Consider the following 243793-nt stretch of genomic DNA (forward strand, 5'->3'; position numbering starts at 1 on the left):
GCGGATGATCTATGAATGCAACCTGCTTTACCAGACAATCAGAGCTTCTGATTTGTCAACCTTGGTAACAGTTTTTAGTTCTCTGTGACTTAAATATTGAGTCTGTTCTGGTCTGGCTATGGTCTGAAGAAGCGGGTCTGTCCCACGAAAGCTCATCACCTAAATCAATTATTTTGTTAGTCTTTAAAGTGCTGATGGACTGCCTTTTTTTCCTGATAGAATATAGACTAACACAGCTATCTCTCTGTTACTATTTAACAGAGCTTGATTAGCTCTGAATGACAAGGGGCAGGCTGGGAGGGGAACTGGGGAGAAATAGCTGATCCAAGGGTGAGCAATAAACAGTTTACAGTTCACCAGTGAGCCCCTGGCAAGCTGTTAGACCCTTTATTTACCTGCATGCCTGCAGGTACAGCCGCTTGCAGCTCCCCTGGGCTGCAGTTCACCAAGCCTGGCCAATGCAAGCTGTGGGAAGCAGTGGCCTGGCTGTACCTGCACACAGGCTGGTAAATAAAGTATCTGGTAGCCTGACGGGCTAACCCTGACAAACCACCTCCAGCCTGCAAGCTGCTTATTACCCAGCCTGATCTAGAAAGTGTGCCCCCCAACCTGCCTATACCTCTGCCAGGGCTGGTTGGCTCCTGTTGTGTTGTTCACAGGTGTTCAGTCCAGTCTAGCTGGGAGAGTGCCAATCAGTGTGGTTTGCCTTACCTCTGAGACAGTTCCATGAGCTAGGAGCACGCGCCCAATGCTCACATGTCGGCAACGCTCCTGCTATAGGCAGCTGCCCAAAAGGCCCCTAATTTGGATGGGTCAACAAAGTTTTGTTTTTATCCATCTTGACTCGCCACCCCGGGGAATTCCCCTTTTGCTCGCTAAGAATTCCGCTGGCAGCCGTCATGGGAGGCGAGCAGCCATTCACCAAGCCTAAGCTAGCCACCATCACTTCCTGGCTGAGACCCCTGTTACCCGCTGAGAAAACCCTTCCCTTTCAGGGCATTTCACCTGAACTTTCTGGGGAGGGAGGAGATGAGGAGACACACACAGCTACCACAAAGACACAGGATTAGTTCCTTAGCAGGAATGGGACTGGGTGAGAGCCAGGCTAGAAACCCATTGTCATGGGACAATCCCTGGCCGGCTGTCTTCTCATAACAAAGAGTCACTCAGAGAGGGAAAGTTCAGCCCAGGTTCCCAAAAGTGACTAGTGAATAGGTGCCTAACATCAGACACCTTAAAGGTGCCAGGTGTTTAGAGGGCAGGGGCTCAGCAAAAATCAGACCTCTTAAGGAGTCTCAAGTTGGGCAAGCAAAAATACAACACGTCCAAGAATCTCATCGAAAATCTTGGCCTCTAACATCAATAAGGAGCTACTGGTGGAACATATAAAGGAATGGACAACTCTAAAGCAGCCAAGTTGCTCTGAGCATTTCTTCATGGCTTTACCAGTTCCGACACTTCACTCCTGTTCTTAACTCATTTTGGTTCCCTTAATCTTAAATAAAAGTCAGTCCACTGAAGATCTACGGCTCCCCACTGTGTCTGGAAAACAACGGGACAGGCGGTAGGGGGGCCAGCTCAAGACCTGATCTTCCCTGCAGTTTGCCACACAAGCTGGATTAAGTAGACATCACTTTGCATGGATCTGAGGGGAATCTTCTTGTCAAGGGGATGGAGGGGAAAAAGCGAGAGAGCACATTCTCTCTCCAGGATGCAGACGACTTGTTATCTTCGGTAAGATGGGGGAGAAAGATATGTAATGCAGACAGACCCAGGTTGCCAGCCCCAGGGATAGAATCTGCGAGCATAGGGTCTAAAGCCCTGCACTCTACCACATGAGCTAAAGGCCAGCTGGCTCTCAGCCAAGGCTGTAGAGCAGAGACTTCACTCACCCCCAGATGAGGTCTCAGTACCTCTGGGTACTACAGATACATACCCATTTCCTGCAGTATTGTGAGAATTAGTTGATATTATTGCAGTTATTTGAACTGTAAAATGCTTTGGGGAAGCATTGTTGCTGCCAGCACTTGCTGGTGAGTCACCAACACCATGAGAAGATTGAGTCATCAGCACATGGGAAGACTGTCAGTCTCCAGGGTCCCTGCAATTATTTGCCTTTCTCCTGTGCCACCAAGCCACCGTAGCAGCTTTGAACCCCACACATCCGTCCCAATAAAAGGTGGGCTGAGACGCACTGGGACCTGGACGTGCTCAGAGACCAAAGGTCTCGGGAGACAAGACTCAGACTTCCAATGGACAACCTCCTCTCCAAAATTACACACAGTTTCCATATTGTCAACCCAAGGTGGCTTGGAAAGCAGGCCTCAAAAAACTAAACATCATGAGGAGGGTAAATTAAGATTGAAAAAACACCACTACCACCATCACATTGGCTTTGTTTCATTAACTTTAGGTTACACTCAAGCGCTGCTTCCCAGGTGCTCTCTGCAATCATGAGGATTAGAAACTTGTTCTCTTTTTCCAGATGTCTCATGCAATATTTTGTAAAAGGATGAGAGACAACTGCAGGAAGTAACAATATCTTTTATTGGACCAATTTCTGTTGGTGAGAGACATGCTTTCAACCTGACACAGAATTTGTCTTCAGCAGTAAACTTGAAAGCTTGTCTCTTTCACCAACAGAAGTTGGTCCCCTCCCCCTCCCAAAATACTACTTCACCCACCTTGTCCTTTTTAAAAATCATAGCTGAGAATCTGCTCCATCACATGACTCCAAGAGCTGGGGCTTTAAGAAAAGCATCAAAGAATGTGAGACTCATGGGAGTTGGCCACACTGCCATTTGATACCACTGACAAGAACACCAGGACAAAAGAGGAGGCACTTTCACCCATAGTCAAGGTGCAGTCAAGAGAAAATTTCTTTACATAGAATCATAGAACACTAGGACTGGAAGGGACCTCGAAAGGCCATCAAGTCCAGCCCCCTGCCCCAATGGCAGGACGAAGTACTGTCTAAACCATCCCTGATAGACATCTAACCTGTTCTTAAATATCTCCATCGCTGGAGATTCCACAACCTCCCTTGGCAATTTATTCCGCTGTTCGACCACCCTGACAGTTAGGAACTCTTTCATAATGTCCAACCTAAATTTCCCTTGCTGCAGTTTAAGTCCATTGCCTCTTGTTCTATCCTCACAGGCCAAGAACAAGTTTTCTCCCTCCTCCTTATGACACCCTTTTAGACACCTGAAAACCACTATCATGTCACCCCTCAAACTTCTCTTTTCCAAACTAAACAAGCCCAATTCTTTCAGCCTTTCTTCATAGGTCACATTCTCTAGACCTTTAATCATTCTTGTTGCTCTTTTCTGGACCTTCTCTAATTTCTCCACATCTTTCTTGAACTGCGGTGCCCAGAACTGGACACAATACGCCAGCTGAGGCCTAACCAACGCAGAGTAGATTGGAAAAATGACTTTTTGTGTCTTGTTCACAACACACCTGTGAATGCATCCCAGAATCATGTTTGCTTTTTTTGCAACAGCGTCACACTGTTGACTCATATTTAGCTTGTGGTCCACTATAACCACTAGATCCCTTTCTGCTGTACTCATTCCTAGGCAGTCTCTTCCCATTCTGTATGTGTGAAACTGATTGTTCCTTCCCAAGTGGAGCACTTTGCATTTGTCCTTATTAAACTTCATCCTGTTTACCTCAAACCATTCTCCAATTTGTCCAGATCATTTTGAATTATGACCCTATCCTCCAAAGCAGTTGCAACCCCTCCCAGCTTGGTATCATCTGCAAACTTAATAAGCCTACTTTCTATACCAATATCTAAATAACTGATGAAGATTTGAACAGAACATAAAACCAAAATATTACTAGGGATGCTAATTTGGGGTACCTATAAAAGCTGATTATTTCTGTCAAATTAACTGTGTAGTGACTAGATTCAACACACCCTTCAGTGGAAGCCTTTGACACTCTAAACCCAGTTTACAGCTGCAAAGAGCTACGTCTACACGTGAAGCCTACATCGAAATAGCTTATTTCGATGAATAACGTCTACACATCCTCCAGGGCTGGCAACGTCGATGTTCAACTTCGACGTCACGCAGCACCACATCGAAATAGGCGCTGCGAGGGAACGTCTACATGCCACAGTCGCACACATCGAAATAAGGGTGCCAGGCACAGCTGCAGACAGGGTCACAGGGCGGACTCAACAGCAAGCCGCTCCCTTAAAGGGCCCCTCCCAGACACAGTCGCACTAAACAACACAAGATCCACAGAGCCGACAACTGGTTGCAGACCCTGTGCATGCAGCATGGATCCCCAGCTGCGGCAGCAGCAGCCAGAAGCCCTGGGCTAAGGGCTGCTGCACACGGTGACCATAGAGCCCCGCAGGGGCTGGAGAGAGAGCGTCTCTCAACCCCTCAGCTGATGGCCGCCATGGTGGACCCCGCTATTTCAATGTTGCGAGACGCGGATCGGCTACACGTGCCCTACTTCGACGTTCAACTTCGAAGTAGGGCGCTATTCCCATCCCCTCATGGGGTTAGCGACTTCGACGTCTCGCCGCCTAACGTCGATGTTAACATCGAAATAGCGCCCAACACGTGTAGCCCTGACGGGCGCTATTTCGAAGTTAGTGCCGCTACTTCGAAGTAGCGTGCACGTGTAGACACGGCTTCGGAATGCTGAAAGCTTTGCGTTGCTGTGAGATCATTCTTCCCGCAGTAGAAGCAAAGGGGCAAATGCCCAAGCCTGGGGCACAGCTGTGTCTTCTAGACACCCATCACACAGCTGCTCTCCTACCCTGCCTCCTACCTGTCTCCTACCCTGCACCCTGCGACCGGGTGCTTGTGAACAGGGTGCGTGCTAACAGGAGGGAGTTTGGAGAGGCTCTCCTGGAGGAGGAGAAGGACGGAGCAAACTAAAGCACCTTGGGGTAAGTGGCTGCTTATATTTGGAGGTTTTGGGCTTGTGTGTTTGTTTGGAGTTTGTTTGTTTGGAGTGCTGAGCTGAGTGTTTGTTTGTTTGTTTGTTTGAAAGGCCATGTGCTCAGGCAGGCAGGCAGTTGGAAGCTGATTAGGTTTGAATTGAAACACCGTGTGCTGATTGGCTGAGCTGTAGGCAGAGGGAGGAGCTATCAGGGAGGCCGAGCACTTAAACCCTGCTAGTAAGCGACCAGGTGCTTGTGAACAGGGTGCGTGCTAACAGGAGGGAGTTTGGAGAGGGGAGTTTAGAGGGGGAGCTTGGAGGGAGACAGTGACTTCTGTTGCTCTTAAACTAAATCCTTTATAACAACCTCTATCTGAAACATTTAATTAACCCTCATATATAACTAGAGTAGGAAATGGAGGCAGAAGCCCAGCAGCAGAGTGGGGGCTATCCTGTTTATTGTGCCGAGTGCAGTATGTATGACTACCTACCCTGTGGGCGGGTGGCGTATGTGTGCGCTCGATGCAAGGAGCTCCTGGCCCTCAGAGACCGAGTGCGTGCTTTGGAGGCCAGGGTGGCTGAACTGGAGGAGCTAAGGAAGGCAGAGGTGTTTGTGGATGAGACTTTCCGGGACATAGTAGGGCTGTCCCACCTCCAATCTGACAGTCCTGAGGCTGTTACGGAGGATGAAAGGCTCAGGGAAGGAGAGCAGTCAAGGGGAGCAGAGGGAAACCATCCCATAGTTGGGACCCTCCTTCCAGAGGGTGATGATGTATCCTCTCGTGCCGAGGATACTTCTCCGGGGCAGGGAGCGCTAGCTGTTAGGAAGAAGCAGGTTTTAGTAGTGGGGGATTCGATCATTAGAAATATAGATAGTTGGGTTTGTGATGACCGGGAGAACCGTATGGTGACTTGCCTGCCTGGTGCGAAGGTTGCGGATCTCTCGAGGCATCTAGACAGACTTATGGGCAGTGCTGGGGAGGAGCCGGTCGTCGTGGTACATGTTGGTACCAATGACATAGGGAAGGGTAGAAGAGATGTTCTGGAGGCCAAATTTAGGTTACTAGGAAAGAGACTGAAATCCAGAACATCTTTGGTGGCATTCTCTGAAATGCTTCCAGTTCCACGCGCAGGGCCAGATAGACAGGCAGAACTTCATAGTCTCAATGCGTGGATGAGACGATGGTGTAGGGAAGAGGGGTTTAGATTTATTAGGAACTGGGGACACTTTTGGGGTAGGGGGAGCCTATACAGGAATGATGGGCTCCACCTAAATCAAGGTGGATCCAGACTGCTGGCATTAAACATTAAAAAGGTCATAGAGCAGTTTTTAAACTAAGAGGTGGGGGAAAGCCGATTGGTGCGGGGGAGCACCTGGATCGGACGGAGACTTCTCTTACACGAGGCTCCATAGACAGGGATTCCCTAGAAGTTAGTCAGATAGGGAACGTGGGAAATAATATATGGGCAAGATCAGATGTGAAACAATCGTGCATAAAAAAATCCACCACGTCTGTGAAAGGTGGACATATAAATAGTGGTAGTTTTCTAACATGCTTTTACACTAATGCTAGGAGTCTGTCTAATAAGATGGGTGAACTGGAGTACCTCATATCAAAGGAGGAAGTTGACATAATAGGCATCTCAGAAACATGGTGGAATGAGGACAATCAGTGGGACACTATCATACCGGGATATAAATTATATCGGAAAGACAGAACAGGTCGTGCGGGTGGCGGAGTGGTACTATATGTGAAGGATAATATAGAATCAAATGAAGTAAAAATCCTAAAGGAATCAAAATGTTCCATAGAATCATTATGGATAACAATTCATTCCTCTAATATGAATATGGCATTAGGAATATATTACCGACCACCTAACCAGGACAGTGATAGTGATGCTGAAATGATGAGGGAGATTAGAGAGGCTATCAAAATAAAAAACACAGTAATAATAGGAGATTTCAATTATCCCCATATTGATTGGGTGCATGTCACCTCAGGACGGGATTCAGAGATTAAATTTCTTGATGCCTTAAATGACTGCTTCTTGGAGCAGCTAGTACAGGAACCCACAAGGGGAGAGTCGATTCTCGATCTAGTCTTGACTGGAACGCAGGATCTGGTCCAAGAGGTAACTGTTACTGGACCGCTTGGAAATAGTGACCACAATATAATAACTTTTAATATTCCTGTGTTGGGAAGAACACCGCAGCGGTCAAACACTCTGGCATTTAATTTCAAAAAGGGGAATTACACTAAAATGAGGAAGCTAGTTAAACAGAAACTAAAAGGTAGAGTAATTAAACTAAAATCCCTGGAAGCTGCATGGAAACTGTTTAAAGACACCATACTAGAGGCCCAACTTAAATGTATACCCCAAATAAAAAAACACAGTAAGAGACCTAACAAAGAACCACCATGGCTAAACAGCCATGTTAAAAAGGCAGTGAGAGAGAAAAGGGCAGCTTTTAAAAAGTGGAAGTCAAATCCTAGTGAGGAAAATAGAAAGGAACATAAACACTCCCAAATTAACTGTCATAATGTAGTAAGAAAAGCCAAAAAAGAGTTTGAGGAACAGCTAGCCAAAAATTCAAAAAACAATAGTAAAATGTTTTTTAAATACATTAGAAGCAGGAAGCCTGCTAAAAAAGCAGTGGGGCCCTTGGATGATAAAGATATAAAAGGAGCGATCAAGGAAGACAGTGCCATTGCAGAGCGATTAAATGATTTCTTTGCTTCAGTCTTCACGGCTGAAGATGTTACAGAGGTTCCTAAATCTGAGCCAGCCTTTTTAGGCAACAAATCTGAGGAACTCACTCAGATTGAAGTGACATTAGAGGAGGTTTTGGAATTAATTGATAAGCTGAATAGTAACAAGTCTCCAGGACCAGACGGCATTCACCCAAGGGTTCTGAAAGAACTCAAATGTGAAATTGCGGAGTTATTAACAGTGGTTTGTAACCTATCCTTTAAATCCACTTTGGTACCAAATGACTGGAAGACGGCCAATATAACGCCAATATTTAAAAAAGGCTCTAGAGGAGATCCTGGCAATTATAGACCGATAAGTTTAACATCAGTACCAGGCAAATTAGTAGAAACACTAGTAAAGAGTAAAATTGCAAGGCACATAGAAGAGCACGAATTGTTGGGCAAAAGTCAGCATGGTTTCTGCAGAGGGAAGTCGTGTCTGTCTAATCTATTAGAATTCTTTGAAGGGGTTAATAAACATGCGGACAAGGGGCACCCAGTGGACATAATATACCTAGATTTCCAGAAAGCCTTTGACACGGTCCCACACCAAAGGCTTTTATGTAAATTAGGTGGTCATGGGATAGGAGGAAAGGTCCTTTCATGGATCGGGAATTGGTTAAAAGACAGAAAACAAAGGGTGGGAATAAATGGTAAATTTTCACAATGGAGGGGGGTAACTAGTGGTGTTCCCCAGGGGTCAGTCCTGGGACCGATCCTGTTCAACTTGTTCATCAATGATCTAGAAAATGAGGTAAGCAGTGAGGTGGCAAAGTTTGCAGATGACACCAAGTTGTTCAGGACAGTCAAAAGCAAAAGGGATTGTGAAGAACTACAAAAAGATCTCAGCAAACTGAGTGATTGGGCAGCAAAATGGCAAATTAAATTTAATGTGGGTAAGTGTAAGGTAATGCATGTTGGAAAAAATAACCCAAATTACACGTACTACATGATGGGGTCAAATTTAGCTACGACAGATCAGGAAAGGGATCTTGGAGTTATAGTGGATAGTTCTCTGAAGACATCCACGCAGTGTGCAGTGGCAGTTAGTAAGGCAAATAGGATGTTAGAAATTATTAAAAAAGGGATCGATAATAAGACAAAAGATATCATACTTCCCCTATATAAAACTATGGTACGCCCACATCTTGAGTACTGCGTGCAGATGTGGTCTCCTCACCTCAAAAAAGATATATTGGCATTAGAAAAGGTTCAGAAAAGGGCGACTAAGATGATTAGGGGCTTGGAAAGGGTCCCCTATGGGGAGAGGCTAGAGAGACTGGGACTTTTCAGTTTGGAAAAAAGGCAATTGAGGGGCGATATGATAGAGGTATATAAAATCATGAATGGTGTGGAGAAAGTGAATATAGAAAAATTATTTACCTTTTCCCATAATACAAGAACTAGGGGACACCAAATGAAATTGATGGGTAGTAGGTTCAAAACTAATAAAAGGAAATTTTTCTTCACACAGCGCACAGTCAACCTGTGGAACTCCTTGCCCGAGGAGGCTGTGAAGGCCAGGACTCTATTAGGGTTTAAAAAAGAGCTTGATAAATTTTTGCAGGTCAGGTCCATAAATGGCTATTAGCCAGGGATAAAGTATGGTGCCCTAGCCTTCATAACAAGGGCAGGAGATGGATGGCAGGAGATAAATCACTTGTCTTCTGTTCTCCTTCTCTGGGGCACCTGGCATTGGCCACCGTCGGCAGATGGGATGCTGGGCTTGATGGACCTTTGGTCTGACCCAGTATGGCCATTCTTATGTTCTTATGTTCTTATGCCTCGGAGAAGCATTTCATGCAGACAAATTGTAGCACAATGGACGTTTACAAGGCCAGGTCTCCATCAAGCAGGTTTGGGTAGTACAGCTATACCAGCAAGCTACAGAGGCAAAGTACATTTCCTTGGGCAAATTAAACCAGTAACACTCACTTATTTCAGTCTCTCTCCCCAAGCAAAAGCAGCTCTGCCACTTCTCCACAGGCGTCTACAGAAGGGGCAGTGGCTGGCCCAGCTTGGTCAGGGGTCACGCTTCTTCCCATCCCACTGACACAGCTATGACAGCTGGTTTGCAGTGCAGATGCAGCCTCTGGCTTGTACCCCACTTGCTCAGGGGCCAGGCTGGGTAGTTCACAAAGGCTTGTCTCCTTCGGGGATAACCACCAGTGAACTCAAGGGACTCCATGCATTTGCAAAGATCCACATGGAGGTTCTCCAAACTTTTGTGCCTTACCCTTGGCAGAACCCAGGAAAGACAAGGAGAGCTGCTGTAGAATCACTGCAGGGCAGGTCTAAGACCCCTTGTGATCACAGCTACCATGGAGCTCTCATCAGCACAGCACTGTGGTCACAGCTCCCCCAGAGCCAGTGCTGCTAACAAGTGCTGGGAGGAAAGCAGTGAATCCAAGCCAATGGGGCCCCAACCTGATCCTGGCTAGAATGAGGGATATTTAGGGAGGAAGGACAGAGTTCTTAACATAAAACAGGGACTGTCCCCCTTAAATAATCCATAAAAAAAACACAGGCAGAGCTCCCTCCCTGCCCACCTTATGATGGGACCTCATTCTGGACCTCGGGTGGAGAGTGGAACTCGCACTCTAGTGGGGAACCTGGGGCTCACCTGGACTAGCCACCTAGGGTGAGAACCACAGCTGCCTCCTCCACACTAGGATTTTAACATTGCAGAAAAACCACAGGGAGGACAAGGTCACAATTAGTGAAAACAGCCCCCCCCCCACCCCCAAACCACCCCCAATCAAAGTGGGCAGGAGGAGACCATCAGCAGATACAGAGAGAGCAAGCGGAGAGCTCCCAAGACCAGCGTGAGATGCAAAGGTCTCCACCCCAGTGTCTTGTTGGCCTCGTGGCACAGGGAAGTTTTAAGGGGGGGAAGTGGAGCAACCCAGTGTAAAACCCACAGGTTTCCGTTTACAGAGTGCTCTTCCCTGCCATAAACACAAATGTGCTTCTGGATAAATATGACCACACGGGACTGGGTGACTCAAAGACGAGTAGCCTGAGTGAAGGCATATTGTGAAGGGCACTGGAAGTTAAAACGTATAGCAAACAGCTTTCCAACCTGTTTCATAGCTGCTACGGGTGTTTGCTAATGAACTCAGTGTGGGCCTGTCAGCAAGAGCAGCTCTCATTTCCAAAATCCCAGCCGAGGCACATAGCTGCTCTGCTCGCAGGTCTGAGGCGTGTTTCTCCCACTAAGTGTATCTGACATTATAGCTAAATTGCACTCAATCTGCCTGTGCAAACACAGCAAGGGTTGGGTGAAAAAAAAAGTGCAGGAGCAAAGAAGTGTTTAGAAGCAATTTAACGCCTTGTGTAGTGAATTAACTTCTGGAATTTACAATACACTTAACTTACCCGACATTTAAAAACTGTTCCAGGAGAGTTGTTCAGGCTTCTGAAAGCAACTTTAGTAAGACACGAATACAGGCCCTGCCATGCTGAATCTGAGCCAAGGTCTGTCTAGCCCAGGATCCTCTCTCTGTCAGTGGTCAGCACCAGCTGCTTCAGAGGAAGCTGCAAGAGCCCTGCAGTAGCACATGCAGGCTATTTCGCCTCCATATTAAGTCTCCTCCTGAGCTCTAGTAGTTAGAGGCTGGTATAAGCCCTGAACATTAGCTGTAACCTCCCCTCCAGAATGCTTTGTGAGCAGGAACTGTATGGATTCAAAGCTGTGTCCGGTCCCTGTGGCAGGGAGTTGCAAAATCTAATTACACTGTATATGAAGAAAAATTTGTACCAGTTTTGAATACCTCACCCTTTAATTCCATCGACTGCCCCTTTATTCGGGCACGATGAGACTGGGGAACCAGAGGCCCCAATCTACCTCTTCTAGTCCACTCACTGCTTTTTTAGGTACAGGTTGAACCTCTCTTGTCCAGCACCCTCGCAACCTGACCAGTGCCTAATGAAAGAGTTTTCCAGAAGTCAATATCTTCTTGCATATTACCAACACTTCCACTGTTCACTGGGCTTGAAGAAGACATTCAGGGGTAAATTACAGGTAAACAACAGCACAGAATACTGGGAGCCATGACTGGTGGCTGGAAACAAATTTTACGGGATCAGGGGAAGCTTGGTCACACCCAAGATAAGTGGCTGTCCCACTAACTAAAATCATGCCGGATTACAGAGGTTGCTGGCTCAGAGAGTTCCGGATTAGAGAGGCTCAACCTGTACTTCTCTCACGTCCCCTCTTGTTGCAGTACTGCGATTCTGGATATTCTTGCTCTCTCTCTCAGGACACACTTGGGGGAGGAGTGCTTTTGTCAGAGGGAGGATAGGCACACAAACACTAGTGTCCTGGAATAGTCAAACATAACCAGCATTGAAGCCATTATCATTCATCAACAACTTCACTGGACTGGTCACGTGGTCTGGATGTCTGATCAGCACCTCCCAAAACAGATTCTTTTTCCCAAGTTGGAGGAAGGATGGAGGTGTTGGGGGCCAGAGGAGGAGATACAGGAACATTCAAAATCACACACAAAAAAGTGCAGCATTGGTGTCAACACTTGGGAGAACCTGGCGTAAGACCGTTCCCAGAGGGGAGCAGTAATCCCTGACTGGGTGTCACAATTTGAGAGATCCTGCCACAGCGCAGATGAGGAGAGGCGGAGAAGAAGAGACGACGTTCAAAAACTGCCCTGTGTGCCTCCAACAGGGACCCATACCTACCCCTTCTGCAGTAAGACCTGCGGCTCCAGAATCTTACAGAACAGGGGGCTGGACTCAATGGCTTAGAGGAGGGCGCTGGACTGGATAGCTTTGTCAGGTCTCTTCCAGCTCTATTGTTCTATGATATGATCCTATGAATCGGGCTGGTCAGCCCTCACCAGACTCACAAATAGGAAGGTGACATGAAGACGTCCCACTCGTTATCGAGTGACAGCCAATTAAAAAAAAAGCTACTGAAGACAAAAATAAAAGCAATTATAAATAACTCCTTACAATACTAGGAATGTCCTTTCTGTTTCATGTTCCAGCAGGTATTTTAGACATGGACATTTTATATAAACATTCATTGTGATGAACATACAAGGAACACTTATGAACAGTTCATTTTGCCTTGAGATTAATTTGGAGCAGGTATAAAAAGTGTGCAAGGTCTCTTCTTTCTATAAAAAAATATCATCCCTTTTCAGAGCCTGCTATGCTGCCATGGAGGAGATGTGTACAAGATTAGACATACCGCTGAAGAATTTTCTTCTCCCAAGCAGATTTCTAAACGGGGTGGGGGGGTTACAGATACGACACAGGAGGCCTAACCAGAGCTCTCGATGGTTTTAGATAGTCCATTTCTCTGTACGTGCCTCCACCGATCTGACCAGACCTTCTCCCATGCTCTCAAAGTCTTCTAGGATGGCTTCCACATTGGGAACAGTAACGAGCTCCTCCCTTAGACTTGCCACCATTCTTCCTTTCAGGTTGGATGCCTGTAACACACACATGCATCGGTTGGACAGACACTTGCATTTTGCGCTCAGCAATCTCCCGAAGTTACGTCTCTAATGCAACCTCTACTCGCTCCCCGTCTTCTGCAATGAGCCCAATGTGTCAAATAAATGCTGCCACTGTTCAAGCTATTTACTCCCACCATTTCTCTGCCTCTTCTGCTTACACCATGTTCACTTCTAACAGCTCCTGTTACCATCGAGAGAGCTGCCAAAAACAGTGTAAACCAGCAGGTTGCAAGAGCGCCCCCTTCAGAGCATACACAAATCAAGCAACCCCCTTAAGGTATCAAGGAGGCAATATTCAATCACAACTGCCCCTTCCACATGCATGTTGAACACTGGAAAAATGACTCACTGAAGCCCTTCAGAGGTGAGGACAGACCCAGACAAGCAATGCCTACAGGATGCCTGAAAGGTCACTGGTTCAAGGACAATGTGTTTGAGGTGACTCTGCTTTGGTCTGTTCCTGGGGGGGGCAGTAAAGAACCCAGCCCAGCAAGCTACTGTAAGCCTGGAACTTCATGGCAGTCAACAGAGCTATAAAGCGAGAAACAGGTTTGAGGGACTAGTTTCAGAGCCGCAGCATTGCTGAGTAGCAAGTGCCCCAGGCACAGAGAGAGGAGTCAGACATCACAAAAGGGCCGGCAGAACAGCCTGGGGTGCCAAAAGAACTGGGTGCTGTTAATCAGAAGTTTCTTCACGTCTTTGCTGAGTTCCTCCTAGAAAGCAGCATGAATCACGCCCACACCTGTGCGGCAGACCCAGCTTTGCCATCCCCCAGGGGCTCTCCAAACCACGCCCTGCTCCCAAACAGCTTTGCACTAACTGTGAGGCACAAATGCAGCTGGGATCCCCCCGCTGCAGTGATGGACTATTGGCACTTCGGAAAAATCCAGCCCCGCAGTGTCAAACCGGGCAGCCCAAACGCAGGCTGCTTTTGAAAAAAATCAGGCTCTTTGCCTCCATCCCCCTACCTATTGATGGAGACAGCACTTGTCTATCCTTCAGGAAGGCTGCAGATGCCACTGCTAGTGTTTCTTAGTGGTTAAGCATGCTGGACTGGAATTCAGGAGACCTGAGCTCTGTTCTCAACTTGGCCGCTGACTGGATGGCCTTGGTCAAGTCACTTTGTCACTATATACCTCAGTTTCCCCAAGCATCAGATGAAATGACACCTACCATCCTTGTAAAGAATTTTGAGAGCTGCTCCATCAGACTAGGTGACACTACAGTTACTACAACCCCCTCCAAACTTCTTACAACCCCAGAACAGACAAGACATTCAAAGCTGAGAGTCAAAAACTCACCTGGAAGGGCTGGGGCTTGAAGCTGGGGGTTTTCCACAACACGCCGATCACCTCCCCACCATGCGAGTCATAGAAGAACAAGGCCAGGTCTCCAAAGGCCTCCTGGAAGAGTATTTGAAAGAGAGTCATGTCAGGTGTCGCTATCAAATCTCTACCCCAAGGGAGATGCTCCAAGACACTGGTTCACAGCAAACCAGAATCCAGTAAAAGCCTCTTGAAAGTACAGGTTCTACAACCATCCCATGGATCACAACATCCCAACTGCAATTAGAATGACCGGCTCTCTGGGGTCCGGCCACCAGGCTCCCCCGCAGTAGAATAATACCAATTCCAAAACATCAGACCTTGTCATGCAGAAGGGGACAGACACTGACTCTGCCACAATAAGTTTCCCTGCGAGGTAGCAACACCAGGAAAACCACTGAGGTATGTACTAGCTCACTCATCCTAGGGGAAGGAAGAGGGGAACAGCCCCCAGGGATCTGGGTTTCTCTTGTCTTCATGCTGTTGCAGGAAACAAAATAGAGGAGATACTTAGAGCCTGGTTAAAGACCAATGAATGACTTCAACCCATCCCACAATGTTTCCTCTAAATTAAGCCCTATCTCCTGCACTCTGGGCTGGACACAGATAGAGCTGGCTGCACATTTAGTAGAGAGATGAAGCCCCTAAAGAGCACAGTCCCCAGCAAGCAGTGCCCCCCTTGTTTGGAGGGAGGACCATATTGCAGGGACACATTCTTTGGAATGGGCCTGTGTGCCATGCACTGGTGCTCCCCTGGTGAGACGAACTCCTTCGGGATGGGAAAGCTTGCTTTCTGTTGCAGGCTGGTCTGGAAAGATGGATGGGGAAGCCAGCTCATGGGGCGTCAGTCACTAGATTTGGGCTCCTTCCTGCAGAGTCCCACACAGATGCTCTAGGTGGGCTGCCCACAAACAGTGTAAAACCACCACAAGAAAAGAGTTGTTCCCTCTCGCAGCTAGACAATCCTGCCTCCTTGCCGATGTTTGCCCTTACTACAGCTGTAATTCTGTGCAGGGCTCCGCTGGGGCTTGCTCCTGCAGCATCAGCAATCAGAACGACCCATCCAGCCTGTCTCTCCCCAGCCTACCACGAGGGTCGAGAGAGGAATGTTTGCCAAAGATGAAAAAACCAACTCTTGGCTTGACTGCCCTGCGCCCACACAACCCGACTCCCAGAGCGGCAGGCATTTGAGTGGGGGGATGGCGACTGGGCTAAGTGAACATCACGCGTAGGTCATCTTGAATGTGGGTCACCACCAGACCCTGGGGAAACAGGGGTTAGATCTCGGACCCAGGGACTGCTCTGGGAGGAACCCACTTGGAGCAACTCATATGGCCATACTCCTGGGAGCAGCTGCCAGGAAGAGATGCCTAGAGTGCAATGCCGGAGAGGACCACTAGGATCAGCTAGTCTGAGCTCCCATTGAACACAGGCTAGAGAACGGGCCCAAGATGAACCCTGAGAGCCCATCCCTCCAAAAACTATCCACCACTTCCCCAGGGAACAGCGGTAGCTTGAGCAGTAGCAGTACAAGCTTCCTTGCCCTACTGTGACCATCATCATCTCCAGGTGGAGGAGACCTCCCCCTGTAAGGAGACAGTAATTCCACACTGTGCCTAATCACCTCTCAGCTGAGCAACCATAAAGGGCCTATGAATGGTGTCATTTGCAAGGTGGGCACTGACTATAAACTTTCTTCAGGGCCCCTCTGTGAAGCTTTCCCAGTCATCTCAGAAGGACCTTGCACATGCAGGGGTGGGCACAGCTGAAAACACTGCACTGGGGGAGGAGCAGGTGAACCCAGTCATAATCCTTGGTGCTGGAGCTGTGTGGGTAGGAGCAGTAGTGTCTCGAAGGCAAGAGTGGATAAACAGGGAGCGGCAGAGTCACCTGGGCCCTGAAAGGCCGGTCTGTCAGTGTGAAGGGAGGGATTCCAGGCAGAGGGTGACGTGTTTGGCTCCAGGAGATGGAAATGGATTGATACCAGCCAACTTGTCCCACCAACAGGGGTTCCATTCAGGTTGGGCCGGTCAGGGGACGTGATGCCAAGCCAGCCTTAAGATCGGAGCCTCCCTTCCAAAAACTGACCACCCACACCGTACTAGACATGGGCAAATCCAGAATGGTCAGAGGCAGGTCAATGCCAAATTCCCCTTGGATGAAAGACGAACATGAAGGAAGCGAGCGAGACAAGCCCGTTAGGGAACACGTTCTAGCATACATGGGCTATGCAGTGTGTGTTTGTGTGTCATGCCAGGGAAAGCCATCCCTCATAAAAGGGAACAGTGTCTCTGACACTGCAGAGAAAGCCCCACTTATTCTAAGGGTGAGTTCTCCAGAGTAACAGACACATCTACGTGCAGTGCCATGCAGGCATGTCCAGCTGGACGTCAGCCATTAGCCTACGCAGGACACAGTACGGAGATGGATCATTTCCCAATAAAGTTATTGCTTTGTACAAACAGATCATTTTTTCCATCTGGGTAACAAACGCCAGCACAGCCATTAAAGGAAAATCATAGAAGATTAGGGTAGGAAGACACCTCAGGAAGCCACCAAATGCAACCCCCTGCTTAAAGCAAGGTCAACTCCAACTAAATCATCCCAGCCCGGGCTTTGTCAAGCTGGGCCTCAAAAACTTCTAAGGATGGCGATTCTACCACCTCTCTAAACAACATATTCCAGTGCTTCACTGCCTTCCTGGTGAAACAGTGTTTCATAATATCCAACCTAGACCTCCCCTACTGCAACTTGAGACCATTGCTCCTTGTTCTGTCATCTGTCACCACTGAAAACAGCCTCTCTCCAACCAATTTGGAACCTCTCTTCAGGTAGCGGAAGGCTGCTATCAAATCCCCCCCACTCGTCTCTTCTGGAGACTAAATAAGCCGAGTCCCCTCGGCCTCTTCTTGTAAATCACATGCCCCAGACCTCTGATCATTTTCACTGCCCTCTGCTGGACACTCTCTAATTTGTCCACATCCCTTTGTAGTGGGGATCCCAAAACTGGACACAATACTCCAGGTGGGGCCTCACGAGTGCTGAGCAGAGTTGAAGAATCACTTCCAGCTGCTTGGCTCTTCAAGAGGGTTTTGGATGAGAACAGTATCTGGTCAAAAACCCTATTGATGGACGTATCGCTGACCCTGTGTTATCCCTGCTACCTGAAACCAGAGAACATGGAGCTGGAAATTCAGAAACGTTCAGCTACCTCACAATTGCAGCCTTAAAGATCTAACTGATTATTTGCAGCCTCTGTGCTGTCTTCGGAGTCCGTACGGCTCACTCGGCACGGACAGTGCACGCAAAGAGGTCCACTTCCTGGGCTGCCTCTTCAGCCATAGCCCTGTGCTGGAATGCTGGGCCTGCAAACCCCCGGGGGTAAGGCGATACAAAACCAGCTCTCCGGGCTGTTTGCATCTAGAAGTCCAGGAGAAATTCTCAGTTCAATCATTTCAGACAACCAAAAATTACAAGAACCTAAAATGCCGGGCGTCCACGGCCTGGGAGCCTCTGATCTCAGAAACACAGGTGTGGCAGGACTTGTGCCGAAGGGAGGGAGGGGGCGGACTGCCTGGAGAAGGGGGATATAGTACATGAAGGTTGGTTTAAACTGTGTGACCTTGCGTTTCAAAACCTCGTACCCGCTCCTCCTCTCACTTCCCTGCTGAAGTCCTCACTCATTGCATCAGGCCTGCCTCCAGGCCAGGAGCCGGGTCTGCCCCTCGCCGTATCTTTGGAAAGGGCCCAGCATATTGAGCTCCTACAGCACAATTAATAAATATGCCAATTAAGGTTTATCCAGAGCTTTAAATACACTACAGTGCTCGTAAACAACCGGCCTATATATTTCAATTAAAATTAACTGTAGCTGTTTGCTTACAGTACTCCATCAAAGCAACCACACTTGCCATTTGCACTCCGTGGGCCTTGCTGCTGGGGTAATTGCTATCTTGACCAGCACAAGGAGACTCAGGAGCACACCTGGCACTTGTTTTCCCAGGGTCAGCAAGAAAAGCAAATTGACAACGTCTAGGCATCCAGCCAGGGGACTGGTGCAGTATCCCATGGCGTTGGAGAGGTGAACACGCACCACGATTGGAATTCAGCCACTGAGATTGAGTCACCGAGCAATTTGAAAATGGACATTTTTGTGCAACACACTAAAAAAATATGAGTGGGTTCTTGGCAGCTAATGCGCCCTGTTCCCAGAGATTTATGCAGACCTGCCAACACAGTGTTCTGTATGCGCCATCCGCCAAAGGAAAGCAGCCATGGTCTCTGGGCTGCCTTAGATAAAAGGCTGCTAAATGTGGAACAAGTGAATAAGGAAAAGTTACTACTTGTTCCCATAACAAAAATCCTAGGGGTCCCCATATGGAGTTAATGGGGAGCAGGTTTAAAACTAACAAAGTTAACAAAAGGAAGTTTTTCTTCACACAGCGCATGGTCGGCCTGTGGAACTCCTTGCCAGAGGAGATTGTGAAGGTCAAGACGTCAACAGGGTTCAAACAAGAACGAGATAAATTCACGGAGGTTAGATCCATCAGTGGCTATTAGCCAGTATGGGAAGGAACTGGTGTCCCTGGCCTCTGTTTGTCAGCAGCTGGAAATGGGTGTCGGGAGAGGGATGATTTTGGTGATTCCCTGTTCTGTTCACTCCCTCTGGGCCATCAGGCATTGGGCTCTGGTGGAAGTCAGGGCACTGGGCTAGGTGGACTTTTGGTCTGACCCAGTGCGGCTATTCATACGTTCTTAGTTATTGAATCACACATGATGGAGGTGGAAGAGCCCCACTGGCTCATCTTCCTGGCACATGAAGGATTGTTCCCACTTGTACCATTTCGTGATACATTGTCTTGTCTTGCGGATGTCTCACATGGCTGAATTTTCACCCTTCCTTTGGATTGTGCCACCCAATCTGTAGGGATGCAGACTGCGTTCTGCAACTTCAAGGAGGGTTTTGCAAGACAAGTGGAGAATAAAGAACATAACAAATGACTCAAATATCCTCTTCACTGAGGTTAACCTCAGAGAGAAGGCAGGAAACAAATTCTTCAGATATATTCAACCAGTGCATGCACACACTGGCACATCTGCCTGTATCCTACAAGTCATGCATTTGTTTTGCAATGCGATAACAGGGTATGTCCTAAAGCCACTTGCCAGACTAACCTATCAAAGGGGCCTTTGTTCCGAACAGGAACATTTCCTGTCCTCTGGAGGGAAGCTCCATGGATTCCATCATCGCCAGGACAAAAAGCCTTCTTTATCCACAGGGGCTGATTTTTATCCTCCTTTCACAATGAAGGAGCATATACATTTGCCCACTATCACTTTAAGGTAGAAATAAAAAGTTACTCCTTACAGAATTCTGTGCATGGAAGCATCTCACATCTAGAAGGGTCTTCAAAGAGCTGGCCACTCCCTTCCTGCCTGGAGAGAGATGGTTCTCTCTCTTGGGCCGTGTCTACACGTGCCCCAAACTTCGAAATGGCCACGCAAATGGCCATTTTGAAGTTTACTAATGAAGCGCTGAAATGCATATTCAGCGCTTCATTAGCACGCGGGCGGCAGCGGCGCTTCAAAATTGCCGCGGATTGCCGCTGCGCAGCGCGTCCAGACGGGGCTCCTTTTCGAAAGGACGCCGCCTACTTCGAAGTCCCCTTATTCCCATCAGCTCATGGGAATAAGGGGACTTCGAAGTAGGCGGGCTCCTTTCGAAAAGGAGCCCCGTCGGGACGAGCCGCGCGGCTGCAATCCGCGTCAATTTCGAAGCGCCACTGCCACCCGCATGCTAATGAAGCGCTGAATATGCATTTCAGCGCTTCATTAGTAAACTTCGAAATGGCCATTTGCGTGGCCATTTCGAAGTTTGGGGCACGTGTAGACACGGCCTTGGCGAGCAGCAACAGGAGAAGCTCCACTGCATGGGATCCGTGAAGCTGCTCTCCACAAGGAAGGAAGATTTCAGTATGATAAGAAAAGTTTTTTGTTTTTCTTTTGTGCACGATCCATAGACCCCTTACCGTGGGCAGCTGTCCAGTAGCAGTCTGCAATCAGGCAGGGTAAGATACAATGAAATTCTATACAGCTGAGTAAATAGACACAACCTGTGGAACCCCAACTTGCAGAATCCTTTGCCTAAATGCTGCCTCCCTGAAGCTTGTAATACACATTGTCAACTTCTGCACATTACAAAAAGAACCCACAAGATCTTTCTGTCCTGAAGGCAGCCACTGGAGGAACGCTGAATTTCTGGCCATGCAAACTTCTGGCTTGCACCATGTTATCCACCTGGATGTCAGTGGATGCAGTCAAACAAGAACCTTCACCAATGGATGTGGGGGGGGGAAATCCCAAAAGAAGTCAGTGATTTTCTGAACTCTTTTGTGTCTTTGATGCAGATCTCCAACTCTTTCCAGAGATCCAGTGTGCGGCAAAGTTCTTCAGTAGGAAATAGACAGACCGATGGGAAGGACTCCTCCCTCCTGGAATGCAGAAGTTACCCTGGACGTGAAAGCTGTGTCACTTCTTAAGACACGTTGTCCGGATGGAAGGTGCACAGCTGTGGTTCTGCTGACAAGACTCCCAGGTCCAAAACTCTTCTTGAGGAAGTGAGAATTAAGTGACCGCAATGACTGAAACCACTTTTGAGGAAATAAGGACATTTATGAGAGAGGTTCAAAGGGTTCCTACTGAAGACATTTAGCACTAACGGGGAATCCTGCAAACTGGGGCAGGATTGACAAGAGATGCTGCTCCAAAATTTACGGGTGGGACCACTCTCCATGAGCAAACAAGCACTTTGGTTGCCATGCCTGACTCACTCCCTCGCTTCCCTGCTGAGACTACCAAGGAGCCTATCATTGCTGGCTGCAGTGGTTTATACGCTGTACACACGTACAGCATCCCAAGTCATGTCACACAAGCTACCTCACAGCCATCGTGTGCAGCATCACTCTGAGATGGACACAACCATCTCTACTGCGAGCCACTCCCACACCCCTGCCACCATGTAACCTCCTTCCCATCAATCATCGCAAGAGAGCTCTCTGCAGTGACCCAACTGCTCCTGCACCCGCCACGGCGAGGTTAGGGAGCCAGAAACGTTTACACAACTGAACCGGGAAGACGCCATTAGGCTGATCATTTGCATTGGGACTGTGAGGTCCCTACACAGGGCTCCAGGCGATTCTTTCATCAGCTGATATCCCCACTCCACAGACTAGGGATTTCCTCACTCTATGCAGCAGACAAGAGAGGTTCCAAAGTCTTGCTCCTGCAGTGAAAACAAGCTGCGCACAGGAGGCCTACAGAGAGCAGCTGAATGCACACCCCTTGAGCTCGTAGCAACACTTACCCTCAACTCCTGGAGGTAGCACTGCACCGGATCATAACCCACCACTGGGAAAACGAGGGTCTTGACTGGAGCTTTGCTCTTCAGCATTCCCCGGCTGAACGACTTAGCCGGCCGGTCCACGCCCTCCAGGTGCCTGGGGATCTGCTTAGCATTCAGGTGAATGAGGACATCGTAGAAATCCAGAGGCGGGCGAAAGATCATCTGCAGGAGGGGAGGAGAAGACATGGAACACTGCTTGCAATAGGCAGGATACAGTACCGGAGCACCAGACCTCAAGCCCAGGGATCCCAAAGAAGGAACCCAGCCCTCCAATTCCCCACAACATTAACTCCGCAATGCCCCGTTCTGGGCCAGCAGTTGTTTCAGTGCCTGGGCTGAAAGTGCTTTTTAAATCAGCACAAGTGCTTAGAGCAAGGGACTGCTAGTGGGATACGGTGACCAGACAAGGAAGGAGTAGTCAGGACTTCTAGACCAGCCACTGCCTTGCTGCGAGACCATGGCCAACTCACTGAGCGTACGTCTCCACAGCAAAGAAAAACCCACCAGCTGGCTCAGGATCAGGGGTTCAAGCTGCAGGGCTTGTTTATTGCTGTATTGGCTTCTGGCCAGGCTCTAGGACCATCCCACCACACAGGTCCTCAAGTCCACGCTCCAACCCAAGCCCTGTGCTCTGCACTGCAACAAAACAGCCTCGCGAGTCCAAGACACCTGGCATGGACCGGCAGCAGGTGTCTAGCTGCTGTGCACCTTCCCCCCACCCCCTTAAGCTCTCCTCACCTTGGCTTCCCCATCTGGGAAGCAGGGTTAATTGTGTTTACCCCATAAAACCTTTGGGCAGCCTTAGAAACGAAGCTTCTAAGAGCAACGTATTATGGATGCAAACAACCCTGCGTTAGTGGGATGTGGGACAATAACATGCACATCACTGAGAATAAACCTTCCCCTGCAATCAGTTCACACTGCAGGGGGAACAGAGCAGCCCTAACGAGGGAAGCAGCGTCTGGGAAACCCTCCTGCCAAGCAACACGTGGATATGCTGGTGAAAGGATTTAAATCCAGTGTCCCTGACAGTGTGGGAAATGAAGTCAGGGTCTCCCTCCCTGCAGGGCAGGTGTGGGAGAGTGAGGAGAGATTGAAGGAGGGGGTGGGGAATGGAACAGCTGTTAGATTAGCGATCTGCAGGCCAGGGAAGCAAACCCAGCATCTGAAAGGCATTCTCTGCCAGGCAGCTGCAGGCACCAGTTTCCTTTCAGGAAAGGGACTGAGCAGGTTGCGCCCGGTTCAAACGGAGGGAGCAGGAAGCCATTAAAAAACGGGGTTCCTGAAGCCACGCTCAGTACCACTCCCTCTTCTCAGTCTGGGACTCTCTCCCTGCCGCAAGGCCACTTGCAGCCAGGCAGGAGGAAGGGAGTAAAATGCACTGCCCAGAGGTGGCGAGGAAATCTGATCTCCCACCCACACGTGCAGGGTTTGAGAAGAGCCAGCCGCCAACTGCTCACATGGGATGAGAGGGCAGGGGAGGGGGCAGTGGCTTTCCACACCATTCAGGGTCTGCTGAGAGACCTAGCCCCTATGTTCTGGCCAGCTGGTGGCGAAGGGCCAGCTGGACTCCGCCTCTCACTCCCCACGCCCCGGGAAACCGGGAGCAATGCAGATCAGCAACACCGACAGTGCCAAGGCAAGTCTCAGGGAGCCCCAGAACCTCAGGCAGTGCTGGCCAGAAGATCCAAGAGTGGCCTTCCTAGGAACAAGTACATCCTCTCCTGTCTGGGGTGGGAGGCTGGCAAGCCCACGGGGCTTCCTTCACATGTGAGGTAAGGGTAAGGCCCAGCAGAGAGAAAACTGATTGGGAGAAGGACTAAATGTCAGGGACCGTCAGTGGCACAGACAGGAGGCCCCTAAAGACCTCAGAGCTCAAGAGGGACACTGGCTAGGGAGACGAAGTAAAGCAGACTCTCAGCATCAACATGTCCCCGACAGAGGGTGTGGGAAGCTGAATTATGCTGAAGGGCACTTCTAGGGCTATGTAACAGCAGGGGACAGCCCCTCTCACTCAGCCGCTGTGCATGGGGGCGTGGGGACCTCTCTGCCTCCTCAGTACTGCAGCTGGGACCACAGAAGACAGCTGCGTCTTTGACCCCACGCAGGCAGAGGAGGGGAGGGTTTATTAATAACGGAGCGGACTGGTGCCAGACAGATAAATATTTGGACAGAGGGGGACGTGGGGATTTGGCCGCTGTGGTATTAAAGGGGAAAAAAGCAGCTCATCCGTGGAATAAACGACATCGCCAAGTGCTGACCCCCCCAGCCCCCTCGGCGCAGGAACACACAGGCTGTGGAACACCACACAGGAAGGTGTGACATAAAAGTATCTGCAGCGCTCAGAGGCTGGTCCACAGCTAGGCAATGCTCACACAGGCCCATAACTTAATGGCCTTTTGGCCTACCCTGTGGGGCTAGGGTGAGGGGTAACTCCCACTGAGCTGCCTCCCCTGGGACAGGCTGCTGTGGAGCATTGGCCAAGGTCCTTTTGCAAGGAAGGCCTCTGGTCGCTCTGCCCTTTGGGAGAAGGAAGCTGAGGGAGAGCATGCGCTCGGTGGGTGGTCCTGTCTGGAGAACAGGGCCCTGAGAAGATATGGAGAAGAGAATGGGATGGGCAGGAGATTTTATTTGGTGAAGATGCTACTGGAGAAAGGCAGGAGTCCTAGGGCCTGGCCAGAAGAAGAGGTACTCAGCATCACGGACCAATCTAAGCTGCAGCCCCAGCTCCCTGCTCTGCATCCGGGCCCCTCTGGTTCAGGGAGAAGGGCACCACTCATGGCTGCATTTGACATTACAGTGCTAACGGGATGCAGAGATGCCACCTCAAAGACAGAGAGGAGAGGTGCATTTCCACGGCCCATCCAATCCTCAACCTCCTGCTGAAACTGCCAATTAGGGAATCAACTAATGCCAAGCCTCTCTAAGGGGAGTACCTCACCCACCCAAGATCTTTTTTCTGTCTTGTGTTCCATTGCCACTAACTTTCCTTCTAGAGTCCATAAATAGGCAACGCCTACTGAAGCTCCTAAAAATATGCCTTGCAAATCAAGTCTCTCCTTCCACACATATCTCTAAATCAGCATTTGCTCCAACACCTTCTCATGAGTTGTGTGGGCTATCCGCGATATTTTCAGAATTCTTCTATAACCCCAGTGGGCGAAAGGCTTGTATCGTCGTTATTCTCAGTAGTGTGGATGTCCATGTTCCACAGTCATGTTTTGACAGACCAAAAGTATGTTTTTAAGCATCAGAATTCAGTCTTCAATGTACCTCTCGTCATCAGATGTTTATTCTGCCAGGGTGTCATTAGCTCTTGCTACACTCGCACTGACTTCAGGATCCAGTCTTCCATGTTCTGTAATAATGGTTGCTAAGTAGCGAGAGTTTCCGGGTTGAGGTGCATCTGTGTCATTAACTGGAATAGTTCATGTTTCCCCAGAACCAATGCACATCACCACACTTATGTCTTGTCTACATTCAACTCAACACCATACTCCCCCGCTACATTCATTTATAATCTCCACCGACTTCATCAACCTTCTGGGCCAGACAACAGTACTGTGTCAATCTGTACAGCAAATGTTAACTACCCACTTTTCATTTATCTTAACAGCTTTTTTCTGTTTCTTCAACTAATTTCATAAAACACTGGCTATAAACATTGAATGAAGTCAGTGACATTATACAACCTTCTCATGCTCCTCTCCTGATCGCCCATTAAATATCCATTGTCATCTCCCGTTGCAATCACCTTATGACTCCAGCGTAATGGTTTTATTACCCAGCCTTCATTTCCATCTCTCTCTACAGATCTTAATCTACTGAGCAATTTGTAGTTGTAGATTCTATCAAACACTCTTTGGAACCCAGGGAAACCCAAGTATCTGTTTTCCTCACTTCAGCTGATCCTTCTAATACAGGGGCAAGCAATATTTTTTGACAGGGGTGGGGGAGACGCCAGCAGCTTGATCAGTGGTCAAGGGCTGCACGTTTCCATGGAGGGGGTCTGGGGTGGAAGTTGGGTCCAGAAGGGAGCTTAGAATAACGGGGTGCAGGAGAGAGCGCAGAGTCAGAGAGGCACTTTGGATGAAGGAGGAGGCTGTGACCAGGGGCAAGGGATTGGGGTTCAAGGTCTGGGGGGTGTGGGTGCAGGGGAGGATTTTGGCCTGAGGGAGGGGTGTAGTAAGAGGTGTGGGATGGGGGAAGGACTTGTGATCTGGGGTCGGAGAGAGGAGGGTGCAATGGTGACCTGAGGCCCAAGGGATTGGGGTGCAGGGTTGGGGGGGTATGGGTTCAGGGGAAAACTCTGGCCCTGCAGGAAGGGTGCAGGGTCTGGGAGGGAGCTGGGATGAGGTGTTAGAAGCAGGCTCTGGCTGCAAGGTGCTTACCTAACAACCTCCCGGCCAGCAGCACTCTGAAGAAGGCTTCCTTGCTTGCCAGCTGCCCCAGCCCCCTGGCTATTCCACGCAGCTCTCTGCTGTACCCACCCCCAGCAAAATCTCTCATCAGCTCAATACTGCCAGTGAGCACTGGCAAACTGTGCTGCAGCGCCCTGGCCAACAGGCACAGAAAGATTTTGTTGAGGGCAGGCAGCCCACCCCCGGAGCTCCCCTGCACACCCTCTGCAGCTACAGCAAAAACAAAGCTGAACAGGCAGCTAGATGAAGATTTACTTAATACGGCTAAATATTAGTAGGAAGCTGCAACTTACAATTAGCCCCTAGAGTCCTTATTAAAATTAGTTTTCTTACCCATTAAAGCTCATGACCTGATAAATGCACTACAGAACTGACTGGTATTCGTGAAGCTAGAGACTAACCCAGCTACCCCTCAGACTAACAGCAAGTTGAGTTTTGGGGGTTCTCTTTTAAGTTTCAAAAAAGTTTTAAGTTAAAAAAAAATATAAAAACAAATCTCTGTCTTGCAGTGTTTGCCACCCACCTACTCCAGCACTGAATGAGACCCCAAAAAACTGCCCAGAAACTCATGAGACACAAAAGTGAAACTCACTAGCCTCTTTTCATGGCTCAAGCTGAGAGAAAGGCAAAAAGTGAGCTACAAATGTCAAAAATACATTTGATGTTGTAAAACAAACAAGATGTCCTGTGGCACCTTACAGACCAACATAATTTGGAGCATAAGCGTTTGTGGGCAAAGACTGGCTCCATCAGATGCATGAGTCCTTTCCTCTCCTTTTCAAATCACTGTTATGGAAGAACTGCCCATAAGCAGCACAACAAACGGTTGCAAATAAGGAATGTCCCTGATCAGCAAAAAAAAGTCAAACCTGAGAATAAAGGGGGAAAAGTTAATTCTAAGTAGGAAAAGAAAAACCTATTGGCCCAACGTGTAGTGGTCAATGGCTCAATATCTGGATGGTGGTCTGTTTCAAGTGGAGTGCCGCAAGGCTCGGTTCTGGGGCCGGTGCTATTCAACATCTTTATTAATGACCTGGATGAGGGACTGGGTTGCACCCTCAGCAAGTTTGCGGATGACACAAAACTAGGGGGAGAGATAGATTCCTTGGAGGGTAGAGAGAGAATCCAGAGGGACCTGGATAAATTGGAGGACTGGGCCAAAAGAAATCTGATGTGGTTCAATAAGGAGAAGTGTAGAGTCCTGCACCTGGGGCAGAAGAATCCCAAGCATTGTTACAGGCTGGGGACTGACTGGCTCAGCAGCACTACGATGGAAAGGGACCTAGGGGTTACGGTGGATGAAAGGCTGGATATGAGTGAGGGTTTTATTCACAGAAGCAGAGCCCCTATTGTATTGTATTGTATTTGTTTTTAGATTTTAGCACTGTGCATACAGAATCACAGGGCTGGAAGGGACCTCAGGAGGTCATCTAGTCCAGCCCCCTGCCTAAAGCAGGATCAACCCCAACTAAGTCATCCCAGCCAGGACCTTGTCCAGCCGGGACTTAAAAACCTCGAGGGATGGAGAATCCACCACCTCTCTAGGCAACGCATTCCAGTGCTTCACCACCCGCCTGGTAAAGTAGTTTTTCCTAATATCTAACCTACTCCTCTCCCTCTTCAACTTCAGACCATTACTCCTTCTTCTGCCATCTGACACCACTGAGAACAGTTTCTCACCCTCCTTTTTAGAGCTCCCCTTTAGGAAGTTGAAGGCTGCTATTAAATCACCTTCAAGTCTTCTCTTCTGTAAACTAAAGAAGCCCAAATCCCTCAGCCTATCCTCATAGGTCTTGTGCTCCAGACCCTTAATCATTTTTGTTGCCCTTCGCTGAACCTGCTCCAGTAAATCCACATCCTTTTTATATTGGGGGCCCCAAAACTGGACACAATATTCCAGATGTGGCCTCACCAGTGCCAAATAAAGAGGAATAATTACTGCTCTAAATCTGCTTGAAATGCTCCTCCTAATGCACCTTAGTATGCCATTAGCCTTCTTGGCTACAAGGGCACACCTTTCCCACGGCCTGCTTCCAGGTTTAATATAAAAGCCAACCCCAGCCAGAGGCAACCACCTCATGCCAACAAAACAGCTGCCAGCAAAGGCGGATCATGAGATTTATCCTAAGCGGCTGTCCACTAAGTGGGCCAGGGAGAGACGTCCAGACACAGGAAGAACCAAACTCCACCCCGCCACCCCTGAGGGGGGCCCAGGCTGAGCAAGGAAGAAAGCTGCACAAATCCCCAAGAGTGGCTGTCAATCCCTGACCCAGAGGAATGTAAAGCCTCACCCAAGTTGCTGGGAGCCCAGCCAAGGAACACCTTTGGCTGCCTCTGCAACAGCACCGGTCCAGAGAGTGAGACAGCCGTCCACTGTGGGGAGGGGAGGTGCACAAGAGGATTACTGACGGAGCGTAAGTGATAGCTGGAGTCCCATCTGCCCAAGCCTTCCCCTGTGAGCTACCCTCAGTACCAGGCACTCATGGCTTTCTGAAGTTTCCCCTGGAAACTTGTGTGGACAGTTCCAGATTTGGCTCCTGCCCCACAGAAAACCTTTTTGCCGAGTGCATGCAAAAACCGCAACAAAAGCCCTCACGACATGTCTCAGGGGGCAACTGAAAGGGGGTAAACAAGTTGCCTAGTGCCAATTTTTATTTCTCTTAATTCTCATCTCCTCCAGTTCTGAGATCAAAGCTGGAGGAGAACACAAAGACAAAACATGGCGGGGAGTCACAGCCCTCCACTCCAGGAAGCCTTTTGGTCACGCGACAAGGGGCAGTGAGTAGTCCAACAACTGCCGCAGCACCTGTCCCTTAAGAAAAGCCCCAGGCCTACATGGAAATTACTGTAAACCTTACGAATAAAAGTGTTTTCAAAACCAGGCTCTAACACAGAACCACCATGGCTAAACAGCCATGTTAAAAAGGCAGTGAGAGAGAAAAGGGCAGCTTTTAAAACGTGGAAGTCAAATCCTAGTGAGGAAAATAGAAAGGAACATAAACACTCCCAAATTAAGTGTCATAATGTAGTAAGAAAAGCCAAAAAAGATTTTGAGGAACAGCTAGCCAAAAATTCAAAAAACGATAGTAAAATGTTTTTTAAATACATTAGAAGCAGGAAGCCCGCTAAAAAAGCAGTGGGGCCCTTAGACGATAAAGATATAAAAGGAGCGATCAAGGAAGACAGTGCCATTGCGGAGCGATTAAATGATTTCTTTGCTTCAGTCTTCACGGCTGAGGATGTTACAGAGGTTCCTAAATTTGAGCCAGCCTTTTTAGGTGACAAATCTGAGGAACTCACTCAGATTGAAGTGACATTAGAGGAGGTTTTGGACTTAATTGATAAGCTGAATAGTAACAAGTCTCCAGGACCAGACGGCATTCACCCAAGGGTTCTGAAAGAACTCAAATGTGAAATTGCGGAGTTATTAACAGTGGTTTGTAACCTATCCTTTAAATCCACTTTGGTACCAAATGACTGGAAGACGGCCCATATAACACCAATATTTAAAAAAGGCTCTAGAGGAGACCCTGGCAATTATAGACTGATAAGTTTAACATCAGTACCAGGCAAATTAGTAGAAACACTAGTAAAGAATAAAACTGCAAGGCACGTAGAAGAGCACGAATTGTTGGGCAAAAGTCAGCATGGTTTCTGCAGAGGGAAGTCGTGTCTAACTAATCTATTAGAATTCTTTGAAGGGGTTAATAAACATGCGGACAAGGGGCACCCAGTGGACATAATATACCTAGATTTCCAGAAAGCCTTTGACACGGTCCCACACCAAAGGCTTTTATGTAAATTAGGTGGTCATGGGATAGGAGGAAAGATCCTTTCATGGATCGGGAATTGGTTAAAAGACAGAAAACAAAGGGTGGGAATAAATGGTAAATTTTCACAATGGAGGAGGGTAACTAGTGGTGTTCCCCAGGGGTCAGTCCTGGGACCGATCCTGTTCAACTTGTTCATCAATGATCTAGAAAATGAGGTAAGCAGTGAGGTGGCCAAGTTTGCAGATGACACCAAGTTGTTCAGGACAGTCAAAACCAAAAGGGATTGTGAAGAACTACAAAAAGATCTCAGCAAACTGAGTGATTGGGCAGCAAAATGGCAAATGAAATTTAATGTGGGTAAGTGTAAGGTAATGCATGTTGGAAAAAATAACCCAAATTACACGTACTACATGATGGGGTCAAATTTAGCTACGACAGATCAGGAAAGGGATCTTGGAGTTATAGTGGATAGTTCTCTGAAGACATCCACGCAGTGTGCAGCGGCAGTTAGTAAGGCAAATAGGATGTTAGGAATTATTAAAAAAGGGATCGATAATAAGACAAAAGATATCATACTTCCCCTATATAAAACTATGGTACGCCCACATCTTGAGTACTGCGTGCAGATGTGGTCTCCTCACCTCAAAAAAGATATATTGGCATTAGAAAAGGTTCAGAAAAGGGCAACTAAGATGATTAGCGGCTTGGAACGGGTCCCATATGGGGAGAGGCTAGAGAGACTGGGACTTTTCAGTTTGGAAAAGAGGCGATTGAGGGGCGATATGATAGAGGTATATAAAATCATGAATGGTGTGGAGAAAGTGAATATAGAAAAATTATTTACCTTTTCCCATAATACAAGAACTAGGGGACACCAAATGAAATTGATGGGTAGTAGGTTCAAAACTAATAAAAGGAAATTTTTCTTCACACAGCGCACAGTCAACCTGTGGAACTCCTTGCCCGAGGAGGCTGTGAAGGCCAGGACTCTATTAGGGTTTAAAAAAGAGCTTGATAAATTTTTGCAGGTTAGGTCCATAAATGGCTATTAGCCAGGGATAAAGAAAGGTTACTCACCGTAGTAACGGTGGTTCTTCGAGATGTGTCCCCGTGGGTGCTCCACATTAGGTGTCGGGCTCGCCCGGCGCCGCAGATCGGATCTTCCAAGCAGTTTCTGCCGGACCGCGCATGCGCCGGTGCGCGCCACTCCCCCGCGCGCTCCCGGCCACGTGCGCGATCCGGTCCCCGCCAGTTCCTTGACCAACCACCTCGGATGCTCCTGCAAAACACTAAACAGAGATCCGAAGTGGGGAGGATGGGCGGGTAGTGGAGCACCCACGGGGACACATCTCAAAGAAAGAGAAGTTACTCACCGTAGTAACGGTGGTTCTTCGAGATGTGTCCCCGTGGGTGCTCCACCATAGGTGACGGCTTGGCCGGCGCCGCAGATCGGATCTTCCAAGCAGTTTCTGCCGGACCGCGCATGCGCCGGTACGCGCCGCTCCCTGGCGCGCTCCTGGCCATGTGCGCGATCCGGTCCCCGCCAGTTCCTCGACCAACCGCCTCGGTTGCCCCTGCAAAACACTAACAGAGATCCGAAGCGGGGAGGATGGGCGGGAAGTGGAGCACCCACGGGGACACATCTCGAAGAACCACCGTTACTACGGTGAGTAACTTCTCTTTCTTCTTCGAGTGTCCCCGTGGGTGCTCCACCATAGGTGACTACCCAGCAGTAACCCAGATAGGTGGTGGGTAATCGGATTATGTGCAGCTGGTCCCCGAGAGGACCGCTGCAGAGAGACGGGTATCCTCTTGGAATACCCTGTGAAGGGCGTAATGCTTGGCGAACGTGTCGTAGGATGACCAGGTCGCCGCTCTGCAAATGTCTTTCAATGCAACGCCCTTGAAAAAGGCTGTTGATGCTGCCACCGCCCTGGTGGAATGAGCCCTGGGAGTGGCCGACAAAGGAGTCTTTCTGAGCTCGTAGCACATTTTTATGCAGGATACAATGTGCTTTGAGATTCTCTGCGATGAGAGACCTTCTCCTTTAGATTTGGGAGCGAGGGAGACCAGGAGTCTATCCGATTTTCGGAAGGACTTGGTCCTGTCTACGTAGAAGGCTAGCGCCCTCCTCACATCCAGGAGGTGTAGGCGCGCCTCTTCGCTGGAGTTATGAGGCTTTGGATAGAACGAGGGTAGAACAATAGGTTCATTGATGTGAAACTCGGAAGAAACTTTGGGAACAAAGGCTGGATGCAGCCGTATGGTTACCGCCTCCTTGGAAAAGACAGTGCAGGGTGGCGTTGCCATGACTGCCGCAAGCTCGCTCACCCGACGGGCTGACGTAATTGCAAGAAGAAAGGTCGTCTTTACTGTAAGGAGGCGAAGGGGAACCGTGGCCAAGGGCTCGAACGGTGGTCCCATGAGTGTGGTAAGCACCAGGTCCAAGCTCCACGAAGGTGGAATCGGTTTCCGAGGGGGGTATAGGTTTACCAACCCTTTGAGGAACCTGGTAACCATAGGGTGGGCGAACACCGTGTGCCCTCCCTCCTCATGTCTGAACGCCGAGATGGCGGCCAGGTGGACCTTTAACGAGGATAGCGAGAGTCCTGCTCTCTTGAGGTCCAGTAAATACTCTAGAATTGTAGGTATAGGCACCGAAAGGGGGGCCAGCTGCTTGGTAGAACACCAAGCCATGAAGCGAGTCCATTTTTGTTTGTAGGTTTTCCTAGTGGAAGTCCTCCTGCTACTTTCTAGGACTTGCTGTACTTCCACTGTGCATGTGCTCTCTAGGGAGCTGAGCCATGGATTAGCCACGCTTGCAGTCGCAGGCTTTGGGGGTGCGGATGCACTATGGACCCCTGGGCTTGCGTGAGCAGGTCCGGCGCCACCGGAAGAGGCATCGGTGGGCGGTCCGACAGGCGCAGGAGTAGGGGGAACCACGGTTGGCGATCCCATGTTGGGACTATCAGGATCATCCGAGCCTTGTCTCTCCTGGCTTTTTGCAGAACCTTGTGGATCAGCACTGCGGGGGGAAACGCGTAAAGCAGGGGGCCTCCCCACGGGATCGCGAACGCGTCCCCCAGGGACCCCCGGCCCAGCCCTGCTCTGGAGGAGAATCGTGGGCACTGTTTGTTGTGCTGAGTGGCAAACAGATCTATTTGGGGAAACCCCCATGCGTGGAAAATAGGCCGTAGTAGATCGGGACGGATCTGCCACTCGTGGGTGAGCGCAAAACGTCTGCTCAACTGGTCTGCCTTCACGTTGTGCGTGCCCGGCAAGTAGGAGGCTCTCAGGATTATATCGTGGGCGATGCACCAGTTCCATAGGCGGATTGCTTCCGCGCATAAGGTACGGGATCGAGCTCCTCCTTGCCTGTTTATGTAAAACATGGTGGAGGTATTGTCTGTACTGATCCCGACTACTTTGCCTTGTATACGGTCTCGAAAGTGTTTGCAGGCGTTGAACACTGCTCTGAGCTCTAAAACATTGATATGCAGAGACTGTTCCGTGGGTGACCACAGTCCTTGAGTCACCTCTTCGCCCATGTGCGCTCCCCACCCTATGAGGGAGGCATCCGTGGTGAGGAAAACCGATATTTGCGGCTGATGGAAGGGTACCCCTGTTAGCAAGTTCCCGGGGTTTACCCACCATTGCAGGGATTCGCGCACCCCAGGTGGGGGCGACACCACCCTGTGAACGGTGTGTACTGCCGGCTTGTATACACTTGCCAGCCAATGTTGCATGCCGCGCATGTGCAACCTGGCGTTCTGTACCACAAACGTAGCCGCTGCCATGTGGCCCAGCAGCTGCAAGCACGTCAAGACCGGCACCGTAGGGCTGAAGGTGATGACCTGCACGAGGGAACCGATGGCTCGAAAGCGAGCCTCTGGAAGGTATACTCTCGCCGAGACTGAGTTTATGCGAGCCCCTATGAACTCTATGTCCTGTGAGGGGTCTATCTTTGATTTTGCCATATTGATAACCAGGCCAAGTGCGGAGAACGTGTTTGCTGTGACGCGTATCATGCGGAGAACCTCCCTTTTCGAGGTCCCTTTGAGCAGGCAGTCGTCCAGATACGGGAAAATAAACACCCCCTGTCTGTGCAGGTAGGCTGACACCACTGCCAAGGTCTTGGTGAAGACTCTGGGGGCCGAGGAAAGGCCAAACGGCAGGACCTTGTATTGGAAGTGTTCGTTGCCCACCATGAACCGGAGAAAACGTCGGTGAGCCGGATGAATGGTTATGTGGAAGTACGCGTCTTGTAGATCGAGGGCTGCGAACCAGTCTCCATCGTCCAGTGCTGTAAGGATGGAGGCAATAGTGATCATCCGAAAACGTTGCTTGCGCAGATACCTGTTGAGGCCACGAAGGTCTAAGATGGGCCTCCAGCCTCCTGTTTTTTTCTCCGTCAGGAAATACCGAGAGTAGAACCCTTTCCCTTGCAGTTGCTCCGGCACCTTTTCCACCGCCCCTATGAACTCTAGGTGGGCCACCTCCTGCCTGAGCCTGGCTACATGGGAGGCCTCCTGGGGGTGGGGCTTGGGCGGGGGTCGCGGCGGCGGGAGCGACTGGAAGGGGATGGCGTACCCCGTGGCTATGATCTCCAGCACCCATTTGTCTGTGGTGATCCTTTGCCACTGGTCGTAGAATGGTCGGAGGCGATGGTGAAAAAGTCGTTTCGGATGATCTTGTGCAATGGTGGTGATGGCGCAGCCCTGGATTTGTATGTCAAACTTGTGGCCTTTGGCCCCGCCCCGAGGACGTACGGCCCTGTTGTGAGCGTCGCCTGGGGGTTCTGTACTGCTGGTGCTGCTGATGCCGCCCTTGCTCGTAACCCCTGTGATACTGGGGGCGCTGTTGCTGGTATTGGTACCGCCTTTGCTGTGGGTAGTACCTTTTCTTTGAGTATGGAGGGGTGTAAATCCCCAGGGTCCTGAGTGTGGCTCTTGAGTCTTTACTGGAATGAAGGACCGAGTCAGTTGATTCAGCAAACAGCTTCTGCAAGTCGAAGGGAAGGTCGATTATCTTCGCCTGCAGATCTCTCGGTATGCCCGAGGTCTGGAGCCAGGACTCCCGTCGCATCACCACTGCAGTTGCTGTGGAACGTGCTGCCGTGTCCGCAACGTCCAAAGCAATCTGAACTTCCATCCTCGCAGCCGCGTAGCCCTCTTGCACTATGGCCTTGAGGACCGGCTTTTTGTCCTCTGGAAGCGAGTCCATGAGGGAAGTTAATCTGGCATAGTTGTCGAAATTATGGTTCGCCAAGTGCGCTGCATAATTTGCCATTCGCAAGGTTAAAGTGGAGGAGGAGTAGACCTTTCTGCCGAACAGCTCTAGCTTCTTGGCATCTCTGTCCATTCCCCCTGTTTTAAATTGAGATGTTTTTAATCTTTGCTGCGAGGACTCCACCACCAAGGAGTTTGGCTGGGGGTGGCTAAACAAGAACTCCATGCCCTTCGCCGGCACGAAGTATTTCTTATCCGCTCTCTTTTGGACAGGCGGAATAGTTGCCGGGGTCTGCCATATGGTAGTGGCGGACTCCAAGATCGCTTCATCAAGCGGGATTGCTACTCTGGAGGAGGCCGGGGAGCTCAAATTTTTAAGGAGCTTATGATGTTTCTCTTGCACTTGTGCTGTCTGGATGCCTTGCGTGAAAGCTACCCTCTTAAACAGCTCCTGAAACTGTTTGAGATCGTCCTTGGGATGGACGTCCCCTAAAGCCGTGGCCTCATCCGGGGAGGAAAACGAGGAACCGCTGGGGTACATTTCTTTGGACCCTTCCGGTTCTTGATGGTGATGGTGCGCCCTCTCGCTGGAGGTTTGCGAGGGAAAATCTCGTGGGTCCACGGCCAGCCCCCCCTGGGATGCTTGAGTCTCCGTCCCCGATCGCGATTGCCCTCGGGGGTACGAGGTAATATGTGGGGATCTCCCCCTGGTAGATTGCCGATGGTGTCCATGCCCCGCGTGGAGGGGACGACCATGGTAGTATAGGCACTGTTCCTGGGAAGGTGACCTTGACCATTCCCTTTGCACGTACCCTGTGTGTCTGGGAGAGGGGGATTGTCGAGACACTGGAGAGAGCGATTTTGCATAATAGTCCAGCGATTCAAATCCCAGGAAGGGCGAGGGGGGTGCCAGCCATGGGGAGGCTGATTGCAGGAAAGGAGAAGGGGGCTCCGGGTAGGCTAGGGGGGGCCCCTGCCTTCTGGTTGGAGTCTGCAACATGAGCGGAGGGCTGTGAGAGAAGAGCTCCACAGCCCTGTCTGGAGAGGGGCTGCAATGCCTCCTCTTGTGTGCAGCCTTCCCCCTCCCTTGAGGAGGTAACTCCGCCCCCTGATGGGCGGGGGATCCCGGCCCCGTCGGCACCATGCTAGGCACGCTCGAGGGCGGTGCCACACGTGCGGAGTCCTTGTGCGCCTGCAGGCTACGTGCCTGCGCGCCCTGCACCGCCGGTTCCCCGGGGATCGGTGCCGCTGTCTGCGGTGCCGCTGGTACCGGCGCTTGCTTAGCCGCCGCCCTGCCTGCGGTGCGGGGCGGCTGGCTGATGATCGGAGGCTGAGCCGCTTCCACGTGGCTCTCCGTGCCGCCGCCGATCAGCTGTTGCTGCGGCTGGGGGCTGCTCGCTCCTCCCGTCCCGCTCACTGTTACTGCCGGCAGGGATCGGGTTGGAGAAACTTTCCTCCGTTTTTGCGCAGATGGAGTGAGGGAGGCAGCTTTCCTTCTAAGGGCCCCGGAGGGTCCCTCCTGCTGCGGCCGCTCCGGCACGTCTGGCTGGAGGGCCTTGTCAAGAAGCAGCAGTTTAATTCTCATCTCCCTGTCTCTCCGTGCTCTGGTCGTTAACTTTGCACAGAAGGCGCATTTTTGTGCCACATGGGACTCCCCCAGGCACCTTATGCATAGACTGTGCCCATCGGACACTGGCATCGCCTCTCGGCAGGACTCACATTTTTTAAAGCCTGAGGCGGACATTGTTGGTGAGTCTTTGAGTTTGCTTGTGGGTACTTAGCACTTCTTTGTGCTGTTTCCCCGTCCGATGGCCTGCCTCCGCAGGAGGGCTGATGGCCCTAGCTCCCGGCCTCCGGCGCTGGTTACTGGGACTGGCTTGAGCTGTCCCTCCGTAGCTTGTTTGTTGTTTGTTTTTTTTTTTTTTTTTTTTTTTGTTTGCAAAATAACAACCGGTTACTTATGGTATCCTAAGAACTGAAAAACTTTAAAGAGAAAAACAAATAAAGTCGTTGAATACGCTATGTGGCTTTAGCCTAGTCGGATTCCGTCTGCAGCCGACGGCGGTTGAGAGGAACTGGCGGGGACCGGATCGCGCACATGGCCAGGAGCGCGCCAGGGAGCGGCGCGTACCGGCGCATGCGCGGTCCGGCAGAAACTGCTTGGAAGATCCGATCTGCGGCGCCGGCCAAGCCGTCACCTATGGTGGAGCACCCACGGGGACACTCGAAGAAGAACCACCGTTACTACGGTGAGTAACCTTTCTTTCTTCTTCGAGTGTCCCCGTGGGTGCTCCACATTAGGTGACTACCCAGCAGTAACCCAAGATAGGAGGTGGGTAATCGGAGTATGTGCAGCTTGTCCCCGAGAGGACCGCTGTCGAGAGACGGGTATCCTCTTGGAATACCCTGTGAAGGGCGTAACGTTTGGCGAAGGTGTCACAGGATGACCAGGTCGCCACTCTGCAAATGTCTTTTAGCGCAACGCCCTTGAAAAAGGGCTGTTGATGCTGCCACCGCCCTAATGGAATGAGTTCTGGGCATGGCCAGGAAAAGGAGTCTTTTTGAGTTTGTAGCACTTTTTAATGCAAGATACGATGTGCTTCGAGATTCTCTGCGAAGAGAGACATTCTCCTTTTGATTTGGGAGCGATAGAGACTAGGAGTCTATCCATTCTCTGGAAGGACTTGGCCCTGTCTATATAGAAAGCTAGCGCCTCCTCACATCCAGGAGGCGTAGGCGCGCCTCTTTGTCAGAGTTATGAGGCTTTGGATAAAACGAGGGTAAACAATAGGTTCGTTAGTATGAAGCTCAGAAGAAACTTTAGGAACAAAGGCTGGATGCAGCTGTATGGTTACCGTCTCCTTGGAAAAAACAGCGCAGGGTGGCGTTGCCATAACTGCCGCAAGCTCGCTCACCCTGCGAGCTGACGTGATTGCGAGAAGAGAAGTCGTCTTTATCATAAGGAGGCAGAAGAAAACCGTGGCCAAAGGCTCGAACGGTGGTCCCCTTTTCGCATTAAGCACCAGGTCCAAGTTCCACGAAGGTGGAAGCGGTTTCCGAGGGGGGGGGGGTATAGGTTTACCAGCCCCTTAAGGAACCTGGTAACCATGGGATGGGCGAACACCGTGTGCCCTGTCTCTCCGTGTGTGAATGCCAAAAAGGCGGCAGGGTGGACCTTAAACGAGGATAGCGAGAATCCTCCTCTCTTGAGGTCCAGTAAATACTCTAATATCACAGCCATAGGCACCGAAAGGGGGGCTAGCTGTTTGGTAGAACACCATGCCGTAAAGCGAGTCCATTTCTGCTTGTAGGTCTTCCTGGTGGAAGTCCTCCTGCTACTTTCTAGGACTTGCTGCACTTCCTCCGTACATGTGCTCTCTAGGGAGCTGAGCCGTGGATTAACCACGTTTGTAGTCGCAGGCCTTGGGGGTGCGGATGCACTATGGACCCCTGGGCTTGCGTGAGCAGATCCGGCGCCACCGGAAGGGGCATCGGTGGCCGGTCCGACATGCGCAGGAGTAGGGGGAACCATTGCTGTCGATCCCACGTTGGGACTATCGGGATCATTCAGGCTCCTTCCCTCCTGACTTTCTGCAACACCTTGTGGATGAGCACTGTGGGAGGGAAAGCGTAAAGCAGGGGGCCCCTCCAAGAGATCGCGAAGGCGTCCCTCAGGGACCCCCGTCCCAGTCCTGCCCTGGAGCAGAATCGTGGGCACTTCTTGTTGTGCTGAGTAGCAAACAGGTCTATCTGGGGAAAAACCCCATGCGTGAAAAATCAGTTGCAGCAGATCGGGACGGATCTGCCACTCGTGCGTGAGCGCGAAACGCCTGCTCAGCTGGTCTGCCTGCACATTGTGAGCGCCTGGGAAGTACGAGGCTTTCAGGGTTATATTGTTGGCGATGCAGCAGTTCCACGACCGGACTGCTTCTGCACATAAGGCACGGGACCGAGCTCCTCCTTGCCGATTCATATAAAACATGGTGGAGGTATTGTCTATACTGATCCCGACTACTTTGCCTTTTATATGGTCTCGAAAGTGTCTGCAGGCGTTGAACACTGCTCTGAGCTCCAGTATATTTGTGTGCAGTGACTGCTCCGTGGAGGACCACAGCCCTTGCGTCACCTCTTCGCCCATGTGTGCTCCCCACCCTATGAGGGAGGCGTCTGTAGTAAGAAAAACCAATATGTGTGGTTGGTGGAAGGGTACCCCTGTTAGCAGGTTCTTGGGGTTTACTCACCATTGCAGGGATTTGCGCACCTCTGTTGTGGGCGACGCCACCCTGTGAACAGTGTGTGCTGCCGGGTTGTATACGCTCGCAAGCCAGTTCTGCATGCTGCGCATGTGTAACCTGGCGTTCTGTTGTACGAACGCAGCTGCTGCCATGTGGCCCAGCAGCTGTAAGCACGTCAGAACCAGCACCGTAGGGCTGAAGGTCAAAGACTTGCACGAGGGAGCCAACGGCCCGAAAGGGAGTCTCTGGTAGATACGCCCTCGCTGTAATAGAATTTATGCGTGCCCCTACGAACTCTATGTCCTGCGTGGGGTCTATCTTTGATTTTGTCAGATTGATAACCAGGCCGAGCGAGAGAACGTGCCTGTTGTGACGCATATTATGCGTAGTACCTCCTCCTTCGAGGCCCCTTTGAGTAGGCAGTCATCCGGATACTAGAATATAAATACCCCCTGTCTGTGCAGGTAGGCTGACACCACTGCCAAGGGCTTGGTGAAGACTCTGGGGGCCGAGGAGAGGCCAAACGGTAGGACCCTGTATTGAAAATGTTCTTTGCCTACCATGAGAAACCAGAGGAATCGTAGGTGAGCCGGATGAATAGTTATGTGAAAATACGCGTCTTATAAGTCGAGGGCTGCGAACCAATCTCCATCGTCTAGTGCCGTAAGGATGGAGGCGATTGTGATCATCCGAAAGCGTTGCTTGCGCAGGTACCGGTTGAGGCCTCGAAAATCTAAGATGGACCTCCCGCCTCCTGTCTTTTTCCCCGTGAGGAAGTACCTGGAGTAGAACCCTCTCCCTTGCAGTTGCTCCGGCACTCTTTCCACTGCCCCTATGAGCATGAGATGGTCTACATCCTGCTTGAGCCTCGCCACGTGGGAGGCCTCCTGGAGGTGGGGCATGGGTGGAGGTCATGGCGGTGGGAGCGACTGGAAGGGGATGGCGTACCCCGTGGCTATGATCTCCAGCACCCATTTGTCTGTGGTGATCCTTCGTCACTGGTTATAGAATGGTCGGAGGCGATGGTGGAATAACCGCTTCGGATGACCTTGCGACGGTAGTGATGGCGCAGCCCTGGATCTGTGTGTCAAACTTGTGGCCTTTGGCCCTGCCCTGAGGACGCACGGCTGTGTTGGGAACGACGCCTGGGAGTTCTGTACTGCTGGTGCTGTTGATGTCGCCCTTGCTCGTAACCCCTGTGGTACTGGGGACGCTGTTGCTGAGTCCGCAACATCCAGGGCGATCTGAACTCCCGTCCTCGAGGCCGCGTAGCCTTCTTGCATGATGGCCTTGAGCACTGGTTTCTTGCCCTCTGGAAGCGAGTCCATGAGGGAGGTTAACCTAATGTGGTTATCGAAATTATGGTTCGCTAGATGCGCTGCGTAATTTGCCATTCGCAACAGTAGAGTGGAGGAGGAGTAGACCTTTCTGCCCAACAGCTCTAGCTTTTTGGCATGTTTGTCTCTTCCCCCACATTGCGACGACTCCACCACCAAGGAATTTGGTTGTGGGTGGCTGAACAGGAACTCCATGCCCTTTGTCGGCACGAAGTATTTTTTTTTTCCCGCTCTCTTGTGGACAGGCGGAATAGTCGCAGGAGTCTGCCATATCATAGTGGCAGACTCCAAGATTGCGTCATTAAGCGGTATTGCTATTTTGGAGGAGGCCGGAGGTCTCAGATTTTTGAGGAGCTTATGGTGTTTCTCTTGCACTTTAGCTGTCTGGATGCCTTGCGTGAAGGCCACCCTCGTAAAACAGCTCTTGGAACTGTTTGAGATCGTCCGGAGGATGGACGTCCCCCGGGGCCGTAGCCTCATCCGGGGAGGAGAGCGAGGAACCGCTGGGATACGTCTCTGTGGACCCTTCTGGTTCCTGCTGGTGATGGTACACCCTCTCACTAGAGGTTTGCAAGGGAAAATCTCGGGGTTCCATAACCAGTCCCCCCTGAGATGCTTGAGTCTCTGTCCCCGGTCGCAATTGCCCTCGGGGGTACGAGATCGTTTGTGGGGATCTTTCCCTGGTAGATAGCCGATGGTGTGTATGCCCCGCGTGGTAGGGGCGACCATGGCAGTATAGGCACTGTTCTTGGGAAGGTGACCTAGACCACTCCCTTGGTGCGTACCTTCTGCATCTGGGGGAGGGCTGGAGAGAGCGATTTTGCATAATAGTCCAGCGGTTCAAACCCCAGGAAGGGTGAAGGTGGTCCCAGCCAGGGTGAGGCTGGTTGTAAAAAAAATGGAGAAGGGGGCTCCGGGTAGGCTAGGGGGGACCCCTGCCTTCTGGTTGGAGTCTGTAACATAAGCGGAGGGCTGTGAGAAAGCAACTCCACAGCCCTGTGCGGAGAGGGGCTGCAATGCCTCCTCTTGTGTGCAGCCTTCTCCCTCCCTTGAGGAGGTAACTCTGCCCCCTGACGTACAGGGGGTTCCAGCCCCGTGCGCACCGAGCTCGGCACGCTGGAGGGCGGTGCCGCAGGTGCGGTGTGCTCCGGTGCCTGCAGGCTGTGTGCCTGCGCGCTCTGCACCGCCGGTTCCCCGGGGGTCGGTGCCGCTGCCTGCGGTGCCGCCGGTACCGGCGCTTGTTTAGCCGCCGCCCTGCCTGCGGTGCGGTGCGGGGCGGCTGGCTGATTATCGGAGGCTGAGCCGCTTTCACGTGGCTCTCCGTGCCGCCGCCGATCAGCTGTTGCTGCGGCTGGGGGCTGCTCGCTCCTCCCGTCCCGCTCGCTATTGTTGCCAGCAGGGATCGGGCTGGGGAGGCTTTCCTCTGTTTTTGGCACCTTTCCTTTTATGGGCCCCGCAGGGTCCCTCCTGCTGCGGCCGCTCCGGCACGTCTGGCTGGAGGGCCTTATGAAAAGCAGTTTTAAGCCGCTGCCCTGCCTGCAGTGCGGGGCGGCTGGCTGATCATCGGAGGCTGAGCTGCTTCCACGTGGCTCTCCCTGCCGCCGCCGATCAGCTGTTGCTGCGGCTGGGGGCTGTGCGCTCCTCCCGTCCCGCTCGCTGTTGCTGCCGGCAGGGATCGGGCTGGGGAGACTTTCCTCCGTTTCTGCGCTGATGGAGTGAGGGAGGCAGCTTTCCTTTTATGGGCCCCGGAGGGTCTCTCCTGCTGCGGCCGCTCCGGCACGTCTGGCTGGAGGGCCTTATCCAAAGCAGCATTTTAAGCCGCATCTCCCTGTCTCTCCTTAATCGCCTCTCGGCAGGACTCACATTTTTTAAAGCCTGAAGAGGACATTGTTGGTGAGTCTTTGAGTTTTATTAAGTGGGTACTTAGCACCTTCCCTGTGCTGTTTTCCCCGTCCGATGGCCTGCCTCAGCAGGAGGGCTGATGGCAGTAGCTCCTGGCCTCCGGCGCTTGTTACTGGGACTGGCTGAAGCTGTCCCGCTCGTAGTTTGTTTGTTGTTGTTCGTTCTCTTTTTTTTTGCAAAATAACAACCGGCTAACTCATAGTAGCCTAAGTATCTGAAAAAAACTTTGAAAGAAAAACAGATAAAGTCGTTGAATACGCTATTTGGCCTTAGCCTAGTCGGATTCCGTCTGCAGCCGACGGCGGTTAAGAGGAACTGGCGGGGACCGGATCGCGCACGTGGCCGGGAGCGCGCGGGGGAGTGGCGCGCACCGGCACATGCGCGGTCCGGCAGAAACTGCTTGGAAGATCCGATCTGCGGCGCCGGGCGAGCCCGACACCTAATGTGGAGCACCCACGGGGACACTCGAAGAAGAAAGTATGGTGCCCCTAGCCTTCAGAACAAGGGCAAGAGATGGATGGCAGGAGATAAATCACTTGATCATTGTCTTCTGTTCTCCTTCTCTGGGGCACCTGGCATTGGCCACCGTCGGCAGATGGGATGCTGGGCTGGATGGACCTTTGGTCTGACCCAGTATGGCCATTCTTATGTTCTTATGTTAATTTTGGGCATCTCCACAGGCCCAACTGCAGATACCTGGGGCCTGATTTTTCAGAGGTTGGGAGCATTCAGACCTTCAGCAAGAGTCACTGGTGGCTGGACCAGCACTCAGAACTTCATCCATAGCTGGCCTTGTACGTCACAATTGAGCACTCACGATGAACGTACCCCAAAGCAGCAGCTCCCTTGACAAATGCGCCACGTCCATGAAACGCCACAGACTGAAGTAGGAAAGCTACAGTGTCCGAAAAACACACACACACACACACACACACACACACACACACAGCGAGCGAGCAAACGGAAACGTACACATGCTCCAGGCTGTTGGAGCTGCAGTTACCACAGGAACCAATTCTTATGCTTTAAGTCTCCAATAACATGGGGAAGAAGGGGGCATTAATGTATTCCCCCACCCCTCTGGGTTTCCTGTTTTCTGCAGAGGTTGGCTGCCAACTCCCACGCTGCCATTGAGATGAGTCAGAGGAGAAGACTGGATTAAACAGAAGCAGTTTTGCAGAGAATCCCTGGAACTGCACACTGTCTCTGACCAGCTCAGGGAATAAATTTTAAATCAAAGCTTCACCACAGCTTATTAAAACCCAAACTCAGCTTGGATTTAGGAAGGATTCCCTTCGTCTCTGCTATAACAACAGTCTCCAAAACCCAGAAACGCTTGTTATTGTTTAGTTGGACTTCTGAGGTAAAATTAAATCCCCATCTTACAGCTGAATCTGTGCACCATGTGTCTCTGAAGAACCCTGAGAGTCAGTTCTCGGACACAGGGCCAAAAATCACTGACTATCATGTGTATCCTGGAAGGGCATCTACAGCTATAGGAGAATCATTGGTTTTTGTATTTAAAAAGCTTGGTGTGTGATCTACCAAGGCAAGTTTAAAAATTGTGAGTGTTCTGTGCAAGGAGACCCATCACACCCGACCTGGCAGTGTGCCAGGCCATTCATCCTTCCTTGCTTGTACAGCAGCGGTGCACACAGGTTCCATCACCAAACAAGCCGGGCGCCGTGGGAATACCCAGTAACAGACACACGCTCCGCGTGCCAAAGGAAGATCCTGCCACTCTCGTTTTACGGAGCTGCCTGAGAGATTTTTAAAGCTCTTCAGGTGTCGCAGCACTTAATGCCACGCTGAGCACTAATAAATTACACCTAAACAAATAGCTTTACAAATCTTGCTTGGCCCAAGGCCACACAGGATGTCTGCAGCTGAACTGGAAGTTGAAACCAGACCTCCCGAGCACCACTCTACTGTCTTAAAAAAACAAGCCAGTCTTCCTCTTAAGCCCGGCTAGCTTCAGAGAGTGAGAGGGGAACTCAGCACCTCCCACACCTGCAAGCCAGAGCTCCAGCATCCACACAACACTACGGCGGGGCGGGGGGGAGGGAATACCCCCAAGAAAACATTTGGGGCCCAATTCTGCTCACATGTATTACCAGGCACAGATTTTCACAGGTCCTCAGGCATTACTCCACTCGGGACTGCAACACCAACAAACCCACGTCCCACTGAATCCCAGGGCCGGTTGGGCTCCCGGGACTCTTTTGGAAACAAGACTTCGGCACTGCAACACCAAGCTCTGCAAGAATTCAGAATCTGGGCCTGTGCTCGGCACTGTTACCAGTCTCCTTAGAAGTTAGTACAAGCAATTCATCAGGACCAAAAGCCCCATTTTTTTCCTCCCTTCAGTAACATCTTGCCAGCTCAGGTAATGTTCTTCTCCTTTACACCACGGCATCCAAAAAAGAGGTAATTCCACGGGATAGAGCTCTACATAAAAGCACCAGCAGCCATATCAATCAACCTTCTCTGAAAACAAGAGCCTGAGAAAAAAGCAGCTGCTGGGGGCCTTCCCCCCACAGGGCAGCTGGGAGACACAGAGCTGCTCTGGAAATGGAAAGTGGGGAGAACAGCCAGGAAAGGGCTGTGGGGTAAAGCTACAGGCAGCCAAGTGAGCATCATGTGTTCATGCTGATCCGAGCAGGCTGTGATGTGAAATGAGCCAGAAGGCTCAGGCGTAAGAACGGCCACATTGGGTCAGACCAAAGGTCCACCTAGCCCAGTGTGCTGTCTGCCGACAGTAGCCAGTACCAGGTGCCCCAGAGGAGGTGAACCGAAGACACTGAGCAAGCGATTTGTCTCCTGCCATCCATCTCCCACCTTTGACAAAGGCTAGGGGCACCATACCTTACCCCTTGCTAATAGCCATCTATGGACCTAACCTCCAAACATTTATCGAGCTCTTTTTTAAACTCTGTTAGAGTCCTGGCCTTCACAGCTTCCTCTGGTAAGGAGTTCCACAGGTTGACTGTGCGCTGTGTGAAGAAAAACTTTGTTATTAGTTTTGAACCTACTACCCATTAATTTCATTTGGTGTCCTGTAGTTCTTATATTATGGGAACAAGTAAATAACTTTTCTGTATTCACTTTCTCCACACCATTCACGATTTTATATACCTCTATCATATCGCCCCCTCAGTCTCCTCTCTTCTAGACTGAAAAGTCCCAGTCTCTCTAGCCTCTCCTCATATGGGACTCGTTCCAAATCCTTAATCATTTTAGTTGCCCTTTTCTGAACCTTTTCTAACGCCAGTATATCTTTTTTGAGGTGAGGAGACCACATCTGCACGCAGTACTCAAGATGTGGGCGTACCATAGTTTTATACTGGGGAAGTAAGATATTCTTTGTCTTATTTTCTATCCCTTTTTTAACTATTCCTGACATCCTATTTGCTTTACTGACAGCCGCTGCACACTGCGTGGATGTTTTCAGAGAACTACCTCAGCGGAAGGAGGTGTTGGGGGGGAAATAAGTGCTGATACCTGATGGAGAGGATAGAGGTAATAACTCAAGTTGGCAAAAATAATGAACCATGTTTTCAGTCCGTGCCAAGGAACAAAATGCTGCTGCTCACACAAGCAGGGCAGCACTTATCAAAACAGCTCCGATTCCCCAGGACAGGCTGGATGGGCCTGGAAAGACTTCCTCCGCGATCTCAGCACACAGGGAAATTAGGATGACTGCGGTCCTAGCGCTTCCTGGAGAGCGGATGAGAGGGTCTGAGCCCATCAGTGACAGGCATCCTCAGAGAACAAGCAAACCAATGCCCAGCACCAGGGAGGGTTATGGCTGCAGAGCCACAAGGAGCTACCAAAGAGGGTGGGGTAAGAAAATAAATGAAAAAAGGAGACTCGGGGCGGCTGTTTGCTGGGAGAGAGGAGTGACCGTGGCCCTCCCGGTCTAATCACTTCCCAGCAATTGCTCCATTTCTCAGCCCCGACAAGGTCATGGATTTTGCCACAGACTGTTTTAGCAGAACCAGGCCTGGGGCTTGCGGGAGGCATTCAGAACTCTGGGACTAGTACTGCCCCCTCCCCCCGGCACATGGGCAGATCCGACTCTCGGCTCTCCATTCAGTTCTCTTGCTGCACTGGTCTCAAAATCCGCCTAACCCCCGGTGCACAGCACTCCAAGCTAAGCAGGATCCAGCAAAGCGGGTCCATGGTGAGGAGACCTCCAGGGAACACTTGGTTTCTTCAGGAAGCGACACTGATCACTGAGTAAGGGCTGCTCCTCTTTCTGAGCCAGTCCCAGACTAATGTTCAACTGCTGCCGCACTGCACCCCAGAGGTGGGTGCATTTCAACTGTGGAGGCAGCAATTCCGTACATCCCAGGCCCACCACACAGGAATGCGAGTGGCTTACTCCTCACTCGCCTTCCTAGTCTGCAGAGCCGCGTTAAGTGCTTCAACCCCAGCAGGGAACAGCTCCAGAAGATCACTACTGACCCCACATGGCGTTAGCCTGGCACGAGTTCTTTCATTGGCAGAACAGCTGTACTGTACATACAGCCCCCACGGCTTTCCCAACAGCCAAATGCTTATCTAGGGCCAGGATCCAGCTGCCGGGAGCAAACGCACCCTCTTCCAGGCTCTTTGGAAAGCAGCCACTTCAAGGCAGTAATTTTTCCAAGTATGCTCCCCATCACTCCCCAGCTCTCTGCTGCTAAGTAACTCGGATGAGCGGCAGGAGAGGAAGAGCAGAGACAGGGAGGGAGCTAAGAGGCTACTATTTGGCATGGATGACTGCACTCAAGAGAGGCCCAGAACCTCCCCGGGGCCCCACAGGGATCAGAGCTGGCTCTCGATTCCATTCCCTCAACAAGATCAACCCTTGCCTTGCGTTTAACACAAGAGATGGGCAAACTTCTAGCCTGACAGCCACCTGGGGTTCAGAAACCTGAGGAGGGAAGGCTGTGCCCCCACCCCGACAGCCAGGCACGGCCAGGCCCCGTCCCTCATCCAACTCCCTGTTACACTCCACCAACACCCAGGACTCCCAGCCTCCAGTCTACTCCCCAGCTCCTGCCCGCGACTGCTCCCCCAGGACTCTAGGCTGCCTATCTACCCACTCTGCTTGTGGTGCCCAGAGCACTGGGGCTGGCTGTGCAACGACCACACCGCCCAAACCCTGGGGCAGAAGGAGAAGGACCAGGGGCCGGCCACCCCCGCTTGCTGGAGTTGGGCTGGCTCCTCCCCACTCAACAGTTCTGACCCCCTGGCTGGCGCGTGCCTGGGGACTGGACGGACGGGTCTGAGAAGCAGGATGTGGCCCACGGTCCATTGTTTGCCCCCACCTGGTCTAATGGCAGGTGGAAATTTTTCAACCAAGAGAGATGCTCCTAAAAAGCGACCACGGGGGGGGCTAAATATTGTTGAAATGTTTTTAGGGTTTTTCCTCCCGGCCACCCACCAAACGTCATGGCACCCCATGAAATTCATGGGCAGCAGGTTCCAAACACAGCTGCGGAAGCGCCTCATGCAGCGCACAGCCGACCCGTGGGACTCATTGCCGGGTCTGCGCATGGAGGAGAGGTCACTGGATTAGCCCCCACGCTCAGGGGTGGAGCCCTGGGGATTCCCCTAAGCTGCTGACTGCCAGAAGCTGGGACAGGCTGACAGCGGGTGGGTCACTCGTTGATTGCCCTGTTCTGTTCGCTCCCTCTGGGGCACCTGGCACTGGCCATGGTCAGAAGGCAGCAGACCGGGGTAGATGGACTGACCCAGCCTGCCTGTTCTCACAAAGCACAGGGAAGGGGGGCAAACCCCAAAGCCAGCTAGACGCCACTCCCCCTACGCAGTCCCTCCAAGGCAGGGCTGAGGCACAGCAGGGTGAGGAGAAGAGCTTGCACAGCAGCTGCCCATGCAGAACCTCCCGAGGCTGCGTATTCAGCTCCTGTCACCAGCACCAATCCACAGGCAGGCTCCGCTCCAGCGCCGTAGGACGTTACCTTCACGTCCTGGCTCCCGAGCGGGTCCATGAGCTGCTCCTCCAAGGCCCTGAGCGATTCCAGGGCCAGCACGAGAAGGCGCTGCAGGATCTGAGAGCGGGAGAGAGTCAGAGGATAAAGCCAAGGAGAGCCACACCACCACACAGCCCCTGCACTGCAAGGGGGACACCTTGCTAGCGGCAGGAGCCGGTGCATAGGTCCAAGAGGGGGCAGGGAGATCCTGCGGCACCGTCATCCAGCTGAGGAGCTTCAGGAAGGGAGGGATAAGGGTGCAGGTGCTGGGGTCTGTTGAGGGCATTGCTTAGATAAGAGAGCGGGTAAAAGACTGCACAACACCTGCTCCTGGGCAGGGGCAGCTCTGTAGCAAGCCCAGCAACGAGGCCCATCTAGAGTGACCCTGACAGAGGAGATGAATGGGAACTGGACCACTCCAGTGCAGGGAGAGGGGAGGCGAGCAGAAATAACTGGCACAGAAGGAACGGGTTGCGGGGGTGCAGCCTGTCTCACCTGCACAGAAGGCCACTCTTTGGTCCACACTGAGCTCCGCTTGTCTCTGGGGGTGGCGATGAACATGACGGGGAGGTGAGGTCGGGCAGCCACAAACTCGGTCCTGATCTCTGCATAATCTGCATCTAGGGAACCAACCCACAACCAGCGTGAGAAGCCCTGAAACCCTACCCCTCACCTCTGCCTGGGCACCTAGCCTGGCCTTCTTCAGCTCCAGCAGCCGGGACCACCACAATGGCGAGAAGCCTCCTCTTGGTGATCTGCAAGCTCACCACAGGACTGGAAGGGACCTCTTATGGTCCTGTGTGATTCCCAGCAACCCAGCTCCACAACCCACCAGATAAATGCGCCAAGTTTGATGTCAGGTCTAGGGAGGTTCCAAAACCACCCGACAGCTCTGTTGGTTGGGATCTGTCTTCTCATTTCCACCATAAATTTACCCAAAGCCAACTGATTTCCATTCACTCTTGGTCCAACATCATCCATTAGCTTCCAGAGCTCCTCCTCCATCCTGGACCTTGCCCCCCTCCGTCATGTATTGACCAAGCGCAATCAGACCCCCCACTCAGCCTTCGGCCTCCTGAGCTAAACAAGCCAAGCTCCTTCAGTCTCCTCTCAGAAGCCAGGCCCTGGAGCGCGGCTGCTCAGAGCAGGTCATCAAACACAATGTGGACCAGGGAAGGGTCTGGGACCTGGGCAGCAGCCCTTTCTCTGCATTCTGTGATGGTGTTAAGCAGTCAAAGCCACCTCCTGAAGCGGGTAAGCAGAGTAAAGGGTGGGTGGTCATATATGGAACAACACACATTAAATACAAACCCCACGGACCAACCCTGGCCCAGATGCTGCCATTGATATGGCTCCAAGGTCACTCGCTGTCTGTCCAAGGTCAGTGCACCATCATCACACACAACCGCTGGAACCCCTGGCACCGCTGACCCCCACCGTCGGCGTCTGGTAACCCAGAGCGACCTCCGACACCAGCAGAAATAGCATAAGCAACATCAGAACCTCAGCCAGCAAGGGGAGGTGCTGCTTGCTCCCCCTACTCCATCTAACAGTGCTGCTGGACCAGCATCTGATGAAGTGAGTCTGTGCTCACGAAAGCCCATGCTCAAAACTTTTCTGTTAGTCTATAAGGTGCCACAGGACCCTTCGTTGCTGCTACAGATCCAGACTAACATGGCTACCCCTCCGATACTGAAAGGAAAAGTGCAGTTGTAGCACAAACAGACATTCCTTTGCCGGCTTTCTGCTAGCTAGCATGTGTGATAGCAGTTGCGTCAATGTGGTGGCAGGGGTTCAGTGCGAGCTGACGACCAGCTTGCACATCCAGGGTCCCGGGCAAGCCAGCACTCTGGCAGCCAGCCTACGAAACTGTGTCTACACTATAGTTACCCAGGCTAGCTAGAATAAAACCAAAGCAGGGATGCCCACTTGTGCTGCAATCAGACCTGCATAGTAGGTATACCCTCAGGCACACTCCTGCTGCCGGGGTGCACAGGGTCTTCAGGAAGAGTCCATGGTCTTTTTTTTTTTTTTCCAAGCCCACCCCACAGGCCCCTCTGTGAGGCAGGTACAACACGGGGCCTAAAAACAGCCACACTGGGGCAGACCAACAATGCACCAACGCTGCAGGTCAGTGTTTCTTAAACTAAGTTCTGCAAACCCCTTGTGCGTTGCAGTGGCGTAGCAGCCAGCAACAACGTGCGGAGCATGGATATATATTCTGTTATTAAAACCACACACAAGGTTACTACTTGCTGCGATACCTGATTAAATTAAAATTACTTCATTTTGGTTTTGCCGTGTATGTTGCTGTTTGGTGGGTTTTTTTCTTCCCCTAGGTGTTCTGCACAAATAATTATTGTTTGGTGTTTTGTGGTCTCAAAAAGTTTAAGAAATGCTGCTATAGATATAAATCTCCTCAACTTTTTCATCTAAATATATTTTTTACCTCCAAAAAATAGTTTTTAAACCAAACCAAACGTTGGTTTGGTTTGAGATTTTCTTGGCTTAAATGAAAAAGCAAAAAGAGAGAAAAGCCTTCAGTTCCGCACAAAGTTTTTCCCTTTTTTTTTTTTTTGGCAAAAAATTTAGACCAAAATTTTTTTTTTCTGGCCATGTCTGAAAATTCAGGCATGTTTATTCCTAGCCTAAAACTGAGAGACAATTATATATATGGTTTGTTCTCATCGGGAACTTACCTATGGTTCCAAAGTAGAGCAGTAAAGTATTTTTATACTGTTGCTTTTGATCAGTAAAAATATTTTGACAACAAAACACCTACCTCTTACACAGCACTTTTCAGCTACACAGCTCAAGAGAGATTAGTAGCCTCTCCTCCCTGCTTTATGGATGGGGAAACTGAGGCACAGGGTGATGTCACAATCAGCCCAGAGGCACCAAGCAAGTCATGAATTGAAACCAGGACTCCAAATCCCAATTCATGTCCAGACAGTACTTCAGGTGGCAGTTTAGCAAACATGTCTCCCAATGAATGCACTAGAGCTCTGGTATTACCTGGGTGCAAACTATGTCCAGGAAGAAATAAGGCAAACTCTTTGCAAACCAGAGACAGTCACATCAAGAGATCAGAGCCGAGCCTGGTCTATGAAACTCACTAAACGAGAGCAAGCAAGAAAACAGAACAAGAAACCAGCCAATGTCCAGCACACTGAAGCCCAGGTAATGTGCTGCTCAGGTTCCCAGCTAACCATGCCAGCGAGGAAGGCGGTCCTGGCCGGAGGGAGATCTGCAGATGGGTAACAGGAGCTGGAGCCTTTCAGCTTCTACCTTCACAATGGCCCAGCTCAGTTGCAGCTGAAAGCAACTTCTCCCAACACAGCTGCTGGGTGGTCTCATTCGGGTTCCTGGCAAGGTAGCTGCTTCCGCCCCCAGGACGGCAACCCAGCTAGCCTCTGGGAATAGGCTGAACCCGTCGCCTTTCCCCTCTTCCCAATCACACACAGAGGGATCACCCAATGACCCTCTTCTGGGAGGTTTAACTGAAGTAACTAGCCCCCCCCAAGGCTGGACGGTACAAAGGCTCACCTTGCACAGCCCAGTCAATGCACCTCTCCTCTACCATGGAGAGGCCTCCCAGGGGAGAAGTCTCCACAGCAGCATTGGCACTATGAGGACAAACTTGGAAAGTCATTTCTCTCTCACCTGTCCACAAGGAAGCGAGGCCCATCGATCCATGGGGCCTGCCTGGCTGCCAGCCACAAGAGATGCAGGCTGCCTGCAGGACAGTGATCCCCAAAACCCTGTGGTGGAAAGTTCCACGTACTGTCACCAACCCCAAGCCACCCAGCACCACCCAGCACACCTGTCAGTCACTGAGAGCAAAGCAGGGCAGGATCTGCCGGGGTCACTCATCTCCTCATGGCTACACCTGAGCTAAGGGCAGCTGGTGGACTTGAGTTACAGCACCGGGGGCCCTGGTTGACTCACCTTTGAGGTCGCTGTTCAGGTTCACGATGAGGGGGCTGTTCTTCCAGTCGAAGGCAGTCAGCAGGTGGAGGAACCGGAGGAAGCCCACCTGAGGGGAGCTGAGGGCAAGACAGAAGCCACGGTAACGGGGCAAGAGAGAAAGATGGCACCTCTTGCACAGAGGCGCGCCGAGCCAGGTGGTGGTGTGTCCAAGTCAGATCTGCAGAGCCCCTACAGGAAGCCTCACCTTAGGACAGAGCCTTCTTGGGGCCAGGGAGGGTACATATTTAGCCCATTGAAAGGACTGTTCACTAAGGCCAGGTGGGAACCTCCCCCCACCCCATACACGTTCCTGCAGAGAGAACAGGGATGGGGCAAAAAGTTCTCCTCGGTCCTTCCCATCTCCTGGTTCTGTTGTTTCTAAAGGTGCGGTTTTGTCTGGTGGTAACAGCAGAAGGGCTGGGGTGCGCCACTCTCGCAGCGGGCTAGGGACACCTGGGTCTCACCTTGGCGGGGTAAAAGGCGCTGGGTGCAAGAACAGAAATGCCGCCAGCAGATCCAGGCACTCCTCCGAGAGGCTGTCGCTCAGCAGCTGGGCACGGAGCCAGCGCTTGGCCAGGCGTGCGGTGCCGCTGAAGGCCGGGTATTGCTGCTGGAGCCTGCGGGGAGAAGAAAGAGAAGCAGCAGCTGTTACGGGGCACAGCATCACCTCCACTGCCCCATCCCAAGCCACCCCAGTGGCCTCTGACGGCACAGCTGCGAACGGCTGCAAGCACGCTGCTGGCACTGGATTGGCTGCGGTTTTCTGGAGAGGGAAATGGGTCAGTCTCATCCACTCCAAGGTCTGGCTGCTACAGCTGCTGTTACTTTGCTACTCAACGACTGCCCAGACCCACCCATCACCTCACTGAAGGGGAATCTGGTATAAAGCTGCCAGCCACTTCCCTACCCACAATGCACTTTTCTCTCCTCCTCTGCCCCTCCCCACATCCCCAGTGCTCTGTCCATTCCTTACAGGCGGAGAGAGCTGGAATACCAGTTCCCCGCTGTGGCCCTCAGCCAGAAAGCCATGTGTAACTAGCAAGTTAACTGACCCAACTTCTACCTTTACAGGCATATTAGAAAAGCTTGTAAATGGTAACTAGTTCTCAAACAATGCAGGTTTGGGTTGCAAAGCTTCTGTCTATCTAACAGGCTTTGGAATGGCTCCAGAGATAAATATGACAAGGTCTTCATATGTGTCTACTCATATCTCGTTAGAGATTAACAAAGTAACCAGACAGTCTCTGTTTCCATATTCTATTGATTCAGAAATCAAAATAAAATATTAACTTTGAGAGAAAACATTATCAGAAGGGTAACCGAGTTAATCTGTATCTTCAAAAACAACAAGTCCTGACGAATCAGGTCTTTGCCCACGGAAGCTCATGCTCCAAAATATCTGATAGTCTCTAAGGTACCACAGGACTGCTGGTTGTTTTTGAATAGTGCCATTATCCATGTTTCTCTTTGAAGTTACCAATAATTTGCCTATAAACTGCTTATTAGACAACTACCTTGAGCTGATAAATGCAACTACTTATCTGGGGATACATAGGAAACAGGAGGTTTAACTTGGAACTCACAATGCTTCACACAGGTACCACCTGCTGTCAAGGGGCTACTGACAGCCTGCCAGAGACTGATAAAAGAACACAAGGTCCCAGATTCAGTATCTCAGATCTGCTTAAGCTTCAGCAAGGGACGCCTGAGTCATGAATACAGCAGTGTCCAGCTCCAGTCTGGATGACCCTGCTGATTCTCACGGATGAATCAAAACAAACTCTACACACGGACTACGTATTTTGAACTAGATCTCTTGAACCAATTCTGGGAAGTCCATCTTGCAACTCAGCAGCTCCTCACCTCTACTGTGAAACAGACCTAAAAACTCTCGTCAGAGCTGCAGCGTGTAGCAACCTTTTAACCATGATACTCTCTCTCTCTCTCCCTTCTGAAAAATAAGTCTGAGTTTAGTTAGTAACTTGGCTACAAGCGTGTACATGGGAAAGACCTGAAATACTCGTCGACCTGTTGGGTGATGCATCTGATATCTTGGGACTGGAAGAACTTCATAGAAGATGAAAATGAGTTTCAGTAATCCTCCTATCTGACTTGGCTATCTGGGTGGGAACCCAAGGCTGTGTTGCTTTAAGAGGGCTGTGTTTTTGGCTTCTGGGTAGCTGCTAAGGTATTTGTGGCTGGCTTGGTGAATTGAATTAGAAATAACCACAGTTTGGGGGCTTGTTGGCCCCATTCTCTGCAGATTGCCCTGATTATGCCATCTCAGCATGGCTCCTCTAGGCACCAATGGTCATACCTACCCCTAATGCATTGCTCCCCCCGTGAGGCACATCCCCTTCCTTACCCATGCAGAGAGCTGGTCAGATAGGGCAAGTGGAGCGTCTCCAATTCCAGCTGCTGAGACTCCTCTGTGTCCTGGTACTTCAGCATCCCCTCTGGTGTGACCACCTCCCTCAGGATTTGAGGCTCCCTGTGGTAGGCCACTTGGAGACGGAAAACATAGCCATCCTAAGAGAGAGGGTGGGAGAATGAGCCATGAGGGTTGGAGACAGGAGCGCACTGCACCAGTGCAACATACAAAAGCTATGAAGTAAACCTGGCTACAGCCAGAGCCAAGCTTTGTCCCTCTGAACCAGGGATGTTGCTGCTTCCCTCGGACAAAGAGGCAGAGCAGAAAGTTACTGATGGGCCTTTGCCCACGGAAGCAGATGCTCCAAAATGTCTGTTAGTCTGCAAGGTGCCACAGGACTGCTTGTTGTTCTCGAAGATATGGACTAACACGGCTCCCTCTCTGATAATTGGCGATACCTAGAGGCTCTTGGAGCTGTCTCGTCCCGCTCAGTTATCCTTTGTGGCTCCTCATGTGCTCCAAGCCCCCGGAGCTGGAGATTCTGAAAGCAGCGATCACTGGTTGGCACGTGTGCCTGGGCTCACCACAGACCTCCAGCCAAAGAGGTAAAGGCTGAAGTGGACCAACCATCTCTCCAGTTCCTTCTCCACCACCAAACACAGATTTGAAGTGAAGGGTTAGGCACAGAGGCACAAAGAGGCAGCCCTCTAATCAGCTCCCCCATCCAGCACCACCCGCCAGCAGGCCCCAGGGTTCAGTGCTTGCACCTCTGGCCCACTGCGATCAGCTGTCTGGCAGCATTTTGGAGGCTGTGGGAAGGGGAGAAATGCAGCACGCTTGGGGAGAGGGTGGACCTGGGCAAGGACCGCCGTTCTAGCAGGTACATGGACAAAGGAGTCCTCAACCAAGACACGGTGTTCTCACAAAAGCATGACAGCTGCTTGAAAAACTTGCCCTGCCAATACCAAAGAAAGGTGCTTCCTGTAGCAAGGCCGTGGCCATTGCTTGTGTTCCCGTGGAATGAGCTGGTGCCCCATGAGGAAGACTAGACAGTTAATGGACTGAATTTTGCTCTGTTGGGACGCACAGAGTGTCTTTTAGAAGTGACTGTCTGACCCCTGATCCTTCCCACCATGGTGACAAACAGTCGAGCAGTTCCTGATTGGGTTTGTTCTCTGGGGGTACAAGGCTGAAGCTCACTAGACATCCAAGGACTGAAGCCTCTTCCCTTCTGAGGGCGTGACAGGTTTGGGAAGAACGCAAGAAAGCAAACCGTTCCGAGTGACGTGCAAAGTGCTTCAAGGGCGAATTCAACATTTAAAACCACTGCGAAATCTTGTCTTTATGAAACATAGCACAAGGAGAATCCACCATCAATGTCCCACCAACCCTCCTGGCTGAGGTGATGGCTACCAGGAATGACACCATGGACAAAGGAGACCTGGAGCTAGTAGCTAGAACTGTTGGTCTGGGGTGCATGGTTGCCAATGAAATTTTTTTCCTTGGGGCAGGAGCATCTACTCCCAGGGAGCAGAGGGAGGACCTGGAGTGCTCTGAAGCGTGTACGGCCTCATCCATCTCCTGCTTGGACAAACAAGTCTCAAAGGACACAACTTCAATAATACCCCAGACACCGTGGGAAACTGCAAAGCCTGGAGCCAGGACTCTGAGCCTTACGATGGCAACGGTCACTGCCCCAGAATGTGTGTCAGCTGCACCCACGGCTAATTCAAGAGCAGTCCTGGCAACCACTTTGCATTCCTCTGTGGCAGCCTGCAAACTAACTCTGCGCTGCTGCTGTCAGCACAGTCCACAAATTTTGAATAGTTCAGGACGTGGTACTCAGCCATTATTGCTTGGTAGTTGGCCATCCTGAACTGGAGATTAGGAGACGACTTTCCTCCTTAATAACTTACCCTCCATATAAATCGGGTAGGTTGTAAATGTTGTTCCTAGACCCCTCTGTGGTGGCCCAAACCACTAAAGAGAATTATGAGCATGGGGAGAGAGCAGAAATTCTTCCTCTTGGCTGCGACATTAATACCATTTCTCTGCCTTCTTACGCGTCTGGACACAGCTAGCTGGGGTACGCCAGATAGTTCTAGCTGGCTCTGTGCAGGAACTAAAGGTCTAGGATCCTCAATACCTTAAGAAGACTCTGCAGCTTCCCTGCCATTCTCTTGGGGCTGGAGACAATAGGGTCACCATCTCATCTGAAGAGAGAGAGCAATTTCATCACTTTGATGGTGGGGCCATCAAACACGGCACACGTTCTGCCTCAGCTGGATCGGGGCCAGTTCTAGCTGCCCTCTCGGAAGGAGAGCCTCCCTAGCAGACCAGACCCGCTCTGTGGAGGGTTCCATAGCCCCCCAGAGACGCGACAGGTTGGATCAAATGGTGGTTGCAGAGGCCCCAAGGCATGAGGTGCCAACAGATCCAAGGCAGATGATGTTGATCCCAAACAGGTGCAGGTCTTGAGACTGAAAAGATGGGTCTTGGAGGAGGGAGTGACAGTTCCCCGAGTGGCTCAGCATCTCCTGATGAAGAGAAAACCGATTCCGGGTCCAAGAATAGTCCCAGCAGTGCTACTGGAGGGGAGCCAAAGCCTAAAGATGGAAGGGGAGACCAACTCCTCCCGCAGGTCCGCTCTGCGGGTGGAGTCAACCTCTCTTGAGAGGGAGGGACCCAGAAGAGGGGGAAGTCAATCCTGGAGAAAGATGATATTCTCAGGAGAAGCGCAGGTCTCAGCTCTTCCGGGAGCACGGGGCGTCTTGTCTGGCTCAACCGCCAGAGCCGCAGTGGAGGCCACCTGCGACACTGCCATGGAAGACAAGGGTGGTAACACAGGTAGCCGATGCGCCCAGAGATCTGTCTTTAGTAGGTGGCAGCAAATCCAAGGGTGTGTGTTTGGGAAGTACTGGTGCTGCAGGCTCATCACCTTGTGCCGAGGGGAGGCCTCGGCTTGTGAGCTCGGTGACACTGCTAAGACTTAGGACATATTAAGTTGTCTTAGGCTGGGCTCCGAGACTTGCTCAGTTTAGGCAAGGCTGAATCAGACTTTCTCCTTCCCAATCCACTCCGAAGAAGGTTTAGCCTCCTGCTTATGAGCATGCTCCCTGCTCACCTGAGAAGACCTCAACATGGCATGTGAGGGGGTCGAGTCCTTCACTCCCTTGTGGAGTCAGGCCAACACAGTCTGACCAGTCCCAAGTCATGCGCATAGCCTAGAACCAAAAGCAGGGCCCAGGGGTGGGGTGAGGGGAGTGGAAAGAGAGCTCTTCAAGCCAGAAGAGTCAGGAAGCTTCAGTCGGCGGAGGCTGTGATCACAACCACGCAGCAATGAGAAGGAACCGGGGAGGTGGTCAGTCTGCCTGAACCTCTATCTCCTTGGGTCGAAGGCACGAGACGAACCCGAGTACTTGTGCAGACCAACAAGCATGGCTTTCACTGTTCTCCAGCTCCATATGCATACGTGCCCCCTGTGGAACACGCCTAGGGACCGGCCTTCCACGCAAAAGAACTGCGACCCAGCCTCAGGCCTGGAGGGCCCTGCGACTCGCCAGCCAAAACCCAGTGGTGAGGCTGGCGGGGACAGTCACCGTGCCCCTCACACAGCCCCTATGGCTCCCTCTCAGGAAGCCAGGCACAAAAGATCCATGGCTCCTGAGACCAGATCATCAGAGACAGACCTCTGGCCTCCCACCGGCCCAGCTCCCTTGCCTGTACCTTGTACACATCTGTGTGGGTGGCCGCAGGCCGGCAGAGGAGATGGTGCTGCTGAGTGAGGAGCTTGGCCAGCCGGAGGTGGAAAGCGGCTTTGACACATTTGATGGCGTCTTTGTCCTGCGGCCACTGGCCGCTCCCTTCCATGTGGCACACCACTGAGGGGTTAAAACAGAGACAAAAACACGAACGCGGCACAGCAGTGAGAAAATAGGCCGCAAGGCACAGGAAGGGGCAGCTCAGTGGTTAGAGCAAGGCACTGGGAGCCACAACTCGTAGCTTTGGTTCCCAGCTCTGACACATATGCATGCTGCTGCATGAAGCCATGGGCAAGTCATTTCCTCACCCCGTGCCTCAGTCTCCCTACCTTTCATTGGGGCTATATACGCCGGGCAGGGTTTCTCAGGCAAAGGAAGCAGAGACTCCTTATCCTTGATCCTCGCATGGTACGAATAATCCGGTTTCATGGGGACTGGAGGGAAGACCTAAGACACAGCCAGGCTGGAGCTTAATGGGGTGAATCTTGGGCTGGAGAAAGCCAAGGGCACATGTCCCTCCCATGCATGGGGTCACACCCATGCCAAACTCCGCAGTCAGCAAAAAGCCCACCCACGCAAGCAGCCTCGTACACGACACCAGCACCTCAAGCCACCTGCTCCACGGCATTGGTGGTCATCACTTCGGGAAACCGTCCAGGAGACAGGACAGAAACCACCGTCTCTGCTCCTCTGGGGCAGCTTGTGGGTGCATGTATGTTAACAGCACCTAGCACAGCGCAGGCCTCTCCCTGCTGGGCCTGTGAGAACTACTGCAGTACAAATCACGGGGCCAGAAGGAGACACTTCCCTCTCTCAGTAAAGTCATCCCCATAGCCACCTACTGCGGTGGCCCTGTACAGATTCCAGCTGTTTGGGGCTGGCTTGGGGCCCAGTGCTCCTCATGGTCACAAGTGAGATCAATGCCGACCACCACCACCCCGCATGCCCCCCGAACCAGCTCTTCTGCTCCTGGGGCAGGCCTGGGAGTGCTCTGACGCCAGGGGGCTCAGCCCCTGGACAGGAGCTAGGGACTAAGCACCGCTTCCCAGCAAAGCTGGCTCCTTGGGTTAAGCTACATCTGACGGAACAGCTGCAGCCTCAGACCCCTTCCAGTACCTCCCTGTCCCTGGCCTGCCACTACCAGCTCGTCTCCACCACACTGGGCACTGCCCCACGGGCAGGGTGTTACCCAGCCCTGCCCGTGCACAGCCTGCTGGGGCGGGGGCACAGTCATTCCTATCACTCACACACACACCCTTCCCTCCAAAGCGAGACTCACGTCTGTGTATCTGAGGGCCGGGTGGGTCCCCTGCACGGCCGTCACTGTCAGCGGCAGCCCCTCCAAGCTCCACAGCTTACGGCTCAAGTCGTCATAGGAGCGAACGATGCTGACCATTGCCTCCTCCCCAGTCTCTGCAGGCTGAACACACCCCAGAGAGCGTGTGTGGAGTTGGGCGCTACCTTTGTAAGCACAGGTGTGACTGAGCCAACCACAGACACCCCCCACCCCACCAGGCGGGATTCCCCCACCACAGTTGCAAGGAGGAAGTACAAGGAGGAACTGCTGAGGGCTGTTCTACCATGGCCGCATCTCACCCCAGAAGTGGCCACTTTTTGATGGCAGGAGATGTAGTCCCCACAGGAGGCATAAAGAATTACACTGTGTGTGTTGACAGAGAAGCTGAGGAAGTTGCAAGCCTGAGAGAGTCTGAAGGTGGGACGGGACCAGCGTTCAGCCTCTATAGTTTGGCGAAGCAATAGCCAACAGGACGGTTATCTGCAGAGTGTGCCACTGCGATGGGAGAGAAAGCATCGAGGGGGCCCAGACGGCCCGGCGAGGGGCCCCCAGCCAGCACAGAGGAGATGGGCTTCGTCCCTCCCCCAATGCCTGCAACAATAGGAATGGAGACAGACTTCAAAAGGAGCAGCTGGGAAGGGCAGTGCAAAGGCTGAGATATGCAGGTGGGTGCCTGATTTCATGGAAGAGCAGCAGTGGCCTCTGCAGGCCTGGTTGGTAACTGCAGATTGAAGTCTAAGGCCAGGTCTACACTAGACCTTAGGGTGTATTGCTAGCAGGGGACGTGCAAACAAGAAGTACAGAGCCCTAGGCGCCGGGGGTGTCTCCACCCCAACAGAACGCTCACTGCACCAAGTCTGAGCTCGGGTTAGCGAGCCATGGAGCACTGAGACCTCCCCCTTTGCAGCCCAAGCATCTGCATGGCAACGGTTAGCTCCACAGCCCGAGCCAGCTGACTCACACCAGTCACGGGCTCGCTGACGGTCTCTTATTGCAGAGCAAATCTCCCCAAGCAGTGCTACATGCTAAACAGGAACCACTGGCTAGGTTCAGCAGCAGGTTAGACCAGATGATCGTAACTGTACCTTCTGGCCTTACTGGCTAGGAAACCCTGAACTTGCAGGCCGCACCCTGCGCTGCCCTTGTTCCCAGGCCCCTGTCTGGATTCCTTCTGGCTTGGCTCCCGGGGGCAACTTTCATTGAGATGAAAGTTCCTGGTGTCTCCTCAGAGCCAGGACTGAGAAAGTGAGAACTATTCTCTACCTTGGTGCTAGCTGGACATCCCGACTGCTCCCTGCTAGAAACAGGGGCAAAGATGAGGCCAGAGAAGAGGCCTGGCTCTCAGACCTCTCCAAAGCTCCTCACCCAAGCAAGCTGTGGACGAGGCAGAGGAATACACCGCCTGGTTCATTGGGTGACAAAACCGCATTATGCCAGCTTTCTACCCCAAGTCACCAGAGAGGCGCGGTAAGAGCCTCCTTCCCGCACAGGACACTGCCTAAGCCGGGGTAATGTTAGCAGACCTCAGAGAGCCACACCCAAGGAGGATGGAAAGGAGAAAACTGATCGCTCTCACCACTGCGAGTCCTCGTGCTGAAAAACACCGCAGTCCTGGGAGACATTTTCTGGGGGCAGAGATGACTGACTGGGAAAAGCATCTAAGGGAAGCCACTGAAGCAACCACAGCAAGACCTGGGTGGAGTTATGGGCTTGGGAGTGATACAGAAGGTTAACATTTTCTCAGGGTTAGTTCTAGTAAGAGTTAGGGACAGGTCACAGGCAATAAATGAAAACTGTGAAACTCCTGACAGGCCTGGCGTGCAGGAATTTTGGAGGTAGGGAGAGGTGCATTTTTTGTAAATCTGGACCCCCAATTTTTTTTTTTTTTAAACTATAAAGGCAGTCAGGGAATCAGTGTGCCCAAGAGAGGTTAATGAAAAACGTGACTGGAAACAGGGATTGGTAAAATGACTGTTATAACACAACTAAAAATGTATACAGGAATAAAGGTTTATAGAAACTACTTTTTGGGATATTCTTGTAATATTTTAAGTGAAAAACAATCTTCCAGTCTTCTGAGGGTGAGATCTGGGCCAAAGCCGCCTACACCCTGCGTAACCATGGTCTCCACTCATGCACGGCTAACAGCCAAGGGCATGCTGGGAAATGTAGTCCCTTCCCTGCTCCAGGGCCAGCTCTTTAGGTGCAGGGAGCTGGCCAAGGAACTACAGCTCCCAGGGTGTCTTTGGTTCCCCCCCCCACATCATGTCCTGCAGGCTCCCCCTGCACAGCGCAGCAGGGATAGAAACCAGACATGGGGGGGCGTTTGCACCCTTTGCAAGTGTGCACCTACACACACACACACGCACACACGGGCCTGCACGACCCATCCCTGACTTTTATTAAAAAAAAAAAAGTGAGAAAATGAAGCCCTCAGGCAGCCCACAGCAGCTAAGAGTCAGGAAAGCAGAAAGCGTCACAGAAGCCTCTGGAACTCACAGGAACCAGAGCAAGGCAGGCTAGTCGCAAACCTGGAGCTGGAAGAGGAAAGGAGGGATTTCAAAGGAGAGGGAGGCTGGCAGGGCAGGAGGGTTCTGAGTCAGGGCATGTGGGGAGCCCCAGAGATGGAATAGCAGGGGACACGCAAGAAAAGGCCAAAGAATTTGCTGCACTGGCTCAAGGCCTCACTGAGCATTCACAAAGGTGCATTCGCTGTCTGCTCATCACCTCCGTATCTGACAACTAACAAGACAGACTCTGGGCCCCAGAGCTAAACCCCTCACACCCTAAACCCCAGAAAAGAAACCGCCTGCCCCAGCCCTGGGATTTTAGAGGAGAGCTCACCTCTCGCACACGTCTGATCAGAGACTCCAGCACGGCTCCCGTGTAGCAGATGGAGGACTCAGGAATATCTGCATGGCTACAGAGGCAAACCACAGCAAGAGGTGTGAGATGCACAGTGCCCCACCCTCGGAGGCCCAGCCTCCTGCAGAAACCCCTCACCGCTGGTCAGTGCCTGCTGGATGCCTGTGGATTCAGCACCCACGCAAGTTAGGGTTAGGAAAAAGGAAAGGATCTCTCAGGTCACCTCACTCCTCCCGTGCCCAGGACGGGAGCTATCGGGAACACCCCCCCACCCCACCCCCGAGCCTGGGTTCAGAGCCACTGGAAGAGTAACTTTTTGGGTACTTTTTGCACCTCTGCAAACCTCATCCCATTCCCCTCCATGGAAGCCAGTACCTTGTGTCTGAGCCCAGCGTTGGCCTCCATTTGACGTAGTTTAGCCCTGGTACACCATGCGGCAGGAACCTGGTTCTGGCCAGTGACCAGCCCACCCCACACTGCCCCTAAGGATCCCAAGCAGGACGGTGCCACCGCCCCTACTCACAGCCACAGCAGGTGCTTGACAATCTGCGCGGGGACGAGGCGCTTCTGGGACATGGTGTCCGCGGCCCACACCACTGCCTCACAGATCGCACCGTCCTGGAACCGCCTCAGCTCCGACTTCTCCCCCCAGAACTTCCGGAACTCGGCTGCCTGTGAACAGCCGGGGGAGAGTGTGGGCAGCACACAGGGGAACAGACCATAGGTACCACCGCAGTGCTCAGCCGCCAGCTGTTACCACCCCTTGTCTGGCTGGGGGGTCCCAGGTCCATTGCCCTAGATGGGCATTCAAAAGCCACCCCTCTAAAGCGGCAGCCAACCCTGTTAGCAAGGCCGTGGAGAAAGCTCTGTGGGTCTGGGAGACGCACACTGGCAGGGCACAGGATACTCACTCTACCCAGGGCACAGAAGCCACTACATGAGCTGGGCACAGGTAGGCAGAGCGAGCCTGCCCAAGAGAGTGTCCACAGCCAGTCCAGTGACGCCCAGGGTGTGGCTGAACCTGATCCAGCAGAGCCCACAGAACTGGTGTAAGGCCCGAGGATTTCCCCTGTTATCACAGCAGTCGGATCCAATCCCGGCCCACGGCGGGGGGTGGAGGCAGAGACCCAGTGCAGGGCCTCAGTCCAGCTCCCTCGCTTCCCTTTGGGCTCAGCCCTCTGACTGTGCTGCCCTCTCTTAGCATCCGGCCGGCTTTCCCTCCTCCAGCGCAGGCAGACTCAGTGCACTGCTCCCCACGCCGTCACACCGCCCAGCCTAGCTACACCCACAGGTCGCTATCAAGAGCTCAGCTTTGCCAGTGACACCCGTCGCTGTGTCCAATCCCCCAGCAGGCCCCTTGGTGCTTTCTCCCAGCCTGCTCCCAGGCCAGGCCAGCACTCACAGTTATCACCCACAAAGCTGCCCCGCTACCCTCTGTCTGGCCCCCGCTGCAACACTGGCAGGACGCTCGGCAGCCAGAACCACTGCGCGTTGCAAGGCTGTAATGCTGGGAGCCCCCGCTCCCCCTCCATCCCCCAAGGGAACTTGCATCATCCGCTGCTCATGCATGGGAACCAGCCTCCTGAGCCCTCCGTGCAGCACCTTGCACGACAGGTCCCTGGGCCAGGCTTCTGGGGCTACTGCAGCGTAAGCAACACCCACCCGTGCCGGGGCAGGACACGGCTTTGCCCTCACCTCAGGCCGATCCGCCTCTGGTCCCTTCTCCAGAGCCCTTGCAGCAAACTCGGGGGCGAGTAAGAGCCCGAACGAGAGGCGTGCGGTGTCCTTGTGCTTTGGCGGCTCCGCGCTGATAGGCCACTGGGGAGAAATGGGGAACGCAGCATGAACAGCGCCACCTGTGCTAGAGCGACACCTGCCTGGGCACCATTGCCCCCTGCTGGGCAGGTACGTCCCACTGGGCCGCTCCCCAATGGGCTGCTCAGCACAGCTGAGCTCGGGGGGCCAGACATGCAGGGCTGCCATGCACTCGAGAGCCCTCCCCCACGCAAGAGCCCACCTCTGCCCTCCCCTGGCTTCAGCTAGCGGGGGCCTGGTTATCCCACTCAGCTACAGCAATGAGAGTTCCCTCCTGACCCCCATCAGCAATAGGGCCCAATCCTACAGACAGCAGGGCCCCAGGGCCACTCTGCAGCGACCACCAAGCCAGGGTAGCGAGGAACTGGACTCAGCCAGTACACAGCTACCAGGTGGCTGTGGGTTTGAACCTCAGCTGGATTTGAACCAGCAGCCTGGAAGCAAAAGGGACCATAAGCTCACCAGTCCCCTGGGAAGTGCCCAGGCACCTCTTTCCTCCCACCCTCCCCTGGCAGTACTGCGATGGAAGGCGCCAGGAGGCCCAAGGGTGGTTGCCTGTACTGGAGAAGCAGCTGCTGCATTACCCCAGGTGGCTGGGGGGTGGTTACCTGCGGCACCTGGGGCAGGGAATGAGTCAGCAGCAGCGCCCTCTCAGCCAGCCCTCGTGCCAGCAGGGAGGTGACAAAGGGCAGGGCTGCGACTATGTAGTTCCCCCCACAATCCATCAGCTCAGGCAGCAGCTGCAGCTTCTTGCAGGCCCCCTGCAGCTTGGAGATGTGCTTCAGGCTGTGGAGAGGGAGGAGAGAGCCCCAGTCACCCTGGAAAACACCCTGGGCTTCCCCGCCCAGGCCACTTCGAGGCAGCTGCACCTGCTGGGTGCTCCGAGGTTGGAGGGATGCTAGGAGGGGGGAGACAGCTAGGAACCAGGTCCAGCCATCAAGGTAAAGGTTGATACAGAGCAGACCAGCTATGCTGGGATTTCCAGCTCTCTCGGGGCCGACTAGGAGCTCCCAGCCTCCTGGTTCAGGGAAGATCAGGCCTTGAAACAGCCAAATGGCTGAGACACAACCAGCACGCCCCGGCTGACGTGCGGTCACCCTGAACTTGCAGGGGGAGCAAGCAGCAGCAGCTGGGGGCAGATGGCGATCACTGAGCCACCGGGGTACATCCGAGCCACAGCTGCGCCAGGATCCGGTGCTGAGCCTGGACAGCCAGTGCCCCTGACTGGCTCCCGAGCCGCGGCGACCCGACTCACTGGAACACGTGGTCGAAGGTTCTGATCAGGGGCTTGGGGGTCATGAAGACCAGCTGGAATCCATCCCCCGTCCTGTCATCCAGAATCTCCATCGAGCGCTTGGCTTCAAACTGCACCTGAGGAGGGAGAGCGGAGAACTGGGGCGGGAGAGAGGTTGTTCCACCGGCTTCTTTCAGCACCAGCCCTTCCTGCAAGCTGGGTGCTTGGCCGGCCACCCAGGAGAGAGATTCAGGCGCCGCCCAGCTGATGAGAGCACCCACAGCCACCCAGAGCTGGAACCAAGTCTTTGCTTTGGTGGTGCACAACCACATGACTCAGTGCACATAATAAAATTTATTCCACCCACAGATGGTTAAAATTAGAAGGAATACAGCTCAGCGCCCTGAGGTCAATCGCAGCCCAGAGGAGACCCCCTGAAAACTGCGGGGGGAGAGCCCTGGCTCCAAGCCCAGAAAATCCTCAGCCTCCCCATGGCCAGATCTCACTGTTGGGCTGGAGACACCCTAAGTAAAACGACTCCAGGCTGGAGTCGATTCAGCTACCTGGGAGAAGGCACCAGTGCCGAGCCCTCAAATCCACCTCGAAAGCATCCGACAGAGTTCCAGGGCTGCAGCCAGGAACAGCCATGCCTGGGGAGCAGGATCTGGGTACCACTTCACATCCAGTGGTGTCTCCGCATGGCCAGCTCAAAGCAGCAGTTCCCCCTGCCCCATGGCTGGTTACCTTGGGTGTGTCAGCATGCTCTGTACATCAAGCTCAGTCCTTAAGGCTGTTTTCCAGCATTATATACGCTTTTAAAACCTCCAGAATTTTAAATAACTGCACTTGGCCCTGGGACCCAAAGCAGCTCACACATCCCTAATAATAAAAAGGGATCAATTTACTGCCACCACTGAAATGCAGCCGCCTCTGAGGTGGAGCACAGCAGCTGTTTAACTGGAGTATAACAACGCAACAAGCCTGGGCACAAAACCTTCAGCCTTTAAGTAATTCCAATCAGCAACACAGGCTTTGGTGAGCCCATCACACCTCCCCTATGCGCTCTATCACCTCCGGCTTCCCCTAGAACCGCAGATCAAGTCCAAGGTCGTGATCCTTGTCAGCACAGTGCTCCATAGCCTGCACCCGGGGTACCTAAAAGACCCTTCACAGCTCCAGGACAAATTTGCTCCTCTGGCACGACGGACCTCTCAGCAGGAAGGCGGAAGCTCTTCTGTGCAGGAGACAGAACCCTCTCCCAGGGCGATCAGAGGCAGTAGAACAGGGCTGGGGAAAACGTGGCCCCTGCCAAGCCACTGGCTCCAGCCCGCAGGAGCCTCAGCCGACTCCCTGTCTGCCCTGTCCCAGCTTGGTGCTCAGAAAAGCCGGCTGCAGAGCTCTGGGAACACTGGGAGCCTGGTGGGGAGGTGTGTCATGCTGCCCCAGCCCCTGGCAAAATCTTGCAGCTCCCATTGGCCAGTTTCCAGCCAATAGGAGCTGCCTGTTTGCAGGCTTGGCAGCGTGTGAAGTACCCCTCCCTGCAGTCTCCCAGCATCAGTTCAGAGCAGCACACAGGGATCCTGCAGCTGCTCTGTGCACGTGCAGGGGCCATGGAAGGCAGAGACTCAGCTAAGGAACCTGCTGGGCTTTTGGCTAGGAGCCACCCAGCTAAGCACCTCCCAGCCAGAGCCTCCCTCTGGCACCCCAGTCCTCCCCTGCCTGCTTTTTTCTGAAAGGAAAAGGGGTGCCCAAGGCAAGGGGGTGTTGGCTCCTAAACCCAAACAACAGGCTTGTGGGCAGAGCCACTTGGAAACAGCAGAGGAAGCAGGGAGAGGCAGGACTCTCCAGCCAGGCCCACGAGGAGCACTGAGGTACCTGCTTGTACTTGCTGGCAGTCATGTCGGCACAGAGGTTCACCAACCCCGAGGGGTCCACAAAGACCACTTCGAACACCTGGTGGAAGTCGGCCAGGGTGGGCTGGAAGAGAAAAGAGGCCTGAGCACACCGAGGCAGCGCCTCCAGAGGTACACCCAGCAACAGCCTCTGTGCTGCCCAGCCCCTCAGAGGAGCAGCAACGCACAAATGTGGAGCGCACCCCATGCATCATGCAGGCTGTTACCAACACGGTGTTGTATCTGCATCATACACTGAGACGACCAAAGCACAGAGGTTAAGGGACTCTTCCACTGCGGACCTAACAGCAGAACCCAGGAGCCCACACCCCGCCCTACCCCGACTTACTCCTTACCAGGGAGCTATCTGCCTCCTTCGACAGGCTGATCCCTGCCACACTCAGGTCTGTGGTAGCTGCAAACAAAAAGGAGTCAGTGCTCAGTACTGGGGCAAGTCCGTGGCCCAGCTGCCGGCACTGGGCTGTAAGACTTTCTGCTCTCTTCTCCCTGTATGGCTGGGGCTGGCTCTGGGCTACAGGCTGGGGCATTTTGCCGTAAGTTCCCAGACTATCAGATAAACAAAACTAATGTAGTTTCCCTGTCTCTTGGGATCAAGAGCCAGGGCATCACTCCACCTTCACCCGGAGCGGGATGGGAGGCATGGAGGATGTGGCCAACCTTGCTCTGGATTCTTAGATCCTTCTGCCATCAGGCAGTTAACAAGGAATCCTACAGTGACAGAGGCTCATCTGTTCTCCAGGCCCCGTCAGGGCTGTGCAGCACACAGAGGTTTCTGCACCAGCCTTCCACCTCTAGGCTAGATTCTGACCCAAGCCAAAGTTGCTCCAAGAGCCACTGGGGAGCTCACCCAGGAACTGCAGCACGCTCCTCAGCACCTGGTAGCCGCTCATCCCCTGGCTGATCTTGTGCCTGGCCAGCAGGTAGGCCACCAGCATGGAGGCCAGGAAGCCGTTGAGGGCCCCCAAGCCCTGTTGAGAGACAAGATGCAGGGCTAAGACAAGCTCCAGGCCTGCCCTCAGCCAGAGGTTGCCTTCCCCAATGCATGGGCAGCTCCAGAGAACCCAGGAGCACACAGACAGATTCGCTGCAGTACTGGGCTCAGTGGAGCAACGACCCCACCTTCAGCTGCCCTTTACCCGACAGTGCCGGCCTTGCCTCTTGGACCGCTGCAAGGATCTAAGCACCTTTCATCTCCCACTGGTCCAAAATCCCCTCCCCAGGGAGCCAGCAGAGAGACTGAGGTAGCACGCCAGGGCCAGACTCCAACCCCGAGGGCCACTGCTGCCCTCAGCTGGCCCCACAATGACACCCCGCCACCCACGCCTCCCTGCCAGGGGAGCAAACCACATGCTTGGACTGGTCTGAATGGAGTATCGTGGGATTCTGAGGGACCAGACGGGGCCGGGAACCTCAACCACAATGGGGTGACAACCCTGTACACCTCCAGCCCAGCTGTGGAGCAGGGACCTGGGGATGGGGAGCTACTGGAGTACCATGGGGAGCCCAGGCCCACACCAAAGGCAGAGCAGGCCTGGGAGAATGCTCCCCACCTCCTCAGGTGGGAATAAAAGGAGCCAGGCTCCAGACATGCTCTGGGGGCAAGGGACGGAGCAGAGTGGGTCAGCCCATACTACCCCCAGCCAGGCTACCTTGTCCAGCTCCCGCTGGTGCAGCCAGACTTTGAGGAGGGTGACTCCGTCCTGCATGCCCGGGAAGTCAGCGCCGGCGCCAGCGAGGAACAGCAGGTTGGACTCCAGCACCATGTCACAGAGGACGGAGTTGTTGTAGTGGGGTGTGGGGGGCTCGGCAACTCCTGGGAGGGAATGAGCCACTGGATCGGACTGGGCTGAGTTACTGGCCCTCCGAACCCCAGGCAACCTTCATGTCCTCCTCCATCCGAAGCTGCCGCGCTGCGAAGGGCTGGTGGCAGGACATGCCCACCCCTTGCACTGCGGCCGTAGGGTGGGATGCGAGGGCCCTCATCCCAGGGGGCGCAAGGCCTCTCCTCCCTCAGCCGCCATACCTGCGTGCCAGGACACTGCAGCTGGTGGGTCCCCCTCATGCCGGAACAGTGCAGTAATGGCTGGTGGCATACCCCAGCCGGCACTGCCTTGTAACCTCCCTGCTCCGTCTGCCCAGCCCCGTGGTGTTGGAAGGAGGCATTAGCCAGCCCGTAGCGTGCAGTGAAAGGAAACGGCACAATGCATGCACAAACCCTCCCCTGGACTGGATGTACCAAGCCCACTGATCGGACAAGCTCCAGAAGAGAATGCGGATGAGTCCAGAGACCCTGCAGGGAACAAGAAACCCATATACAGACCCCTCGGCTCCACTACAGGCTCCAATATGGCCCCTCCCCGGAGGCAATGCTGCTCCCCTCTCATGGCTTCCACCCCAGAATCGGCCACACTCCCACCGAGCTGCCTGGGCATCCAAGCCACAGCCCAGCTCTGCATGCACTAGCCTTACCTTCCCCAGGGGAGCCCTGCTCCAGGAACCAGGCCGTCCGGACATTGTTCTTGCTGGGGTACAAGCGGCTGGGCTTGAAGAAGCCAGGGGGAGGGCAGGCATAGAGCCGGACGGTCACCAACTTCTCGTCTTTACCTGCAAACACCAAGCGGGGGCGAGGTCACAGAGACTGACCCAGAAGGGGACAGCGGGGGACACTAACCTAGGATGGGTGTAGCATAAAATTCCATTTTAGCTGTATCTAATTTAGGACAGTGTTGCAATAGGTCTCCTGCCTCGGATGTCGAATTGAGCTTGTACAAGGGTATGAGGAATATTTGCTAAAACTAACTTGATGGTCTGTCTCAATGCCGATATTGCCTCTATGCTAACGAAACCCCTTGCTGTGTGAGTGAGGAATGTAGGCAAGACCTCCACCAGATGCTCTAGGAAGGGACCAGGACAGGCCTGGACAGTCACATAGGCTCATTAAACCGTGAGAAGAGGGCATATGGCTGGGCTCCAAAGGAGGAAGCCAGCAGCCATCAATGAGAATCGGCACGATGGGACAATCTATGATAGCAGTTTACAAGTATCTGAAAGAGGGTTACAAGGAAGAGGGAGAAAAATTCTTCTCCTCGGCCTCTGAGGTCGGAACAAGAAGCAACAGGCTTAAACTGCAGCAAGGGAGGTTTAGGTTGAATATTAGGAAAAACTACCTAACCGTCAGGGTGGTCAAACACTGGAATAAATTGCCTAGGGAGGTTGTGAACTTTCTATCAGTGGAGATATTTAAGAGCAGGTTAGACAACCACCTGCCAGGGATGGAGATGGTGCTTGGTCCTGCTGTGAGGGCGGGTGATTGGACTCAATGACCTCTCGAGGTCCCTTCCAGTTCTAGTGTTCTATGATTCTACAATACGAACAACTTAAGAAAACATTAAGAAACTCAAGAAAACAAGAACTCTCAACCAGGACATCAAATCCACTGATCCCAATGTGAGAAAAGTGCTGTAAGAAGGGGGCTGCTCTGCCACAGACTTTGGGTTCGTCTGACACTTCCACTGGGATCGCAGCCTGGGATGAAAGGAACCTGGTCCAAATCCCACCTTGTACTGTACTCTCAATAAACAAGGCGCATTGCCTTTTCCTCTGGAAAAGATCCCGTGTGCTTCTTCCAAGCATAACAAGGTTCTACCGTGTTCTAGGAGGCATGAGAGCCGAGGTCTTTCCCTTTCACTCCTCGGAATTCCCAGCAGGACACAGCAACATTATCAGCATGGAGCAGGGTGAGTGCACGGAGCTACTAACTCCTCCTCGTCGCCCCGCTCCCGTCTCCAACCCCCTAAATCCCATCCCCGGGAGGGGCCAGAGAACACCTCTCACTCGCCTTTCCCAGCCCCCTCGTCCTGCAACCCACCATGCCCCCAGGTCTCCCTTTGCCCGACTCTGTGCCTGCAGCAGGCCCCAGACACGGGCAGAGCTGACGCTACACCCAGCAACGAAGGCCCACCCCAAGGATTAACCTGGCTCCAAGGCCCTTTCCAGCTGGCCTGGGAGTGCCATGGGCACAGAGGGTGCTGCACAACCAGCAAGAGAAGGGAGACCGGGGGCGGGTAAGGTTACAAGGCCAGGAACCCAAGCCGAGCTCGCAGAGTGACTCGGAGCAACAGAGACTCCAGAGCCCATGTCCCAGAGGCAGGTACACACAGGATACCAGCACTAGACCCCAGGGTACAGCCCTGCCTGCGTCGGGTGGGTTTTGCAGCATACACCCCTTCACACTGCTTGATATAATGGCGCCATCCGCTGGCCAAGCTATGCAACTTCACTGTCAAGGTGAGAGAAGCCTGGGGATCGGGAAGCCCCAGGAGAGGGGAGGCCGGATGGGAAATGACAGGTGTGGTACCTTGAGGCTGCAGGAGCAGGATCGGCTTGAGGTGGTTGCTGTTCATGTAGGTGAATCTCATGCTGCCGAAGAGCTTTTCCTTGGCCAGGTGCTGTGCAATGTGGGCCAGGTACAGGGCTCTCTTCCGGTGGTAGCGCTGGTTCAAGTTGTCTTTGTCCTGGAGGATCGCCTGAGCGAGGGGAGAGAAGAATTGTCTCTGCTGCTTCCAGTTCCACCAGACACACGCAGCCCTCGCTGGGGTGGGAAGGGAACAGCCGGAGAAACCACACTGCCGAGCGCAGAGCCATCGACGCCGGCGCTAACCAGCCTGCTCGCCTCCTGCCGGCAAGAGCAGAGCTGTTCCACTAACTCAACCTGCCAGCCAGCCCAGGCGGGTCCCATTCACTCCCAGCCAGCCCAGGTACATATAAGGCACAATGACTCTGAGGAGTGAGCCAAAGAGAGGGACAGGAAGCCCTGCTGCAGCAAGCACTATCAGGTGCGACATTGGATAATAACCTACTACAAGCACAGGGGATTGGTGCAAGGGTTTCACCTGCTCTTTGAGACAGGCTCGGGGCCAGGCCAAACTCAAGGAAGCCAGACTGCCCCCAAAGCCAGTGGCCTTAGGGCCGAGTCCCTATGCAGGCAGAGGGAACAGGCAGGAGCAGGGGACGGGTTGTTTCACTCATGCTGGGAATCGAGCATTGGGAAGCTTTCAGCTGGTTCGATTGGGAGGAGCAGGGACAGAGGAGCCCCGAGGGATCAGGCCAACTCCTCGAGCAGCCTATGGCATAAAGCAATGCCTGAAACAGAGGCAGTGTGATCTAAGCCCTCAATGGCAAGCCAGACACATTAGATAGGGAGTCCAGAGGCTGCATGCACCAGGCACCTTTCCCCTGTGCTGGCACTCAGAGAACAGCTTCTATCAGACCCGACGCCAGCTATGGAGACGGGAGGCCACAGGCTCAGCGGTGGCTCGGACTTACCCGTGGCATCGTCACTGCCACGTCCACGTTGATCTCGGGCTTGATGCAGGTGCCCAGAAGGTAGCTCCCTACGACCTTCACCGCGGCCGGCGGCAGGAAGCGGAACTTCCCCTTCACGCTGAAAGGCACCTGCAAGAACGGGACCTTCACGTCCTTCGGCAGCCAGGACTGGTCCGTGAGCTGTGGAAAGCAGGAGGGGGTGAAAGACAGCCGATGCTCCAGCCCACAGCAATGGCTAAGCTCCCCCAGGCACTAGCACGTGAGCCCCGCTCCAGCAGGCAAGGTGAGGCCCAGGCCAGTCCCTCTCTCCCAACCCCCAGATGCAATCCAGCCTCATCCCCAGCTCCTAGCCCTGGGCCTGACCCCGTCCCCACAGCCCAGTTCCGTGATGGCCCCCAGCCCAGGCCCCAGGCTGGAGGCAAGAGCAGGAACAGAATCACCTAACCCTGGGCCCAGGCTGCCATCCCCACTCCTGCCCCCAGCCTCAGCTCCCTTACCTGTCCCCCTCCCGCTCCTGAGCCGTGCCCTGCTTCCGGCCTCAGGAGGGTGCCGCCAGAGGTAAGGGGGAGCAATCCGCACACATGTGGGGACTGCTGCACAAGCAGGACTCTACTAAGCAAACTGGGATCCTGTCACACCCCAAAACACTGCTCCAGCATCAAGGCAGGGGTAGGACACTGCACCACAAAGCCACAACTCAGTGGCTGGAAACGGGTCCTGCGGAGTTCCCCACCTCTCCTGCATTCTCCAGCCATGGTGTCTATAGACTGGGTGGCGATGGCAGAATCTATGCGCCCTCTGGAGGGGGAGCTGCAGGACAGCCAGCATGGCCTGGAGAGGCTGCACCCCTTGGCTGAGTCATAAATATAGCATGTGACACAGGCAGGGCAAAGCCTGTTGGCAGCAGCTCTTTCCCAGCCCAGCTCATTTATAAGAAGACAGCTCCACTGTCTGCCCCGGCCGCCCCAAACGTACATCGGTTTCTGGGGTCTCTGGGACGCCACTCAGGAGGGTGTTGATTTCATGGAGAAATGCATCAATCCGCTGCTTCTTTTTCTCTTTTAGCTTCATCTCCTTCAGCAGCTCCTCAATCTGCAGAGAGACAGAGAGTCCAGGAAGGGCCACCTCAGCGCCCGGACGCGTGGGCGACAGGGCTGAATGACAGCAAACACTGAACGCTGCTCTCCCAGCGGCATCTTCTGTTAGCACGGGGTGGCTCACACTGGTCCCCGGGCTGCTACTAATTCCTGCACGGGACTGAAACTGACAAGAACCAGTCCTGGTCCTATATGATGTGTCGCCAGAACAAACACTGTAACGGAGTGGGCCATTCTGTTAATGACTTAAGAGTTTGCGTCTTATTGAAGAATTTTCACACTGCTTTGGAAAGAGAGACTGCTGAACGCTTTCATATTCAAATTCGACACATCAACACATGGTTTCAACCGGGATGCAAGTTTTCTGGGACACTATAGGAACTCTTTTGCATACTTGGCTTAATCTAATTCTTCACTCCCCCCACCCCCAGCCATGCCCTCCTGCCCTCTGATTTGCTCACCTTGATAATTTTTTTTCTGATTTGTCAACCATGATTACTGTTTTTGGTTCTCTGTGCCTTAAATATGGAGTCTGTTCAGGTATGGCTATGGGCTGAAGAAGTGGGTCTGTCCCACGAAAGCTCATCGCCTAATAAATTATTTTGTTAGTCTTTAAAGTGCTACTTGACTGCTTTTTTGTTCAGAACAAAGAGGTGTGATTGACACCGGTTTCACTGCGGCTAGGATGGGTTAAGGCAGGGGTCAGCAACCTGCAGCTCCGGATCCGCATGCACCTCCGAGAGCTGCTGCTGACTCTAATTCCGTCTCTGGAGGCTGCCGCCGCTTAAACAATGTCCACTGTTAAAACAGAATTTTGGTTTTTTGTTTAAGCAGCGGCAGCTTCCGCAGCTGCAAATGGAGTCACTGGTGGCAGGGCACCCCACAAGAGGAAGCCAGCAGGTCAAGGAGCCACCTGCGTACTGCACATGGGTGAACTCTAAGGTTGCAGGAGAGTCGGGGGTAGGGGCAGCTGAGTCTACCCCTGCCGCAGCCACGCTGAGGAGGAGGCGGCGGTAGGGGGGAGCCGTGGGGAGAGGCAAAGGCTGTGGAGAAGCAGTGGCAGCATGCAGAGCTCCTTGTCTCAGCAGGTAAATCCTGGGGGTGGGGGAGCAGTCTCAGGCTGAAAGGGATTAAGCCTGAGGATTGGGGGTGGGTTTGCGGGATGTGGGGTAAAGTTTGGGGATAGGAGGGTGGATATGGGAGCTGAGGCAGGTAAAGCCTGGAAGTTGGAGATAACTCAATGCTCTAATGGACACAAATCACCGTGCATGCGCAATTCGTAAAATAGGGGTGATAAAAAGTAGGGTGGATGTTATTTGTTGAGGACTGTCTTGTATTCACACACACTGCAGCTCCTGAAGTATTGATTTTGCAACTGAATTTGAAAAAAAATGGCTCTTCGCACTGTTTCGCTGGCTGCCTCCTGGGCTGAGGAAAAGCATCCCTGCTACAGCAAAGAATACTGCAGCGAGAGCTGAGGGGTAGGTGTGGGCACAGCTGCCCAGCTATCAGGCCGCCACAGAATGTGGGTCAGAACTGCTCCTCTTAGGCAGAGAACATTTAAGGCCCAAGAGGCACTGAGATCATCTAACTGGACTTCCTCTCTATTGCAGACCATTAAATCTCACCCATTTACCCTGTATCAAGCCCAGGAATTAATGCTGGTATGGAGTTTTCAGCTTTCCAGCCAGGCTTCAAGTGGGATTTGAACCCAGGGCTTCGGAGGTCACAAACACAATCACTAGGTCATAGAGCCACTTTGTTTGGCTCTGTGACCACCTAGAGTTGTATGAGAAAAGCACGTGCCAATATTTCCTTAAAGTAATGGCCACTGCTGCCCCACCCACACCCAAGGCCTCCTAGTGCACCATCTACAATTCCAGGTACACGTGCAAAACTCACTCCTATGTCCGAACAGCAGCCAAAATCAAGAGCCACCTTCTTCCCCCACACTGAGGCCCTGATCTGGCAATAAGATCCCCTCATGCAGATCCATGTGATCTTACAGAATCACCACAGAACAAAATCCAGAGCTCAGGACTCCACCCCTCCGCCAACGCTAGAAACACGCAGACAGAGGCAGCAGTGCATCTAGCAGGAACGCTGTCCTGTGGTGCACCAAGGAATTACCACCTTGGACGCAAAACCTAGCTCCACAATTCTGAGCCCCACAATTCACAACTTGTTTGGCCAGAAAGGTCACATGTTTTTCAGCCAGCGCCGCTGTCCACCCAGCACGCAACAGGGAAGAAAATCAGAGCACCATTTGCTCATCTGCAACAAATTCAATCACCCCAGATGAACAAATCCATCATAGTTCCCAAGTGCCCCCGTTATCCCCACTAAACAAACTAGAGAGAGGTCAAAAGATTTGCTCAAGATCACAGGACAAGTCAGGGCAGAGCTGAGACGAGAACCGGGCATTTCCCAGGGCTGTAACCCATCAGCTGCTTCCTAAACCTCCACAACTCCCAAACACACGCTCCTGGCGGTTAAAAAAAATCAGGCTACCAGGTCAAAAGCAGCCCAACGTGCCTCCTATTTAACTCTTTGGCTTCTTCTGACCTGCAGGCGGAGAAGGCTGGAATGGAAGAGGTTCTCTGTCTCCTTCAGCTGGTTCAGCTCTTCGTTGGTGGGTGGTTTGTACAGATCAGCCCGGCTGAGTTTTACTGGCTTCACAACACCATCCAGGGCTGAAGCTCTTTTCCTTCCTGGGGGTTTGCCTTTCTTGGAGACAACCCCATTCCCCTCTTCTGCCTCCATCTCTTCCTCCATGTTGTCAAATGCCTGTGTTGATGAAAACACGCCAGTTAGGAGCCATGCGGTCCTGATCACAAATGCCATTGGGAGAAAATGAGAATCACCAAACCAGAGCCTTTAAGAAACCTCAAGGTTAGGCGAGTATCACCCTATTATGTAATGGATAAGTGACAATCCCCATGCTACCTCCGGGACCGGCACCAACAGGAATCCTATAAAAGGGAGTCTCAACAGAAAACATGAGGACTAAATGGGTCATGGAGACTGAAAGCCGTTCTCTGCCTTACATGAGAGGACTCAAGCAGCGCCAGTGGGGGGTGAAGAAGCCGGCACTGCCCCGGGGGAGGTATCAGACTCTCAAATGTCTTTTACTTCTTACCTAGAACATTGTCATCTGAAAAGTGCTTTACAAATCAAAACTCCCTTGAGAGATCAGTAAATGCTACCCCCCATTTACAGCAGCAGGGTGACGGGACTGAGGCGCTGAATTGAAAACAGACACACAAAGTCACTTCAGCCAGACCATCCTTCCTCTTAGTGTTACAACAGGACCTCAGAGTTAGGAGGAATGTTGTTTATTCGTAACTCTGAAATGTTCATAACCGAACAGAACATTCATTACACTGCGCTTCAAAAGTTTACAACTGAACATTGACTTATGCGGCTTCGAAATTTGAAGACCAATGCTGCTTCTGATCATTTTAATAGAAATAAAACTAGCACTGAAACAAAGCTATCTTATCACATCTCTTTTCAAACTCTTCCTTTATATTTGTAATCGTTTCAGCTTCCCACAGCCCTGTACTCGCTTTTGGGGGCAAGAGGTGTTGCTGATGCCTGAGTGCGTACTTCCAGTTTTAAAAGAGGGGTAAGGTTGATGGCCAGCTCAGAACTCTGGTGTCTGAAACCTGAGGCCCTAATGCACATGTAACTACTGCAATTCCTCTAACTCACATTGGAGAAAAACCGGAAAGTATTCATTAGACGTTTGCCAGCTGTGAACATTGCATGCCTGTGTTTGGATACCATGATGCTTGAGCAGATGGTTCGTGTCTATTTCCTTACAATACACTGGGGATGGGGACTGTGGCATAGACAGACTATATCACTTGCCCAAAGATTATGCAGCAAGTCTGGATCAGCACAGGGGAATGAAAGCCAGGCCTGTGGGTAGCAACCTATCAGTTGGTTCATCCACCATCGGTAAAGTACTTACAGATCTCTCGGACTGATAGATAATTCTATATGGACTAGATAACTTCGCATGGTCTCTTCCAACCCTGTTTCTTTGTAACATGCAGGCCCACAACTAGAGGGGAAATGTGAATTACTACCAGTGTTCCCTCTCATATTTTCTATCCAGGGCTGAAACGAGTTTTCTCATGCACCAAGGCAAGTGTGAATGTGCACTAACATAAAACACATGCTGCTCACTGTAGGAGCTCTGCTATCCAGCTGGGCAGCACCTGAATCTCTCTTGGGCAGCTATCCAAGTGCTCAGCTGACAGAAAACACTGGTTACTACCCACTGTACTCGCTCATCAGGATGTTTAACACAGAGCAGAAAGTCCACTGCTAGGAAGAATTCTGCCTGCCAAGTAGCGTTCCCTGGTGGCCACACAGAAGAGATTCAAATGCTGCTCAGCTGACTACCATGCTTATTGGCAGCATATGTTTCTACTGGGGGTGAACATCCTCACAGGCTTTGGTACCCATAAAATTTATTCTGCACATGGATGGAAAAAATTAGCAGGAACATTGCTGCCAGGCAAATGATTCACTAGCTCCCTTTGTCCAAAAGCTGCTATTATAAATACAAACACACTGCAGCCTCACTGCACTACTGGATCTGGGACTTTCACCGCAAGCTTCTCTGGGCGAGGGTTTGTTTCCCTAGTCTTGGTACAGCTGCTGTGACAACGCTGTCTCTGCTGGTCCCAGAAAGGCGGGGCAAGCCCCGAGTTTTCACACCCATACGCCAGCTGAGCACCAAGCCTAAGCCAGGATCCCACAACGGGTTCAATCAGAGCACCTCGCAGAACCGAGGCTACGAGCAACCCAGAGGCTCACTAAGCACAGGGTGACAACAGTAGGGTGCGGGGTGTGTTGAAGGTTAAAGGGAGCCCTGGGGTGACCTCTCCCCTACTTCCCACGTAGCCCCAACCCGCGCCTGGCCGGCCAGGGACTCTCAGCCCCCTCAGGCGGCGGGAGAAGGGTTTTTTCTCCTCTCCAAGAGCCAGATTACAACGCAAGGGCGGTGATCCTGCCCCAGGCCCAGGGACAGGGACCAGGAACCCCGCCCCGGCCAGGCCAGGCCAGGTAGGGACACGACTTTTTCCCCCACCCCAGTCCACGTCCACCCGGGAGGGGGGGGTGTGGGAGCCACGGGCCCCAGGTGGGCTGCGCAGAGAGAAGGAGCGGGGCAGCCCCGTGCCGTGCAACCCGACCACCCCACTCACCGCTTCCGGCTTCATCTCCAGCTCCCGGGGCCACTCGCGCGGACAGCCCTCCTAGCCCCACGTGGAGCTCACCCACCCCCACTGCCGCCGAGTCCCGACCCCCCAAGACGCTCCCGATTGGCCCCGAGGCCGGTACCTCGTCCCCGATTGGCTGCATTGGCCACCCGGCCCTTTGTTTTCCTCTTAGCCCCGCCCACGGGTGCCGGCAGCCTTCAGCACGTTTGCCTGAGAGCAGAGCGCAGGCTCCACCCCCTATCGATTTCCGGCAACTTTACGACTTTGCGGGGGGTGTTTCAGCAGACAGCGCTTCCGGGCTGGGAGGCGCTTTACGGCAGGGGGGGGCTGGTTGCTTTGGTGCCCCTTCTCCATTCCCTGCAGATCCCTGTGCGCCCCCCAGGCGGGGCCCTTCGCGGGGGATTGGGGGTGATGCTCGACGGCTGCCCTGAGACCCCTTCCAGGGGCTCGTCCCAGGTCCCTGCAGCTCCTTCAGCACCCCGGGCGGGCCCTGGCCCAGCCGTGACCCAGCCCGATATAAAGCAGGGCCTGGCGGTGGATGGAGAAGCCCCAGTGAAGGGTGCTGGGTCCCTGTGGGTGTGACTGAGCAAGGTCACGCCAAGCGGGGCTGGGGCTGTGCTAGCAGGGGCAGGGCCTTGTGCCTGTCCCATGCGCGGCTGTGCCCAGGGGGCAGTGTCTGGCTGCTGGCTGGAGTACTGGATTGGCCTGGCCTGCTGGGAATAGGTAGTCTGGGAATGCGCAGTGACTTCCTGCAAGCGCCTACGCTTGTAGGAGAGAGCCAGAGAGTTGCCAAGTGTTTCTCTGAAAGGAAGAATTTCTTCTCGTGCCACACCGTCAGCCCGAGGAACTCCTCGCCAGAGGATGTTGTGAAGACCAGGACTTAACAGGGTTAAAAAAAAAAGAGCTAAATAAATTCATGGAGGCTGGGTCCATCAATGGCTGTTAGTGAGAATGGTTAGGAATGGTGTTCCTAGCCTCTGTTTGCCAAAGCTGTGAATGGGTGACAGGAGGGATCACTTGATAATTACCCTGTTCATTCCTCTGGGACACCTGACATTGGCCAGTGTCAGAAAACAGGAGACTGTGCTATGTGGATTTTTGGTCTGACCCAGTATGGCTGTTTTTATGCCACCCCTCCTACTGGGCTGTAAGCTGCCTGCCTGGAAATGCCTGCAGCTCTCCAAGAATCCTTTATCTGATCCATCTCAATCCCTGAAGAAGAACCAAAGTCACAGCACCACTACCGGTGTGACCAGCTCACATGATTTGATCATGTGCTATTTGAGGTTTTTCTTCAAGCCCGTGACCCCACAGGACTCTGTTTTTGTTTGTTTAAAAAAAAGGCAAGCAAACAGGTTCCTAATCTCACTGTTGCTCAGAAAAGCCTGAAAACTTGAACTAAGAACACCCTAATAAAGCTCCAGAAACTAGACAAAAAAACTGGTTTTTAGGGAGATCAACATGATTTGTTTATGGTTGGGGTTGCTAAAATGTCATTGTTACTTGGGACCAGAAGGAGATATGTTTTAGCCTACAGCCTGGGGTCTTGTTAACATGCCTGCATGAAAGGGCACTTTCCAGGGTCAAGGCTGACCCCAGAACTCTTCACAAGCCGCGAGGATTAAGGAAGGTTGACAAGATGAAAGCTCCCGTTGACCTTCTGTGTAGAGAGTCACAAGAGTCAACCACTGATAAATCGATTTTAGCTAATTGTGTATCAGCGGTTGACTATGATGTCTAGTATAAACACAGCCTTATACTACAAGGAAAAAGAAAACAGGAATGGTATCGGGTTTCAGAGCCCTGGTCTACTGACTTGGACTCGTGCTACAGAGCTGAAAATAAACAGTCACGCTGAGTCAGACCAAATGTTCATCTAGCCCAGTGTCCTGTCTTCCAATAGTGGCCAATGCCAGGTGTCCCAAAGGGAATGAACAGAACAGTGAATCATCAAGGCATCCATCCCTTCTTACCCACTCCCAGCTTCTGACAAAGAGAGGCTAGGGACCCTAGCCCAGCCCATCCTGGTTAATAGACATGAATGGACCTATCTACTTTTCTGAACCTTAGTAAAGTCTTGGCCTTCACAACATCCTTTGCCGAGGCCTTCCACAGGTTAACTGCGTTATGTGAAGAAAAAAAAATAAACTTCTGGGGAAAGGGAATAAAAATCCCTGACAGGAAGTAACTGCATCTTTATGCTCTCTGGAATCTGAGGGGGAAAGAATTATTAAACATAAGCAAAAGCTCCCCTGGTTTGGCCTGCAAGTTTAGTCCTAAAGGACACATAGCTTGTATATTTCAGAAGCCTCTATTACCTTATAACCTAATACTAACTCACTTGGGTGTAGGTTTGTCTTTTTTAACATTGTAAATAACTCTTATTTCTTTTTCCTAGTTCATAAATCTTTAGTTACTTTATCCCAGGATTTGCTACAAATGGGTACCTCTAATTTTTTCCATTATGGGCAGACTAAATTTTGTTATGAGCACCAAGGCACGTGGGGATGTGAACCACCAACAGGAATACATGTTGCCATCTGTGAGTGCACAGCAAATCAGTTGGGCAGCATCTGCATCTCTCCTGAGTGGCCACCCAAGCACTCAGCTTACAGGGAACACTGGCTACAAAAATTGTCTTCAACGTAGGATGTAAAGTGCAATTGCGCTGGTATCCCAAAATAGTAACTCCGTCTCTAGGAAACACACTTGGTATTTTGAAATATTTTTTTAAATACGGGGCATACTATTTCGGCATGTTGCGAAAGGGGTAAGAGATACCACAAAATAGTGCTGTATTTTGAAATTAAATCTCGAAATAGCCTATTTCAAAACTGACTCAAAATTGGATACACAATTTGCATTGCACAAACTGTGTATCTTATTTCAAGTTAAGGGCACGGTGTTTTATGACAGGTATAGAGAGGGTGAATAAGGAGAAGTTATTTACTTGTGCCCATAATACAGGAACTACCGGACACCAAATGAAATTAATGGGTAGCAGGTTTAAAACTAATAAAAGAAACAGCAACAAAGGGTCCTGTGGCACCTTATAGACTAATAGAAAAGTTTTGAGCATGAGCTTTTGTGAGCACAGACTCACTTCATCAGATGATTTCCAAGACCAGCATCTGATGAAGTGAGCTCATGCTCAGAAATTTTCTGTTAGTCTATAAGGTGCCACAGGATCCTTCGTTGCTGTTACAGATCCAGACTAACACGGCTACCCCTCCGATACCTAATAAAAGAAAGTTCTTCACTCAGCGCATAGTTAACATGTGGAACTCCTTGCCAGAGGAGACTGTGAAGGCTAGGACTATAACAAAATTTAAGAAAGAGCTATATAAATTCATGGAGATTAGGTCCATAAAAGGCTATTAGCCAAGGGTAGGAATGGTGTCCCTGGCTTCTGATTGTCAGATGCTGGAGATGGATGGTAGGAGACAAATCGCTTGATCGTTGTCTTCAGTCCACCTGCTCTGGGGCAACTGGCACTGGCCACTGTCAGCAGACAGGCTTCTGGGCTGGATGGACCTTTGGTCTGACCCAGTATGGCCGTTCTTATGTGTAGACATGGCCAGTCAGACCTACCATCCAGCCCAGTATTCTGTCTTCTGAAAGCAACCCATGTCAGGTTCCCCAGAGGGAACGAACAGAACAGGTAATCAACCAGTGATCCATTCCCTATTCCCCGTTTCCAGCCCCTGACAAACAGAGACCAGGGACACCAGCCCTGCTCAGCCTCGCTATTAGCCATTGAGGGCAGTGTACTGTGCTTCTTGCCAGTTGTGCCCTGACATTGGTAGTCACGTTCCTGAGTTTCTCCAGACAGCTTGAAACTGGTCATGTAAAACAAAATTCACTGGACATTTCCCTACACCATAGACACAGACACAAAGATGTAATGGCCCCATTCTTTTCTGATTTACATGGGTTTAAACAGAGCTGTCTCTGTCCTTTCAGAAGGGCCTGTGAAAATATTTTTTACTGCTCTCCTCTCCTCACATAACTAAGGCCTGGCCACCATGACCACATGGTTATTCCCAGTCGTTTCAAGGAGGGGTAACAAAGTGCTTCTTTGCCGTCCCACGCCTTGAATGGAGGGCCAGATTCTGATACCCTTATTCTCACTGAACAGCTGTGAGATTTTAATGGGACAACTTGTGTAAAGCTCCCACCACTATGAGTAAGGGTATGAGAATCTGACCCACAGATGATTCATTGGCCATTCACAGTGGGAGATTTCTGAGTCTCCCCCAGCCTCAGACGCTCGCTGCTTTCTCCTTTCTGCCCTTGTGCTTGTTTTACACTAATTCATCGTCTCAAGGTTAGTTTTTCAAGCTAGGGTAAAATTGGCCTTGCACAAAACTGGGTGACTTAGCAACAAAGTGGTCGATGAAATTCAATGTTAAATGCAAAGTAATGGACATGATAAAACATAATCCCAACTATATGTACAAAACAACAGTGCCTAAATTATCTGTTGCCCAACAAGAAAGAGTTCTTGGAGTCCTTTACATAAAGAATCCTTCGCACTGTGCCTGAATCCTCCTGACCTCATTCTCCAGCATCAAAAGACTTAAAACTTATGTCTAGTCAATGGGCCATATGCAACTGAATAATGTAACTGTCCTTAACATGCATCAAAGCACCAGGGAACCTCGTTGTAAACAAGGGCAGTTTCATTCAGACAGCTGCAGTGAGACATCACATCTTTAAACTGGGACGTTAGGGAAGATAGCTTGTGGGTGACCGCAATAATTTCAATATACTGTAATTCACGATAATGTTATGATGTTGCATCATTATTAAAATAGGAAAGACACCAAAGATAGACCCATTCAAAAACTAGAATATGAAACAAGTAAAACTGGCAAAGTGCCCCACACGTACGCCCTCACACACAACATACACACACCCATCACAGCACCACCAGCAAAACCAAAAGTCAGAGCCGTTGAGGAGAAGCCACCTTTGTCTCCTCGCTAATCTGCACTGGGTAGGGTCCCAAAATAGTTCCCAATGTAATTTGGACTGTGCTAAGTTATGACAGCCCTGCCTGGCCTCCCTGTGGGCAGTTCTGAAACCTGGAGCTTGCCTGGGTGAAAGCAGTATCACGTCCTTAGCCAGATGACCTTGCAAAAGGTAAAAAGGCAGGAACATAAAAATAAAGGAAACGTAGGGAAAATGATGAGCTTCCTGCAATCTTCCCACTGAAAGGAGTGCCAATACTTGCCTAGCACATCTGGTTGCTCACTGAGCACATGCTGCCCTGCATTAATAAATTACTTGTTTTCGTAATAATAAGCCATCAGCAGCTTTCAAAGCACTTTACAAAGGAGGTTGGCACTATCATCTCCATTGTAGCATTTACAGACCTCCACCCCAATTAGGGCCTTATTGCCCAAGGGACTGTGTAAATGCAGAGCAAGAGACAGCCTCTGCCCCACCAAGCTCACAGTCCAATCTGACAGTGGAAACAGAGATGGGAAATGATCCACCCAAGATCTCATAGTAGGACAGTAGCACACCAGGTCTCCTGAAATCCAAAGACAGGCCTTATCCATTAGCCCATGCTGCCTCTTTGCAGCTCTGCTGTGCCTCTCAACTAAGGATTTCAGAGCAATTTATAACATGTTAACGGACTTCAGAAAACTCCTTCACAAGTTGGTATTCCCATGTCACAGATAGGGAAACTGAGGCACAGAGCAGCCAAGAGTCTAGTTCCAACTCACAGCTTCATTTTAACCACTATACCTCACCCCATCTGATTGGTTTCATTTTCCTCGAGCTTTGCTTTTCTCCTATCCCTTTGTCACTTGTTCTGGCTCTTTTTAAGAGCATCCCTTGTTTCATCACCCATTTAAATGCTGACAAGTGCCAACAAGGTTTTGATCTATTTTTCTGGACTATAGAATTCAGAAGTTGATAAAGGGGAAGAGGAGACTTTTTTACAGTCTCCAGCTGGATTTCCCCCCTTTGATTTTTTCCCCTTTCTCTCTGTTTCTCACTTGATGGGCTGATGCCTCTTTGACCTGGAATTCTTGCTACCATTAAGCAGCACCATGGGCATTTTTTCCCTTTCATTTAGGTGCTCAGCCATGCAGCCTGCTGGGAATCTGGTCTGTTACTAAAGAGGACTGCAAAGAGGAAGAGAGAGGTTTGTCTCCTGCCGTCCCCCACAACTTTTAATTATTATGTTTAAAAAAAAAAGCCTGGCAGTTACTTGTCTGTCTTTTACAGAGCACAAGCCCCCTTCTTTTCCCGGACAGGGCACCTCGAAAGGGGATGGCAGCAGCTGTTCCATTTTTTGGAAATTAGAGGCAGCCCTTAGACTTTTGGCAAGCTGTTCATAAGCCCCTGGCTCTGCTGGATGCCATTAGGAATTCACCTGCTGTGCTCTCTGCAGTGCTGAGTGCCTGGCGGGCAACCAGCAGATATCCAAACCAGGTAAATAAAGGAGATAAAATGAGGGCACTTGATGTAAGTAAACAGAATGGGACACAGTTTCCAATAGCGTACCCAGACCCAGAGTCTCATCTTACCAGCCAAGGGGTGAGTTCAGAGTAATGTGGGTAAAGCCGCAGGCTTCAGTGGAGTTATTTCTGATTTACTCCAATATAACTCAGATCAGAGTCTGACCTCAGGCATCCCAAAGCCCTTTACAAATGAGGAGTTCGATAGCAGCACTACGGCGAGTATGTTAAGGCAAACAAAGCAACCGCTCGGTATCTCTTGCCTACAGCCTTGGACCTGTGAACCGGTTTTGTTCAGAAGTGGGATTTGAGTCAGAGAGCCAGTGATTTCAGCAGAGAACTCCAGAGCCACTTTTCCATGGTTGGCTGCTAAACTCAGTGCCATCTTGTCTTTTCAGTAGTCTCCTGAGTGAAGGGGAAAAACCTGCACCAAGACTTGGCAGCCCCCGTGGAGACATGAGTAAGGTACTAATATTATTCTTTTGTTTTGGATGAGAAACTCTGAACTTCTTCGGCACTTCTAAGCTGTGGTAGCAATTCTCCCCTGCGCTTCTTATGCTGCAAAAGGCCAGGTGGAGTAGCTGTCCGCTTGGTCCATTAATACCCCATGTCGCTAGCTTTCACAATTAAAAGGAAAGAAGACAAAGATGTAAACAGCTGCTCTGTTGCCTTCAACAGTACATCCCTGTTTACCATCACAAGCAAAGCACATCCTCCCCTGCCAAGTTTCACCCATGGGAATACACACACACTTGCACACAGCTGCTTATGCAGACTCATGTTGGTGTCATTTTCTGAGCTTGGACTGTAAACACTGTGATTGTGGAAATATTTCTGTTGCTCATCTCATGTTGCCTTTCACCAGGCCTTTAAAATACCCAGTTTCAACAGGCTGGCTACGTAGGCCAGTTCTGTGACATGAAGATACTACTACCTTTCCTCCCTCCAATTTTGGAGTCAAAATCAAGCACCAAGCACTGATTAGAAAAAAAATAAATTCCTTCAGTGCACGCTTTTATTGACCAACACCCTATTTCCACCCAGCATGTGCCACAACAGAAACTTGCTCTCCACCCAATCAGACCCTACACCACAACATGCAGTAATGAGAACCGGGAACAGGAAACTAACAAAAGGCAAATGCCAAGCCTTGGCAACCCACATGGAAACATGAGTAAGGTGCTAATATTACTCCTCCATTTGGGACGAGACGTAAAACCAAGGTCCTGACCACTCATGGGCATTAAAGAGCACGTGGCAGTGTTCCCAGCCAGGGTCCTGGCCAAATTCTAACTTGGGTGCTTCCATTCTGCCTAATTTCTCCCTGCAGTTTCAGTTGGCTCTGGTACAGTTTCTCTCTTCCTGTCCTAACCTGGCATGCAATGTTGCTGTTGGTCCCATCCCAGAAGATGCTTTTCGGCTGTGGACTAAACAATTCTGCCAAGATTTGTAAAGTGCTTTGGGATCCTTCAGGAGCATAGGTTGTTTTTTTTTTCCCCCCTCTGCGAATGTATTAGTAACCACCTTGTATAGATATACAGCGCTATGCACCTGATGCGACAAGGCCAGGCCAGAGGGATGCTACAGAGTAAGAAAAAGGCAGCCCAAAATGGCTAAAAGGCCTGCTAATGAGAGGAGGGGTGCAGGACAATTAGGAGCAATCGACAGGGAGCTGTCCCAGACAGACTGGAGCCAGCTGACTCCACTTCAGGCCTGCTGGAAGTCTGCTGGAGGTCTTTAAAACCCTCCCCAGTTAGCAAAGAGGCACCCACACCTACACCCTCCAAGTGCTGGAGACATACCGATTTAGAGACAGCAGGGGATGGAGTCCCAGAAGGAGTGGTCAGGCTCCCTTGCAGGGCTCCCGCTAGTTTTTTTTCATCGATGGGTAGAATAAATTTTGTTATGTGCAGCAAGTCATATGGGGATGCGCAGCACAAGCAGAAACACATGCTGCCAGCTGTGGGCAATGTGGGTGCTCTGCTAATCACCTGGGCAGCACCTGACTCTCAACTGGGCAGCCACCCATGCGCTCCGCTCACAGGAAATGGCCGAGAAACTAGCTGTTAAGCCAAACCCTTGCTGAAGTGGGAAGGCTGCCAGCCCAAACACTGGCTGGGGAAAGAGGGGCCCCTGCCACACTGGATGATGAGATTTTTAATAATTCCCATACACAAAACTATTAGAGTGGAGAGTCTATAGTAGAGGTTTATGGGTAAGAAGACATTACAAGAATGCAATAATTACTCCCCAAACTTAACTCCAAACATTTTACATTATGTAAATGCACAGCTTAAGTGCCCAGACCACTATATCACAGAGGATGACAATATGCAAAAAATAATTATTTTTAAAAATCAGTTTGAGCTAATCTATCACCAAAAGCATGTTAGTGATTTTGGTTGCGCTTCAGCAGTGTACTGAAGTATCTGCCTAACAATAAGGGAGAGGACAGACCTAGACTAGAACACAAGCAACCTGGGTTGAAATTCCTGCTTTGCCACAGACTTTCTGTGTGACCTTGGGTAAGTCCCTTAGCCTTTTCATGCTCAGTTTCCCATCTGTACAATGGGGATAATAGTGCTGGCCTACTTCCAGGGGTGTTGTGAGGACAAGCATCTCATACCTTGTGAAGTGCTGAGGTGCTAAGGCAATCGGGGCTTGATAAGTACCTGAGATAGACAGAAGTATTCCTACCGACATCCATGGAACGACCCACATGTAATGTTAAACACGTGCCGCTCTGAATCACGGCTTCCTTTGGCTGGAGTGGATAACCTGGCCCATTCTTGCACAGGTGCCGACAATGTCATTCCCTGAGGGTGCTCAACTCTGCCTTGGTCCCTCTCCACTCCTTCCCTCAAGACTCCTTCCCACCTCTTCCTACCCCTGTTCCATCTCCTCCACAGCACCTCCTGCATGCCACTGAACTGTTGATCATTGGCTCACCAAATCGCACGGTGTTGTCCGAAGCCTCATCCAAGTTTTGTTTACTTTAAAGACCCATGTCCTGGAGCTAAGTGATTAGGAATCTCTCTGCTTTTATTTTAATTTCAAGTAAGTTTCTAGCCCTCCGGGTTGAGGAGTAAAGTTTAAAGGCAGGACCCCTACAGCCTTAAAAATCTGAAGGCAGATACAGAAAATTCCCTATCGCTCTTTTAAAGTCTCATGAATTTTAAGCTAGTCTCATGATTTGTGGGGAAGAAGGGGTTGAAGCGGGATTTTGAAGGTTCGGGGTCAGCACTTTTGGAAACTACATGCAGAGAACAATCTGCCATGAATCACGTGGGAGTGGAGGAGCTAAAACAGATATCTCCAGGGAATTTTGCCAGCCAGATTTTTCTTTTATTTTTCGGATTTGTTTACTTTGTGACAGCACTTTCACGTTTTCCCCTGTGCGGTCAGCTTGTTTTTCCTGTTGTTGGCGAGGGGTGGATCTCTTGCCTGATACACCAGTAGGGGAGTTCAGAACATTTTAAAATGATACCCTAAACCTGCCCAGATGACTGAGGACTCAGAAGGAGGGGTAGGACCTGAACTTACTTTTAACCCTCTTCTTGAAATTGTTTGTTTTCTAAGTGCGTGTTTTCCCTTTAGAAGAATCCTATGACTTATTTGGGTGAGGATTCCACCACCCAAATAAAACTCCGAGATTCTGTTCTGCAGAGAATGCACTCTGTTTCCCAAAACAGCCCAGGCTTTTGATTGGTAGGTGCAACTCCTACAGTCAGATTTTCTTGGAGAGAATCAAGAAGATGCAAATGCTATGTTTATTTATGCATTCATTAAATCAGCTGCTGCCAAATTGGCCTGCAATTTGGGCACACTTGCCCACTGACTCACTCCGTTCTCTTCAGCCAAAACCTGAACCATATGTACTTGCTACTGTGCAATGCGCAGTGGAGGTCTCTATTTTTGTTTCTTTGCTCTCTGCCTTGTTGCAGTTTGCTGAAACGTAATGGAAACAGGAGAGAAAGTGTGCCGTGTTATCTTTGTTGTTCAACAAGCCATCCTGGCTCCCGTGCCTCCCACTTCCAAATATTAACTGTGCTCTTGGCCATGGAGAGGATGAGGGAACCTTGACTTTCTGCCCCATCAAAACCAACTCAAGCAGCACAAATGTGGTGGCATATTTCCATCGCTATAGAAACCCCATACCCCTTTCATTCCTAAAGTGCATCAGAGCCCTTTGCTGGGACTGTCTGGACAGCTGGGCCGGACAACTGACAGGGGTGCAGAGGGTGGGGAGACCCCTACAGTGATAAATAACAAAGTTACTTTATACGTACACTTATAGCGCAGTCTTGGCTGGATGAATAAACTGCCATCCGGTCTCAATCAAGGAGGGAAAACCATCTGTCATGGTTCTTGACCCCTGGGATGCCCCCTGAGGTGCTTAAGACACCCAGGCTACGTCTACACGTGAAGCCAACATCGAAATAGCTTATTTCGACGTAGCAACATCGAAATAGGCTATTTTGATGAATAACGTCTACACGTCCTCCAGGGCTGGCAACGTCGATGTTCAACTTCAATGTTGCGCGGCACCACATCGAAATAGGCGCTGCGAGGGAACGTCTACACGCCAAAGTAGCACACATTGAAATAAGGGTGCCAGGCACAGCTGCAGACAAGGTCACAGGGCGGACTCAACAGCAAGCCGCTCCCTTAAAGGGCCCCTTCCAGACACAGTTGCACTAAACAACACAAGATACACAGAGCCAACAACTGGTTGCAGACCCCGTGCCTGCAGCATGGATCCCCAGCTGCCACAGCAGCAGCCAGAAGCCCTGGGCTAAGGGCTGCTGCCCACGGTGACCATAGAGCCCCGCAGGGGCTGGAGAGAGAGCATCTCTCAACCCCCCAGCTGATGGCTGCCATAGAGGACCCCACAATTTCGACGTTGCGGGACGCGGATCGTCTACATGGTCCCTACTTCGACGTTGAACGTCGAAGTAGGGCGCTATTCCGATCCCCTCATGAGGTTAGCGACTTTGACGTCTCGCCGCCTAACGTCGAAGTTAACTTCGAAATAGCGCCCGACGCGTGTAGCCGCGACGGGCGCTATTTTGAAGTTAGTGCCGCTACTTCGAAGTAGCGTGCACGTGTAGACACAGCTCCAGTGAGCCAGGCCTGTCGACAAGAAGTCCTGTGGTACCTTATAGACTAAGAGATATTTTGGAGCATGAGCTTTGTGGGCAAAGACCCGCTTTGTCAGAGCGTTAATCTTCCTGTAAGTCATAGACATGCCGCGAGATCAGCTCTGGGAGGATGCAGCTTAGGGGATTTATTCTAGCACCCAGATGTTCACCCCCCCACCTTGGGATACAAACTGAAAGCCATGTGATGTTCTCCTTCTTCCTCAGTGTGAAGGAAGCCTCTCACCGCTCCCTCCCCATTAGAAATTATATAACGTAGGTTATAGTGTTAACAGGAATAAAATACACTTTTTTGTAATTAATAAACTTAAGTGGTCAAAAAGATAGCAAACAGAACAAAGCAAATTACTAAGAACATACTACAAAGCATGCAATCTAAGCTGGACTCACTCACAACAACAATTTATCACCCTGGTTTTGGGCAAAGGCCAAAAGTATTTCTTCTAACTTGGGTCCAGCAATTTTTCTCCCCAGCCCTTTTGTTCCCAGGTGTTTTCAAGTACATATTTGGGAGAGGAGGCAGAGGTGAAGTAAGCTGGAGACCATCGTTTCCCTCCTTTGTCTTACATAGAATTTCCATAAGGTAGGAAACCTTTATTTGGTCCGCTCACCCTTCCGCATAACGGTTCAGCCCACCAAGATGCCAGTTAGTACCAGGTGCCAGGTCACCTGACTGGGTCATCCATGAGTCAGTAGCATTATGGACTGTCCACAGGAAGGCCAAGCCTTTTCTCAGTCCATTGTACTGGCTGATGGGCCATCAAGCCCCTTCCGACTTTTCCATCAGCCACTCAAGCATCTTTCTTCATTTTTTTAACTGGGAAAGTAGGAGTGATGCAAAACAGCAAATACGAACTACAGATACACAGAGCAATACTCCAAACTTCATCTACAAACAATGACATGTGAATGGAATAATCACATGCATAAAATCATAACCTTTCCAATACTACTTACCTGATTTATATTGGTTAAAGCATAAATCAGTTGTGTCATATTCGTACTATAAGCATATTGTCGTAATGCCTACGGAATGCCACATCACACCATCCTTACCCTGATCATTGAGTAGTTTGTGCCCTTAAGCCTAATGATTGCTGGCACCTATAGTTTTATCCCAGCAGTGAAGATTCACAAGCAAATGTCTAATCTTCCTTTCACCCCTACTTAGCCAGTGGACTCAACATGCAGCGGTGAGTTCCCCAGTTGATTATAATTCTCCCATATTTCTGTAGCATCACAGATGTGCAGGGCATGTGAGAGAACAACTAGAGGCAGCCTTCTTCGCCAGAAGACATGGCAATTGAGAGAAAGGGGACAGCAGCAACAACTGAGGAAAGGTGACAGGGAAGAGGATGCATAAACAATAGGACAATGTGAGGTCGCCAGCTCTCTCATGTCTCTTGCTAGGTAATTTTGATTTAGTTTTTGGAGCAGCAGGTGTTTGTTGCTCTACAGGTTCATGGCTGGTGGAGATCTATGACCTTCACAACAGCAGTCCTCAGTCTTTGCCATATGGTGACCGCATCTTACAACAGAACGTTTTCAGATTCCTCTACCACCTAGCTAGAAAGAAAAGGAGGGTAACTGCTACGTTTCCAGCATGGTCACGAGCAACGTTCCCACTAATCTTTTCCATACATGCGTGGAATAATGTTTATGTTCCCTGAGGCATGCGCAAAGGTGCACCACCAAAAGAAACACAAAACCTAGCTGACAGAGAACACTGATCATGATGGCCCCCAGCTTGAGAACCCAGAAGAGACACCAAGGCGTCATGTTCATCCCTGGCATAGTTCCACTGAAGCCGACGGATTTTCACCAAAGCTGGAATGGGCCCATTGTTGAGACTTGCTCCCAGCTCCAGAGAGCTTTTGCTATAAATTGGATGGCTGCAAGATGCCGCGAGGCTGAGGGGCAGGAGATGGAAGAGACAGGATGGCGGCTGTTCAGCAGTGAAAAGTGACAGAAGATAGATTTAAAGAGAGACCTGGAGTCGGGGGAGAAGGGAGTTTGATGCTCAGGGACAGGGAAGCTGTTCCCAGGGGATGAGGCAGCACGGTAAAAGGGAAGAATTAGAGAAGAAAAGGGGAATATTAAGCAGAAAAATGGAGTACAGTAAACAACTAGAGATAGGGATGGGAGGGGCAAAGTTCTGCTCATTTACACTGGAGTAAATCCAGAGTGAGTTAGCCAGCAATAGGCACCAACGTAAGAGCAGGCTCTGATCTGAGAGCCGAGATACAGGCAGGGGTGGAGCTAGGAGTAGCCATGGTATGGCAGAGCACAACCTGGGTGGGCGCAGCGTTTCCAACTGTGTTGCTATGCGAGGATTCTGCCGTGGGCACGGAGCCTGGTAGAGAAAGGAGCAGCGCTTGACAAATGATGTAAGAAGATAGTGTCAGGCTGAACTAATTCTGCCAGGGTCCTTGAGATAGTCTAATGCCGGGTGAATACATCTAGTGTGAAGCCTTGATAAAGGAACAGCTGCTTGCTCTGAAGGGGAGAAGCCTCGGCTGAAGGCCGCAAGATAAGCAAGAAGCAGAGGCCTGGAGAAATGTACTCCAGCATCTCTCTTCATTTCTTAACCTGGAAAGCAGGCTGAAGATCTGAGAGTACAAATGAAACCAGCACTGACCAGCTCTGGGAGCACATCCACAGCAGTGTTCTAGAGGGCGGGGCGGGACCTAGTTCTGCCTTGCGTTTGCTGATGGGCTTCCAGCAGAAACAGTGATTAAAGCACAACGCTGGTAGTCACGGGACGGAGACAAGCCCATTTCTGAATAGCTGGTGTACAGTAGCAAATTTTGGCCACTGTGGCTGGTTTCAAGCCAGTGTTCTGTGAGCCCATGACCTTCCCTGTCATAGGAAGCAATAATCAGGCCATGTTCTTAAAATAACACTTTAAATCAGTAACCCCAGAGGCACTGAGACCACTGATGGAGGCGAGTGAATTCCCTGTTCTACAGTCATAGGTGAGTGCCAGCTGGTTTTTAGCTCATGCAGTAGAGGTACATGGCTTTAACCCCTAAGGTTGCAGGTTCATTCCCTCTTGCTGACGACTCAGGTCCATCGACCTTACACATCTATATATCATAAAGCCATTTATAGCGGAGGCAAGTATCATAGTCTTCCTTTCACGGTGTGGAAAGTGAGGTGAAGCGACTCGCCCAAGGACAAATAGCAGGCCAGTGTCAGAGACTGGGCTAGCACTAAGATTTCCTGAATCCAGGTAATACAGGATGCTCTCATTTCCCTCCCAGCAAGATATGAGTTTGCATTACACAGAAGATTCATATGATGAATAGGAGGTATGAGACCAATCCCTGTTAATAAATGACAACTTCCAGGCTCACCTGCATTTCCAACCATTTGGAAATACGCATCCAAGGGAAAGAATTCCCCAAAGGCCACCCGCTTATAAACATTGCAAATGCAAAGTCCTGGGAGTCCCAGACAAAAGACTGTTCTAATGTGTTTGTTATTTATTAATCATCAAACTAATAAGAGTAACAGCAGTGCGTTTTCATAGCTCTCTTGTCAGCTGCTGAGTCGTACCGAGTCCTAAATGAATTTTAAAAGAGCAAACTGTGTTGGAAAAAAAGAAATGTCTCTGTTTGGCTTCATTGGAATGGAATTGTGTTACACACGGACAAACCAAAGTACTGAGCAAATGCATGATAAACCCCAGGCTCTGACCCATCACATCCAAGGAAGTGGAACAGGAGAGAAGGGAGAAAGAGGGAGAGAAGAAAGTTTGCGGCTCTTTGTACCTCCATTTAATACTAAAGAGAAATAAGATATTGATGTATGTAAACACCCAGGTGTGACAGCAAACAGATAGGGTGGGCAGTGAGAGCCTAGAGAGAAGCAACGGAACAAAGTTAAGCACCAACAGCACAGGCTAAGTATCAGGACACGCTCCCTGTAGGTGAGATTGTGTTCCAGTCTCCTGAGGGAAGTGCCTGATGTAAATCTGCTCTGCCAAAGACTTCCCCTGGGATCTTGGGCAAGTCACTGATACCCAGATCCTCAAAAGTATTTAGGCACTTACTTCCTATGAAATCAGCAGGCATTAGGCATCTGAATAACTCTGAAGATCAGGGCTCCAGCCTCTGTCTGTCAAAGTGCCCCATCTCTAAGGCTTGGTCTACACTAGGCAGGTAAGTTGACTGCAGATATGCAATTCTAGCTATGGCAATTGCATAGCTAGAATTGACTTAGCTGCAGTCAACTTACCTGATCATCCTCAATGAGGAAGGTAAGGACACTCGGGATAACAAGAAGTATAAGGGTCAACTGCCAACCCTGATAGGCCGATTTTGCACATTTCTACCAACTTATACTGGTCAAGCTTCTGACCAAGATATGACCATGCAGTTCTGGGGTATATAATTAGGAGCTCGGGAGATTTACTGGTGCCTTTCTCTGTGCAATTTGTGAGTGGCTCTTCGAGCATTCATGTAATCTGGCTGTGGTACTGAGTGATGACCATGTCTGGAGGGGTTTGCTACTTGTCATTAGGAAAGCATGTTAAGAGACAACCCAGGGTGGAGACTCAGGGGTGCAAAGGATACACCAATTTCAGGTTCTACCCTGGGGATTTGGTCACAATTAGTGGAGAAACAGGGGTAGCTCAAGCCAGAGAGAACTAGAGTGCAGACGTTCAAGCCGCTAAATATTTCCCCTAAGGCACAAATGGAAAGAAGAGACTCTTTGATCTGTTTCACAGAAGTCTGGGAAGCTACAGTAGACTAACAGGACAAAGTTTGCAGGTAATCAAAGTGCAACATCCAGGGTGGAGTGGCAGCATGGCCCATTGGACTAGACTTTTGGGAGTCAAAGTTGGGAATGGAAATTAGGATCTGACCATTGGGAATGACATCTGGAATTGGGGAGGTGGGAGCGACAGTTTAAATGGAGCAGTTAGACTTTGGCAGAATGACAGCTGGGAACAATGGTTAAATGTGAGCAGCTGGGATCTCAGTTAGAACAGAGCAGTAATCACAGCATCGGTAACTCTTGCTTTTTCATTGTATCTGATGGGCTCACTATAGACCAGAGATGGGCAACAATTTTTGCGGAGTGGCTACTCCCCAAATGTTTGTATTGGAAGGGGCTGGGACTTGGGCAGAAGGTTGGGTCTGGGACCGACAGAGAGAGACAAAGAGTGTGTGAGTGTGAAAGAGAAACACCTTGTGTGTGAGAGACGGACTGTGACACAGAATGAGTACGTGCTGCAGTGTGCTCGTGACTACGCGGGTGGGGCACAGGCTGGGTATATGTGACAGTGACACAGAGTGTGCACGCTGTCTGCTGCAGATCTAAGTTTCATAGAGAAGCCACCTCTGTCTCTTTAAGGGAAATCTGTGCTGCTTGGTTCTCTCCGTCTGCCCCTGCTCTGTACTCCTGAGTGACTTGCCTACTATCCAGGCTTCACACTGTGTGTCTCCTTCCCACTCTGTGCTCTGAAGAGATGAGGTACAGGGGCAAGGGAACACGCTGACTTCAGCACTATCCTCTCCCCCGACTCCCTGGCACAGCTAGCAGGAGAGTCCTAGGGGCAGCTGGGCTGCAGACAGAGCAAGGTGCGGGGAGCGGCAGCTGAACTCGTGCTACTGGCTGTAAGTGTGCAGGCTCTGCTACTCACCTGGGTGGCTAGAGAGAAATGCTTGGCAGCCTGATCTGGCCCCTGGGCCTGATTTTACTAGGGTGACCATCTGTTCCCATTTTCGGTGGGACAGCCCTGTATTTGGGGCACCATTCTCGTGTCCCAATTTCTTTTACAAAAGGGGGTAATTGCCCCGTATGTCACGGGGTTCACCGGCTTTCCCCAGCTGGGGGAGCTGGGAGCCAGGAGCCAGACCACACGGTGTCTCTGTTGCTGCCCAGCTCCCCCCATCAGGGGCTGGAGCTGAGCCAGGACCATGGAGGTTGGGGCCGGACACATGGGGCGGGGTGAACCGGGGCTTCAGTGGGGTTGGATCCAGGGCCTGGGTGGCGGAGTTTGGAGCAGGAGCCAGGGTTGGATCTGGAGCCTCGGGGGGCTGAGCAGGACTGTGGAAGCTGTGGCAGGAGCCCGGGCTGGAGAGGGGGTTGGAGTGGGGCCACTGGGGCCGTGGCCGTGGGAGTTGAGCCGGGCTGCAGAGGTTGGAGCCGCAGCTGCAGCTATGGGGGGTTTGAGCTGGGGGGTGGGAGGGGTGAACTGTGGCTGCAGTGAGGTTGGAGCAGGAGCCACCCAACCTCCCCCAGCTGGGGCATCTGGAAGCAGGACCTATGCAGTGGTGCAGGCTGCCACCCACAGCTCAGGGAAGCCAGGAGCTTCGCTGGTGGGACAGAGCCCTGTTCCCAGCGCCCCAGGTACGGTGACCATCTGTCCCGTTTTGGCCAAGACAGGAGTCATTCCTCATGTCCTATATTTGTCCGGATGTGATATGGTCACCCTAGATTTTGCCCACCCCTATTATAGACTGATGTGAAGCTCTCTTTCTTAGGGCCTGAGGGGTGTGTTTCTGCAGCACTTCCAGATTTGGCTCAGACCCTTGGATATTACAGTGATGAGGACACCATAAGTACCTACATAGAGCCAAATAGACTTCAAGCCCAAGAAGCTGGTGGTTCTTCAGAACCCAGAGCAGAGTTTATGCGTTCTAATACAATGTACTCCCAATAGAGTTGGACTTTGGAGGGTTAAATATTATGTGCAGAGCAAGTAGGTGCTATGCTGAGAGGACAAGGGTGTATTTGAAAAATAATGAGTTAAGAATATGGAACTGAATGCTTCTTGGCGAAAATATCTATCACCACCATGTCCAGTCTGACCACCGCAGAATCTACAGCTTTTTCATAAGCACTGCAGGGAGACCACACTGACAGCTTATGGCTCTGTGCGCACCTGGTAGCTGTCATTGGCTCTGAGGATGAAGAGTTTGGAGAACTGGATTAAAGACTCTTACTACTGCAAAGGCTTTCATGTCAACGGCAGAGCAAATACTCTGAAAGACAGTGACCCCAGATGTAATCTCACCAGGAACTAGGCTCAGTAATTTGGTGTGTGAGCAAGTAGATCAGGGACTTTCAATGGTTGAGGAAATGTTGCACCTGGGTATGATTGCTCTCATCCATCTAAGTCGGGAAGTACTCCATGGGAGTCAGAGAGGAAAGACTCAGGCCCATTAACTTGTGACAATGGGAGAGGCTTGTCTGTGTCTGTCTCCGTGTGGAAACTCCAGTTATGCTGATGGCCCAGAGGAAGGCTGTACAGGGAGGCCTGGGTGAAATGTAACAGATGCTCCTCTGGCTTGTCCCACTGCAGCTGTTCCTTTAGCTCAACAGCAAAGAATTCATTCAAGGACACTGGAGACTTGGATTCAAGCTCCACCTGCAATTTCTAACAGCCTTTAATCTCACTTTTTCAGACTGCTGGTACAATACAGGTATGGATCTACAGCTGGCTATAGGCCTCATGTTCAGGAGGTAAAAGTAACGAACCCAGAGCTGGCTTGAGTGGCTGATGGAAAAGTCGGAAGGGGCTTGATGGCCCATCAGCCAGTACAATGGACTGAGAAAAGGCTTGGCCTTCCTGTGGACAGTCCATAATGCTACTGACTCATGGATGACCCAGTCAGGTGACCTGGCACCTGGTACTAACTGGCATCTTGGTGGGCTGAACCGTTATGCGGAAGGGTGAGCGGACCAAATAAAGGTTTCCTACCTTATGGAAATTCTATGTAAGACAAAGGAGGGAAACGATGGTCTCCAGCTTACTTCACCTCTGCCTCCTCTCCCAAATATGTACTTGAAAACACCTGGGAACAAAAGGGCTGGGGAGAAAAATTGCTGGACCCAAGTTAGAAGAAATACTTTTGGCCTTTGCCCAAAACCAGGGTGATAAATTGTTGTTGTGAGTGAGTCCAGCTTAGATTGCATGCTTTGTAGTATGTTCTTAGTAATTTGCTTTGTTCTGTTTGCTATCTTTTTGACCACTTAAGTTTATTAATTACAAAAAAGTGTATTTTATTCCTGTTAACACTATAACCTACGTTATATAATTTCTAATGGGGAGGGAGCGGTGAGAGGCTTCCTTCACACTGAGGAAGAAGGAGAACATCACATGGCTTTCAGTTTGTATCCCAAGGTGGGGGGGTGAACATCTGGGTGCTAGAATAAATCCCCTAAGCTGCATCCTCCCAGAGCTGATCTCGCGGCATGTCTATGACTTACAGGAAGATTAACGCTCTGACAAAGCGGGTCTTTGCCCACAAAGCTCATGCTCCAAAATATCTCTTAGTCTATAAGGTACCACAGGACTTCTTGTCGACAGGCCTGGCTCACTGGAGCTGTGTCTACATGTGCACGCTACTTCGAAGTAGCGGCACTAACTTCGAAATAGCGCCCGTCGCGGCTACACGCGTCGGGCGCTATTTCGAAGTTAACTTCGACGTTAGGCGGCGAGACGTCGAAGTCGCTAACCTCATGAGGGGATCGGAATAACGCCCTACTTCGACGTTCAACGTCGAAGTAGGGACCGTGTAGACGATCCGCGTCCCGCAACGTCGAAATTGTGGGGTCCTCCATGGCAGCCATCAGCTGGGGGGTTGAGAGACGCTGTCTCTCCAGCCCGTGCGGGGCTCTATGGTCACCATGTGCAGCAGCCCTTAGCCCAGGGCTTCTGGCTGCTGCTGCTGCAGCGGGGGATTCATGCTGCATGCACAGGGTCTGCAACTCGTTGTCGGCTCTGTGTATCTTGTGCTGTTTAGTGCAAGTGTGTCTGGGAGGGGCCCTTTAAGGGAGCGGCTGGATGTTGAGTCCGCCCTGTGACCCTGTCTGCAGCTGTGCCTGGCACCCTTATTTCGATGTGTGCTACTGTGGCATGTAGATGTTCCCTCGCTGCGCCTATTTCGATGTGGTGCTGCGCAACGTCGATGTTCAACATTGACGTTGCCAGCCCTGGAGGACGTGTAGACGTTATTCATCGAAATAGCCTATTTCGATGTCGCCACATCGAAATAGGCTACTTCGATGTAGGCTTCACGTGTAGACGTAGCCAATGTCTCACGGCCTTGCTTAAAAAAAGCACTGTCTGAGTTTGCTGCCTGGGTGTGAGGCTGGAAGTTCAGGCGTTCTCCAGAGCCCTTCACCAATTAATTCACACAGTTGAGTCAATGTTGCTGGCTGCTTAGTGAAGGCTGGCCAGTGACCTGCAACAGTTGCTCTGCCATGTTACAAGCCATGATCCTGAAGACACTGTGCCCATGAAAAATTAATTGAATACTTTGCTTTGTTTCATCCAGTCACAAGGGAGCATCTGCATAAAATAAAGTGACCATGAAAGTCACGTTCATTACCTTGGAAAAACTCTGCAGAATGAGCTGATTCCACTCTTAGCAAATGCTATGAAAGAGAAAATCTTAGAAGCTGTCCATTCTACAAAATACTTTTCACTAGTTCTGGATTGCACACCAGATGCGAGGATTATCGAGCAGATGACAATGGTCATTTGCTGTGCAGATGCATCAAAATCTGCAGTTGAGGATAATGCTGAAATGATCATAAAGGAACATATGGGGGAGTTGTACCATTGAAGGAAACGACTGGTACTTTTATGACTAAATGTATTCTACGAGAACGTCACTGAAGTATGTCATTATCTCTTGAGAGCTTACGTAGCTAATGCTGCAACAACAGGAGTAATATGAAGGGTAAAGACAATGGAGTATAAAAGAGAATAATAGAAATTAATCTTTGAGTGTTTTTTGTTCCCTGCAATACACATTTCCTGAATTTGGTTGTCAATGATGCTGCCTGATGTTGTTTGGAAGCAAATAGTTTCTTTGACGTGGTGCAACGCATATGTGTGTGTTTCAATACACCATTGAGAAGTTCTAAGTGCTCGTGGGCGTTCTCTAACTCTGAAACCACTGAGTCAAACAAGATGGGAAAGTTAAATTGATGCCTTGAAGCCTCTTCAGCATGCACTTGGAAATATCTACAGTGCACTAATTGAAATTCTGATGATACTACCCTACAGGATCATCTGACAGTACAAGGTATGCAGATGCAGAAGCTCTGGCAAATTCAAATGTGTACTCTCACTCATTTTGTGGTATGAAATTTTCTGTGAAATTAAGCTGACCAGTGAAACTTCAGGCAAAAGATTTCAACATATATTTTATATCACAACTGCAAGAGACCAGGAAGTTTCTAGAGGAATGCAGGAGCAATGAAGCATTTAAAAAGACACTACGGTAGTAGATGCTTGCAAGGAATCTGAACTACCAACAGACTTCAAATGAGAACCAGCATGTATTTGGAGAAAGAAGCAACAGCTCACAAATGAGGCATAAGAAGAATCAGTTCAGGATTCAAAATGAAAATTCAAAGTAAACTTCTTTTCACTCCTAATTACTGCAAACCAGTAAGTTAAAGAACTATTTGAGAAGATACAGCAGCTTGATTCAATATTTTCTTTCCTCAAAAATGTGAACAGTTTGCAAAATAAAACTTCAAAACAGACATTAGAGCATTGCTTGAAGCAAGAGTTGGCATTAGAATATGGAAATTCAAAAGATATTGATGCAGTAGATTTATGTAGTGAACCGAAGGCTATTTAACAACAACTTCCAAGATGTCTTACATATTAAGGTGTACTGAAGTTTATTTCTGAAAACAGCTACTGGGTGGTTTACCTGCCTGCTTGCCTGTTGGTGCTAGGTTTGTTCAAGAACTCTTAAACCATAAGAGCTGCGTCCATGAAATTTGGTGTGCAGCTTCCTCTTACCCTAACTTAAACCACAGTCAGGGTTCAGTTGCACCTGGAAAGTGGGAAGTGCCTGGTTCCCAGGATTTCCCAGAACCCGGACAGGGAGGGGCACCAAAAGGAAGGATGACATACTTCAGACTCACCACTGGGGGCAGTGAGTTCAAGGAACAGTGATTGTGCAGAGTGACCACTGGGAGTGGCCACAGCAAGAAAACAGTGGCCACATGGAGACTGTGCTCCTGCCCCCACCTGCCTCCATCCCCCCAACATCCCACAGGGGGAGCCCTACTGCTCCCCCACAACCCCCGCCACAGTTGTTGGGGCCAGGACACCCTGACTTCGCTGGGGCTGGAGCAAGGTGCACAAACCCAACTCTACCCCTGCTGCTCTCCTGGTTGGGGTGAGAGCCTTCTCCCGTACCCCAAACCCTGTCATTCTGGATGTGGCCAAGAGACACGGTGCCAGCCTCCCCAACCCCCCAACGGAACTCAGGCCACGTCCAAGTCCCGCACTCCCTGCCCACTGCATACTATCCCTAAGATACAACATTTCTTATTCAGCCACACAGCTGAAATGCTCATCCAAGCTCACATCATCTTGTGCCTTGTTTACAGCAGCATCCTTCTCTCAGACTTTGACAAGTGCCACCTTGCCTCACTCACATCCCATACAGAATGCTGCTGCAAAGATCATCGTTCTACCCTGGCGCTTGGACCCATTCAACTCTCTTTGCATCCCACCACTGGCTTCTGCCTCTCTACTGCACAAAACATAAATGACTTCTCTTCATTTAGGGGTTATAGTGGACCAGAAGTTAAATATGTGTCAACAGTGTGATGTTGTTGCAAGAAAAGCAAACATGATTCTGGGATGCATTCACAGGTGTGTTGTGAACAAGACACGAGAAGTCATTCTTCCGCTCTACTCTGTGCTGGTTAGGCCCCAGTTGGGGTATTGTGTCCAGTTCTGGGCACTGCAGTTCAAGAAAGATGTGGAGAAATTGGAAAGGGTCCAGAAAAGAGCAACTAGAATGATTAAAGGTCTACAGAATGTGACCTATGAAGAAAGGCTGAAAGAACTGGGCTTGTTTAGTTTGGAAAAGAGAAGTTTGAGGGGTGACATGATAGTGGTTTTCAGGTATCTAAAAGGGTGTCATAAGGAGGAGGGAGAAAACTTGTTCTTCTTGGCCTCTGAGGATAGAACAAGAGGCAACGGGCTTAAACTGCAGCAAGGGAGGTTTAAGTTGGACATTAGGAAAAACTTCCTAACTGTCAGGGTGGTCAAACAGTGGAATAAATTGCCTAGGGGGGTTGTAGAATCTCCATCGCTGGAGATATTTAAGAACAGTTTAGATAAGTGTCTATCAGGGATGGCCTAGACAGTACTTGGTCCTGCCATTGGGGCAGGGGGCTGGACACGATGACCTCTCAAGGTCCCTTCCAGTCCTAGCGTTCTATGATTCTATGATTTTCCAGGCCTTTCCCAGTCAATCCTTCCCTCTACTTATCATCTATTGCTCACTCTCAAGCTCCACACTGGACAGGGAATGATGGAAAGGAATAGTGAGAGAGGCATCAGACACCAACGGGGGATGAGCCCACGGTTTCTGATGATGACGATGATGAGGATGATGATGGCCATGCTCACCTCGATCAGCCGGTGAGACCGGCTTCTGTCGGCCTGTTACATTTTTAAACAAGCTTTTGGTGCTGTCTCTCTTGCTGCTTTTCATATGTGGAGGGCACTCCCTGTGCATGTTCAGAAAGCTACCACTTTCAAATTCCTTTCAAAAGGCTCCTTTGCCGTAATGTCTTCAAAAATCTTGACAACAGTTTGGCTGTTGGTGGGCTGCAACAACAACTTTCTATCATGCTGATTGGCTTTTTTGTCTATTTGTATCCATCTGTTGTCTCTTCTTTTAGATTGAAAGCTCTTTAGGGCCTGGATCACATTTTGATTTGGTTTGTACAGCACCTGGTTCAATGGATCATGGTCGATGGCTGGTGCTCTACGGTAATACGAGTAATGAATTAAATTAATAGTAAAATGAGGAGAGGCTCAGTGGTGACAGATGACAGAACGAGGTGGTCTCAAGTTGCCAGGATGGGTAAGGAATGGTGTTCCTAGCCTCTGTTTGTCAGAGGCTGGAGATGGATGGCAGGAGAGAGATAGGTTGATGGTTACCGGTTTGATTCACTCCCTCTGGAGCACCTGGTAGTGGCCACTGTTGGCAGACTGCTTGCTGGGCTGGATGGATCTTTGGTCTGACCCAGTATGGCCCTTCTTATGTTCTTATGTGGTGGGGGAGTCTAGGTCTAGGTTACATCTTAGCAAAAAACTATTTCACTAGGAGAGCGGTGAAGCTCTGGAATGGGTTACCTAGGGAAGTGGTAGAATCCCCTTCCGCAGAGGTCTTTAAGTGCCGGTTTGACTAAGCCTTGGCTGGGGAGATTTAGTTGGGGTTGGTCCTGCTTTCAGCAGGGGGTTGTACTTGATGACCTCCTGTGGTCTCTTCCAACCCTATCATTCTGTGTGGCCACTAACCATCTCTTCCACCCTCAAATGGCTACTGAAGAAAATCAGTTGCTGGTGCTAAGTGCCAAATAAAGACTTGAGTCGATCTATCACCCAGGCTTCCCGAAGGACCACCCTTCCCCTTCACCATCAATCCATAACCAGAAGCTGCCCTCCAAGTGCTCTTGCTTCTGTGCATTTCATATCCCCATAAGGAAGAAAGGAACTTGCATTCCCTCAAAAGGCAGTTTCACAGTTCTCTCTCCCAACACATGAGTCTGTCAGCTCCACATGTGAGAGAGGGAACCATGCAATTTAGCTGAATCCAACCTGACCCTTACCCTGGCAGTGGTTGGCAAAGAAGGGTGTGATTCATGGAGCGTGTGTCAGGAGCTCAGCTGGCTGCAGGTGTGGTCACCTGGCAACTCAGAGATCCTGGCTGGACTGAATAAACACTCACTGAGTGCCTGTGCTCCCTGACTGGACAGAAGAACCTGCAGACCATCATTTAAACTTTTCAGCAACAGCCATTTGGGTGCTGCTCAATGACGTCCAGGCTTGCATATATGCTAGAGCTCCTTCCTGTACCAATCCTTGGTACAACCCAAGCCTGTCCCCCCCGCAGCCGCACTTTCTGTCTCCTGACAAACCCCCTAGGTCCTGACTCCTGGCTCTGATGACTGATTTCTCCCCTAATTACAACTTCGGTTCTTCTTTAACTCCTGGCTCTCGTCATTGACTTGTCTCCCAAGCATGACTCTGGTTCTTCTAGTTATACTCCGGCTACCAGCTCTGACTTCTGTTCTAACCAGAATGTCATCCTGCCTCCTCTGGTGTGTAGCAGGATTGAGAAGATAAATCTATCAATATATCCTATGCAGTCTTCATTCCCATAGAAAAATAATTAGTGATGGCAAGGATAAAAGGAGAGAAAAAACAAAATAGGGAACCAGGAATTGTCAAACTGCATCACACCCAGGGGCCCTCTCGCACTATATGTTATTGCCAATAGTAGCTGCTTCAGAGGAAGGGGCAAGAATCTTCTGGTAGGAGTTTTGGGATAATCTGTCCCACATGAAGGTCTCAACCTAGTCCTTTCCAGAGATGGCTTAAGACTTCAGTCATGAGTTCTGATCCATTTCAGAACTTGTTTAGCATTGACTGGATGTTCTTGTTATCTATGTAAAGGACACTCTCCCTCTGAATCTTCCGATATTCTTGACCGCAGCAACATTTTGTGGCACTGAGTTTCACAGATCATTTCCGGGCTGTCCAGAAAAAGGATTTCATTTTGTCATCTTGGAATCTGCCACCTTTCAATGACTATCCCCTTGTTCTCTTTCTTCCACACATTTGTAGTATTTAACTCCTGCCCCATAGCTCTGCTTCCACCCTTTTTAGGTGGCTTCACTATTAACTACAAAACCATTTTTTCTTCTTCCATTCCCTCTTATACCTCTGTAAGTTTCTCCTAGAACCAAAGCCTCAGCAGCTAGGGGTGATGGAGCCAGTGCTTGTATGAGGCATTTACTCCAGAACAATTCTGGGTAGACCAGGATGACCTGGGGCATTGCTGTGGTCAAGCAGCAGCCCTGGATCCAAGTCCACCATATACATTATATGGAAAAATTGAATGTCAGTGTCTGATTTGAATAATGGATTATTTTGATTTTCTTTCAGAATTCCCTGAAGATGTCAGGTAATTCAAAGACCTCAGTCTGGAAAAATGTCCTTTGTTTCAAAAAAGAACCTATTGATGTAATACAATGGAATAAATAAAGGGTTCCCGAACTCTTCTATAGTATGGACCAACTCTTTGTGGAGGCTCTGTCTTGGAGATGCCTCTGTCATATGTTGTCATATGGAGCAAGTTCCTTCCCTTTGATGAATATGTAAGATACCTGTAATTATAGCAATTACATATATGGAAAATGTAGTAAAGTGTTTGTCTTTAGTATGAGTAAGACACGTGGCAAACGTGTGCTCTAGTTTTGCTTTATCCAGTTGGAACAAGGAGGAGAGGCACATTTCTGGAGACCACAAGAACGTGTTCTTCAGGCTGTTTGTTTCATATGAAATCCAGTATTACTAACCCTAAAAACATGTTCTTGTAGCTGTGCTGGTTCCAGGATATTAGCGAGACAAGGTGAGTGAGTATATGTCTTTTATTGGACCAACATGCTTACGATTTACCTGAAGAAGATCTCTGTGCAGCTTGGAAACTTTGTCTCTTTCACCAACAGAAGTAAATCCAATAAAATAAACTACCTCACCACCTTGTTTCACTATGAGAAAAAAAATCATGATTCAGGCCCCAAACACTTAACTTTTGTTATTGGGGGTAGTTTTTGTTGCCTGCTGTTCTTTTTAACGTTTAGGATGCATTTGGGTGAGACTTGCAAGCATTCTCTGCTACCATGAAGACTAAAGTTTAATTTTCTTTTTCAAATGAGCATTTAGATTCTCACGTATTGCCATGTCTCCTGGAGTTAGGGCTTTAAGAAAATCATCAATTACTGCAAGAATCATGACAATTGTCAACATGGCGGAGAATAGTTTGGGAACCTCTGCCATAGATTGATGGGCATTTCTGTCAGTTCTAGCCACCAGTATATTTGCATCTGTGCAAATTGCTAGTGGCACAGGCAAAATGTTATTTGCACTCTTAACCACTACTTGACACCAGAGTAAAGGTCAAGTTTCATTGATGCAAACAGCAGCTTTTCCTGCCTACCTTAGTGGCTACGCTAATGCAGCTATACTGTTGTCTGGGAGTGGGGAAAACACCAAGAGATCACTGGAATGGTTGAGGCCAGAGGCTTCCAATCTGTTGACAGTGTTGTGGCCACTTCTGAATATTACTTCTGCCTTTGATCAAGACAATCTTCTGGGCAAACAAGGTCATACACACTGGACCAAATGATCTCGAAGCTGCTGGCTGAAGCGGCTGCTACCTTGCAAGTGCTTCAGCAGGCAAATAGTACAAGACCCATAAAGTGAGGCAAGCTAGGTCCCTGGGGTGGGGAAAATAGGGTGGCATGGCAGGTACCAGGCACAAGCAATGCAAACCACAGTGGGAGGGAGCCTTGGACAGAGATGACCGGTTTCTAGTTTTCTGCTGAAATGTCTGCTTCCAAAGGGACCCTGGCGGCTCTTGTCAGCACCACTGACCAGGCCGTTTTGGTTGATGGGCATGGCAGGCTCCCTACCTGGCTCCATGCAGCTCCCAGAAGCAGCAATATGTTCCTCTGACTCCTACATAGAGGGATGTCCATGGGGCTCCATGCACTGTCCTCCACCCTGAGTGCCTGATCCACATCTCCTGCTGGCCAGGAACTGCAGCTAATAGGAACTGCATGCAGGTGGCGTGGGGGGAGTACCAGCATGCACTGAGCAGAGTTGTCTGCTCATGTCTCTGCACAGGAGTTGAGGGACTTTTCTCTGTCAGACCCCTGAGGTAAAAGCTGCTCAGATTCTCCTCCCCATACCTGCTCCCACACCCCAACTCCCTGCCCCAGCCATGAGACCCCTCCCACACCCAAACTCCCTCCTGGAGCCTGCACTCCAGAAAGGGCCATACATAGGGTGACAGGAGCCTGGGGCAGCTCCCCACCAGTGCCTCCCATGGTAACCCTCCCATGGGCCCTGCCCCTCCTTTGCTCTGCCCCATCCCCACTTCACCCCTCCCCACAAGCCTCCTCCCCCCACATGACATGAGCCAGGGGATTACCCAGGGTCCTGGAGCAGGGTAGCAGCAGGAGCTGGGCCCCTCACACTCATCTAGGCAGCAGCAGCAGCCAGAGTGACCTGGCAGTCTTCTCCACTCTGCCTTGCACCCGTCTCCCAGCCTGCTGTGCTGGGTCACTCTGCTTGCCGCTAATGTGATGAAGTAGAGCACAGTGGGCTGGGAGACGGACTACAGAGTGGAGCAGGCTGTTGGGTCATTACGGCTCCTGTCACCCCTGTGAGTGCAGGGAGGCCTGATCCCTGCTGCTGTCCTGCGCCTGGCCCTCCAGGTAATCCCCCAGGCTTCCCTGGGTGCCCCAGGTCCTGTCAATATGATGGTTGAGTTGGCTGCTGTGGGGCCTGGAGCAGCCACCCTGTACTGTCCTACGGATAGGACGGTTCTAACCCCAACCTCCTGCCCTGGACTGGATACTCCTCCTGCATCCTCAGGCTCTTCTTTGTGAGCACACCCTGCAAACTGCACCCCCAGCTCAGTTCACATGCCCCCTCCCACACTCCAGCCTGAGCTTCTTCCCACACTCCCAACCCCGTAGCTCCACCCCCACCTCTGAGCCCCCTTCTCACTCCAACCCCTTATTGCTGGTCCCGTCCCAGAGCCTGTATCCTGGCCCCCTGCCACTGCCAGGAGACCCCTCCCTCCTTCATCCTCAAACCCTGATTTCTAGTCCCACCCTGAAACCCACACCCCCAGTGCAGATCCCATAGCCCCTCCTACGCTCCAAATCCAACCCCTTGCCTCAGTCCTGAGCTCCCTCCAAAGCCCATATTCCTTACCCCATCCCAGCACTTGCACCCCATCCTTCTGTTTCCGCCTGGAGCGCCTTCCCACACCCTGAGTTCCTCATCTCTGGTTGCATCCCACCACCTTCATCATTTTCTGAACCCCAACCCTCTGGCCTAGCTGGTGGAAATGAGTGAGTGATTGTGGGTGGGATAAGGGAGGTGACAGAGGCAAGGGTGGATATAGTTGGGGGCGGGGCCCCAGGGAAGGGGCGGAGCAAGGATTTGGTGCCATTAGAAAGTTGGCTGCCCTAACCATGCGCGGTAGCACGTGCCTCCCTGAGGTGGGGGGTCACGCCGGGGGCTGCCCCAGGGCTGCACAGGAAGAATGGGGTGCGGGAGAGGTTCCCCTCTGCCTTTCCCCGCTTCCCCAACACATCCTTGGGGTCCAACCAGGGCAGGCAGGGGCCAGAGCCTGTCTCTTTAAGAGGGGGCGGGGCGGCGGGATAAGACCCTCCGGAGGAGCTACGGGGGCGAGGCAGAGAAGAACGGCGGGGCGGGGGGCGTGGCCTCGGCGGGCAGGGGGCGTGGCGTGGCGGAGGGGCGTGGCCCGGCGCGCTGAGGTCAGCGGCGAGCGGCGCCGTCACAAAAGGAAGTGGCGGCGCTGGCCCGGTGGGGGGGGTCCGGACCCGGGCGCGGGCGAGCGGGGAACTGGGCCGGAGGCCCCGGGGCGCCGTCCCGAGGCAGCGGAGCGGAGTCGCCCCCGCAGCCCGAGGGCGCGGGCGGAGCGCGGCGCCCAGGCCCCGGCGGAGGCAGGGAGGCAGGCGGGGCCCCGGGGCGGTGGGGGGCGCCCCGGGCCCGGTCGGCGCCGCGCCATGGCCCAGCAGCAGGTGAGCAGCTCGCAGAAGGCGCTGATGCTGGAGCTCAAGTCGCTGCAGGAGGAGCCGGTGGAGGGTTTCCGCATCACCCTGGTGGACGAGTCCGACCTCTACAACTGGGAGGTGGCGATCTTCGGGCCCCCCAACACCCTCTACGAGGGTGGCTACTTCAAGGTAGGGGCCCAAGCGCGGGCGCGACCCCCCCCCCCCCGCGTGTGTGTGTGGGCGCGCGCGCGGGATGAGGTAAATAGGGGCTCCCCGTGTGTGCGCGTGTGTGGGGGCGCTGTTGAGGTGAAGCCCCCCCCTTCTGGCTGCGCGCGCCTGTGGGGGCGGCGCTGTGAGGTAAAGTGGGGCGTCCCCGTGTGCGTGGGGGGGGTGTGCTGTGAGGTAAGGCGGGGGCATGTGTGGGGGGTAGTGGCTGGGTGGGGTTTGGCTGTGCGGTAAGAGGGGCTCCCTGTGTTTGAGGAGCAAGTTGTTTCAAGGTAAGGAATGTATGGGCCCTAACATCCCTCTTGGGCTTTGCCTCCTGCACCCTACATGGGTCTGTATTTTAAGCCTCTCAACATCACTGTTTGGATTCCTGGTGCCTCTCTGAGTAGGCCTGTCAATGACTGGTGTGGGCAGCCCTTCTAGTTAAGGTGTGGGTTCCTAGTGTCTCTTGGGGGGGAGTGTGTGTGATGGCCTGCCCGTATGTGGGTGGGATCTAGAGCTCTACATGTTAGTGAAAATGAGGGCTCCTCTTCAGTGGAATGGGGAGCACTTTTGTTTTGGTGCCTCAACATACTTCATGAGGGATCCCTTCAAGATAGAGAATCTAGGGGCTCCACTGGTTTCCGGTGAGCAAATAAATCTCTGTTTCCCCTGCACTTGGTATGAGGTGTATACTTTATCTTGAACTCGCAGTGGTCTGTCATCCCCTACACTGGTGATGGTGGTTTAAAATTTTGTGTAGAAGAGAGCTACTCCTGTAAGAGCAATCGGTCTTCTGCTTTTACTGGCCCTTGTGAGAGGGTTCCTTCATCCCATTTCCAAATAATGTATACTTGCCAACACTATGTAGAAAGACAGCTTCTTCATGATAAAGAATCCCCATCTATTTCCCCAAGTTGTCCTTGGGTCAGCAACATGTGTATGTGGCTGTTTCACAGTAAGGGGTTTACCCTGAAACCCCCAACCCCAACTTCTAACTTCTTCCGGCAGCACGTATTATGGGAGTGGATGCTTATTGGTGAGAATTCTCTCTGCTGCAGGAATGTCTTGGATCAGCCAATGTTTGATTTACCTGTTATCCCACAGTGCCTCCCTCCTGCCTCTCCCAAATTTGGAAGAAGTGTTGAAAAGGTCATAAACCTACTTCAGTGCACAGGCAGAGAATTGCTTTCAGTCCCTCTTCTGGTCTTTCCAGAACATTATATAGCCATTGGAGGTCTGGGGAAGTAGCTAATCTGCTTGTTACAAACAACATCTTTGAGGACTGGCTCCTGCAGATGGCAAAGCTGATGGTCAAATGTGGTCTTGCAGAATTTTGCAGTGTCCAGCAGACTCTGGTATGGCACCACCTGTGTCAGGTTATTGCCCTGGGATTCCCACTAGTTAAGTGACTCCAGTCTGCTCCATTTTATACCCATTATGTGGTGTCCTTTGACTTCTGTCAAGTTGAAGAAAAACTTGAATGTGTTTCTCAGGTTTCTTGCACTTACTGTCTACCTGAATCAGGGTGTAGATACAATTTTCTGGGAAACCAAACTATTAACAGCTCTGTGTCACATTTAGCATAGCCTCATTTATATTTTTATTTTGTTTTTTTTGAAAGGAAGGAAGCACTTTGGTACAAGTCGTCTTCTCTTTTGTAATGTGTATGGTTAACTTAGTCATATGTTTCGTTATTACTTGGGAAGCAGTCCTAGTTTTGACCTAATAACTGGGTCAGCTTTGCATCATAAGGTGAGGCTATTCTCGTACTCTTATACTTGGGAATTGATGAGTAACATTAATAAAACAGGAAGGGTGGGTCTCAAGTATTCTGTATGTATTTAGTTACTTGCTGGGTCCTGCATTTATTTGGGCTGTAAAACTCTTGAACAAACTGATGAAAATATATATATGTTGTGGAGAGTGTGGGTGTGGGGGAAGACAAGCACTTAGTAAATTTAGGTTTCAGCTGTGATGCCACAGTTAGAATCCCTCGGGTTCATCAACATCTATGGTCCAGCAAGACCATGGATGTTGCTGGACCAGAAAACCCTGGCAACTAGGAGGGGGGATTGGCAAGAAGTCAAATAGCAGAGAGGCTGGAAGAGTGAGGAGTCAGGAGTGGAACTGGCTCAAGGCCAGGGTGACGGCCATCAAGGAGAGTGTAGGCACCAACCACAGAGCAGCTGGAAATTGACCTTCTCTAGTCGGGTAAACTCCCTTGTTTGGGACTGGTGAGGTGCAACCTGCAATAAAATAAAGCAGTAACTGATTATAGCTCTCATGCTCTTCTCTATGCTATATTTTACTTGGACTACATTTACACTTACGAGAAACTTCGAAGTGGCCATGCTGATAGCCAAATAGAAGAATGCTAATGAGGCACTGAAATGCATATTCAGTGGCTCATTAGTGTGCTGCTGAATGCAGCACTTTCAAAGTGCTGCGGTTAGCTCCTGCACAGCTCATCTACACTGAGGTTCTTTTTGAAAGGACCCCACTAACACTGAAATCCCCTTATTCCTATGAGCTCATAAGAATAAGGGGATTTTGATGTTGGTGGGATCCTTTTGAAAAGGACCTCCATGTTAGAGGAGCCACAGGGGAGTGAACTGTGGTACTTTGAAAGTGCTATGGCTGGCAGTATGATAATGAGCTGCTGAATATGCATTTCAGCACCTCATTTGTATTCAATTTGGCCATTAGCATGGCCACTTTGAAGTTTTTTGTAAGTGTAGACACAGCCTTGGTGTGCCTTTCCTGTATGGGCTCTTCTGGCAAGAGATTTGTTGTATGCTTAGCACAAGTGACCTATTACATGGGTCTGTGGTGGTGGTAAACAAATCAGACAATTTTATTTTATTTCTCTCTATAGATAGCATAGGGTCTTATTCTCATTACCATAGTATCAGACTGACTTCCTGTAGTGCGTAAAGTTATGTGGCAAACATTTGTCCTATTGGTCTGTGTTCTCTCCTTCTTCCCCCATGGGAAGACTTGTATGTTCTGTGTAAACATTTCTTGTTTCGTTAGGGTTTTGGGTATTTCCTTTAAATGTAAAGCTTTGTACAGTCAAGCAGGCAAGACAAAGACGTGTACCTTGCTGTTGGAACAAAAGGTGGTGAGGTTTGTGATATACCTTGCTTCTTGCAGGAGTTCTTAGCAGAGCTTGGCTGTTTTCTACACAGGCTGGTTTTACCATTATAGTAGGTAAATTCCATTGAGTCTGAGGAACAGAGTTGCTGACTAAGGTCTTCATCCTGCAGCTTTGGCAGTTGTTCAGGTATGTGCCTTGATAATGATTGGGACCTTGAACTTAACTGTTTTTATGGGGTGCCAGCATAGCAAAGGGAATAGAGACTTGATATGCTTGTGGCAGCCTGTGTTGCTGAGGAGACTAGCTGGAGCATTCTGTAGTAGGCAGCATCTCATGGCCAGCTGGAGTTGTGAAAAGTATTCATGGATATCAAAACAAAAAGCAGTCAAGTAGCACTTTAAAGACTAGCAAAATAGTTGATTAGGTGAGCTTTGGTGGGACACGAAAGCTTACCTAATAAACTATTTTGCTAGTCTTTAAAGTGCTACTTGACTGCTTTTTGTTTTGATAGTGTATAGACTAGCACTACTTCCTCTCTGTCCCTTAGACAAAGGGTTAATGGGCACAAAACAGACATCAAAACACTCCAGATCCACAAACCAGTTAGTCAACATTCTAATGGAATGGGGCATTCTATTAATGACCTAAAGGTATGTGTTCAAAACAAAAAGCAGTCAAGTAGCACTTTAAAGACTAGCAAAATAGTTGATTAGGTGAGCTTTCGTGGGACAGACCCACTTCTTCAGACTATAGCCAGACCAGAACAGACTCAATATTTAAGGCACAGAGAACCAAAAACAGTAAGCAGGGAAGACAAATCAGAAAAAGATAATCAAGGTGAGCAAATCAGAGAGTGGAGGGGTGGGGGGGAAGATCAAGAATTAGATTGAGCCAAGTATGCAGACGAGCCCCTATAGTGACTCAGAAACTTCCCATCACGATTTAAACCATGTGTTAATGTGCCGAATTTGAATATAAAAGTCAGCTTGTCCACTTCTCTCTAAAACGGTGCGATAATTTCTCTTCAGTAACACACATACCTTGCGGTCATTGACAGAATGCCCCATTCCATTAAAATGTTGACTAACTGGTTTGTGAATCTGGAGTGTTTTGATGTCTGTTTTGTGTCCGTTGACCCTTTGTCTAAGGGAGTTAGAAGTCTGTCCAATATACAAAGCATCTGGGCATTGTTGGCACATGATGGCATATATGATGTTAGTAGAGGAGCATGAGAAAGTGCCCGTGATTCTGTGAGTAACCTGGTTAGGTCCAGTGATGGTATTTCCAGAGAAGATATGTGGACAAAGCTGGCAGCGGGCTTTGTTGCAGGGAAAAGTTCCAGGACTGGTGTTCCTGGGGTATAGGCTGTGGCTGTTAGTAAGGATCCTCATGAGATTGGGAGGTTGTCTGTAGGAGAGAACAGGCTTGTCACCCAGGGCCTTCTGGAGTGTAGCATCCTGATTAAGAATAGGTTGTAGGTCTTTAATAATTCGTTGCAGTGGTCTGAGTTGGGGGCTGTAGGTGGTGACCAGTGGTGTTCTGTTCTTGGTTTTTTTTGGGCCGATCTTGGAGTAGCTGGTCTCTGGGTATGCGTCTAGCCCTGTTAATTTGTTTTTTTACTTCTCCTGGTGGGTAATGCAGGTTTATGAATATTTGGGAAAGTTCTTGTAGTTTTTGGTCTCTGTCAGTTGGATCAGAGCAAATGCGATTGTATCTAAGAGCTTGACTGTAAACAATGGATCTAGTCACGTGTTACTGAACAAACTTTCACGCTGTTCTTCAAAGGGAAGCAGCCAAGCTGGCTTTTATATTCAAATTCGGCACATTAACACATGGTTTAAGCCGGGATGGGAACTTTGAGTCACTATAGGGGCTTGTCTGCATACTTGGCTTAATCTAATTCTTGACACCGACCCCCCCCCCCCCCCCGTCACCCCTCCACTCTCTGATTTGCTCACCTTGATTATCTTTCTGATTTGTCCTCCTTGCTTACTGTTTTTGGTTCTCTGTGCCTTAAATATTGAGTCTGTTCTGGTCCGGCTATGGTCTGAAGAAGTGGGTCTGTCCCACACAAGCTCACTTAATAAACTATTTTGCTAGTCTTTAAAGTGCTACTTGACTGCTTTGTTTTGATAGTGTATAGACTAGCACGGCTTCCTCTCTTACTGTTCATGGATATGTGAAACTTTTAGGTTGCTCCTGGATTCTTTGCTGATACTAAGCTAGTGAATTCACCAATTGTATGCACTCTTCCTCTGACCATAAACAGATGCAGCTGGGATTCAGCTTCAACTAGCTGTTCATTCACCAGCTGATCCCATGAAAGGACTGGGCTATCTAGATAGTGGTGTAGTCAGAGTGGTAAAGTATAGCTGGAATACTCATTTGTGTCATTGATGCCAATTGTGTTGCTTGTGAGTTCACCTAATAGCTACTTAGATATTAAATAAGACTAATAAAATTGATCCTTCTGAGATGTGCACTCCCCCCACCCTCCCTAAGTCATGGGTCTAGTGCAGAGATGGAGTTTACCCCTACTATTTGAACGCTTTTATCAGGGAAGAATTGAAACCATTTTAGAATATTAGATTTGTCACCTCTCCCAGGCAGGACAGAAGTATCTTATGATTAACAGGGTTGACCGGTGTAGAGAGGTCCAGGAGGAGGAGCCAGGATGCTTCGAGCCATTGGTGACACAGATAATCCACCACTACTACAGTCAGTTTCCATACTATACACTGGCCTGATTTCAAATTGGAGGACGTTTGGTTCAGTTAGTAAACTTATATTTGGCCCTTGGCTAGAGTCTTGTTACACTAGGAAAGTTTGGCTGAAATAGATGTATGTGCTGGCAAAACCTAGTATAAGGTATACCTACACTAACAAAACTGCTGCTGGAATTATAGCTAGGGTGACCATCCTGTTTTATTTTAACAAAGGGGGTAATTGCCCCATATTTGCATGGCTGCTGGGAGCCGGGAGCGCAAGGGCCTGACTGCTGCCTAGTTCCCAGATCCTCAAAGCTCAGTGGAGCTGGAAAACTGACCAGTGCTGCTGCTGTTCCTGGCTCTGGGCTCCCTGATGCTTGCAGGAGCTGGGAGGCAGGCCCAGCAATGCAGGTCAGTTTTTTGGCTCCTGCAAGTGGTGGGGAGCCAGGAACCAGGTGGCCGTCAGGCCCTTGTGCTCCCGGCAGCTGTGCCTGGCTCTGGATTCCCTGGCACTCATGGGAACAGGGAACCAGGTGCAGCAGTGCCAGTCAGTTTCCTGGCTCTTGGGAGCAGAGGTGACCAGGAAACTGATCAGTGCTGCTGCTCTTGGCTCCAGGCTCCCCACTGCTCACAAAAGCCATGAACTGAACTGGCGTGGCTGTCCCTTCCCCAGTTCCCTGCAGGTCAGGGAGCTGAGAGTTGCACTGGAATGGGGAGCTCATTCACAGGCCTACAGTTGGTTCCTGGTGCCCCAGCTGCTCCCCACCGCCTAGCAGGGTGGCAGCCCCCACAGGCCAGTCACTTCCTGACTCAGGGTGACCATTAGTCCCATTTTGACTGGGATATGCCCTGCACCCAGGGAATATGTGCGAATATGGTCACCCTAATTATAGTTTGTATCAGTTCCTCAAAACATGTAAGCGATGCCAGCAAGACACACTTACGGCAATGTAAATTCATCTACACTGGGGCATACACTGGCATAGTTACAGTACTATAAGTGTTGACCTGGTATTGTCCTTCCATTCTTGTACAAGCTGCTAGAACGTTTGATACTGGTGGATAGTTACCTAGAACAGATGTATCCAGTGGATTCCATTAATGCTGGTTACACTACTATCTGCTTGAGAAAAGGATGATTGATTCTGAAATATCCAGTTCGTCATTCAGAGTTACAAGTGGTGCTGGTTCGTCTTCACCAGCGGGAGTGGACTGACCAGGTAACAATCAAGCAGTCTCTCTCCTGTTGTCCTGCTCCAGTTGCTGACACACAGAGGCTAAAGACACCATTCTTACCCATCCTGGCTAAGAGCCTTTAGTTAACCTTCATGAATTTATCTAGCTTTTTTTAAAGCCCTGTTATAGTCCTAGCCTTCACAGTCTCCTCTGGCAAGGAGTTCCACAGGTTGACTGTGTGCTGTGTGGAGAACTTCCTTTTGTTTTAAGCCTGCTGCCTATTAATTTCATTTAGTGTCCTCTAGTTCTGATGATATGGGAACAAGTAAATAATTTTTCCTTGTTCACTTTCTCCACACCACTCATAATTTTATATACTTCTATCTTATCCCCCCAGCCAGTCTTCTCTTTTTTCCTAAGATGAAAAGTCCTAGTCTCTTCATATGGGAGCTGTTCCAAACCCCTAATCATTTTAGTTGCCCTTGTTTGAATCTTTTCTAATGCCAATATATTGTCTGAGATGAGACCACATCTGTACGCAGTACTCAAGATGTGGGTGTATAGTGGTTTTATACAAAGGCAATAAGATATTCTCTATCCCTTTTTCAATGATTCCTGACATCCTGTTTTGCTTTCTTGACTGCTGCTGGACACTGCATGGATGTTTTCAGAGAACTATCCACAATGACTCAAGCTCTTTCCTGATGAGTTGTAGCTAAATTAGTTGCCATCATACTGTATGTATAGTTTGAGTTATTTTTTCCAATGTGCATTACTTTACACTTATCCACACTAAATTTCATTTGCCATTTTGTTGTCCAATCACTGAGTATTTTTAATCCTGCCCAAAATGGGGAACACCAGAAAATATAGGATGGCTAATAATATGTGGGTGTAACTTTCTACCAAATTACATAAGCATGGCTCTTTGTCTGAAGAATTCTGTATAAAAGTGAACAGGCTTGTGGGTTGTAGTTGAAACTGGGTCTATCAGTAATGTCTCTGAGGGATGATTAACATGACCGCATTGGGGTAGGGAAATGTGTACAATTCTTGAGTTGAAATATTGGAAAGTTGCTTCTGGATACAGTTTATCACTACCAGAGTCATATGATCTTGATTTTGGTCACACTAATCAAAACTAGTATTTAAGGTGCTCAGGCTGAGTTGCTTATGTAAAGGGTGAGACTTCCATCATATTAATAGAAACAGTGGGTAGCACAGGATTTAAAGATAGTACATAAAAACTAATGTTTAATAGAATAGCAAAATTTTTAAATTGTTTAGCAGGAGACAGATGACTTCAAAAAATATTATCACACCTGTGTTCAAAATTACATATTTGATATAAGGTCCTAGCTGTTTCTCCGATTTAATCAAAATGGGGATGGTCCCAGTCTGGAAGGATTCACAGTTCAAGGACAGGCAGGTGGACAGAGGTTAAGGGAGGGAGAAGTAAATGTGGATGGCTCATATACAGTTAGATTCTCTGTAGGCAGTGTGACTTTGCCTTTTTACAAAAAAGAACTAAGAGTGTGAAGGACTCCAAAATGTAGAGACATTGGATGTGTAGAAAGTAACTGCACTGATGGAGTTGTGGGGATGTAGCTAATCTACTTGCTACAAACATTGAGGGCTGGCACTTGCAGATGGTAAAGCAAAACAGGGTAGAATCACATAGATTGCTGAATATGGTAATGAATTCTACTTGTAGCAATGTAAAGTTAATACAGTAGGACACCACCCCCCCCGCTTTGTGTGGACTCAACCTATGTTTTTTTTATATTACTGCAAAACAAGTCTGGGGACCCTACTTTCTTGTACCCTGCCTTGCTGCTTACCCACATACTGCTGGCCAGCTCAGGGGATCCTTAGGAGGCAGCTCCTGCCTTATGGTTGCCTGGTGCTTCAATACTGGGGGCAGATAGGGGCAACTGCGGCTGGAGCTGCCCAGGACCAAGCCATGCTGTGGCTGGAGGCCTGCAGGGGTGCTATGTCAGCTGTGTGTGGCTGAAGGCTACAGCAGATGGCACCCCTGCCCACTTGCAGAGGGAGCCGCTGGCTGGAGCAGAGGCTCCAGCCCCCACCACTTTCCCCAGCCAGGGGAATTCCAGGGACCTCCCCCACCCCCCATTTATGCAAAATTTGATTTTATGTGGAGGTTTTCCAGGACACAGCCTCTGTGTAAATCAAGGATTTCCTGTAATTTTTTTTTAGTTCTTTAATGCTTCACTTTATTGTGGGTTTGTATACTTGGTGAAGTTGTGGTGTCATACACAAACCATCACCTCTTCTATGATCAGTACTCTGCACAATAATTTCCAGTCTCCCTGGTCCTACAAATGTCTGTTGCAACATGTGTTGTGCCACATTCCATTCAGCAAATGTTCCAACAACTACTAAGTAGGTTAAATCAGAACATTCTGGAATGAATTTGCACTGAAAAATAGAACACTAACACCCTATCACCCATAAGCAAACACTTTTTTGACAGAGTGATCATTCCATGTCTGGTCTCTCAGTCCTTGTCCTCAAAGGAAACCTATCTGCACAACACCTTCAAAAGGTGAGCTTGGAAACTCAAATTCAGAACCCCAAACACTAAAAAGCATGCACTTGAGAGGTAGTGTAATGCACTCTCCTCCCTACTAACCCTCATTTGTCCTAGACCTGCATAAGTGCTAATTACCAATTTAAATTGTGTTGTGTAGTATGATTGAAGCCTTTTTTATGTTTAACAATTGGTCCCTCATATTTAGCTTGGATACTCTCTGGTTATCTTCCCAAGGGTTGAGGAGGAGCTTTGTGAGGACTGATTCTGTCCCTTCCTCCAGTAGAAGTTGGTCCAATAAAAGATACTGTCACCACTTTGTTTCACTGATATCTTCATGCCAACATGGTTACAACACTAGTCATTCTTGCTTTCTCCAGTACAGTCAAATTGATTTGTCTTGTTTGTAGGCCTTTGACATGAGTGGAGAGATTTTGTTATAATAGAGGAAAAAACTGTAAAGCCACAAATTGCCTGGGAGATTGAGGGGCAGACTTAATACCTGGAACTTTTTTTTTTATTTCTTCTAATAGACCCTGTCAACTTGCTCTCTATTCAGACTTTTCTGACAATGTGTTCAAGATTTCAGGATCTGTTTTCAAGTACAGTATTCTAGTGTGAAATTGTTTTTGACCCTTATATGTGGAAATGACATGGGACATTTAGTAGTACAAAAACAATAGAACAAGCATCTTTAATGACTTGTACACAGTCTCCTTCCAGTCATTCACATCATCTTGCACATACTGTGTGGCTGTTAAGGTGCCTGGGGAGGTGTAGTTAGAAAAACAGACAAACTCCTGGTGAAAGAGATTTGAGTAATGGTGACAGCTTCGAACACTTGTTTTCCACTTCACTTGATTGCTGAACTTCCAGCAAGGAATTCAGTGCTCCTTCATAAAATTTAGAATAATATAGTATCTGAACTCTTTCTTTATTTTACCATGTTATCAAAGAGATAAGGGCACTAGTGAATACACATGTAATTTTAAACCTCTTACATTAGCCTATTTTCAGTGAACCTGCCCTTTTTTTTCACTTCAAGATTTTTTTTTAAACATTGTACTCTGATCAGTTCTAGGCCTGGTGCATCCAGTTTGAGACACTACCAGGTCCCCTTACTGCTTATTGAGACGGGGCATGGGAGGCCTCAGTCTTTTAATGTTTGTTATATTTGTCTCCAGTCTGTTTTTTTGAACAGCTTTTGACCCCTCCATTGATGCTTTTTCTCTACTGCTTCATAAAATCCTCATGAATGAAATAGGGTTCACTTGTATCTGATCACTTGTATCATTCTTGGGCCCTAAAAGTAGCTGACTTCTTGCTGCTCTGTCTGACACTCAAGCACTTCTTTCATTGACCAATTAATTGGTCACTGTGGAAGACCACATTGTACAAGACCAAACATGTATGTCACAATAACACTTAAAAATAGACACTAGCACAGTGTGATCAAACATAGACGTCTGTTACCAGCATAATATCCTTTTTGGTAGCTCAGAGTTTTAAACTGGCCAGAGTAATGGTTGGAAACTGAATCTTCTGTCATTCAGTTTCCTGGTAGAGGAGGTATCCTGATTCACACACATTCATAATTAATTCTGAAAGAGCACATTATGGCTGCTGATCCCAAATAATTGTGATAGAGATTCCTCCTGCCTACAGGTATGTTCCCTTGAAGAAAAAAAATCCAGTTAAGAATTGACTTGAGTTTTGATCAGGGACCAGAGTAAAAGCAAAATTCTGTAGTTGTTGGTAATTGATTTGTTTTACACTTACATCTAAACATTTCATTGTGAATCAGATGAAGGAATGTAGTAACAAGGAGCAGAATTTTAGATAGTACAGATAGAGCCACTTGGTGTTTCATTTGCATGCTTCATTTTGCAACCATATGCACATGCCAGTGTCACTACAACTTTCTGGAGATTTTTATGAAAAAGCAACCAGGAATGCTGGCCAAATACATCATGACCAAGGGATCCAAAGTGCTCTTTGTGTATCAAAAAACATTAAAATAGTCCTTTGAGTTACATGAGGGTTGCATTCTCATGTACCCTCGCATAACTCGAATTTTGCATAAGTCAGGAGCATGGCTTTTTTTTTTTCCCCCCCCTGGTGTAAGGCATGTTCTTCAGCCAGGGAAGCAGCAGGAACACCTGGAGCTTCTTTTGAGAGGTAAGTCCTGGGGATGGGAGGGGCAGTTGGGGAGGCTTAAGCCTGGTGGTTGGCTGGGGCTGTACGGGGAAGGGGGGGAGGTGGGGGGGGGGAGGGAGATTAAGCCTAGAGTAGCTTAGGGCTGCAGGGGGTGTGAGAAGGAGTTGGAGCTGGAGTCATGAGGGGCCAGGGGGGCTGAGTCAGGGCCAGAGGAGTGGGATTTTGAGTTAAGCGCAAGTGGCAATCATGGATTTTGAGGGTTTACTGTGTTATCAATTTTCAGTGACTTGTGTTGGGAACAAAAGAAGTTGGGTACATCTTATTCAGGGTCAAGAAAAAGCAGTCTAATTTTGTATAAGTCAAATTTCGCATTACTTGGGGAGCCAGGAAACCAACCAGCACAGGAGTGCTGGACAGTTTCCTATACCTGTGAGTGGTGTGGAGATGGGAGCCAGGCTCTAGCTTCCGACCACACATAGGAGCGGGGAACTGACCAACGCTGATGCGCCGATCAGTTTCCTGTCTTCTGTGAGTGGTAGCTGGCGCTACTGCACCGGTCAGCTTCCCGGCTCCCCTGAGTCACAGGCAGCCCAGAGCCAGGTGCCAGCTTCCTGCTGCTCAGTCACATTAACCTGAGATTTGTCCAACTTGAGTGCATGTATTTCAGGGTTCTGCTATATTCAAAGGAAATGCTGTTTTATCTGCACAACCAAAACTCTGCCCCTTGGTAATGCACGTCAATACGTATTCTCTGTGATCATGTCCCTAAAAGCAATCCCTAGTATGCTTTTTGTTTCTTACACAGTGCATAAGATGGCATTTATAAGCAAGAAATCCAAATGGTAAAGAGTTGCAAGGCCCAATTTTTTTTAAGGGCACATTAATAAACATCAATGAATTTACTTGCAATCTACACTAGTAATTACATGTACATTTGAGGACAGTATGCAATATGTATTTGCATTATCCTACTGTGGTAGACAGCCTGCAACCTATCCAGGGTCTGTGTGATCTGCAAGACGTTTTGTTTACCATTGTCCATGTGCAGGATAACCACATTCTGTTTTTCCTCAACATAATCTCCCCTGCGTGCCCCCCACCACCCATATTTAATATAAATCAAGGGCATGTGAAGTGAGGTGCCTGTAGATTGCACCCATCATCATCATATAAGGACTGAGCACTCCCTCTGCAGTTGGGACACCCTGCAAATTGCAGATCTGCAAGTGCCTTTAGCTAAACTACCCTATCCTGGGAGACCTTGGTTACAACCATCTTGTGACACACTGTGGAGGGCCACCCATGTGGCCCTCTCACTAGCCTAGGTTGCCCACTGCTGTCAGGCTGGATTAAAAATATATTTTCTAAATAAAATTTTTTCAATTGTTTTAAAATCAGTAAAATACTCAATTTCTTATTTAATTGTAACAATTATAAATCTCATCAGCTATGCTACTTATACACAATCCCATAAAAATGAATTAATGGCTCTAGTCTGTCCATCCTAACTTCTAGCTCTTGCTTCTTAAAAGTTCTGAGCTGTCAGTTTTTCTCAGAAGATTTAAAAATAACGTGCAAAGAAAGACATGAGCTGATGAGGTGGATATGATTGTTTTTGTTCTGTGCTTATGTAGTGGTGGACCTTTGCTATGCACAGGAGGGGAGTTAGTTAAGACGTGGTCTTAAAGACAGTAATATGTAGGAAAGGGTGGAGTCAGCACAGAAGAGAACTGACATGGAATAGAAAGGAAAAGGAAAGACCTTATTCAGCACACATACAGCTTTCCTTATTCCTCTATACGTCTGCTACAGAAAAGCCATCATGGCTTCTGGGCATGAGACCCCCCTAACTGGGACTTTTTCACCCAGGGGAACAAATTTCTTCAAAAACAGGAAACTGTGAAGTGTAAGATGATGATGAAGCATGGCCTAGCTGCAAGGATAAAAAATGAGGAAAGCTCTTTACTGGGAGAATGACATGGATATGGTTGGGTGGATCAACTAATTATTACCTTAAATAATTCACTTTGCAACACGTCCTTTTTTTGAGATTCTCTCCATCTTTTGGTGCAAGAGTGTGATATGACAAGTAAATTTCCAAGCTGTTTGCTGTGCTGGATGTTGCTAGAAAAAAAAGTTTTAACTTAACTGATCCTTATGACTCGCTTAATTAACTAGGTCTAGAATCTATCACACAAGCATACAGTACAGGAAGGTGCTTTGAGAGAAATCTATAGAGTTGTCAGTTGCTGAGTGTCATTTTCCTTATATATTACATAACATTGCCCCTTATTTTGGAACATCTCTTACTTCCGCAGAACTCATCTTTTTCCAAGTAGACTCCTATCTATTTCTGGTCATCTCAAAACAGATGTGCCAGTGAGTTCAGTAGTGATGACTCCAAAAGTAAATGTACTCTAATTACAGTCAGTCTTAGCTTTTTAGGTAACTTGATTTAAATCAATGATCTTTTTGGTGATTTAAATTGCTGTGATTTAAGTCAGTCTCCTGTGACTTTTGTTTGTGCCAGGTGCTGTACAAAAAAAACCCCAGACACTTTCTGCACCTACTAGTTTAGTTTAAATAGTGGTTTTCAACCTATTTACCATTGTGGATTGCATCTTGAGCTCTCATGTGACACACGCACACAGGTTGAAGGTCTGTAATCCAGCATGATTTTAGTTAGCCAGACTACCACTTATGGGTGTGGCCAAATTTCCTCTGCTTCCATAAAGTTTACTTAGTCACCAGGAGCCCTTTCACCTGGAGTGGATGCAGAAGCCTGAGCAATGTGGGCCCCAGGCAGCTGCCCTGTTTGCTAAGCCTAATGTCAGCCCTGGTGTTTGCATGTAGAAAATCAGTTCTGGCAAATATGGCCAGATGTGGGCTGTGGAATTTATATAACATGTTGAAAGTGGCCTTAGGATGAAAACCTCTAGTGTAGACTGAGAGAATGCCCTATTAGTTTTACTACAGTCTAACTGAGAACAACAAGAAGTCTTGTGGCCCCTTATAGACTGACAGATATTTTGGAGCATAAGCTTTCGTGGGAGAAGACCTGCTTCATCAGATGCACGAAAGCTTATGCTCCAAAATGTTAGTCTATTAGGTGCTACAAGACGTCTTGTTGTTCTTGAAGCTACAGACTAATACGGCTACCTCTCTGATGTAGTTTAACTTGAAGTTTCACTGTGTACTGAGTAGAATACAGTAGTTAGGTGGGGTAGAGTTCTGTAACTTCCATTTTAAAAGATTTGCCCCCTAGCATTTTCTATGAATAACTTTATTAGTAGATTACATCAATAAACAAGGCTATTCCATCTTTCAGACTTACAGTGGTGCTAAGGTAAATTGTATTTAAGTCCCAGACTCAAGGCTTTTTAACAAATCTCAGCCAAGACCTAATCAAAGAATTCGAGATCCTGAGAAATCTGACCTGAAGGCTTTCCGTTTAAGTCAGTGAAGGTATGTCTACACATGAGTTAATAACATCTGCTATTGCAAAATAACTTTGCTAGCTCTACACAACACAGGTGCTATCTTGAAATAATTTTGAAATAGCAGCCTGCTTACTTCAAAATTGGTAAACCTTATGGTCTCAGGAATAGTGCCTATTTCAAAATAGAGGCTGTGAAGACAGGAAATCTGTTTCGAAATAAGCCATGGTGTTGCCCTATGGCTCTGTTTTTGAAATAAGCTCTTTTTCAAAATAGCAGAGGGCTATTTCGGAAAGCATTTTTGTGTAGCAGCGTTCTCTTCCAGAATAGTTCATTTTGGAGTAACGGTGGTGTGTACACATGGCCTGAATGACCTTTCAGGTGCCTCAAACACAAGGATGAAAACAGGGCCAGGGTGGGATGGTGAGGTTTAAGTTGATGCTTTTGGTCTTTGTAGCAACTGACATAGGGAAGATAGCAGGTTGCAGTTCATTTCTCAGGGTCAATGTGGTAATAGCAGACTCTAAATTATAGTAGTAATTATAGTTGTCTTTTAGCATGTTACCTATGTTTTACAACAAAACTATACTACTTAGCAAATTAATGCTTTTTTTTTTTGTTCTGTTGGGTTTTTTCCCCCATTTTTGGGGACAAAATTGAGTGCATTGTAATAAATACATGTTTGAAAGAGGCAAGTAAAATGTGACGAAGTAAAAAGTATATCCTGTGTTTAAGAACGGATTAAAACTGCAGTACAGAATTTTCCTCATCCCCCAGATACACAAAGGTCTTTGGAAAAGCCTTGAATTCAGTAGTATGAAAGTATATGCTAAACAGCTTGAGAATACAAGATTCCTCTTTAGTGGAGCAATCCACCTAACCCTTTAAGTTATGCCAACACTACTTGTTGGTGTACCTTGGGTAACTAAAGAGTTTGGAGGGGGGAAAAAGCCACCTCTGAGAAGTTTCTTACCTTTTTATGTGCACAACAAAGTTCATTCTGTATGTGTACACCAATATGGAGGTAATGTCTGACGCAACCTTCATATCTGTACACATCATAACATTTATTCCACTCATGGCTGGTAAGAGGGGTTCAGAATTTGGTAAGTGGGGGACAGGGCTGGGGCCCATGTCCATCCATAGAATAAATTTTGTTACATGCACCAAGGCATTTGCAGATTTACACCACCAATAGAAACACATTGCCTGCTGTGGGTGCTCTGCTTATCGCTGGGAGGCACCTAAATGTCAAGTGCTCAACTTGCAGGGAACACTGGGTGTGATGCTGTGCCTCCACATTCAGAAACACATTTTCATAAAATGAGTCTTCATGTCTCAAATATGCTTTATGCTCATGGTGTCCAGCAGGCTAGCTATTCGCTGCATGTGGCTACTTGACTTGAACAATAAATGTTTTCAGAATAATGTGCCTAGTTGGCTATAGCAGTAGCCACTACAGTCTATACCTGTATGGAGGCATTTATTCCAATATTCACCTGCCTTCGGAGGATTAAGACTACTATTCTGAGCCATCTTTGTACTGGGTAATTGCCAGCATGCTGGCGGATTCTTCTGGTGTAAACTGTTCATAGTTTTAAAAAGCAACAGAACAAACTAATACACCTAACTAAAGCACTAGATAAAAATTATATAGCCTAGGGCTGTACTTCATCCAATTGCTACTAATTATATCCCTCATGCCATACTAAATTTCTCTCCCTCTGTTTATAAATATTGAAGTGTTTATAAATTTGCCTTCTCACTCCTTTACTAATCCCTTAGCTACACATGTTTAGTTCTTTTAACTTGTCTATCCTACCAGCATTCTGATTGGGTTTTGGAGCTCTCTTCTGAATACCATTCAGTTTATCTCTTTCTTGGTAATAAGTTGAACAGAATCAAACATCTCTGTAGTCGCATAATACCATTTGGTTTACACGAAAAGAATAGATCTGCATCTTTTCTGCATGCTGATTACCTCGCAGCCCATGCTGGGTCATGCTCTCTGCCTGATCTAAGATTGGACAGCTGCTGGCAACAGAATATAATAAACAGTAGATCTCCAAGGTGAATTGTGAAGCATGCATGAAAATTGAGTTGGGTCTCTGCTAACCAGCCCCACTAGCTTTGTGTGTAGGAAGCATTCAGAAAACATTTCTAGGGTTAACTTAATTTTTACTTTTGCTTTGCATTTATCTCTAAGGGCTAGTCTGCACTGGGAATTTACATTGACATAGCTATGTCTCCCAGGGATGTGAAAAAAGTACACCTGATTTAGACAGTGGGAGGTTGATGGAAGAATTCTTTAGTTCATCTAGCTATTGCCTCTTAGAGGTTAATCAGTAGGGGTGAGGAATAAGTTGCCTGTGGGACAGATGTGATTTGCCAGGGTTAGCCCCAGTGGGCAACCAGATGTGTGGGTCTCGTTTTTTAAAAAAAAACCTGTCTGCAGGGATGGCTACTCACAGCTCCTTTTGGCTGTGGATCACCATTCCTGGCTAATGGGAGCTATGGGGAATTTTTGTCCCATAGGCCAGTAATGGTGATCTGCAGCCAACAGAAGCTGGAAGCAGCCACTCCTGCAAATGTGCAGGTAAATATAGTGTCTGGAGGCCTGCCAGAGGCTAACCTTGACAAACTGCATCCAACCTTCAGGCCACCTATTGTCGACTCCTGACTTACGTGGATGGAACCCATTCCTTCAGTGTAGAGTTCACGACTTACATTGAATTGTTAAGGCAGCCGAGCTGCGCTGCCATGACACTTTAAATGTAGACTTACCGTCACTGTTTGGTGTCAAGTGATTTGAATAAATGTTCTGTCATGCACCCAAATGCCTTCAAGCTTTTGTACACAGATTCTAGTATGTTTTATTTGGAAAGGCTAATATTCAGATTTTTCTTAGAAGTTGTTAATTATATGTTTAAATAGATCACTTGTCTTCCAATTATGATTTTAAAGTAATTTTCATCTAAAGCACACTTGGGAGACTTTCACAGCACCCACATTTTAAATTTCATTGATTCCGAGCAGCTGCAGATAGATGCTGTTACGCATGGACATGACTTTAGCCAAAAAGGCTTGAGCATTTATTGATGCAAACTGAATTGGGTCTCTGAACTTCTTAAGACTTAAATTGTAGTTGGTAAACTTGCTGACTTTACTTACTATGCTGCCTGCCGTAAAGTAAAGGCTCCCGAAACTTCCCTTTTTATGCATTTTGATGGACTGGTATGCGTAGTGCCTCTCCTGTGTGTATTTAATGAATCCCAAGCCACAGTGCTGAATGTGTTTTTAAAGCTTAAACAGTGGACATGTAAAATGGGAAACAGAATTTATTTGCACAGTGATGTAAATTCTTGTGGCTATATATCAAAGTAGGTGCTTACTGACATGCAGATTTATATTTATGTTGCATTGGAACCCTAGTTATTGATTGTGACCTCACTGTGCAGGGTGCTGTATACATACTCCATCCTTTGGGGGTTTGTAACATACAAAAATTACATACATAGCAATATGAAGTAACCTTTCACCTGCATATAAAATAAAACTTTGAGATCCCTAATAAACCCCTCAAATCCTCCTCCTGCAAAGTCCTGAGTGTGTAGAAGAGGGGAATGAGTGGTGGTATGCACCTAGGAAGATAAATATGCACCTTCTGGCAGGCAAAAGTGGGGAACAAATTAGAATTTACAGTCCCTAGCTTGCATTGTGGATGTGCCAACTCCACTCATTTTCAACAGTGGCAGTATTGCTGAATGGAGGCGGGCAATCTCAAGGGAAAGGAAAGGAGAGATCTCCCCTCAAAGGCTTCTAAGTGAATATTATCATTCTTGGAAACTTTTGCATAGCCAATGTAGATCCCAGAGCACTGGTGTATATCTGCATAGCCCTGGCACTGCTGATAAACTTTCATATCTGGCAGCTATGGGACCAGGAGGTTGTCTGATATTGAAATATTCTGGATAATAGAGTGCTATACCTAGCAATGCATAGCACTGAAGAAAAACAAGATCAGATGGTAAATAAAATACTCTGCATATTTTTTTACTGACAGTGCTATTGTACACTGTAAACTTATACTGTGTTTGCTGTAGTTATTTGTATTTACTTTCAGTATACTGTACTTACGGAAAATGGTAACTAAAACTTACCAATGGCTAAAATGGCAGTTATTTGGGAGTTCTGGATGGTAGAATGCTGGGTATGGAAGAGTTTACGCTACTAATAGAAATGTCAGCATAGGCCAGGACACTGAGCTGCCCTAATCTGCTCTGGTTTCAGTGTAAGTGGACTCTTCTGTAACAGCAATCGAATCTTGAGCTCAAAGTTCTGGTTAATATGGGAAGGTCCCATTTGAGAAGGCCTTGTCACTAGGTATAGCTACGGGGCAAAGGGTGAGAAAAGACCATGGCTTTTGGCTGCAGCTGTCTGTGGGCAACCAGGAGCAGCTCAAATTTGATCATATCTAAGTTGACCACTGGTGCTCCAAATGACAGCAACACGCCCTCTGTCAGAGGAACCCATACCTCTTGATTGTTTCCCTAGCCCAGTAAGATTAGAAATACACAGTTCCAGTGTTACTGGTGTTGTGATGCTTTTAACAAACCATGGTGGATTAGCAGGGCTCTTTATTTCAAATCCAACAATCCTTCTGTTTTTAAGGGCAATAGTTAGTCTAAATTCTTCTGCTATTACAATGTAAATAGAATGGGGATTTTATGTTAACATAAGGGTAATGGGTGCCCTGCGTGTGGACGAGCACCTAGAGTTTTAGCCTTCAAAATAGGACAAAACCGAGCAAAGCAGGAGTTTTGAATAATAAAAAAAAAAAAAAAAAAATCCTACCGTTGATACCGTTTAACTGAAATTGATCTGCCAAGTGAAGTTCTAGGACATGTGGGTATCTACATTGACACCTCTGAAGCAGATCTTTGCCCATGGAAGGCTTACGTTCCAGGACATCTATTAGCCTATAAGGTGCTGAGGAGGAGTTCTTTTTGAAGATATGGAACAATTCGGCTATCCCTCTGATACATTGCGTGAGTTACTAGGAAGATGCACAATATGTAATTTTGCTTTGTCATGAACTGCTTAGTTGTCTCCCATGTCTAGTTCTTGTGTCTTGCATTGAGAAATCACAATGTATCTGGTTTTTTAGGCTGTGTTGTACTGTGGAACTTTGCAGAACTAGCAGATTAGGTCAAGTGATGATCACTGCTACAGGGCTACCGTTATATGGAAGTTAGAAGGGATGGCAAGGTTTCTACAAGCCAATAGCTTTTTAAGTTCTTGGAGATTAGCTAAGTCCTTTCCATAAATGTACTTTAGTACATGCTGCATGGTGATCTTCTTACAAGCCTCTAAACCTAAAAAACCTCTAGAAGCAATGTGTTTGGTGGACTAAAGAGTTAAGGGAAAGTGTAACTTCTTCATTTCAGCAGAAGGGCACCTTATGCCTTTAGAAGGTATCTGACATGACAGCATCGAACAGTCTTGTTGTAAGAGCCAGGAAAGAGAATTTTCTTCTAGTTCTGTACTACTGAGCTCCCTTACATACAACACTTAATATTGCCATGTCATAGTTTTGTAGCTGCTATCCTGAATGGTGGTCATCTCAGCTTGGTGTCAGACTGGGTGAAAAGGACAATAATCTCCAGAAATCAATGTTACATTTAGTATGTCTTCTGCAAAAAATCTAGAATGGTTTACAATTTTCATCTATGTACTATGAAAGGAAAACCACCACACTGCATGGTTTCATAGTTTTGGTGACAACATGATTGGGTTCAGAGCAAGGAAAAATAAAGAAGCCCCAAGTTTGTTGCCTCTTATATATTTTTGTGTCTGAGAGTCCATCCATCCATGTGTCTGAATCTGTTTGAATTCCTCCTAAACTTAAGAGCTAGGACCACCAAATTTGTATGCAACTTCCTCTTACCCCACCTGAAAGCAAGGTCAAGGTTTGGGCATGCCAGGAAAATGACTGTTTTCCCTAACATGGAAGGGGAGGGAGCACAGAGCAGGGACAGGATAGGGACAGTGGCTACTGGGGGCAGCTGGGGATGGGGCACAACATGGTACTAGCTATTGAAGCTGGTAAACAGCACTGCTTCCCCAAACAGATGGATGCAGGTGTAAGGGAAAGGGAACACCCCCCCCCCAGAATCACCCGCAGGGCTGAGCAGTTCAGCCTGTCCCCTCCCCAGGGAATGCCCCTGGCCAGCTGCATACTGTGGAGGGGCAACTAGAACCTTGCCCTCATCCCTGCAGAGGCTGTAGGCTGGGAATGGGAGGGGCTCTGGTGGCTGGAGCTGGTCCCCAGAACCTTCTCTTTGTCCACCCCCACCCCAGAACAGCTCTAGCAGGCAGGTTCAGTTGTAGGCCAGGACTGCCCTGGATACTTGCTGGGCTCTCATACCAGCTGCAGGTGGTGTGGGGGACAAGAGGCCAGATCAGCCCCTGGAGTGCTGCTCCTATTCCCCAGATTGCCTCCAGCTGCCTCTCTTGCTCTTGAGCCTGAGGCCAACCCCTAGACGGGGTGGGAACAACCCACTCTGTCCCAGAAAAGCTGCCATCTGAGCAGTGCAGCTCTGTCCCCTCCAGGAGGACCCACGGGCAGCTGTGCACAATCCCATCTCCTGGGAGGAGCTGCTGCTGTGGCAGCACCATCCACATCACCTTGGTAAGCTCCCAACCTGGCCTCTTAGCTCCCTGCTCTGGGCTGAAAGCATCTGGCTGCTTGGGCCAGTGTGTTGTCTCTGTGCAGCATGCTGTTTGGGGAAAGGGGAGCAATGTGAGAATGGGGGTGGGGGAAAGGCACAGAGACCTCCTGAGACACATGCTGGCCCCAGCAACTGGCTGCTTGAGCAGTGTTTGTGGCTGTAGCATCCAGGTAGCTTGCTAGAGTCTTGCTAGTCCAGAACTGCCTGTGTGTTGCAACTGTAGCATGCATCTGGCTCCCCAACCCCCTATCTCCTGTGCCCAAACTCCATCCCAGACCCTGCACTCTTCATTTAATATAGGACAAAAGGGTAGCACTGACCATCTTTCAAATTTGTGGCGTTCCCCAAAATATTGCTCATCCCTAATATAAAACATACTTTTCAATCCTTTAATCACTTCATTGTAGCTCTTGTATGAGCCCTTTCCAATTTGTCAAGATTGTTCTTGAAGTATGGACGCTAGACCCAGATACAGTATCCCAGTAGCAGTCACACTAGCACCAAATACTGATTTAGGTTACATCTACAATGCAATAGAAAGCTGACTTATGTTGCTCTAGGTAGGCAAATATAGCTGTAGTTGATATACCTTAGGTAGAGTTGTCACAGGTGTTCGGTGGGAGAAACTCTTCCAGCTTTACCTGAGTCGTCATCTTGTCCAGAGTAGAATAACAGGATCAATGGGAAAGTGATCTGTGGTTGATTTAGCAGGTCTTAACTAGACCCACTAAATAGACTGCTGTCAGGTCTACTGTGGAAGTCACCTTAAAATACACTCTCTGCCCCTCCTTGATAGTTCACTGTTTATACGTGTTAAGGATCCAGACAGTCCTTTTTCGGACTTGTGAAATCATTTTCAGAGTCGTTGCTTCCCAGGCTAGTGCCCATCATCCTATCTGTGTTGCCGTTTTACTTGTTTACACACTTGTAGCCTTACTTTTGACTGTATTGAAACACCATTATTTGTACCCACCTTAAAGTGTCCAGATTGTTCTGTACTTTAATATTTACCCAATTTTTGTCATCTGCAAACTTTCAATGGCTGTTTTCTTAGGTCATTTTTAAATGCTTAAATAGCATAGGATCAAGTACTGATTGCTGGCAGCATTCACTAGATACACACCAGCTTGATTGCCTGTCTTAATTATATTTTTAGAAGTCAGTTTTTAATTCATTTAATGTGCTGTCAATGTTGTATTCTACCTTCTTAAAGTGTTGTGTGGCATCCATTCAAATGCATTACAGAAACTTATAGTACATCAGCACTATTCCCTTTATCAGTCCAAATTTAGCCTTTATTAAAGCATCTGTAATTGCCTAAAAAAAATCATATTCGTTTGACAGGATGCTTCTTCGAGTGGTCCCCGTGGGTGCTCCACAGTAGGCGTCAGGCTTGCCCGGCGCTGCAGATCAGAATTCTTCTAGCAGTTTCCACTGGATCGCATACGCCGATGCGCGCCGCTCCCACTTGCGCGCCCTTGGTCATATGCGCGATCCGGTCCCCACCAGTTCCTTTTCAACCGCCAACGGCTGCAGATGGAATCAGCTCAGGCTCTAAAGCTTGAGACAGATAAGAGAGTTGTTCTTACTATTATATTAAAAAAAAAAAAAAAAAAAAAAGAGAGAGAGAGAAGAGGAAGGGAGGGAAGAGGAGTGGACAAGGAAGGCTGGTTAAGCTGTCCGCTACCCTGAAGGCCATGAATGTTGTTTGGGTTGCAGAACACACTGATTAGCGGCTAAGTACCCTATTAACAGTAAAGACTCACCGCAATGTCTTCCTCGGGGTTTAAGAAGTGTGAGTCATGCCGCAAGGCTATGCCGGCCTCTGATGGGCATAGTAAGTGCATTTGCTGCCTGGGGGAGTCCCATGTGACCCAGAATTGTTCGCACTGCGCTAAGCTTACAGCCAGGGCCAGGAAGGACAGAGATGAGGCTCAAAATGATCTTGTTTGATAAGGCCCTTCAGCCTGAGCCTCCAGAGAAGCCTCACACAGAAGGGCCCTCTGGGTCGCATAAAAGGAAGGCGGCTTCTTTGACCCCCTCTGTGCAAAAGAAGACGAAACTCTCCTCGGCTCGATCCTTGCCGGCGGTTTCGGCGAGCAGGACGAGCGGAACGCAGAGCCCTGAGCCGTGAGCTGATGAAAGAGACAGCACGGTCGCGCACGTGGCTGGGGCCGGGCCTCCAGCTATTCAGCAGTCAGCACTGAGGGCGCCGCGGGTGCCAGTGAGGCAAGCACCGGAATCAGCGGCTCCGCCTCACGCGGCACCAGCTCTCACGGCGCTGATGGTGCAGGGGCACCCAGCACGGAGCCCGGCAGCGCCGGAGGAAGCTACCCGCGCAGCACCGCTTACGACGGTACCGAGTGCATCACCGACAGCGAGGCCGAGATCCCCGGCATGGGAGGGGGCAGTGCCCACCCTGCAGGGGCAGGGGAAAGCTACAGCCAAAACCTGGCACCTCAGTCCATCTCCAGGCAGGGCTGCAATGCCATTATCACCCAGCCCCCCTCCCAAGATACACACGCCATGTCACAGGGCAGCAACTACACCGGCCTATTTTGGACCTCCCTCTCCATTCCTCCAACCACCTTCACCTTGGCTCAGGCCACCTTCACCCTTTTTGGGCATGGATCCCTATGAGTACTATCACATACCAGCTTCACCATTATCAATGTCATCACGGAGATCCCGCTTTCTCAGACATCATGGGTGCACACTCCGATCGTGGTCCAGGTCTCCATCACCGGGCCCTTGTCCATGTTATGGCCGTCCTCATCATACTGAACACTGACATCGGAGGTCTAGATCCAGGGGCAGATCCCCTCCCACTCCTTGCCAATACCCCTGTGTATGCTCTCGCTCTGGGAGAGGAACGCAGCTGTCCCAGGGGGAATTCGGTCCAGAGTCCCGAGACTTTCCTTCACAGCCCACGAGGGAGCAAGCATACCAGCCAACTTGGGAGCCAGAGGACTTGGGGGAGGTTTATCCTAGCGACTCCTCCTCATCCTCCCCAGATGAGGCAATTGTCCCTGGGGATGTCTCCCTTCGGATGACCTTAAACAATTCCAAGAGCTGTTCAAAAGAGTAGCGTACACGCAGGACATTCAAATAGCAGAGGTGCAGGAGAAGCATCATAAACTCCTGAAAAATTTGAGACCCCCAGTTTCATCTAGCATCGCTATTCCACTGGACGAAGCCATTATGGAGTCAGCCACTAACATATGGCAGACTCCGGCCTCTATTCCGCCTACGAATAAAAGGGCAGATAAGAAATACTTCGTCCCGGGCATGGAATTCCTGTTTAGCCACCCACAGCCCAATTCTTTGGTGGTCGAATCGTCCCAGCAGAGGTCGAAGACGCCTCAGTACAAATCAGGGGGGTCACATAAAGATGCTAAGAAATTAGAGCTGTTCGCCAGGAAGGTCTAATCCTCCTCTACCTTATTACTGAGAATGGCAAACTACACGGCACACTTATCAAACCATAACTTTGACAACTACTCTAGACTTACCTCTCATGGATTCCCTCCCGGAGGACAAGAACCCGGTGTTAAAGGCCATCGTCCAGGAGGGCTACGCGGCGTCGGGAACGGGAGTTCAGATTGCCCTGGATGTGGCGGATGCAGCGGCACACTCAACAGCTGCAGCAGTGGTAATGCGTAGGGAGTCCTGGCTCCAGACATCTGGTATCCCCAGAGATCTACAGGCGAAGATCGTGGATCTTCCCTTCGACAAGCAAAAGCTGTTTGCAGAATCAACCGACTTGGTCCTACACTCTAGCAAAGATTCGAGGGCCACACTTAGGACCTTGGGTATCTACACTCCTCCATACAAGAAGAAATAATTCTAGCCTCAAAGGCGCTATGCTTACCAACCACAACACGCACAATATCAGCGAGGCTATGACCAAGGGCGCCATCAACAGCAGCAACAGTACAGGGCCCCCAGGCAACGTTCTCAACAAAGTCGCACAACCTCGGGGCAAGCCCAGAGGCAGCAAGTTTGACAGGTCTGTCAAGGACTACACTATCAACACCATCGCTCAATGCCACTCTCACCTTATGTTCCATCATCACCTCAAACCGTTCCACTCCCAATGGCAAAATATCACAGACAAATGGGTGCTGGAAATTATAGCCACGGGTTACACAATCCCCTTCCAGTCACTACCACCGACAAAACCTCCCACCCGGCCTCTTCTCAGGGACCCTTCTCACGAGGCGAGGCTGAAGCAGGGCATAGATCACCTAATGTTTATAGGGGCGGTGGAAGGAGTACCAGAACAATTCCAAGGGAAAGGTTTTTACTCACGATACTTCCTAACAGAGAAGAAGACAGGAGGCTGGAGGCCGATTTTGGACCTTCGGGGCCTCAACAGGTACTTGCGCAAGCAACACTTCCGGATGATTACAGTTGCCTCCATACTTACAGCACTGGACGATGGAGACTGGTTTGCAGCCCTCGATTTACAAGACGCTTACTTTCATATAACAATCCACCCAGCACACAGACGCTTCCTCTGCTTCACAGTCGGCGGGGAGCATTTCCAATACAGGGTTCTTCTGTTCGGCCTATCCTCGGCACCCAGAGTCTTTACCAAAACCCTGGCAGTGGTATCAGCTTACCTGCACAGGCAGGGCGTGTTTATTTTTCCATACCTGGACGACTGCCTACTGAAAGGGGCCTCAAAGGCAGAGGTCCTATGCATGATACGCGTTACCGCAAACATGTTTATTTCGCTGGGCCTAGTTATCAACCTTGCAAAGTCAAAGACCGAACCCACGCAAGATATAGAGTTCATAGGGGTGCACATAAACTCTATCACATCAAGAGTATACCTGCCCGACGCCTGCTTCCACACCATCAAATCCTTGGTGCAAGTCATGATGTACAGCCCTGCGGTGCCGATCCTAACATGCCTGCAACTGTTGGGGCATGTGGCGGCTGCCACATTTGTGGTACAGAATGCCGGGTTACACATGCGAAGCCTGCAGCATTGGCTGGCGAGTGTTTACAGACTGGCAGCCCATACTGTTCACAGGGTAGTATCGCCCACGACGGAGGTACGGAAGTCGCTCGCGTGGTGGGCAGATCCCAAGAACCTGCTAGTGGGAGTGCCCTTCCACCAACCACAAATTTCCATCTTTCTTACAACCGATGCCTCCCACATAGGATGGGGAGTGCGCATTGGCAGCAAGGTGACGCAAGGGCTATGGTCCCCCGCGAAACAGACACTGCACATAAACATACTGGAGCTCAGAGCAGTGTTCAATGCATGCAGACATTTTTGGAAATATCTGCACGGCAAAGTAGTCGGGATCAATACCGACAATAACTCCACCATGTTCTACATCAATCGACAAGGAGGGGCACGGTCCCGTGCGCTATGTGCAGAAGCAGTCTGATTGTGGAATTGGTGCATTGCCAACAACATAACGTTGAAAGCCTCATCCTTGCTGGGTGCCCACCACGTGAAGGGAGATCAACTGAGCAGGCGCTTTGCACTCACGCACGAATGGCAGATCCTCTCCAACCTGCTGCGATGCATATTTTGCACTTGGGGGTTTCCCCAAGTCGATTTTGTTTGCCACCCAGCACAACAAGAAATGCCCTCAGTACTGCTCCAGAGCTGGAGTAGGCCGGGGGTCCCTGGGGGACACCTTCATGATCTCATGGAAGGGCCCTCTACTCTACGCATTTCCCCCCCCCTCCCCACAACACTTATCCACAAGGTTCTGCAGAAAGCCAGAATGGAGAGAGCTCGCATGATACTTATAGTTCCAACTTGGGACGGACAACAATGGTTTCCCCTGCTTCTGCTCATGACGGATTGTCCACCACTCCCTCTATCGGTAGCGCCGGACTTTCTCACACAGGCTCAGGGGTCCATAGTGCACCCACGCCCTCAGGGACTCCGCCTACAAGCATGGTTAATCCATGGCTCAGTGCCTTAGAGCACATGTACGGAGGGAGTGAGACAAGTCTTAGAGTGTAGCCGAAGGACCTCCACCAGGAGGACTTACGAACAGAAATGGACACGCTTTACCGCCTGGTGCTCTGCCAAACAGTTAGCTCCTCTGGACGTCTCTATAACTGTAATTCTAGAATACCTACTGGACCTCAAACGAGACGGGCTTTCTCTATTATCGCTAAAAGTCTACCTCGCAGCTATATCGGCTTTTCGGCACAAAGAGGAAGGGCCCATCCTATCGTCACAAGGTTCTTGAAGGGGCTGGTAAACCTGTACCCTCCTCAAACCGCTACCACTGTCATGGTGTTTGGACTTGGTACTCCACACGCTATCGGGACCACCCTTCGAACCATTAGCCACGGTACCCCTCCGACTACTTACCATGAAAACGACCTTCCTTCTTGCAATTATGTCAGCCCGTAGGGTGAGCGAGCTCGCAGCAGTGATGGCAATGCCGCCCTGCACAGTATTCTCAAAGGAGGCGGTGATCTTACGGTTACACTCGGCCTTCGTTCCGAAAGTTTCTTCAGAGTTCCACATTAACGAACCAATAGTATTACCCTCGTTTTACCTGAAGCCTCACAGCTCCAGCAAGGAGGCACGCCTGTACCTCCTAGATGTGAGGAGGGCATTGGCCTTTTACATAGACAGAAGTAAGCCCTTCCGGAAAACGGACAGGCTTCTGGTGTGTCTTGCTCCCAGGTCGAAAGGGGAAGGCCTCTCTTCCCAGAGAATTTCAAATCGCATTGTGTCCTGTATAAAACTGTGCTACGAGCTTCGAAAGACCCCTTTGCTAGCCCCACCCAGGGCTCACTCCACCAGAGTGGTGACGGCATCAGCGGCCTTCTTCAAGGGAATTGTGTTGAAAGACATTTGCAGAGCAGCGACTTGGTCATCCTATGACACCTTCGCCAAGCATTATGCCCTGCATCGGGTGCTCAATGAGGATACCCGTCTGTCGACAGCAGTCCTCTCAAGGGCAAGCTGCACATGAATCGAGTACTCACCTCCTTACTCGGTGTTACTGCTGGGTAGTCACCTACTGTGGAGCACCCATGGGGACCACTCGAAGAAGAGAAGTTACTCACTTGTGGTAACGATGGTTCTTCGAGATGTGTCCGCCTGGGTGCTCCACTACCCGCTCATCCTCCCCGCTTTGGATCTCTGTCTGGTGTTTTTCAGGAGCATCCGGGGCAGTTAGTCAAGGAATTGGCGGGGACTGGATCGCGCACATGACCGAGGGCGCGCAAGGGAGCGGCACGCATCGGCGCATGCGTGATCCAGTGGAAACTGCTAGAAGAATTCCCATCTGTGCTGCCGGACGAGCCAGACACCTACTGTGGAGCACCCGCGGGGACACATCTCGAAGACCCATCGTTACTACAAGTGAGTAACTTCTCTTTTCCTACTAAAAAGTGTAGAGAGGCATTAATTTTATTTCCCCCCTCTAATTTGTTAGAGTTCCTTATTATCTGCTCCATTTTTGTCCAATGTTTGTCAGGCTGACAGACCAACAGATGCTTAGGTCATCCGTTCTTCATCTGAAGAAGTGGGTTTTACCTGCAAAAGTTCATGACCTAATAAATTTGTTAGCCTCTAAGGTACCACAGGACTACTTGTTGTTTGTGTAGCTATAAAGTAACATGGGTACCCTTCTGAAACTATTTGTCCCTTTTAAATACTGGCACAACGTTTTGCTTTTTATAACTTCCCAATGTTGCAAGAGTTAGTGAAAATCAACACCAAGGGTCCGGAGAGCTCCTTGGTCAGCTCTGTTAAAACTTAAATTTGAATATTCCAGACTGGCTAAATTAAATATCTAACTTTAATAATTACTGTTTGCAGTCCAACTGCAACTCAGGAGGATAGCAGAGTCTTCATAACTGTGTGATATGACTATATATCTGGCTTTATTCCATTTATAAAATCCCTACATATTGAGTGCGTCTGTTTTTGTGCATTACTAATATACTTGTTTGTTTGTTTGTTTGTTTTTTTAACTCCACTAACTGAGTTTGTGTCCTTGGATTACCATATCAATTTTCTACAGCTCCTTTTATATATATTGTAACTTCCACTTTCTTCAATTTTTGTTTTTAGTTACGTTTACTTCTCTAAACTTCTTTCGTTTTGTTTATCAGACTGGCCTCTACAGATTAGTAGGATTACGAGCCCTCTAATAAAATGTTCTTAAATAATTCTCAACTATCACTTACTTTTCCTTCCAGTAGTAACTCAGGTTGTCCATTTGCCAAGCCCATGAAAGAATTCTTGAACTGCCCTATCTATTGTGCCTTTGTTTTCTCAGAAAGCTAATTCCTTATCATCCCTGCAGGAAGGGACTCGGATTCTTCAAGCATCATAACCCAGGCTTGCTTGTTTTCATAATAAGTGAAACTCTTAAACTGAGGAGGAGACCTGATACTCTTGGGCTGTTACACAGTTCAGACAGCTTAAGAAGGGCACAAAGTTCACATCCATGTCTCTAGGCTTGTTAAGATTGACATGTATGGCCAAAATGACTTTCAATGGAGGTAACATTTTCCTCTCTTCTGCCTCTGCAACAGACCTTGTAGAGGTGGCTGTGAACGGCCATTTGAAGGCAGAGTGCTGAAATTTGACCTTTTGACCTCCTTTGTGCTGTGGGTTTACTGGTGCTACTTTTTTAAAGTCACTAGTAGTCCTGCTTGCAACAGCTTCATTAGTAAAATAAAATGCAGAGCTTTACCATTTTTAGGTGGTAGTTTTGGTAGCATTAGCTGGGCTTTTGTTCATCCGCAGGCAGCATGGCTTTGAGCATGCTCCCAGCTGCATGTGGTGAGGGCTGAGGCTGAGCTCCCATCTCGCTTGGTGATGAAAATCTGCTCGCATGCCACTCTTGGCACCTGTGCTGGGATTTGTTAACCTCTGAGCTAGACAATCCTGTGTGGGTTTTGTATTTTCTCACTTCCTTCCCTCCTTTGTACCTTCTTTGAAGGTCCATGTGTCAGAATTTTTAGTTGCAGGTATTTCTTGGTCTATAGCCAGGGTGACTCTTCCTTTGTCAGCTTTGAAGTCCGGTTCACAATAAGGCTCCTAGAAGCAGAGAAACTGAGTGCCTAATAAAAATGTTTGTATGTATGTCCTTGGCATGAAAGGCTTGGGGGAAATATCTGTTTGTCCTAAAAGTCATGTAATCGCAAGGCCAGGTATGCACTTTGCACAGTGTGCTTCTGTATAAACTGTTAAGAATTGCTAGAACAGTATTGCTGGTTATTGCTTACTATTGGAAGAGTTTGGTGAAGGCATGTTATCCTTGTGTTGTAAGTGTGAGTTCTGTGCCATAATACTGAGTTTGAAACACTTTGAATAGAGACTGGCTTTCTGTCAGAGTGTTTTTGAAGTAGAAAATTACACCATGGATGGTCTGCGGGTAACGTAGTTAGTGTTTCCAAGTATACATATGGAAATACATATTAGCTTAATGCCTAATTTTTTTAGGCTGAAAATAGTTGATTGCTATGGAGAGTTTAAGAACTAGGCTAAAAAATGAACAACATTTAGTTCTTGCTTGCATTAATATATACTATGAAGGGACATTTGCTTTGTTCTAGTAAGGAGACAGTAATCTGTACAAAACTGTTCTTGAGTTCCCTGGTACAATGTTGTAGTACTGTCTTAAATGTGACTCCTTTATGCAGCCACCCTTCCATGTATAAGCAGCTGAATTTATTTGCAAGATAAAACTACGTATGTGTAGCTATTGCAGTGTCCACCCATAGAACTCTTGAGAGAACAAACATTTTATAAAAATGTGCATGGAGCTTCACTTCTGGGTTGTCTTGGTCCTGCCATGTGTTTTGATGTGTACTGAAAATTATTCTGCATATCTTTGGGTAATTTGAAGATGGATAAAGAACAAACTTCCGTGTCTTCTTCAGTGTTTACTGTGGAAGTGTGGATTCATAAATGTATGTGATGCTTGGATACCTCTTCAGATACGTCTGCTTCATTGAAAGACCCATAGCTCACTCAAGCCAGCAGATTGGGGTATTGGGCTATAAAATTGCAGTGTGAACATTCAGGCTATGCTAGAGCTTGGGTTCTGAGACCTTGCAAATAGAATGGTTTTGTTCCATCAGCCCAAAGGATGGTCTGTACTCTGGGTATTAGTTTTGTATAGTAAAGGAGTCCTTCCTCTTCCCTGAATGAGGGAAGACTCTGGAGGATTTGGATGTGGGGGAAGGACTATTGATCAGGTAGTTAAAGACAGTTAAAATGCATATGTATAATATAACTGAATTAAAGGGGACTAGGCATTGAACGTTTTTAGCTTTTGAATGCTTGATTTTACAACTTTAATACTTACTGTAGATTAATGGTTGTAAATCATAGAATACTAAGACTGGAAGGGACCTTGAGAGGCCATCAAGTTCAGCCCCCTGCCCTAATGGCAGGACCAAGTACTGTCTAAACCATCCCTGATAGACATGTATCTAACCTGTTCTTAAATATTTCCAGTGATGGAAATTGCACAACCTCCCCTGGCAATTTATTCCACTGTTTGACCACCCTGACAGTTATGAACTTCTTCCTAATGTCTAACCTAAACCTCCTGTGCTGCAGTTTAAATCCTTTGCCTCTGATTCTAATCAGATTTACTCTATTTGTCCCAGATCTCTAAATGGCCTCCTCAAGGAATGAACTCAGAACCCCAGGTTTAATAGGCTACTGCTCAAACCACTGAGCTATCACTGCACCTAATGCATAGATCTCTTGTGTATCCTGCTATAGATAAAATTTGTCATGGTTTTGTTATCTTGACTCTGTAGTCTTGGTTTTAATCTTCTGCCTCTTTCCTTGTGGAGTACTCCAATTTGTTTGTGCGTTGAGAACAAAAACTGGACGTCTGACTAAACTAAAGTGTGAATTAATAGGTTGCCTTTTGCCACAAGGATGTATTTATAATTGCCAGCTGTGACATGGTTTTTATCAGAGGCACTTTGTGTTAACTTCACAGAATAGAATTACAGGCTAGTTATAAACTTTCTGAATCTCTTATTTGCCAGTAACTGGTATCGGAACTTATAATTTTATAATGTCTTTGTGCAAGCAACATCATGATGGGTGAGTTGTAATGATTAAACTATTCAAATGGAAGCAGAGACTTTTCTAGTGCACATTTATCTGTGAAAGAGCATTCAGTGGAAATACAGCTGTGAGCAAATGGAGGTGGTAGGTTCAAAATTTATTAGGAAAATAACATCTCTGTTCCTAGGTCAATTGAACAGCTTTGTGAAAATGCAAGCATGTGTTTTTAAAAACTGCCTCGTTGCTTTACGTGTGTTAAGGATTTGTCTAAGGCATCTTCTGAACTCAAATTAATTTCTCACTTTCTGCACTGCTCTAAGCAGACCTTGCTGGCATTATAGTTTTAAAATGTTGCATGGTCTGCGCTGGCAACATCAGCAAGCCTTTGGGTAATACTTGGCAAGGACCCAGAGCAATATTCAAGCTTCCATTTAAAGTAAAAGACCAGTCCTTGTGATTGGAAGAGAACAGTGCATTGTCTTCAGAAAACCTTTTTGTGGGAAGATTAGATTTTGGTGTTGCTATAAGTTTCTTTCCAGCATAGGAAGCTTATTCTTTAGGCAAGTGTGTTTCGAATAATTTCCTAATGTAGTTCTAGATTTGTACTGTAACTTTTCTTCTGGAGATCTCAAAGCACTCTGTTAATTGAGATGGATTAAAAGGGCTAAGGCTTAACATAGCCCAGTCTCTGTTTAATGCTAAACAGTGTTCAGCAAGGTTCAGGAATTGTTATGCATATAATAGAAGATTAGGGTTGGGAAAGACATCAGGAGGTCATCTAGTTCAGTGGTTCCCAACCTTTTTAGTAACATGGTCTTGCATGATAGGAACAGTTCCACGGCACACCCGCTTTCTTCAGCTGAATTGATTGGTTGGTTGTAAACATCACACTTACTTACATTTACTGTGGTTACAGCCTGACTAGTGGTTTGAAACACAGTAGTGCATACAAGTGAAGCAAGGATGGAATGCATTAATGTTTCAAAACTACCACAGAATACAAAGTTTTACATGGCAACCACAGACACATTTTTCAAAATCTACTCACTGCCTTGCTAGGGATGTTAAATAAATGAGTAACCAGTGACAACAGGCTCCCTTCCCTGGCAGCCCATTGGAGTTGGGACACATCACTTAAACTATGTCACAGCCCCAACAACTTGTTCAGGCTGAGAAGCAGCATTTCAGCTGTCTCCCGGCATGAGCAAGGTCCTGCAGGATCAGCATTTCCCCTCACAGTGGCTCTGAAAAGCACAGGGAGGGAAAAGTGCCAGAATTTCACAGCACACTTGGACAGTTCTCACAGCACACTGATTGAAAACTGCTGATCTAGATCCACCCAAACTAAATCATCCCAGCCAGAACTTTTATCCAAGCTGGGCCTAAAAAAGCTCTAAGGACAGAGATTCCACCACATCCCTAGGTAACTAATTTCACTGCCCTTCTAGTGAAATGTTTTTTCTTAATATCCAGCCTCAACCTCCCTTGTTGCAACCTGAGATCATTGCTCCTTTTCTACTTATCTACCACCACTAAGAATAGCCTAGCTCCATCCTCCCTGGAATTACCCTTCAGGTAGCTGAAGGCTGCAGTCAAATCCTTCCTGCTCCTGGCTCCCAACCACAACTGCTCTTCTCTTCTGCAGACTAAGACCAGTTCCCTCAGTCTCTCCTCAGATTTATGCTGCTCAGCCCTGTAATCATCATTTTTGTTGCCTTCTGCTGGATTCTCTATCCATTTGCCCACATTCTGTAATGGGGCCCCCAAAACGGGGTGCAGCACTCCGAGATGTGGCCTCACCATGCTGAATAGAGGAGAATCACTTTGCTGGATCTTCCGGCAGTATTCCTACTAATGCAGCCCATATGAAGTTAGCCTTAGCAGCAAGGGCACAATCTTGGTTCATATCCAGCTTCTCTTTGACTGTAATCCCCATGTCCTTTTCCACAGAACTGCCACTTAGCCTGTTGGTCTCCAGGCAGTGGCAAGGCATGGCATTTTCATGCGAACTGCAGGACTCTACTTGTTCAAACACATCCAATTTCTTTTGGCCCAATCCTCTGTTTACCTACGTCACTCTGGACCTTCACCCTGCCCTCTAGCACATCTACTGCACTCCCTCCTCACTCAAGATCATGCAAAATCCATCCCATCTATGTCATTAATAGAGATGTTAAATAAGACCGACACCAAGACCCTACACCTGATACTGACTGCTAGCTAGACATCAAGCTGTTTATCACTACCTGGTGGAGCCTGATGATTCAGCCGATGTTCTGTCCACCTAACAGTTCGTTCATTCAATCCATACTTCCATTTGCTGCCAAGATTAAAGAATGAGGATACTTAAGCCTGGCACCATGGCACAGCACTATTAAAAGATCTTAACCTCTTCATTAGCTGCTTTTCCTTCTATATTTTTGAGGCATTTGAAATATAAAGCACTAGCACTACAGTCCCGGCATTGCTTGGGTCCTTAACTGAAGTGATTTTTTTTTTTCCCCCCCCTTCTGCCGGTGTGCCCCTTTGGGCCTGTTCTGGGGGTCATGGAAGGTGGGGAGAGGAGAGACTGGTTTGGCCTGCAACTCCGTGCCCATCTGCCTGTCCCTGCGGGGAGGTGGGAGAGGCAGGCAAGGGGTGTCTGTGGATTGAGCCGTGACTCCTGGCCTCTCCCCTGCCTGTCACTGGGAGCAGGGTGGGGTGGCAGATACTTTCCTGGCCCTGGTGCAGGAGGCCCGTGCAGGGAGGGGTATAGGATGCTGATGCTGGGGCAGCAAGTACCTGTCTCTCCAGTTGCTGGCAGGATGTAGCGCCCCATCTTCACCAGGGATGTTAGAGAAGTAATCTGGTAACAGTAACTGCCAAAAATTTCTTTTGGTTACTTTTAACCACTCCCTCCCCAACCCTGCTGCTGTTTGTTTAAAAGTTTTGAGACCACACGCAGGCTGGCTCAGCTTCTGTTGCCCCTGCCGCACCCCCACAGCTCTGCACCATGTGTGCCAGCTCACATTTTTAAATGTAGAGGGACAGGTGGGTAGAGAGGGGGAAGAGCCCAGCTCCCTGTGTGCTGGCTTAGACTTTTAAATGCAGAGCAGCTGTGGGGAAAAATGCCAGATGCTAGTGCAAGCAGGGGTAGAGGCTGACCCAGCCACTCCCTGTTTATTTGGGTTGGGGGGGCTGTGAGTATACATGGAGTATCAGGTTAGTGCTGCTAGAGCTGTATTCTCCATATGGCCATTGTTTTCCTCCTGCTGCTCTCATTGGTCACTCTGCAATATCACAGCTCCCAGTGTGATTCTGATGTATGTTGTTCTTCCTCTCAGTGCCCTTTCCTTTTCATGTTCTGGAAAACTGGGAGATTTGTCACCTTTCCAAGCACAAACAAACCCTGACCATGGTTTTAGTTAGGGTAAGAAGAAGTTGCATACCAAATTTTGTGGTTGTAGCTCTTATGGCTCAAGAGGAGTTCTTTAGCATTTGTCTGGGCTATGTTTGCTTATATAGAAAGACGAAATGTAGAGTGGTTTCATTTTAGCAACATCCCTTGTTCCCTTTTTCATTTTGTTGCTAACATTTTTTTAGAAGGGAAAAACTGTTGACTGTTGCTTGAATGGTATGGGGGGGATAAGTGTCTCTCCAGAAGTTTGACATTGTCATCCCACCAGGTCCTGATAAATGTCATCTCCTTCCCGCTCTCTGGCTTATTCTCTTTCACACTGATCCTAAGAGGTGTCCTGGGAAGACCTATGGTTCCAGGAAACCTGTGAGGGGCAGCCACGATAGTGGAGCAGTCTTAAACAGATGGAAACGTAGACTAAGGCTGTTTCTCTGCCCCCTCCCTCCCCCCCAAAAAATATATTTTTCTACTCACTACTCTCTCAATGGTCCATCCTCATTATTTTAGGTATTAACTAGGCTTAATATCGGACCCCAGTTCTGGCTCTAGCATTCTGCTCCATCTCTCCTCTTTTAACTTCAGCCCAATCTTTGAATCATATCAGTGGATCTCTTCTGTTCAGACTAATTCAGCATTTCTCTCATTTTCCCATCAACATTATTTACTGGTTATTGTAACATCTTAACTACTTACATCCTATATTTGAGCTCGCACCTGAGATATATTTGTGGTCCAGTTGTCACGATAATTAATAAGCCACTTTGTGAATTTTCAAGGCCGTTTATAATCAATCCCTACCTTCTCTCACTTGCTGTTTGATGCTTTCCTCTCATCACACATGTGGGCAGTCTCCACTAGACACATATTAAGCTTTGTGCTTTCTCATATTTTGCTCCCCATATTTGGGAAGAGATTCCAGAAATATCAGCAACACCTACTGAATTGTTTAGCCTGTGTATCCCTCAAAACTCTTTTGCTATGAGGCCTGCAGAAAACCTGATAATGGTTGGTTGGAGAACAGAGATCACCATTATGGTCTCATAGTTTTACTTTGTATTTCCTGATCTGTCTGTATGAATTACTCTCGTCTTACTTTTTAGATGATAAACTCTTTGGGTTAGGGACCATCGTTCTCCCTGCACTTGCAGTTTCATCCTGGTACATGACTAAAGCTCCCAGTTGCATTGACAATACAAATTGAGTATTAATTAATAGGTAGCAGGTTTAAAACAAATAAAAGGAAGTTCTTCACACAGCTCACAGTCGGCCTGTGGAACTCCTTGCCAGAGGAGGCTGTGAAGGCTCGGGCTGGCAGGTCTCAAAAAAGAGAGATTTTTGGAGTTTAGGTCCATTTAATGGCTATTAGCCAGGATGGGTAAGGAACGGTGTCCCTGGCCTCTATCAGAAGCTGGAGGTGTATGGCAGGAGACAGATCATTACCTGTTCGGTTCACTCCCTCTGGGGCATCTGGCATTGGCCACTGTTGGCAGAGGCTGCTCGGCTGAATGGACCTTTGGTCTGACCCAGTATGGCTGTCCTTATTCTTATGAGTGTGTCATTGATACGGGGAAAATCAACCCTGCCTTGGTCAATCTTCCAGAGTTTAATTTAGCGTGCCTAGTAGGAATGTGCTAAATGAAACTGGCAGAGTGCCTGCATCTGTGCCAGTACTCCTATGCATCCTTAGGAGTAAGGGGAAATCAAGGGAAGCAAATGCTTCTGTTGACCCCCCTTAGTGGAGATGGCATGAAAGTCCAAATTAGGGTTATGTAATTTAACATACCTGGAATTGTGTGCCTTTTTAATTTGATCTGCTGTGGTGTAGACGTGCCTTGACGTGCAGAGACCATCAAATTTTTTCAGAGGAACTGAGAATGTGCTGCTGCCTCAGACTTCAGATGAATATGTGAAGAGTGCAGTAAGCATGAAATAGGCCTACAGAAAAAGTGCACAAGTCCCATTTTTTCCAAAGTCACATCTAAAGATAAGAACTTGCTAATATAGAATACTCAATTTTTAGGCATTTATTAACATCTTTAGTGAGTGGCTGGCTTAGGAATAAGTCCCATGTTCTCACTTGAGTCTCTGCTCTGCCTGTTTGGATCTTGCTGCCTCAAGGTTACAAGAGTTCTTAATACTTTTTGGGGCTTTTAGCTCTAATTCTTATTAGAAGGCCTGGACGTGCATAAGTAAAACTTCTCTTCTATTGAAAGAGACCTCTTCAGGTATCAGGCTTGTGTTTTGAACTTTGTGTAGTATCTGTTGCGCACTTCCTATTAAAGTGGTGAAAATAGAGCTACACAAAACTTGGCATCATTGACACTGGCCTGTAGAGCAATGTGAATCTTAATATACAGCAGTGTATGGGCCACACACTGCTTGCTGTATACCTGTGTGCTCTGCTGATTGTGCAAATGTTTAGCCCAGTGGTCGAGGATTTTAGCGCTAAGTATTGAACCAGACCTTGACTTTTAACAGCATTCTTGGAGATTCCTTAGTGGGCTAATGACATAAAGCTGGTGATATCACTGGTTTTTGATGAGGTACAAAAATCTGTTAACCAGATGAGATCTGGAAATGTACTTAGCAGTGATGCCATTCCATCAAAAATTTATAAAGCTGCTGTACTGTCTCACCATTTATTTAGTGCCATTTGGAGAGGGAGCTAGTGTCTCAGGACATGAAAGATACCTTAGTTGTACATACATACGATGGCAAAGGTGACCATGTGTTCTGTGACGACTGCTGCGGCGTCTCTCTTCTCTCTCTGGTAAGAGCCCGGCCTACATCCTTTACAGCTGGCTTTCACTACAAGTGTTCAAAAATGGCATTTCTGAATGCCAGTGCGGATTTCATGCTGGTGGAGATATTTGCTGCTGGACAGATACAAGAGACATGTAGAGAGCAAGGTCAGGCTCTCTGTGCAATCTTCATCAACTTAACCAATGCGTTTGACACAGTCAACAGAAATGAGCTTTGGAAAATACTTGGGCAAATTGGCTGTCCTGAAAAATTTGAGCATTGTTCATTCTTTTCAAGATGGCATATGTGATTGCATCTTAAACAATGGAGAGACATCAGCACCTTTTGAAATATGATATGGTGCAAAGGAAGAATGTGTGTCCTTGCTCCTCTCCTGTTCATCTACTTTTCAACAATTCTGTTAGTTGATTTTTAAGGACTGCCCATTGGGCATATCTATTCGGTTCCAAACAGATGGCAGTATTTTTGATCTCCAGAGGCTTCAGACTCAGACTAAAGTGGTTACTGCAACTATCTGTGGCCTTATGTTTGTAGGTGACTGATTTTGTTGTTGGCTCATTCAGTGAAGGATGCTCAGAAGCTTTTTGACTGCTTTGTTACTTCTGCTCGCTGCTTTGGACTCAAAGTGAGCCTCCAAAAAAACAAAAAAACCTCAGCCTCTTTGGAAAGAGCCCAGCACTCCAAGGATCACTGCTGCTGGTACAGTCTTTAAGACTGTTAAGTTCTGAGGTAGCAGAAGTGTACCGTACGTTAGCATAAACAGTAATGGAGAGATAGCTGTGCCGAATACCCAGAGACCAGCAACTCCAAGATAAGCCCAAAAAAGCCAATAACAGAACGCCACTGGTCATTACCTACAGCCCCCAACTCAAACCACTTCAACATATTATTAAAGACCTACAACCTATCCTTAATCAGGATGCCACACTCCAGAAGGCCCTAGGTGACAGGCCTGTTCTCTCCTGCAGACAACCTCCCAACCTTATGAGGATTCTTACCAACAATCACAGCCTATACAACAGGAACACCAATCCTGGAACTTTTCCTTGCAACAAGTCCCTTTGCCAACTTTGTCCACATCTATTCTGGAGATACCATCACTGGACCTAACCAGGTTATTCACAGAATCATGGGCACGTTCTCATGTTCCTCAACTAACGTCATATATGGCATCATGTGCCAACACTGCCCAGACGCTTTGTATGTTTGACAGACTTCAAACTCTCTTTAAAAAAAAAAAAAACAAAACATAACACTCCTGATTCACAAATCTGTCAGCCAGCACTTTAATGGAGTGAGCCATTCTATTAATGACCTGAAAGTCTGAAGAGGAGTTTTCACAGCAGTTTGGAAAGAGAGGCTGCTGAACTCCTTTTATATTGAAATTCGACACATTAACATGTGGTTTGAACTGGGATGGGAATTTTCTAGCTCACTATAAGGGGCTCTTGCATACTTGGCTTTGTCTAATTCTTAACCCCACCCCTCTGCTCTGATTTGCTCACCTTGATTATATTTTTCTGATTTGTCAACCTTGATTACTACGTTTTGGTTCTCCGTGCTTTAAATATTGAATCTGTTATGGTATGGCTATGATCTGAAGTAGCGGGGTCTGTCTTACGAAAGCTCATCTGCTAATAAATTGTTAGTCTTTTAAAGTGCTACTGGCCTGCTTTTTTGTTTCTCTAGTATAAACCTGGATCATGATGTAGCTGCTTGATTAGCCAAAGCCAGCGCTTGCTTGGAAAAGTGACCAAACACCTCTGGAATAACAATGGTATTAAACTCCATACCAAGATAGAAGTTTCACAGGCAGTTGTCCTAAATATCCTGCTGTATGGCTCCGTCATGGACAATACATCACTGCCATATTTTGAAACTTGATCAGTTCCATATGTGCTGTCTGAGGGAGATCGCCCATGTGAATTGGTAGGACCAAAATTCTAACACCGCACAACTTAAGGAACCTGCGTGTCAGGGACATGGAATCAGTGCTTATGAACAGACAGTTTTTGCTGGATCGAGGATGGATGATACATGGATACCAAAGAGAGTCTATTATGGCCGGCCTGTTTATGGAAAGCACCCTATCAGTGGTCAGTATAAGCACCGTAAAGACACCTTAAATGCCAATGTGAAGTCATGTGGCATATCTCCCAATGATCTGGAAACTCTAGTTCAGGACAGATTGTCCTGGTGGCAAACTACTATACAGGCTCTTAATTGCTTTGAGGGTCAGCATATCCAGGTACTACAGGACAAGCGTAGGATACAAAAAGAACATACAACACTTGCGGTTTGTGTTTTTATGTGACCATCTGTAACTGGCTCTGCCAGTCCCAGGATCGGTTTAGTCTCTCACTAACGGCGTCATAGAAGATTAGCTGTCGATCAACTGCTCAGTCAAAGTAGTATACAGGATCTCTCTGAAACTATGCACAAGAGTATTCTGTGCTCTTACTACATGATCTTTTCAGAGTCTGATCTTTCAGCTGGTGCTAATTTTGATTATTAAAACTTCTATACAGTAGAACCCCAGAGCTGTGCACTCAAGTTTTGCACACCTTGGTTAAATGTGGCTCAGCGTGGTAGGAGCTGGTGCCTGGCTCTGGGCTGGCCACCACTCAGGGAGCCAGGAAACTGCAGCGCTGATCAATTTTCTGGGTCCTCTGAATAACGCGAAATTTGACTGACGCAGGGTTGTGCAAGAGCACAACTTTCACGTAAGTCAGGGGTCTACTGTATCCAAATTCTGAAAGCTCATGTGGCTTCCTGTGCCTGTGAAAATAGGTAAGCTCCTAAAGAGCAGCAGAACCTAATTTTAAAAAAAAAAAAAAAAAAAAAAGGCAAACCTACACATTAAATCTCCCGAAAGAACCTCGCATATGAGTGCACAAATACTCAGGTGCCAGACCTAAATGTTTAAGTTTGTCTGATAAAAGATGTGCTGCAAATTTGTGAATAAGAGTAACTAAAATTGGTTGGCGTTAAGCCACTTTTATTCTGGAATAACTGTCTGCGTCCACTTTAAACCTATTCAGTTATTTTAGTTGAAGAGCTGACTTAAGTCACTTCCCAAGTTTGTGTATTCTAGCCCTGAGTAATGTGTTTTGTTTAAAATTTTTATAACCATGGGACAGCTTCCGATGCTCCATTCCAATTACAAAGGTTTGCATGAGACTGATAATGGCACTGCAGTTGCTAATATGTGTCCTGAAGTATGAGTTGGTATCCCTTACTTGATTTTATAAATTTTTCTCAGCTGATGTAATTGTGAATGGTCATTTTGTCCATGTAAATATCTACCCCTTTTTGAATCCTGCTAAGCTTTTGGCCTTGATATGGCTTAGCACTTATTTCCAGAGGTTGTTTATGAATTGTTGATTTCCTAAGATCATAAATGATGATTTGGATTTTCAGGATTTCAGCACTAAATATCAACACATTTAAAATTGAAGTGGATGTCAAACCCTGGTTGTGTAACACCAACTTCCAAGTGATCTTGTCTCTTACATTCTGATTCCAGAGTTTTCACTTTTATCCTCACTTTTTTGAAGTCTAGCCATCATATACACTCAGTGGCCTACTTGTTGCTCAGTAGACCTCTCCAGCAAAAGGCTTCTTCATTTTTCTTTGAGAATCTCTATATTCTGAATACCGTTTTTCCCCCCCCGTATACTTTGAGAAATGCCCTCACCTGAGACCAGTGGGGTCGTCAGTTTTTTTTTCTTTGGAGGATAAAAAGGGAGGAGGAACAGTAGTGAAGGGTCTCAAGGGAAAAGTGACAAGGGTTCAGACTTACTGGATAGCTGTTGGTTAGACATTACAAAAGAACTTTTTTTATTGCTTTGCTTAAAGCCTAGGAGAACAGCCCATGTTTTTGCTTGCTTGCTTTAACCAACTACTTCCTCTAGCACTTTGAGCATGGTTGCTTAAGGAGAAAGGTATGGTGCTGGGTGTTTTTATTCCTTTTTAATCTTTTAAATGTTTCTACGAGTGCAGACAGATGGGATACACCAAGCCAAAAACTTGATTCATTTCTCTGTCTTGGTGACAGGATTAGACTCTTGTGACTCTGACTACAATAAATCATAAATAAACTTAATTTCTGGAAATTGCCTTGGCTAAAGGGTACAGAATTTCTTCGTTCTTAACTGCACTCGCCTCTAACAGGAAAGTTTTTACCAGCAATATGTACTGGTTGATTTAAAGCTCAGATTCTCTAGTAATTGAATGGTGCACACTGCTTTTTTCTTTTCCTTCCATTTTTCGCCTAAGGAACTTAACCTTAGACTTGGCCCTGTAGCAGCAAATCTCTTGTTCTTAATTGTACAGTAACTTTTTAAAGCATAGTTCGTGTCCTGGCTTCATGATTTCATTGGTGCAAATCTAAGACCATACAAAAAGGTATTTGTTTGCTGTATTCAGTTTCTTTTAAGTCAGGATAACATTAAAACCATTTTAACATTAAACAGTTTTAACATCATATGGCAAATGCTGTCTTTCTAGTACGTGTTCAATTTACAAACTAAAATCTTGTGGTTTTTGCTTTCTTGTGTTAACCAACCGAACTGTACATGATGATGAACTAGTAATGATGCAGACCCACAGGATCATTAATCTGTTCTATTGCTCTAGCTATATTAAAATCAACTCTAATCACAGTTAAAAACCAAATGAACTGTGATTTAGTTTTTGGTAAAAGGCAGTATGTCCAATTTATAAGTTTTTGTGCTTCTCTTCCATCTGTAAAATCATGGGGCTATTTCGTATGATGCAAAATCTAATACATAATTGATTGTGGGATATACACACTGCAGCACATACCATTATCTAAGCTACACGGGCTGTTTTTGTATCTGATTTGCTGAGAACAATTATTTCTTACAGTAAGAGCTAGAGGATTTTCAGTCCTGTCATGGGGGATATTTGAATACTGTTCCCGTTTTCCCAATAAAAGTATCCAAAATAAAATGCTAAATCTTTTTTACAAATGCAGACTGACTTTTTTTTTTTTTTTTGAGGATTAGTGTACCAGTAAACATCGAGCAGTTAACACTGTACATGCTGTTGCTCACGTATTCCTGAGGTCACTTCCTTCATATCTGGCCCCTTGGTCCAGTGTTTCCCAATTTTTTGACCACAAACCCTTTTAAATGTGAAAGAATTTTGCGGAACTTCTAATAAGTCTTATATCTGGAGCCGAAAAAGAAGACCACAAATAAGTAAGGATAATAAACAAATGCTAAATAAGGTCATGAGATCAACATTTAGTTTAATTGCAAGCTTTTAAAAAAACACAAACTGCATTTAATGTGTACAAAAATAAAGCTCACACTAATATGCATTATCTTGGCAGTTTTTAATGCAAAGAGTGGTTTTTCTTGTCAAATTCTTATATTTGGCTTAATACTGGAAAGTTGAATTCACATACCTGACATGGCATTCAGTTGATTTCTGTATTTCATTCTTGTTGCTGCAGAAGTCAAGAACTCAGTTTTGTACAACAGACAAATTGCAAGTCTTGATAAAGCTGAATGTGTAATGTAAGCTGCCCCAAAATGATCCATGCTCCCTGAGAGGCAGTATGGGGATTTACAAAGATAAATACAGGTGATTGCACCACTGACTGTGCTTATAGCACTGAGTAGTGACATCATCATCGTCCCCGCTCTCTGGCTAAGCTGACCTTACATGGGGAGACTTAATGGCAAACACAAATGACAATTTGTTTTTAATAAATTAATAAATGCTTAATGATTTTTAATTCATAAAATGTTATTGTAATAAGGTTTTCTTGCAGAACCCTTACTTTCACTTTGTGGAACTCCCAGGGTTCTGCAGAACACCATTTGGGAAATATTGCCTTGATGTTTCCATATGAGAGAGATCTGGGCTCCTGGAATTATCACAAACTTGTATAGTATTTTTGTGTTCTGCAAAGTTACGATGTTACACTTTCTCTGTCTCTCTCTTGTTCAAGGAAGGTTAATGTATGCATATCAACTACGTACATGGGTGTCATCCATACAATTCATTATGCCCTGTGGTGGTAGTGTTCCTTTTAAGGCCATAAAGTACTGGCAATTTTGCTTCAGATCTTGCATTCTGCCTTTCTGACATGGGTGCCCTCTTTTTAGGACTGCCTTCAAAACTGTGGTTTGACCAGGTACGCCTTGGTTTCCTTCAGAAAGAAGAAACAGCAGGTTGCATTTTAATGAGCCTTTGTGAAGGTGGGGAAGCCTCTAACCCAAATCTTTACAAGGAACTATGGAAATGCAGTTTTTTTCTGAAGGTGAAATAATGCTTTTCTTCCACTCACGAGAACTTGGTAGCTTTTGTAAAGCAGATCTCAAAGTTCAGACAAACATCAAAAATAAATCCAGTGCACAATCTATACCTCAAATAGAGGCTTTTCTGTACTGCTTGTTATATCATCAACTGTCCACAAATGGCACAAACAACAACCTCTTTCCTGCTTACCGATTTTTGCCATTTCAGTTATAGCAAACCTTTACCCAGAGAACAACATAGGGCCAAAACTGACCAGAAAGCAAGAATTACCTTCCTTTGGGATGGCATTTTCTAAAATACTTTCTAAAAACTACTTTTTATTTTGAAAACATGTTCAGCAGACTTATCATTAAAATATTTATACACAAGGGGCTGAATGTTGCCTCCACTCTTTATTAGAGAGAATTTTGTGACAAAACAAAATTTGATATCATACAAACACCACTTGCATATAGGAGAAAAATCTAAACTCTTCAGGGCTGCGAGTCCTCTTTCCCCCCCCGCCCCCACCTAAGAAAGGCACCTACTACTGTTGGTTGGGGTCCCTGATCTGACTGGAAACTCTGGTTGCTGTAGAAGTATAAATTAAATCTGTAAAGTTAATTCTGGTACATGGTGCGGTAAAGATTTTTCTGGATATTAATGTGCTGCACAATTAACACATTGTTTTTAGCTGTACAGCTTGTGTGGATACAAATGTAGGCAAATTGACTAGTGTATTATGTAACACTGATTCTCTGAGCTACCATTTGGCAAGCCTCATGCATCCTCTGAGGGGAACAAATAAATTTTTAGTCACTGAGTTATGAGTAAGCAGATTTCTGGATGATTGGTTGTTTTTGTAGCTTTGACAGAGAACTTACCTACAACCAGAGAGATGGCACCTTTGTTCTTGTTCTAGTCATTGACAAGTTTTAAAATGTCCAAAACTTCAAGTAATCAAACATAAGTCTGGTTAAAATGGCTAGTTTGCATCTGTATTGGCTACCTGTACAGCACTTAAATTGTAGACAGAAGGTCATTAAACTGACCAACTTAAAATATTCCATTTTCTTGCATAGAGATAGTAGTTGTGTGGATATACGAAGTGACCACCGAGAGAGAGAGAGAGAGAATAAAACCATAACTTTTTTTCCCCTGATTAGACAGGTATCAGTTAAGACTGAATACATACTGTTTGGTCTTGATTAAATGCTATAGCTTACATCTGGAAACAAGTTCTTTGAAGTCTGTGCCTGAGCCTTATGTGCACTCTGATTTTTGACAGCTCTCAAAAATGAGTGCAAGATTTTATTCACGTAGCATCTAGAAGGGTGTAATCAGGGTCTATTCTGTGTGTACACTATCTGCAGATGAAAACTATAGCTTTCATCAAAACAATCCTGGTAGATGCTCAATCTAAAATATTGTTTAATGAGAAAAATACAGCTATATTACTTGAGTGGTCATTGAATTCCTGAGTGTTCTACATCCGTAGAATATTGGAAAAACAGGCTCTAGGGTAGGGCTGGGCAATAATTTTCAGAGGGGCCATGCCATGGATTTTGGTACTGGACACAGGCAGCTCTGGGCCTATCCTAATAAAAGTATCCAAAGGGGGTAGGGCCTTGGGCTGACAGGGTGGGACTGGAGCCTACAGAGACGGTGTGAAAGAGGTAATGCTGTCATTCAACTTTGACACTGCACTGCGGTGTATATGTGACACACTGTATGGCACCAACTGGGTATGTGTGACAGTGACACAGTGTGTATACTGTCTGCTGCTGGATAAGTTTGGGAGAACCCACGCTGGTTCTCTAGAGGAAGTCTGTCCTGCTCTTGTCTCTTTCCCACCCTGCTCCTCTGCACTCCTGAATTGCTTACCAGCCATGGTTCAGACTGAGACACAGTAAAGCTGCTTTTCTCCCAGATCCATCTCTGCAGAGAGAGGGCCAGGGGAACACCCTGATTTCAACACAACCCTCTCCCCTCAACCTTAGAAGCAGCTTGGCTGCAAATGAAATAAGTTGGGAGGAGGGGCAGCTGAACAGGTGCTGCTGGCTGTAAGTATGCATGCTCTGTTAATCAGCTGGGTGGGCCCGAGAGAAATGCTTGGTGGGTTTGCCCATTCTACTCTAGGAGTTCATCAGGTCTGATGTTGTTACACCAATATTTTAAGTAGAAAGCCTTTTTTCAAACCACATAATTTAATTTCTTGTAAGTGTAAATTTGTACTGACACTTCACTCAGCTATATAAGATACCTCCATATTAAGTCACCATTTCACTGTTTGCTTGTATAACCCATTCAGTTTATTAATCCCATATTCCTGCTTGTTTCCTAGTGTGTGAATGCAAACTAAGCTTAACACAACTTATGGAGGTAATGTTGTTGATGCTAGAATGTCACACTGGGAGTCCCAGGTGGCAAACTTGTCAGTTCTTACTTAAACCAGTTTTTATTTAGATTTTCCTGGTATTAATGCATCTTTTCCTCACACTGAGCTTCTTGGCAGTTTCCCCTAGCAACCAGCACACTGCAGCAGTTTGCATATGCGAAACACAGCTGCACAAGGTGCAAGAATATCAATAGCTGCAATGTCCGATATGCATGGGTTGGGCAGGGGGGGGATGTGCGTTGTGAATGAACCAATGTTGTGAGAGCCTTCTGTAGTGTTCCTTGACTTTGCTTTTCAGAACAGACTTGATTGATTAACTCTCAAATTGAGGTTTCTTATGAACAGCATCTCCATCTAAAGCCTCCTTACTAGCGTTCCTCTCTAACAGTTATGTTAATACTTCTCATTCACTGTGGAAAAGCAGTGACTTGCATTTATTATAGAAACGTGGGTCTGAAAGGGATCTTGAGAGGTCAGATCCACCCTTCCTTGCAGGGACAGAAACAAATCTACTTAGATGACTTCTGGCTGAGATCTTGTCCAAATGATTCTTAAAAAACCTCAGTGACTGAAATTTCACAAGCTCCCTTGGAAATCTGTCCAAGAGCTTAACCACCCTTATAGCATCTGTCATCAGGTTGGTGGTGGAGCTTATTGGAGTGGCACCACTGTGGCAGTACTATGACACTGTTGCCCACCTGCCCTCTCATTTCCTTCTTACCGTCCTTGATGGTTGTTGGAAGAGCTCCTGTGCCTTGCTCCACAAGTGTCTCTGTACCTTAGCGTAGATAGTTATGTTACTGAGCATTCCCCTTCATTGGGCCATTCTGTGCTCACAGGGCTCTAAAGTGTGCAAGAGCGGCAGCACACATATGCCATGGGGCAACCCTTACACCAATTCCCTGAAGTGCTATGGTTTCCCTCAAACAGGATAGTGCCCAATTTGTTGTCACTTCTGACCCCATGCTAAGAGAGCAAGTCCACTGCCTCAAGCTCTAACTAATGGAAGTGGCACTCCAACCCCTACTAGCATCAGAGCCCAACACGGCACTGACAGTGCACAGTGAGCTGGCGTCTGATACCTCGGCACCAAAGAAGCACTCAAGCCACAGGTAGCGGTCTTCCTGTAATGCAGGGGCGAGTGTGTGGCATCACTCCCAATCCCTGGTGCTGGTTAAGAAGAAAAAGCAAGAAGAGAAGAGATCTGATCACTTGCTCAAATACAGTGCAAGGAGGTTAGTGGGCTGTGCCTGGTGCCAGGGCACCCACACCCAACAGTCAGCTTTGACTTATCTGTTGAGCTTGGTCGTAGTTGTCTGTCTGGGCAAAGATCAGTTGAAAGATCTCTACCTTCCTTCTGTGCCCAGCACTCTTGATGCTGCCAGGGATCTCAGTCATGACTGCACACTCCCTGAGTGGGGCGGCACCATCTCAAACCAAGGGCCATAGCACACCTCTGTAATTCCCAGCACCCATGTGAGTTTGGCACCAGCACCACATACTTTGCGGATGGATAATAGCACTGAGGTCAGTACAGATAACAATGGTATGATTTTGTTGGCACTGGTGTCAAGAGCACATATAATGGTGGCACGGGGAGAACCAAACCCATTTGAGATTCTCCTTCCCCCTGCACTATCAGGATTACATGTCTGTAGTCCAGATACTAGGGGAATTTGTGGGATGAACCTTTAGTCTTGTCTTGAGGTCAGTACTGGTCTCATTGCCAACACGGGATGCAGTACAAGGTGTTACCCTAATTTATACTAGAGGACCACCCCAAGATTACACTCATGTATTTTATTAAATGCCACTATTGGCTTAAAGGGAAAAAAGAACTAGCTTTCAAGCACACTCCTTACACTGATGAACTCGCACAGGTGAAGAATTGCATAGGGCAACAGAGGAAACTGAAGCATATTGGGTCCAGTGTCTGGCAGCAGTCATGAATTTAGGGCAGTGAGTTGGTTGTATGAGACACCCTTCTGAAAATCAAGACAGATGGAGACAAGTTTGTGGTGACTGCCCTAGCATGGCCTTGCCAGAATTGTTTCAGAAAAGATTACTGAACCTTGCTACTCCCCACCTCATAGCATGGCTTCTGTGTGGCTGTACCTAGAGGAGCAGGCCTGCTCTAGTTAAGTCCAGCACATTCCGTTGGAGAGTAGAAACCTTTCTGTACAGTGACTCACCTGACAAAGTGGAAGTGCTTCTCCTACTGGGCACTGGAGCTTTAGTACCTGACCTTTCCTGCAGTCCATTCTAGACCATTTGCTTCTGTTGGAACATGAAGGCCTGGTCTTCCCTGTGATCTAGGTGCACCTGGCAGTCATTTCAGCCTTCTATCGCCATATCCAGGACACATTGCCATTTCGTGGAAAAAAAAAAATCAGTTTTCTTAAGGGAGTTAGACTGTTTTCCACCAGTATCCTTTTTTCCATTGCAGTGTGGAGGACCCGAAGGGATGGAGGTGGATGGGTAGGGAATGGGAATAATAATGGCATTGACCTTGCATGAAGTAAGTTTGAGGTTCTCCTGTATTTTTTAAATTTATACTAGTCTAAAAGAGTAAGTGTTAATGGGATACAAACAAGTTACACTTCTGCTTTAAGTCCCGACACCAGTGTATGCATTAACAGTATTTCAAATCGCGTTCCTTCTTCAGTTCAGCTTCACTGAATTATATTTAAAGTGAAGAACATTAGAGGGGTAGCCATGTTTGTTTGTTTTTTGGCAATACAAACTAATGAGAAGTCCTGGGGCACTTTATAGACTAACGGATATATTGGAGCATAAGCTTTCCTGGGCAAAGACCCACTTCATCAGATTTGACGTGACTTTCTGGACAAGTCTACAAATTCATTTCTTTGTAATGTGTCACCTGGATATACTGCTTGGTAAACTGAGTGCTACTTTAGCATATGGTTGTGTGTTCTGAAGGGAAGAAGAGTAGGTGGGTTGTGTTTTTAAAAGCCACACATTCTGAGTTAGTCAGAACATGGCCTTTCCTTTTTCTGCACTTAAACAAGGACATCAGGAGTATTCAGGTGAACTGTTCTCCACAGCTGGATTGCCAGATACTTCTAAATGAACCCCAAAATCTTAGTTATCATTTTCTTCCTCTGGCATTTGGACCTTGACAAAAATGGTTAACTACCCTCAAAGTACAGTATCTCAGCTGCTGCAAAAGAGATGAGCAGTAGGTAAAGTGTCTGGGCAGATATAAAAGGGCTGAGCTAAGTCCTTCTCTAAGTCAGTCACCACTGTGAGAAGGGATGTTTGGGATAGCTGGATCATTGGTCTGACCCAGTAATCATGATGCTCTGAAGTCCCATTTTAAAATGCAGTTGTACTTTTGAACTGTTTGTGTGGAAAATGGTGCTACCAAAGTTAACAGATCTGATCTATAACAAAACAAACACTTTACAGACTAACAAGATAATTTACTAAGTGATGAGCTTTTGTGGGGCAGACCCACTTCTTCAGATCTGGAGGTAATGCTTTCTCCAGATCTGAAGAAGTGGGTCTGCCCCACAAGCTCATCACTTGTTAGTCTGTAAAGTGTTTTGTTATAGATCAGATCTGTTAAAGTGCTACATGAGTGCTTTTTTGTTAAGATACAGGAAAACATGGCTACAGATCTAATCTACATCACTTCTGCTCCCTTTGGGAAGCAAAATTTTCCCCACTCTTTAGCCCTGCTAACACTACAAAGCTAGCGTAACTTGAGGGAAGGGGGAAGAGGGAATTTTTTGACTTCTGCATCAGCAGAATTCTTAAATCATTTGTAGCTACAGGAGCAAATTCTACTCACCGTTACACCTTTGGCTTCACTTGCAGAATATTACTAATGACCTGAGTCAGAAAGGACTTCCTTTGCAGCACTGGAAGTCTACATAGTTAAACTCTCTCTCTCTCTCATTTTTGTGTGTGTTTGTAGATGCAGCTAGCTCACCATAAACAGATTTGTTTGTTCTGTCTGTAGGTGCTTCACACAGTAGCAGAGGAAGATGCATTTTAAAAAGCTCAAGTTGTTAGAGGGCTCAGTAATAGGCATGAAACCTGAATTTTGATATCAGGGTTTTTAAAGAGTAGTTTAAAGTGCTAGTAATCTAGTTGCATGAAGAGTTGTATCTTCAAAGACAAAGCACACAAACTACAGTAAATATAGCCAGGAATATGGGTTACAAAAAAGGACACAATGCTCTGTGCTTTTTCGCTCGGGGTTAGCATTTGTTTCCTTTTTTGATCACGGAATCATTATCTGCATTTGTCAGAGGGCTTTCAAGGCAGAGGTTGATCCCAGTTGTAGAAACTTTTTTTGTGAAGTCTTATTTTTGTAGAAATGTTAGGTTAAATGTCTAGCATAAATAGTAATACTAAACTGGATAAAATTGGCAGGTTAGACTTAAACTGTCACTTCATCCTGCTCCAAAGAATGGAAACTTTACTTAGAAAAATCCTAAAATATGGAAGTTCAGTCAGCCCAGTATGCAGTGAAATGAGGGGTTTTGGGTTGCTTATAACTAGGGCCCTACCGAGTTCACAGCCATGAAAAACACATCATGGACTCTTAAATCTGGTCTTTGTACACTTTTACCCTATTCTATAGGGATTTCACGGGGTAAACCAGCATTTCTCAAACTGGGGGCTGTGACCAAGATATATGGGCAGGGTGGGGTTGTTGCAGATTGTTTTAGGAGGGGTCTTATTCTTGTGCTGCATTTAGCACTGGGCAGTCAGAGAGCACTGGCTGTTGGCCAGATGCCCAGTACTGAAGGCCATGCCCCAGGAGCACCAACAGAGAAGAAGTGGTACCACGACCACCTGCTCCCACCAATTAACCTTACAACCCTGCAGCTCCTTTTTGGGTGAGGACCCTTACAATTACAGCAGACTTAAATAGCTGAAATCATGAAACTTATTTTAAAAATCACAATATCATGAAATGGGCTGTAATGGCCTGCAATTTTGGTAGGGCCTTATTTATAATTTTGTTTAGCAGACCTCTTTAGAAAGTTATAGCCTGATCAAAGATTCCCCAGTGTTTTCTTTATGTGGGTGTCATATTGCAGGCACCACAAGACAAACTTAATGTTAGTCAGCTGGTGACTGACTGAAAATTTTAAGGTGTGAGTGTCCTCACTTGACACTGGATAGCCATTTGTCGGAGGAGGGGTGCAGGGAAGGGCACACAACAAATCTTGTGTGTTGGCAGGGGGTAAGACTAAAAGGCTCTTCCAATCATGTTCTTTGTCCACACTTACTCAATTCATATTTGGTATGAAAAAGCTGCTGTTTTGGGGGAAGGGCTTAGGCTTTGCTTTTATAACCACAATTTAGTGGTGGTGGGCGAAGCTCTAGTTATCAGAACAGAATTGCAGGCATTTCTGTCATATGCAACTAACTGAATGAGCAGCTGTATTTGGTTTCCTGGGATACCAATGTAGGAATAAAGAACACATTGGATGTTGTGCCCCTTCCAGTGACTATTTTATAGAATACAGTGAAGGCACACACCAATCCATATTTTGTCAAATTGCTGTCCAGTCAACTGTATTGTTCTCCTTGTTTGTCTTCAACTTCTGGTATTTTGTGCAGTAGGAAATACCTAGTATAGAATGATTTTTTAGAACTTGTAATGCACAAGGAGTTGAGTAGCTATACAGACAGTTACTAGATCCCCATGGCATTCATTTAAGTATTTAAACCAATGGTGAATGACCTGTGGCATACGGACCCTTGGCTGCCCTGCCCCCATGTGCCTCTTATACACCTGGCTGCTGGAGCCCCATGTGTCCTTGCTCATTCTTATGTCAGTACTTTGGAGCATGCCAATCACCTGATTCGCACTCTGGCCCGACTTCCCCACTCTTTCCTTGGAATGCTGCAAATCAGCTGTTTGTAAGGTTCCAACTCTGGGGTGGGGAGGAGGAGTGGGGCGGAGCATGAATCTCATGATTTTGTCTCTCCAAAAGTGCTGGGAGAGAGGGAAGAGTGGGGAAACGCAGCTCTCTTGTATGTGAGAGGCATGTAGGGGATGGAGGACTGCAGGTGGAACCCCACTGCACTGCAGGCTGTAGTAGTCCACTAAGGTGAAGGAGGGCCACTAATGCAGCTCCCTGACTGTTCGGGTTGCCCGTCATTTGTTTTTAAACCAAGTAAAGAGCTTTTTAGTGAGAATGTCTTTTAAGAAGGAATATCAGTGAGCAAGAGTAGGGATAAACCCAGTATGAGACTCATGGGGTCTTTCAACATCACTTAGGCTATATCTGTGTTAGATACACAATTTTTAGCTGTGCAGTTGGCAGTCAACTACGGTGGCTGTCTCGACAAAAGGTCGACGAGCGTTTTTCTTCTGTCCACCTTCCTTAATTCTCGCCACTCGTGTGGGATTCTGGGGTTGACTTTGACTCTGGAAAGCACTGTTATGCGCATGTGTGAAACAAAACCACAGAAGATTAACCCTGATCGGGTCGATCTTCCATGGCTGTGTAAATCTAGTCTTAGTCTCTCTCAGACTAGAAGGGACTTTGTCGTAATGACTTGCCAAAGGAGTTGCTACTGAATACTCCTAGTACTGTACCAGTATTGTATTCCATTGTGAATGTCAGCTCAATCAAAAACCTGGCCTTGGGTGTAAGACTCTCATCGGGCTTATGCTTCTTCTGTTAACTGGAAGTTTGGGGGTGATGTTCCTTAATACGTACAGTGAATGTCTTCTAGAAAAGTTTGATTTAAGCACTTCAGCTTAGCATATGAATTGTAGGGAGGCCCTCTTACTTTAGGAGCCCTCATTCCCTCCCTGGTATGTGAACTTAAATGTTAGGTCAAATAGCCTATTAGCTATAAGTGCTTGATGTAAAGCTTAGCCAGGAAGCTGTGGGAATTTTGCACATTTTGTCATTGTTTGCATTGCATGGTATTTGCTACATGTTGGGAAGTAGTGGTAATTAAAACTTGGGTAAGATATATTCTCCCCCCCCACCCAACCCCTGCCCAAAGCATAGTATGCTAATGGAAATCTTGAGGGAAAGGAGAGGAATCCAGCCTGTATTGCTGGAAGGCTGAAGCAACTGTCTCGTGATCACAAGTCTTATTTAGTTTATTGGATTTTTAGAAACAACTAATGGCTAGTTTGACTCAAACACATTACTCCAGATCTCTTTCACTTCGTTAACTGAATGCGACTATGGACATGAATAGGTTATCATTTTGAAATCTGCAAGAACACAAGTGCAGTTCTGTATGAAGGGAAAGGTTTGAGGATGTTGTCAGCCTAATCTCATTTAAACTTGCACTACATGAAAACTTCTGGACAGCTAACACCATAGGTGACTTGTGGTAGCATTTGAGGGGTACATTGTCCCTTAGGATTCTGGCAACATTTTAATTGGTAAATAGGGATGGGATGGCGCCCCTGGATGTGTGGCCTTCCCTGCACGCCTCTTCCTCCAAGCCCCAGTTGCCTATGACTGATAGATAACAAATCCTCAAGCATAAAGGTGAGGTGAGGAGGAGGACCAGAAGAAATCAGAGTTCACACCACAGTGCTTCCTTTTTGCTTTCCAGTAACTTCTTAAGTTAGGTCAGTAGGAACCAGTACTGATAGCATCAAAGGCAATAGATGTGAAGTGCTACAGCAGTGTCTCTGCAAATGGCCAGAGCTGTCTTTAACTAAAAGGTACCAATTTCATTTTCTCAGTCATGCAGAAACATCTGTTTGGGACAATTCAGACTTGCACACAGGAACAAATGTAGAACTTGCAAAAACTAGTCAAGTGGAGGCATCTTATGTATTTCCCAACTAATCAGTAAGGGCTTTGCTTTAGTGCAGTGGTGTTCAGTAGTAATTCAAGGATCCCCACATTTGTGGTGGTTCTCCTTCTGTATCTGCCATGCCCTCCCCCAGAGCCTGGTGCGCGCGCACACACCCCACACACACCCCGCCTCCCACCGTGGCACCACACTGGAGCCCCAGCGGCCACCATGCGCTTGTCCCACTGAGTAGTAGGGCATGTGCATGGGGTGGGCAGAGGACACTCGTACATGGCTCTGAGGAGCTGTACTTAAAGATGCCAAGAGCCGCATGCAGCTCCAGAGCCCAGAACCATCACACCGCGGTGTCTGGCTCACCACACGTGGTGAGTGGCCAATGTGTTGGATGCCATGACTTTAGTGTTAGAAAGTGAACAATGTATTATGCAGTCCCCCTCAGTGGAGTGGTAGTACTCAGTACTAGGGCACTTGAGTTTGGTCAGGTACATGTTGGCCTGTGCATGCTTCACAAATGAAGAGGAATGCTGTTAGCATTGAGTTCTTTATGAAAGGGATTTCCCATAGCGCTTAAAAGAATCCCAATGTCAGAGCATATTAAATCTATTACTAATGCTTCTTCAGGTTTTGGCTACATTTAATATGACAAAATAGTTTAAACTGTAGTGGGTGCCACACTGGTTCCATAAAATAAAGCCTTCATTCTCTGCTACTGTAACCAAAAAAGTTCATAGGCTATGGAACTGTCCAACAGTCAGAAAGCTGTAGAAAGAGGCGATGGACAGGAGTTACAATAGTGCTCAGCTTCAGCAGCCAAACCTCAGTTGAAAATTATATCCTAGGTTATTTACTTGTAAGCTCTGTTTAACTCCACCACAAAGACTCTGGTATTTTGTGGGCTGCAATAATCACCAAGTGCATAATTTTATAAAAATGGAAGAATAGACTTTTGCCCAGAACAGAGCAGTAGTATTCAGACTGTTTTGAGCTAGCAGCCAAAGAGAATAGTATATTGCAGAGGCAGTTATTTGCCATAGAAGCAGTCTGGAATTGGACTCCAAATATGTTTGGATAAGTGATGAAACTATTCAAAGATTTAACAGAGCTCCTTTCCACATAACTTCTTGTCTTTTCCCCTTCCTGTGCTTCTCCCTATTCATATGTCTTCTGATTACTGTTTCTGCATAGACTTAACAAGTCAGTGGCGGGGGGTATTGGCTGTTCTTTTACTTTTCAAGTGGTAAATTGATACACCTGTCCTGGAGAGTCCATGGAGTATTATATTCAGATACACATGCAAGATGAAACTAGTTTTTGTATTTTTATCATTAAAGGGGGAGAACTTTTCTATGGCCATTTCTTATGTCGTGTTGAAGTATACACTTGTTCAGTAATGGCTGAGTGAGGTTGTTGAATCGTGGCTTTTTTGTTAATTTGGAGTGATTATCCTAGGCTGTCTCTCTACAGCTAGCAGTTAATTTGTTTTTGTGTATTAATTACTGTCATACATCTTGATTTTGAGGGGTTTATCAAACTCAAATGTATAAAATGTCAGCTGATGCATATCTAAAATCTACCAAAAACTACTAAAACGAGAAATTGAATTTTATTTCTCCACTTTTTTAGTTTTTCTAAAACTCAGGAAATCAAATCCAGCTGTAAAATGCAGCTTAAAATACTTTAAAGGAGTTTTTCGCATCTTCTGATAGAAAATGTCAATGTCAAGAAAACCTTCTGTTGCAATAAGGTCATGGCTGCATGAATGGGGGTGCACAGCAGGTTACAGCAGGGTAGATTCTTGCCATGGAATAATTTGTCTACATTGCAGCTGTGTCACTATAGTGACCTATTGTAGACTTTTCCTTCATGGATGGAAAGGGTTTTCTTTCCACCTGTCCAAAAAATGGTAGCTAGCTTGAGAGAATTTTTCCATCAACCTAACTACCTTTGAGGATGTATTGATCTAAGCATGGCACTCAGGCTGTGAAATTTTTTTAGTGCTCTGATCTAATTGTTAAGAGTAGATCAGGCCTTAGGGTTATTCAGATGAGCCCAATGTGTAAGTGTTCTTTCTTTTCCAAGAAGGTTGTCTGTGCATTGGGGGGTGGAGGCCTGAGGCTGCGTTTACACTATAAAATCAAAGCTAGTGACATTTACAGTGAAGACAGCAACGTTTTAATGTTGTAGTAACTCATCTAAATTTGATTTTATTTTGGTCTGCCCTAATATCGATTAAAAAACAAAACTGATATTGACACAGGTCTAGTGTCTGTCAAGTTTAAAATGTCAAAGGCTAGTGTGGAAGCACGTGTTTCATTTGCATTTATTAGCCTCCACAAGTGTTCCATATGTATCCCATAAAGCTAGGTGCTGCACCTGGCTCCCATGCTGCGCTGTCAGTTTCCTGTGTCGTTCCCCTCCTCCCCCTGCCCGGAAGCCACAGGGAACCAGGAAACTGACACTGCTACTGCACCTGGTGCCCAGCTCAGAATGCAGAGCTGAGGATGCACTGCTGCAACAGTCGATGTTTGTTTGGTGATTTCAGTGTGGAAGCAATATGTCACATTTGTTGGGAGCCTGTGGGAAGTGAGGACGCTCAAAATTGAATTTTCAAAGGGCATTATAAAATCAATTTTTAATTCAAATTTATCGTGTCGTGTAGCCGTGGCCTGAGGGGTTGTTAGTGTGGTGGCTAGCAAGCAACATGTTGGGTTTAAAATGGAAGCTTAAAACATTAAGGCATGGGATTTTTACCAAGCAAGGCCACAGGGTATATAAATTAACCCTTCAGTGAGAGAATGAAACTAGAGCCATATGTTTTTTGGGAGAGAACATTTTTGACACAAACGGAGTTTGTAGACAGAACAGTTGTAAGGGCCAAATATACAGAAGGCTACAAAAATAGGGGAGTCCCTGTAGCTCATTCCCAGAAGAGCTCCTTTGTGGCATGGCAGGCAGTAGTCCAGTCATTACCCTTTGTGTGTGTGTGTGTGTGTGTGTGTGTGGTGTCTTCACTACTGACACACCTAAACACAACAGGAGTTGCATCCAGTAGGAAGTAGTCACAGTGAATGGCCTCTGCATGTACTTAAGACCACCCTTGTTTGTTGGATGGGACAACAGGAGTGAGCCCCTAGGGACAACTCCCCCTAAGATCATAAAGATATCCCATGCTTCTCGATTAGTTGGTAAAAGTAATGCCTAACAATTTAAAAGCTAGAACTACATATTTCTCTGGTCACCTGAACAGAAATATCCTTCTACTCTGGGATTAAAGACACAGTTTGGGAAGAGTGTCATACTTCCCTCCCTTCCCCTGTCAGTGTGGTCTCTTGAATCCATTAAGTTGAACTAAAATTGTCCAGTTAAACATTTTGCTCCAGCAATTATGAAAATTGGTAGTGGTAGGTGGGCAGAGTGGTACTGGTTATACAATGAAACATGAGTAAGTTTTCAAGAATGGAAACACAATCAGCTTTTCCTGAGACCCAGCTTGGGATCTATTTTGCAGTAGTCTGTCCTCTTTTGGCATAGATGCAATGTGCAGTAAGCTTACCAACTATTTCTTGAAAAGATCTTAATTTGCAGTTCAGAATGGTAGAAAGACAGTATCTCAATACCTTCTGTTTTGTTGTGCTCTGCAGCTTGCTCTTCTCCCATCACTGCTTGTGTTGGGAACTCCTAAAAAGTAACCAACTATAAATGCGGCTGGACAGAGGCCAGGTATCTATTTCTATAGTAGAGCATGATCAGAAGAGTAGAAACATGGTATGTTTGCCAAGATGGCTTGAACTTCTGACAACTGAAATCCACTACAGCAGGTGTTGAGAACCATTTCTCTATTGCGGGGGGGGGGGGGGGGGGAGAGGGACAGAAGGAACTGACCCCCAGGGAAAAAAAATCAGTAGTGGATAGGGTATTCTGCTATCTTCCACTACTACCACCACTGCAGGTGTAACAGCAAAAGTAGCTGGTAAATCAGGCTGTGTCCGGCTTGTCAGACGTTTAAATTGGGGCCCTTGAGCTCCTTCCAGGGAGTATAATTAGGGGCTTACCCTGCTCCGTGCACACCATGGCTCTGTGCCACTCGGACGCAGAAGCATGTCCGTCTTTCAGCTCCTATGAATGGGGCAGCTAGGGGCCTCAGAAGGTTTCTCCAACCTCTGCAGCGAGGGACTGCAGTCAGTAAGAGCTGCAGTAGCAGTACCTGCAGACAGGGCCTCGGATTGAGCTGCTTGAAGTCAGTGCTTCCCAGTGCTGTTCCCCAGACCCCTTTTTATACTTCTGTCCTAGCCCCAGTCTCTCTTCTACTCCAGCACCCTTGGTCCCACCCTAGAGCACCCTCTTGTCCATTCCTGGCACTACCCCAGAGCCCACATCTCCAGCTGGAACCCTCCCCCTGCTCCTGCACATCAACCTCAGTTTTTTGTGATCATTTTATGACCTTCTGTACTGAAATGTGGCCCTCATGCCAAAACATTTACCCATCTCTGTTCTGGGTCATACCCTGCCCACTGTACTTCTGCAGTAATAATTAACTATCTTATTTGTTTGTAAGATTATCAAACCTCTTCTAGGACTAGAATTTTAACTAGCAGAAATTAAATGTTTTTTTCCTTTTTATGAAAACCTAGAAAAATGATCAAATATGACTCCCTAATGATCACTTTGTACCTAACTTTCCATTGGGAGTACATGTAGAAAGCTAGAATGCCAGTTAAATAACTAAAAATAAATAAATAAAAAACCCCTCGACTCTTATCTAGCCAAAATGTCTGGAAGCATTTCTACTTTTAATGTAATCTAGTTTCGTTTAAACTGAATCCTCTTGAGTGCCAATTATAGACTAATAGAGTGGATTTAACTGTAGCTCCTTTTGAGAGCTTGTCAGGTGGCCTGGTCATAATTTCATTTTTTTAAATAATTTTAAAAATTTTTGCTGGTGCTGTGGTCATATTAATACCTGAATGTGGACAGGGCACGTGAGGTAATGCATTTTATCAGACCAACTTTGTTTGGTGGGAGCGGGACATGCTTGAAAGCTTCACAGAGCTCTTTCTTAGGACCTTGTCCCTTCAACCAACAGAAGTTGGTCCAGTGAAAAATACTGCCTCACCTGTGTTTGTCAGGATTGAAGGGAAACTTTAGCCTCTCCATTCCATTAGAAATGGTTGATAGTGGTGAATGAGTGTTCCAGGACTGCTTTGAGGTACAGAATACCACAGCAAAATTTTTTTCTCCCCCAGGAACTTTTGGAATTTTTGGTTTTTAGTAAAGTGTGGTTAACTGGTTGCTAATAAGGTGCTCTTCTTCTTCGAGTGTCCCCGTGGGTGCTCTGCAATAGGTGTCGGGTTTGCCCGGCGCAGCAGATCGGATCTTCCAAGCAGTTTCTGCTGGACCGCGCATGCGCCGGCGCGCGCTGCTCCCTTGCGCGCTCCTGGCCATGTGCGCGATCCGGTCCCCGCCAGTTCCTCTTAACCGCCGTCGGCTGCAGACGGAATCCGAACTAGGCTAAGGCCAAGTAGCGTATTCAATGACTTTAACTGTTTTTCTTTAAAGTTTTTCAAGTACTTAGGCTACTGCAAGTTAGCCGGTTATTTTTGCAAAAAAAAAAAAAAAAAAAAAGAACAAAAGCAACAAACAAACTACAAGCAGGACAGCTTCAATCCAGTCCCAGTAACAAGCGCCAGAGGCCAGGAGCATAGGGCCATCAGCCCTCCTGCTGTGGCAGGCCATCGGAAGGGGAAAACAGCACAGAGAAGGTGCTAAGTACCCGTTTAACAACTGAAAGGCTCACCAACAATGTCCTCTTCAGGATTTAAAAAATGTGAGTCCTGCCGAGAGGCGATGCCCGCGTCCGATGGGCACAGTCTATGCATAAGGTGCCTTGGGGAGTCCCATGTTGCACAGAAATGCTCCTTCTGTGCTAAATTAACAGCCAGAGCAAGGAGAGACAGGGAGATGCGGCTTAAAATGCTGCTTTTTGATAAGGCCCTCCAGCCAGACGTGCCGGAGCGGCTGCAGCAGGAGGGACCCTCCGGCGCCCATAAAAGGAAAGCTGCCTCCCTCACCCCATCAGCCCAAAAACAGAGGAAAGCCTCCCCAGCCCGATCCCTGCCGGCAGCAACAGCGAGCGGGACGGGAGGAGCGAGCAGCCCCCAGCCGCAGCAACAGCTGCTCGGCGGCGGCACGGAGAGCCACGTGGAAGCGGCTCAGCCTCCGATAATCAGCCAGCCGCCCCGCACCGCACGCAGGGCGGCGGCTAAACAAGCGCTGGTACCGGCGGCACCGCAGGCAGCGGCACCGACCCCCGGGGAACCAGCGGTGCAGAGTGCGCAGGCACGCAGCCTGCAGGCACCGAAGGACACCGCACGTGCGGCACCGCCTTCGAGCGTGCCTAGCACGGTGCGGACGGGGCCGGGATCCCCTGTGCGTCAGGGGGAGGAGTTACCCCCTGCAGGGAGGGGGAAGGCTGCACACAAGAGGAGGCATTGCAGCCCCTCTCCGGACAGGGCTGTGGAGTTGCTTTCTCACAGCCCTCCGCTTAAGTTGCAGACTCCAACCAGAAGGCAGGGGTCCCCCCTAGCCTACCCGGAGCCCCCTTCTCCATTTTTGCAACCAGCCTCACCCTGGCTGGGACCACCTTCACCCTTCCTGGGGTTAGAACCGCTGGACTATTATGCAAAATCGCTCTCTCCAGTATCTCGACGATCTCCCTCCCCCAGACGCAGAGGGTATGCACCAAGGGAGTGGTCTAGGTCACCTTCCCCAAGAACAGTGCCTATACTGCCATGGTCGCCCCTACCACGCGGGGCATAGACACCACCGGCAATCTACCAGGGAAAGATCCCCACAGACGATCTCGTATCCCCGAGGGCAATCGCGAACGGGGAAAGAGACTCAAGCATCTCAGGGGGGACTGGTTATGGAACCCCGAGATTTTCCCTCGCAAACCTCTAGCGAGAGGGTGTACCATCACCAACAGGAACTGGAAGGGTCCAGAGAGACGTACCCCAGCGGTTCCTCGCTCTCCTCCCCGGACGAGGCTACGGCCCCGGGGGACTTCCATCCTCCGGATGATCTCAAACAATTTCAAGAGCTGTTTGAGGGTGGCCTTCACGCAAGGCATCCAGACAGCAGAGGTGCAAGAGAAACACCATAAGCTCCTCAAAAATTTGAGACCTCCGGCCTCCTCCAGAGTAGCAATACCGCTTGATGAAGCGATCTTAGAGTCCGCCACTACGATATGGCAGACCCCTGCGACTATTCCGCCTGTCCAAAAGAGAGCGGATAAGAAATACTTCGTGCCGGCGAAGGACATGGAGTTCCTGTTCAGCCACCCACAGCCACATTCCTTGGTGGTGGAGTCGTCGCAACAAAGATCAAAGACATCTCAATTCAGGACAGGGGGAACAGACAAAGATGCCAAGAAGCTAGAGCTGTTCGGCAGAAAGGTCTACTCCTCCTCCACTTTAATGTTGCGAATGGCAGATTACGCAGCGCACTTAGCGACCCATAATTTCGACAACTATTCCAGGTTAACCTCCCTCATGGACTCGCTTCCAGAGGACAAAAAGCCGGTGCTCAAGGCCATAGTGCAAGAAGGCTACACGGCCTCGAGGACGGGAGTTCAGATCGCCCTGGACGTTGCGGACACAGCAGCACGTTCCACAGCAACGGCAGTGGTGATGCGAAGGGAGTCCTGGCTCCAGACTTCGGGTATACCGAGGGATCTGCAGGCGAAGATAGTTGACCTTCCCTTTGACTCGCAGAAGCTGTTTGCTGAATCAACTGACGCGGTCCTTCATTCCAGTAAAGATTCAAGAGCCACACTCAGGACCCTGGGGATTTACACCCCTCCATACAGAAAGAAAAGGTACTACCCTCAACAAAGACGGTACCACTACCAGCAACAGCGCCCCCAGTACCACAGGGGTTACGAGCAAGGGCGACATTAACAGCACCAGCAGTACAGAACTCCCAGGCAACGTTCACAACAGAGCCGTGCGTCCTCGGGGCGGGGCCAAAGGCCGCAAGTTTGACATACAGATCCAGGGCTGCGCCATCACTACCATCGCACAAGGTCATCCGAAGTGACTATTCCACCATCGCCTCCGACCATTCTACGACCAGTGGCAAAGGATCACCACAGACAAATGGGTGCTGGAGATCATAGCCACGGGGTACGCCATCCCCTTCCAGTCGCTCCCACCGTCTCGACCTCCACCCAAGCCCCACCTCCAGGAGGCCTCCCATGTAGCGAGGCTCAGGCCAGAGGTGGACCATCTCATGCTCATAGGGGCAGTGGAAAGAGTGCCGGAGCAACTGCAAGGGAAAGGGTTCTACTCCAGGTACTTCCTCACGGAGAAAAAGACAGGAGGCTGGAGGCCCATCTTAGACCTTCGCGGCCTCAACAGGTACCTGCGCAAGCAACGTTTTCGGATGACCACAATCGCCTCCATCCTTACAGCACTGGACGATGGAGACTGGTTCGCAGCCCTCGATTTACAAGACGCGTACTTCCACATAACTATCCATCCGGCTCACCGGCGATTCCTCCCATTCATGGTAGGCAACGAACACTTCCAATACAAGGTCCTACCGTTTGGCCTCTCCTCGGCCCTCAGTCTTCACCAAGACCTTGACAGTGGTGTCAGCCTACCTGCACAGACGGGGTATTTATTTTCCCGTATCTGGACGACTGCCTGCTCAAAGGGGCCTCGAAGGGGGAGGTTCTGCGCATAATACGCGTGACAGCAAACACGTTCTCTTCACTCGGCCTGGTTATCAATCTGGCAAAATCAAAAATAGACCCCACACAGGACATAGAGTTCATAGGGGCTCGCATAAACTCGGTTACAGCGAGAGTATATCTACCAGAGGCTCGTTTTCGGGCCATCGGTTCCCTCATGCAGGTCATCACCTTCAGCCCTACGGTGCCGTTCCTGACGTGCTTGCAGCTGCTGGGCCACATGGCAGCGGCGACGTTCGTAGTACAGAACGCCAGGTTACACATGCGCAGCATGCAGCACTGGCTGGCGAGCGTATACAAACCGGCAGTACACACCGTTCACAGGGTGGTGTCGCCCACAGCCGGGGTGCGCAAATCCCTACAATGGTGGGTAAACCCCAGTATCCTGCTAACAGGGGTACCCTTCCACCAGCCGCAAATATCGGTTTTTCTCACTACAGATGCCTCCCTCATAGGGTGGGGAGCGCACATGGGCGAAGAGGTGACTCAAGGGCTGTGGTCACCCACGGAACAGTCACTACACATAAATATACTGGAGCTCAGAGCAGTGTTCAACGCCTGCAGACACTTTCGAGACCACATACAAGGCAAAGTCATCGGGATCAGTACAGACAATACCTCCACCATGTTTTAGATAAACAGGCAAGGAGGAGCTCGATCCCGTGCCTTATGCGCGGAAGCAATCCGCTTATGGAACTGGTGCATCGCCAACAATATAATCTTGAAAGCCTCATACTCGCCGGGTGCGCACAATGTGAAGGCAGACCAGCTGAGCAGGCGTTTTGCACTCACACACGAGTGGCAGATCTGTCCCAATCTGCTACGGCCGATTTTCCACACATGGGGTTTTCCCCAAATAGACCTGTTTGCCACTCAGCACAACAAGAAGTGCCCATGATTCTGCTCCAGGGCAGGACTGGGATGGGGGTCCCTGGGGGACGCATTCGCAATCCCGTGGAGGGGCCCCCTGCTTCGTGCGTTTCCTCCCACAGTGCTGATCCACAAAGTCTTGCAGAAAGCCAGGAGGGAAAAGGCCCGGATGATCCTGATAGTCCCAACGTGGGATCGACGACAATGGTTCCCCCTACTCCTGCGCATGTCGGACCGTCCACCGATGCCTCTTCCGGTGGCGCCGGATCTGCTCACGCAAGCCCAGGGGTCCATAGTGCACCCGCACCCCCAAAGCCTGCGACTGCAAGCGTGGTTAATCCATGGCTCAGCTCCCTAGAGAGCACATGCACAGTGGAAGTACAGCAAGTCCTAGAAAGTAGCAGGACGACTTCCACCAGGAAGACCTACAAGCAAAAATAGACTCGCTTCACGGCTTGGTGTTCTACCAAACAGCTGGCCCCCCTTTGGTGCCTATACCTACAATACTAGAGTATTTACTGGACCTCAAGAGAGGAGGACTCTCGCTATCCTCGTCGAAGGTCCACCTTGCCGCCATCTCGGCGTTCAGACATGAGGAGGAAGGGCACACGGTGTTCGCCCACCCTATGGTTACCAGGTTCCTCAAAGGGTTGGTAAACCTATATCCCCCTCGGAAACCGATTCCACCTTCGTGGAACTTGGACCTGGTGCTTACCACGCTAATGGGACCACCGTTCGAGCCCTTGGCTACGGTTCCCCTCCGCCTCCTTACAATAAAGACGACCTTTCTTCTTGCAATTACGTCAGCTTGTAGGGTGAGCGAGCTCGCGGTAGTCATGGCAACGCTACCCTGCACTGTCTTTTCCAAGGAGGCGGTGACCATACGGCTGCATCCAGCCTTTGTTCCCAAAGTTTCTTCCGAGTTTCACATTAACGAACCTATTGTTCTACCCTTATTTTATCCAAAGCCTCATAACTCCAACGAAGAGGCGCGCCTACACCTCCTGGACGTGAGGAGGGCGCTAGCCTTCTACGTAGACAGGACCAAGTCCTTCCGGAAAACGGATAGACTCTTAGTCTCCCTCGCTCCCAAATCGAAAGGAGAAGGTCTCTCCTCGCAGAGAATCTCAAAGCACATTGTATCCTGCATAAAAATGTGCTACGAGCTCAAAAAGACTCCTTTATCGGCCACTCCCAGGGCTCATTCCACTAGGGCTGTGGCGGCATCAACAGCCTTTTTCAAGGGCGTTGCGTTAAAAGACATTTGCAGAGCGGCGACCTGGTCATCCTACGACACCTTCGCCAAACATTACGCCCTTCACAGGGTATTCCAAGAGGATACCCGTCTCTCTGCAGCGGTCCTCTCGGGGACAAGCTGCACATAATCCGATTACCCACGTCATATCTTGGGTTACTGCTGGGTAGTCACCTATTGTGGAGCACCCACGGGGACACTCGAAGAAGAAAGAGAAGTTACTCACCGTAGTAACTGTGGTTCTTCGAGATGTGTCCCCGTGGGTGCTCCACTACCCGCCCATCCTCCCCGCTTCGGATCTCTGTTAGTGTTTTGCAGGGGCACCCGAGGCGGTTGGTCGAGGAACTGGCGGGGACCGGATTGCGCACATGGCCAGGAGCGCGCAAGGGAGCGGCGCGCGCCGGCGCATGCGCGGTCCGGCAGAAACTGCTTGGAAGATCCGATCTGCGGCGCCGGGCAAGCCCAACACCTATTGTGGAGCACCCACGGGGACACATCTCGAAGAACCACCTTTACTACAGTGAGTAACTTTTCTATTCTTATGAACTGGTGGTGGGGGGGCAGCGGCTTGTCATGTACATTTTACTATTCATTCACTGACAATTCCTTGATTTGAAAGTCTTGGATTTACGTATGGGTCCTAAGGAGACTCGGGAGTGGGATCCTGGAACTACATCTCTGCCCACAGTAGATCTAGAGACTTTCCATCACAGGCTGGCTGCCTTCTGGGAGAAGGCTCTTTCTTAACGTAGGTTTGGGATGTTCCCCACAATACTCAGACTTAAATTTTCATCTTCCTGTTTCACTTTTGCCTGCATTTCACAGAATATGGCCACTGCTCATTCTGGTTCCTGGATCTGAGCTTCCTTTTCTTAGATATGTAATGTGTAGCAGAAAAGTTGATTTTCCGCCCCCCCCAGTCCAGTGGCAAACAATTAGAACAAAAAAATGCTTAATGGTTACTTACTGTCCAGCAATACAAGTCAGTATTGCTTCTACATAACTGGGGCACAGATGAAAAGCTATATATTTTTTTTTTTTTTTTTTTTTTTTTTTTTAATTTTTGGTAATTTGTAGAGAGCATTTGAGTTACAGGAGCCTTATTTGGAGCAAATGCATTTCTACCACTAGGTAATTGCCATAGCCAGAATCCCAAATTGTGATTTGACGTGACTGGGGCAGGAGGGCAGATGGAAATTCCTCTTTCTCAACAATGTACTTTCTTGACTGGGATATTTTCCTGCCACTGGCCAGGAGAAGAGTGGGGATTTTCCAAGACACTACATGACAGACCACTTAGATGACCGTTGGTCCTGGGCATGTAAGCTTTCTTCAGTGTAGAAGATTAAAATGTCAAATTTCTCTTTGGTATCGTATGGTACAATATTAGCTGGTGAAAGTTTTTTGTTTTAGCATGCAGTCTTTAAGTATAAAAAGTGAGTCTAACACCTGTATGAAACTTTGAACTGATGTGATGGAAATTTTAAGATTCTCTTTTTATCCTTGAAAGGTTGACTCCTGCCTCTGATCAGACTCCCTTGCACATCTGTTACATTTTCAAACAAGTATCTTCATGCTTTCTCCTGTGCTCCCCCCTAATATTTGGGAGCAACGTCCCATGAATGTCAGCTGTCACTTTGCTATTCTACCAAGAAGAGTTAGAAAGAGAGAGACAAAAAATACTTGACAATGGTCAGGCTCCTGGTGTGCTGAGACCACAGGCTATGATGCTGACCAATATTTCTCAGTTTCCTTATGCTTCCCAGTCAGTCTGTGTCCTCTTGTGTAGGCTTTTCAGTGCAAGGACTGTCTGTTTCCAGATAACAGAGGGGTCCTGGTTCATGGTCATGGCTCTTAGGTGCAATGGTAACACTTTTTTTTTTGTAACTCCTCATTCCAGTCTAAATGTATTTAATACCTGTCCTGATCTGTAAGGAGGATGGGGGAAACATGGATGTTTCATAAGAGTACAAGAAAGGGTTACAAAATTTAGCTTTTTAAACTCAACTTGTGCCCCGATTAGTGCTGCTAATCTTAGTCTGCATTTTGCAAAGCATTCTTATGGTTTCAGTCAGTTTCTCAATGGCTAGGTAGAAGGGTAATTAATAACTTTGTCTTAAATTGAAACTGAAGGATGCCTACTACTACTACTAACTTTGTATTTACAGCAGAGACCAAGAACTGGCAGACTCATCTCTCTTATCACCACTAGAGGTTCCTCCAGGTCATACTTTATTTTAACAGTAAGAGGAAGCTTGTATTCTCTGTGCTGTGGACAGAACTTCATTTTCCAAAGCTGTCAGTCCAACCACCTTTTCACAAGCACTGAATTACTTCCCAGGTACCTGTAACCTTTGACCCTCTTGCTGTTATGGATAATTGAAGCATAGAATGCCATTGTGATCTAATCGCTTTTGTTGTACTTAAACAAACATCCAGTATGGATAGAAATAATTGTTTTGAATTAACTATAAATTATGAAAGTTGGAGACAGTTCTGTTGAAACAGAGGTAAAAGATCAAAGCTAAGTTGGAGAATTGCCAATATCAACTACTGTAAGTTTAATAATCCATCCATATTTTGGGACTGATAGGATATCTCTGATTGGGCTGGTACATACAGCAAATGTTCAGAATCTGTTTGGCTTGGACCAAGGACATCTTGGATGTGACACTAATGTTGAAATGAAATTATATTTTTGAATTATAGTGCTCAGAGGGATGTCTGAGCCAGCATGAGCCCCATTGTGCTAGGTGCTATGCAAAAGATGTCCAGGTATAAGTGGGTTTAACAAAACAGCAGGAAGGAGATGATGATGAAAGTAGGAAAATAACAACATGGTTGCATCTAGTACACAAGTTTTTGATTCCAATTACTTTTCTTTTTTTCTACCTTTTCTGTGTTTTGAGACTTGTTACCATCAGCTTATTTCCTATCTTTTATGTAGAGTTCTCTTGTCTCTTCAGACTAATCCAAATTCTTATTCAGTTTCTTTGAGAATTCTTGACTTGAGGGATAACTTGTAACAGGGACTTATCAGTGCATAGAACACAGACGTTTCCATTGCGTGAAGCATGAGGGCACTCATCACTGGAGGAGAAATGAATGGTCTAGGATGCAGATACACTTGTACGTAGCGGTCTTTGGATCCTCTTGAAATCCTGATACCAATTGTGAATTTCTAGTACCCTCTGAGCTTCTCTGTAAACTTTTGGCTTGTGGTGTATAGCAGTACTATATGGCTGATTGCTACAGGAGCTCTAGGGCTATGAAGTCCCATCCTGCCAAAGTTTTGCCCCCACAGTAGATTCCTGGAGTTCTTTCTCTTGTAGCCCCTGTGGAGGCTGGTGGAAATGCTAGAGGCCTGGCAGATATAGAAAGGACAATGCAACACTGAAAAAGGTCTTTCTACAGAGACCCTTTTAACTGTTGGGGGTGCAGACAGTACCAAGACAGATTCTCTCCGAGTAGAAGATTTTATGCTGCCTTCACTATGAACTACTAGGAAAACTTCTTTATTCTTTTTGCGTCATCTGCTCCAGGGCCTCTAGGCTGTTCAGCAGCAACACCCTATTAACCTACTCCATTTATGCCCATGCCTGTGTGGGCTTGTTCTGGCCGTTCTTTTTCTGCTGTAAATCCTCTTGTCATTCTGTTTTTGTAACACTCTTCTCTGGATTTCCTCTTACCTTGATAAGTGATTCATTTTATTGTTTTGATTTTGTAGGAGACTCCTCTTCTCCACTCCAACTTTCAGCGAAGGTTCCACAGACTGTCCTTCACTCCCTTCTCCTACACTGTACTTTTTTGGCAGACTCCATCCGTAGTCAATATATGTAGGCCAGAGACTTGGAGATGTACCTTTTCTCCTGTGGACCTGCCCTTTTTCTGTCAAAAGTAAAATCTGCTTGTCTTTGACCTCTTTTAGTGACTGTCCAGCCATCCATTTAAGCACAACACAGCAAAACCAAATCTTAATCTTCTTTCCCAAATACTCCATTCCTCTTTCTGCAGAGATCACTTATGTTCACTACATAGGCATCCTTTGTGATTGACTCATCTCTCTCTCTCTCTAGAAGAGCTGCATATGCATTCATGTCTAAATCTTGCCACCTTTTCATGAACACTTCTGGGAATTATCCTTTCATCTCTGTAGGTGCCTGAGCTTGTGCTGTGCAGAGAAGAGCAGTTTGCAAGGTGTGAATTGGGGGAGTTCCCTGCCAGGTGAGCCTTCAAGGGCTGATTAGACTGGAGGCAAGGCTTTGAGCCAGGCCTGACCAGCTAGCTAGCAGCTCTCTCTATAAGAAGGGAGCTCCCAGCGAACAAGGGGTGAGCAGCGAACAGGGAAGGGAGTTTGCCTCTGGGAGTTCACCGAGGGAGGAGCCCCGTGTTCATTGTCCTTTTCAGTTATGGTGTTCCACCTGTGCCCTGCAAGGCAGCACTACCAGGAAAAGGAGTCTCTGAAGAGAAGAGCCTGAAGAGTGATGGGGGAAAGTGGACCTGGGGGCACTGAGAGCAGCTGAGGGGAGAGGGGCCAGTGCAGTGAGGAGGGGCAGACATGGGAGCAGATGGGGGTAGTGGGTTGGGGAGGGTCCTATGGTGATGGTAGCTGGGGAGAGGGGCAGTGAAAGGTGGGGAGGAGGGTCCTGGGGATATGAGGTCATTGCTCCACAGGGAGCTATGGTAACTCACTTGACAGAGAGGTATGAAGTAGCAGGATCCTTAAGCACATTCTCCACACCCCACTGCCTTGTGGGTTATCCTGGGAAGCAGAAAGGCTAAGGGAGTAAACCCTGACAGGAAATCTGGAGTGGAGTCTGAAGGCAGTTCGGTGTCAACTTCTGGCACTGTTCCGGCAACTCCTGCAGCTGAGCTGGTACCAGATGTGGAGGTTATCCTCTCCTTTGGACTATATCAGTAAAGCCGAGAGGGGGACACTGGTGTCTGGGCAGCCCAGAGTCTCCATAATAAGTGCCCAGGCTCGTGCCCAGAGAGGTACTCCGGCATCGCTGAACAGTGTTGCATCAACATGGGAGGCAACAGATACTGGTTATAAGCTCTTGCTCGATTGGCATAGAGAACGAGTGCCGGGGTTGCCTTTGACGGTGGGAGAGATCCTCGCATCTCACTGGACAGTCACTGCCCGCCTCAAGCTGGGCAGCTTTTAGCCAATAGGATACTGTCCCGCCACAGTTCACCTGCCTTGCTGGGTGTGTGAGGCTTAAGGTTCCTGAACCTGACAAGTGACTGAAATTTGGGCACCAGCCAAACCAATAAGAAAATCAACAAGAAATGAAAAACATCAACAATTTAAGCTTGCTTGCTGGAATGTGCGGACCACGCTGACTGGCTTGACTGAACATCTTCAGGCCATCAGTGACACCCGAAAGACTGCTGTCATCAACGAGGAACTGAAGAGGCTCAGAGTTGATACCGCTGCACTGCAAGAGACGCGACTCACAGATTCGGGATCTCTAAAGGAAAAGGACTACACCTTTTTTCTGGCAGGGTAAAGCCCAAGAAGAACCCAGACAGCATGGTGTTGGCTTTGCTGTCAGAAACACCCTTCTACAAATGGTTGATTTAGTCATGGGCGGACCAGAAAGACTTCTTCGGATCACGCTCCAAACTTGCGCCGGTCCCGTCCACCTGATCAGCGCTTATGCTCCAACCCTGTATGCCACACCAGAAGTAAAAGACAAGTTCTATGATGTGCTTAGTGCTGCTGTAGTGCAAATACCTGCTCGTAAACAACTGTACATCTTGGGTGACTTCAATGCAAGAGTTGGAGCTGAATGGGCCTCATGGCCTTCCTGCTTAGGACACTTCGGTGTGGGAAAAATGAATGACAATGGACAGCGTCTCCTTGAACTGTGCACATACCACAATCTGTGCATCACAAACACATTCTTCCGAACGAAGCCACAGCACAGAGTGTCGTGGAGACACCCACGCTCGAAGCACTGGCATCAACTAGATGTGGTCATCACTAGGCATAATAACCTCAAAAACGTCCTTCTGACACGCAGTTATCATAGTGCTGACTGTGATACAGATCACTCGCTAGTTTGCTCTAAGCTCAAGCTGAGACCCAAGAAGCTGTACTGCTCTAAACCTGCTGGAAGGCCCTTCATTGATGCCAGAAAGACCGCAAACTCGGAGAAAGCTGAAAAGTTCAGAGAGACCCTCCAGGAAAATCTGCGCAGCGGCCCTGGGGGTGCCGATGCGACATCCAAATGGCAACATCTGAGGGATACAGTTTACAACATGGCCTTGTCGGTGTTTGGAAGAAGAGCTAGAAACACGAACAACTGGTTCGACGCTAACTCAGATGAGATGATTCCAGTCATTGAAAAAAAGCGCGCTGCACTCCTGGAGTACAAACGCTCACTGAGCCAGAGTATCCAGGAAGCACTTAGAGAGGCCAGAAGAAAAGTACAGCAGACAGCCAGGCGCTGTGCCAACAACCACTGGCTCCAGCTATGCAGCAGCATCCAGACCTGTGCCGACTTTGGTAATCTCAGAGGAATGTACGAGAGTATGAAGAAGGCATTAGGACCCACCCAGAACAAGATGGCACCTCTGAAATCCAAATCTGGTGAAGTCATTGCTGACAAAGCCAAACAGATGGAGTGCTGGGTTGAGCACTACTCCGAGCTATACTCACGCAAGAACGTTGTGGTTGACGCAGCCCTCGATGCCGTCGAGCTCCTACCATTAATGGACGAACTGGATCAAGAACCGACTGTGGATGAACTGAAGAGAGCCATTGACAGCATTGCAGCAGGAAAGGCCCCTGGTCAGGATGGTATACCACCAGAGGTAATCAAATGTGCCGCGGACAAACTCTTGGAACCCCTACATGAGCGACTGTGCCTGTGCTGGAAAGAGGGTGAAGTTCCACAGGATATGCACGACGCTAACATTGTAACGTTGTATAAGAACAAAGGAGACAGAAGCGACTGCAACAACTACCGTGGAATCTCCCTCCTAAGCGTCGCTGGTGAACTGTTCACTCGTGTCATCCTTGGCAGACTCCAGAAGATTGCTGAGAGGGTGTATCCCGAATCGCAGTGGGGATTCCGCGCAGAGAGGTCTACCGTTGACATGGCCTTCTCTCTAAGGCAGCTGCAGGAGAAGTGCAGGGAGGAGAGAGAGCCACTCTATATAGCCTTCATCGACCTGACCAAGGCCTTTGACTTGGTCAGCAGGGATGGTCTGTTCAAACTGCTCCACAAGATAGGTTGTCCTCCACAGTTACGCAAGATGATCCAGTCATTCCACAAAGACATGAGAGGAACCATCCAATATGATGGCGCATTATCGGATGCTTTCAGAATCAGGAGCGGCGTCAAACAAGGATGCGTGCTTGCTCCGACATTGTTCAGGATCTTCTTTGCACTCCTCCTGAAGCATGCCTTTGGATCTTCAACAGAGGGCATCTTGCTGCACACAAGATCTGATGGGAAACTGTTTAACCTTGCAAGGCTGAAAGCTAAGTCTAAGGTGCGGGAAGTCCTCATCAGAGACATGCTGTTCGCAGACAATGCTGCTGTAGTGTCTCAAACAGAAGACCAGCTTCAAAAACTGCTGGATCAGTTCTCCAACGCGTGCAAGGACTTTGGGCTTACCATCAGCCTAAAGAAGACAAACGTACTCGGTCAGGATGTTGCTGAATCCCCATCAATCAGCATTGACAACTATACGTTAGAGGTCGTCCACGAGTTTGTTTACCTCAGGTCCACCATCACTGACACCCTGTCGTTGGACACTGAGCTAAATAGGAGGATCGGAAAAGCGGCCACAACTCTGTCCAGACTCAGCAAGAGAGCGTGGAATAACAAGCTGTACACTCTCACACCAAAATGCAAGTCTACAGAGCCTGCATCCTCAGCACCCTCCTTTATGGCAGCAAGACTTGGACCCTGTATGCCCACCAGGAAAAGAGGCTGAACGTCTTCCACTTGCGCTGCCTCAGGCACATCCTTGGAATATCATGGAAGGGCACAGTGAATAACACCGCCGTCCTCAAGCAAGCTGGAATCCCAACCACGCACACCCTCCTCAGGCAGCGTCGACTCCGCTGGCTTGGCCACGTCCACAGGATGAATGATGGAAGGATTCCAAAAGACATCCTGTATGGTGAGCTAGCCTCTGGCAAAAGACCTCCTGGACGCCCCCAGTTGTGCTACAAAGATGTCTGCAAGAGAGACCTCGGAGAGGTAGACATCGAGCTGGACAACTGAGAAGAACTAGCAGATGACCGCAGCAGATGGAGGCAGGGGTTACCCAAGGGCCTTCAGAAGGGCGAGATGAAGATCAGACAGCTAGCAGAGGAGAAGCGAGCTCACAGAAAGCACAATAAGGACTTGCCAGACACCCACTACATCTGCAAGAGATGCAGCAAGGACTGTCACTCTCGTGTGGGTCTTCATAGTCACAATAGACGCTGTAAATGAAGTCCTCAATTGAAACTTAAGGGCGCGATCCATAGTCTATGCAGACTGAAGGATGCCTGCTACTACTGCTGTCCAAAGACTTTAAATCTCTGACCTTGATTGTCATGTAGACAATTGCAACCTATATTTTTGGGTTAGAGAAATACTGTCTTGCTCTGGTTAGTTATCCAGAAAGTTCTTGCCAAGATGACTTTGGCCATGGCTCCACTATCTGTGTCCTTTCACTGGTTTTCCCTTCTCTGCTGCACATATGACCTGATCCACATTCATAGCATAGCCTAACATAGCTATCTTGCCTTGTTGAACCAATGACTCCTCTTCTTCTCCACCAACAATGGAGAACCATTATCTACTTAACAGATTTGCCAGTGTTCCTTCTTTTCCCTTTTGCTGTCCTTTGTTCTTGAAAAGAACTGCCTTTTAAACACATGTACACACTTTTTTCCTCCTTCAGATCCTTTCTTAACTCACTTCTGCTGTGACTTACCACTGTCAAGGACACTGTATAAGGTAGTTGGTATATCATAAATGCTACTTATAGAAAAGATTACCATGTGCTTTACTAGGTGTTTTTTTTTCCCCATCTGTGTGTTCTTGTCTCTTCTTGCACTTGTATTTTTAAGCTATTGGTTGGAGGCTGTTAGGTATCTTTTACAGTGAGATCCTAATAGGATTGAGGTCTCCAGGTTCTATTGTAGTAGAGTTCTAATCTGGCAACATCCACAGTCTGGTGTGGTTTGTTCTCTGGACTATTGCTTATGGGTGTGGCTAAATTTCCTGTGGTCCGTGAAGTTTTGTTTCTAGCCACTGGTCCTGGTTCTATGTTCCATGCTATTATTTAGCTGTCATTTACCTCCTAAATGTGTAAGTGCTCAGTAAGCAGTGATACACATCACACTTGGAGGCCTCATGGAGCTGGAAGAGACCTTGGGAGGTCAAGTCCAGTCCCCTGCCCTCTTGGCAGGACCAAGCACCATCCCTCCCCCTCCACTTTGCTCTTTGCCCTAGATCCCTAAATGGCCCCCTCAAGGATTGAGCTCACAACCCTGGGTTTAGCAGGCTAAAGCTCAAACCACTGAGCTATCCCTCTCCCACCCCTGAAGTGGAAGCAGTAGTCATGCTGCTTGACTATATTAAAATATAAAAATAAAATAAAATCACTGACTTCCAGTGATCTGGCAAATTCTCTGGTTTGCACTGGTCAGGTCCCAAGGGTGCCAGACCAAAGAAGTTCAACTTGTACAAACAATAAAAGGCTAGAACGGGCTTGTCTCTCTGTACTGCAGCAACAGAACTAATTCAGTTTCTTTCAGCAGAAGTAGGAGCAGAAGTTCAGGCACCAAGCACGAAATTTGCCTGTTCGAATGCACTTGTTAGACTTGGGAACGAATTAAATGGAAATCATAATTTAAGTCACAAGTCCCCATTGCTTCTCCTGTGTTGCAGAGCTAGAAGACCACCTTGGTGTATATTGTTAACACTTAGACTGCACTCTCTAGATTCCATCAAAGCTTCTGTGATAGTCCATCTCTATAAAGTCTGCCTTCAGTTCATGTTCTAGCCAAGAATGTACTAACTTTCCTCCCTATGCTGCTTGAGTCAGAATTTACATATCTCCCTGCTACCAGTGGAAAGGATGTGATGTTATGGTAATTTTAGTCAGTTTTTTTCAGTAACTGTCTAATGAAAGTCAGCTCTCTTCCATTCATTATATCCATTATGGTACAGCTTACTGTGAATTAAGTCATCACCTCTTTGTGAATAAAGCTTTTGTTGTTGAATCTGGTTAGAGCTCTCTAGAACATCCTCTAAACTTGCAGTGGGAAGGAGGAGGAGATGGGGATAGAATGTGAACATCTTACAAGTTAGAAATGGAATCTGACAAACGGAACTACTGTTCAGGGTGTTACTATGCAAGTAATAAGACCTGTTGAACTTCAGAGCGAGGCTGCCTTTCCTGTGAGGAGATTTTTGCATTAGTTTAGTCATAAATCTGAGCTATCTGGAACAGCCCACACATATGGAGATGCCAACTATTCAGTTTTAAAAGCACACCTTGAAGTTACCATGAGTACAGCTTTTCACCAGTAAGTAACTGCTGGCATGTCACTCGAGTAACTGCTATGAGCTTTTGTGAGTTAACTCACTTCTTCTGAAGAAGTGAGTTAACTCACGAAAGCTCATGCTCTAAACTTTTCTGTTTAGTCTATAAGGTGCCACAGGACCCTTCATTGCTCTACAGATCCAGACTAACACGGCTACCCCTCTGATGCTATGAGCTATCTTGCAGAGGGGAGAATGTCACCTTAGTGTTTTGTAGACTAGGATGGGAAACCAGTTATGAAGTATTCTGATTAAAATAAAGTTCCCCAAGACTCAACACAGTTTCTGTAATGGGTCATGTGACTGTTTCTGCAAGAAGTTCCAAATCGGACCAGTTCTGCTTATTCTTGCCAGTGTTAACTGCTTTTCTCCTAATTTCCTCACCACTGTCCACACCTTTCTACAGAAGAGTAGAGCTGTTTGTTAATGCTGTAACTTGAACATGAGCAAAATAGCATCAGTAATTTGGTCTCTTTGCCCCTCCCATCCTCCTATATGGAAGTGAAGCGAAGACTTCAAGTTATTTTAATGTTTAGGTACCTCGATAATTTGATGCATCACTTTAGTGTTCAGGGACCATATTTTTGTTCATTAATTTATAATGAATGCCTATAGCTTCAGAATTTTCTCCCCCAAAAGAATTGCTGCTTGAACTCATGGTGAGAAATGTTGAGTTGTGTAACACTGCAGCAGCAGTGCTTTGGTTTACACTTAACAATTCTATGAATAAGTTGCTTCCCTTGCTGATTTCAGCAGGGGGAAGCCTGATTATGAAAGAGGTGACTGCTTCAAGATCTGCCCTGTGTTTTTAGCTGAACATGTGACTGGCTGTCCCTTGGGGAAAGCTTAGCTGATAAAGATTCTGAATTGCATATAAAAAGATGGTATCAAGGTGGCTATTCAGTAAATGAACACAGGATAGGCTGCTATTTAAATTAGTGTCTTAAAATATTAAATATCAGAGAGGTAGCTATGTTAGTGTGTAGCTTTTGAGAACAACAAGAAGTCTTGTGGCCCCTTTAGACTAACAGTTCTTTTGGAGCATAAGCTTTCTTGGGCAAAGACCCGCTTCATCAGATGCATGAGGTGGGGTGTGGTTTCAGAGGGGTATTTTAAAGTCTAATTAGACTCTGACAAAAGGCTCACATCCCCCTGTCTGATCTGACTTGCTTTTTCCTCTTTTGATAGGTACTATTGATACTGGGCCATTTCCACCTTGCCGAAAAGACCTTGTCAGCTCTGGCCCTCCCTCTTACTGGGACCCCGATCTTTAAATGCCCCTCTGAAACTCTCCCCTCCCCCAGTGCATTGGATGAAGTGGGTCTTTGCCCATGAAAGCTCATGCTGCAAAATATCTGTTAGTCTATAAGGTGCCACAAGACTTCGTGTTCTAAAATATGAAATATGAGTGGAAGGAAAAAGGATGCTTCTAAAGCAAACCATTTCTCATCTATTGTGAATGAAAGGGTAGCATACTAGATTGTGGCATATCTGAAAGGTTGACTATAACCGCATCTACTCATTTCACTTCAGTTTGTACATTACACAGCCACAAAGCAACAGAGGAGTTAAATTGCTCATCAAACCTGTGAGTTTTAGGAGATCCCTACAAATTTTCTGAGGAATGCTGGTAATAGTAGGGTGAGGCGAAATAGTGGGAACTGAGGGTGGTGTGTGTTTTGTTTTTGTTTTGTTTGATTAAATCAGTATATATTCAATTGTGTGTTCTTTCTGTACAAAAATTCACTTACCATTAGGCTTGAATTGGACTCTGAATAAAGCAAACGTGATCAAAATAGAGCAGTGTTGCAAAACAGTGTTGAAGAGCTACATGCATCACACTTCAGATTCAGCCATTGCATAGCACAGAAAATCCTTTTAAGAAGCAAAATCATTTATCCAAATCATTGATGATCAAAATACGGTTCTGTAGGTCAAACAACTTTGCTCTGTAATGTGTAGAGAATTCAATCACAGATTTATGCAGCTCTTAGTAGATGATGCTGCTCTTGAGTTCTGAATTATGTGAATAGTGACAATGCCAATCTGGAGTGCTTTTTCACAGGATTGCTACTAAGCCTCAGCACAAATCCTGTTGGTCAAAAGTGTATTCATGACTTGCTGAGAGAGTGCAATCAAGCCAGCTGTTCAGGCTGTCTGCAGAGTGTCTGGGAGCTAGCCTTCCAACCCTAGTTCACAGGCTTGTGTTAGCAGGGTTTGTGCTAGAGTGCTAAAAATGTCTGCATAGATGGGATTTTGGTGTGACTCCAGCCTGCCCATTTGAACATCTGAGAGCCCCAACTCCCAACATCAAATCACAGTCTATACACTATTACTTTTTTTTTAGTGCACTAGTGAGTCGCTCTAATACAGGTGTATAGACTCAGGTTGGAAGGCTCCCTTGGTGTAGGTATACCCTTAGTGGCTAATGTACCCTACCTGGTTTTTATCCCCACCGCACCAGACCTAGGTGGGTAGCTCAGTATGAACAACTGCAGCTGTTGTTGGGTCCTGTTCATTGTTCCGCTGTGCAGTAGACCCCTGAGTTTTGCAAGGGTTGTGCTCCTGCCTGCTCACGTGCCACTTTTGGCACCTGTGTAGGGGGTTGCTGACTCCTGTCTTAAGCTATATCTGTCACTTTGCTGAAGCATTGAGTAGACTGTTTTTAAAGTAGAATAAGACCTATGTTAAACTTCACTGTTTTTGTTTCCAGCCCTGTGCTCTTCTGTTTTGTAATCTAAATGAAGAAATTGGTCATTGAAGGAGGAGACTAGACCTCAGAATGCTTGTTGAAGCTTTTATGCTTGCATAGCTCTGTCTAGCTGTATCTCAGAAATTCTTTAGGCGTAGCCAGGTAGCTCTTTCCAGTGTTGGCACCTTAAACTCAGGAGTGGTTTGTGACCTATTCAAGGTTACACAACATATTAAGTCTGGATTATAAATTGTCCTTTTCCTGGAGGAGCCTGTCTTTGGATAATCTGTCAGTGACAAGAGACACAATTTCTTTGCATTTTAAAAAAAAAATTGGTAAGTGGTAGCTATAGCTCCAAGAGAGGAGTCAGGGAAAACCTAAATAACCTTGCAAATCCTGTATGGAACCTAACTGGGAGAACTATCCTTGGGAAGCTCTGAGGTTCCACCTCACCTTTCATAATGACTAGAATGTGTGTGTCCAAATGCTTGTGCATATCTAATCAAATTAGATGTGTGTGCACTGTGTACATGCCTATCAGAAAACTTGTTCCCTTGCAGCTACCTGTCAGGTCAGTTCTGGAGCCTCCTGGAGTGGTACCAGCATGATGTCCTACATATGACCCTGATGACCCAACCACCCCTCATTTCCTTCTTTCCGCTTGTGTGGACTTCTGGAACTGTGGCTGAGTACTCTTACACCATGATTCCATAGCTCTTCTTTGTGTAAATAGTTATAAATAATTCTTTAACATAGCCATTGTTTTCTAGTTACTGTTGGGCAGTCAGCAAGTGGAAAAGGGCCTCCCTCCCTCTCCTGCCCCCCAAGGATTGGTGCATGAAAAAGTCACAGGGCTTCAAGCTGTGCAGCTCCTGCTTGAAATCTGTGCTGCCAAGTGACATCCACAATTCCTATCTCTGGGAGAAAATCACCAAGCTGATAAGGGCTGATTTTTCCAGGCTTTTAAGCTCCGGACTTGTAAGGAGCATGACTTTCAGCTCCTTATGGCATCAACACTTCAACCTCTTGCACCAAGTGCCAGCACCCCATTATTCAGTGCGCAGTGTGCTGTTGTTCACCCCAGGCCTGGTTCCAAAAAAGAAGTTGTCTCATCACCAGCCTCCTGTGTGGCACCATTCCCACTCTCTGGTGCAGGCCTCAGAGCCATCAAGTTGTTTTGGCACCAATTCAGTCAGCGTTGATGTCCTCAACGCAGGTGGAACTGGAGTTCTCCAGGGCCCATGACTCCAGTGCCTCAGCATCTTGCATACCAAGCCCAGTTCTCTGGTACCTATTGGCATCTTTGCTGATGCTCACCAAATATAAGGTGGTGCAGGGAATAAGCGAGTTAATGGTCTTTCTGGTTCAGACTGAGGCCTCTGTCTCTCAGCATATCTCTAGGGCCATGCCTGCACTGATGGGTCTGCCTGTTTTAGGCTCAAGTGCCTGACTTCTTGGAGTCCTGGCATCACTTTTGAGACTTGACTTTCAGACCAGTGATGTTGGACAGTACTCACAGCACCAGTCATACTTCAGCACTCATCTCTGTCCCACTACATGCATGGCCACTCCTGTTTTAGGTAGCTTCACCTCCACCTCTTTGATGTGCTCTGCCCACTGTATGTTGCCTCTTCAAGGCAACGTCATTCTCAGCACCACTTGGGTTCAGGTTCTTCCAACCATTTTCCTGGTCCTAAGGGTCAGCTGTCTCAGCCCCATATGATGGAACACTTGGGCGCTCCTCCATGCCATTCTCGCTCAGTGAGAAGACCCTGTTCTCTGTGCCAGTCTTGCTCAACATGCCAGTCTCCTTGCAGATGCAGATCAGTGCATCAGTTCCATTCTCAGTGCCCTTCTTGATTTGATGCTTCAATCCCATTCTTGGTGCGAATCTCCCATGGCACAACGGCTATCACTTAGACATCAGTCCTGCTCCTGGTGCCAGTCTTGCTTGGCATGCTGGTCCTGCTCTTCTCATTCCTGATGCTGGTCTGGCTCCCCTCACCAGGGTCATCAGTAGTCCCAGTCCTGGCTCGGGACAGCTGGTGAACCTCCATACATAGCTCTGAAGGGTTTGCATCATCGTAATCTTCCCTCTCAGCCTTGCCTGTTTCTTTTCACGAGAACTTGGTCTTATCTGACCTCTCCATTCTTGTGAACCCCTTTTGTCAAGGGGAGGTGGGAGCGCCTCGTGGCAATTTTGGATGCCTTGGGTGTACCACCAGGTTCAAGGCATCAAGCAGTGGTCAGTGAGTTTCTGGTACAGAGTGGTATTTAGTTTGACCATCATTGATTCGTACCGTAGTCCCCAGGAAACTGATCTCATGTGGAAAGGTCAAGGCTCAGGTTGGTGGGGTGCAAATTTTTGAAATCCCTGTGGAATTCAACGGTCTCCTTATGGTTATATACGATGATTATCTATTTTTGTAACAAGGATGGAGTGATGGAGGCATGTCCCATCCCTTCGCTTCCATTCAGGATGCATCACATGATCCCATTGTTTTGCAGTCTAGCCCTAAGATGCAACCACATGTGCTCCAGTCCCACAGATGACAAACTACAAGATCTCTACTGTGCATTTGTAAAACTTAATTAACACCGGGAGAAGTAAAGAAACAGTTTGACAGGGCCAGAAAAATACCCTGAAGCAAGCTACTTCGTGATAGGCCCAAGAAGGTAAACGGAACAACAGCTTAAACCCCTCCAGCACATTGACTAGTGTACAACCTATACTGGAACATGGTCCCTCACTTGCAGGCTCAACTACCAAACATAAAGAAAATCCTCACAATCCACACCATACCGAAGAAACACTAACCCTGTAACCTATCCCTGCAACATATTCCATTGCCAGCTCTGGCCACATATCTGTACTAAAAACACCATCACTGGACCTAACCATGTCAGCTATACCACCAGGGGATCATACACCTACACATCCACTAATGTGATATATGCCGTCATGTGCCAGCAATGATGCCATCGTGCCTCTGCCATGTGCATTGAAGAAATTGTACAGTCTGAGCCAAAACTTAAATGGCTATAAGCCAGATATCTGGAATTCGAATACATATAAACATGTAGGGGAACACTTCAGTCTCGTAGGCCATTGTTTAAGTTCTATTACTTTCTTATTACAAAGGGATTTTAACACCAGATCACAAAGGGAGACATCTGAATTGGAATTCAGTTGCACGTGTGACATGTTTCACCTGGGGCTTAACAGATCTCAGTCATGGTGCTCATTACAAGGATAATTTCCCCACCTTTTTTTATGTTCAGGAATGGCATCTCACTTCATTTAATGTGCACTTCTTCTTCAAGTGTCCCCGTGGGTGCTCCACAATAGGTGTCGGGTTTGCCCGGCGCCGCAGATCGGATCTTCCAACCAGTTTCTGCTGCACCGCGCATGCGCCGGCACGCGCCGCTCCCTTGCACGCTCCTGGCCATGTGCGCGATCCGGTCCCCGCCAGTTCCTCTTAACCGCCGTCGGCTGCAGACGGAATCCGAACTAGGCTAAGGCCAAGTAGCGTATTCAATGACTTTAACTGTTTTTCTTTAAAGTTTTTCAAGTACTTAGGCTACTGCAAGTTAGTCGGTTGTTATTTTTGCAAAAAAAAAAAAACAAAAGCAACAAACAAACTACAAGGGGACAGCTTCAATCCAGTCACAGTAACAAGAGCCGGAGGCCAGGAGCATAGGGCCATCAGCCCTCCTGCTGTGGCAGGCCATCGGAAGGGGAAAACAGCACAGAGAAGGTGCTAAGTACCCGTTTAACAACTGAAAGGCTCACCAACAATGTCCTCTTCAGGATTTAAAAAATGAGTCCTGCTGAGAGGCGATGCCAGCGTCCAATGGGCACAGTCTATACATAAGGTGCCTTGGGGAGTCCCATGTTGCACAGAAATGCTCCTTCTGTGCTAAATTAACAGCCAGAGCAAGGAGAGACAGGGAGATGCTGCTTTTTGATAAGGCCCTCCAGCCAGACGTGCCGGAGCGGCCGCAGCAGGAGGGACCCTCCGGCGCCCATAAAAGGAAAGCTGCTTCCCTCACCCCATCAGCGCAAAAATGGAGGAAAGCCTCCCCAGCCCAATCCCTGCCGGCAGCAACAGCGAGCGGGACGGGAGGAGCGAGCAGCCCCCAGCCGCAGCAACAGCTGCTCGGCGGCGGCACGGAGAGCCACGTGGAAGCGGCTCAGCCTCCGATAATCAGCCAGCCGCCCCGCACCGCAGGCAGGGTGGAGGCTAAACAAGCACCGGTACCGGCGGCACCACACGCGCCGGCACCGACCCCCGGGGAACCGGCGGTGCAGAGCGCGCAGGCACGCAGCCTGCAGGCACCGAAGGACACCGCACGTGCAGCACCGCCTTCGAGCGTGCCTAGCACGGTGCGGACGGGGCCGGGATCTCCTGTGCGTCAGGGGGCGGAGTTACCTCCTCCAGGGAGGGGGAAGGCTGCACACAAGAGGAGGCATTGCAGCCCCTCTCCGGACAGGGCTGTGGAGTTGCTTTCTCACAGCCCTCCGCTTATGTTGCAGACTCCAACCAGAAGGCAGGGGTCCCCCCTAGCCTACCCGGAGCCCCCTTCTCCATTTTTGCAACCAGCCTCACCCTGGCTGGGACCACCTTCACCCTTCCTGGGGTTAGAACCGCTGGACTATTATGCAAAATCGCTCTCTCCAGTGTCTCGACGATCTCCCTCCCCCAGACGCAGAGGGCATGCACCAAGGGAGTGGTCTAGGTCACCTTCCCAAGAACAGTGCCTATACTGCCATGGTCGCCCCTACCACGCGGGGCATAGACACCATCGGCAATCTACTAGGGAAAGATCCCCACAGACGATCTCGTACCCCCGAGGGCAATCGCGACCGGGGACGGAGACTCAAGCATCTCAGGGGGGACTGGTTATGGAACCCCGAGACTTTCCCTCGCAAACCTCTAGCGAGAGGGTGTACCATCACCAGCAGGAACCGGAAGGGTCCAGAGAGACGTACCCCAGCGGTTCCTCGCTCTCCTCCCCGGACGAGGCTACGGCCCCGGGGGACGTCCATCCTCCGGACGATCTCAAACAGTTTCAAGAGCTGTTTAAGAGGGTGGCCTTCACGCAAGGCATCCAGACAGCAGAGGTGCAAGAGAAACACCATAAGCTCCTCAAAAATTTGAGACCTCCGGCCTCCTCCAGAGTAGCAATACCGCTTGATGAAGCGATCTTAGAGTCCGCCACTACGATATGGCAGACCCCTGCAACTCTTCCGCCTGTCCAAAAGAGAGCGGATAAGAAATACTTCGTGCCGGCGAAGGACATGGAGTTCCTGTTCAGCCACCCACAGCCAAATTCCTTGGTGGTGGAGTCGTCGCAACAAAGATCAAAGACATCTCAATTCAGGACAGGGGGAACAGACAAAGATGCCAAGAAGCTAGAGCTGTTCGGCAGAAAGGTCTACTCCTCCTCCACTTTAATGTTGCGTATGGCAGATTACGCAGCGCACTTAGCGACCCATAATTTCGACAACTATATTCCAGGTTAACCTCCCTCATGGACTCGCTTCCAGAGGACAAAAAGCCGGTGCTCAAGGCCATAGTGCAAGAAGGCTACGCGGCCTCGAGGATGGGAGTTCAGATCGCCCTGGACGTTGCGGACACAGCAGCACGTTCCACAGCAACGGCAGTGGTGATGCGAAGGGAGTCCTGGCTCCAGACTTCGGGTATACCGAGGGATCTGCAGGCGAAGATAGTTGACCTTCCCTTTGACTCGCAGAAGCTGTTTGCTGAATCAACTGACTCGGTCCTTCATTCCAGTAAAGATTCAAGAGCCACACTCAGGACCCTGGGGATTTACACCCCTCCATACACAAAGAAAAGGTACTACCCTCAACAAAGACGGTACCACTACCAGCAACAGCGTCCCCAGTACCACAGGGGTTACGAGCAAGGGCGACATCAACAGCACCAGCAGTACAGAACTCCCAGGCGACATTCACAACAGAGCCGTGCGTCCTCGGGGCGGGGCCAAAGGCCACAAGTTTGACATACAGATCCAGGGCTGCGCCATCACTACCATCGCACAAGGTCATCCGAAGCGACTATTCCACCATCGCCTCCGACCATTCTACGACCAGTGGCAAAGGATCACCACAGACAAATGGGTGCTGGAGATCATAGCCATGGGGTACGCCATCCCCTTCCAGTCGCTCCCACCGTCTCGATCTCCACCCTTGCTCCACCTCCAGGAGGCCACCCATGTAGCAAGGCTCAGGCCGGAGGTGGACCATCTCATGCTCATAGGGGCAGTGGAAAGAGTGCCGGAGCAACTGCAAGGGAAAGGGTTCTACTCCAGGTACTTCCTCACAGAGAAAAAGACAGGAGGCTGGAGGCCCATCTTAGACCTTCGCGGCCTCAACAGGTACCTGCGCAAGCAACGTTTTCGGATGACCACAGTCGCCTCCATCCTTACTGCACTGGACGATGGAGACTGGTTCGCAGCCCTCGATTTACAAGACGCGTACTTCCACATAACTATCCATCCGGCTCACCGGCGATTCCTCCCGTTCATGGTAGGCAACGAACACTTCCAATACAAGGTCCTACCGTTTGGCCTCTCCTCGGCCCCCAGAGTCTTCACCAAGACCTTGACAGTGGTGTCAGCCTACCTGCACAGACGGGGTATTTATTTTCCCGTATCTGGACGACTGCCTGCTCAAAGGGGCCTCGAAGGGGGAGGTTCTGCGCATGATACGCGTGACAGCAAACGTTCTCTTCGCTCGGCCTGGTTATCAATTTGGCAAAATCAAAAATAGACCCCACACAGGACATAGAGTTCATAGGGGCTCGCATAAACTCGGTTACAGCGAGAGTATATCTACCAGAGGCTCGCTTTCGGGCCATCGGTTCCCTCGTGCAGGTCATCACCTTCAGCCCTACGGTGCCGGTCTTGACGTGCTTGCAGCTGCTGGGCCACATGGCAGCGGCGACGTTCGTAGTACAGAACGCCAGGTTACACAAGCGCAGCATGCAGCACTGGCTGGCGAGCGTATACAAACCGGCAGTACACACCGTTCACAGGGTGGTGTCGCCCACAGCCAGGGTGCGCAAATCCCTACAATGGTGGGTAAACCCCAGGAACCTGCTAACAGGGGTACCCTTCCACCAGACGCAAATATTGGTTTTTCTCACTACAGATGCCTCCCTCATAGGGTGGGGAGCGCACATGGGCGAAGAGGTGACTCAAGGGCTGTGGTCACCCACGGAACAGTCACTACACATAAATATACTGGAGCTCAGAGCCGTGTTCAACGCCTGCAGACACTTTCGAGACCACATACAAAGCAAAGTCGTCGGGATCAGTACAGACAATACCTCCACCATGTTTTAGATAAACAGGCAAGGAGGAGCTCGATCCCGTGCCTTATGCGCGGAAGCAATCTGCTTATGGCACTGGTGCATCGCCAACAATATAATCTTGAAAGCCTCATACTTGCCGGGTGCGCACAATGTGAAGGCAGACCAGCTGAGCAGGTGTTTTGCACTCTCACAAGAGTGGCAGATCCGTCCCGATCTGCTACGGCCGATTTTCCACGCATGGGGTTTTCCCCCAAATAGACCTGTTTGCCACTTAGCACAACAAGAAGTGCCCACGATTCTGCTCCAGGGCAGGACTGGGATGGGGGTCCTTGGGGGACGCGTTCGCGATCCCGTGGAGGGGCCCCCTGCTTTATGCCTTTCCTCCCACAGTGCTGATCCACAAAGTCTTGCAGAAAGCCAGGAGAGAAAAGGCCCGGATGATCCTGATAGTCCCGACGTGGGATCGACAACAATGGTTCCCCCTACTCCTGCGCATGTCGGACCGTCCACCCATGCCTCTTCCGGTGGCGCCGGATCTGCTCACGCAAGCCCAGGGGTCCATAGTGCACCCGCACCCCCAAAGCCTGCGACTGCAAGCGTGGTTAATCCATGGCTCAGCTCCCTAGAGAGCACATGCACAGTGGAAGTACAGCAAGTCCTAGAAAGTAGCAGGAGGACTTCCACCAGGAAGACCTACAAGCAAAAATGGACTCGCTTCATGGCTTGGTGTTCTACCAAACAGCTGGCCCCCCTTTTGGTGCCTATACCTACAATACTAGAGTATTTACTGGACCTCAAGAGAGGAGGACTCTCGCTATCCTTGTTGAAGGTCCACCTTGCCGCCATCTCAGCATTCAGACATGAGGAGGAAGGGCACACGGTGTTCGCCCACCCTATGGTTACCAGGTTCCTCAAAGGGTTGGTAAACCTATACCCCCCTCGGAAACCAATTCCACCTTCGTGGAACTTGGACCTGGTGCTTACCACGCTAATGGGACCACCGTTCGAGCCCTTGGCCATGGTTCCCCTCCGCCTCCTTACAATAAGGACGACCTTTCTTCTTTCAATTATGTCAGCTAGTAGGGTGAGCGAGCTCGCGGCAGTCATGGCAACGCCACCCTGCACTGGTTTTTCCAAGGAGGCGGTAACCATACGGCTGCATCCAGCCTTTGTTCCCAAAGTTTCTTCCGAGTTTCACATTAACGAACCTATTGTTCTACCCTCGTTTTATCCAAAGCCTCATAACTCCAATGAAGAGGCGCGCCTACACCTCCTGGACGTGAGGAGGGCGCTAGCCTTCTACGTAGACAGGACCAAGTCCTTCCGGAAAACGGATAGACTCCTAGTCTCCCTCGCTCCCAAATCGAAAGGAGAAGGTCTCTCCTCGCAGAGAATCTCAAAGCACATTGTATCCTGCATAAAAATGTGCTACGAGCTCAAAAAGACTCCTTTATCGGCCACTCCCAGGGCTCATTCCACTAGGGTGGTGGCGGCATCAACAGCCTTTTTCAAGGGCGTTGTGTTAAGACATTTGCAGAGCGGCGACCTGGTCATCCTACGACACCTTCGCCAAACATTACGCCCTTCACAGGGTATTCCAAGAGGATACCCGTCTCTCTGCAGCGGTCCTCTCGGGGACAAGCTGCACATAATCCGATTACCCACCTCCTATCTTGGGTTACTGCTGGGTAGTCACCTATTGTGGAGCACCCACGGGGACACTCGAAGAAGAAAGAGAAGTTACTCACCGTAGTAACGGTGGTTCTTCGAGATGTGTCCCCGTGGGTGCTCCACTACCCGCCCATCCTCCCCGCTTCGGATCTCTGTTAGTGTTTTGCAGGGGCACCCGAGGCGGTTGGTCGAGGAACTGGCGGGGACCGGATTTCGCACATGGCCAGGAGTGCGCAACGGAGCGGCGCGCGCCGGCGCATGCGCGGTCCGGCAGAAACTGCTTGGAAGATCCGATCTGCGGCGCCGGGCAAACCCAACACCTATTGTGGAGCACCCACGGGGACACATCTCAAAGAACCACCGTTGCTACGGTGAGTAACTTTTCTTTTTCCAGAGTTCCTATTAATATGGTTCCCACATCCCTTTTTCTATTTTCCTTCTTTCTCCCCTCCCGCCCCCGTGTATCTCTCAAATACATCTCCCCTGTTCTTCTGTTTGTTTTTTTTTTTTTCTCCAGAATCTGATGGTCAGTCTTACACACACACAAGCTCATTACCTAATAAAATTTAGTCTTCAAGGTATTTTTTATTGGGTTTGTTTTTCTTTTTTAAAGCTCCAGACTAATACAGCTATCCCCTCAGACTACAGTGGAAGTATGGCAGGAATACTTCCCATCAAGTAGCTTGCCATGTACCTTCGTTCTGACTGTAAAAAAAAATTCTAATCGTATTGTCCTCTCTCTTTTAAACAAACACTAGGTTCGAGGTCATACTAAAGGTTTAACTTAATTTCTCTCCTTGGGCTGTGTATGCTGAAGAAAACTTTAAAATGTTTTATGTGATATTGGCTGTATTATGTGAAGTGATCTTCCATTTATAGTTTTCAAAATGACAACAGAATGTGCTTCAGAGCCTTTAGGTTAGTGGCTTGAGTGGAAGGGATCCAAATAACTCCATCAGTTTTTCCCAATGCATAATTGCAGACCTCTTCCTTGGTGCCCCCCCCCCCCCAATTCCTTCCCCTCAAGCTGGTGCTGTGGAAAAGTGTATGTATTACTAACATCATACATGTGAACACAGGTCACTTTGAGCCTGGAATATCATTGATTTGAACAGTTCACGAGTCCTGCCCAGGTTTGAAATAGGCTCTTGTTTTGTCCAGTTCTTACTGGTAGTACACACTGCTGAGCTGCTAAGCCTTTGCATTGAAAAGGACATTGCAGAGTTGGCTTAGTGAATGCTGGCAGTGGTAGCCACATGCTGATCCCAGTGCTGACAAAGCAACAAGAATAAATAGAGATGTAGCGTTATGGCATAGTTTCATGAATATGCTGTTGGCTTGTTGCCAAGTGGGGGGGACAGCTCATTCTGCTTTAGCATACCTCTGCTATTTTAAACAGCTCCATGGCAAGCTATCAAAGCTAAAACATTTTTGAAATACATTTGCTGTGTTTATGGTTGAACACCTATTTAATGTAAGGATGCTGACAATGAGTTACCACAGTAAACGTAGTCTTACTTCAGAGGGTGCCTTTAGTTTGACCTCTCATTTCAAGAGCAATTTATGCTTCACTCATCAGTATTTGAATCATCCATGCTGTCATTCAGACCTAATGGCAATATTTAGTTGGGCACTATGGTAAGCGATCACTTAAAATTTCACTTGATGGCAGAAATGACTTTAATTGAAAACTTCTTTAAGATCCCAAACACTGTACTGGCTTTTGCCCTGAGACTAACTTTTGGTTTAGCTCAGGAGTCTGTAAATTAACAGCTGTCTTATGTCGCGAAGACTAAGTATCTGATTCCTTTTTTTTTTTTTTTTTTTTTTTTCTTTAAATAACGTGTTCCTTCTTCTTCGAGTGTCCCCGTGGGTGCTCCACAATAGGTGTCGGGCTTGCCCGGGGCCGCAGATCGGATCTTCCAAGCAGTTTCTGCCGGACCACGCATGCGCCGGAGCGCGCTGCTCCCTTGCGCGCTCCTGGCCACGTGCGCGATCCGGTCCCCGCCAGTTCCTCTTAACCGCCGTCGGCTGCAGACGGAATCCGAACTAGGCTAAGGCCAAGTTAGCGTATTCAATGGTTTAACTGTTTTTTCTTTAAAGTTTTCAAGTACTTAGGCTACTGCAAGTTAGCCAGTTAATTTTCAAAAAAAAAAAAAAACAAGCGGGACGGCATTCAGTCCAGTCCCAGTAACAAGCGGAACACCGGAGGCCAGGAGCCTAGGGCCATCAGCCCTCCTGCCGTGGCAGGCCATCGGAGAAGGAGAAAAACAGCACAGAGAAGGTGCCAAGTACCCGTTAACAACTGAAAGACTCACCAACAATGTCTTCCTCAGGATTTAAGAAATGTGAGTCCTGCCGAGAGGCAATGCCAGCGTCTGATGGGCACAGTCTATGCATAAGGTGCCTGGGGGAGTCCCATGTCACGCAGAAATGCTCCTTCTGTGCAAAACTAACAGCCAGAGCAAGGAAGGACAGGGAGATGCGGCTTAAAATGCTGCTCTTCGACAAGGCCCTCCAGCCAGACGTGCCGGAGCGGCCGCAGCAGGAGGGACCCTCCGGCGCCCATAAAAGGAAAGCTGCCTCCCTCACCCCATCAGTGCAAAAACGGAGGAAAGCCTCCCCAGCCCGATCCCTGCCGGCAGCAACAGCGAGCGGGATGGGAGGAGCGCGCAGCCCCCAGCCACAGCAACAGCTGATCGGCGGCGGCACGGAGAGCCACGTGGAAGTGGCTCAGCCTCCAATAATCAAACAGCCGTCCTGCACCGTAGGCAGGGCGGCGGCTAAACAAGCGCCGGTACCGGCAGCACCGCAAGCAGCGGCACCGACCCCCGGGGAACCGGCGGTGCAGAGTGCGCAGGCACGCAGCCTGGAGACACCAGAGGACACCGCCCGTGCGGCACCGCCCATGAGCGTGCTGAGCACGGCGCGGATGGGGCAGAGATCCCCTACACGCCAGGGGGCGGAGTTACCCCCTCAAGGGAGGGGGAAGGCTGCGCATAAAACAAGGCACCACAGCCCCTCTCGAGACAGGGCTGTGGAGTTGCTTTCTTTCAGTCCTCCGCTTATGCTGCAGACTCCAGCCAAAAGGCAGGGGTCCCCCCTAGCCTACCCGGAGCCCCCGTCTCCATTTTTACAACCAGCCTCGCCTTGGCTGGGACCACCTTCACCCTTCCTGGGGTTTGAGCCGCTGGAATACTATCCAAAATCGCTCTCTCCAGTGTCCCAGATCTCTCGAGGATCTCGCTCCCCCAGACGCAGAGGGTATGCACCAAGGGAGTGGTCTAGGTCACCTTCCCAAGAACAGTGCCTGTACTGCCATGGTCGCCCCTATCACGCGGGGCATAGACACCACAGGCAATCTACCAGGGAAAGATCCCCACAGACGATCTCGTATCCCCGAGGGCAATCGCGAACGGGGACAGAGACTCAAGTATCTCAGGGGGGACTGGTTAAGGAACCCCGAGATTTTCCCTCGCAAGCCTCTAGCGAGAGGGTGTACCATCACCAACAGGAACTGGAAGGGTCCAAAGAGGTGTACCCCAGTGGTTCCTCGCTCTCCTCCCCAGACGAGGCTACGGCCCCGGGGGACGTCGATCCTCCGGACGATCTCAAACAGTTTCAAGAGCTGTTTAAGAGGGTGGCCTTCACGCAAGGCATCCAGACAGCAGAGGTGCAAGAGAAACACCATAAGCTCCTCAAAAATCTGAGACCTCCGGCCTCCTCCAAAATAGCAGTACCGCTTGATGAAGCAATCTTGGAGTCCGCCACTACGATATGGCAGACCCCTGCGACTATTCCGCCTGTCCACAAGAGAGCAGATAAGAAATACTTCGTGCCGGCGAAGGGCATGGAGTTCCTGTTGAGACACCCACAACCAAATTCCTTGGTGGTGGAGTCGTCGCAACAAAGATCAAAGACATCTCAATTCAGGACAGGGGGAACAGACAAAGATGCCAAGAAGCTAGAGCTGTTTGGCAGAAAGGTCTACTCCTCCTCCACTCTACTGTTGCGAATGGCAAATTACGCAGCGCATTTAGCGAACCATAATTTCGACAACTACACTAGGTTAACTTCCCTCATGGACTCGCTTCCAGAGGACAAGAAACCGGTGCTCAAGGCCATCGTTCAAGAAGGCTACGCGGCCTCGAGGACGGGAGTTCAGATCACCCTGGATGTTGCGGACACAGCAGCACGTTCCACAGCTACGGCAGTGGTGATGTGAAGGGAGTCCTGGCTCCAGACTTCGGGTATACCAAGGGATCTGCAGGCAAACATAGTCGATCTTCCCTTCGACTCGCAGAAGCTGTTTGCTGAATCAACTGACTCGGTCCTTCATTCCAGTAAAGATTCAAGAGCCACACTTAAGACCCTGGGGATTTACACCCCTCCATACAGAAAGAAAAAGTACTACCCTCAACAAAGACGGTACCAGTACCAGCAACAGCGTCCCCAGTACCACAGGGGTTACGAGCAAGGGCGACATCAACAGCAGCAGCAGTACAGAACTCCCAAGCGACGTTCACAACAGAGCCGTGCGTCCTTGGGGCAGGGCCAAAGGCCACAAGTTTGACACACAGATCCAGGGCTGCGCCATCACTACCATCGCACAAGGTCATCCGAAGCGGCTATTCCACCATCGCCTCCGACCATTCTACAACCAGTGGCAAAGGATCACCACAGACAAATGGGTGCTGGAGATCATAGCCATGGGGTACGCCATCCCCTTCCAGTCGCTCCCACCGCCACGACCTCCACCCAGGCCCCACCTCCAGGAGGCCTCCCATGTAGCGAGGCTCAAGCAGGAGGTAGACCATCTCATGCTCCTAGGGGCAGTGGAAAGAGTGCCGGAGGAACTGCAAGGAAAAGGGTTCTACTTGAGGTACTTCCTCACGGAGAAAAAGACAGGAGGCTGGAGGCCCATCTTAGATGTTCGAGGCCTCAACCGGTACTTGCGCAAGCAACGCTTTCGGATGATCACAATCGCCTCCATCCTTACGGCACTGGACGATGGAGATTGGTTCGCAGCCCTCGATTTACAAGACGCGTATTTTCACATAACTATCCATCTGGCTCACCGGTGATTCCTCCGGTTCATGGTAGGCAAAGAACATTTTCAATACAAGGTCCTACCGTTTGGCCTCTCCTCGGCCCCCAGAGTCTTCACCCAGACCTTGGCAGTGGTGTCAGCCTACCTGCACAGACAGGGGGTATTTATATTCCCGTATCTGGACGACTGCCTACTCAAAGGGGCCTCAAAGGAGGAGGTACTATGCATGATACGCATCACAGCAGGCACGTTCTCTTCGCTCGGCCTGGTTATCAATCTGGCAAAATCAAAGATAGACCCCACACAGGACATAGAGTTCATAGGGGCACGCATATATTCTATTACAGCGAGAGTATATCTACCAGAGACTCGCTTTCGGGCCATCGGCTCCCTCGTGCAGGTCATCACCTTCAGCCCTACGGTGCCGGTCCTGACGTGCTTACAGCTGCTGGGCCACATGGCAGCGGCGACGTTCGTAGTACAGAACGCCAGGTTACACGTGCGCAGCATGCAGCACTGGCTGGCGAGCGTATACAAACCGGCAGCACACACCGTTCACAGGGTGGTGTCGCCCACAACAGAGGTGCGCAAATCCCTGCAATGGTGGGTAAACCCCAAGAACTTGCTAACAGGGGTACCCTTCCACCAACCACAAATATCGGTTTTTCTTACTACAGATGCCTCCCTCATAGGGTGGGGAGCACACATGGGCGAAGAGGTGACTCAAGGGCTGTGGTCCTCCACGGAGCAGTCACTGCACATAAATATACTGGAGCTCAGAGCAGTGTTCAACGGCTGTAGACACTTTCGAGACCATATACAAGGCAAAGTCGTCGGGATCAGTACAGACAATACCTCCACCATGTTTTATATAAACCGGCAAGGAGGAGCTCGGTCCCATGTCTTATGTGCGGAAGCAGTCCGGTTATGGAACTGGTGCATCGCCAACAATATAATCTTGAAAGCCTCGTACTTACCAGGCGCTCACAATGTGAAGGCAGACCAGCTGAGCAGGCGTTTTGCACGAGTGGCAGATCCGTCCCGATCTGCTACGACCGATTTTCCACGCATGGGGTTTTCCCCAGATAGACCTGTTTGCCACTCAACACAACAAGAAGTGTCCACGATTCTGCTCCAGGGCAGGACTGGGATGGGGGTCCCTGGGGGACACGTTCGCGATCTCGTGGAGGGGCCCCCTGCTTTACGCTTTTTCTCCCACAGTGCTGATCCACAAAGTCTTGCAGAAAGCCAGGAGGGAAGGAGCCCGAATGATCCTGATAGTCCCAACGTGGGATCGACAGCAATGGTTCCCCCTACTCCTGCGCATGTCAGACCTTCCACCGATGCCTCTTCCGGTGGCGCCGGATCTGCTCACGCAAGCCCAGGGGTCCATAGTGCATCTGCACCCCCAAGGCCTGCGACTACAAGCGTGGTTAATCCATGGCTCAGCTCCCTAGAGAGCGCATGCTCAGAGGAAGTGCAGCAAGTCCTAGAAAGTAGCAGGAGGACTTCCACCAGGAAGACCTACAAGCAGAAATGGACTCGCTTCACGGCTTGGTGTTCTACCAAACAGCTGGCCCCCCTTTCGGTGCCTGTACCTGTTATAGTAGAGTATTTACTGGACCTCAAGAGAGGAGGACTCTCACTATCCTCGTTAAAGGTCCACCTTGCCGCCATTTCAGCGTTCAGACACGAGGAGGAAGGGCACACGGTGTTCGCCCATCCCATGGTTACCAGGTTCCTCAAAGGGTTGGTAAACCTATACCCCCCTCGGAAACCGATTCCACCTTCGTGGAACTTGGACCTGATGCTTAATGTGCTAACGGGACCACCGTTCGAGCCCTTGGCCACGGCTTCCCTCCGCCTCCTTACGATAAAGATGACCTTCCTTCTCGCAATCACGTCAGCTCGCAGGGTGAGCGAGCTTGTGGCAGTTATGGCAACGCCACCCTGCACTGTTTTTTCCAAGGAGGCGGTAACCATATGGCTGCATCCAGCCTTTGTTCCCAAGGTTTCTTCTGAGTTTCACATTAACGAACCTATTGTTTTACCCTCGTTTTATCCAAAGCCTCATAACTCTAACAAAGAGGCGCGCCTACACCTTCTGTACGTGAGGAGGGCGCTAGCCTTCTACGTAGACAGGACCAAGTCCTTCCGGAAAACGGATAGACTCCTAGTCTCTCTCGCTCCCAAATCAAAAGGAGATGGTCTCTCTTCGCAGAGAATCTCGAAACATATCGTATCCTGCATAAAAATGTGCTACGAACTCAAAAAGACTCCTTTATCGGCCACTCCCAGGGCTCATTCCACTAGGGTGGTGGCGGTATCAACAGCCTTTTTCAAGGGCGTTGCGCTAAAAGACATTTGCAGAGCGGCGACCTGGTCATCCTGACACCTTCGCCAAACATTACGCCCTTCACAGGGTATTCCAAGAGGATACCCGTGTCTCGACAGCGGTCCTCTCAGGGACGAGCTGCACATAATCCGATTACCCACCTCCTATCTTGGGTTACTGCTGGGTAGTCACCTATTGTGGAGCACCCACGGGGACACTCGAAGAAGAAAGACAGGTTACTCACCGTAGTAACGGTGGTTCTTCGAGATGTGTCCCCGTGGGTGCTCCACTACCCGCCCATCCTCCCCGCTTCGGATCTCTGTTTAGTGTTTTGCAGGGGCATCCGAGGCGGTTGGTCAAGGAACTGGCAGGGACCGGATCGCGCACGTGGCCAGGAGCGCGCAAGGGAGCGGCGCGCGCCGGCGCATGCGTGGTCTGGCAGAAACTGCTTGGAAGATCCGATCTGCAGCGCCGGGCGAGCCCGACACCTATTGTGGAGCACCCATGGGGGGACATCTCGAAGAACCACCGTTACTAGGGTGAGTAACCTGTCTTTCTTTGAGTTAGAGTGGAGAGAAATGGCAAAATAACTGCTTAGGTCATCATATATTCCTTGTTGATGACATCAGGAAGAAAGGACCAAATCTTGCTCAATTTGCCCAGGTCCCTGAGAGTGCCCATGCAGGAGGAATGAGACTATATGGTAAGAGAGCCTGGTAGTGTACCAACATAACAAAGACTCAGTCTGTGTCTGCACTAAAACCAACTGGGAAGAAGGAGCTCTCGAAGTTGGAGGTCCTTTCAAAAGACCCCCATCTACATGGGCGGAGGCATTCGAAAAGTGTCACTTTCAAAACGCATACGGCTGCCATTGTGCTAATGAGGCACTGCATATTCATGTCAGTACCTCATCAGCATCTTCCAAACCACCTCAAAACATACTCCCTCCAAAAGGAGGGGGCTAGTGTAGATGCAGCCAAAGAATCCTCTCTTCTTCCATTCAGCTTAATAATGCATTTTAGTTTAACAGCGAGAGCTTCACTAGAAGTACTTGTGTGCAGTATTTTTCTATTGAGAACTATACTTTACTTTGATGTAGCTGAAACTTTGCACTTGGCCAGTGTGTCAGTTAGCTGTCTTATTTGTCCATTTTTCTTGTCAATTTTTACACAGTTAAACACTCCAAGGGGGGTTTCCAACAGTCAGTGCTGTAACTGCCCATACATATGAATTTAAGGCAGACATAGTATTTACTGGAAGTGAGCATTTTCTGTAAGTTAGAAAATTTGCAAACTGATATTAGTAAATCTCTTAATTTTGTAAATTTTAATGTTGCTCTTTTAGCTCCTAGAGGCTTTAATCAAAATCAAGGGCTCGTGTGTCACTGTGCAAACCTGTAACAGTTCCTTTTTTTTTTTTTTTTTTTTTTTTTCAAAAAGCTTGTAGAATGTAAAAGGTTCAGTCTGTTAGGTGCTGTACAAAATGGAATACAAAAAGGCTGCTTGGTTATTTTTAAATGTACAAAGTACACTTTTTTTCTGCCTGAGTTTTTGATCTGGACAATGCCAACAGTGTCCAGATGGGTTTTCCTAGTGTACCTTGAGGATAGGGAACAGCAGGCAGGGTGGCTTTTGTGTCACATGAGCTCATTTACATTAATTTAGAAGAGGTGAAGTTTGTAGGTATTGAACAAAGATTTATGTTGAAAGTGTTTAAACTTTTTGGTGTTGTATAAACAAAATAGTTGAACTAAAAATTCCTTGATCCTTTCAATAGCATAATTGAATTGGAATAATTAAATGAGTAACTTCCTGTGACTTTTTTTTGACTAGCTAGTCTTCCAGATGTGAGTTGCAGGCCACCTTTTATAACTATAAAGCAGAAAAACATGATACAAACCCACTTTTTTTTCCTTTTATGGGTTATCTTTGGGAGTTAATACCATGCACTGAACAGTTGATTTTTCTACTTCTATACCATATAAAGGACATGTTTATTCAGGATTCCCAGAACTAGTTGGGTGGACTGGGTGGCTGAATTAAAAATAAAAAAAAGTGACTTTTTCTTTAATTTGCATGGGTGAAAACCAAGCTGCCTTTGATGGGCAACCTAGATTAGTAAGTGGGACACCCTGAGTGTCCCTTCATCTCAGTGGGCTCCAAGACTGTCTTAGCCTGCTTATGGTAACATGTTCATGTTTGTACTGGTTATAGAGAAAACAGCATTATGTAAATATTTTGTGTGGAGACCACCTAGAAGTTAAAAATTACTACACTATATTGATTAACTTTTCTAATGTATTTAAGAACTGAATTGAAATGTTTAGCTCAGCAAACACTTAAACAAATGTAATATATCTAAATGTCTAAGCTGACCACTGCTTTCTGAGCTTTCTCTTAGAAAGTGTGTGTGTGTGTGTGCGCGCGCGCGTGCGCTTGCTTTGTCCCATCTTAAATATTGAGGTATAGGGTAACAGGAAAATGTGGGCAAAGCCAAATATGGAACAGTGACAGTGTCTGGGGCATGTAGGACAATAAACAGGAAACAGTCAACTAAAATAGCCATGCTTTTTCTACAAGTGTCTGCATATTGTGGTGTGGCAGAAATCTAGTTGGAGAGGGCTGTGCAGGCCTTACGTGGTGTCAAATTACATAGGGATGGAATCTGCCTCTAACCTTTTCATTACTCATAATGTTTAACTTACCTCTCTTAGTACTGCTTAATTAACATATGTCTCAGAACTGGTAAAATACAGATGTAGTCCTGGCCTAAGTGTTCAAATGCGTGAAATCTAGGATTTGCTCTGGTCACTTTTTTGTATAGTTGTTTTGAGAGACCTGTTGGGTATCAGATTTAATGGTGGTCTCGCCTCTCTCCCCTCCCCCCCCCCCACCAACCCAGTTTGTGTGTTGAAGCTTTTTCTGGGTGCTTCCTCTCTTAAATAAATTCCATTGTAGGTTAGGTCTAATTCAACCAAATGCATGGTGCCTCAGGTCTGTGCTATTCTGGCAGTGTATAAAGTAGAGCCTGTCTTACCCTGAACTAGATTGTGTCAGTAAAATTATCCAAATATCCTGCATTCTTAGCAACCAGCAGTTTGCCAGGGTGACAAACTGCCACTCAAAACAGGGTTGAGTGATATTTTTTTTTTAAATTAAGGAAATTCTAAAATATTGATTTAAATCACTACGAAAAAAATTTTTAGTTTCCCACTGGTAATACTACTTCATATTTCTTAAACAATGGTGCAAATCTGATTACTAAAATGTTACAACTCAGTATAGCATTTCACGCAACTAAGAGGGTATGCTTTGTGTAATTATTTTAGATGACGTGATTTTTATTAATTTAGGAAATAGTACATTACCTGTGTTTAAGCTGCAGACGCAGCAGCAGTACGTTAATAAAAGGGTTTTATTTTTGTGTGATTTAATTCTTATTACTAAACTAACTCTTAAATGTTATTATATTAGAGTTTTACGTTTGCAGTTGCCGCAGTCTGCTGACTTGCTGGGTGGTAGCTGTCCTTAAACATTTTTCTTATTAATTTTCAAATTTAACTTTTTCTAAAAAACAAGCCATCATAACACTAACTGCAGTGTCCTTAACCTTTACAACTATCTCATCTTCCACATGCCCACGGTCATTTTGATTCTTATATTGAAACATAAGAATTTTCCTGCTTTTTCAATTCCCAGTCAGTTTGAGATTTGTGTGAATAATGCCAACAATTAACATTCTTTTTATGTCTGCAGCAGAAGCTACTGATTTCAGAAGTTGGCTTAGGAACTCTGTTTTAAGGTGCCTGGCTAGTGATTTCCACCAGTGCACAAGAGTGACTTTATTCACGTCGGTAAACATGTAGTGATATTTAGATGGTTTCACTATAGCTCTGCAATTTATGACTAGCATAACTGAGAAGTGATTTTGAGATGCCTGTGGTGTGGCAACATCAGCTTCAGAAGTTAGGCATCTACCTTTTTGTATATGGGAATAAGAATGTTCACAAGAAAATGAGGTGGAGCACCTGTATTTTAAGTTCTGGTGAGGGATTTATTTTGTCCATGTCTCTTGGAAGTGTCTTTAAAATTTCAACAGTATCAGCAATGCAGCAGCCAGTACTTTCTCTGAAATTTGAAGCTTATTATCTATAGCCTTAGTATACTGAGCATATCCTCTAGATTCTTCTTTAATCCACTGTTAGATACTTGGGGTGAAATAGTTCCATATATTTAAGTGGGTTTCTTCACAAAGTTTTAAGAGAATAAGCCAGTTCTTAATACATTGTTCCAAATAACCACAATTTCCATTGAATGTCTTGAGGGAGAATTAATTTGGATCTTCCTGATTGTTTCAGTGAAGATGAAGCAAAATTGTTGTTGAGGAAGCATTTTGTGAATTTCAGCATTTTCTCTTATTCCTGGAGAAGACTTATTTTGCTAAAAATGTTTTCAATGGGCACTGCAGCCACATGTTATGGAGCATAATTCCAGTTCCTCTAAGTATGTTTGCCATGTTTGCAGGGTTGTCTGAGAACTGCACACTTGATGATTTGAATTTTTGTTCAGTCAGTGTGTTTCCTAATCTTTCAAAAAGATATGCAATCCCATCTTCTGTTGTTACAGATACATTGATGTACTCATCAAGGCTTAAAATGGAAAATTTTTCCTTTGTATTGTTGCATACTGTTCAGGTTCTTTCTCATGCACCATATCTACCAACCCTCCACTAACGCCTGCACTACCAGGTGGAGTGTAGACTGGTCATAAGAACTCAGCCATGTCAATGGAAGTGTTTATTTTTAACAAAGCGAAAAAGAGAATACATGGCATAAATGAACCAAGCAATCTTGTCAACTGTGGTATCTTGTTTGTAATTGCTAGCCCTTACTACAAAAGGGTGGCTTTTACTGGATGGCTGAAATCTTGCTTCTGATACTTTTTCTGAAATAATGTTTAGTTGTAGCCCAGTTGCTAAAAGTGCCTGCAAATAATTCTGCAGTTGTTGCAGATAGTCAGTCTGTCTCTTGCATTTAACTGGGATCCTGAAACAAAATTAAATTATTTCAATTTTTTTCTCATTCTATTATTCAGTTAATCATTTTACTTTTTTCAGTAAGGCTGTTGATCGAATTCCAAGTTACCAAATAAGCTAGTACTGCACTTAGAGTACATTTTAATTTTGGAGTAAGCCCCTTGAACTTACTGGCACTTCTGTTTGAGAACCAGTATAGAATGGAAATTACAGTGAAATAATATAGGGAATAGATGATTTACAGCATTACCATTATGGTGTATGTCCATGATGTTCCAAAATAGGTGCATGTCATGTATAATTGACACTCAGCGGAAACTGGCAATTCTAGATTTAGTACTTCAGTGATGGATTCTAAACCTAGTAACTAAATAAGCCATAAGGATTACATAAGCTAACCCTCTTTTTTTTTTTTTAAGCAACATTCAGCGTATCAAACAGCTTTGGAATTTGCTTATTAAATCACTTGCTCTAGAAAGCAGAGATCCTTAAAGAATGGTGCATTGCAAAGTGAGTTATTTGTTACTAACCAGTTGATGTGCCCTGTTGAGAGAGACACAGACACACCTTCATCCACATAAATGCTTATTGGGAGAAAACTTTACGTTCTTGCAACTAAGCCCTGTATCACTATCTTGCACTTCTTCATTTGACTTGTCTTCTTTTTTCACCCAGGGAATGAATTTCTTCAGAATATTCTGATAAGACCTCTTTTGTGCCCAGAAGCCGTGACCATTTTTCTGTGGCAAAAGTGGAGGAAAGAAAAGAGGGAAGAAATATAGGAAGTTGTATTTATGTGTCATGAATGTCTTCCCTTTTTCTTTCCAGTCCGCTCCACTGTTCTGTTGTAGGCTGTCTCCATCCTTTTTCATACATTGTGTGTCTGTTATTAAGACCAATGTCTTAACTAACTCCTCTGCTGTGCTTGTCCAAGGTCCACCGTGGCATATGTACGGAAGAAAAATAAACCTATCCAGCTTGTCTTTCTCTGCATGTTACTTTAGTTGCCTGAGAAACAAATCTTAAAGCTCACTTTCAAGAAGCAAGAAGTGGTATTTAAGCTGGGCAGACTAGAGCCATTAGTTCATTTTATGAGACTGTAGGTGTAGGATGTTAATGATGAGATTAAAAATATTTTACAATTAAAATGAAGAATTTTTTTTCTTCCACCCTGGTTCAAACATGAATTTTTAATATGTAGTCCTTGGTCTTCTGACCTATCTAATCCAGGAAATATTTTAAATGGCAGTTAGTGATGATACTGGATTCACAGCTATCGGAATGAGAGTATTCAGCAGACATCTGGCATGTTTTTCCCCTAAAACTCCTGGCTTCCTTCACCCATTGAAGTGAGATTTTAATAGTACTCCAATGGCAGAAAGTAGTTTTGAACTGACTGTTTCAATTAGGAAAGTAAAATGCTGAGTAATTGGAACTTGGCTATGAAAACTTTAATTGATGTCCTAGAAAATAATTCAGTTTTACTTTTCAAGCTAATCAGGAGAAGGAGAAGCAAAAGTGACATTTGTAAAATTCTGCCTTTCTAATGCATTTGGGTTTCCCCCAGGGCAATTAATCCTTTTGACTACAGCTCAAACTGCTGATACAATGAACCGATAGTGCTGAGTACTCGCTGGCAGAAGCTGCTTTTTCTGTATCTGGATTGCTATCCTAGGGTACCTCCTAAAAACTCAGTACAGTAAAAGCATGGTTATCAGACACATTCAGTTAAACGGGATGCTGAGGGGATGGCTGCCAGGCCGGGGCCAGCTGCTGCTGCTTTGATGGACCAGCTGCCAGCCCCAGCTCAAATAACCAGCATGTTTTATTACTGACCCTCCCTGGTTCTCTGGGGGTGCCAGATAATAAAGTTTGTACTGTACTTCAATTTAGCTAAACGTTATAGGGCAGCAAATAACTGTTTCCAAATTCTATAGCTTTCTGATCTTTTATGTTGTAACCAGTTATGTCTTTACAAACTCAATCTATCAATTACCTGCACATCAGAAAGTGGTTCCCTAATGTACCTTTATCTGCTACTCTAACACTGTTACATGGCACTGAACAGTGTATACAGATGGCTCTTGTGCACTCCACTCATTAATGTTTAATTCTGCAGTGTTTGTGTGTTTGAGTAGCTCTACAGTTGTCAAGTTACCTTAGTTTTTTGCTTGCAGCCCAGAAATGGGTTAATAGTTTATTTTGGGGTCGACAAACTTTGTTCTGAGACACACATCTGGGTATGAAAACTGTGTGGAGGGCCATGTATACTCACAAAAATGGAGTCTTGGCTTGGGGAGGTGGGAACAGTCCTCAGGACCTTTATAATCTGTCAGTTAAATAGACTTGTCTAACCTGGTGGTCAAAATTTAAAATCCTCTACATTTAAATATACAAAGCTCCAAGTTAAAGACACAAAAACAAAAAGTTTAGACTGAAGTCGTCGATATGCCCAGCAGCATAAGATGCTAGCAAACAAGACCTGCAAAGTTATCCACTGACCATTCTGAAACTTCAGCATGAGAGGCTGAATGGTCTTAGAAGGCTAATTAATCATTTTTGCACATTATGAACATCCAGTTAGCACTTTTCTAAAAGTGTGTGTACTCCAGTAAATCCCCACTGCTTTGAGTCTAACCTACTGTAATTCCATAATACACGTTTACCTATATATGGAGTCATTATGTAGGTGTTCACAAAAATTCAAGCTCCAGAGAATGCTAGTTCCACTTTGAACCAGAGGAACCTAAATTGCAGAATGGGCTGGCTTTTTTATTTCAACCTATGTTGCCTCCATATAAAAGCTTGGCTGAATTTTAAAATGCTGGTTTTAACTCTGGCCTACAGTCTATTTAGTTGACATTTAAAGGTTCTTTTACGGTGGTTTACAAACTTCTGTAGTGGTGATCCCTTTCACATAGCAAGCCCATCAGTGGGATGGCACCCTCATAATTAAAAATAAGTTTTTTAAATATTTAACACTATTATAAATGCTAGGGGCAAAGTGTTTGGGGTTGGAGGCTCAGCTCATAGCTACCCACATAATAGCTTCATAATCTCCTCCAAGTCCGCAAACTTTAGGCCAGCTAGTTACCTTTGTTTATTAAAAAGGTGGCTGTCTAAGGCAATGGGCATGCTAACCCACCATTAGCACAATAAATTTCTCTTATCAGATTCTGGTTTATGTGGCAGGATTACACAGGTCTACAAAACCTAAATAAGTCCCTTTTAAAATTTGCATTTGTGAAGTGCTCTGGTATCATGGCAACAAATGTAATAGACATTTTTAGCTTGGTAGGCGTGTTAATTTGCCTGAAATTTTTTTCTTCTTCTACCAACCAAGTTGCTCAGAACTACCAACAAATATTCCTTTTTCCTAAACAAAGTGAAGTGTGTTCAGTATACCGGTATTGATGGAAATGTTTTCAGTTATTGCTTTGTTTAGTGACCCTGTTGGCACATTAGAGGGGCTTTGAACACTAGAAAATCCCACTTACTGGAGCTAAAAAGTTCAACTGATTTGAGATTTTCAAAAAGGAAACTGAAGTTGGATTTTAAAGTGACTTTGAAAAACAATTAAGACCTTTCAGGACTTTGACTCTTATGAAAACTACGTGAAGCTTGAGTTGCTTGCTTGTCTTCCCCTCTTTATTACAATCCAATGAACCTCAGTCCAGATCTTCAAAATCTCCTATTCAAACACCAGTTTGCTCAGGATATTCAATGGAGCTAAACGGCATAGATTTGTTTGGTGGCTACATCTCTATAGGTATACTAGCGAAAGTTTCTTTTCAGTTTGAAGTCACTTTTGCTGCTAAACCTTTGAATGAGAGAGGTTCACTTATGGTCCCTATGCATTTTGCTACATGAAAATTAAGATTATTATAAAAAATCTTTATTTGTTGCAGGCTCACATCAAATTTCCTATTGACTATCCATATTCACCACCTACGTTCAGATTCCTGACCAAAATGTGGCACCCCAACATTTATGAGGTAAGATATTGCAGTGGTGGGTTTCTCGTCAGTTGAAGCAGACATGATTTGAGTTGAAATGTTGCATGTCTTTAGTTGTAATTGTCACGTTCTAGCAACTAAAACTTGTGTTGTATTTAAAAAAACTAAACCTAGATTTCTTATAAGCACTCTCATTCAGAGACTGGTGTTCAACCTGTGCAGATAACCCCTGTTGTCACTGACTTAACATAGTTGTAAAACTGCTATTAATTGGAATGTGGGCTGTAACTATTTTTCCCATTCATTTTGGATCTTAAAGATCAACCATTTCTCCAGCTTTTATTTGACATGGCTTAGTCAGCATTTTGACAATAGTGAAATTTAAACTTAATCAAAATAGCTTATTTTGAAGCTGGTTTTTTTTTTTTGTTTTTGTTTTTTGGGGTATTAAAGTGGTAAATACACAGACCTGAGGTTGTATGCTATGTGAGTAAGGTACAGAGTTGAGTTTCAAGTGTAAGATGAAAGCTTGCCTTAAGTTTAGATGTGAATGCTCTTCCCCAGTTATGTTCTCCCATGCTCCCCAAAAACCCTTACTCTTCATCGCTAATTGTGTTCTAAATAACTTCATAATATAATTATACTAGTTGCTTTATCCTCTTGTGTGGTTATGAAAAAGGGCCCTTTTTCATTTTCATATATCATATTTGCTGATGATCTTTCAAATACCGTATCAATCCTAAATAGCCGTTTATTGTCTTGGAATCTTGTCTTAGGTTAATATTTAACAGTCCTCATGAGATATCATGAGATCTATATCCAAGAAGCAGCTCAAGACTGATTCAGCAGTTCCCCTGTAAGCAAATGTGACACTGAGGCCGTGTCTACATTGCTAAGACCTGTCAGCAAAAGATACGTAAATTGTGGAACACATTTGCTTATCTTTTGCCTGCACCTCTGTTGGGAGAGGCTTCTCTGACATTTGACCCATCCACGCATGTGGACTCATGTGGCTCTTTAAGGACTTCTTCTTTGACTCCTGTTACATACAATGTGATGGGGGCAAATTTAGATAAAACAGATCAGGAAAGGGATCTTGGAATTATAGTGGATAGTTCTCTGAAAACATCCACGCAGTGTGCAGTGGCAGTCAGTAAAGCAAATAGGATGTTAGGAGCTATTAAAAAAAGGATAGAGAATGACTAATATCATACTTCCCCTATATAAAACTATGGTACGCCCACATCTTGAGTACTGCGTGCAGATGTGGTCTCCTCACTTCAAAAAAGATATGTTGGCATTAGAAAAGGTTCAGAAAAGGGCAACTAAAATGATTAAGGGTTTGGAAAGGGTCCCATATGAGGAGAGGCTCCAGAGACTGGGACTTTTCAGTCTAGAAAAGAGGAGATTGAGGGGCAATATGATAGAGGTATATAAAATCATGAATGGTGTGGAGCAAGTGAATATTGAAAAGTTATTTACTTGTTCCCATAATATAAGAACTAGGGGACACCAAATGAAATTAATGGGTAGTAGGTTCAAAACTAAAACGAAAATTTTTTCTTCATACAGCGCACAGTCAGCCTGTGGAGCTCCTTGCCAGGGGAGGCTGTGAAGGCCAGCACTCTAACAGAGTTTAAAAAAGAGCTTGATAAATTTTTGGAGGTTAGGTCCATAAATGGCTATTAGCCAAGGGTAAAGTATGGTGCCCCTAGCCTTTAGTCAAAGGCTGGAGACCAGTGGCAGGAGACAAATCGCTTGTTCATTGTCTTCGGTTCACCTCACCTGGGGCACCTGGCACTGGCCACTGTCGGCAGACAGGATACTGGGCTGGATGGACCTTTTGGTCTGACCCAGTATGCCGTTCTTATGCTATAGCTACAAAGTGTGTGGGGTTTTTTTTTAAACAAATAAAAAACCCTTCTGATTATTTTTGATAAATGGTGCTTGTCTTAAAAGCCCAACAAGAGCTCATATCTAAATAGCAAATGATATGTGATCTTGAAATGTTGGATGACTCCCCAAAGCATCCTCCAGAGAGAGAGGTGTGGGAGTGAATGTCAGGAAGATAGTGGTACAAACACACGTGTGTGAGGAAATGTACATATGTGAGCTGTTCTTAAAGTATGGTTTGACCTTATTTAGTACAGACGGTCTCATATTCGCATACATTGCAGCTCTTGACTTGCGTTTTTTACCGAACTGGAAAAATGGCTCTTGTCATTTTGGTTGCTGACCCCTGGTCTGGGTAAACTTCTTGGATCTCTTAAGGAATGAGGATGTCAGTCCAAGTCTTGATCTTGGATGTCCTCACTCCAACATTGAAGTATCCTGGGCTGCTCCTGAATGCTGAGTCCTTAGCAAGTGTTCTTTAGTAATCTCCTCTAGACTGTGGTAGTTATACAGCTTATGATCTATTCTTACCTGTTTTGACCAGTGGCTTTCCAAATGTACACTGGCAAATAAGATTGTACTCCATATTGATTGCTTGATGCTGAGGAGGCAGCTGCATTCTAATGCAAAGGACTATCCTGCATTCAGGTAGTACATGGTGATCAGTATCCTCCTTCTAGTGTCATTTGAAAACCTTGAGACTTTTGCTGCCCTGCTGCAACTTAAACTTCAGGAGTTTAAATATGTGGCCAAGAAAGTGTTTTTCTTTCTCAGAAATCTCCTTCAATAGTATTGGATTTTGTAACCATTAAAACCAATTAAAAGTTAGGGTTGTCAAACAATTTAAGAAATCATTGTTTAACAGAACAATTATTAGTACTATACGCTTAAAATAGTATTCTAACTTTTTATATTTTTGACTTACAAATATTTGCACTGTTTTTTTAAAAAAAGTCAAACCTAGTACAAGTACAATCTCTTTATCGTGAAAATTAAACAATTTGTGTTAATTTTAGTAGTTGGCTAAATAATCTGGACTGAGTGGACTTGTGAGGCTCTAAACATTTACATTTTTTGAGGGCAGTTGACATTTGTAAGTTACACTTTCATAATAGAAGTTACACTATTGTATTTGTATGAGGTGAATTGAAAAATATTGTATAATTTTAACAGTGCAAGCATTTGTATTCAAAAATATGAAGTGTGCACTGTACATTTGGGATTCTGCTATAATTGAAATCAATAAATTTGGAAATGTAGAAGAGAATCCCAAATATTTAATAAAAATCAATTGGTATTTTATTTAAAAATTTTGATAAATAGTTAATTCACACAATTCAGAAAATCAACTGCTGTTAATCAGCAGCCTTAATGAAAAGGAATCTATCCTGAATAGGGCATAGGTTTAGCTGTGGATTCAGAATCTCTAAATCCTCATGCAGGAAGTGAGGGTGTGCCAGTTCTGTTATCTGAATCAGCAAAGTGGACCATAGTGTTTCTACTTCAACGCAAGAGGGTTAAAGACCTTTCTCCAGTAATTCTGAGGAAGAGGGATGGTGGCATTCCTATAACTGTTAAAAGAAACTAACCTGAACTCTTGTTCTAAGCTAATTTCTTCCATGTGATTGGAGGTAACTTTTTTTAAACCAAGACCTGCCAGCTGTGAAAGTGAACATTTTTTATGTTCATCTGAAAACTGTGAAGCTCTCTGAAGTCAAAAGAAGCCAAAGTAGTTTCAGTTTGTTGGCTGTTGTGTATACTGCAAAACCAGGCAATTAATAGGAGAAACTGGGACAGCTACAGTTACATGTGGTGGCATGCTGCTGCTGCTGCCAAAAGTAAACCGTCAAGGTACCACAGACAAAAGGAACCAGATATTCATAGTTGCTGATGAGCTCAAATGGGGAGATGTCAGAGTTGTGACTTACAGTAGTAAGAGAAGAAGGCATAAAGTAAACCTGAATTCAGTTATATCCTGGTAGGAATAATAGATATGTTCTGTATTGAGTTTCTGTTAGGTTATCCAGTCTGTGGTCTTGACAACACTACCTTTTTGAGTCCCACTTCGAATTTCTCACCTTGTCTTACATCTAGTTGCTCTTAACTGTGCTCCACTATGCAATCCTCAATTTCTTTCCCTCTCGCAGTTCACAGCTTTCAAATAGTGGTCACATTCTCTGTCTCCTTACTTATGTTTTAAGCAATTTTCAAAATCTCTTAATCCATCTGGGCCCTATTCATGTTTTTGTTCTTCTGTAAACTTACTCTTTCCTCTTGGAAGTGTGATGCTTGAATGTATGTGATGTGTTTAAACTTTCCACCAATTTTGTGTTAGAATTTTCACTTTACCTCTGCTGTTACCTCTACTTTACTGTTCCACAAAATAGTTGGTAGATGGAATAGTACTCAAGGGTTAGACCAGCTCACTCCATCAGTATGGAGGCTTTTCACTGGGTTCAGACTTCCTTTGCTGACGTACAGCAGCACTACATTCTAGCACAAGGCTTCAGAACTGAAACTATAGAGAACTCTATCATTTATGGACCACAGGATTCATACAAAATCTACATGCTTACATTTGCTTGGAAACTTCCCATGAACAAAATTGACTGTGAGGAATTAACTTCTCATACAGGGTATCCCCTCCCATATCTCAGCACTGCTGGTTTTGTCTAGTACAGGGCTCTGCAACCTGCAGCTCCAGAGCTATGTGCTGCTCTTTAAAGACTTCTTTATGGCTCCTGATGCTATAATTACAAAGTTTAAAAAAACAAACAAAAATTTGATTATTTTCAATAAACAATGACTGACTAAAAGCCCAAAATGAACTCTTATCTAAATAGCAAACTGATCTCAAAACATTTGGATAATTCCCACTAGCATCCTTCAGAGAGGCAGAGAGCAAGAGGTTTGTGAGTGAAGGTCAGGAAGACAGTACAAATACACACACAGTGTGAGGAAATATAATATGCAAAAAGTTTGAATGTCTTGAAGTAAATATGTGTAACACTACAAAACATTGTGTATGCTGTGTTCTTAGAATAGGGGTTACAAAAAGTACGGTTTGACATTATTAAAGACTCCTGTATTCACATGTATTTGGGTCTCTTCAATAAAGTTTTTTACCAAATTGGGGGGGGGAAGCTCTTCTTGCTATTTTGGTTGTTGACCCCACTCTAGTAGCTCTAAAGTGACTAATCCAGCCATAGGCACTATTTCCCTTCCCTGACCAGGAGTAGAAATTGTCTAACAAAATAAGCAAGTTCTACCAGATCAGCATATGAGTCTCTAGATCAGGGATGGACAATAATTTTTGATGTGGGGGACGACTTCAGGAATTTGGAGAGTGGTCCAGGGCCATGCTCTTCCATGATATTAATGGGAGAGGTGCGGGGTCTGATATGGAGGCTGGGTACTGAAGGAAGCTTGGGGTAAGGTTTGGGGTGTAGGATGAGTTGTGGAGTTTGGGTTAGGGTGGGTTAGCTTGGATGCAGTTGTGACCTGGGGCGGGGACTGGAGTGCAGGGGTTTGGGTTGTGACCTGGGGCAGGGTATTGGGGTGCAGCATCTGGGAGAGTGTATGGTTGCAGGAGGAGGGGGCAGAAGTTTGGCTTATGTGGGTGTGGGTGGAGGAGGCAGTCAGAGGGTTAGGGTTATGTAGGGTAGGTGTGGAGGGTCTTAGAGCCTGCCTCTGGCACCAATCTGGAAGACTTGTCTGGGCAACTCCTGTCCAGCAGCCCAGCTGATTTCTCAGGCAGATCCCTTCCTGCCCAGCCATCGTAGGGGCCATGTGTGTCTGTGAGCCAGAGGGGTGGGATGCTTCAAACAGGAAGCCCCATTGGTCAGAAACTGACAATGGGACATGCTGGGGGTTTGGGCAGTGCTGGAAACCTCTCCTCCCTTCCCCCAGGTTTGCAGCTGTTTGGAAAAACAGAGCCCTGCAGCTGCTTTTCTGAGCCAGAGTGGGCAGGGCAGGAAGGGAGCCAGCCTGAGGCTCCTTGCTGTGCCTGTGGGCTGGATCTGGAGGCTTGGCAGGCCATATTATATCCAGCTCTTCTCTAGATGCTAAGCAGCAGCTCCCAGTGAGGCTGAAAAGGATCAGTGATCCAGCTCAGATTCTCTCTCCCTCTTCCCCCCCCGGCCCCCGGCTCTGAGCCACTTGGCCCCGCTTCCACCACATTAATTTTATGTACACCACTACAAGGCAGTTTGTCATACATCGCCTCTGAATAAATGTACATAACAAAATTAATTCTGCGAGTGTGTGAGAAACTAGTGAGAGCACAGCATGTGATGAGAATTCATCAAAACTTACTCCGGTGGGTGGATAGTTAGCTTCCCTGGCTTGAGTCAGATAGCGATGGGGATCCAGTCTACATAAACTGCAAACTTACATTATTGTGCTTATGCACAAAGGCATCCAGATGAAATATGTAAAATGGCTAAAGAAGAATTTGACATTGTTCCTGGCACTGTATAACTGCTAATTGTCACGGTTTCTCCTCTCCCCATGCTTTATGAAAATTGGGTTGTCTAAATATGTACAACTTGCAGATGCTTTAGCCAAAATACCTCCATATTAACTTTGTCAATTTTAATATTACAATCTGCTGGATCTGTATATCCTATTTTGGTGCATGCATCATTCTTGTATTTCAAGTCGGAAGTATGAGGTGTAAGTCTGTTTATAGTTTTTAAATGTTCCCCAGAATTCTAATGACTGGGTAATCAACTCAGTGACCTTGTAAAAAGCCTTGTTTGCCCTAGAAGTGTAGCCATCTTAGTTTGTAGCTTCACAATAAAACAAGCAGTCTTGTTGCAGCTTAAAGACCTGGCAAATTTATTTATTGGGTAATGAAATTTTTGGGTAAGTCTACAAGGTGGTTGGTGCTAGAAGGACATGCAGCCGTACTACCTGGTACTGAAAGCCATTAGGAACTTGATATTTTTTCCTTGGAAGCGGGGCTGCCAAACAAGTCATCTTCCCTGGGGCTTACCTTCTAAGTTTTCCCTGTGTAAAACTTTTCCTTAGTGGAAGCGAGTCTTATTTGTGGTTTTGATCCTTTCGGGGGTTGGTTTTCCTGGGCGCTATGCCCTAGAACTGCGTTCTCCCAGAGCTGAAGTGATTTGGAGTGTCTGCAGTGTCTTGCCTGGGGGAGACCAGAGGATCTGGCTCAACAAGACAGGAGTGATGGGGCTCTCCCCACAGAGAGCAGGGCTGCATGGTCTACGCACAGGGGAATAATCCCAAGGGGGCTTCTGTGACCGCACCAACTTACACTAATATTTTATTGAATCTTTCACCTCTGTCTTGCAGAATGGAGACGTATGTATTTCAATTCTTCATCCACCTGTAGATGACCCACAAAGTGGAGAACTGCCATCGGAGAGGTGGAACCCCACCCAGAATGTCAGGTAACAAAATATGGAACCACTTCCTCTGCAAATGTAGACCTCATGAAAGTTCTCTTGTGGTCTATATGTGCATCCAGACCATAGCCTGTGTTCTGATCTCAGATGGAAATGGAAAAACTGGCTTGGCATCCATCTTTAAAAATGGCTAGTTTGAGTCTGTTAGAATTAAGGATATTTAATGGTAAAATTAATCTCACTACTTACTGGAGTGCAGTGTGTTCAGGTACTATGTTACCTTGCTGAAATTTCCACTTTGATGCATCATTGCTCACATTTGCTCAGAGAATATACTTGCGGTCTCAAATTCAGACTCTCTTTCCAAATCCACATTGTCCTTGATATTTGAATTACTGTTCTAATTCAGAGTAAATACCCCTCTGGGTTACAGAAATAGCAAAGACCCATCTTTCAGCATTTGTCTGTGCACTTATTTACTAATATTCAAGATTTTTCCTGAGGGATTCTGCAACTAAAAAGGGTAAAAGGCATTTAAAGGCATTTCTGTGCCCTTCAGACTAGCCTGACAGACTAACTGAAGCAGGGGATCTAGCTTGTGGACCAGGACTCTGACACCTATGGCTCTTGGGCTCTGTACAACCGGCCTTTCCTATTTTCTCCCCTCAATTATGATATTAGGATAACACTCCAAAGGACAAAGTTGCCTATGCAGATGGCTGGCCAGGTATGTCCCCATAGTGCACAAAGCTAAATGAGTCACAAAGAGCGCTCCAAGCTAACAAATGCTTCCTTTCATTGGGTGGCTCTCCATTTAAAATGCTACATCTAAGCCGTGTCTACACTAGCCAAAAACTTCGAAATGGCCATGCAAATGGCCATTTCGAAGTTTACTAATGAAGCGCTGAAATACATATTCAGCGCCTCATTAGCATGCGGGCCGCTGCGGCACTTCAAAATTGACGTGGCTCGCCACCGTGTGGCTCGTCCAGATGGGGCTCCTTTTTGAAAGGACACCAGCTACTTCAAAGTCCCCTTATTCCTATGAGTAGATAGGAATAAGGGGACTTCGAAGTAGCCAGGGGCCTTTTGAAAAGGAGGCTTGTCTGGACGATCCGTGTGGCAGCAAGCCCTGTCAATTTTGAAGTGCTGCGGCCGCCCGCATGCTAATAAGGCGCTGAATATGTATTTCAACGCTTCATTAGTAAACTTCGAAATGGCCATTTGCATGGCCATTTCGAAGTTTTCGGCTAGTGTAGACGTAGCCCTACACAGCTATATCACAGTGTTGCCTGAATCAAGATGCTCTTTGCCTACAGTGGAGAAGCCTCCCATGGATGTAATTCATCCACCTCTGAGACTGTAGCTATGTCAGCAGGAGAAGCTCTCCTCCCAGCATAGCACTTTGGTTAGTATAACTACAATGCTCGGGAATGTGGATTTGTTACATCCTTGGGTGACACAATTATATCTAAGTAATTCCAGAGTATAGATCTGGCCTCTGAAGATTCTAACTTGTCATACCCTCTTGAGCTTATGGTGCTCCATACTAAAATTTATGCTTCTAATGACACTTTATAATATCTACAGTGGTGACACGTGCAACAGTAATAGCTGTCTAGCTACACAGTGGAAAGAATTCTTGCTGGGATGTTAAGCATTTAGAGTTAAGGTTTTGTCTGATTCACAACACAGAAGTTTTTAAAAAAGTGTAAAAAAATAATGCAGCTTAAATAGTGTCAGCAAGTGGAAGTACAGCATGTTCAGTGTTGCTTATTACAAAGTAATGATCCCCCATTTTCAGCTATTGCTCTCAGTAAAAATAGCGGGTAAAAAAGGGATTGAGGTACCAGCTTTATTGCCTTTCCAAATATTAGGGTCAAACTAACACAGAACAGGAGAGTTTCTTCACTGATAGCTGTAATATCGGGTTGGCAACCAGAATAGCAAGAAGAGCCATCTGTTTGAATTTGGTTTAAAAACAACAAAACAAAAAAACCTTAATTCATGAGCCACAATACATGTGAATAATAGTCCTTTAAATAATGTCAAACCATACTTTATAAAACCACTATTTTAAGAACCGCACACACGATGCTCAATGTGGGATGCTCAAACTTTTTAAATATTCTGCTTCCTCACACTTTACATGTGTGGTTTGTATCACTATCTTCCTGCCTTCCCCTACTGGACTTTCTGCCTCTCTAGGGGATGCTAGGGTCTGAACAACTTCATTTTTGTTTTCAAAATCACTGTATAGCTGCTCTGATACTTCAATAAAGCACTCCCTTATATATTCACCATCCGTGAATGGCTTTCTTGGTTTCACAATCTCTTGAGTTGCCACAAAACTAGCCACAGTTATGCTACTTGGTGATTTCACCCATTTAGTGAACGTGTTCTTCTTTTGCTTGCTCTGCGGAGCTGCTCCTTTTTATGGCTTTTTTTTCTGGATACTGTTCAGCAAAAGTCATGATTTTTGAGGAAATGCATCTCAAGACTGCATTTTTTTGTTTGTTGGAGAATTTCTCATTGCAAATGAGCTATAAAGGGAGCCTAACTGAACTCGATATGTGAAGGGTTGGGTCCACTGAGTTGAAATTCTGTTTTCATCTTTGATTTTTTTTTTTTTTTTTTTTTTTTTTTGAAGCCATTCCAACCCCACTTTATGCCAATTTTACTTCATGTTTAACTTCAGTTTTCTTTCTTAAAATGCATGTTGCCATTTGCAGCAGGAATGCCGCAAGCTTCCTTTTCAAAATCAAGATTATTAGCAACATGATGAAAATACAGATACAGTATCCTATCCCACAGTGCTCTGCACGTATTAAATGGGGGGAGGGTTCCAACATTGAGGTAACACATTTGCTATTTAGATATGAATCGGACTTTCAGATGTTCAGTTTATCAAAAAAATTGGCAATTCTAGCACTGAACCACAAAACTCCTAAAACAGCTGCATGCAGCTCCACATCTGCAGTTTGTAGACCCCTGCTTTTAGTATCCTGGTGATGGCATTTTTCCTGTTTTGAGATCCTTAGGGCATGGAGCTCTGTCTGTTTTCCGTGATCAATTTATCCACTTACTAGCATTCAGGAGGATTGTTTGATAGTCCATGACTTTAAACTGACTAATTTTTGGTTTTGTTAATTTTATCATTAGAAAGAACTCTTGTCTGACCAAATGCTTTTGCAAAGGAGGAGATAAGGAAGATTTCCTGACCCTTGGAATAAACTAGAGAGCCACACTCTGCAAGGTGCTGAAATAGAATTGTCTTAGCTGAAAACAGGGCATTTTAATAAACCAGTGACACACAATCACATTTACAGAATAATGGGGCCAAAATTATCACTAAAAATGATCTTCGAGTCATCTTGAATTGTTCTCTGCAAATATTTGAACAATGTGCAGCAGCAAGTTAAAAAAAAATTAAGTGTTAGGATCCTTTTGGAAAAGCAGATAGGCAAGACAGAAAATAGCATATGCACACACCTAGAGTATGGCATATAGTTTGTCATCCCATCACCCCTTCACAAGAAATATGGGTCATCCAATGACATGAATATGCAGCAGAGTTGAAATTCACATAGCTTATATTGTCAGGAAACTTACCTCTGCATTTTCTGCTGCCATCCTGCCTAGCCATTAGTTTGCAGCATACTTCTGCTGTGGGATCTAGTGCATCTTCAAGACATAATTCTTCCATGGCTACAGTAGCTGTTCATATCCCTTCTGAATATGTAGAGGATTTAGCCCACTAGAAACATTAATTTTGTTGGTGTTCGTACATACACCAGCTGGGTGAGAGATACTATCAACCAGCTGGTTATTCTCATGAGTGACTCTTGGTATCAATACTTAGGGTGCACACTTAAATCAAATGAGCTTTGTTGGTTTAGTGAGGGTAGTTTCTCAAGCCCCTTCCCCTCATGCCACTTACTTGGGAATCTTACAGGTGCTATCCTAGGCAATAGCTGTGTCAGCAGAACCCTGTAGTAGACTCAGCCTATGGTGAAGGAGGGAGTTCTTCCATCGTATAGGACTGCCTCCTCTCCTGTTGGCAGCTAGATCAACAGCAGCATTCTTCTGTCAATTTAGCTGTGTCTCTGCTTGGGATTAGGTCATTATGGCTGTGGTGCACAGGAGTGTGTATTCTATGCAACTGGGGCATTAGCCTTAGGGCTCTCTACTCTTTTTTTGCTACTCCCGAAGTGCCATTAAAACAAAGGCAAAAAGTGTGGAAGAGGGCACACGCAAGTTGAGATCCTGAGTTCTAATTACGGCTCTTCCTATGAAATTGTAACACTTTCAGAATAAACATTGGAAATCCATCCCACAGCACTGATATGTGCCTGTTTTTGGTTGAAAAACATTGGTACATTTCTTGAAAATACCTTACTTGAATTCTGAGTGAACAAGCATTTACCTAAGAAATTTGTATCTCAGATATTGTTACAGACATAATGCTTAAGAACACATTTTTGGACCGTAATTTCATCTGCATGGTAGGGCTTTGCTCTTCCAAAAATATAACTAGCAGGTGTGTCTTGTCTTAGTCCAATAAGAATATTCCCTGCGTTCTGTAGAAGAAAACGTTTAGACACGGTCTTCTCAGCCCTTGTCTTTGGCTTTTCCTCCTTTTTCATATATACCTTCCTTCCGTTTAACATCTAATGTGACTTCAGGCAAGTGCTGTAAGCAGGACAATAACTGCAGCCCCGTGGCTGGGAGTGTAGAATTGCCTAGCTTAGTTTGCCCTTGTGCTTGCACATTTGTGCCTATCTCATGAGGTGTGCATTCACCCAAGAGCACAGGCTCATAAGCTTTGAGTGTTGTAAGAAAAGTAACTTAGCCTGCTTTTTCTCATTGTTTTGTAGAGACTCTTGTGGCAAAGTAAATGGTCGCTCTGCTCTTCATGGGTATTATGAACACATCTATCCTATGGCATGAGCTTTGCTCTCTCTTGGCTTGGTATTTCTGCAGATAAACGGGGCTGTCTGCTAGGAGTTACATAATTGGCCTTATGCTGATTCACAGCTCACTGAGAAATCACTCTTGACAGAGTTAACAGGATGCTGTAGAATTCTTGCTTTGTCTCTTCTCCTTAAGTTGTTGCCTGGCAGCCGTCACCCATTGCCCCGCATGGGCTAGGGGAATTCAGTCAAGACTTACTGGGGATCCAAGATATCTCCCTAACGGCTATCAGGCAAAGTTTGGAATCCAAACTTTAGTATGAGGAATTCTTATCTGGAGGTGTCGGACAGTAGCAACTGCCATCTCCTTACTTGGGTTGAACAAACAGGGCAGGGCTTCCTGGGAGGTAGGAGGATGAAGCTTCCAGGAGCATCAGGGATTCTTCAAGTAAGCTGGCTCTGTAGACAGACTGTCTTCTAAAACTGGAACGGTGGACATCATTTTTGTCTACCAGTTGGCTGTCTGCGCCAGCCACATCTCCCCTCTCTCTGCAGCCAGCCTTGTGCTACCTGCATTCTTGCAGTTCTGTATAACAAACAAAAGTAAATGGAACTGACAGGCCAGGTGCTTATCACTGCCCTGAACATTTTGCTTTATATCGTGCCCCCATCCACCAGTCTCATGCCTGCCTTCAGCCTTGTGCTTCTTTTCTCTAGAATGTCTGCTCTCCGAGCATGGACAGGGCTCTGTCAGCCTGTGTGTGATAAGGAGCTAATCCTGACTGGAGCATTTGGTTATAGAAGAGAGAAGTTAAATGATGAATATTCACTTTCTTCTTTCGGAAGAGAAAAGGCCAAGAGGGGACATGATAGCAGCTTTCAAGTACCTAAAAGGATGTTACAAGGAGGAGGGAGAATTATTCTTTTTGGCCTCTGATAAGAAGGCAAGAAGCAGTGGGCTTCAGTTGCAGCAAGGGAGATTTAGGTTGGACATTAAGAAAAATTTCCTGTTGGGTGTTTAAGTACTGGAATAAATTGCCTAGGGAGGTTGCATTATTGGAGAATATGTAAGGTCATGTTGGATAAATATGTAGCAGGGATGATATAAGATGAGGCTTGGTCCTGCCAAATCACAGAAGGGACCTTCAGAGGTCAAGTCCAGTTCCCTGCCCTCACAGCAGGACCAAGCAGAGTGCTCACAGCTAATCAGCTGGGCGGCATTTAAATCTCTTCTGAGTGGCCATGCAAGTGCCTAGCGTACAGACAACAGTGGTGTCCACTATTGCAGCCAGTAGCTTATGATTTGGGGCATTCACCTTGGATGTGGGAGACCTCAGGTTCAAGTTCCTGCTCAGAATGAGGCAGGACTGGAACATGAGTCTATCTCAAGTGAGTGCCCTAACAACTGAGCTACTGGCTGCTCTGTGGGATATATGGGAGTGTCTCTTTCTGGCATTATATTTTATTGAGACTTCAAAAGATCTTGGGTTCGTCCCAAACTTATCAGGAACAATTTCCAAGTCGTAAATATTTGCTGAGTGGGAAAACTTCCCTCTCTCCCCCTCCGCCCCCACAAGTTTTCATTCTACAGTCTTGCTGGTAAAATAAATAACTGTTGTTTGTTTTTGTTCTCTACCTCTCCATTTTTCTCCCCCTGTCCCCCTGCACCTTTAAAACTCCTGGGTAGTGGTGGTGTGAGTACATAAATCCTGCGTCATTGTTAACTCAGCTTTCATTTCAGCTGTGGGTTGTAAGTTTCAAAGTCTCAGCCCTAAATGTGTTCCTAAAATGATAGTGTAAATCCTCCTTTAAGACTTCTACCATAGCTCCATGAATGCTTAGCTCTAACTATTGTAATGTTGGTTTTTTAACCCTGCAGGACTATCCTACTGAGTGTTATCTCATTGCTTAATGAGCCCAACACCTTCTCTCCAGCCAATGTGGATGCATCAGTCATGTTCAGAAAATGGAGGGACAGTAAAGGAAAAGACAAAGAGTACGCTGAAATCATAAGGTAAAGTTTTTTGTTTTGGGCAGGAGCCATTTTATAATATTGGCTCATTGCACACATTTTTAACACCACTTATTTTAAGTCTTCCTGATAAGCTTCAAGCTAATAAACTAGATGTTGAAGGCGTGGTGGACTATTACAATGGGATCATAAGAGCAGTGAGTGAAGTCAGTGGGGGAATCTGCTTAGCGTTTGCTGTGTATACACAAATGCAAGGAGTATGGGAAATAAATAAAACACTGGAAGTTAGCACATGAACTAAACTTGAACAGCTGGTATCACCAACTTGGTAGATGAGTCTCATTATGGGAATATTTGGTGTAGAGGGTGAAATGAGGGATGGGAGATGGAAGAATGAGAGAGAGGTGGTGTTGAACAGCTGGTATCACCAACTTGGTAGATGAGTCTCATTATGGGAATATTTGGTGTAGAGGGTGAAATGAGGGATGGGAGATGGAAGAATGAGAGAGAGGTGGTGTTGAATTGTACATCGAGTATATACGTATGTCCAAAAGAGAGTGAGAGAGGCAAAACAGTTGTCTGTGGGTAAACAGGGAGGAGGAAACTGGGGTGGCTTCCAGTTATGGGTCTGCTATAGACCAGTACATCAGAAGAGGTGTATATGGAATTTGTAGAACCAACATAATTAGCTAGGGTGGGTAAGAATGGTGTCCCTAGCTGCTGTGTTGTCAGAGGCTGGAATGGATGACAGGAGAGGAATCACTCAATGATTACCTGTTCTAGTTATTCCTTCTGGGGCACCTGACATTGGTCACTCTTGGAAGACAGGATACTGGGCTAGATGGACTTTTGGTCTGACCCAGTATGGCTGTTCTTATTAAACGCTCAAGGTCTGTCAGTAATGGACTTTTTATTCATGGTATCTTCCAACATCTCTTGAAAAAGTAAGATGGCAAAAACACACATCTGATATGTTCTTGGGGACAACTTGTTTCAGAAAGTGGAGGATGTAATCAGAAGACCCACCTGTCTGACTTAATTATGACCACCATGGAGAAATTGGGTGCAAATACAAAGGTTAAAGGCAATTGGGTGACATTGATGAAGAAACAATGGCAATTCAAGGATTCTAATAAAGGCATCAAAGCAGCAAAATAGAACAGTGGGCTTCAAAAAAAAAAAAAAAGACTTCACCACACTCATTGTAGTAGGCAGGGTTTCATTGGAAGAGAATCTATGGGATAAAGGCTCAGGAGAGAGACAGTTTGTCAAGAAGATTGTTCCAATGTGAAGGAGAGATGGGCAGAATAGTAAAAGACCAGTATGGCACCATCAGGAGCTCTTTAGTGACCTGAAAATTGAAAAGGAATCCTGTAAAAAGTAGAAACATGGATGAATTGTTAAGGATGTCTACCAAAAAAAAAAACCACCTCTAGGGACAAGATCAGAAAGGCAAGGGCACAATATGAATTATATTTAATAAGGGACATAAAAAGCTAGAAGAGGTTCTTTAAATACAGGAAGAGCAAAAGAGTAATTTTCTTATCTACTTAATGGGAAGAGAAGAGCCATCACGAAGCAAGCATGTTAGATGCAATATAGGCATTAATCTCACTAAAATAGTGATAATGACCAGATACTCAACACATTATCAACAAGAGGAAAGGAAACAAGCTAAAGTAGGGAAAGAACAGGCTAATGAATATTTAGGTAAGTTCCGTGCATTCATGTCCACAAGGCCTGATGAAATAATCAGTCTACAATACTTAGGGAACTAGCTGCAGGAATTCTGGAACTATAAGCTTGAGTTCTGCAGGCTGGGTAAGGCCCCAGAAGACTAGAGAAGGGAGAACATGATACTGGCCATCAAAATGGAGAATCCAGGGAATTAGACTAGCTAGCCTAATTTTAATATCTGGGAAGATACTGGAACAGTATTTTAAGAGTGTATTACTACACATCTTGCAGATAACATTACAAGGAATAGTCTGTGGACTTGTCAAGACCAAGTTATGCCAAACTAACCTCCTTTCCTCCTTTGACAGGGTGATAGGCCTAATGGCTGGATGAAGCTGTCATGATGTGTATTGATTTTTAATAAGACTTCACACAGTCACACATGACATTAAGGGAAATGTGATTTAGATTAAATTTACTGTAAGGTGGTTGCAAGACTGTTCTCGGACTAGTTATCAATGTCTTGCTTTCAGAATTGGAGGGCGTGCCTAGTGTTGTCCCACAGGGGTCAGTCCCAGGTCAGGTCTTAGCCAGTGTTTTCATACCTTACTTGGGTAATGAAGTGGAGAGTGCAAGTGATATCAAACAGGGAGGGCTGGCAAATATTTTGGAGGACAAGATCATAATTCAAAATGAACGGGAGGCATTAGAGTTGGTCTGAAAACACCAGGAGTACTGTGTCAAGTTCTGGGCATCACATTTCAGGAAGGAGGTGGAGAAATTGGAGAAGATCCAGAGAAGAGCAACAAATGATGATGTAATGGCTAGAAAACATGACTTATGAGGGATGGCTGAAAGAAGTGGGTTCTTTTAGTTTGAAAAAGAGACCGAGGGTACATCTACACAACGAGAAATTCGAATTTATCAATTTTTTAATTCTAGAGTTTATAGGTTCGATTTTTTTTAACTATTCTCACTTCCTCCATCCTCCCCACAAAGTAGAGTAACTGCTGCCACACCCACACAGAGGCTAACATTGTGTTTGTAGTAGTGCATTGTGGGAAACTATCCCACAGTTCCCTCATCCCCACAGCATTCTGGGTATGGTTGCTGGTCTTGACGTCATCTTCCCCCATTGCATTTTCATAATTCCCCTCCTGACCCATAAAATATATCCATACTTGGAAATAATGCAGAGACTCAATTAGAGAATTTTTGGTTTTCCCCATACATTATATTGCCAGCACAGGTGCAGCAACTGTATCCTCAACTGGCCATCCCACTGAGTATTCCACCTCCCATCATTGCAGAAATATGATCCCTCAATATAATGCAGGGGCCTGGAATGTGTTTTAATGTGAGAAGAATGTAGGAAGAAAGAATTTTTGGTTTCCCCATATGCTGCATTGGTGTTGGGGAGTCTTAGACTGTTAGTTAGGGGTTAAAAAAAAAAAAGAAGAAAAGGGTAGAAAAGCGCAGGAAAAAAAATTTGGTTTCCCCCCAACTGTCAAGAAGCCCTGGTATGGTGGGGGCGGGGTGCAGCAGGTGGCCAGTTGAAGTGGTCTTCCCCCAGCAGCAGCAAGCCCCTTTAGCTACTGGGGGAGACTTTTTCCCGGTGACGGCAGCAAGCCCCTTAGCCTCCAGGGGAGACTTCCCCAGCGGCAGCAAAACCCCCAGTATCTTTCTCATCCTTGGAGCCCTGAAGGTATGACTAGCAGCATTGTCAGCACCGAATAGCAGGCATGTGCTTTCGTTGGGCTGGGTTGGGGGCTATCCATGTGATGTGGCTGAGTGTGTGAAAGACCCAGACTGCATGGTGCCTGTGGGGGGGAGAAGGGGGTTCACACACAAATGTAAACCGCTGAGAAGAAGTTTCTTCATGTTATGCAAGCATGACCCCCAGCACAGCCTTGTTGATGTGGTACAGCAGGACGGGGGCTGGCGCCAGCAGCACAGGGGGGGAAAAAAGGAGGAAAAAAAAAAGTGTACAGACAGAACTGCAAACTCCCTGCAGGGGCTATTTGAATGGGTAGATGCACGCACACCACTAACAGCACAGAAGGAAAGAGGCCAATTCTCAGGCTGTCATGCTAACATGAGCCCACAGTTAAAGAGTCACTGCTCCTGCTTGGAAATTCAAGCTCTTCCTGTTACTGGAAAACAACAGCCAGAGCGGAGCACTGAGAGGGGCATTATGGGTTACATGCAGGAGACCTCTGGAGGCAATAAATTCACTTAAGATGTGGCGCTTCCACACTTGCATTTAATCTAACTTCTGAATTTGAGCTTGGTGCTACGCCCGTCAGGTAACAGTGATTTTGTAATCTCGAGATTAGTGCATCCAAAATCAAGTTAATGGTCTGTACAATGAAGACAGTCCCATGGTAAAATCAAGCTAACTGAATTAAATAGGATTTTTATCTCTTTAGCGTAGATGCAGCCTGAAAGGAGACCTAACAGCTTTCAAGTAACTAAAAAGGTGTTTACAAAGAGGAGGGTGAAAAATTGTTCTCCTTAGCCTCTGATGATAGGATAAGAAGGGATGGGCTTAAATTGCAGCGAGGGAAGTTTTTAGGTTGGACATTAGGAAAACTTCCAAACTATCAGGATGGTTAAACACTGGAATAAATTGCCTAGAGTGGTTGTGGATGCTACATCATTGGGGCGATTATATAAGAGCAGGCAGGGGACTGGATTCTTGATGCCTTAAATGACTGCTTCTTGGAACAGCTAGTACAGGAACCCACAAGGGGAGAGTCAATTCTCGATCTAGTCCTGACTGGAATGCAGGATCTGGTCCAAGAGGTAACTTACTGGACCGCTTGGAAATAGTGACCACAACATAATAACTTTTAATATTCCTGTGTTGGGAAGAACACCGCAGCGGTCAAACACTCTGGCATTTAATTTCAAAAAGGGGAATTACACTAAAATGAGGAAGCTAGTTAGACAGAAACTAAAAGGTAGAGTAACTAAACTAAAATCCCTGGAAGCTGCATGGAAACTGTTTAAAGACACCATACTAGAGGCCCAACTTAAATGTATACCCCAAATAAAAAAACACAGTAAGAGACCTAACAAAGAACCACCATGGCTTAACAGCCATGTTAAAAAGGCAGTGAGAGAGAAAAGGGCAGCTTTTAAAAAGTGGAAGTCAAATCCTAGTGAGGAAAATAAAAAGGAACATAAACACTCCCAAATTAAGTGTCATAAGCCGTGTCTACACATGCACGCTACTTCGAAGTAGCGGCACTAACTTCAAAATAGCGCCTGTCACGGCTATACGTGTCGGGCGCTATTTCGAAGTTAACATCGACGTTAGGCGGCGAGACGTCGAAGCCACTAACCCCATGAGGGGATGGGAATAGTGCCCTACTTTGACGTTGAACGTCGAAGTAGGGACCGTGTAGTCGTTGCGCGTCCCGCAACATCGAAATTGCGGGGTCTGCCATGGCGGCCATCAGCTGAGGGGTTGAGAGACACGCACTCTCCAGCCCCTGCAGGGCTCTATGGTCATCGTGTGCAGCAGCCCTTAGCCCAGGGCTTCTTGGGATCCATGCTGCATGCACAGGGTCTGCAACCAGTTGTCGGCTCTGTGGATCTTGTGGTGTTTAGTGCAACTGTGTCTGGGAGGGGCCCTTTAAGGGAGCAGCTTGCTGTTGAGTCCGCCCTGTGACCCTGTCTGCAGCTGTGCCTGGCACCCTTATTTTGATGTGTGCTACTTTGGCGTGTAGACGTTCCCTTGCTGTGCCTATTTCGATGTGGTGCTGTGCAATGTCGAAGTTGAACATCGACGTTGCCAGCCCTGGAGGAGGTGTAGACGTTATTCATTGAAATAGGCTATTTCAATGTCGCTACATCGAAATAAGCTACTTCGAAGTAGGCTTCACGTGTAGACGTAGCCATAATGTAGTAAGAAAAGCCAAAAAAAGATTTTGAGGAACAGCTAGCCAAAAATTCAAAAAATGATAGTAAAATGTTTTTTAAATACATTAGAAGCAGGAAGCCCGCTAAAAAAGCAATGGGGCCCTTGGACGATAAAGATATAAAAGGAGCGATCAAGGAAGACAGTGCCATTGCGGAGCGATTAAATGATTTCTTTGCTTCAGTCTTCACGGCTGAGGATGTTACAGAGGTTCCTAAATCTGAGCCAGCCTTTTTAGGTGACAAATCTGAGGAACTCTCCCAGATTGAAGTGACATTAGAGGAGGTTTTGGAGTTAATTGATAAGCTGAATAGTAACAAGTCTCCAGGACCAGACGGTATTCACCCAAGAGTTCTGAAAGAACTCAAATGTGAAATTGCGGAGTTATTAACAGTGGTTTGTAACCTATCCTTTAAATCCGCTTCGGTACCCGATGACTGGAAGACGGCCAATATAAAGCCAATATTTAAAAAAGACTCCAGAGGAGACCCTGGCAATTATAGACCAATAAGTCTAACATCAGTACCAGGCAAATTAGTAGAAACAATAGTAAAGAATAAAATTGCAAGGCACGTAGAAGAGCACGAATTGTTGGGCAAAAGGCAGCATGGTTTCTGCAGAGGGAAGTAGTGTCTAACTAATCTATTATAATTCTTTGAAGGGGTTAATAAACATGCGGACAAGGGGCACCCAGTGGACATAATATACCTAGATTTCCAGAAAGCCTTTGACACGGTCCCACACCAAAGGCTTTTATGTAAATTAGGCGGTCATGGGATAGGAGGAAAGATCCTTTCATGGATCGGGAATTGGTTAAAAGACAGAAAACAAAGGGTTGGAATAAATGGTAAATTTTCACAATGGAGCGGGGTAATTAGTGGTGTTCCCCAGGGGTCAGTCCTGGGACCGATCCTGTTCAACTTGTTCATCGATGATCTAGAAAATGAGGTAAGCAGTGAGGTGGCAAAGTTTGCAGATGACACCAAGTTGTTCAGGACAGTCAAAACCAAAAGGGATTGTGAAGAACTACAAAAAGATCTCAGCAAACTGAGTGATTGGGCAGCAAAATGGCAAGTGAAATTTAATGTGGGTAAGTGTAAGGTAATGCACATTGGAAAAAATAACCCAAATTACACATACAACATGATGGGGTCAAATTTATCTATGACAGATCAGGAAAGGGATCTTGGAGTTATAGTGGATAGTTCTCTGAAGACATCCATGCAGTGTGCAGCGGCAGTTAGTAAGGCAAATAGGATGTTAGGAATTATTAAAAAAGGGATCGATAATAAGACAAAAGATATCATACTTCCCCTATATAAAACTATGGTACGCCCACATCTTGAGTACTGTGTGCATATGTGGTGGTCTCACCTCAAAAAAGATATATTGGCATTAGAAAAGGTTCAGAAAAGGGCGACCAAGATGATTAGGGGTTTGGAACGAGTCCCATATGGGGAGAGGCTAGAGAGACTGGGACTTTTCAGTTTGGAAAAGAGGCGATTGAGGGGCGATATGATAGAGGTATATAAAATCATGAATGGTGTGGAGAAAGTGAATATAGAAAAATTATGTACCTTTTCCCATAATACAAGAACTAGGGGACACCAAATGAAATTGATGGGTAGTAGGTTCAAAACTAATAAAAGGAAATTTTTCTTCACATAGCGCACAGTCAACCTGTGGAACTCCTTGCCGGAGGAGGCTGTGAAGGCCAGGACTCTATTAGGGTTTAAAATAGATCTCGATAAATTTTTGCAGGTTAGGTCCATAAATGGCTATTAGCCAGGGGTAAAGTATGGTGCCCTAGCCTTCAGTACAAGGGCAGGAGATGGATGGCAGGAGATAAATCACTTGATCATTGTCTTCTGTTCTCCTTCTCTGGGGCACCCGGCATTGGCCACTGTCGGCAGACGGGATACTGGGCTGGATGGACCTTTGGTCTGACCCAGTATGGCTGTTCTTATGTTCTTATGGATTTGATGTCTCAAGGTCTCTTTCAGTTCTAGTATTCTATGAAACTGAATAAAGAGAAGTGCAAAGGAGTATACTGATAGAGGTGAAATGAAATGCATAACTACCCAATGGGGAATAACCATCTAGGTAAAAGATTTATACCATCTGAAAGGAAAACAGCACATATGAAAAGAATCTGGGGGTTATCTGGGTCACAAATTTGAATGAACTAACAACTTGCTGCATTTGCAGAAGAGAGCTAATATGATTCTCGACTGTGCTGGTATGATTCTCGACTGTTTTAACAGGCATGTTCTGTGTAAGACACAGATGTAACTATTCTGCTTAGTGCTGGTGAGGCCTGAATGGGGATAATGTGCCACACTTTAGGAAAAATGTGGACAAAATGGGGTGTCCAGAGGACAGCAGCAAACATGATTAAAAGGTTTTCAAAACCTGACCTATGAGGAAAGGTTAATAACTGGGTGTGGTTGGTCCTGGGAAAAGATTGGGTGAGGGGTATGACTGTGGTAAGTCTTTCAATATGTTAAGGTGGATGCTGTTTAAAAAGAGGATGGTGATCAGCTGTTCTGTATGTCTGCTGAAGGCAGGAGAAGGAGGAATGGGCTTAACCTGCAGTGAGGGATATTTAGGCAAAATGTTTTCCTATAAGGGCAATTAAGCTCTGGAATAAGCCTCTGAGAGCAGCTGTGGCATTCCTATCATTGGAAGGTTTGAAGACTAGGTTGGACATACACCTGTGGGGGTGGCTCAGGTGTACTTGGTCCTACCTAAGCACAGGGAGCTAGATAGAAGCCTTTCCATTCCTGCACTTCTGAGCCCCATGAATGTGTTTTTGACTGACTGGACCAAATTCTGTTCAGTGAAAGAGATGCTAAACTATCTGTTTTACCTAGTACTTAGCAGTGACATAGACTTGAGGAGCTCTGTGTAGCTTGAAAGCTTTTCTCACCAACAGAAGTAGCTCCAGTGAAAGATACTCACCCACTTTGTATGTTTGCTATCCTGGGACCAACACTGCAAACATAAGTAAGTTGTCACTTCTATCCTGAATATTTCTGGGAGGTGCTATTTTTGGTCCTCTTTAGAAGGTTAAAGTTAGGGTTTCTCTACAGTCCCTGTTATATCACCCTGGGAATGCTATTAATGCTGACTGCTAGCCCAAAAGGGTCCCTGTAGCTTCTTTTGACTACTCTGCTTTGTGTGATTGTTCTTTTGGCCACTAACAAACCCTGGCTGGGTAACTGTTTTTCCTGTTGTCCATTGCCTGGAATTTTATTTCAGGATTAACCTGTTCATTTGAGGTTGCACTTCTGTCCCTTTTGTGTTTTAGGTGCTGTCTGTACTGTAACGATGACAATCTGCAGTGCACGTTCAGTTAGGCAGGATTTTGAAGAGATGTTTCAGGTTTTAATTTAGAACAGCGAGTCTGTGTCTACACTTGCATTCCTCTGTCGAAAGAGGCATGCAAATAAGAAATTAAAAATGCAGATGAGGTGGAGATTTCCATATCTGCCATCTCATTTGCATATTCTCCTTTCAGAAGAGCTGTCCAAAGTAAACCTCATCTTCAAAAGAACCCTTCTTCCTATTTTGCTTCAGGAAGAGGGGTGGTTTGAAGATTGGGCTTATTTTCGAAAGCTGCATCTACGGTGCTTTTTTTTCTTTCAAAAGAAGCTCTTCCAAAAGAATATGCAAATGAGATGCCAGATATGTACATCTGCACCTCATTTGCATTTTTGATTCCCCTTATTTGCATACCTCTTTGGAAAGAGGAATGCAAGTGTAGACACATGCAAATGACAGCCTGACTCTTTTAGAACTCCATAGTTCTGTCAAGTCTCTAGTTATTGCAGAACCCTTTTAAAGGGATAAGGCTGTCTCTAACTTTTCACGACCTTTTTGACTACTCGGACTGTACTTTCCCCAGGTGATAACTAGATAGGATAGCAGCTTAAAATAAATAAATGGAAGTATTTCTCTGCACAAAGCAGTCAACCTGTGGGACTCCCTGCCAGAGGTTGTTGTGAAGGTGAAGACTTTAACAGGCTTAAAATAATAGATAAATTCATGGAGGATAGGTTCCTTCAATGGTCATTAGCCAGGACAGGCAGGAATGGTGTGCTTAAACTATACTTCTCAGAACTTGAGAAATGGATTAGTTCTGTTCATTCTGGGGCACCTGGCACTGACCACTGTTGGCACAGAGAACACTGGGCTAGATGGCCTTTGGTCAGACCCACTAAGGCCATTCTTATGTTGACAGAACCAGCATATTTTTAGGGCACACTTGAGGTACACATTGAGAATTCTGGCCTGGAGCAGATGACTTCCAGTCATTTTAAATTAGCCTTGTAGTTGCATAAGTGTTGAAGCAAGATCCTCTGCCCATGTACAGTTATGGTACCAGCTTGCACCAGGTGAAGAAATGGCCTCTCTGGTGTTAGGGTAAAATGTCATGGTGTAAGAATGAGACAGGCAACTCTTTCCTCTAGGAAATATGCTGCTGGCCAGCTGTCATTGGGAGTGTGATGCATCACAGAACACTAGACTGGAAGGGACCTTGAGAGGTTATAGAATCCGGTTCCCTGCCCATCCTCTTAATGGCAGAGCTGTAGTTATCAGCTGACTAATCTGCCAATATGTCTGTAAGAGGGAATTGTTCTCATGCACTCTCTATCACTCTCGTGCTCACTCACTTGCTGCTAGACAGACCTGGACAACTATAGTTTACGGCATGAGGTCCTTCTGTCTCTTCTGAATCTCTCCATGCACCCCCTTCATGGGACACTCATACTAATTATCTTAATCCTACTTGCTGCCACTACTTCACAACCAGGGTTGGATGGGTCACCTGGGGTATACCTTACCCCCCAAATGACTCAGAAAAGGTAGCCAATGTGGGTTTTTTTTTTAAATAATTAACATTTAGAGTGCATTTTCAAAAGCACTTAGCATTGCCTTAGCTCTGTTTGCACTTACTTCGGTGGGAGAACAGGAATGCTAAGCCTTTCTGACATGCCATCCTAAACTTTTAGTGGGAATTAAATGCTTTTGGAGACACTAAATGGAATAAATCAAACTTGCTACGTGTGACTAGCTTAGGCAAGTTACTAATGTTGCACCTTAAAATTCACTGCCTTGTTTGCTGGCATTTTGGAAGAATTTACTGGGACTGAACTAGTGACTGGAGGAAAAACAAGTTTTGTGTTTAGCTGCACTTGCTACATTCTGGACTCCACTGCTGGGTTCCTAAGGAACACTCATGCTGAAATGGCTTCATTGTCTCTGTGCCAGAGATGAGTTTTATTTTTGGTTCTTGGCAGTTGCTCTGCAAATGTTTTTGGATGTGAAATCTACTGCCCCCTCAGAATCCAAACCTGCCGTCATGGTGCTGTTTTCTGTTCTCTACCTTGCAGGAAACAGGTTTTGGCTACCAAGGCTGAGGCAGAAAAGGATGGTGTGAAGGTCCCCACTACACTGGCAGAGTACTGCATCAAAACTAAAGTGCCTTCCAATGACAACAGTTCAGATTTGCTTTATGACGACTTGTATGATGACGACATTGATGATGAAGATGAGGAGGAAGAAGATGCTGAGTGTTATGATGATGATGATTCTGGCAATGAGGAGTCGTGACCTCCTCTCCTCATGCCCTTGTACTGCCCTGCTGACTCGGGCCAAAACGGAGCAGTGGTAACCTAGCAACAGTCCAGCAAAAAAATACACGGGGGAAATCAACAACAAACTCTTGTCTCCTGCTGTACGGATCTCTGTTTGCTCTTTTTTATGGACCTCTGAAAGACAGAGACCCTTCACAGAATGTCTGAATTCTTGCATTCTTAACCCTTCCATCACTGTATTATGATTTTTTTTTAAGAAAGAACCCCCCCCCCCTGCTTCTCTACAGAATGTTCACAGGGAAACAGGTTTGGTCTGTGTTTAAATTCTCTAATTAAACACAGTCTTGCATTGAGACGTTTAATGTATTTAACGCTGGAATGAACCCTTTGGAAGTTGGGTCCTCAGGAGTTCACAAGTGGTATATTTACCAGGAAGAAAAAAAACACACACACAAGAAAATTGCCAAGGTTTAGCTGCTCCACTTACAATAATGTGTGCACATTTGTGTAGCTTTGTGGTGGTGGTGGTGGTTTTTCTTTTTCTTTTTTTCTTTTTTCCCAAGGCTTGGGGCGGAGAGTGTAAGCTACTGTGTGTTGAGCTTGATGGAATGTGTTACTGAAAGGTACAGTATTCCTTTTCAGCCTGTTCTAGTGAGGAAGTAGACAACCTTGAGACTAGAGGGCGGAATCAGCTGCCTTTTTTACAAGGCATGTGATATTGAACCCTGAATAAACACTTAACATCTCCACAACTGAGCCCAGGGTTCCTATTTATTTATCAGACTGTTTGGGGTTTAAAAATCACGATGTCATTTGTCATAATGCTGCTGAGCTCTGTTGCTGGTGCCCACTGTTGGGAGGGAATGGTGAAGAATTTAAATCCACACATCCTTCAGAATGCAAAGTTGGCCTCCTTTTAAGATGGTGGCAGGGTCGGTCAGCCAGTATTAGTCCTAGGAGCACGTGTTGAGCATCTAGAATCTGCCATTTTCAATAAGCTGCTACACCTCTGGAGAGTCCAACCTGTGCATTAGTTAAGCTGCCAAGTACTCTTCTCTGCACTCCAAAGGCTGATTTCTGGCTTCTAGCACCTAGCTTTTTGCCCATTAAAATGGGTAAGACCAGTTATGAACTGGCAAATGGTAGGTCCCCCAAGATTTGCTTTTGGAGACTGTGAGCCTTGAGGCAGAATCCAAAATTCCCTGGGCGTACAATGCCCTTGCAAGAAGCAGGACTACCAGTCCAGCCTTCCACAGGCTTGTCAGTGGACACACATTCTGAATCTATGGTCAAACCAAGATGGTCCTCATTACTGGGGAGGGGAAAGGGGATCCTGATGACAGCTTTGTTGTGGTCACTGTGTCAGCCATGAACAAGAAGAGCACACCCCCAGCTGGCTAAAGTTGGCTCGGTGACTTCAGAGTAGAAAAAGCTGCTGCTAGGCTTACATGAGTGATGCACAAAGTTCAGGCAGTTCCACATCCCACAAGCTTCCTGCATGTGCCTGGGAGCTTTTGGCAGAAGAATCTCCCAGCCTCCAACTTTCTGAAAAGGGGAAGAAAACTTAGCTTACCTTTTCCCTAGCATCATTTGATTGCTTAATGCTGGTTCACCTCACAAATCCATTATAAAAGGACTTTTGTGGTTCAGCTGCACTGTGGTGTCCTGAGTCAGCCTTTGGGACTACTTACTCACTGGGTAGGAAAGCATGGAAAGTGAACAGAGCCTCTGACAGCTCCAAGAACCTGTTGTTGTGGCTCAGGGTGATTTTGCAGCCTTTGTGCTGCTGCTACTACTCTGGCTTCAGCGGGAGTCTTGCCTATGTGGAGGAAGTAGGGACTGTTGCACTAGGCACTTGGAGGCTCCTGTAATGACAGGGCCAGGTTGTGCTTTGATTAAAGGCAGCCTCTGGTTAAAAACACAACGGACACCAGGACTGCCCAGAGGGCCTGGGTGTTCCCTAGGGAGCTAGTCAGTGCTTCTCCTTAAGGAGTCGCATTGAGTTCTGCTGAATCCCATGAGGCTTGGCCCATCCTCTCCAGTGACGAGACCTTTCCCTGCAGCACTTCTGGAGTGAGCAACCTGGACTCTTGCATGATGCATTAGTACAGTTACACTAAGGCAAGTTGTAAGGAGAGGGCTCAGCCTGGACGTACACTGGGGGTGTATGAGCTTCTTTAAAAAAAAAAAAAAAAACCAGTAGGAATGTGCAGGCAGTTGAATTGCAAGAACCAAGATCATATCCTTCAGTGCTCATAATAGCTATTCCCTGTGAGGGAGTCAGTGCTTCTCTTGGAAACTCGCCTCACTTTTTTTTTTTTTGTGGTGAAAGGGGTGGGGGGGACTTAAGACAGGGAGGCAAACAACCCATTTGTGCTGATGGCTTGGTTTGAAACAAGGATACTGCATCTTTCAGGATCTTTCCCTTGTACTTTGACCATCTTCACTGTATACTCTCCAGTGACTTGTATTCTCCAGCTTGGTGTTGTAAGATGCATTATGATTCTTTACCTTTTCGAAACAAAATCCCAACCTATTCCAAGAGCTCCTCCATGAGTAAGATAAACTGCACTCCCCTGCAGTGTCATTGCTTGTTGACTTGCTGGTTTCCTTTTCAAGATACAACCAACCCAAGTATGACTATGAAACTATTTAAGAGATTATGAGGAAAAATGTTTACCTGACCTGTGTATTTTTACCCCCATCCCAACCAATGTTGACGTTTACATTTATAATTCAAGTGCAGTTTTCAACCATTCTGAAACCAGCAGGGTGCACTAGACTTTCTTAGTAGTTTTCTTAGCTGAAAATCCTGGGTGTTTTTCTTTTTCTCTCCACCTCCCCTTTCAGTATAATCTACCAGAAAGGATTAACTGATGCATTTTGTGTTGTCTTCCCCTTTGGTAGTTTATTTTGTCTTTTCTGCACATCTGTCTAACAATAAAATGTGAAATAAAAATATCCCTGTATTGTTATATCCCTGTTGGCCAGATCCATTTATTGCAGATGTCAAAAGTGCAGATGTCAGCTCTTTACAATGGGTGCTAAGGATACCTCTTCCCCTCAGAATGGCCATTGCTAGTGTTCAAGGGGTTGTACAAAGATAGTGTGTGTGTTAACCTGTAGCATTAATGTCATGGTGGAGAAACCTTACCATCCCTCACAGGGTCTGAGAAAAGACCAGAGCACCATGGAGAACATGTCTCTTTGCCAGTAGCTGAAGGGTGTAGCAGGAGCCAAAGTACTCTACTCTTAGCACAAACTCCTGGAAATGTAGGGCTGGAAAGCACCGCAAGAGATCAAGCCCAGGAAAAGTGGAAACTGTAAGTTTAACACAGCAGA

At 47.7% G+C, this 243793-nt stretch overlaps 2 protein-coding genes across 2 annotated transcripts; one reads left to right on the forward strand and one right to left on the reverse strand.

The window, feature by feature from the left end:
• Window positions 1–10449: 10449 nt before the first annotated feature.
• On the reverse strand, window positions 10450–79691 carry NOL6 (nucleolar protein 6). Its single transcript, XM_074995840.1, has 26 exons — window positions 79618–79691; window positions 76964–77185; window positions 74277–74393; window positions 73302–73481; window positions 72334–72502; window positions 70446–70580; window positions 69626–69789; window positions 68824–68944; window positions 68312–68370; window positions 67939–68040; window positions 66085–66200; window positions 65438–65615; window positions 64710–64832; window positions 63538–63686; window positions 62994–63069; window positions 60132–60272; window positions 59182–59299; window positions 58818–58972; window positions 55086–55249; window positions 53185–53337; window positions 52700–52797; window positions 49247–49371; window positions 48740–48829; window positions 21836–22036; window positions 14449–14550; window positions 10450–13120 (listed from the first exon to the last, which is right to left on the reverse strand). The coding sequence occupies exons 1-26, from the start codon at window positions 79630–79632 to the stop codon at window positions 12971–12973; spliced, it is 3423 nt and encodes a 1140-aa protein (XP_074851941.1). The 5' UTR covers window positions 79633–79691; the 3' UTR covers window positions 10450–12970.
• A 29956-nt stretch (window positions 79692–109647) lies between these two features.
• Window positions 109648–242978, forward strand: UBE2R2 (ubiquitin conjugating enzyme E2 R2). Its single transcript, XM_074995841.1, has 5 exons — window positions 109648–110062; window positions 215055–215141; window positions 222312–222409; window positions 229157–229291; window positions 240248–242978. Exons 1-5 carry the CDS (start codon window positions 109886–109888, stop codon window positions 240465–240467), a joined length of 717 nt encoding a protein of 238 aa, XP_074851942.1. The 5' UTR covers window positions 109648–109885; the 3' UTR covers window positions 240468–242978.
• The last annotated feature ends 815 nt before the right edge of the window (window positions 242979–243793 follow it).

Source organism: Carettochelys insculpta, chromosome 5, assembly GCF_033958435.1.
Source record: "Carettochelys insculpta isolate YL-2023 chromosome 5, ASM3395843v1, whole genome shotgun sequence".
In the NCBI taxonomy this organism is placed as follows: Eukaryota; Metazoa; Chordata; order Testudines; family Carettochelyidae; genus Carettochelys; species Carettochelys insculpta.

Coding starts and splice junctions, on each gene's coding strand:
- NOL6 (XM_074995840.1), bottom strand. Junction 72,503..73,301: donor TGGCAGTGACGATGCCACGG/GTAAGTCCGAGC, acceptor CCCCTCGCTCAG/GCGATCCTCCAGGACAAAGA. Junction 53,338..55,085: donor CTGACCAGCTCTCTGCATGG/GTAAGGAAGGGG, acceptor TTCTCCCCGCAG/GCTCCAGCAGCAATACCCGG.
- UBE2R2 (XM_074995841.1), top strand. CDS start 109,886: ATGGCCCAGCAGCAGGTGAGCAGCTCGCAGAAGGCGCTGATGCTGGAG. Junction 215,142..222,311: donor GGCACCCCAACATTTATGAG/GTAAGATATTGC, acceptor TCTGTCTTGCAG/AATGGAGACGTATGTATTTC. Junction 222,410..229,156: donor AACCCCACCCAGAATGTCAG/GTAACAAAATAT, acceptor TTAACCCTGCAG/GACTATCCTACTGAGTGTTA.